Below are 288,358 nucleotides of genomic sequence, written 5' to 3'. Positions count from 1 at the left end.
TCTGCTCCATACAATAGGCTGCTCCGACCAACGTAAATAACGTGGAATTGCCGGCTCAACGGCATTGACGTCCCTCTTGTGGAGCTTCTGGTCCCTCTTACATAAACTGGTAGTAAAGACATGATATTGTTTGCTACTCAACTACTTCGGGTTGCTCTGATAGCCGGATTGCTGTTGCTGCTGATTCCCTTGGCCGTGTTGCTGGTTATACCCTCCTTGGTGACCAGGATAACCCTGACCGTGAAAACCTCCTCCGCTTGAACCGGCGCCCGGGCCCTGAAAGCCGCCTCCACCTGAGCCGCCACCTAGGCCGTGACCCCCATCAAATGTATTTGAATTTTTAAATGCCTTCATGATCGTGCAATCCTTCCACAAGTGGGTGGCTGGTTTCTCCCGGGTGTCGTGTTTTGGACAAGGTTCATTCAACAACTGCTCAATGGTGGGGCCTGATCCGCCCGATCGAGGGGGTTGTCTACCCTTGCGCCGCTGATTACCACCCTATGCATTGGTATTGGCAACAAACTCATCAGCCTTACGTTTATTACCTCCTTGATTCGCCGGGTTATGCTGGTGACCCTTGCCATTGTCGTTCTTCTTTCCCTTTGTTGTCTTTTCTTCGTCAGACACCAGGTCTTTGATGGTATTAGAATCAGCGTACTTGACAAGAGCCGCCATCAACGTTCCCATGTCATTACAGTCACGTTTAAGCCGCCCCAACTTCTGCTTCAGAGGTTCAAAACAGCAATTTTTCTCCAACATCAAAACTGCTGAGCCGGCATTCATCTTATCGGATGAATGTATTATCTCCTTGACCCGGCGCACCCAATGGGTTGTAGATTCTCCATCCTCTTGCTTGCAATTGGTCATTTCCACAATCGACATTGGCTACTTGCATGTATCCTTAAAGTTCTGGATGAATCGTGCCTTTAACTCTACCCATGAACTGATAGAATTGGGTGGCAATCCTTTCAACCAGGTCCGAGCTGTTCCATCCAACATCATGGTAAAATACTTGGCCATTGCAGCATCGCTAACCTCCAACAGTTCCATAGCCATCTCATAACTCTCAATCCAAGCCCCCAGCTGTAAGTCAGCCGTGTAATTGGGCACCTTACAAGGCCCCTTGAAATCCTTGGGCAACCGCTCATTGCGTATGGCTGGGACCAAGCAAGGTACGCCTCCGGTTCTTGTGGACACTCCTGCCTCAATCGAGGTTGCTGGATAAGCCGGAAAGGTTTGGTGAGCCGCCTGCTCTGCTGCCATCTGAGCCGCCCATTCCGCCTCTTGACGAATCCTCTCATGATCCGCCAAGTTAAGGGCTCCAGCCCGCACCGGTTCATGCCTATACGGCCGGTTGTGGCGTTGAGCGTTACTTGACATTTCTGCGGACTCCATGTGCCTACTGTAGCTCGGGCTCCGGCTTGGGCGAGGGGTTGAATGAATCATGTCTCGACTATAAGAGTATGCATCCTGCTGGGCCGAAGCTATCTGAAGTAGTTCTCTTACCCTCCGGGTTTCAATGGCTGCTGGCGAGTCGCCTTCCATTGGGAGACCTGCCAAACGGGCCGATGCTGCGATGAGGTTTTCCATGGGGATGGAGAAGTGATCTGGAGGTGTTGCTACATAACGAGGAGGAGCTGTATTTATGCGAGGCAGCTCCATGGTCCGTGGATGAACCGGTGCACCAGGTGTCGCGACCCGGTTTGCTTCCGGCGGGTTGCTCCCCCCAGCTCCGGGTGTATTGAACAGGTTCCTCGGATCCAGCATTTGAGGCAGACGTGACTGAGTTTTCTGATGCCTCCTCCTCATGACCTCGTTCGATGCATTAAGATCTATCGAGAGCCGGAAAGTTTCTGCTTGAAGCTGTTGGGCACGAGCATCCACAGCTGCTCGTTCTGCTGCCATCCGGGTTTCCTCCGCGGCTAGATTTTCCTTTGCTTGCACTATCTCCTCCCACAGGCGTGCCACTTCTGCATCATGCTGGGCTTTATTCGCCGGTTCTACCACAACGGTTAACAGAGCCGTCAGTTTATCCATGAGGTCCATTAGAACTTGAGCCGGGGGGCGCGCGGGGTCTCCTGACCCGGCAGCTGCCGACCCGGTGGCTACTGCTGTCGCTGCGGTGGAGTTCTGCCCGGGCTGCGTCCCTTCCATGAAGACTCCGGCCCAATTTGGTGGCTCAAGGGGGTCCGGAATACTGCTGCAATCGGAACAACCCCTGAGCATGCCGTCTTGCAGTTTGTACAACGAGTCCGTCTCACCTGTTGATGATGCAGTATCAGAGCAGATGGTCGTCTCCCCGCCTTCCATCAATCCTTCGGAGTATTCACCGCCATGGACGCAGCCTACGAAGGCATGCTTCAGAACAGATTGAACACGGGCGGACCCTGCGCACTGAGCCGTTTCGATGAGGTTGGTGTGGACGTCCGGCTCAGGGACTGACTCGCCGATCCGGTCAATGAAGACGTGAATTCCGCCGAAGGGGACCCGGTACCCGTACTCGATCAAGCCGGCCTCGGGGCCCCAGCCTTCATCATTGATGTAGAGTTTGCCGCGACGACTCTTGGTCATCCGGCCCACAGCATATCCCTTGAGCCGTTCGAAGTTGCCCTTCAAAAACTCAAATCCACCGTGTGCTGGCCCCACGGTGGGCGCCAACTGTCGTGGAATTGTCACGGCAGATGTCCTAGAGTGAGGACTTAGTCGTAGGGCCATCGCACTAGGAAGCTTAAAGGGGTTAATCTGGACAAAGGACACGAGAGAGTTTTTGTACTAGTTCGGCCCCTTACGATGAAGGTAAAAGCCTACGTCTAGTTGGGATTGGTATTCCTGAGGTTTCGATCTCCAAGAGGCTCAACTCGCCGGCTTGGTTATCGACTTTGTTCTTTCTTTTTCTAAGCCGCCACCGGGTCGTCCCCTTATATACATGGGTTGACGCGTGGTGGCCTACAGAATCCCGGCCGGCTCATAATCGTGTCCGGCTCGGTGACCTTCTTTACATGCCTTTCTTTACAAGTCTTCCCTTACATATGGCGGTTCATAATATCAGGCCTTAAACCACCATCAGGCCCTTGGGCCTTCTACAATACTTAATAAACTACAATCTTGGATGTTTACTGGGCTTCTTGCCTAACCCGCCATTGGGGCTGACCCGGCCCCTCCTGGGCAGGTCTCAACTGATAATAATATCCCCAACAGAAAGAATAGCTTTGAGGTGGTTTCATACCCTACAAATAATTTATTCTTATTTTCTCCGCTAGATAGGAACTTTGGAGTGATTCTTCATCGCACTTTGAGGGGTGGTTATATGATCCAATTATATTAGCATTGTTGAGAGATTGCACTAGAGAAAGTACGGACTCTAGGCCTCATTTTCAAGCATTGCAATACCGTTTGTGCTCTGTTTTATCAATTGCTACCTTCTGTTTTTTTATTGTTCCTATTACAAAAATCAATATCTACTATCCATATTACACTTGTATCACCATCTCTTCACTGAACTAGTGCACCTATACAAATTACCATTGTATTTGGTGTGTTGGGACACAAGAGACTTTTTATTATTTGGTTGGAGGGTTGCTTGGGAGAGACTATCTTCATCCTATGCCTCCCACGGATTGATAAACCTTAGGTCATCCACTTGAGGGAAAATTGCTACTGTCCTACAAAACTCTACGCTTGGAGGCCCAACACGTGTCTAGAAGAATAAAGTTGCGTAGTAGACATCAAGCACTTTTCTGGCGCCATTGCCGGGGAGGTAAATGCTTGAAGGTATATCTTTATATCTTGCAATTGAATCTTTTAGTTTCTTGTTTTATCACTAGTTTGGTTTATAAAATAAAACTACATAAAAATGGAATTGAAGTTGCATCATATTATTGATCGTCTTTATAACATCTTTCTTGAAAATGATGGTTCGGAAAATTGTGCTCAATTCTTAGAAGAAAAGTCAATAAAATGTTTGGAACAAAATATTTGAATGCTGAGCATGATTGTAATATTGCTAGTATGAACTCTTTGAATATCCATGATGCTAATGATATGCAAAGCCATAAGCTTGGGGATGCTATATTTGATGAAGATGATATTTTTAGTCCCCCAAGTTTTGATGAGAAAATTTATTATGATGATTGCACACCTCCTATTTGTGATGATTATGGTGACGACATGTATGCTTTATTGAATAATGATAATCATGAAACTTGTCATCATGATTTTAATTTTCAATCCCATGATAGTTATTTTGTTGAGTTTTCTCCCACTACTATTCATGAGAATAAATTTGCTTATATGGAGAGTGAGAAAAGTTCTATGCTTACGTACCATGAAAAGAATGCTTTATTTGATAGCTATTTTGTTGAATTCATTCATGATGCTACTGAAAATTATTATGAGACGGGAACTTATGCTTTCACATATCTCAATAATACCAAGTTTCCTCTCTTTATGTTGAAAGTTTTGAAGTTATGCTTGTTTTGCCTTCCTATGCTAGTTGATTCTTGTTCCAATAAGTTGTTTTCTCACAAAATCCTTATGCATAGGAAGCGGGTTAGACTTAAATGTGCTAGTCATATGCTTCATGATGTTCTCTTTATGTTTCAATTCTTATCTTTTATGCGAGCATCATTGAAATCATCATGCCTAGCTAAAAGGCATTACAGAAAAGCGCTTGTTGGGAGACAAACCAACACTTTTACCTACTGTTTTTGTGTGTTCACATGATTAGGCTACTGTAGTAATCATGTTTTATTGCTTTCGTTTCAATAAAGTGCCAAGTAAGACCTTTGGGATGGCTTACGGTGATAGTTCATTTGATCTTGCTGAAAAACAGAAACTTTTGCGCTCAGGAAAAAATTCTCATTTTTAACAGAAGCGTGATAAAATGCTGATTATTTTTGAAGAATATTAATAGGCAAATTTCCCAGGTTTTCCTAATTTTTTTAGAATTTTTGGAGTAGCAGAAGTATGTTTGGAGTACAGATTACTATAGACTGTTCTGTTTTTTACAGATTCTGTTTTCAATGCATAGTTTGCTTGTTTTCTAGTTTCCATGGCTTATATTGCTCAATATAAATTGTGGAAGTGATACACTACAGTAGGAATTGTGTGATAACAATTATGAATCTTGTCTTTGACAGTACCAAAAGTGAAATGGTTTGCTCTTTATCATACTAACCTATCTCACAAAGTTCCGTTAAGTTTTGTGTGATTGAACTTTTCAAGTTTTGGGTGAGATGTCGATATGAGGAGAATAAGGAGTGACAAGACCCTAAGCTTGGGTATGCCTAAGGCACCCCAAGGTAATATTCAAGGAAGATCCAAGCAACTAAGCTTGGGTATGCCCCGGAAGGCATCCCCTCTTTCGTCTCCAACATTATCGGTAACCTCACTTGGAGCTATATTTTCATTCATCACATGATATGAGTTTTACTTGCAGCATCATTTTATTTTGCTAGTATTTGCTTGATGTTATTTAGAATAATGTTTTGTATCTTTTATTTAAATAAAAGTGGCAATGATAGCCTTTGCCATGCTTATTTTGCAAGTATGCATGTTGCTGTTTGAAAACAGAAAGTTTATCGATGTTGCAACAATTCCCTAGAAATGTCAAAATGTGATAAAATGTTAAAACTTTTTGGAAAATAAGCTCTGATAAATTTTCTACAGTGTGGCGAATTTTCATAACTTTTGGAGTTAGGGAAGTATTTATGCTCTTGCATTATTTACAGACTGTACTGTTTTGGCAGATTGCTGTTATGTTTGCATTGTTTGCGTATGTTTGCTTGTTTAAAGATTCTATTTGAGGATAGGAGTATTAAATATGCAGATGCATTTAGTGTGCAATGTTGAATAATAATTTTAGTGATTTGCTACAGTAGAGAATGATAAGGGTTTTGCATTGGTTTATACTAACTTATCTCACGAGTCCTTGTTGAGTTTTGTGTGGATGAAGCTTTTGAGATTTAGGAAAACTATGATATGAGAAGAATTAAGGAGACATGATACGTCTCCAACGTATATATAATTTTTGATTGCTCCATGCTATATTATCTACTGTTTTAAACATTATTGGGCTTTATTTTCCACTTTATATTATTTTTGGGACTAACCTATTAACCGGATGCCCAGCCCAGAATTGCTGTTTTTGCCTGTTTTAGGGTTTCGAAGAAAAGGAATATCAAACGGAGTCCAAACGGAATGAAACCTTCGGAATGTGATTTTCTCATCAGATAAGATCCAGGAGACTTGGACCCTCCATCAAGAAAGCCACGGGGTGCTCACGAGGGTAGGGGCGCCCCCCTAGGGTGCGCCCCCTGCCTCGTGGGCCCCTCGAAGCTCCACCGACGTACTCCTTCCTCCTATATATATCCACGTACCCCCAAACGATCGGGGACGGAGCCAAAAACCTAATTCCACCAACGCAACTTTCTGTATCCACGAGATCCCATCTTGGGGCCTGTTTCGGAGCTCCACCGGAGGAGGCATCGATCACGGAGGGCTTCTACATCATCATCCAAGCCCCTCCGATGAAGTGTGAGTAGTTTACTTGAGACCTACGGGTCTATTGCTAGTAGCTAGATGGCTTCTTCTCTCTTTTTGGATCTCAATACAATGTTCTCCCCCTCTCTCATGGAGATCTATTCGATGTAATCTTCTTTTTGCGGTGTGTTTGTTGAGACCGATGAATTGTGGGTTGATGATCAAGTCTATCTATGAATAATATTTGAATCTTCTCTGAATTCTTTTATGTATGATTGGTTATCTTTGCAAGTCTCTTCGAATTATCAGTTTGGTTTGGCCTACTAGATTGGTTGTTCTTGCCATGGGTGAAGTGCTTAGCTTTGGGTTCAATCTTGCGGTGTCCTTTCCCAGTGACAGAAGGGGCAGCAAGGCACGTATTGTATTGTTGCCATCGAGGATAACAAGATGGGTTTTTTTATCATATTGCATGAAACTATCCCTCTACATCATGTCATCTTGCTTAAGGTATTACTCTGTTTTTAACTTAATACTCTAGATGCATGCTGGATAGCGGTCGATGAGTGGAGTAATAGTAGTAGATGCAGAATTGTTTCGGTCTACTTGTCTCGGATGTGATGCCTATATACATGATCATACCTAGATATTCTCATAACTATGCTCAATTCTGTCAATTTCTCAACAATAATTTGTTCAGCCACCATAGAAGACTTATGCTCTTGAGAGAACCCACTAGTGAAACCTATGGCCCCCGGGTCTCTTTCTCATCATATCAATCTCCATCACTTTACTATTGCTTTGTTTTTACTTTGCTTTTACTTTATTTACTTTACATCTCTATACCAAAAATACCAAAAAAATATTATTTATTATCTCTATCAGGTCTCACTTTCGTAAGTGACCGTGAAGGGATTGACAACCCCTAAGCGCGTTGCTTGCGTTGAACTATTGTTTTTGTGTAGGTACGAGGGACTCGAGCATAGCCTCCTACTGGATTGATAGCTTGGTTCTCAAAAACTGAGGGAAATACTTACGCTACATTGCTACATCATCTCTTCCTCTTCGGGGAAATCCAACGTAGTGCTTAAGAGGTAGCAAGACACAAAAGCTCAAGCTTGGGGATGCCCAAGGCATCCCAAGATAATATTTCAAGAAATATCAAGCATCTAAGCTTGGGGATGCCCCGGTAGGCATCCCACCTTTCTTCTTCAACAATTATCGGTTAGTATCGGTTGAGCCTAAGTTTTTGCTTCTTCACATGATGTGTGATATTCTTAGAATGTCATTTTATTTTGTTTTTGCTTGATGTTCTAATAAAATGCTTATTTCTGAAAGTTTTTAAATAAAATAGTGTCCTAAAATAGTTGCGAGGGAGGCTAAGTAAGCGACATTCACATCCCATCAATGAAGCTCTTTTCTATGGAATTGCTCCAGTGCTTCTCTTATATCTTTTTGAGCACGTTGTGCTTTAGTATTTTTTGAATAAATTATCTCTTGCTTCACTTAAATTAATTTGAGAGAAAGAAATATTATGCTCATGATCTTCACTTTTATCTTTTTGGAGTAGCTTGTCATTTACTCTTGTGCTTCACTTATATCCTATGAGTAAATTGTTTAATAAATTGAATGTCATGAAGTTGAAATCATATCATGCCTAGTGGTAGCTTCACATTGGGTTTAGAAAGTGAAATATTTTGAGGCTTGACAATCACAATATTGGTCACACAAGCAATTCACGAATAATTAGTATAAGGAAGAGAACTTTCACATGCAAATACACTATCATGTAAATCTTTTGTGATTGTGAGCCCCCATCAAAATATTATGTGCCAAAATTGTTGACGTTGGACAAGGAATACAACGTAATAGTTTATGTTTGTTCATATTCACATAGAAGTTATATTATCATAGATCCTTCAACATGTGGTGCTTGCCCCCCATCTTTGCTAGCCAAAAATTCCGCACCAAGTAGAGATACTACTTGTGCATCCAAAAACCCTTAAACCCAAATCTTATTTTCAGGAGTCCACTATACCTACATAAGGATTGAATAAGATCCTTCAAGTAAGTTGTCATCAGTGAAATAAGGCAATAAAAAGTGCTTCTAAAAGTGTTAGATCATTTAGTGTAAGAGAAAATTAAGTGTTGTACGAACTTGTGATGGCAAATAATAAAAGCGACAGACTGCATAATAAAGGTTGCTATCATAAGGGGCAATATAATGTGATGTTCTTTTGCACTAAGGCATTTAGCATACAAAGAAATAAGCGCATGGCAACCTCTTCTTCCCTCTGCGAAGGGCCTATCTTTTACTTTTTAGTATTTACTTTTATGCAAAGAGTCAAAGTTTTTCTCTCTATTCCTTTTTATTTTTCTCTTTTGGAAAGCATCATGTGGTGAGGAAAGATCTAGGCACATATATCCAGTTGGATATGGGTAGCATGAGTTATTATCGTTGTCATCACCCTTGAGGTGAATATGTTGGGAGGCGAAATTGTAAGCCCCTATCTTTATATGTGTCCGGTTGAAATGTTTTGCTCATGTGTATGAGGTGAGTGTTAGCAATCATAGAAGACTATATGATGGTTGAGTATGTGGAGCTCTTACTTAAACTCTAAGGAATAAATTGAATTGCAATTGCTTGGTGACTGAGAACATAGGTTGTTGAGTTTCAAGAGAATTCATTGTTTGACCCTTAACATGTGAATTGGTTACTACTTTAAACATGAGAAATTTATGAGAAAGAATTGATGTTATGATGGTAGGAAAAGTGATTGAAATTTTCATTGATCAAACTTCTGCACTTTGCTAGCATTCACACTTCATAAAATATTTCTTTTATCATTTACCTACTCGAGGACGAGCAGGAATTAAGCTTGGGGATGCTAACACGTCTCCAACGTATCTATAATTTATGAAGTATTCATGCCATTATATTATCATTCTTGGATGTTTTACAATCATTTTATAGCAACTTTATATCATTTTTTGGGACTAACCTATTGACCCAGTGCCCAGTCTGCTGGAACCCGAAATCCGACATTTTTAATGTGTAATTATGTACACGTGGAATGGATTTTGCCGTTTGGCTGGTACTGGGGTGGGGGCCGCATTGCTATGCGAGCTCGGAACGTGCCAGGCAGTCTTGTTGCCGATTACTCCGGGCGCGCTTGAAGGTGTCCGGGTCTTGAATCGCCGAACTGGTGGATTGCCTTAAGAGGCTACTTTGCGCTTCTGCTGCGAGGGCCACAGTGTGCTCTTCCGTACGGAGAGCGCGCTCTATGTTTCCATTGACTGTGATGACCCCCCCCCCCCCGAGGTCCTGGCATCTTGAGCTTGAGATATGCATAGTGCGGTACTGCGTTGAATCTCGTGAATGTGGTACGCCCGAGCAGTGCATGATAGCCACTGCGGAACGGGACTATATCGAAGATTAACTCCTCGCTTCAGAAGTTATCCAGGGATCCGAAGACCACTTCCAGTGTGACTAAGCCTATGCAATGGGCCTCTACACCTGGTATGACGCCTTTGAAGGTCGTTTTTGTAGGTTTGATCCTTGAGGGGTCTATACCCATTTTGTGCACTGTGTCCTGATAAAGCAGGTTCAGGCTGCTACCACCGTCCATAAGGACTCAAGTGAGGTGAAATCCGTCCATGATTGGGTCTAGGACTAGTGCGGCGAATCCGCCATGAAGGATACTAGTGGGTTGGTCCCTGCGATCGAAGGTGATCGGACAGGAGGACCATGGGTTGAACTTTGGGGCGACTGGCTCCAACGCATATACGTCCCTTAACACACGCTTCCGCTCCTTCTTGGGGATGTGGGTTGCGTATATCATGTTCACCGTCCGCACTTGCGGGGGGGACCTCTTCTGTCCTTCGGTGTTCGGCGGCCGGGGGTCCTCCTCGTCATCGCTATGCAACCCCTTATCTTTGTTTTCGGCATTTAACTTGCCGGCCTGCTTGAACACCCAACAATCCCTGTTGGTGTGGTTGGCTGGCTTGTCGGGGGTGCCGTGTATTTGACACGAGCGATCGAGTATACAGTCCAAACTGGACGGGCCCGAAGTGCTTCTTTTGAATGCCTTTTTCCGCTGACCGGGTTTAGAGCCTTTGAATCTGGCATTGACTGTCGTATCCTCGGTATTGTCGTTGTTGATGCGGCGCTTGTGTTTGTTGCGACGTGACCTGCCATTGCCATCCTTGGTATCCGAAGTACCATGGTTCTTTGATATATTATTGCTGCGAGCTAGCCAGCTGTCTTCTCCCACGCAAAAGCGGGTCATGAGTGTCGTGAGGGCTGCCATAGATTTTGGCTTTTCCTGGCTAAGGTGCCGGGCGAGCCACTCGTCGCGGATGTTGTGCTTAAAAGCTGCTAGGGCCTCTGCATCCGGACAATCGACGATTTGATTTTTCTTTGTCAGGAACCATGTCCAGAATTGCCTGGCCGATTCCTCTGGCTGCTGAATTATGTGGCTCAAGTCATCGGCATCTGGTGGTCGCACATAAGTGCCCTGTAAGTTGTTGAGGAATGCGGCTTCCAGATCTTCCCAACAGCCAATGGATTCTGCTGGCAGGCTATTGAGCCAATGCCGAGCTGGTCCTTTGAGTTTAAGTGGGAGGTATTTGATGGCGTGTAGATCGTCACCGCGGGCCATGTGAATGTGCAGGAGGAAGTCCTCGATCCATACCGCATGATCTGTTGTGCCGTCGTATGATTCAATATTTACGAGTTTGAAACCCTCTGGGATTTGATGATCCATTACTTCATCTGTGAAGCATAGGGGGTGTGCGGCGCCTCTGTACTGGGCTATGTCGCGATGCAGCTCAAATGAGTCTTGTCCGCTGTGTTCGGCCCGGCCGGATTTACTTTTACTGTATCCGGCGTGACGGTTATCGTCCTGCGTGCTGGCGCGCCCTCGTGATCTGTAGATCGATCTTGCGTGTTTTGCTTTGTCCTCCAATACGCCTCGCATGTCTAGCATGTTTCCCCGTGCCGTGACATTTTTATTTGAGTGGCGTCGGGGTGCGGGCTGAGCTTTTGGATGAAATGCCTCTGTCGCGGCCATGAGGTGGCCGATAAGCCGCGTCATACGCTGGGCATGTAGGTTTTAATGCTTCCTCCTCCAGTCGGGGTAGCAACCTGCGCTTCGGGTAACTTCGGGTAACTCTTGGAGGCGAGGACGCCCGTCGACAGGAGCCGTCTGGGCGACGCGGGAAGCGAGAGCGGCCCGGCGCTCGGCGCGGGCCCGACGAACGTCAGACATGGACGCGATGGTCGGAGGAGAACGGGGTGGTGGAAGACGAATTCCGGCGCACCCCTACCTGGCGCGCCAAATGTCGGATTTCAGGTTCCGGCAGACCCTTGAGGTTCGAACACTGGGGTGCGCGTGGAGATTTCGCCTTCTACCTACCTACACCCCTCCGCCTCGCTAAGATCTAAGCTATGGAAAGAACAGCACAAGAGACACAGGGTTTATATTGGTTCGGGCCACCGTTGTGGTGTAATACCCTACTCCAGTGTGTGGTGTGGTGGATTGCCTCTTGGGCTGATGATGATGAGCAATACAAGGAAGAACAGCCTCGCGAGGGTCTGTTCTTGGCTGGGGGGATGAACTGCTAGGAGGAGTTCAGTCGCCCCTCTCTCTCTATGTGTGTGTGTGATGCTACTCGATCCGATCCTAGCTAGTTTCTCTCTTGGCTTCTAGATTCTCCCTTCTTGATTGCCCCTCTACCCTAGGGGTGGCTAGTCCTATTTATAGGCAAAGGCCCTGGGCCTCTTCCCAAATATTGAGCGGGAAGGGCGCCAACAATTGGCCATTTTGAAGGGGAACATCTGGTACACTTATCCTGACTAAAGTTGGTCCTCGCCTGCCAAAGGCTATGGTGGTGACGCTGGCTTGGGCTCCACAATGACTTCCTCCCTGCCGTTGGACTGGTCTTGGTCTCGTTGCACCGAAACGGGTGCCTTTACTTGATGCTCTCGCCTGCGCTTGCTCCCTTTGCACCAAAGAGGAAAGAAGGACACTGCGCGGGCTGGCGCCCGCCTGGCGCCCTTGGTCGTCATGGCTTGCGTCATGGGCACCTCGTGAGGTACCCTGCCTTGATCTCTCTGCCTCCTCGCGAGCCAGCCTGATGAGGCCGTGCCTGAGGAAGCTCCGTGTCGTCCGCCCCGCGAGGCTTGGCCCCTCCCAAGGGTCTTGGGTCTGTGTTGATGAAGATGGGCCACGCTGGGCCTCCTTTTGAGCCACGCCGCTGGCCGCAGGTAGGCAAGTCTGGGGACCCCCGTTCCCAGAACACCGACAAGTTCAGTCGCCTCTCTCTCTCTGCTAGGGTTCTACCAGATCTCTAGATGTCTTCTTGATGTTTTCTAGGTGTTTTCTAGATGTCTCTACTCTGTGGTGGCTAGCTCTATTTATAGAGGCCCTGGGCCTCTCCCCAAATAATGAGCGGGAAGGGCGCCAACAATTGGCCATTTTGAAGGGGAACATGTAGTACAAGTTATCCTGACCAAAGGTTGTCTTTGGATGCCAAATGCACTGGGGATGATGCCGCCTTGGGCTCCATGGTGACCTCCCTCCTGCCGCTCTGCTGGTCTTGGTCTCGTTGCACCAGAATGGCAACCTTTGCCTGATGCCTTGGCCTGTGCTTGCCCCCTTTGCACCAAAGGGGAAATAAGGACACTGAGCAGGCCGGCACCCTCCTGGCCCCCGCCTGGTCTCGATCGTCATGGCTTGTGTCACGGGTTCCTCGCGAGGTACCCCTACCTTGATCTCTCCGCCTCCTCACGAGCCTGCCTGATGAGGTTGCCTCTGAGGAAGCTTCCTGTCGTCCGCCCCGCGAGGCTTGACCCCTCACAAGTGTCTTGAGCTTGAGCTGATGAAGATGGGCTGCGCTGGGCCCCCACTTGAGCCATGCCGCAGGCCGCAGGCAGGCAAGTCTGGTGACCCCCGTTCCCAGAACGCCGACAGTAGCCCCCTGGCCCAAGGCGCGCCCGGGCTTGGCCTAGCAGGAAAGCGAAGGGGCAAGCGCGAACTGCCGCGGGCCCTAACAGCCTGCGGACTTGGGCGCCACATGGCGATTGATTGGACGTGGGCGTCTGCGCTACCCACGACGCCTCGGCAACTGCCCATTTGACAAAAGAGGTGCCCGGGCTAGACTTACTTGCTTTGTTCTCCATCGCCTCGCTCCAGATCCCCTTTCTCGCTCTCCTCCTTCTTGCTTCCGAAATCCTCCAGATCTGTCTCGATCCTTCTCATCCGGCACGCCATGGCGCCTCGCAAGTCCCCAACCGAGGCCTGGTACTCGTCGGCCCTGGATTCCCCGAACCTGTCCGAGAAGAACCTCTCCCTTGCGCGCCTGATGACGGTGGCGCAGGGAAGCAAGGGGGTGACTGTGCTCAAGGCCGGCTTCGACCAGCCTGAAGCCAAGGGGAGCACCTTCTATCCACTCTTTGTGAGAGCTATTGTCACCGGTCTGGTGCCTCCTTTCTTTGAGTTCTTCTTTGCTGTTCTTCGCCAATACAACTTGCAGGCTCTGCACCTCCACCCCAACTCCGTTCTTCTCCTGGAGATTTTTGCTTACTACTGTGAGGCTCACGTCGGGGTAAAGCCCTCAGTGGCCTTGTTGCGTCACTATTTTTCCCTCCGGGTTTCTGGTGTCCATGTCTCCGCATGTGCGAGCTTCATCGCGTATTCCAATTCCAATGCCATCTCGAAGCCTGGGAAGAGGATCGAAGGCTTCCAGAGCAAGTGGGTCATGGTGGATGTCGGGCGTCTCCACCCCCGTCTGGTGCTGCCCACGGGGCAGCCCAAGGCCGTCGATGCATGGCCCCGCGCGGAGCTTGTCGACCCCCGTGCAAGGGTGGTGCTGAAGAGGATGGACGCGGACCTAAGGCCAAGCAACTTGGGGGCGACAAAGCTGACTGGAGCCATGCTCCTGAGGGAGTTCTTGGAGCACCGGGTGGCTCCACTCCAGGAGCACTCGCTCCCGTTGTGGAGGCTTGGGGAAGTGGACGCCGCCTTGCACCTGAGCTCGGAGGCCCTGACCGACGAGAATCTGGTCATGACCCTCCATTCCTTGGTTGGGGGAGACGTGGTGAAGCCAGTGGGCGCCCCCGTCCCCCTGTTCCTTCACGACGACTGGGAGCAGGTGGTGAACGCCATGCCCACCTTCAATGGTGAGGGGCTGGTGCTCGCGGTAGCTCCCGAGGATCTTGCGGCGCTGGCGATGGTGGACGTGTCCTCCGGCAGCTCCAGCGAGAGTGAGGAGGAATAAGAGGCGGTGGAGGAAGAGTCCGTCTTCGAGGCGACTGGCGAGGAGTCGGGGGAGTCCTTCCCTCGGCTCAGGTCTCAGGCCCTCTGCTCCATGCCGGATGACGATGATGCCGGTGCCGGGCGAGGAGGGGAGGACTCTCCCTTGGTCACAAGGAAGGGCAGGTCGGGGCTGGTTCCCCCAGGGCCCGCTCCGATCCCTGGGCGGTCTAAAGCCAGCCCCAGCCCTCCCGACGTGGCTTCTGCTTCCAGGCCTCCCGAGGCTGACCCAAGCTGCAGGCTCTCGGGCTTCAAGTTTGGCCAGAAGTTGCTTGGGTCCGCGAGCGACGACCAGTAAGTGCTTGATTCCCGCTTTGCTTGGTTTTTGCCGCCGAGGCTTGACGTCCATATTCTCTTGTCAGGCCAGCGCCTATGGCGAAGAGGTTGAGAGGGGCTTCTGCGGCTCCGCTTGGTGCGAGTTCATCTGCCGGGGCGGTGCCTTCGTCCGCTGGGGAGGAAGATGGCACAGCTTGCGCCTCCTTGGTCTGATCGTCCTCGCGAGGCCCACAGGGACTGCATCACTATCATTGATTAAAGGAGCCATCAAGCCTAATGATGACGACACAGAGGAACTCTCAATGAAAGCACCAATGTCGGTGTCAAAACCGGCGGATCTCGGGTAGGGGGTCCCGAACTGTGCGTCTAAGGCTGATGGTAATAGGAGGCAGGGGACACAATGTTTTACCCAGGTTCGGGCCCTCTTGATGGAGGTAAAACTCTACGTCATGCTTGATTATTCTTGATAATATGGGTAGTACAAGAGTTGATCTACCACGAGATCGGAGAGGCTAAACCCTAGAAGCTAGCCTATGGTATGATTGTATGTTGTCCTACGGACTAAAACCCTCCGGTTTATATAGACACCGGAGGGGGCTTGGGTTACACAAGGTCGGTTACAAAGGAGGAGATATGCATATCCGTATTGCCTAGCTTGCCTTCCACGCCAAGTATATTCCCATCCGGACACGGGATGAAGTCTTCAATCTTGTATCTTCATAGTCCAACAGTCTGGCCAAAGGATATAGTCCGGCTGTCCGGAGACCCCCTAATCCAGGACTCCCTCACATGGCATGTACAAGAGGATGTGGAACTCCTTCAAAATGCTAAGGACGAATATTGGCAAAAGCTCAAGACTCTTCATTTCTATTTTAGTGATCCAAGATCACATTGAGTCCATAGGAAAAGCCAATACTATTAAAAGGGGATGAGGTGTTGCTTAATGGTCTACTTGATGAAAATGCTTAGTGATATGCTCCAAAGCCCTCAACCACTTTCTCAAATCCAAATATGTCCTAAACCTAAGGTCAAACTCAGTGCCACCGATTTGATCTATCCGGTGCCACCGAGTTCATTTGACCAAGCCACTGCCAGAAACCCTAATCAATTCGGTGTCACCGATATGGATCTTGGTCTCACCGAGATGGCCTTGCAAACTCTCTATTGCCTCTTGTAATTATTTCGGTCTCACAAAAATGTGCAATCGGTCCCACCGAGTTTTCCTGACCAACTCTCTGTTTGCTCATTGCTAAAATCGGTCTCACCGAGTTCATGCAATCGGTCACACCGAGACGAGGTTTTGCCACCAAGTTGATCATGTCGGTCCCACTGAGAATCATAACATTCACATTTTGAACTAAATCGGTCTCATAGAGTTCTCCTATTCGGTCTGACCGAGTTGGGTCAAATGTGTGTAACGGTTGGATTTTGTGTGGAGGCTATATATACCCCTCTACCCCTTCTCTATTCAATAGAGATCCATTAGAACGTGCCTACACTTCCACTACTCATTTTCTGAGAGAGAACCACCTACTCATGTGTTCAGACCAAGACATTCCAATCCAACCACAAGAATCTTGATCTCTAGCCCTCCCCAAGTTGCTTTCCACTCAAATCATCTTTCCACCATAGCCAAATCTACGAGAGAGAGTGAAGTGTTGGGGAGACTATCATTTGAAGCACCAGAGCAAGGAGTTCATCATCAACACACCATCTATTACCTTTTGGAGAGTGGTGTCTCCTAGATTAGTTAGGTGTCACTTCGGAGCCTCCGTTAAGATTGTGGAGTTGAACCAAGGAGTTTGTAAGGGCAAGGAGATCGCCTACTTCGTGAAGATCTACCCAGGTGAGGCAAGTCCTTTGCGGGCGATGGCCATGGTGGGATAGACAAGGTTGCTTCTTCATGGATCCTTCATGGGTGGAGCCCTCCGTGGACTCGCGCAACTGTTACCCTTCATGGGTTGAAGTCTCCACCAACGTGGATGTACGATATTACACGTTAGGCTTGTCCCTAAAATTCAACCCGCGCCTTGTTATATCCCGAAAATTCAGATATCGTGCTCCGAAAACTGGCGCCTTCACAACCCGTGCCTTGCTATCCCGAAATTACAACACGCGCTAAAACTCCCTCGAGCTGCCAAATCCCAACACATGAAATCCCCCTTCTAACCCTGAGCCGAAAGGGCCGCTAGTTCAAATCAGTGGGGGGTACTTTTGTAACACACCCTATATTTTGGACAAGCGCGTCCCTAAGTCATGGTTCACCCCCTCCCATCGCCTCCTTTTTGCCATTCGAAATCCCAGGCCGCCATAACCTCTCTGCTCCAGCCGTCAAACGCCACCCTCCTCCGTCCGCCACCTCACCGTTGCCCAGTCGGAGCCTCTTCCCCGACGACGTCGTCCACCGCAACAGCTCGACGTCCCTCGTCAACCTCCCCGGATGAGGATCTATCGTCCATCTCGTCATCCCGCCGGTTCAGCTGCCCCGTCCTCCACCTCCAAGGAGCTGCTCTGATGATTGCCTCGTCTATCGCAGCTACTCTATCCCCACAGCGCCGCCTTAACCTGCTCCACCGGAACCGCAACAACCTCACCGACTCCTCGAACGAAGATGAGGCCTACGCGGCGCCACCAAAGAGGTTGTACACTCATCGCATCGCACCTTCTCCTTAGCTCGACCTCCCGGCACCGACGGTGCTCCATTCGGCACCCCCATGGAGCGGCTACCTTGAAGTCGATGTCGCGGGCGACATCTCCAAGGCAGCTCTCCCCCGGTGTGAGGCCCCTTCGGCGGCAGCATCCATACTAGCCGGATCTGCTGCCGCTCCGGCTCTCGCTCACGCTGTTGTTGCTGCTCCGGCTCTCGCTCGATCGCTCGCTCGGCCATCTGCTGCTGCTTCGGCTCTTGCTCGCTCGCTCGCGCTGCTGCTGCTTCTCTCCCCCTCGCTCGTGCTGCTGCTCTGCTCCGATTTAGCTACACTTCAGTCGACTGAATTGACTTTTGGGTCAGTCGATTTTCAGGGGGTGGGGGGGCTCGCCGAAGTTAAGGAAGAACCACCCGCAGCGGGGACGGGGGCTCACCGGAGAGGTACCCCACTATCTATCTTAGGGTTCAGGGTGGGGGCGGGGGGCCTATAGGGATGGCCAGGGCGGTGGCGGACCGGCGTGGGGGAGTTTTTTCGGGGTGGCGAGGCGGCACTAGGGCCGGCGGCGAGGCCGGTGGTGGCTGGCGGCTCAGGGGGGTGGAGGTTGAAGATGAACTGCAGGCCCTCCCTAAAATAAATGTCAAGTGCCTCTCTGCTACCATTGCGTTCAGTTTCGACGGTAAAATTCAGATTCCACAGTAAATTTCAGTTTCGATAGTTAAGTTCGGAGTCAACAGTTTTACCTCATTTGTTGTAGTCAGGTGGTTTTTGGTGATGTAAATTTTACATCTATTTTACATTATCTATGGAGATGCTATTAGAATCCCACTTGATATTGACGATGTCTGTCTTGTGCTGCTTCATCCTTGACATCTTATGGCTCACCGGGGCTGCTCCAACGACAGAACGATCCATCACAACAGAGTAGTGCCCTGGACGCCGTCTACAGATTCCTCAGATCTTCCTCTACACTTCCGACAGCCACCTCTACCTCAACTGCTCCAGCGACCAACCCAATGATGCTAAGGTCGACACGGCAAAGAGGTTGTACACTTGTTGCATCACTTATTACTATACATTCATGTCGATCCATTAGGGCTATTTTGGTTCGACGGAAACACATAGCAATAGGGAGTTATCCAATGGCACTCTACTATTCAATTATTCATGCATTTTGTTGAAAGGAATGAAGCAAAACATCCACCTGGACCTACATTTCAAAATCCTATGCATGAAAACAAGACCAAGTGCATTAGTGGCAGAATAACATTCTAACTGTACACGCTTACATATGGTTTCACTTTATTTTGGCCATGTTTCTTTGCATTCCTCTGCTCTTCCAATTCCTGTAAACCAAACACTCAAGTTGACAGAAATCCTGTGTTTACAAATGCTCTGTTTACCATGTGCATTCCTATCCTATTCCAGTGTTTTTCCTATCCCTGCGTTTTTAGAATCATGCAAGCCAAATGAGCCCTTACAGAATTACTTCAGTTACAGGTAGTTGTCGAAGGGAACTTTGTGTGGTTTGTCCTGCTCCTGCCGCGACGTCGTCCACCTCAACTGAGCTGCTCCATCGACAGAAACATCCACCAAACCAGACATCACAACTCCTGACCATCTTTCGCCACCTCAGATCTCCTTCCCTGCCGCCAGCACCCACCGCAACGGCATCACCATCATCGACTCAACAGATGAACCTGAGGAGTACACGTGTCCACAAGAGAGGTCCCACTCTTTTTTTCTGCTTATGTTATGCATTGCTTAAAATTACCTGCTACTTTATCGTCCTGTTCACCTCTTGGACTCCAAGTTAGGTCCAAATTAATGTTCAAACTTGAGTTCTAAATTAGTTGTGGGGCACATATCGAGGAAGCAATTAATAGTATCTCTGTCTAATATCTGGTTCACCTAGGGTATGCCTATGTTGTTCATCTTGGGTGGGAAACAAATAGTAAAGCAATCATCATCTGTCTTTTTTATTAAATTAAAGCAATCATCAGCTGCTATCATTATTTTTGGATCCATCCACTGGTTGTTACCATCACTCTAAATTTCTGCATGCTCTCCTTACATAATCTCACCATATTTTTTTCGTATGCATGTAAGATATTGTACACAGTCATGCTGAACATGTAGAGAAAAAGAGAAGAGTTTTGCGCGGCAATACAATGTCATGCAGACATCGCTCCATGGTGGGTTCAATGGCAAACCCTCCCCACCCCTCTCCAGATTGTAATCTAGAGGAAGGTATCTGTTCTGAGGCGGATTCAGACGCCGCTGACCACTCCTATTTACCCCCAAGGTGTTTGCTCTACCTTGGCATGATGATGTTAGTCATATCATGCATATGTTGCCTTGCAGTGCCTACTTTTGACATCATATATGTCATCTGCTTAGTTTAGACCTGTTCTGTAATGCCACCTATTTAGTTTCTATATCATATATGGGAATTATGCAGTCTCATGTCTTTTAGCCAGCCATAATATACATGAAATGTGCAATGCCATCCTGTTTAACCAGGCATCATATATTTGAATAATATCTTGCCCATCCTTTTCTTCATTACATTTCCATTTGTCGACAATGTTTGTACATTAAACTACTCTTCCTGTGAATCGGCCATTTGGGAGGGAGATTGAAAAATCTGGAGTGAAAAGAAGGTCTTCAGAGCAGCCAGTGCTACCTGTTAAAGCAGATCTCTTGTTGGGTTCCGATAGCTCCTCAGAGATAGATTCAGAGACAGATGACCAGTCCTATTCCCCCACCGAGGTCTATGCTCTAACTTGGCATGGTTATACTACTCATATCATGCATATGGTGTCTTGAATTGCATAGTTTAGACATCATATACACAATATTCAACACCATGTTCTTAGTTCATACATCATATCTAATGCCCTCTGTTTAGCATATAAATCACATATGTGACTTAAATGATGCGATCCTGGTTACTTAGATAACATGTAGGTGAATTATGTCATGCGATCATGTTTAGTCATTCATCATATCTTTGAATTATGTTATGCTATGCTATCCAGTTTAGATAGACATCATATATGTGAAATTATGTCATGCTATCCGTTTTAGTTAAACAATATACATGTCAACTATCGCATGCCCTCTTTTTTCCACACTATCTATTGCATCTGTCTCTCATACAATGTCTGTAAATTCAACTATGTTTCCTGTTTATCAGCCATTTGAATTGGAGCGGGTGATGCCAGCATCTAGCGGACTAAAAACACGGTCTTCAAATAAAACAGTGCTACCTCTTGGTGGAGATAGCACCCCGGTTGTACATGCACGAGAACCAGCCCTACCACACATAACCCAAACTCTCGCAGATTGTAACCCTACTGCGATGGACAGAGAACCAGCTAAAATAGTGCTACCTCTTGGTGGAGATAGCACCCCGGTTGTACATGCACGAGAACCAGCCCTAGCACACATAACCCAAACTCTCGCAGATTGTACCCCTACTGCAATGGACAGAGAACTAGCTTCACCCAATCTAACCCCAACCCCAGCAGATAGTAACCCAGTTCCTGTTGACATAGCACCATCTCCACCACAGAGCTCCCAAACAAGAGCAGTTAGTAAGGCAGCTCCAGTGCCCAAAGGGCTAGTACTACCATGGCGAACCCCAACTCCACCAGTTAGTATGCCTATTCCCGTGGAGGAAGCACAACCAGCTAGTCGTAGTTTAGCATCTATCGCATTTGATGTTGTTAAATTGTATGTGCGTATCTTCCCATCTTGGAAATATTATATTGAAGATGAAGGAAAATGCCAGTTGCAGGTGTTTGTCTAGGAGTTATGTGTAAGTAATGTTATTCATGGAAATTACTTTGCTATGTCCCATACATCCTACCTCCATGGTGGTTATAATGCAGCAAATTTTCCCATTTTTCTCTATAGAGAAGGACTGATTTGGAAACTCAGGATGAGGTAACCTGTGCTAATACCTCTGCTATCTTCAAGAATGCTTTGTGGCAGTATCGGAATTACTTGAAGAAAACATACTTCACCGGCAAAGAAACTCATCAAATTCCCTTACTTTCTCCTGAGACACATTCACCGGCGTAGTAGACATCAAGCACTTTTCTAGCGCCATTGCCGGGGAGGTAAATGCTTGAAGGTATATCTTTATATCTTGCAATTGAATCTTTTAGTTTCTTGTTTTATCACTAGTTTGGTTTATAAAAGAAAACTACATAAAAATGGAATTGAAGTTGCATCATATTATTGATCGTCTTTATAACATCTTTCTTGAAAATGATGGTTCGGAAAATTGTGCTCAATTGTTAGAAGAAAAGTCAATAAAATGTTTGGAACAAAATATTTGAATGCTGAGCATGATTGTAATATTGCTAGTATGAACTCTTTGAATATCCATGATGCTAATGATATGCAAAGCCATAAGCTTGGGGATGCTATATTTGATGAAGATGATATTTTTAGTCCCCCAAGTTCTGATGAGAAAATTTATTATGATGATTGCACACCTCCTATTTATGATGATTATGGTGACGACATGTATGCTTTATTGAATAATGATAATCATGAAACTTGTCATCATGATTTTAATTTTCAATCCCATGATAGTTACTTTGTTGAGTTTGCTCCCACTACTATTCATGAGAATAAATTTGCTTATATGGAGAGTGAGAAAATTTCTATGCTTACGTACCATGAAAAGAATGCTTTATTTGATAGCTATTTTGTTGAATTCATTCATGATGCTACTGAAAATTATTATGAGACGGGAACTTATGCTTTCACATATCTCAATAATACCAAGTTTCCTCTCTTTATGTTGAAAGTTTTGAAGTTATGCTTGTTTTGCCTTCCTATGCTAGTTGATTCTTGTTCCAATAAGTTGTTTTCTCACAAAATCCTTATGCATAGGAAGAGGGTTAGACTTAAATGTGCTAGTCATATGCTTCATGATGTTCTCTTTATGTTTCAATTCTTATCTTTTATGCGAGCATCATTGAAATCATCATGCCTAGCTAAAAGGCATTACAGAAAAGCGCTTGTTGGGAGACAAACCAACACTTTTACCTACTGTTTTTGTGTGTTCACATGATTAGGCTACTGTAGTAATCATGTTTTATTGCTTTCGTTTCAATAAAGTGCCAAGTAAGACCTTTGGGATGGCTTACGGTGATAGTTGATTTGATCTTGCTGAAAAACAGAAACTTTTGCACTCAGGAAAAAATTCACATTTTTAACAGAAGCATGATAAAATGCTGATTATTTTTGAAAAATATTAATAGGCAAATTGCCCAGGTTTTCCTAATTTTTTTAGAATTTTTGGAGTAGCAGAAGTATGTTTGGAGTACAGATTACTATAGACTGTTCTGTTTTTTACAGATTCTGTTTTCAATGCATAGTTTGCTTGTTTTCTAGTTTCCATGGCTTATATTGCTCAATATAAATTGTGGAAGTGATACACTACAGTAGGAATTGTGTGATAACAATTATGAATCTTGTCTTTGACAGTACCAAAAGTGAAATGGTTTGCTCTTTATCATACTAACCTATCTCACAAAGTTCCGTTAAGTTTTGTGTGATTGAACTTTTCAAGTTTTGGGTGAGATGTCGATATGAGGAGAATAAGGAGTGACAAGACCCTAAGCTTGGGTATGCCTAAGGCACCCCAAGGTAATATTCAAGGAAGATCCAAGCAACTAAGCTTGGGTATGCCCCGGAAGGCATCCCCTCTTTCGTCTCCAACATTATCGGTAACCTCACTTGGAGCTATATTTTCATTCATCACATGATATGAGTTTTACTTGCAGCATCATTTTATTTTGCTAGTATTTGCTTGATGTTATTTAGAATAATGTTTTGTATCTTTTATTTAAATAAAAGTGGCAATGATAGCCTTTGCCATGCTTATTTTGCAAGTATGCATGTTGCTGTTTGAAAACAGAAAGTTTATCGATGTTGCAACAATTCCCTAGAAATGTCAGAATGTGATAAAATGTTAAAACTTTTTGGAAAATAAGCTCTGATAAATTTTCTACAGTGTGGCGAATTTTCATAACTTTTGGAGTTAGGGAAGTATTTATGCTCTTGCATTATTTATAGACTGTACTGTTTTGGCAGATTGCTGTTATGTTTGCATTGTTTGCGTATGTTTGTTTGTTTAATGATTATATTTGAGGATAGGAGTATTAAATATGCAGATGCATTTAGTGTGCAATGTTGAATAATAATTTTAGTGATTTGCTACAGTAGAGAATGATAAGGTTTTTGCATTGGTTTATACTAACTTATCTCACGAGTCCTTGTTGAGTTTTGTGTGGATGAAGCTTTTGAGATTTAGGAAAACTGTGATATGAGAAGAATTAAGGAGACATGATACGTCTCCAACGTATCTATAATTTTTGATTGCTCCATGCTATATTATCTACTGTTTTAGACATTATTGGGCTTTATTTTCCACTTTATATTATTTTTGGGACTAACCTATTAACCGGAGGCCCAGCCCAGAATTACTGTTTTTGCCTGTTTTAGGGTTTCGAAGAAAAGGAATATCAAACGGAGTCCAAACGGAATGAAACCTTCGGAATGTGATTTTCTCATCAGATAAGATCCAGGAGACTTGGACCCTCCACCAAGAAAGCCACGGGGTGCTCACGAGGGTAGGGGCGCCCCCCCTAGGGCGCGCCCCCTGCCTCGTGGGCCCCTCGAAGCTCCACCAACGTACTTCTTCCTCCTATATATATCCACGTACCCCCAAACGATCGGGGACGGAGCCAAAAACCTAATTCCACCAACGCAACTTTCTGTATCCACGAGATCCCATCTTGGGGCCTGTTTCGGAGCTCCACCGGAGGAGGCATCGATCACGGAGGGCTTCTACATCATCATCCAAGCCCCTCCGATGAAGTGTGAGTAGTTTACTTCAGACCTACGGGTCAATAGCTAGTAGCTAGATGGCTTCTTCTCTCTTTTTGGATCTCAATACAATGTTCTCCCCCTCTCTCGTGGAGATCTATTCGATGTAATCTTCTTTTTGCGGTGTGTTTGTTGAGACCGATGAATTGTGGGTTTATGATCAAGTCTATCTATGAATAATATTTGAATCTTCTTTGTATTCTTTTATGTATGATTGGTTATCTTTGGAAGTCTCTTCGAATTATCAGTTTGGTTTGCCCTACTAGATTGGTTGTTCTTGCCATGGGTGAAGTGCTTAGCTTTGGGTTCAATCTTGCGGTGTCCTTTCCCAGTGACAGAAGGGGCAGCAAGGCACGTATTGTATTGTTGCCATCGAGGATAACAAGATGGGTTTTTTTATCATATTGCATGAAACTATCCCTCTACATCATGTCATCTTGCTTAAGGTATTACTCTGTTTTTAACTTAATACTCTAGATGCATGCTGGATAGCGGTCGATGAGTGGAGTAATAGTAGTAGATGCAGAATTGTTTTGGTCTACTTGTCTCGGATGTGATGCCTATATACATGATCATACCTAGATATTCTCATAACTATGCTCAATTCTGTCAATTTCTCAACAGTAATTTGTTCAGCCACCATAGAAGACTTATGCTCTTGAGAGAACCCACTAGTGAAACCTATGGCCCCCGGGTCTGTTTCTCATCATATCAATCTCCATCACTTTACTATTGCTTTGTTTTTACTTTGCTTTTACTTTATTTACTTTACATCTCTATACCAAAAATAACAAAAAAATATTATTTATTATCTCTATCAGGTCTCACTTTCGTAAGTGACCGTGAAGGGATTGACAACCCCTAAGCGCGTTGGTTGCGTTGAGCTATTGTTTTTGTGTAGGTACGAGGGACTCGAGCATAGCCTCCTACTAGATTGATAGCTTGGTTCTCAAAAACTGAGGGAAATACTTACACTACTTTGCTACATCATCCCTTCCTCTTCGGGGAAATCCAACGTAGTGCTTAAGAGGTAGCAAGACACAAAAGCTCAAGCTTGGGGATGCCCAAGGCATCCCAATATAATATTTCAAGAAATATCAAGCATCTAAGCTTGGGGATGCCCCGGTAGGCATCCCACCTTTCTTCTTCAACAATTATCGGTTAGTATCGGTTGAGCCTAAGTTTTTGCTTCTTCACATGATGTGTGATATTCTTAGAATGTCATTTTATTTTGTTTTTGCTTGATGTTCTAATAAAATGCTTATTTCTGAAAGTTTTTAAATAAAATAGTGTCCTAAAATAGTTGCGAGGGAGGCTAAGTAAGCGACATTCACATCCCATCAATGAAGCTCTTTTCTATGGAATTGCTCCAGTGCTTCTCTTATATCTTTTTGAGCACGTTGTGCTTTAGTATTTTTTGAATAAATTATCTCTTGCTTCACTTAAATTAATTTGAGAGAAAGAAATATTATGCTCATGATCTTCACTTTTATCTTTTTGGAGTAGCTTGTCATTTACTCTTGTGCTTCACTTATATCCTATGAGTAAATTGTTTAATAAATTGAATGTCATGAAGTTGAAATCATATCATGCCTAGTGGTAGCTTCACATTGGGTTTAGAAAGTGAAATATTTTGAGGCTTGACAATCACAATATTGGTCACACAAGCAATTCACGAATAATTAGTATAAGGAAGAGAACTTTCACATGCAAATACACTATCATGTAAATCTTTTGTGATTGTGAGCCCCCATCAAAATATTATATGCCAAAATTGTTGACGTTGGACAAGGAATACAACGTAATAGTTTATGTTTGTTCATATTCACATAGAAGTTATATTATCATAGATCCTTCAACATGTGGTGCTTTCCCCCCATCTTTGCTAGCCAAAAATTCCGCACCAAGTAGAGATACTACTTGTGCATCCAAAAACCCTTAAACCCAAATCTTATTTTCAAGAGTCCACCATACCTACATAAGGATTGAATAAGATCCTTCAAGTAAGTTGTCATCAGTGAAATAAGGCAATAAAAAGTGCTTCCAAAAGTGTTAGATCATTTAGTGTAAGAGAAAATTGAGTGTTGTACGAACTTGTGATGGCAAATAATAAAAGCGACAGACTGCATAATAAAGGTTGCTATCATAAGGGGCAATATAATGTGATGTTCTTTTGCACTAAGGCATTGAGCATACAAACAAATAAGCGCGTGGCAACCTCTTCTTCCCTCTGCGAAGGGCCTATCTTTTACTTTTTAGTATTTACTTTTATGCAAAGAGTCAAAGTTTTTCTCTCTATTCCTTTTTATTTTTCTCTTTTGGAAAGCATCATGTGGTGAGGAAAGATCTAGGCACATATATCCAGTTGGATATGGGTAGCATGAGTTATTATTGTTGTCATCACCCTTGAGGTGAATATGTTGGGAGGCGAAATTGTAAGCCCCTATCTTTATATGTGTCCGGTTGAAATGTTTTGCTCATGTGTATGAGGTGAGTGTTAGCAATCATAGAAGACTCTATGATGGTTGAGTATGTGGAGCTCTTACTTAAACTCTAAGGAATAAATTGAATTGCAATTGCTTGGTGACTGAGAACATAGGTTGTTGAGTTTCAAGAGAATTCATTGTTTGACCCTTAACATGTGAATTGGTTACTACTTTAAACATGAGAAATTTATGAGAAAGAATTGATGTTATGATGGTAGGAAAAGTGATTGAAATTTTCATTGATCAAACTTCTGCACTTTGCTAGCATTCACACTTCATAAAATATTTCTTTTATCATTTACCTACTCGAGGACGAGCAGGAATTAAGCTTGGGGATGCTGACACGTCTCCAACGTATCTATAATTTATGAAGTATTCATGCCATTATATTATCATTCTTGGATGTTTTACAATCATTTTATAGCAACTTTATATCATTTTTTGGGACTAACCTATTGACCCAGTGCCCAGTCTGCTGGAACCCGAAATCCGACATTTTTAATGCGTAATTATGTGCACGTGGAATGGATTTTGCCGTTTGGCTGGTACAGGGGTGGGGGCCGCATTGCTATGCGAGCTCGGAACGTGCCAGGAAGTCTTGTTGCCGATTACTGCGGGCGCGCTTGAAGGTGTCCGGGTCTTGAATCGCCGAACTGGTGGATTGCCTTAAGAGGCTGCTTTGCGCTTCTGCTGCGAGGGCCGCAGTGTGCTCTTCCGTACGGAGAGAGAGCTCTATGTTTCCATTGACTATGATGACCCACCCCCCCCCCCCGAGGTCCTGGCATCTTGAGCTTGAGATATGCATAGTGCAGTACTGCGTTGAATCTCACGAATGTGGTTCGCCCGAGCAGTGCATGATAGCCACTGCGGAACGGGACTATATCGAAGATTAACTCCTCACTTCAGAAGTTATCCAGGGATCCGAAGACCACTTCCAGTGTGACTAACCCTGTGCAATGGGCCTCTACACCTGGTATGACGCCTTTGAAGGTCGTTTTTGTAGGTTTGATCCTTGAGGGGTCTATACCCATTTTGTGCATTGTGTCCTGATAAAGCAGGTTCAGGCTGCTGCCACCATCCATAAGGACTCAAGTGAGGTGAAATCCGTCGATGATTGGGTCTAGGACTAGTGCGGCGAATCCGCCATGAAGGATACTAGTGGGGTGGTCCCTGCGATCGAAGGTGATCGGACAGGAGGACCATGGGTTGAACTTTGCGGCGACTGGCTCCAACGCATATACGTCCCTTAACGCACGCTTCCACTCCTTCTTGGGGATGTGGGTTGCGTATATCATGTTCACCGTCCGCACTTGTGGGGGGGGACCTCTTCTGTCCTCCGGTGTTCGGCGGCTGGGGGTCCTCCTCGTCATCGCTATGAAACCCCTTATCTTTGTTTTCGGCATTTAACTTGCCGGCCTGCTTGAACACTCAACAATCCCTGTTGGTGTGGTTGGCTGGCTTGTCGGGGGTGCCGTGTATTTGACACGAGCGATCGAGTATACGGTCCAAACTGGACGGGCCCGGAGTGCTTCTTTTGAATGCCTTTTTCCGCTGACTGGGTTTAGAGCCTTTGAATCCGGCATTGACTGTCGTATCCTCGGTATTGTCGTTGTTGATGTGGCGCTTGTGTTTGTTGTGACGTGACCTGCCATTACCATCCTTGGTATCCGAAGTACCATGGTTCTTTGATATATTATTGCTGCGAGCTAGCCAGCTGTCTTCTCCCATGCAAAAGCAGGTCATGAGTGTCGTGAGGGCTGCCATAGATTTCGGCTTTTCCTGGCCAAGGTGCCGGGCGAGCCACTCGTCGCGGATGTTGTGCTTAAAAGCTGCTAGGGCCTCTGCATCCGGACAATTGACGATTTGATTTTTGTTTGTCAGGAACCATGTCCAGAATTGCCTGGCTGATTCCTCTGGCTGCTGAATTATGTGGCTCAAGTCATCGGAATCTGGTGGTCGCACATAAGTGCCCTGGAAGTTGTTGAGCAATGCGGCTTCCAGATCTTCCCAACAGCCAATGGATTCTGCTGGCAGGCTATTGATCCAATGCCGAGCTAGTCCTTTGAGTTTAAGTGGGAGGTATTTGATGGCGTGTAGATCGTCACCGCGGGCCATGTGGATGTGCAGGGGGAAGTCCTCGATCCATACCGCATGATCTGTTGTGCCGTCGTATGATTCTATATTTACGAGTTTGAAACCCTCTGGGATTTGATGATCCATTACTTCATCTGTGAAGCATAGGGGGTGTGCGGCGCCTCTGTACTGGGCTATGTCGCGATGCAGCTCAAATGAGTCTTGTCCGCTGTGTTCGGCCCGGCCGGATTTACTTTTACTGTATCCGGCGTGACGGTCGTCCTGCGTGGTGGCGCGCCCTCGTGATCTGTAGATCGATCTTGCGTGTTTTGCTTTGTCCTCCAATACGTCTCGCATGTCTAGCATGTTTCCCCGTGCCTTGACATTTTTATTTGAGTGGCGTCGGGGTGCGGGCTGAGCTTTTGGATGAAATGCCTCTCTGTCGCGGCCACGAGGTGGCTGATGAGCCGCGTCATACGCTGGTGATGTAGGTTTTAATGCTTCCTCCTCCAGTCGGGGTAGCAACCTGCGCTTCGGGTAACTCTTGGAGGCGCGTTCGAGTTCATATTCCTCGGCCGCAAGGACTTCAATCCATCTGTCGGCTAGCAAATCTTGATTAGATTTGTCGGATTTCGGGTTCCGGCAGACCCTTGAGGTTCGAACACTGGGGTGCGCATGGAGATCTCTCCCCTACTGATCTACGTCCAATCTCCTCGTGTGATTTGAGCTGAGAACAACGAACAACACAAAGGGACACAAGATTTATACTGGTTCAGGCCACCGTTGTGGTGTAATACCCTACTCCAGTGTGTGGTGTGGTGGATTGCCTAAGGGGGGCTATTGATGAACAATCAAAAGGAAGAACAGCCTCGCGAGAGGTGTTCTTGAGCTGGTGCGATGAACTGCTACGGTGAGTTCTGTCGGATTTCGGGTTCCAGCAGACCCTTGAGGTTTGAACACAGGGGTGCGCGTGGAGATTTCGCCTTCTACCTACCTGCACCCCTCCGCCTCGCTAAGATCTAAGCTATGGAAAGAACAGCACAAGAGACACAGGGTTTATACTGGTTCGGGCCACCGTTGTGGTGTAATACCCTACTCCAGTGTGTGGTGTGGTGGATTGCCTCTTGGGCTGATGATGATGAGCAATACAAGGAAGAACAGCCTCGCAAGGGTCTGTTCTTGGCTGGGGGGATGAACTGCTAGGAGGAGTTTAGTCGCCCTTCTCTCTCTCTCTCTCTGTGTGTGTGATTCTACTCGATCCGATCCTAGCTAGTTTCTCTCTTGGCTTCTAGATTCTCCCTTCTTGATTGCCCCTCCACCCTGGGGGTGGCTAGTCCTATTTATAGGCAAAGGCCCTGGGCCTCTTCCCAAATATTGAGTGGGAAGGGCGCCAACAATTGGCCATTTTGAAGGGGAACATCTGGTACACTTATCCTGACTAAAGTTGGTCCTCGCTTGCCAAAGGCTCTGGTGGTGACGATGGCTTGGGCTCCACAATGACTTCCTCCCTGCCGTTGGACTGGTCTTGGTCTTGTTGCACCAAAACGGGTGCCTTTACTTGATGCTCTCGCCTGCGCTTGCACCCTTTGCACCAAAGAGGACAGGAGGACACTGCGCGGGCTAGCGCCCGCCTGGCGCCCTTGGTCGTCATGGCTTGCATCACGGTCAACTCGTGAGGTACCCCGCCTTGATCTCTCCGCATCCTCGCGAGCCAGCCTGATGAGGCCGTGCCTGAGGAAGCTCCGTGTCGTCCGCCCCGCGAGGCTTGGCCCCTCGCGAGGGTCTTGGGTCTGTGTTGATGAAGATGGGACGCACTGGCCCCGTTTTGAGCCACGCCGCAGGCCGCAGACAGGCAAGTCTGGGGACCCCCATTCCCAGAACGCCGACAGTAGCCCCCGGGCCCAAGGCGCGCCCGGACTTGGCCGTGCAGGGAGGCGAAAGGGCAAGAGCGAAGCGCCGTGGGCCCTAACAGCCTGCAGCCTTGGGCGCCACGTGGTGGTTGACTGGACGTGGGCGCCTCAGCAACCGCGCGAGTTGATAAGGGAGCGGCATCTGCCTAGGCTTTGCTTTTTTTTGCTTTCTCCGGTTGCTGCTCAGATCCCCTTTCTTGCGCCTCTCCTTCATTCCTCCAAATTTTCCAGATCTACTCTGACCACGTGACCTAGGAAGCCATGGCGCCTCATCAGTCCCCGGCCAGAGATTGGTACTCGTCTGCCCTGGACTCGCCGAACGTGTCGGAGGGGAGCCTCGCCCGGTTGCGCCGGATAGCGGCGACGCTGGGTATCGATGGGGCGAAGGTGTTCAAGGTCGGCTCCGCCACCCCTGAGGGCCAAGGGAGCACCTTCTATCCGTTCTTTGTAAGCGCCATTGCTGCTGGCCTGGTGCCTCCCTTCTCCGAGTTCTTCTTCTCTGTCCTCCGCCATTATAAGCTACAGGCTCTGCATCTCCACCCCAACTCCGTCCTTCTCCTGGCAATCTTCGCCTATTACTGCGAGGCTCACGTAGGGGTGCAGCCCTCAGTGGCCTTGCTGCGCCACTACTTCTACCTCCGGACCTCTCGCGGTCCTGCTTCCGCGTGCACGAGCTTCATGGCGTACGGTGGCGCCATTGCCATTTCGAACCCCGGGAAAAGGATTGAGGGCTTCAGGAGCAAGTGGGTCTTGGAAGATGCTGGGCGCATCCACCCTCGGCTGATTTTGCCCACGGAGCAACCCACGAGCTCCAGCGATTCGGGTCGAGCGGAGCTCGCGGACCCCCGCGCGAAGCTGGTATTGGAGAAGATGGACACGGATCTGAGGCCGGCCAACATGGCGGTGGCGAAGCTGACTGGCGCGTCACTGCTGAGGGAATTCCTGGAGCACCAGCTGGCTCTGCTTCGATAGTACTCACTTCCGATGTGGAGGCCCCATCCGAGCCCCGCGGCCTTGGCCGACGAAGATTTGGCTGCGGTCCTCCAATCTCTGGTCGGGGGCGATGTAGCGAGGTTGGAGGGCGCTCCTACGCCCTTGTTCCTCCGTGATGACTGCGAGCAGGTAGTGGAGTCCATGCCTGTCTTCAATGGGGACGGGCCCGTTCCCATGGAAACTCCCGGGGAATTGGTGGACGTGTCCTCCGACGACTCCAGCGAAGAGGAGGAAGGAGGGCAGCGGGAAAAAGGGCCTGACTCCGAGGCGACTGACGGAGAGTCGAGGGCTCCCCTCCCCCGGTGCAGGTCCCGCGCTCTCCGCCTCTCTCCGAGCGATGACGACGAGGATGATGACGAGCAAGGCGGCGGGAGCTTGCCCCCGATCCCGAAGAAGGACAAGACCGGGCTGATCTCCCGCGGGTCTGCCTGGGCCCCGAGGCGGACCGCAGACGCGCCTTCCGCTCCCGAGCTTCCCAAGGTTGACCCTTCCAGCCGGCTTTCAGGCTTCAAATTTGGCCGGAGGCTGCCTGAGCTCACTGGCGACGACCCGTAAGCGCTTGATTCTTGTCTTTATTTCTTGTACTGCTGCTGAGGCTTGACATCCACATCTCTTGGACAGGCAGGCGCCCGCAGCAAAGAAGCCGAATGGAGCTCCTGAGGTTCCATCCGTGGCAGCACCTCTGCCTGCAAAGGAAGGTGACCGTGACGCACGGGCTTCTCCTGCCCAGTCGTCCTCGCGAGGCCTGGCTGAGCCGGCTGGGGCGAGCTCAGCTCCCATGGACCAAGTGACTCCCGAGGTGCCTTTGCCTGCTGCCGCCACTACAGCCGTTGGGGCGCAGCAGGCTCCGCCTTAGGATGCCATGGTCGCGCTGCCGCCTTCTCCTCCTACTCCACCGACTGCTGTCTCTTCGACTCCTCCTGCCGTTCTGGATCGTGCTGCTGCTGAGCTGGACCGACTGCGGCAGGATCTTCTTGGCGCCAACCCTCGCTTGGTGGCCGGGCGCTTGGAGCTGGCTTCAGGATGGATTTGCTCCGACGCTTCGATTCGGGCGACGCTGGTCCAGGCCTCGACGACTTGCGATGAGGAGAGGCAGGCCGTCCTTGAGGCGAAGGCTACTCGTGACGCAGCCCTGGGGGAGGTGGTCGACGTCCGTGGTCGCTGCAAGACGCTGGAGGACGAGCTGCAAGGCCTGCGGGACCAGCTCGCGAAAGAGGCCCGCCTTTGCCAAGAGAAGGAAGAAGGCGTGAAGGCTCGCGAGGCGGCCGTCAAGGAGAGGGAGGTCAAGCTCAGGAGGCATCGTGACCGCCTAGGCACGCTGGAGCAGGAGTTGGGGGCGAGGAAGGTCGAGATGGACGACAAGGCCCAGATTCTTGCCGAGGACCGCGTGGCCTTCGCGGAGATGGAGGCGAAGGCTCGCTCCTCGCTGAGGACGCTTTACGACAGCGGCCTGGAGAGCCCGCTGGCTGGCGCCGAGGACGGCCCTGCCAAGCTGCTTCCCTTCCTGGTTCGCGCTCTTGAAGATGTCGCCCTGGGCCTTGGCCCCACGGCCGAGGCCGAGGCGCGTGTCCTGTCTTCTGCAGCGCTGACGCGGGTCCTCACCAACATCTACCCTCATGATCCCGGCATCGACCTCGACAGCCTGCTGGAGCCAGTAAGCGCCGAGCGTGCCGATGCCGCTGCCGAGGCCGTGAAGGGTCACGCGGAGGCTCTACTGGGGAAGTTCCGGGCCTTCAGCACCAAGCCGAAGCAAGGCGCTGCCGACCCCGCTGCTCCATGAGGCGAACCCACTCCGCGCTGCTCCACCGCCGACAAGTGACTCCTTTGTGGCTCCTGTCCTGCCTTTAATTCTTGCACATGTATCATGCCTTGGGGAGGCGTTTAAAATTGCATTTGGCATTGAGATAACAGTGTGGACTATAATATTTGCTTTTGAATTCCTCGAAATTTACGCTTTTCCTTCCTACTTGCTTATGTTCTACGCCGGCAGAGCCCGGCCCCGCGCATACCTCAGCCGCCGTTAGCCCCGACCGGAAACCAGGATGGGACCAAGGAGTGAGGGGCTACGTGACAAGTTAGGCTCCTGAGTCGCGATGCTCAGGAGTCCCCCTTGGCGCACGAACAGCAAGTAGGTACTTCAGAGTTTATTTTGATCATTAATGAATCGGTACTTCAGAGTTTAAAACCATCTGCAAAGTACTTAACATTCCGGTTTATCCTTGATAAACTAGCTGAACTGCGTACATTAGCACCCAAGTGCCAAGTGTTGTTACTATGTAAAGGACTTGGGACTTCAAATGTGTTGGTAGAGTCGTAAAAATTTGATTTGGCATACATTAGCCCCCAAGTGCCAAGTGGTTTATTTGCAAAGTACTTGGGACTTGAATCTTGAATTTGGATACTGGAATTTAAAACCAAGTCTTGACTTATCAGAATGTTTTACAGAATGCATTGTCTGAACTAAACTCTCAACTGACTGACGCAAAGACCCGACTAGCGAGTCAAGAGTCAGAAATCAAGTCTTCCACCTCCAAACTGCAAATAAGCCTTTCTGAAACGGAGAATTTGAAGACCAGCTTTGCTGCCAAAGAGAAAACTTGGGAAGATGAGAAAACACTTCTAACCCGGTGAGCTGAAACAGCCGAAACAGCTCTGAAAGAAATATCAACCGAGCTGAATGGTTTAAAGGGCCGGGTGTCACAGATGGTCGCTGCTATCTTTGGTAAGCTGCCTTGTTTTGACCTTTCGTGTATTTTATGCCAAACCGGAGTATAATCCGCCCACTAACTCTGTTAAAAATATATGAACGCCCACGGAGTAAGAATCTAAGCCAAGATCCGTTGATTAAACTGAAAGCCGTATACACTCTGGTTGAACAATTATATGTCGGCGCACAACGGGCTCTGGCTGCCATATCTCCTGCTAATCAAGGACCCAACCGGCTCAGCGATGTCCTGAAGAAGCTGTCCATCCATCCTGCCCGGTTCCAAGAAGTAAAACGCTCATGTGCGCGAGCCGGAGCTTTGACTGCCCTAAGCCGCTCCAAGGCTTGGGTGCCAGACCTAGACCCGGCGGACGTAGCAAGGGGCTATCCTATCGTGAAGGAGGACGGGTCTCCTTTTAGTCAGGATGATTTCATAGCCTGTGTCCGCAAAGTCCGGTCCCAGGCGACTAGTCTTGGAGATGACACCAATGTTGACAAGTACCAGCCGGGTTTTCATAGTGAAAATAAGAAGATGGCCACTCCTTCATACAAAGTAGCAGATCTGATCCCACCTGTGAGAGAAGATACCTTTGCCCCGGAAATTGACCCGGTCGGCCTGATTGATGACGAAGCCGAATTTTTCTCCATGAACGGCTTTGACTGGTCAAAGTCCAACTTCCAGCAAACAGAAGGTAGTGAACCGGCGAGAGAGGGACGATGATCATCTTCCTAGGCTTATAAAGACTTATAATAACTTCAGTTAAAACACTGCATGTTTGCTTATGCCGTCGTGCATAAAGTACCTCTTTATGTGAATCTGTGTTTCAGATGTCAATGTATGCATTATTTTAATATTTGTCTTCCGCAATGGTTGAACTCTGTTCCTGTGAATACAAGGAAAAGACTGGCAAGGCGGTTTAGAACCAACTAGTCTTAAACACCTAATGTACAACCCATAAATTTACCTCAATAAGAAAAAACAGAGACAAATTGAAATAAAGGATAAGGTTTAATACTAACTCTTGAGTTAACGCAGCATGTAAGCGCGTATAAGTAAAAAACCACACGTTATCCTTGTTGATCCTTAGATCGCCGGTTTAAATAACCCAGGTGATGAATTGATAAGTCAATATGTATGAAAAGTTAATAATCCTTGAATACTCAATGATCATCATATCTTGGTAGCTCGTACCTTTATATCCTTGAACAACTGGCTTGAATAACCCGGGCGGCTGTGTTGTCCAATAATTGAGCCGACGAAGAAAACCAGGCTATCTTATTTGTCATATTGAAAAAACAAAAGCTCAAAGGCAAACAATAGATAATAAACATAATTTTAACTCTGTATTCAAAAGCTTGGGGGTTTCTGATTCGAATACGATCAGTAAACCGGACCAAAGGGGTTAAGCTAAGGTTCGAATACAACTATGTTTTCTTTGGTTCGAATACGACCTATGTTTGAACAGGAAGCCCCCAAATGACCTTGAGAGGTTTTTAACGACCCTGATTCGAATACGATCCAAGTCGGACTCAAAAGGGGTTAAGCTATGATTCAGATACGATCAAGAAGCCCCCAAGTGAGTTTGGCCTTGAGCCGATCAAGAGGGTTACGACAACTATGTTCTCTTTGGTTCGAATACGACCTATGTTTGAAAAGGAAGCCCCCAGGTGACCTTGAGATTTGCAGCTAGATTCGAATACGATCATAAGCCGGACTAAAAAAGGTTAAACTTGATTCAAATATGATCAGCTCCTTAATAGTCATTTGTGAATAAAAAATAATAAAGATGCATAGTCTTTGAAAAGAAAAGAGACCGATGGTCTTACTTTATTCCTTATCATCGTATATACAATGTGAACATATGTACATGATGAGAGCCGGTAGCTCAGGTGTAGTACGGCCGAAGTTGAGCAATATTCCACGGCCGGCGGGTCTCTTCCTCCGACTTACATGAGTCTTTGTGCTCTCGAACGTCAATGAGGTAATATGACCCGTTGTTTAAATTCTTACTGACCACAAAAGGTCCTTCCCAAGGTGGGGATAGCTTGTGCGCATCTAACAGATCCTGGACGAGCCGGAGCACTAAGTCGCCTTCCTGAAAAGTCCTGGACTTAACCCGGTGGCTGTGATAACGACGCGGGTCCTGTTGATAAATTGTTGACCGCGCCGCCGCTAGGTCTCTTTCTTCGTCTAATAAGTCAAGTGCATCCTGTCAGGCTTTTTCATTGTTAGCTTCAACATAAGCCGCCACACGGGGCGAGTCATGACGGATGTCACTGGGCAATACTGCTTCTTCTCCATAAACCATGAAGAAGGGTGTGTAACCCGTAGACCTGTTGGGTGTAGTATTGATGCTCCATAACACTGAAGGCAACTCCTCTACCCAACAACCCGGCGTTCGCTGTAAAGGAACCATAAGCCGGGGTTTTAGCCCTTTCAGAATTTCCTGATTGGCTCTCTTAGCTTGACCATTGGATTGAGGATGAGCTACAGAAGAAACATCAAGCCGGATGTGCTCTCGCTGACAAAATTCTTCCATAGACCCTTGGGTTAGATTAGTGCCATTGTCTCTGATAATACTATGTGGAAAACCGAAATGGAAGATTACTTTTTTATTGAACTGAACCACCGTGGCTGCATCACACTTACTCACAGCCTCCGCCTCAACCCATTTGGTGAATTTATCAACAGCCACCAAGAGATGTGTCTTTTTATCCTTAGACCTTTGAAAGGTCCCACCATGTCAAGCCCCCAGACTACGAACAGCCAAGTTATTGGAATCATTCGAAGCTCTTGAGCCGGCACATGTGCTCATCATGCAATTTTTTGACATCCGTCACATCTACTGACCAGATCTTCTGCATTAGCGTGAGGCGTCAACCAGTAAAAACTGTGACGAAATGCCTTGGTCACTAAAGATTTTGACCCAGCGTGATGACCACAATCGCCTTCATGGATCTCGCGAAGGATTTCTTGACCTTCTTCGGGGAAACACACCGTTGAAACGCTTCGGAAACACTGCGATGAAATAACTCTCCATCCAAAATCATCATGGACTTAGATCGCCGGGTTATCTGCCGAGCCAGAGTCTCATCCGCTGGCAACTCTCCTCAGGTCATGTAAGCCAAGAATGGCACTGTCCAATCTGGGATGACATGAAGAGCCGCCACCAACTGCGCCTCCGGGTCAGGAACAGCTAAATCTTCTTCTGTGGGCAACTTGACAGAGGGGTTATGCAAAACATCTAAAAAGGTGTTGGGTGGTACCGGCTTACGCTGAGACCCCAGCCGGCTTAAAGCATCAGCTGCTTCGTTCTTTCGACGGTCAATGTGTTCCACCTGATAACCTTTAAAATATCCTGCAACAGCATCGACCTCTCGGCGATAAGCCGCCATGAGAGGGTCTTTGGAATCCCACTTGCCAGATACTTGCTGAGCCACTAGATCTGAGTCACCAAGACATCTGACCCGGCTCAAGCTCATCTCCTTTGCTACTCGAAGACCATGGAGCAATGCTTCATACTCTGCTGCGTTGTTGGTGCATGAAAACATCAACCGTAACACATAACAAAATTTATCACCTCGTGGGGAAGTTAATACGACTCCAGCCCCCGAGCCTTCCAATTGCCTGGATCCATCAAAATGAATAGTCCAATATGTGTTGTCCAGCTTCTCTTCTGGCATCTGCATCTCTGTCGAGTCATTGATGAAGTCAACCAAGGCTTGAGACTTAATTGCAGTACGTGGAACATACTTCAGCCCATGAGACCCAAGCTCAATTTCCCACTTGGCAACTCGCCCCGTGGCTTCTCTGTTTTGAATAATGTCCCCCAAAGGAGCAGAGCTAACCACAATGATTGGATGTCCCTGAAAGTAATGCTTAAGCTTTCGGCTTGCCATGAACACCCCATAAACAAGCTTCTGCCAATGTGGATATCGTTGCTTAGATTCAATTAACACTTCACTAACATAATAAACCGGCCGCTGAACCGGATGCTCCTTGCCAGCCTCCTTGCGCTCTACCACCATAGCCACACTAACAGCCCGTGAGTTGGCAGCCATGTATAACAATACCGGCTCTTTCTCAACTAGAGCAGCTAGGACCGGCAGCTCAGCCAGTTGTGCCTTCAAATCCTCGAAAGCGGTGTTCGCAGCATCGCTCCAAACAAAAACATCTGTTTTCTTCATCAACTGATACAGAGGCATAGCCTTTTCCCCTAACTGGCTTATGAACCGGCTCAAAGTGGCCACACGACCCGCCAGTCGTTGAACATCATTGACGCTGGTTGGTTTGGCTAGAGATGTAATTGCATTGATTTTCTCCGGGTTAGCTTCAATACCTCGGTTAGACACCAGAAAACCCAAGAGCTTGCCAGCTGGCACTCCAAAAACACACTTGGCCGAGTTAAGCATCATCTTGTAAACCCGAAGATTATCAAAAGTCTCTTTCAGGTTTGTGACCAAGGTTTCCTCTTCCCTGGATTTCACCACTATATCGTCCACATAGGCATGAACATTGCGCCCAATTTGATTGTGAAGACAATTCTGCACACACCGCTGGTAAGTCGCCTGGGCACTCTTAAGCCCAAAAGGCATAGACACATAGCAGAAAGCCCCAAAGGGGGTTATAAACACTGTCTTCTCTTGATCCTCGACTGCCATCTTAATCTGATGATAACCGGAGTAAGCATCTAAGAAACTCAATCGTGCGCAACCCGCCGTAGCATCAATGATCTGATCAATACGGGGAAGAGCAAAAGGATCAGCCAGACAAGCTTTGTTCAAATCTGTGTAATCCACACACATACGCCAGGTGCCATTCTTTTTAGTTACAAGCACCAGGTTAGCTAACCATTCTGGGTGAAAGACCTCCACAATGAACCCAGCTGCCAAGAGCCGGGCCACCTCTTCTCCGATGGCCTTGCGCCTTTCTTCATTGAACTGTCGGAGAAACTATCTAACGGGTTTAAACTTTGGATCGATATTAAGAGTGTGCTCAGCGAGTTCCCTCGGGACACCCGGCATGTCTGAAGGTTTCCATGCAAAGATGTCCCGGTTCTCACGGATGAACTCGATGAGCGCGCTTTCCTATTTCGGATCCAAGTTTGCGCTGATGATGAACTATTTGGATGAGTTGCCAGGCACAAAGTCAACCATCTTAGTATCATCAGTTGATTTGAATTTTAACTCCGGCTCATGCTCTGTTGTTGGTTTCTTTAATGATGTCATGTCCGCCGGGTTAACATGATCCTTGTAGAATTTTAACTCCTGTGTTGCACAAACAGATTCGGCATAGGCAGCATCCCCCTCTTCACATTCCAAGGCTATCTTCCGACTCCCATGGACTGTAATAGTGCCCTTGTGACCCGGCATCTTGAGCTGCAAATATACATAACACGGCCGAGCCATGAACAGAGCATGATATGGGCTTTTGATTTTAACCACTTCGAAGGTTAATTTTTCTGCTCTGGAGTCATACTCATCCCCAAAGGCTACTTCCAGCTCGATCTTACCAACTGGGTATGTCGACTTACCAGGTCCCACACCATGAAAAATAGTGTTGGATTGTTTAAGATTCTTATCCGTCAATCCCATCCGGCGGAACGTCTCATAGTAAAGGATGTTGATGCTGCCGCCTCCATCCATGAGTACCTTAGTAAACTTGTACCCACTAACCAGAGGTGCCATTCCCAAAGCCAAGTGACCTGGATTATCAACTCGGGGCGGGTGATCCTCTCTGCTCCATACAATAGGCTTCTCCGACCAACGTAAATAACGTGGAATTGCCGGCTCAACGGCATTGACGTCCCTCTTGTGGAGCTTCTGGTCCATCTTACATAAACTGGTAGTAAAGACATGATATTGTCTGCTACTCAACTACTTCGGGTTGCTCTGATAGACGGATTGCTGTTGCTGCTGATTCCCTTGGCCGTGTTGCTGGTTATACCCTCCTTGGTGACCAGGATAACCCTGACCGTGAAAACCTCCTCCGCTTGAACCGGCGCCCGGGCCCTGAAAGCCGCCTCCACCTGAGCCGCCACCTAGGCCGTGACCCCCATCAAATGCATTTGAATTTCTAAATGCCTTCATGATCGTGCAATCCTTCCACAAGTGGGTGGCTGGTTTCTCCCGGGTGTCGTGTTTTGGACAATGTTCATTCAACAACTGCTCAATGGTGGGGCCTGATCCGCCCGATCGAGGGGGTTGTCTACCCTTGCGCCGCTGATTACCACCCTGTGCATTGGTATTGGCAACAAACTCATCAGCCTTACGTTTATTACCTCCTTGATTCGCCGGGTTATGCTGGTGACCCTTGCCATTGTCGTTCTTCTTTCCCTTTGTTGTCTTTTCTTCGTCAGACACCAGGTCTTTGGTGGTATTAGAATCAGCGTACTTGACAAGAGCCGCCATCAATGTTCCCATGTCATTACAGTCACGTTTAAGCCGCCCCAACTTCTGCTTCAGAGGTTCAAAACGGCAATTTTTCTCCAACATCAAAACTGCTGAGCCGGCATCCATCTTATCGGATGAATGTATTATCTCCTTGACCCGGCGCACCCAATGGGTTGTAGATTCTCCATCCTCTTGCTTGCAATTGGTCAGTTCCACAATCGACATTGGCTGCTTGCATGTATCCTTAAAGTTCTGGATGAACCGTGCCTTTAACTCTGCCCATGAACTGATAGAATTGGGTGGCAATCCTTTCAACCAGGTCCGAGCTGTTCCATCCAACATCATGGTAAAATACTTGGCCATTGCAGCATCGCTAACCTCCAACAGTTCCATAGCCATCTCATAACTCTCAATCCAAGCCCCCGGCTGTAAGTCATCCATGTAACTGGGCACCTTACGAGGCCCCTTGAAATCCTTGGGCAACCGCTCATTGCGTATGGCTGGGACCAAGCAAGGTACGCCTCCGGTTCTTGTGGCCACTCCTGCCTCAATCGAGGTTGCTGGATAAGCCGGAAAGGTTTGGTGAGCCGCCTGCTCTGCTGCCATCTGAGCCGCCCATTCTGCCTCTTGACGAATCCTCTCCTGATCCGCCAAGTTAAGGGCTCCAGCCCGCACCGGTTCATGCCTATACGGCCGGTTGTGGCGTTGAGCGTTACTTGACATTTCTGCGGACTCCATGTGCCTACTGTAGCTCGGGCTCGGGCTTGGGCGAGGGGTTGAATGAATCATGTCTCGACTGTAAGAGTATGCATCCTGCTGGGCCGAAGCTATCTGAAGTAGTTCTCTTACCCTCCGGGTTTCAATGGCTGCTGGCGAGTCGCCTTCCATTGGGAGACCTGCCAAACGGGCCGATGCTGCGATGAGGTTTTCCATGGGGTTGGAGAAGTGATCTGTAGGTGTTGCTACATAACGAGGAGGAGCTGTATTTATGCGAGGCGGCTCCATGGTCCGTGGCTGAACCGGTGCACCAGGTGTCGCAACCCGGTTTGCTTCTGGCGGGTTGCTCCCCCCAGCTCCGGGTGTATTGAACAGGTTCCTCGGATCCAGCGTTTGAGGCAGACGCGACTGAGTTTTCTGATGCCTCCTCCTCATGACCTCGTTCGATGCATTAAGATCTACCGAGAGCCGGAAAGTTTCTGCTTGAAGCTGTTGGGCACGAGCATCCACAGCTGCTCGTTCTGCTGCCATCCGGGTTTCCTCCGCGGCTAGGTTTTCCTTTGCTTGCACTATCTCCTCCCACAGGCGTGCCACTTCTGCATCATGCTGGGCTTTATCCGCCGGTTCTACCATAGTGGTTAACAGAGCCGTCAGTTTATCCATGAGGTCCATTAGAACCTGAGCCGGGGGGCGCGCGGGGTCTCCTGACCCGGCAGCTGCCGACCCGGTGGCTACTGCTGTCGCTGCGGTGGAGTTCTGCCCGGGCTGCGTCCCTGCCATAAAGACTCTGGCCCAATTTGGCGGCTCAAGGGGGTCCGGAATACTGCTGCAATCGGAACAACCCCTGAGCATGCCGTCTTGCAGTTTGTACAACGAGTCCGTCTCACCTGTTGATGATGCAGTATCAGAGCAGATGGTCGTCTCCCCGCCTTCCATCAATCCTTCGGAGTATTCACCGCCATGGACGCAGCCTACGAAGGCATGCTTCACAACAGATTGAACACGGGCGGACCCTGCGCACTGAGCCGTTTCGATGAGGTTGGTGTGGACGTCCGGCTCAGGGCCTGACTCGCCGATCCGGTCAATGAAGACGTGAATTCCGCCGAAGGGGACCCGGTACCCGTACTCGATCGAGCCGGCCTCAGGGCCCCAGCCTTCATCGTTGATGTAGAGTTTGCCGCGACGACTCTTGGCCATCCGGCCCACAGCATATCCCTTGAGCCGTTCGAAGTTGCCCTTCAAGAACTCAAATCCACCGTGTGCTGGCCCCACGGTGGGCGCCAACTGTCGTGGAATTGTCACGGCAGATGTCCTAGAGTGAGGACTTGGTCGTAGGGCCATCGCACTAGGAAGCTTAAAGGGGTTAATCGGGACAAAGGACACGAGAGATTTTTTATACTAGTTCGGCCCCTTACGATGAAGGTAAAAGCCTACGTCTAGTTGGGATTGGTATTGCTGAGGTTTCGATCTCCAAGAGGCTCAACTTGCCGGCTTGGTTATCGACTTGGTTCTTTCTTTTTCTAAGCCGCCATCGGGTCGTCCCCTTATATACATGGGTTGACGCGTGGTGGCCTACAGAATCCCGGCCGGCTCATAATCGTGTCCGGCTCGGTGACCTTCTTTACATGCCTTTCTTTACAAGTCTTCCCTTACATATGGCGGTTCATAATATCAAGCCTTAAACCACCATCAGGCCCTTGGGCCTTCTACAATACTTAATAAACTACAATCTTGGATGTTTACTGGGCTTCTTGCGTAACCCGCCATTGGGGCTGACCCGGCCCCTCCTGGGCAGGTCTCAACTGATAATAATATCCCCAACACAAAGAATAGCTTTGAGGTGGTTTCATACCCTACAAACAATTTATTCTTATTTTCTCCGCTAGATAGGAACTTTGGAGTGATTCTTCATCGCACTTTAAGGGGTGGTTATATGATCCAATTATATTAGCATTGTTGAGAGATTGCACTAGCGAAAGTATGGACTCTAGGCCTCATTTTCAAGCATTGCAATACCATTTGTGCTCCGTTTTATCAATTGCTACCTTCTATTTTTTATTGTTCCTATTACAAAAATCAATATCTACTATCCATATTACACTTGTATCACCTTCTCTTCACTGAACTAGTGCACCTATACAAATTACCATTGTATTTGGTGTGTTGGGGACACAAGAGACTTTTTATTATTTGGTTGGAGGGTTGCTTGGGAGACTATCTTCATCCTATGCCTCCCACGGATTGATAAACCTTAGGTCATCCACTTGAGGGAAAATTGCTACTGTCCTACAAAACTCTACGCTTGGAGGCCCAACACGTGTCTAGAAGAATAAAGTTGCATAGTAGACATCAAGCTCTTTTCTGGCGCCATTGCAGGGGAGGTAAATGCTTGAAGGTATATCTTTAGATCTTGCAATTGAATCTTTTAGTTTCTTGTTTTATCACTAGTTTGGTTTATAAAAGAAAACTACATAAAAATGGAATTGAAGTTGCATCATATTATTGATCGTCTTTATAACATCTTTCTTGAAAATGATGGTTCGGAAAATTGTGCTCAATTGTTAGAAGAAAAGTCAATAAAATGTTTGGAACAAAATATTTGAATGCTGAGCATGATTGCAATATTGCTAGTATGAACTCTTTGAATATCCATGATGCTAATGATATGCAAAGCCATAAGCTTGGGGATGCTATATTTGATGAAGATGATATTTTTAGTCCCCCAAGTTTTGATGAGAAAATTTATTATGATGATTGCACACCTCCTATTCATGATGATTGTGGTGACGACATGTATGCTTTATTGAATAATGATAATCATGAAACTTGTCATCATGATTTTAATTTTCAATCCCATGATAGTTATTTTGTTGAGTTTGCTCCCACTACTATTCATGAGAATAAATTTGCTTATATGGAGAGTGAGAAAATTTCTATGCTTACGTATCATGAAAAGAATGCTTTATGTGATAGCTATTTTGTTGAATTCATTCATGATGCTACTGAAAATTATTATGAGACGGGAACTTATGCTTTCACATATCTCAATAATACCAAGTTTCCTCTCTTTATGTTGAAAGTTTTGAAGTTATGCTTGTTTTTCCTTCCTATGCTAGTTGATTCTTGTTCCAATAAGTTGTTTTCTCACAAAATCCTTATGCATAGGAAGCGGGTTAGACTTAAATGTGCTAGTCATATGCTTCATGATGTTCTCTTTATGTTTCAATTCTTATCTTTTATGCGAGCATCATTGAAATCATCATGCCTAGCTAAAAGGCATTACAGAAAAGCGCTTGTTGGGAGACAAACCAACACTTTTACCTACTGTTTTTGTGTGTTCACATGATTAGGCTACTGTAGTAATCATGTTTTATTGCTTTCGTTTCAATAAATTGCCAAGTAAGACCTTTGGGATGGCTTACGGTGATAGTTGATTTGATCTTGCTGAAAAACAGAAACTTTTGCCCTCAGGAAAAAATTCTCATTTTTAACAGAAGCGTGATAAAATGCTGATTATTTTTGAAGAATATTAATAGGCAAATTTCCCAGGTTTTCCTAATTTTTTTAGAATTTTTGGAGTAACAGAAGTATGTTTGGAGTACAGATTACTATAGACTGTTCTGTTTTTTACAGATTCTGTTTTCAATGCATAGTTTGCTTGTTTTCTAGTTTCCATGGCTTATATTGCTCAATATAAATTGTGGAAGTGATACACTACAGTAGGAATTGTGTGATAACAATTATGAATCTTGTCTTTGATAGTACCAAAAGTGAAATGGTTTGCTCTTTATCATACTAACCTATCTCAGAAAGTTCCGTTAAGTTTTGTGTGATTGAACTTTTCAAGTTTTGGGTGAGATGTCGATATGAGGAGAATAAGGAGTGACAAGACCCTAAGCTTGGGGATGCCTAAGGCACCCCAAGGTAATATTCAAGGAAGATCCAAGCAACTAAGCTTGGGTATGCCCCGGAAGGCATCCCCTCTTTCGTCTCCAACATTATCGGTAACCTCACTTGGAGCTATATTTTCATTCGTCACATGATATGAGTTTTACTTGCAGCATCATTTTATTTTGCTAGTATTTGCTTGATGTTATTTATAATAATGTCTTGTATCTTTTATTTAAATAAAAGTGGCAATGATAGCCTTTGCCATGCTTATTTTGCAGGTATGCATGTTGCTGTTTGAAAACAGAAAGTTTATCGATATTGCAACAATTCCCTAGAAATGTCAGAATGTGATAAAATGTTAAAACTTTTTGGAAAATAAGCTCTGATAAATTTTCTACAGTGTGGCGAATTTTCATAACTTTTGGAGTTAGGGAATTATTTATACTCTTGCATTATTTACAGACTGTACTGTTTTGGCAGATTGCTGTTATGTTTGCATTGTTTGCGTATGTTTGCTTGTTTAATGATTCTATTTGAGGATAGGAGTATTAAATATGCAGATGCATTTAGTGTGCAATGTTGAATAATAATTTTAGTGATTTGCTACAGTAGAGAATGATAAGGTTTTTGCATTGGTTTATACTAACTTATCTCATGAGTCCTTGTTGAGTTTTGCGTGGATGAAGCTTTTTAGATTTAGGAAAACTGTGATATGAGAAGAATTAAGGAGACATGATACGTCTCCAACGTATCTATAATTTTTGATTGCTCCATGCTATATTATCTACTGTTTTAGACATTATTGGGCTTTATTTTCCACTTTATATTATTTTTGGGACTAACCTATTAACCGGAGGCCCAGCCCAGAATTGCTGTTTTTGCCTATTTTAGGGTTTCGAAGAAAAGGAATATCAAATGGAGTCCAAACGGAATGAAACCTTCAGAATGTGATTTTCTCATCAGATAAGATCCAGGAGACTTGGACCCTCCGTCACCAAAGCCACGAGGTGCTCACGAGGGTAGGGGCGCCCCCCCTAGGGCGCGCCCCCTGCCTCGTGGGCCCCTCGAAGCTCCACCGACGTACTTCTTCCTCCTATATATATCCACGTACCCCCAAACGATCGGGGACGGAGCCAAAAACCTAATTCCACCAACGCAACTTTCTGTATCCACGAGATCCCATCTTGGGGCCTGTTTCGGAGCTCCACCGGAGGAGGCATCGATCACGGAGGGCTTCTACATCATCATCCAAGCCCCTCCGATGAAGTGTGAGTAGTTTACTTCAGACCTACGGGTCAATAGCTAGTAGCTAGATGGCTTCTTCTCTCTTTTTGGATCTCAATACAATGTTCTCCCCCTCTCTCATGGAGATCTATTCGATGTAATCTTCTTTTTGCGGTGTGTTTGTTGAGACCGATGAATTGTGGGTTTATGATCAAGTCTATCTATGAATAATATTTGAATCTTCTCTGAATTCTTTTATGTATGACTGGTTATCTTTGCAAGTCTCTTCGAATTATCAGTTTGGTTTGCCCTACTAGATTGGTTGTTCTTGCCATGGGTGAAGTGCTTAGCTTTGGGTTCAATCTTGTGGTGTCCTTTCCCAGTGACAGAAGGGGCAGCAAGGCACGTATTGTATTTTTGCCATCGAGGATAACAAGATGGGTTTTTTTATCATATTGCATGAAACTATCCCTCTACATCATGTCATCTTGCTTAAGGTATTACTCTGTTTTTAACTTAATACTCTAGATGCATGCTGGATAGCGGTCGATGAGTGGAGTAATAGTAGTAGATGCAGAATTGTTTTGGTCTACTTGTCTCGGATGTGATGCCTATATACATGATCATACCTAGATATTCTCATAACTATGCTCAATTCTGTCAATTTCTCAACAGTAATTTGTTCAGCCACCATAGAAGACTTATGCTCTTGAGAGAACCCACTAGTGAAACCTATGGCCCCCGGGTCTGTTTCTCATCATATCAATCTCCATCACTTTACTATTGCTTTGTTTTTACTTTGCTTTTACTTTATTTACTTTACATCTCTATACCAAAAATACCAAAAAAATATTATTTATTATCTCTATCAGGTCTCACTTTCGTATGTGACCGTGAAGGGATTGACAACCCCTAAGCGCGTTGGTTGCGTTGAGCTATTGTTTTTGTGTAGGTACGAGGGACTCGAGCATAGCCTCCTACTGGATTGATAGCTTGGTTCTCAAAAACTGAGGGAAATACTTACGCTACTTTGCTACATCATCCCTTCCTCTTCGGGGAAATCCAACGTAGTGCTTAAGAGGTAGCAAGACACAAAAGCTCAAGCTTGGGGATGCCCAAGGCATCCCAATATAATATTTCAAGAAATATCAAGCATCTAAGCTTGGGGATGCCCCGGTAGGCATCCCACCTTTCTTCTTCAACAATTATCGGTTAGTATCGGTTGAGCCTAAGTTTTTGCTTCTTCACATGATGTGTGATATTCTTAGAATGTCATTTTATTTTGTTTTTGCTTGATGTTCTAATAAAATGCTTATTTCTGAAAGTTTTTAAATAAAATAGTGTCCTAAAATAGTTGCGAGGGAGGCTAAGTAAGCGACATTCACATACCATCAATGAAGCTCTTTTCTATGGAATTGCTCCAGTGCTTCTCTTATATCTTTTCGAGCACGTTGTGCTTTAGTATTTTTTGAATAAATTATCTCTTGCTTCACTTAAATTAATTTGAGAGAAAGAAATATTATGCTCATGATCTTCACTTTTATCTTTTTGGAGTAGCTTGTCATTTACTCTTGTGCTTCACTTATATCCTATGAGTAAATTGTTTAATAAATTGAATGTCATGAAGTTGAAATCATATCATGCCTAGTGGTAGCTTCACATTGGGTTTAGAAAGTGAAATATTTTGAGGCTTGACAATCACAATATTGGTCACACAAGCAATTCACGAATAATTAGTATAAGGAAGAGAACTTTCACATGCAAATACACTATCATGTAAATCTTTTGTGATTGTGAGCCCCCATCAAAATATTATATGCCAAAATTGTTGACGTTGGACAAGGAATACAACGTAATAGTTTATGTTTGTTCATATTCACATAGAAGTTATATTATCATAGATCCTTCAACATGTGGTGCTTTCCCCCCATCTTTGCTAGCCAAAAATTCCGCACCAAGTAGAGATACTACTTGTGCATCCAAAAACCCTTAAACCCAAATCTTATTTTCAAGAGTCCACCATACCTACATAAGGATTGAATAAGATCCTTCAAGTAAGTTGTCATCAGTGAAATAAGGCAATAAAAAGTGCTTCCAAAAGTGTTAGATCATTTAGTGTAAGAGAAAATTGAGTGTTGTACGAACTTGTGATGGCAAATAATAAAAGCGACAGACTGCATAATAAAGGTTGCTATCATAAGGGGCAATATAATGTGATGTTCTTTTGCACTAAGGCATTGAGCATACAAACAAATAAGCGCATGGCAACCTCTTCTTCCCTCTGCGAAGGGCCTATCTTTTACTTTTTAGTATTTACTTTTATGCAAAGAGTCAAAGTTTTTCTCTCTATTCCTTTTTATTTTTCTCTTTTGGAAAGCATCATGTGGTGAGGAAAGATCTAGGCACATATATCCAGTTGGATATGGGTAGCATGAGTTATTATTGTTGTCATCACCCTTGAGGTGAATATGTTGGGAGGCGAAATTGTAAGCCCCTATCTTTATATGTGTCCGGTTGAAATGTTTTGCTCATGTGTATGAGGTGAGTGTTAGCAATCATAGAAGACTATATGATGGTTGAGTATGTGGAGCTCTTACTTAAACTCTAAGGAATAAATTGAATTGCAATTGCTTGGTGACTGAGAACATAGGCTGTTGAGTTTCAAGAGAATTCATTGTTTGACCCTTAACATGTGAATTGGTTACTACTTTAAACATGAGAAATTTATGAGAAAGAATTGATGTTATGATGGTAGGAAAAGTGATTGAAATTTTCATTGATCAAACTTCTGCACTTTGCTAGCATTCACATTTCATAAAATATTTCTTTTATCATTTACCTACTCGAGGACGAGCAGGAATTAAGCTTGGGGATGCTGACACGTCTCCAACGTATCTATAATTTATGAAGTATTCATGCCATTATATTATCATTCTTGGATGTTTTACAATCATTTTATAGCAACTTTATATCATTTTTTGGGACTAACCTATTGACCCAGTGCCCAGTCTACTGGAACCCGAAATCCGAGATTTTTAATGCGTAATTATGTACACGTGGAATGGATTTTGCCGTTTGGCTGGTACTGGGGTGGGGGCCGCATTGCTATGCGAGCTCGGAACATGCCAGGCAGTCTTGTTGCCGATTACTCCGGGCGCGCTTGAAGGTGTCCGGGTCTTGAATCGCCGAACTGGTGGATTGCCTTAAGAGGCTGCTTTGCGCTTCTGTTGCGAGGGCCGCAGTGTGCTCTTCCGTACGGAGAGCGCGCTCTATGTTTCCATTGACTGTGATGACCCCCCCCGCCCCCCCGAGGTCCTGGCATCTTGAGCTTGAGATATGCATAGTGCGGTACTGCGTTGAATGTCGCGAATGTGGTTCGCCCGAGCAGTGCATGATAGCCACTGCGGAACGGGACTATATCGAAGATTAACTCCTTGCTACAGAAGTTATCCAGGGATCCGAAGACCACTTCCAGTGTGACTAAGCCTGTGCAATGGGCCTCTACACCTGGTATGACGCCTTTGAAGGTCGTTTATGTAGGTTTGATCCTTGAGGGGTCTATACCCATTTTGTGCACTGTGTCCTGATGAAGCAGGTTCGGGCTGCTGCCACCGTCCATAAGGACTCAAGTGAGGTGAAATCCGTCGATGATTGGGTCTAGGACTAGTGCGGCGAATCCGCCATGAAGGATACTAGTGGGGTGGTTCCTGCGATCGAAGGTGATCGGACAGGAGGACCATGGGTTGAACTTTGGGGCGACTGGCTCCAACGCATATACGTCCTTAACGCACGCTTCCGCTCCTTCTTGGGGATGTGGGTTGCGTATATCATGTTCACCGTCTGCACTTGTGGGGGGGGACCTCTTCTGTCCTTCGGTGTTCGGCGGCCGGGGGTCCTCCTCGTCATCGCTATGCAACCCCTTATCTTTGTTTTCGGCATTTAACTTGCCGGCCTGCTTGAACACCCAACAATCCCTGTTGGTGTGGTTGGCTGGCTTGTCGGGGGTGCCGTGTATTTGACACGAGCGATCGAGTATATGGTCCAAATTGGACGGGCCCGGAGTGCTTCTTTTGAATGCCTTTTTCCGCTGACCGGGTTTAGAGCCTTTGAATCCGGCATTGACTGTCGTATCCTCGGTATTGTCGTTGTTGATGCGGCGCTTGTGTTTGTTGCGATGTGACCTGCCATTGCCATCCTTGGTATCCGAAGTACCATGGTTCTTTGATATATTATTGCTGCGAGCTAGGCAGCTGTCTTCTCCCACGCAAAAGCGGGTCATGAGTGTCGTGAGGGCTGCCATAGATTTCGGCTTTTCCTGGCCAAGGTGCCGGGCGAGCCACTCGTTGCGGATGTTGTGCTTAAAAGCTGCTAGGGCCTCTGCATCCGGACAATCGACGATTTGATTTTTCTTTGTCAGGAACCATGTCCAGAATTGCCTGGCCGATTCCTCTGGCTGCTGAATTATGTGGCTCAAGTCATCGGCATCTGGTGGTCGCACATAAGTGCCCTGTAAGTTGTTGAGGAATGCGGCTTCCAGATCTTCCCAACATCCAATGGATTCTGCTGGCAAGCTATTGAGCCAATGCCGAGCTGGTCCTTTGAGTTTAAGTGGGAGGTATTTGATGGCGTGTAGATCGTCACCGCGGGCCATGTGGATGTGCAGGAGGAAGTCCTCGATCCATACCGCATGATCTGTTGTGCCGTCATATGATTCTATATTTACGAGTTTGAAACCCTCTGGGATTTGATGATCCATTACTTCATCTGTGAAGCTTAGGGGGTGTGCGGCACCTCTGTACTGGGCTATGTCGCGATGCAGCTCAAATGAGTCTTGTCCGCTGTGTTCGGCCTGGCTGGATTTACTTTTACTATATCCGGCGTGACGGTTATCGTCCTGCGTGCTGGCACGCCCTCGTGATCTGTAGATCGATCTTGCGTGTTTTGCTTTGTCCTCCAATACGTCTCGCATGTCTAGCATGTTTCCCCGTGCCTTGACATTTTTATTTGAGTGGCGTCGGGGTGCGGGCTGAGCTTTTGGACGAAATGCCTCTGTCGCGGCCATGAGGTGGCCGATAAGCCGCGTCATACGCTGGGGATGTAGGTTTTAATGCTTCCTCCTCCAGTCGGGGTAGCAACCTGCGCTTCAGGTAACTCTTGGAGGCGCGTTCGAGTTCATATTCCACGGCCGCAAGGACTTCAATCCATCTGTTGGCTAGCAAATCTTGATTAGCTTTGTCGGATTTCGGGTTCCGGCAGACCCTTGAGGTTCGAACACTGGGGTAGGCATGGAGATCTCTCCCCTACTGATTTACGTCCAATCTCCTTGTGTGATTTGAGCTGAGAACAACGAACAACACAAGGGACACAAGATTTATACTGGTTCGGGCCACCATTGTGGTGTAATACCCTACTCTAGTGTGTGGTGTGGTGGATTGCCTCAGGGGGGCTATTGATGAACAATCAAAAGGAAGAACAGCCTCGCGAGAGGTGTTCTTGAGCTGGTGCGATGAACTGCTAGGGTGAGTTCTGTCGGATGTCGGGTTCCGGCAGACCCTTGAGGTTCGAACACTGGGGTGCGCGCGGAGATTTCGCCTTCTACCTACCTGCACCCCTCCGCCTCGCTAAGATCTAAGCTATGGAAAGAACAGCACAAGAGACACAGGGTTTATACTGGTTCGGGCCACCGTTGTGGTGTAATACCCTACTCCAGTGTGTGGTGTGGTGGATTGCCTCTTGGGCTGATAATGATGAGCAATACAAGGAAGAACAGCCTCGCGAGGGTCTGTTCTTGGCTGGGGGGATGAACTGCTAGGAGGAGTTTAGTCGCCCTTCTCTCTCTCTCTCTCTGTGATGCTACTCGATCCGATCCTAGCTAGTTTCTCTCTTGGCTTCTAGATTCTCCCTTCTTGATTGCCCCTCTACCCTGGGGGTGGCTAGTCCTATTTATAGGCAAAGGCCCTGGGCCTCTTCCCAAATATTGAGCGGGAAGGGCGCCAACAATTGGCCATTTTGAAGGGGAACATCTGGTACACTTATCCTGACTAAAGTTGGTCCTCGCCTGCCAAAGGCTCTGGTGGTGATGCTGGCTTGGGCTCCACAATGACTTCCTCCCTGCCGTTGGACTGGTCTTGGTCTCGTTGCACCGAAACGGGTGCCTTTACTTGATGCTCTCGCCTGCGCTTGCTCCCTTTGCACCAAAGAGGAAAGGAGGACACTGCACGGGCTGGCGCCCGCCTGGCGCCCTTGGTCATCATGGCTTGCTCACGGTCAACTCGTGAGGTACCCCGCCTTGATCTCTCCGCCTCCTCGCGAGCCAGCCTGATGAGGCCGTGCCTGAGGAAGCTCCGGCTTGGCCCTTCGCGAGGGTCTTGGGTCTGTGTTGATGAAGATGGGACGCGCTGGGCCCCCTTTTGAGCCACGCCGCAGGCCGCAGACAGGCAAGTCTGGGGACCCCCATTCCCAGAACGCCGACAGTAGCCCCCGGGCCCAAGGCGCGCCCGGACTTGGCCGTGCAGGGAGGCGAAAGGGCAAGAGCGAAGCGCCGTGGGCCCTAACAGCCTGCGGCCTTGGGCGCCGCGTGGCGGTTGACTGGACGTGGGCGCCTCAGCAACCGCGCGAGTTGATAAGGGAGTGGCATCTGCCTAGGCTTTGCTTTTTTTTTTGCTTTCTCCGGTTGCTGCTCCGATCCCCTTTCTTGCGCCTCTCCTTCATTCCTCCAAATTTTCCAGATCTACTCCGACCACGTGACCTAGGAAACCATGGCGCCTCATCAGTCCCCGGTCGGAGCTTGGTACTCGTCTGCCCTGGACTCGCCGAACGTGTCAGAGGCGAGCCTCGCCCGGTTGCGCCGGATGGCGGTGGCGCTGGGCATCGACGGGGCGAAGGTGTTCAAATCCGGCTCCGCCACCCCTGAGGGCGAAGGGAGCACCTTCTATCCGTTCTTTGTAAGCGCCATTGCTGCTGGCCTGGTGCCTCCCTTCTCCGAGTTCTTCTTCTTTGTCCCCCGCCATTATAAGCTACAGGCTCTGCATCTCCACCCCAACTCCATCCTTCTCCTGGCAATCTTCGCCTATTACTGCGAGGCTCACGTAGGGGTGCAGCCCTCAGTGGCCTTGCTGCGCCACTACTTCTACCTTCGGACCTCTGGCGGTCCTGCTTCCGCGTGCACGAGCTTCATCGCGTACGGTGGCGCCATTGCCATTTCGAACCCCGGGAAAAGGATTGAGGGCTTCAGGAGCAAGTGGGTCTTGGTAGATGCTGGGCGCATCCACCCTCGGCTGATCTTGCCCATGGAGCAACCCACGAGCTCCAGCGATTCGGGTCGAGCGGAGCTCGCGGACCCCCGCGCGAAGCTGGTGTTGGAGAAGATGGACGCGGATCTGAGGCCGACCAACATGGCGGTGGCGAAGCTGACTGGCGCGTTGCTGCTGAGGGAATTCCTGGAGCACCAGCTGGCTCCGCTTCGGTAGTACTCACTTCTGATGTGGAGGCCCCATCCGAGCCCCGCGGCCTTGGCCGACGAAGATCTGGCTGCGGTCCTCCAATCTCTGGTCGGGGGCGATGTGGCGAGGTTGGAGGGCGCTCCTACGCCCTTGTTCCTCCGCGACGACTGGGAGCAGGTAGTGGAGTCCATGCCTGTCTTCAATGGGGACGGGCCCGTGCCCTTGGAAACTCCCGGGGAATCGGTGGATGTGTCCTCCGACGACTCCAGCGAAGAGGAGGAAGGAGGGGAGCGGGAAAAAGGGCCTGACTCTGAGGCGACTGACGGAGAGTCGAGGGCACCCCTCCCCCGGCGTAGGTCCCACGCTCTCCGCCTCTCTCCGAGCGATGACGACGAGGATGATAACGAGCAAGGCGGCGCGAGCTTTCCCCCGATCCCGAAGAAGGACAAGACCGGGCTAATCTCCCGCGGGTCTGCCCCGGCCCCGAGGCGGACCGCAGACGCACCTTCCGCTCCCGAGCTTCCCAAGGTTGACCCTTTCAGCCGGCTTTCAGGCTTCAAATTTGGCCGGAGGCTGCCTGAGCTCACTGGCGACGACCCGTAAGCGCTTGATTCTTGTCTTTATTTCTTGTACTGCTGCTGAGGCTTGACATCCACATCTCTTGGACAGGCTGGCGCCCGCAGCAAAGAAGCCGAAGGGAGCTCCTGAGGTTCCATCCATGGCAGCGCCTCTGCCTGCGAAGGAAGGTGACTGCGACGCACGGGCTTCTCCTGCCCGGTCATCCTCGCGAGGCCTGGCTGAGCCGGCTGGGGCGAGCTCAGCTCCCATGGACCAAGTGACTCCTGAGGTACCTTTGCCTGCTGCCGCCACTACAGCCGTTGGGGCACAGCAGGCTCCGCCTCATGATGTTGTGGTCGCGCTGCCGCCTTCTCCTCCTACTCCAGCGACTGCTGTCTCTTCGACTCCTCCTGCCATTCTGGATCGTGCTGCTGCTGAGCTGGACCGACTGCGGCAGGATCTTCTTGGCGCCGACCCTCGCTTGGTGGCCGGGCTCTTGGAGCTGGCTTCAGGATAGATTCGCTCCGACGCTTTGATTCGGGCGACGCTAGTCTAGGCCTCGACGGCTTGCGATGAGGAGAGGCAGGCCGTCCTTGAGGCGAAGGCTACTCGTGACGCAGCCCTGGGGGAGGTGGTCGACGTCCGTGGTCGCTGCATGGCACTGGAGGACGATCTGCAAGGCCTGCGGGACCAGCTCGCGAAAGAGGCCCGCCTTTGCCAAGAGCAGGAAGAAGGCATGAAGGCTCGCGAGGCGGCCGTCAAGGAGAGGGAGGTCAAGCTCAGGAGGCGCCGTGACCGCCTAGGCGTGCTGGAGCAGGAGTTGGGGGCGAGGAAGCTCGAGCTGGACAACAAGGCCCAGGTTCTTGCCGAGGACCGCGTGGCCTTCGCGGAGATGGAGGCGAAGGCTCGCTCCTCGCTGAGGACGCTTTACGACAGCGGCCTGGAGAGCCCGCTGGCTGGCGCCGAGGACGGCCCTGCCAAGCTGCTTCCCTTCCTGGTTCGCGCTCTTGAAGATGTCGCCCTTGGCCTTGGACCCACGGCCGAGGCCGAGGCGCATGTCCTGTCTTCTGCAGCACTGACACGGGTCCTCACCCACATCTACCCTCGCCATCCCGGCGCCGACCTCGACAGCCTGCTGGAGCCAGTAAGCGGCGAGCGTGCCGCTGCCGCTGCCGAGGCCGTGAAGGGTCACGCGGAGGCTCTGCTAGGGAAGTTCCGGGCCTTCAGCACCAAGCCGAAGCAAGGCGCTGCCGACCCCGCTGCTCCATGAGGCGAACCCACTCTGCGCTGCTCCACCACCGACAAGTGACTCCGTTGTGGCTCCTGTCCTGCCTTTAATCCCTGCACATGTATCATGCCTTGGGGAGGCGTTTAAACTTGCGTTTGGCATTGAGATAACAGTGTGGACTGTAATATTTTCTTTTGAATTCCTTCAAATTTACGTGACAAGTTAGGCTCCTGAGTCGCGATGCTCAGGAGTCCCCCTTGGCGCACGAACAGCAAGTAGGGAGGTGTGATGTGGGTGGATCAACCGTTCTACGTCTGCAGAGCCCGGCCGCACGCATACCTCAACCGCTGTTAGCCTTTCGGAACTAAGGAGTGAGGGGCTACGTGACCAGTTAGGCTCCTGAGTCGCGATGCTCAGGAGTCCCCCTTGACGCTCAAACGACCTTCGTACCTTGGCTCCGCTCGGGGAGAGACGCGCGACGAACCAGGCCAGGGGGGGCCTGGCTGGGTGGCATGCATCTGGGCGTGACCCAGGCGCAGCCCCCGTGCCCAGCCCCCTCGTGCGGCACTCCCGAGGGGAGGCGTTACGATGAGGCTAGACACTAAGCTCTGGGCTCCCTGAGGTTGATGCGGCCCGGGGGCCGCCCTCAGTTGTTTATCACCAGCGCGGAGCATAGCGCTTCCGTATGTGTACGGGCATAGCCGCTCCTCGGCAGTGTCGTTAGCCAGCGCGGAGCATGGTGCTTCCACTGGTACGTGGGAGGGGGCTCCCCTCCGGGAGGAGCCCCCGGGGCGTGTACAGCCCCGCCCTGACACGTGGCTGGCATGGTAGGGCCTGGCGAGGTGTATCTGGGCACCCGTGAGCCAGCACGGGACTCACGGGGCCCTACCTCTAGGCGGGTTGCGCCTGGCACTGGGCCTTATCTTGTGATGTGTCCCTGCAAATTTGGTTAGATGCCGGCACTCTACGTCCTCGGGTCCCGGCCCTCGAGCTGGTCTCAGTCGTTGCTGGTATGCCAGGTCGTGATGCCATGGACAAGGCCAGAGGGTGAGGGCTAGAGAGCCAGTAAGAGCCCTGAGTCGCGATGCTCAAGTACCCCCCCCCTTTAACGTGCAAGTGGTTGGCATGGAGAAGAAGAGGTGCCGTGGACATGCATCAAATAATCAAGCATGGTGGGTCGAACGCATAGCCGGAAATAAATGCAAAAGGTATACATGCCGCTGGGTCTGGCCCGAGGGACTTGGGGGATGATGCAGCCCGAGGGGCGCCCCCAACAAGGTAAGCTAACAACATGAAATAAAAGGGATACATGCTGCAGGGACGGACCCACGCGGCCTGGGAATAATGCAGCCCTGGGGGGCGCTCCCAGCTGGAAATGCAACTTGAAAGATGTCACCTGATGATGTTGAGGACGAAGGAGTGTTGGCGTAGCAGACTCGGTGGGCTGCGGAAGCCGATCCTCACGAGCCCCCAGGCCCAGGGGCCTCGGGAGGCTCCGGAGGTGCTGGTGGCTCCTCGCGGACCATCTCCATCTCCGCCAGGGCTGCGAAACGCCTGGCCTCTTGAGCCTCCATGATGCCCCTCATGAGGCGTTGGTACGTGGCAGCCGCGTTCGGCAAGCTGTAAGGCATGCGAACGTAGCTGTGGGGTGGACCTTCGCAGCGCCCCACTCGCGAGGGCTAGAGGCGCTCCAGAGAGGCGACTCGATTGAGCCCTGGTATGTCGATGCAGACGCGCAGCCCACCATCCTCGCCTGGATGGGGAGCCTCAGCTGGTAGGCGGCGGCCGCCTTTCATGACTCTTGACTCATGTAGCTCCTGAATGGCCTTGCTGACAAACTCCTGAGGGTCTGGCTCTCCTTGCCTTACTCCTTCTTGAGGGAAACGTGCTTCGAAACACGCCTCCATGTGGTGCCCAAGCGCCTCCCTCGTGACCTTAGCCAGGTCGGTGGCCCTCCAGGGGAGAGCCCCCGAGCCCTGCCTGAGGAGGGCGCCGGGCGCGCTTTCCTATGCAATGGAAGGAGGTTCCCCCTGGGCAGGCGCGGGCCCTGAGGGGCCTGCCTCCTGAGAGGCCGGGCCGAACGATGTCTTCTTCTTCTTGGGGGCGGTCTCGGGAAGCCTCCTACTTCCGCGATTCGGGTCTTCCAGTGATGCGGCCTGAAAGGCTCGTTCCAGGGAACACACCGCGTCCTTCTCTTCACAGGGCACCGTGATGACTCCGCCACTTCCTGGCATCTTGAGGATGTTGTAGCCATGGTGAGTTACGGCCATGAACTTGGCCAGCACTGGGTACCCAAGGATGGCGTTGTACGGCAGGCGAATGTGAGCAACGTCGAAGTCGATGAGCTCGGTGCGGTAGTTGTCGCGTGCCCCGAAGGTGACAGGGAGGCGGACCTGCCCAATCGGGACCGTGGAGCCGTCGGTGACTCCGGAGAAAGGCTTGGTTGGCTGAAGCTGGTTGTAGGGCACTTGGAGATTGTTGAATGTTTCCACGAACAGGACGTTGAGCCCTGCCCTGCCATCGATGAGGGTCCTTGTGACCACCACGTTGCTGATGATTGGGGAACAAAGCATCAGGAGGACTCCAGCTATGGCCGCACACTTGAGCTGATCTGCTGAGCTGAATGTGATGGCGCACGCCGACCACCTGAGAGGGCGCGTGGCTTCGAGCTTGGGGAGGACTGCATTCACTTCGCGGGCGAACTGCTTGAAGATGCGTTGAGAGGCTAGGGCTTGAGCCCCGCCCAGGATGCAGGCGATCGCGTGCGGCTCCTGGAAGCCCCTAGCCCCCTCGTCCTGATGGCAGTCCTCGTTTCTCCTTGGCAGCGGCGGCAGCGGAGGGAGGCCTGCGTTGCCTTGCGGGCGATCCTCGCGAGGCTGATCCCTCCAGTCTCCCTCGCGAGGCGGGTCTTGCCAGCGATCCTCGCAAGGTCGATCGGGCCACCCTTGGCGCGGGCAGCGGTCTTCCCAGCGTCCTATGTTCCTTCCTCCTCCTCGACCGTAGCCCCGGTCACCGTGGTCGGGGCGACGGCCGATCCTTCCTTCTCGCACGGCTCGGAGCTCTTGACATTCGTTGGTGTTGTGGGTGTGGAGGTCATGGTACACACAGTACTGACTGCCCTCGAAAGATTCGGGCTGATCTCTGCCCCGCTTGGTGTCTGGTTCTGCCACGAGCACGGCAGCCCCCTTGCGCTTCACATCCTTGGCCTTGGGCTTCTTCTCTTCTGGGTCCATGGCAGGCAGCTCGAGGAGGGAGAGGCGCCCTTCCTCAGCCCTGGCGCACTTGGTTGCCAAGTTGAACAACTCCAAGGAAGTGCACAGGTCTTCATGCATCGCCAGCTCCTCCTTCATCTTGACATCGCGCATGCCGTCGGAGAAGGCTGAGATGATGGCCTCCTCGGTCACCTTGGGAATCTTGAGGCGTGTGTTGTTGAAGCGCTGGATGTACTTCTGCAGGGTCTCTCCGGGTTGTTGCTTGATGCGGCGCATGTCGCTCACGGTGGGTGGCCGGTCGCGAGTACCTTGGAAGTTGGCGATGAAGCGGGTGCGCATCTCGTCCCAGGAGGAGATCGTGCCTGGAGCCAGGTTCAGGAGCCAGGTGCGGGCCCCGTCCTTGAGCGCCATGGGAAACTAGTTTGCCATGACCTTCTCGTCTCTGTTGGTAGCTTCGATGCCCAGCTCATAGAGCTGGAGGAACTCCGCAGGGTCGGCCGTGCCGTCGTAACGAGGAGGCAGGCCTGGCTTGAACTTTCCGGGCCACGCGACGCTGCGTAGCTCGGTGGTGAAGGCACGGCAGCCTGCTATGGCCACGGGAGGCCTTGGGTGATGGAGAGCTTGGTCTTGCATGTCCCCACGCGCTGCAGCTGGGAGCAGCGTGGGGTCTTGACGTGCGGGAGCAGGAGCATGGTCGCGACGTGCTGGAGCAGGGAGCGCCCGGGCAGCTTCTTGCGGGCGAGGGACTTCTTGGCAGCTCTGCTCTTGCTGCGCTGGCACCTGACGGAGCGGGTTCCGCCCAGGGGCCACGCGCCTTGGAGCCATGGCGCCTTCTTGAGGAGGAGGCGGCTGGGGTGCCCCCGGAGCTTCGTCACCCGCGCGGGGCGGGGTGCGGATCAGCGGAACGGACGGCGCAGGAGAGCCCCCTGCGGCGCGGACGAACTCGGCGACGCGGTCGAGCCATTCTTCGTAGACGTCGTCGACGGGACGGTAGCGCAGGAGCTCGTTTGCCGTGATGAGCGCAGCTCGAGCCTCCATGGGTGCATGGAGCGCGCGGGACAAAGAACCAGCTGGGGTGAGCGAGGGAGTAGCGGTGCGGCTGTCTTGCCGCACGGACGAATGCTGAGACGACGCTTGCTGCTCGTTCCCCGCTGGGCCGGTGGCGGCGTTGACGGCAGGTGACGGGGAACGGCGAGGACGCCCGTCGACAGGAGCCGTCTGGGCGACGCGGGGAGCGAGAGCGGCCCGGCGCTCGGCGCGGGCCCGACGAACGTCAGACATGGACGCGATGGTCGGAGGAGAACGGGGTGGTGGAAGACGAATTCCGGTGCACCCCTACCTGGCGCGCCAAATGTCGGATTTCAGGTTCTGGCAGACCCTTGAGGTTCGAACACTGGGGTGCGCGCGGAGATTTCGCCTTCTACCTACCTGCACCCCTCCGCCTCGCTAAGATCTAAGCTATGGAAAGAACATCACAAGAGACACAGGGTTTATATTGGTTTGGGCCACCGTTGTGGTGTAATACCCTACTCCAGTGTGTGGTGTGGTGGATTGCCTCTTGGGCTGATGATGATGAGCAATACAAGGAAGAACAGCCTCGCGAGGGTCTGTTCTTGGCTGGGGGGATGAACTGCTAGGAGGAGTTCAGTCGCGCTTCTCTCTCTCTATGTGTGTGATGCTACTCGATCCGATCCGAGCTAGTTTCTCTCTTGGCTTCTAGATTCTCCCTTCTTGATTGCCCCTCTACCCTAGGGGTGGCTAGTCCTATTTATAGGCAAAGGCCCTGGGCCTCTTCCCAAATATTGAGCGGGAAGGGCGCCAACAATTGGCCATTTTGAAGGGGAACATCTGGTACACTTATCCTGACTAAAGTTGGTCCTCGCCTGCCAAAGGCTATGGTGGTGACGCTGGCTTGGGCTCCACAATGACTTCCTCCCTACCGTTGGACTGGTCTTGGTCTCGTTGCACCGAAACGGGTGCCTTTACTTGATGCTCTCGCCTGCGCTTGCTCCCTTTGCACCAAAGAGGAAAGAAGGACACTGCGCGGGCTGGCGCCCGCCTGGCGCCCTTGGTCGTCATGGCTTGCGTCACGGGCACCTCGTGAGGTACCCCACCTTGATCTCTCCGCCTCCTCGCGAGCCAGCCTGATGAGGCCATGCCTAAGGAAGCTCCGTGTCGTCCGCCCAGCGAGGCTTGGCCCCTCCCGAGGGTCTTGGGTCTGTGTTGATGAAGATGGGCCGCGCTGGGCCCCCTTTTGAGCCACGCCGCTGGCCGCAGGCAGGCAAGTCTGGGGACCCCCGTTCCCAGAACACCGACAAGTTCAGTCGCCTCTCTCTCTATCTCTGCTAGGGTTCTACCAGATCTCTAGATGTCTTCTTGATGTTTTCTAGGTGTTTTCTAGATGTCTCTACTCTGTGGCGGCTAGCTCTATTTATAGAGGCCCTGGGCCTCTCCCCAAATAATGAGCGGGAAGGGCGCCAACAATTGGCCATTTTGAAGGGGAACATGTAGTACAAGTTATCCTGACCAAAGGTGGTCTTCGGCTGCCAAATGCACTGGTGATGATGCCGTCTTGGGCTCCACAGTGACCTCCCTCCTGCCGCTCTGCTGGTCTTGGTCTCGTTGCACCAGAATGGCAACCTTTGCCTGATGCCTTGGCCTGTGCTTGCCCCCTTTGCACCAAAGGGGAAACAAGGAGACTGAGCAGGCTAGCGCCCTCCTGGCCCCCGCCTGGTCTCGATCGTCATGGCTTGCGTCATGGGTTCCTCGCGAGGTACCCCTGCCTTGATCTCTCCGCCTCCTCACGAGCCTGCCTGATGAGGTTGCCTCTGAGGAAGCTTCCTGTCGTCCGCCCCGCGAGGCTTGGCCCCTCACAAGTGTCTTGAGCTTGAGCTGATGAAGATGGGCTGCGCTGGGCCCCCACTTGAGCCATGCCGCAGGCCGCAGGCAGGCAAGTCTGGTGACCCCCGTTCCCAGAACGCCGACAGTAGCCCCCTGGCCCAAGGCGCGCCCGGGCTTGGCCTAGCAGGAAAGCGAAGGGGCAAGCGCGAACTGCCGCGGGCCCTAACAGCCTGCGGACTTGGGCGCCACGTGGCGATTGATTGGACGTGGGCGTCTACGCTACCCACGACGCCTCGGCAACTGCCCATTTGACAAAAGAGGTGCCCGGGCCAGACTTACTTGCTTTGTTCTCCATCGCCTCGCTCCAGATCCCCTTTCTCGCTCTCCTCCTTCTAGCTTCCGAAATCCTCCAGATCTATCTCGATCCTTCTCATCCGGCACGCCATGGCGCCTCGCAAGTCCCCAACCGAGGCCTGGTACTCGTCGGCCCTGGATTCCCCAAACCTGTGGGAGAAGAACCTCGCCCTTGCGCGCCTGATGAAGGTGGCGCAGGGAAGCAAGGGGGCGACTGTGCTCAAGGCCGGCTTCGACCAGCTTGAAGCCAAGGGGAGCACCTTCTATCCGCTCTTTGTGAGAGCTATTGTCACCGGTCTGGTGCCTCCTTTCTTTGAGTTCTTCTTTGCTGTTCTTCGCCAGTACAACTTGCAGGCTCTTCACCTCCACCCCAACTCCGTTCTTCTCCTGGCGATTTTTGCTTACTACTGTGAGGCTCACGTCGGGGTAAAGCCCTCAGTGGCCTTGTTGCGTCACTATTTTTCCCTCCGGGTTGCTGGTGTCCATGTCTCCGCATGTGCGAGCTTCATCGCGTATTCCAATTCCAATGCCATCTCGAAGCCTGGGAAGAGGATCGAAGGCTTCCAGAGCAAGTGGGTCATGGTGGATGTCGGGCGTCTCCACCCCCGTCTGGTGCTGCCCATGGGGCAGCCCAAGGCCGTCGACGCGTGGCCCCGCGCGGAGCTTTTCGACCCCCGTGCGAGGGTGGTGCTGCAGAGGATGGACACGGACCTAAGGCCAAGCAACTTGGGGGCGACAAAGCTGAATGGAGCCACGCTCCTGAGGGAGTTCTTGGAGCACCGGGTGACTCCACTCCAGGAGCACTCGCTCCTGTTGTGGAGGCTTGGGGAAGTGGACGCCGCCTTGCACCTGAGCTCGGAGGCCCTGACCGACGAGAATCTGGTCACGGCCGTCCATTCCTTGGTTGGGGGAGACGTGGCGAAGCCGGTGGGCGCCCCCGTCCCCCTGTTCCTTCGCGACGACTGGGAGCAGGTGGTGAACGCCATGCCCACCTTCAATGGTGAGGGGCTGGTGCTCGCGGTAGCTCCCGAGGATCTTGCGGTGCTGGCGATGGTGGACGTGTCCTCCGGCAGCTCCAGCGAGAGTGAGGAGGAATAAGAGGCGGTGGAGGAAGAGTCCGTCTTCGAGGCGACTGGCGAGGAGTCGGGGGAGTCCTTCCCTCGGCTCAGGTCTCGGGCCCTCTGCTCCATGCCGGATGACGACGATGCCGGCGCCGGGCGAGGAGGGGAGGACTCTCCCTTGGTCACAAGGAAGGGCAGGTCGGGGCTGGTTCCCCTAGGGCCCGCTCCGATCCCTGGGCGGTCTAAAGCCAGCCCCAGCCCTCCCGACGTGGCTTCTGCTTTCGGGCCTCCCGAGGCTGACCCAAGCTGCAGGCTCTCGGGCTTCAAGTTTGGCCGGAAGTTGCTTGGGTCCGCGAGTGATGACCAGTAAGTGCTTGATTCCCGCTTTGCTTGGTTTTTGCCGCCAAGTCTTGACATCCATATTCTCTTGTCAGGCCAGCGCCTACGGCGAAGAGGTTGAGAGGGGCTTCTGCGGCTCCGCTTGGTGCGAGTTCATCTGCCGGGGCGGTGCCTTCGTCCGCTGGGGAGGAAGATGGCACGGCTCGCACCTCCTTGGTCTGATCGTCCTCGCGAGGCCCACTGGGACGCCTTGGCGAGGAGTCAGCCCCCGTGGCCCTGCTGACCCTGGAGTCGACTGCGCTTGATGCTGCAGCCGGGGCAACCAAGGCCCAGGGGGTTCCTTCCTGCCAAGCCGTGACCATGCTGCCGTCTTCTTCGCCTGCTTCGCCGGTTCCTGCTTCTTCTGTTTCCTCTGCCGCCATCTTGGACCAGGTCGCCAGCGAACTGAGCCGGCTGCGGGAGGATCTTCTGAGCACGGACCCTTGCCTAGCGGCCGGGCGCCTGGAGTTAGCTTCTGGCTGGGCCCGTTCCGCTGTCTCCGTCCGAGCAGCGCTGAGCCAGGCCGTGGCGGCTCCGAGGGGGAGAAGCAGGCCGCCAACTGAGCCAAGGCCGCTCGCGACGCTGCCCTGGGCGACGCTGAGGCTGCCAAGGCTCGCTGCAAGGAGCTGGAGGTCGAGCTGAAAGGCCTGCGCGACGAGCTCGCCAAGGAGGTCCACGGCCGCCAGGAGAAAGAGAAGGAGATGAAGGCTCGGGAGGCTGCCATCAAGGACCGGGACACCAAGCTTGATGCGCCACAGCGAACTGGAGACGTTGGAGCGGTCACTGCAGGAGAAGAGGGCCGAGCTGGACGCCAAGGCGAAGGTCCTGGTGGAGGATCGGGTGGCCTTCGCGAAGATGGAGAAGAGGGCTCGTGCCGCGCTGAAGACGCCTTACGAGAGCGGCTTGGAGGAGCCGCTGGCCGGCGCGGAGGACGGCCCCGCCAAGCTGCTTCCCTTCCTGGTCCGTGCGCTTGAAGATGTCGTAGATGGCCTTGGCCCCATGGCCAAGGCCGAGGCGCGTGCCCTGTCTTCGGCGGCGCTGACGCGTGTCCTCAGCCACGTCTACCTTAGCGACCCCAACGTCGACCTCGACAGCCTGCTGGAGCCTGTGAGCGGCGACCTTGCCGCCGCTGCCGCTGAGGCCGTGAAAGGACGAGTCGAAGCTTTGCTGGGAAGGTTCCGCGCCTTTAGCATGTTGCCCGGGCGCGGTGCCGCCAACTCCGCGGCCCCAGGAGGTGACGCCACTGGAGAGTGATCCCTTCGCGGCTTCTATCCTGTTTTTATTCCCGCAACATGCACCATGCCTCGCGGAGGCATTTAGACTTGTGTTTGGCGTTGTAAAACAATCTATGGCTTGTAATATTTGCTTTGAATTTCCTGGAATTTGCATTTTTCTCCCCTACTTGCTCGCGCTCTACGTCGGCAGGGCCTGGCCCCGCGCGTACCTCACCCAGCGTTAGCCCCGACCGGAAACCAGGACGGGACTAAGGAGTGAGGGGCTATGTGGCAAGTTAGGCTCCTGAGTCGCGATGCTCAGGAGTCCCCCTTGACGCACAAGCAACAAGTAGTAAAGGGGGGAACGAGGAGTGGATTGATCGTTCTGCGTCGGCAGGGCCGGGCCTCGCGCGTACCTCACCCAGCGTTAGCCCTGACCAGAAACTAGGACGGGACTAAGGAGTGAGGGGCTATGGGGCAAGTTAGGCTCCTGAGTCGCGATGCTCAAGAGTCCCCCTTGACATTCAAACGGGTTTCCATACCTTGGCTCCGCTCGGGGAGGGGCGCGTGACGACCAGGTCTGAGGGACCTGGCTGGGTGGCGTGCGCTCGGGCGAGGCCCGGGCGTAGCCCCCGTGTCCAGCCCCCTCGCGCGGTGCTCCCGAGGGGAGCCGTTGCGATGGTGCCGGACACTAAGCTGTGGGCTCCCTGAGGTTGGTACGGCTGTGGGCCGCCCTCAGTTGTTTATCACCAGCGCGGAGCATAGCGCTTCCGTATGTGTACGGGCATAGCCGCTCCTCGGCGGTGTCGTCAGCCAGCGCGGAGCATGGTGCTTCCACTGGTACGTGGGAGGGGGCTCCCCTCCGGAAGGAGCCCCCGAGGTGCGTACAGCCCCTCCCTGACACATGGCCGGCACGGTAGGGCTAGGAGAGGTGTATCTGAGCAATCGTGAGCCAGCGCGGGACTCACGAGGCCCTACCTCAAGGCGGATTGCTCCTGGCTCTGGGCCTTTATCAATGGTGTGTTCCTGCAGGGTGGTTAGAATGCAAATGCTCTACGTCCTCAGGTCCCGGCCCTCGAGCTAGCTCAGCCGCCGCTGGTATGACAGGTCGCGATGCCGTGGGTCAAGGCCAGGGGGTGAGGGCTGGAGAGCCAGTAGGAGCCCATGAGTCGCGATGCTCAGGTACCCCCCTTTTAACGTGCAAGCGCTTTGCATGAAAGCGGAGAAGTCCGTGATAAGCAACAGGTGATAATTGAGCGCGAAAGAGCAAATTTATTTTAAATAGACGCAGGAAAAGCAAACGCTGCAGGGCCAGGCCCGAGCAGCTCGGGGATGATGCAGCCCGAGGGGCGCCCCCGTCAAGGTAAGTAAAGAGCATAAGTAAAACAGATACATGCCGTAGGGACAGACCCACGCGACCTGGGAATGATGCGGCCCTGTGGGCGCTCCCAGCTAAAAGCGGAACTTAGAAATATGTCACCTGGTGCCGTTGAAGATGGAGTGATGTTGAAGAAGCGGGTGATGCGCGATGAAGACGTCGACCCTCACGAGCCCCCAGGCCCAGGAGCCCCGGGAGGCTCCGGGGGCACAGGTGGGTCTCCGAGAGCCATCTCCATCTCCGCCAGGACCGTACCATGCCTGACCTCCTAAGCCTCCAGAATGCTCCTCAGCAGGCGCCTATGAGAGGCGACCGCGTTTGGCAGGCCGAAAGGCATGCGAACGTAGCTGTGAGGCAGACCCTCGCAACGCCCCGCGCACGAAGGCCAGAGGCGCTCCTGAGACGCGGCTCGGTTGAGCCCCGGTACGTTGATGCGGACGCGCAGCCCACCATCCTCGCCTGGATGTGGGGTCATGGCGGGCAAGCAGCGGCTGCCGCGCATGACTCTCGACTCCTGTAGCTCTTGAGTGTTGCTTGCGATGAACTCCTGTGGGTCTGGTCTTCCTTGCCTTGTACCTTCCTGAGGGAAATGTGCCTGGAAGCACCCCTCCAAGTGGTGCCCGAGCGCCTCCCTCGCGACCTTGGCAACGTCGGTGGCTCTCCAAGAAAGACCCCTGAGCCCTGCATGAGGAGGGCGCCGGGCGCGCCTTCCTATGTGAGAGAGGGTGGTGCTCCCTGATTGGGCGCAGATCCTGACCCAACACCTCCGGAGGCGCCTGTCTCCTGATGGCTTGGTCCAGGCGAAGCCTTCTTCTTCTTGGGAGTCGCCTCGGGAAGTCTTCCGTTTCTGCGGTCCGGGTCTTCGATTGCTGCGGCTTGGAACGCGCACTCAAGCGAACACACTGCCTCCCTTTCTTCACAGGGTACGGTGATGACTCCACCGCTTCCTGGCATCTTGAGGACATTGTACCCATGGTGAGTCACTGCCATGAATTTGGCCAGGGCCGGGTACCCGAGGATGGCATTGTATGGCAAACGGATGTGGGCGACGTCGAAGTCGATGAGCTCGGTGCGGTAGTTGTTGCGCTGCCCGAAGGTGACTGGAGGCGAACCTGCCATATCGAAACAGTGGAACCATCAGTGACTCCTGAGAAGGGCTTGGTTGGCTGAAGCTGATCGTACGACACTTGGAGATTGTCGAACGTCTCGACGGACAGGACGTTGAGTCCTGCTCCGCCATCAATGAGGGTCCTGGTGACCTGCACATTGCTGATGACTGGGGAGCAAAGCATTGGGAGGACTCCGGTCGTTGCCGCGCACTTGAGTTGATCCGCTGAGCTGAACGTGATAACGCACGCAGACCACCTGAGAGGGCGCGTGGCCTCAAGCTTGGGGAGGACTGCATTCACCTCGCGAGCAAACTGCTTGAAGATGCGCTATGAGGCTGGGGCCTGCGCGCCACCCAAGAAGCAAGCGATTGCACGCGGCTCCTAGAAGCCCCCAGCCCCCTCGTCCTGATGTTGGTCTTTGTTCCTCCTTGGCGGTGGCGGCAGAGGAGGAAGGCCTGCGTTGCCGCACGGGCGATCCTCACGAGGCTGATCTCTCCAGCCTCCCTCGCGAGGCTTGTCCTGCCAGTGATCCTCGCGAGGTCGGTCTCGCCACCCTTGGCGAGGGCCACGGTCTTCCCATCGTCCGCCACCTCTTCCTCCTCCTCGGCCATAGCCCGCGTCGTTGCGCTCGGGGCGTCGGCCGACACGCCCATCTCTCACGGCCCTGAGCTCTTGACATTCGTTGGTGTTGTGGGTGTGGAGGTCATGGTACACGCAGTACCAGCTGCCCTTGGACGACTCGGGCTGATCCCTGCCTCGCTTGGTGCCTGGCTCCACTGCAAGAACGGCAGCCCCCTTGCACTTCACGTCCTTGGCCTTGGGCTTCTTCTCTTCTGGGTTGGCAGCCGGGACTTCGAGGAGTGAAAGGCGCCCTTCCTCAGCCCTGGCGCACTTGGTCGCCAAGTTGAACAGCTCCAGGGATGTGCACAGGTCTTCATGGATTGCTAGCTCCTCTTTCATCTTGACGTCGCGTACGCCATCGGAGAAGGATGAGATGATGGCTTCTTTAGTCACCTTGGGGATCTTGAGGCGAGCGTTGTTGAAGCACTGGATGTATTTCTGCAGGGTTTCTCCTTGCTGCTGCTTGATGCGGCGCAGATCTTTCACGGTCGGGGGCCAGTCATGAGTGCCCTGGAAGTTGGCCATGAAGCGAGTGCGCATCTCGTCCCAGGAGGAGATTATGCCAGGAGCCAGGTTCAGGAGCCAAGTGCAGGCCCCCTCCTTGAGCGCCATGGGAAACCAGTTCGCCATGACCCTTTCGTCTCCGTTGGCAGCTTCAATGCATAGCTCGTAGAGTTGCAGGAACTCCGCAGGGTCCGCCATGCCATCGTAGCGAGGGGGCAGGTCAGGCTTGAACTTGCCTGGCCATGCAACGCCTCATAGCTCGGGGGTGAGAGCACGGCAGCTTGCTGTGGCCACCGGTGCCTTTTGCTGGTACTGGGCTTGCTCATGGGGATTACCGCGCACCGCCGCTTGGAGCAGCACGGGGTCTTGGCGTGGAGGTGCAGGGATGCGATCTTTGCGCGCCGGCGCTGTGAGCGCGCGAGCACCTTCTTGGGGACGAGGAATCTCTTGGCAGCTCCTTTCTTGCTGCGCAGGCGCCGGACGCGGAGGGTCTCGCCCTGGGGCTGCGCGCCTTGGAGCTAGTGCGCCTCCTTGGGGAGGAGGTGGTGGTGGCACCTCCTGATCCTTGCCTCCTGCGCGGAATGAAGGGCGAGGCAGCGAGAGGGATGGCAAGGGGGAGCCCCCTGCGGTGCTGACGAGCTCGGTGATGCGGGCGAGCCAATCTTCGTAGAGGTCGTCGACGGGGCGGTAGTGCAGGAGTTCTCTTGCCAGGAGCAGCGCGGCATGCGCGTCTGTGGGGGCGCGACGGGCGTGGGACGATGAAGCGGCTGGGGTCAGCGACGGTGTGGCCGTGCAGCCCTCCCGCCGCACCGAAGATGCTGGGAGGAGGCCTACTGCTCGTTCCCCGCTAGGCCGGTGGCGGCGTTGGCGGCAGGCGACGGGGAACGACGAGGACGTCCGTCGACGGGCGCCGTCTGGGCGACGCGGGTGGTGAGAGCAGCCCGGCGCTCGGCGCGAGCCCGGCGAGCATCAGCCATGGACACGACGAAAGATCGCACGCGAACAGCGAAAGAAAGATTCCGACGCACCCTTACCTGGCGCGCCAAATGTCGGATTTCGGGTTCCGGTAGACCCTTGAGGTTCGGACACTGGGGTGCGCACGGAGATCTCTCCCCTACCGATCTATGTCCAATCTCCTCGCGTGATTTGAGCTGAGAACAACGAACAACACAAGGGACACGAGATTTATACTGGTTCGGGCCACCGTTCTGGTGTAATACCCTACTCCAGTGTGTGGTGTGGTGGATTGCCTCAGGGGGGCTGTTGATGAACAGTACAAAGGAAGAACAACCTCGCGAGAGGTGTTCTTGAGCTAGTGCGATGAACTGCTAGGGTGAGTCCAGTCGCCTCTCTCTCTCTCTGCTAGGGTTCTACCAGATCTCTAGATGTCTTCTTGATGTTTTCTAGATGTTTTCTAGATGTCTCTACTCTGTGGTGGCTAGCTCTATTTATAGAGGCCCTGGGCCTCTCCCCAAATAATGAGCGGGAAGGGCACCAACAATTGGCCATTTTGAAGGGGAACATGGAGTACAAGTTATCCTGACAGAAGGTGGTCTTCGGCTGCCAAAAGCACTGGTGATGACGCTGTCTTGGGCTCCACGGTGACCTCCGTCCTGCCGCTCTGTTGGTCTTGGTCTCGTTGCACCGGAATGGCAACCTTTGCTTGATGCGTTGGCCTGTGCTTGCCCCCTTTGCACCAAAGGGGAAACCAGCACACTGCGCAGGCCCGCGCCCGCCTGGTCTCGATCGTCATGGCTTGCATCACGGGTTCCTCGCGAGGTACCCCTGCCTTGATCTCTCTGCCTCCTCGCGAGCCTGCCTGATGAGGCTGCCTCTGAGGAAGCTTCCTGTCATCCACCCCGCGAGGCTTGGCCCCTCGCGAGGGTCTTGAGCTTGAGCTGATGAAGATGGGCCGCGCTGGGCCCCAACTTGAGCCACGCCGCTGGCCGCAGGCAGGCAAGTCTGGGGACCCCCGTTCCCAGAACACCGACAAGCTTGAAGATGCTGCTGCTTTTTCTTGAGGCTATTTGTCATGGCTATAAGCCTACGCTTGAAGCGCTCTTGTTCGGCGGGATCCTCTGGCACAACAAATTCGTCCTCGTCGAGGCTTGCCTCGTCTTCGGAGGGAGGCATGTAATTATCATCCTCCGCCTCTCCATCTGCAGCTCTCTCAGGATGGCTGGCTTCTCTATCCTCCTGCTCTAAATCTTGCTGGAGGGGATTGTTGTCATCTTCGGCACTGTCCGGAGTGCTATTATCTCCTGTGCCGGTGTCACCGCTTTTGCTTTGGGGAGACTTAGAGCAGCGCCGCTGACGTCGGTGCTTGGGTTGCTTCTTGGAGGGGTCATCCTCCGCTGTCTCGTCGCCATTGCCTTCTTTGGGTGTGTCCACCATGTATATAACATACGATGAGGTGGCTGTCCAGTGCCCTGTGGGCAGTGGTTCCTCTTCGTCTCCCGCATCGTCGTCCATACCGTCGATGTCTTTGGAGTCGAAGTCGAGCATGTCGGTCAAATTGTCGACAATGGCTACTAAGTGGGTGGTGGGTGGGCGGCGAATTTCTTCGTCATCCACATCCCAATCCCGCTGAACATAGTTCAGCCAGGACTCTCCTGACAGGGAGAGAGACCTTAATGAGTTCAATATGTCGCTGAAGGGCGAGTGCTGAAAGATATCCGCGGAGGTGAACTCCATGATCGGCGCCCAGTCAGATTCGATAGCCACGGGCGCAGGCGGTTCGGAGTCCGTGGCCGGGAAGGATCCGGCAATTCGGCGTCACGGCTCTCGTGAAGGGTAAGGTTGATACTCGGCTCGATCGCCGCTGAGGATACGGCCTCCGCGGCGGGGTCTATCCACCCGTCCATGGATGGCGCAACTGGCTCCGAATTGAGGGTCGGAGCGGTTGCCGGCGCGATCTCCTGAACACTGTCCGATGGCAGAGCTAAATCATGCTCATCGTGACCGTGTGGCGCACTAGGCAGGGGCTCGAATCCGTCGAAGATCAAGTCTCCGCGGATATCGGTCGTGTAGTTTAAGCTTCCAAACCGGACTTGGTGGCTAGGGCCGTAACTCTCGATCTGCTCCAGATGGCCAAGCGAGTTGGCCCGCAGTGCGAAGCCGCCGAATACAAAGATCTGACCGGGGAGAAAAGTCTCACCCTGGACTGCATCGCTATCGTTGATTAAAGGAGCCATCAAGCCTAATGATGACGACACAGAGGAACTCTGAATGAAAGCACCAATGTCGGTGTCAAAACCGGCGGATCTCGGGTAGGGGGTCCCGAACTGTGCGTCTAAGGCTGATGGTAATAGGAGGCAGGGGACACGATGTTTTACCCAGGTTCGGGCCCTCTTGATGGAGGTAAAACTCTACATCATGCTTGATTATTCTTGATAATATGGGTAGTACAAGAGTTGATCTACCACGAGATCGGAGAGGCTAAACCCTAGAAGCTAGCCTATGGTATGATTGTATGTTGTCCTACGGACTAAAACCCTCCGGTTTATATAGACACCGGAGGGGGCTCGGGTTACACAAGGTCGGTTACAAAGGAGGAGATATGCATATCCGTATTGCCTAGCTTGCCTTCCACGCCAAGTAGAGTCCCATCCGGACACGGGACGAAGTCTTCAATATTGTATCTTCATAGTCCAACAGTCTGGCCAAAGGATATAGTCTGGCTGTCCAGAGACCCCCTAATCCAGGACTCCCTCACATGGCATGGACAAGAGGATGTGGAACTCCTTCAAAATGCTAAGGACAAATATTGGCAAAAGCTCAAGACTCTTCATTTCTATTTTAGTGATCCAAGATCACATTGAGTCCATAGGAAAAGCCAATACTATTAAAAGGGGATGAGGTGTTGCTTAATGGTCTACTTGATGAAAATGCTTAGTGATATGCTCCAAAGCCCTCAACCACTTTCTCAAATCCAAATATGTCCTAAACCTAAGGTCAAACTCAGTGCCACCGATTTGATCTATCCGGTGCCACCGAGTTCATTTGACCAAGCCACCGCTAGAAACCCTAATCAATTCGGTGTCACCGATATGGATCTTGGTCTGACCGAGATGGCCTTGCAAACTCTCTATTGCCTCTTGTAATTATTTCGGTCTCACAAAAATGTGCAATCGGTCCCACCGAGTTTTCCTGACCAACTCTCTATTTGCTCATTGCTGAAATCGGTCTCACCGAGTTCATGCAATCGGTCACACCGAGACGAGGTTTTGCCACCAAGTTGATCATGTCGGTCCCACTGAGAATCATAACATTCACATTTTGAACTAAATCGGTCTCATAGAGTTCTCCTATTCGGTCTGATCGAGTTGGGTCAAATGTGTGTAACGGTTGGATTTTGTGTGGAGGCTATATATACCCCTCCACCCCCTTCTCTATTCAATAGAGATCCATTAGAACGTGCCTACACTTCCACTACTCATTTTCTGAGAGAGAACCACCTACTCATGTGTTGAGACCAAGACATTCCAATCCAACCACAAGAATCTTGATCTCTAGCCCTCCCCAAGTTGCTTTCCACTCAAATCATCTTTCCACCATAGCCAAATCTACGAGAGAGAGTTAAGTGTTGGGGAGACTATCATTTGAAGCACCAGAGCAAGGAGTTCATCATCAACACACCATCTATTACCTTTTGGAGAGTGGTGTCTCCTAGATTAGTTAGGTGTCACTTGGGAGCCTCCGTTAAGATTGTGGAGTTGAACCAAGGAGTTTGTAAGGGCAAGGAGATCGCCTACTTCGTGAAGATCTACCCAGGTGAGGCAAGTCCTTTGCGGGCGATGGCCATGGTGGGATAGACAAGGTTGCTTCTTCATGGATCCTTCATGGGTGGAGCCCTCCGTGGACTCGCGCAACTGTTACCCTTCATGGGTTGAAGTCTCCACCAACGTGGATGTACGATATTACACGTTAGGCTTGTCCCTAAAATTCAACCCGCGCCTTGTTATATCCCGAAAATTCAGATATCGTGCTCCGAAAACTGGCGCCTTCACAACCCGTGCCTTGCTATCCCGAAATTACAACACGCGCTAAAACTCCCTCCAGCTGCCAAATCCCGACACATGAAATCCCCCTTCTAACCCTGAGCCGAAAGGGCCGCTAGTTCAAATCGGTGAGGGGTACTTTTGTAACACACCCTATATTTTGGACAAGCGCGTCCCTAAGTCATGGTTCACGCCCTCCCATCGCCTCCTTTTTGCCATTCGAAATCCCAGGCCGCCATAACCTCTCCGCTCCAGCCGCGAAACGCCACCCTCCTCCGTCCGCCACCTCACCGTTGCCCAGTCGGAGCCTCTTCCCCGACGACGTCGTCCACCGCAACAGCTCGACGTCCCTCGTCAACCTCCCTGGATGAGGATCTATCGTCCATCTCGTCGTCCCGCCGGTTCAGCTACCCCGTCCTCCACCTCCAAGGAGCTGCTCCGATGATTGCCTCGTCTATCGCAGTTGCTCTATCCCCACAGCGCCGCCTTAACCTGCTCCACCGGAACCGCAACAACCTCACCGACTCCTCGAACGAAGACGAGGCCTACTCGGCGCCACCAAAGAGGTTGTACACTCATCGCATCGCACCTTCTCCTTAGCTCGACCTCCCAGCACCGACGGTGCTCCATTCCGCACCCCCATGGAGCGGCTACCTTGAAGTCGGTGCCGCGGGCGACATCTCCAAGGCGGCTCTCCCCCGGTGTGAGGCCCCTTCGGCGGCAGCATCCATACTAGCCGGATCTGCTGCTGCTCCGGCTCTCACTCACGCTGTTGCTGCTGCTCCGGCTCTCGCTCGATCGCTCGCTCGGCCATCTGCTGCTGCTTCGGCTCTTGCTCGTTCGCTCGCGCTGCTGCTGCTTCTCTCCCCCTCGCTCGTGCTGCTGCTCTGCTCCGATTTAGCTACACTTTAGTCGACTGAATCGACTTTTGGGTCATTCGATTTTCAGGGGGGTGGGGGGGCTCGCCGGAGTTAAGGAAGAACCACCCGCAGCGGGGACGGGGGCTCACCGGAGAGGTACCCCACTATCTATCTTAGGGTTCAGGGTGGGGGCAGGGGGCCTATAGGGCTGGCCAGGGCGGTGGCGGACCGGCGTGGGGGAGTTTTTTCGGGGTGGCGAGGCGGCACTGGGGCCGGCGGCGAGGCCGGTGGTGGCTGGCGGCTCAGGGGGTGGAGGTTGAAGATGAACTGCAGGCCCTCCCTAAACTACATGTCAAGTGCCTCTCTGCTACCATTGCGTTCAGTTTCGACGGTAAAATTCAGATTCGATAGTAAATTTCAGTTTCGATAGTTAAGCTCGGAGTCAACAGTTTTACCTCATTTGTTGTAGTCAGGTGGTTTTTGGTGATGTAAATTTTACATCTATTTTACATTATCTATGGAGATGCTATTAGAATCCCACTTGATATTGACGATGTCTATCTTGTGCTGCTTCAGCCTTGACATCTTATGGCTCACCGGGGCTACTCCAACGACAGAAGGATCCATCACAACAGAGTAGTGCCCTGGACGCCGTCTACAGATTCCTCAGATCTTCCTCCACACTTCCGACAGCCACCTCTGCCTCAACTGCTCCAGCGACCAACCCAATGATGCTGAGGTCGACACGGCAAAGAGGTTGTACACTTGTTGCATCACTTATTACTATACATTCATGTCGATCCATTAGGGCTATTTTGGTTCGACGGAAACACATAGCAATAGGGAGTTATCCAATGGCACTCTACTATTCAATTATTCATGCATTTTGTTGAAAGGAATGAAGCAAAACATCCACCTGGACCTACATTTCAAAATCCTATGCATGAAAACAAGACCAAGTGCATTAGTGGCAGAATAACATTCTAAATGTACACGCTTACATATGGTTTCACTTTATTTTGGCCATGTTTCTTTGCATTCCTCTGCTCTTCCAATTCCTGTAAACCAAACACTCAAGTTGACAGAAATCCTGTGTTTACAAATGCTCTGTTTACCATGTGCATTCCTATCCTATTCCAGTGTTTTTCCTATCCCTGCGTTTTTAGAATCATGCAAGCCAAATGAGCCCTTACAGAATTACTTCAGTTACAGGTAGTTGTCGAAGGGAACTTTGTGTGGTTTGTCCTGCTCCTGCCGCGACGTCGTCCACCTCAACTGAGCTGCTCCATCGACAGAAACATCCACCAAACCATACATCACGACTCCTGACCGTCTTTCGCCGCCTCAGATCTCCTTCCCTGCCGCCAGCACCCACCGCAACGGCATCACCATCATCGACTCGGCAGATGAACCTGAGGAGTACACGTGTCCACAAGAGAGGTCCCACTCTTTTTTTCTGCTTATGTTATGCATTGCTTAAAATTACCTGCTACTTTATCGTCGTGTTCACCTCTTGGACTCCAAGTCAGGTCCAAATTAATGTTCAAACTTGAGTTCTAAATTAGTTGTGGGGCACAATCGAGGAAGCAATGAATAGTATCTCTGTCTAATATCTGGTTCACCTAGGGTATGCCTATGTTGTTCATCTTGGGTGGGAAACAAATAGTAAAGCAATCATCATCTGTCTTTTTTATTAAATTAAAGCAATCATCAGCTGCTATCATTATTTTTGGATCCATCCACTGGTTGTTACCATCACTCTAAATTTATGCATGCTCTCCTTACATAATCTCACCATATTTTTTTCGTATGCATGTAAGATATTGTACACAGTCATGCTGAACATGTAGAGAAAAAGAGAAGAGTTTTGCGCGGCAATACAATGTCATGCAGACATCGCTCCATGGTGGGTTCAATGGCAAACCCTCCCCACCCCTCTCCAGATTGTAATCTAGAGGAAGATATCTGTTCTGAGGCGGATTCAGACGCCGCTGACAACCTCCTATTTACCCCCCAAGGTGTTTGCTCTACCTTGGCATGATGATGTTAGTCATATCATGCATATGTTGCCTTGCAGTGCCTACTTTTGACATCATATATGTCATCTGCTTAGTTTAGACCTGTTCTGCAATGCCACCTGTTTAGTTTCTATATCATATATGGGAATTATGCAGTCTCATGTCTTTTAGCCAGCCATAATATACATGAAATGTGCAATGCCATCCTGTTTAACCAGGCATCATATATTTGAATGATATCTTGCCCATCCTTTTATTCATTACATTTCCATTTGTCGACAATGTTTGTACATTAAACTACTCTTCCTGTGAATCGGCCATTTGGGTGGGAGATTGAAAAATCTGGAGTGAAAAGAAGGTCTTCCGAGCAGCCAGTGCTACCTGTTAAAGCAGATCTCTTGTTGGGTCCCGATAGCTCCTCAGAGATTGATTCAGAGACAGATGACCAGTCCTATTCCCCCACCGAGGTCTATGCTCTAACTTGGCATGGTTATACTGCTCATATCATGCATATGGTGTCTTGCATTGCATAGTTTAGACATCATATACACAATATTCAACACCATGTTCTTAGTTCATACATCATATCTAATGCCCTCTGTTTAGCATATAAATCACATATGTGACTTAAATGATGCGATCCTGGTTACTTAGATAACATGTAGGTGAATTATGTCATGCGATCCTATTTAGTCATTCATCATATCTTTGAATTATGTTATGCTATGCTATCCAGTTTAGATAGACATCATATATGTGAAATTATGTCATGCTATCCGTTTTAGTTAAACAATATACATGTCAACTATCGCATGCCCTCTTTTTTCCACACTATCTATTGCATCTGTCTCTCATACAATGTCTGTAAATTCAACTATGTTTCCTATTTATCAGCCATTTGAATTGGAGCGGGTGATGCCAGCATCTAGCGGACTAAAAACACGGTCTTCAAATAAAACAGTGCTACCTCTTGGTGGAGATAGCACCCCGGTTGTACATGCACGAGAACCAGCCCTACCACACATAACCCAAACTCTCGCAGATTGTAACCCTACTGCCATGGACAGAGAACCAGCTAAAATAGTGCTACCTCTTGGTGGAGATAGCACCCAGGTTGTACATGCACGAGAACCAGCCCTACCACACATAACCCAAAATCTCGCAGATTGTACCCCTACTGCAATGGACAGAGAACTAGCTTCACCCAATCTAACCCCAACCCCAGCAGATAGTAACCCAGTTCCTGTTGACATAGCACCATCTCCACCATAGAGCTCCCAAACAAGAGCAGTTAGTAAGGAAGCTCCAGTGCCCAAAGGGCTAGTACTACCACGGCGAACCCCAACTCCACCAGTTAGTATGCCTATTCCTGTGGAGGAAGCACAACCAGCTAGTCTTAGTTTAGCATCTACCGCATTTGATGTTGTTAAATTGTATGTGCGTATCTTCCCATCTTGGAAATATTATATTGAAGATGAAGGAAAATGCCAGTTGCAGGTGTTTGTCTAGGAGTTATGTGTAAGTAATGTTATTCATGGCAATTACTTTGCTATGTCCCATACATCCTACCTCCATGGTGGTTATAATGCAACAAATTTTCCCATTTTTCTCTATAGAGAAGGACTGATTTGGAAACTCAGGATGAGGTAACCTGTGCTAATACCTCTGCTATCTTCAAGAATGCTTTGTGGCAGTATCGGAATTACTTGAAGAAAACATACTTCACCGGCAAAGAAACTCATCAAATTCCCTTACTTTCTCCTGAGACACATTTACTGGACGATGACTGGGAACGCCTTGTTCTATACTGGTCCCGAACCAAGAATGTGGTAAGGTCTATGATCTCATTTTCTATTTTTAAGTACTATATTCTTGCGTCTTACTGTACTATGTTCATGTAGAACAAGTGCCTAAACCTGAAGAACAACTGTTCTAATTTAAGATTCCATTGCTATCATAGTTCAAAAAAGTGATAGGCGTTAATTGTGCGTTTTGCCACCGCCTTGCGCTTTACTGACCAAAGCGCATGCTTATGCGCAGTTATGCACAGATTAAGCGTAGTTATGCATAATGCGTTTCGCCAACACCTAGAGCCTAGGCGCGCTTAAGTGCTCGCGTAGGCGCGCCTTTTTTAACTATGATTGTTGTCATGCATACTGCTTTGCTCTTGTATCACTGTATTTACTCATACAAACTTATTTTAAATTGAAGGATCCAATCGAAACTCCAATGGCACAACAGGTATGTTCACGCATGTTTCTTTAACAGGCTTGCTCTTATCAATAGCTTTGTTGATTTCAATTTCAATCGTGTATACAGTTGACTTCTCATATCATGCACATTACTAGCATCACAACAGAGGCAATAGTGTTGTTGTACATGTAGACCCGTGGTAGCCATCTGAAATCTTGTTGTGCCATGTAGTTTCCCACGCTTTGTATTCTTTCACTGCTGCTTTGTCGTGAACTGATATGATTTGAACCGTGTCTCTATTTTGATTTGGCAAGACAATGCAGTGACCATAGGACATAGATATATTTTTGTTTGATGCTTTTATTATGTACTAGTACATGGGAATAGAAGAGTTGGTAGTTTAATCCTGTCCACCTTACTAATGAACTGGTTCACCGAAATGAGTTTCATATACTAGTACATGCTAAACCTGTTATGTGTCTACTTGTTTCTTCTTTTAGAATGCTGACAGAATATTGGGGAAGAGTGCCTTATTAAGCAATGGTAAAGGAAGTAATGCAGATAAGGTTCAGGATAGTGACACATCCTTGTTGGTCTCCAACAAAGCTGATAAAACAGCTAAGGAAGACTATCTCGAAGATAGTGAGACAACCCCAAAGTCTTGTCTTGGTTTAGTGTTCGAGTTACTGGCCACTACCGCTTGCACAAGCTATTCAAACTCACTGTCTGAATCAGTTCGGTTTCTTGAGTCTCAACTACTAGCTGAAAGACATCGATCAGCTGTGCTGCGACAAGAAGTAGAAGGACTGTGGAAGTCCCTGGAGCATTAAATGCATACTTTCTGGTGCAACAACAAGCGTTGGAGGATTTTAGCGCCAAACAGGACAAAGCTAATAAACTTGCTAAGCTTATTGCTAGCATGGTGGATACCACGTTTCTTGAGCTCTTCTAAAGTTGTTTCAGTTATGCTCTTGTTTTGCTGTCGCGTTTATTTGCACTGGTGGCCAATTTTGATGTCCGGTGTATGTAATATGCTGCTTTGTTCCCCATATTTGGACTGGTGGCGAACTTTAATGCCCAATGGATGTAATATGTGTCATAGCGGTAATAGGCTAGCGTTAATTGCTTGCTTATTTATTTCCTTATTGTCTTGTTTAGTTGTTTGCTTGTAGTCACTACAGTTCTTTTTCTGTGTTTTTCTAGTGGCCCCAATAACCTATTTTTGGAAACTAGGCCAAAATAATCATGGCAACACACGGACTGTTGTAACCATGGGCCTCCTGCGGGCCGCATGATCCATGGGCCTTCTACGGGCCGTAGGATCCATTAGCCTTCTATACGGGCCGTAGGATCCATTGGCCTTCTACGGGTCATAGGATCCATGGGCCTTCTACGGGATGTATCATCATTTCGCCAATCATGGGTCGTACTATTCATGGACAATAACGGGCCGTTAATAGGCCGTATTTGATAACTCTATGAAAACAGCCCAATGGGTTTTTTTCGACATGAAAATGGCCCAATGTATTAACGGGCCACAAACGGGCCGACTGTAACCATGGGCTGAATTTGGCCCACAAGCAGAAAATGATAGTAACGGGTCGTAAGTAACCGAATGCTGGAAATGAGCCCAAGAATAAATGGGCCCTGAGAAGGCCGGAAGATAACATGGGCTGGAAACAACCCAATGGAATAATGGGCCGTTAATGGGTATAAAGTGATACACTGTTCATTACGGGCCAGTTTTACCACGGGCTGTTAAAGGGCCGAGGGTTACTAAGGACCTCATATGGGCCGAAAGACGTCATGGTCCATACATGGGCCGGAAGTTCAAACGGGCTGGAATTATATTGGACGGTCTAGATGACGCTACTGGGCCTAATTTGGATAGGCCGTAAACGGGCCCTGGGATAGCGGGCTATAAATGGGCTATATGCGAACAAGCCGTTAACAGGCTTGCCGTGGGCCGGCCCGCCTCCTTTTGACCAAGTCAAACGGGCCGGCCTTTTCACAGGAATGGGCCTCTATTGGGCCGTGCCACGTGTCGACATATCATAGGCGCTTTGGGTCCAATGAGTGGATGACATCTGTCCCAACGGTGAGCTGACACGTGTTTCCTCCAGCCAATGATGATTTTACATGTGGAAAATCCCCATTGGTCGGGGCTGTTAACGGGTTATCGGATCCAAAACCAGACCCGATAGCTTAACGGCGTTCCGTTACGGTGGATGCCACGTGTCGGTCACCCTTGACGAAAGCAATTCTGTGACGCGCGATTTATCGTCATGGAAGTGGACACTTCCGTGATGATAATTTTGGTAATGTCATGGAACACTTCTACGACAACACATGTATGACTATCTTGATTCTGTCATAAATTTGTCATGAATGTACATGCATGACAGAAAATGTGACTTACTGTGACAAACACATATCATCATGGAAGTGTATTATTTTTGTAGTGATGCATGGGGCGCCGGGACGCGTCCACGGAGTGGTTTCGCACGGCCAACTGCATCCTCAGGACCTGAGACCATGCCGGGTCGTCTTGCTTTTTAAATGACATGCGGGATCGCATGTGAGCAAAGGGCATCTCCAACATTGCCACGACCGCAGATGACTACCCTGGCACACCAAAAACCCTCGTCCCTCGCGCCGTCGTGCGGTGCGTTCCCAGCCGGTGACAGCTGCCCGCATTCATGCTGTCCGTCCGTATGCCGTCGTTAAGAGGCTCGGTGCCCGAGGAACCAACTCCGGCGACTTAATGGCGCACCAGGACGCTTGGCCTCACCGGAATACGCTACTTAAAGCGGCAACGCCCAGCTAACCTCCACACCATAGCGCATCATCCTCCTACCTGGCACCACATCCGCCATGACCGCAAGAGCAAACGCTCTGTGGGAGAGCTTGTCTTCGGGGATGAAGCTCGAGGTCGCCGCCCTCGCTCAAGTCGCCTTTCATGATGCAATACCGGTGTAGCCGGACGCGGACGCGACCGCACAAGCGGTGGCCACGCTGGCGGCCGACGATGGGAGCACCGTCAGCCACGCGTCCTACTTGCCGCCGTCCAACTTCTGGCACCGCCGAGCTCGGGGACTCCTCCGAGGATGAGTAGGGCATGGGAGGCGGTAGGGCATGCATGGTGTGCCAACTGGCCGGTCCGTATCCCGTGTTCTACTCTTCCTTGCCGGAGACCGCAGCTTGACTTCACGGGTCTTCAACCCCGCCTCCGTACATAGAGATCGCAGATGGACGACGTCGATCACCGCCATAGAATAGGTTTAGGGATGGGTTTGTTTTATTTTTTTGTCCTATAAATGTTCAAAATGTAATGAAAATCTGCCGTGTTTGCATTAATCTCGGCCGGTGTATATGAACTTTCACGATAATATAGTATATTGTAGGAGTACTAGCAAGATGCCCATGCGTTGCACGGAAGATCAAGATCTTGTGGGAGAAAAGGATGAACAAGGGAAGGCCTTATCTTCAAATGTGGAGAGGAGTGCGGGTAAATTGTCATAGTTTCCTTCCTATCCGTTAGATATAGATCGGACGACCTATATTGCAGGACGACAGGCACACCATCATCACCAACTCTGCTTTTTATTGAACCGAGACGAAGCTAACATGCGAAGTAAAATAAGCACATAGGGTCTATACATACACAATTTATCTTAGGCACTCCAATAGTACGTCCACTACACATTCACGCATTTCACACCTTTCTACATCTACGGGAACCTACGAAAGTGTCGTGGAATTGTCACGGCATATGTCCTTAGTGTGAGTACTTAGTCGCGAGGCCAACGCATCTATGTGGTAGCTTGAGAGGAGTTGAGCGGAATCGAGAGACACAACACAAGACAAGGGTTTAGACAGCTTCGGGCCCCGGGAAACATCATCCGGTAATAACCCTACATGCTGTTTGTGGCTAGGTCTCATTACGATCATGAGGGAGTCGCCGTAAGCCGGCTCTTTGTGTCTAGCCCTAGAGATTATTTTCTGTCCCCCTTTGGGGAGCCCTTGTAACACCCCGTATGTAACCTGCCATATTTGTATTCCAACTCTTGCCATTTTTGGCACTAAGTTTGTTATTTCCTCGTTGTCGGGTTTTGTCTTCGTGTTGTTTTGTGTTTGTCATGCTTCTCATATCATGTGCATCGCATTTGCATACGTGTTCGTCTCATGCATCCGAGCATTTTCCCCATTGTCCGTTTTGCATTCCGGCGCTCCTATGTCCTCCGATGTCCCTTTCTACCTCTTTTCGTGTGCGGGTGTTAAACGTTCTCCGATTGGACCAAGACTTGCCAAGCGGCCTTGGTTTACTACCGGTAGACCGCCTGTCAAGTTTCGTGCCATTTGGACTTCGTCTGATACTCCAACGGTTAACCGAGGAACCAAAAAGGCCTCGTGTGTGTTGCATCCCAACACCTCTCCCAAGTGGCCCAAACCCCACCTAAACCCCCTCCATCATCTAGATCGTTCGATCACGATCACGTGGCCGAAAACCGTGCTCAATTTGGAGCCTCCTAGCTCCCTCTACCTATATAAAGACATCTCCCCCACGAAAATCACGGGCGAAACCCTAACCATTTTCCCTCTCCGCCGCCGGACAATTCCTCCGGTCGGCCGGACATGTCCGCCCGGCTCTGCCGGACGAATAGAGCGCTGCCACATATCCCAGGTCGGTGCCCACATCGCCGCCGACCGCGCGGGCCTGGCAAGCCCACGAGCGGCCCCCGCGCCCCGTTCCCGTCGCCGCCTTGCCTTGGGGACAGCGCCCGCGCCCGCCGCCTTCCTCCTCCTCCACGGCGCCCGGCTCCGCCGCCGAACCTGCTGGCCGCCTCCGCCGCCTCGTCACACGCCGGTGTCACCTCCATTCTCGGATTCGCCGCTCGCCGCCCCGGCTTCCTCGCCGCCCGAGCCACCGCCCTCCTCTCCGGCCGACGCGCCCAAGTCCAGCGACCTCTCCGGCCGACGCACCCAAGTCCAGCGACCTCTCCTTCCTCTCCCCCGAGCTCCGGTCGGCGATTCCAACTCCGGTGAACGGGAACTCCGTCGATCCTCGATATCCGCGCTGCTATAGTAACCGATCTAGATCTGGATCTGAGGGTTGACTTTTTGCCCCTAACCCTAATATTTTTGCATATCTTTATCATGGCATAACTCTGCATCCGTGGCTCCGTTTTGGGCATGTAGCATATCGAAATTTTCGTCTCGACGAGTACTTCATTTCATCTTATTGCATCACGTTCATTTGAGCTCATCTTGATGCCCTAAATGCTGTTGGAAGAGTGCTAGTTTCTGTTAGTTTCAGTTTATTATCAGCAATTGGTCATTTGTCATTTTTGCCATGATTGTTGTGTGCCTCCTATAATCTTGAGCTCTACATGAGTTTTGAAGTATGCCATGCCATCTTTACAGGGGTGTATGCCATGTATTTTTGTGATCTCTGTGGTGACTAGCACAAGCATGCAAAGTAGCCCTCTCAATGTTGCTGATTTCGGGGACTTACAAATATTCTAAGTCTCTGCCCTGTTAACATTTTTATGCCATGTGTTCATGTTGCTACCGAGTGATCCGTGCCTCTTTTGAGCATGATCAGTAAGGATGTTTTGTAGATATTGTGGTGCTCTATCCATCCATGTCTTTGTTTGCAATTATGGAGCATTCTAGCTTGAGTCAATCGAGCTCTACTTTTGCTATAAAATGTTCCTGGCAGAATGTTTACATGTTAAGCATTTTTGCCAAGCTTGTTATAGTTGATCCATGCATGCTATGTTGTTGTTCTTGCCATGTTTAGCTTCTATGCCATGTCTACTTGCTGGGTGTATGCTTAGTTTGTCATGCAATGCCTTGTGGTGAGTGCATCGAGCTCGTAAACATGCCTACTTAATATCTGTTTTGCCATGTTCCAGTTTTTCACTAAGTCTGAATCTGTTAACGTTAATTGCTATGTTCACATGGGTGCCATTGTATTTTATGATCCCTTTTGGCTCATGGTCAGTAAGGGATTTTTGTTGTATACTTTGAGTAGCTTCATGCCATGTCTTGCTTTGCCATGATTTGTTCCTGTAGCATATTGTTATCGTGCTCTAAACATTGCTTCCTGATGTTATATTCCTGGCATGTTGTTATTTTCTCTAAGTCTGTAACCTGTTATCTTTTGCACTTTTGACATGCTTGTTTGAACCTGTTATTGAGTGAATTATCCATAGCTCAGTGTTCATCTTTTGTCAAGCATCTTGAGTAGATCCCTGCCATGTATTTGTTGCTATGTTAGAGTGATGTAGCTTGTTGTTCTTGATGTATTCAGATGGCCTCGTGCTGTTAATCGCAGATCGGTGCCATATTTGTTTTGCTTGCCATTTGCAAACCGTGCATCCGATTCCGGTGATCTTTATATCGATTTAGACCGAAATAAACTCCTCTTTCCAGTGGCACTCTTGGTTTTCCAAGTTGAGGCCAGGTTCAATCATTCCTTTCCGAAGCATGCATATGCACCACATATTGCATCCCGCATATCATGACATGTTTTGCATCATGTTCATTGTGCATTGCACGTGGTTGATTGTGTCTCCCTCTGCTTGTGTTCTTACTTGGGTAGAGCCGGGAGATGAGTACATGATCGAGGAGCCCGTTGAGTACGCTTACAAGGATCAAGCTAACATCAACTCGGAGAACTTTGCAGGGAAGATGACCATACCCTCGAAATCACTTCTATCTTTGCTTGCTAGATGCTCGCTCTTTTGCTATGCCTATGCTACGTTACCTACCACTTGCTTATCATGCCTCCCATATTTCCATGTCAAACCTCCAACCCACCTTGTCCTAGCAAACCGTTGTTTGGCTATGTTACCGCTTTGCTCAGCCCCTCTTATAGCGTTGCTAGTTGCAGGTGAAGATTGGAGTTTGTTCCTTGTTGGAACATGTTTATTGTTGGGATATCATTATTATATCTTGTCTATTTTTTATGCACCTATACTCTTGGTAAAGGGTGGAAGGATCGGCCTTATGCCTGGTGTTTTGTTCCACTCTTGCCCCCCTAGTTTCCATCATACCGGTGTTATGTTCCTTGATTTTGCGTTCCTTACACGGTTGGGTTATAATGGGAACCCCTTGACAGTTCTCCTTGAATAAAACTCTTCCAGCAATGCCCAACATTGGTTTTACCATTCGCCACCTAGCCTTTTCCCTTGGGTTTCGCGGACTCAAGGGTCATCTTTATTTTAAACCCCCGGGCCAGTGCTCCTCTGAGTGTTGGTCCAAACTGAGCTACCTCCGGGGCCACCTCGGGGAAACTTGAGGGTTGGTTTTACTTGTAGCTAGTCTCATCCGTTGTGCCCTGAGAACGAGATATGTGTAGCTCCTATTGGGATTTGTCGGCACATTCGGGTGGCTTTGCTGGTTTAGTTTTACCATTGTCGAGATGTCTTGTAACCGGGATTCCGAGTCTGATCGGATTGTCTTGGGAGAAGGAATATTCTTCGTCGATCGTGAGAGCTTGTGATGGGCTAAGTTGGGACTCCCCTGTATGGATTTGAACTTTCGAAAGCCGTGCCCGCGGTTATGGGCAGATGGGAATTTGTTAATGTCCGGTTGTAGAAAACCTGAAACTTAACTTAATTAAAATGAATCAGCATAGTGTGTGGCCGTGATGGTCTCTTTTCGGCGGAGTCCGGGAAGAGAACACGGTCTCGAGTTATGCTTGAACGTAGGTTGTTCTAGGATCACTTCTTGATCATAGTTTATCGACCGTGCCTTTGCCTTCTCTTCTCACTCTCTTTTGCGTATGTTAGCCACCATATATGCTAGTCGCTTGCTGCAGCTCCACATCATACCTTTCACCCTTCCTATAAGCTTAAATAGTCTTGATCGCGAGGGTGTGAGATTGCTGAGTCCCCGTGACTCACAGATTACTTCCAAAACCAGATGCAGGGACCGATGATACCGCTCTAGATGATTCGACTGAGCTCAAGTGGGAGTTCGATGAGGACTCAGGACGATACTACGTTTCCTTTCCAAACGATCAGTAGTGGTGCCCAGTTGGGGAGATCGGGGACTTCGTCGCATTTGGGTTGTTCTTTATTTTGGTTCCGTAGTCGGAACTTGAGTGTATCTGGATGAATGTAATGATATTTATGCTATTGTGTGATGTGGCGAGTGTAAGCCAACTATGTACCTTTTCCCTTTATTCATTACATGGGTTGTTGTGAAGATTACCTCACTTGCGACATTGCTTAAAATGCGGTTATGCCTCTAAGTCATGCTTCGACACATGGGAGATATAGCCGCATCGTGGGCATTACAAGTTGGTAATCAGAGCCTTCCCCAACCTTAGGAGCCCCCTGCTTGATCGAACCGCTGGCGTTGTTGAGTCTAGAAAAATGTTTTGAGTCATTTAGGATTATATATATCAGAGAGTAGGATTCTTTTTACTCCTCAGTCCCTTTGTCGCTCTGGTGAGGTATCCTGACGTAGAGTTTTGACTCTTCTCTTCTCAAATTTCACTAAAAAAATTTAGGATCACGCGGGTATCTTGGAATCGTTCCGATGGTTTTGTGACAAGAACATTGTTCCTGGTGCCTCCTGACATTTAGGGGTTGTGGCAGTGTCCCGGGGAGTTGAGCTCCGAGGTGTTGTCATCACAATTTTATGGTTGCAATTCTGGAATACCTGAGTTTCGCCGACATCAAAAATCTCTTTTATGCAGTTGTTGGTGAGATAACCTCGACGCCACCCAGTACTGGGGCAGGAGTTCGGGAGTATTGCCATAACTCGTATAACGGATGCTTTTCGAAGGTTGAGGTAAATGATTTCCGAAGTTTTCTTGGTTATGTGTTGAAAGATGGATACAGTTGGATGTAGGATTTGCTAGCTTTGGGTGAGATATTATGCTTCCCCTGTATCCCCAACACCTGATTGCATAACCGGAAAGGTTCGGGAGTTTCATAGGTGGGAATTCATGTAGCTCTAGTATTTCTTCCGCGGATATTTGGTTTGGGATTGGGTAATCCTCACCAAGTATTTGTTCATATCCGTACCTTGTTGTTTTATTCTTCTACCTCTATCTAAGTGGCTTCTCAATTTATGGAAGTGTGACCATTTCAATTGGAATGCATTCGTTCATTTTGTTCGGATGTTAAGACTATATGTTGCAATTCCGATCCATTTGATTCAGCTTGAATATATGTCTGTCAAGATGCTAACGGATGTCACCCTCTTTAGGATGGTTCCTCCTACGCGTTCGAATCCTGATCCGCCACCACCACCTCCACCTCCGGAGGCATGGAAAGCTGTGATGGCCGCTACCAATGCAAACACGCAGCTGATCATGCAACTCTTGCAATAGCGCAACCAAGGGAATCATGGCCATGGCAACAATCAGAATCAGTTTGCTACACTCAACCAGTTCCTCGCTAACCAGCCAAAGACCTTCAGTAACTGTGTCGAGGCAACAGACGCTGATGATTGGCTCGCGGATATCTGCAAGCATTTCGAGTGCAGCAACGTCAGGCCTGAGGACTTTGTCAAGTTTTCCTCCTTCCAACTCAAAGACCAAGCTGCAGAATGGTATCAGCAATACAAAAATTCCAGAGGAGGTTGTGTGATTACCTGGGATGAATTCCGTCAAGACTTCAGAGCTCACCACATTCCTTAGAGTGTTGTTGAGAGCAAGCGTGAGGAGTTCCGCAACCTGAAGCAAGGCAGCTTGTCTATTTACCAGTATAACATCATGTTCCAGAAGCTCGCTCATTTTGCTAAGCAAGACGTTCCTGACGAGAAGAGCATGATTTATCAGTTCAGGGGTGGCCTCAGAGAAGATCTCCAACTAGCTCTTGTGCTTTTTGAACCACAAAAGTATGATGAGTTTTACAACATGGCACTGAAACAAGAGACTGCTCAGCTAAAGTGCGATGCTTCCAAGAACTGAGTCAGAGATGCAACTCCTTCTTCCTCAACTCAAGTGACAACTAAGCAGCAAAAGTATTGGTTGCCTCCTCCTCCTCCTCCATTCTGTCAGCCTTATCAGCAGAAGAGCAAAGGTGGCAATGGATCTTCCCACCCACCCAACCCAGGCTTTCAGAACAAGACTTCGTCTCATGCTCCAAGATCAAGTGCTCTGTATCACCATCCGCTCTCGGAGGTCACATGCAACAAGTGTCAGTAGAAGGGTCACTATGCCAACAAATGCTTCAATCAGAGGCGTCTTCCTCCTCCTCCTATGAGATCTGCCAGTACCGCAGTGGTCAAGCATAATCCCAAGCACGCCAAGGTCAACATGATGAACACAACTCAAGCAGAGGACTCGTCAGATGTGATTATGGGTAACCTTCCTGTTCACGATGTTCCTGCAAAAGTTCTTTTTGACTCTGGTGCATCGCATTCTTTCATGTCATTCCCATTTGCATCGGAGCACAACTTTGGCACTAAGGCATTACCTAAAGCATTGCAAGTTGTTTCTCCGTCTAAGCGTTTGAGTTCTAGCATGATGGTCCCGGATATTTCTATCATGATGGGTGATTTCAAGTTTCTGGCTTCTCCAATGGTCCTTGGTAACTCGGATATTGATCTTATTCTTGGAATGGACTGGCTTTCTAAGCACAAGGCTCAGCTTGATTATGCCACCAGACAGATTCAATTGACACATTCGTCTGAGGATGTAATCATCTTTGCCGCTCGTGATAATACCATTCGACTGTTTTCTCTCAATGAGAAGGGCGAGCTGGATGCCATCTCTCAGATTCCAGTCGTTTGCGAATATCAAGACGTCTTTCCAGAAGAGCTTCAAGGAATGCCTCCGCACCGGCCAGTTGAATTCGTCATAGATCTTGAGCCTGGCACGGAACCTGTATGCAAACGTCCTTACAAGCTTGGACCTGAAGAGCTGAGGGAGCTGAAGAAGCAACTCGATATTCAAGAGCGTATGGGTCTCATCCGACCAAGTTCTTCTCCATGGGGTTGTGGTGTTCTTTTTGTCAAGAAGAAGGATGGAACAGACCGACTTTGTGTCGACTACCGTCCATTGAACATGAAGACCATAAAGAACAAGTACCCACTTCCCAACATCAATGAGCTGTTTGAACAACTCAAAGGTGCTCAAGTTTTCTCCAAGCTTGATCTCCGTATGGGCTATCATCAGATTCGCATTTGTGAAGGAGATATCCCCAAGACAGCATTCAGAACAAGCTATGGTTCATATGAATACACTATCATGTCTTTTGGCCTTGTCAATCCACCTCCAACATTCTCTCGCATGATGAACTTCATCTTCAACGCCTACACAAATGACTTCGTCTTGGTCTACCTCAATGACATTTTGGTCTTTTCCAAGAACAAGGAGGATCATGCCAAGCATTTGAGATTGGTGCTGGATAAACTCAGAGAACATCAGTTCTATGCGAAGTTTTCAAGTGCGAGTTTTGGCTCGATGAGGTTCTCTACATTGGGCATATCATCTCCGCCAAGGGCATAGCTGTTAATCCTGAGGAGGTGTCTGCAATTGTGAATTGGGAACCACCTCAGAATGTGAAGCAACTCCGCAGCTTCCTTGGGCTCGCAAGCTATTGTCGAAGGTTCGTTGAGAACTTCTCTAAGATCATGAATCCTCTTTCCAACCTCCTCCAGAAGCATGTGAAGTACGTCTGGTCGCCTGAATGTGACATCGCTTTCAACACCCTGAAAGAGAAGTTAGTCACTACTCCAGTTCTGACCCCTCCTGATGAATCCAAACCATTCGAGGTCTTCTGTGATGCTTCCCTTCAAGGTCTTGGTGCAGTGTTGATGCAAGAGAAGAAAGTTGTGGCCTATACCTCTCGTCAGTTGAAGCCCAATGAAAAGAACTACCCCACTCATGACCTCGAGTTGGCGGCAGTTGTCCATGCTCTTTTAACATGGAGACATCTCTTGTTGGGAAGAAAAGTGGACATCTTCACTGATCATAAGAGTCTAAAGTACATCTTCACTCAGCCAAACCTCAACCTCAGGCAGACTCATTGGGTCGAAATGATTCAAGAGTATAATCCGAGTATCGAATATACTCCAGGCAAGGCCAATGTAATTGCTGACGCATTGAGCAGGAAGGCTTACTGCAACAGTTTGATTCTAAAGCCTTACCAACCAGAGCTTTGTGAAGCTTTCCGCAAACTCAATCTTCAAGTTGTTCCTCGAGGATTTCTGGCCAACCTCCAAGTCTCTCCTACTTTGGAAGATCAGATTCGCGAGTCTCAACTTCTTGATGCTATGGTGAAAAAGGTGAAGATTGGGATTGCCAAGAGTCAACCCAAGTACAAGTGCTATCGTCTTGATGACAAGGATACTCTATTCTTCAAGGATCGCATTGTTGTGCCTAAAGGTGACCTTCGTAAAGTCATTATGAACGAGGCTCACAATTCACTCCTCTCTATCCACCCTGGTAGTACAAAGATATACCAAGACCTCAAGCAGTCGTATTGGTGGACTCGAATGAAGCGTGAGATTGCTCGGTTCGTGAATGAATGTGATGTCTGCAGAAGAGTGAAAGCAGAACACCAACGACCAGCTAGTCTCCTCCAACCTCTTTCCATTCCAGAATGGAAGTTTGACCATATTGAGATGGACTTCGTGACTGGATTTCCCAAGTCCAAGCATGGCAATGATGCTATCTTTGTTGTCATCGACAAGCTCACTAAAGTGGCTCATTTTCTTCCTATCAAAGAGTATATCACAGCAGCTCAATTGGCAGAGCTATATACCTCCAGGATTGTCTCTCTGCACGGCATTCCGTAGTTGATTTCTTCAGATCATGGCAGCATCTTCACTTCAAAGTTCTGGGATTCTTTTTAGAAGGCCATGGGCACCAACATTCGCTTCAGCACAGCTTTTCATCCTCAAACTAGTGGCCAAGTCAAGCGAGTCAATCAGATTCTTGAAGATATGCTCAGGGTTGTGTCATTTCTTTCGGTATGAAGTGGGAAGATTGCCTTCCATATGTCGAGTTCTCCTACAACAACAGCTTCCAAGCGAGTTCGGTCAAGGCCCCATTCGAGATTCTCTATGGCAGGAAGTGCCGTACTCCTCTTAACTGGTCAGAGACTGGTGAACGTCAACTTCTTGGAAATGACTTGATCACAGAGGCAGAAGAAATGTGCAAAGTCATTCGTGATAATCTCAAAGCCGCGCAATCGCGCCAGAAGAGTTAATATGATAGCAAGCATCGTGACTTGGCTTTCGAGATCGGAGACCATGTCTACCTCCGCGTCTCTCCAATGAAAGGTACTCGTCGCTTCGGTATCAAAGGGAAGCTTGCCCCTAGATACGTGGGTCCTTTCAAGATCATTGGCAAAAGAGGCGATCTCGCCTATCAACTTGAGCTTCCCTCCAACTTTATGAACGTGCACGACGTGTTTCACGTGTCTCAACTCTGCAAGTGTTTCAAGACTCCTGACCGCACCATCAACTTTGAAGAAATTGATCTCCAAGAAGACATGTCTTATCGTGAGCACCCAGTTGCTATTCTTGAAGAAACTGAGCGCAAGACTCGCAACAAGTCTATCAAATTCCTGAAAGTCAAGTGGTCACATCATTCCGACCGTGAAGCCACCTGGGAATGCGAGGATCACCTCCTTTCTAAGTACCCGGAGTTTTTCCAGTCCTAGATCTTGGGACGAGATCCTTTCGTAGTGGTGGAGTGTTGTAACACCCCGTATGTAACCTGCCATATTTGTATTCCAACTCTTGCCATTTTCGGCACTAAGTTATGTTATTTCCTCATTGTCGGGTTTTTGCCTTCGTGTTGTTTTGTCTTTGTCATGCTTCTCATATCATGTCATCATGTGCATCGCATTTGCATATGTGTTCGTCTCATGCATCCAAGCATTTTCCCCGTTGTTCGTTTTGCATTCCAGCGCTCCTATGTCCTACGGTGTCCCTTTCTACCTCTTTTCGTGTGCGGTTGTTAAACGTTCTCGGATTGGACCGAGACTTTCCAAGCATCCTTGGTTTACTACCGGTAGACCGCCTGTCAAGTTTCGTGCCATTTGGACTTCGTTTGATACTCCAATGGTTAACCGAGGAACCGAAAAGGCCTCGTGTGTGTTGCAGCCCAACACCTCTCCAAAGTGGCCCAAAACCCACCTAAACCCCTCCATAATCTAGATCGTTTGATCACGATCGCGTGGCCGAAAACCGTACTCAATTTGGAGCCTCCTAGCTCCCTCTACCTATATAAAGACATCTCCCCCCGAAAATCACGGGCGAAACCCTAACCATTTTCCCTCTCCGCCGCCGGACAATTCCTCCGGCCGGCCGGACACGTCCGCCTGGCTCCGCTGGATGAATAGAGCACTGCCACGTGTCCCGGGTCGGTGCCCACATCGCCGCCGACCGCGCGGGCCCGCCGAGCCCACGAGCGGCCCCGCCGGCCCGTTCCCATCGCCGCCTCGCCCGGGGGACAGCGCCCGTGCCTGCTGCCTTCCTCGTCCTCCACGGCGCCTGGCTCCGCCGCCGAAGCCGCCGGCCGCCTCCGCCGCCTCGTCGCGCGCCGGTGTCGCCTCCAGTCGCCGGATTCGCCGCTCGCCGCCCCGGCTTCCTCGCCGCCCGAGCCGCCGCCCTCCTCTCCGGCCGACGCGCCCAAGTCCAGCGACCTCTCCTTCCTCTCCCCCGAGCTCTGGCCGGCGATTCCAACTCTGGTGAACAGGAACTCCATCGATCCTCGAAATCCGCGCTGCTACAGTAACTGATCTGGATCTGAGGGTTGACTTTTTGCCCCTAACCCTAATATTTTTGCATATCTTCATCATGGCATAACTCTGCATCCGTGGCTCCGTTTCGGGCGTGTAGCATATCGAAATGTTCGTCTCGACGAGTACTTCATTTCATCTCATTGCATCATGTTCATTTGAGCTCATATTGATGCCCTAAATGATGTTGGAAGAGTGCTAGTTTCTGTTAGTTTCAGTTTATTATTAGGAATTGGTCATTTGTCATTTTTGCCATGATTGTTGTGTGCCTCCTATGATCTTGAGCTCTACATGAGTTTTGAAGTATGCCATGCCATCTTTACAGGGATGTATGCCATGTATTTTTGTGATCTCTGTGGTGACTAGCACAAACATGCAAAGTAGCCCTCTCAATGTTGCTGATTTCAGGGACTTAGAAATATTCTAAGTCTCTGCCCTGTTAACATTTTTATGCCATCTGTTCATGTTACTACCGAGTGATCCGTGCCTCTTTTGAGCATGATCAGTAAGGATGTTTTGTAGATATTGTGGTGATCTATCCATCCATGTCTTTATTTGCAATTATGGAGCATCCTAGCTTGAGTCAATCGAGCTCTACTTTTGCTATAAAATGTTGCTGACAGAATGTTTACATGTTAAGCATTTTTGCCAAGCTTGTTGTAGTTGATCCATGCATGCTATGTTGTTGTTCTTGCCATGTTTAGCTTCTATGCCATGTCTACTTGCTGGGTGCATGCTTAGTTTGTCATGCAATACCTTGTGGTGAGTGCATCGAGCTCGTAAACATGCCTACATAATATCTGTTTTGCCATGTTCCAGTTTTTCACTAAGTCTGAATCTGTTAACGTTAATTGATATGTTCACATGGGTGCCATTGTATTTTCTGATCCCTTTTGGCTCGTGGTTAGTAAGGGATTTTTGTTGTATGCTTTGAGTAGCTTCATGCGGTGTCTTGCTTTGCCATGATATGTTCCTGTAGCATGTCGTTATCGTGCTCTAAACATTGCTTCCTGATGTTATATTCCTGGCATGTTATTATTTTCTCTAAGTCTGTAACCTGTTATCTTTTGCACTTTTGACATGCTTGTTTGAACCTGTTATTGAGTGAATTAGCCGTAGCTCAGTGTTCATCTTTTTTCAAGCATCTTGAGCAGATCCCTGCCATGTATTTTTTTGCTATGTTGGAGTGCTGTAACTTGTAGTTCTTGATGTATTTAGATGGCCTCGTGCTGTTAATCGCAGATCGGTGCCATATTTGTTTTGCTTGCCATTTGCAAACCGTGCATCTGATTCCAGTGATCTTTATATCGATTTCGACCGAAATCAACTCCTCTTTCCAGTGGCACTCTTGGTTTTCCATGTTTAGGCCAGGTTCAATCATTCCTTTCCGAAGCATGCATATGCACCACATATTGCATCTCACATATCATGCCATGTTTTGCATCATGTTGATTGTGCATTGCACGTGGTTGATTGTGTCTCCCTTTGCTTGTGTTCTTGCTTGGGTAGAGCCGGGAGACGAGTACATGATCAAGGAGCCCGTTGAGTATGCTTACGAGGATCAAGCTAACGTCAACTCAGAGAACTTTGCCGGCAAGATGACCAGGTGATTTGACTGAGCTCAAGTGGGAGTTCGATGAGGACTCAGGACGATACTATGTTCCCTTTCCAGACGATCAGTAGTGGTGCCCAGTTGGGGCGATCGGGGACTTTGTCGCATTTGGGTTGTTCTTTATTTTGGTTCCGTAGTCGGACCTTGAGTGTATCTGGATGAATGTAATGATATTTATGCTATTGTGTGACGTGGCGAGTGTAAGCCAACTATGTACCTTTTCCCTTTATTCATTACATGGGTTGTTGTGAATATTACCTCACTTGTGACATTGCTTACAATGCGGTTATGCCTCTAAGTCGTGCTTCGACACGTGGGAGATATAGCCGCATCGTGGGCGTTACAGCCCTGCCCCTCCTTATATATGTTGAAGGGGTGGGTTACATATGGAGTCCTAGTAGGACTAGGACTAGTCTATCCTTTCTCACAAGTTGCATACAAGTCCGGGTCTTGCTTCCTTGTAAAGGAAATATTCATCATCCCTTTCCTCTTAAGCCGGCCCACTAGAGTATAAGCCAGCCCACTGGGCCTTGAGCCTAATCTTCTATCTGACCCGCCGTTAGGGCCATCCGTGAGTCGTCAGGCTCGTGAGTCGCCACTCCGGCGGTTTACCAATGAAAACGCCAAGCCCGACCGGGTCATACTTCCGGCCGGGTCATACCGTGGGGTATATCCCCGACATTAGCCCCGAGTTTAATTTGGATTTATCCATGTTAAACTGATCCTATAAAATAAACACAGGAACAAACTTGATAGGTTGTGCTCTGGGTTAAATATTTTCCTGAGCTGGCACCTGATCATCTTTAAGTCCTTGTCATTTCCTCCTGGATGCATACTCAAAGATCTTATAGCAAATCTCTTTTAATAGATATGTCCAAACCTTGCCAATGCAAAAATCCAGATACTTCTTCTGAGAAATCCGGGCCAATAGGCCAGCTTCAGAACCAATTTGCGGACATTGGTATCTTATAGAGAAATATTGTAATAAATAATCTACTTGAATCGGCTTCCAAAGCTCCGACTTAAAAATACTGGTCTTGAAAAACTCATATGACTTTCAGTCGGCTTGTAGAACTTGTCGGTTTATCATTGCCAAAATATTCGGTTTGTAAATATTGATAGCACCGGGTCATAATTGTTGCCGATGCCGGGTCATAGTTATTGGTGACGCCGGGTCAATCTGGTTTAGTCAAAACTGGGAATTTGAAGATTTTTCTCCCTTATATCCATATTACCTGTAGCCCCCAAGTCTTGAGCAGAAACAAAGTAATGACTTAAGACTTGCTTCAATATAAATACTGCCACTTTGAAGAAATCCATGTTCTTCATCTTAATCACTAGTAAAGACTGAATACTCCATATATGTAGCCCCCAAGTGCCGGGTTGTCATGCTTGCAGCAACCTGGGACTTGTAATTGCCTTATACTCATAAAAACTTCGACTAGTGTAGCCCCCTAGGGCCGGGTCATTATGCAATAATGAGCAGGGACTTTATAAATATGATCATATAGACTTGAACAACAACATGTAGCCTAAGGGCCAGCTCGGTAAGATAATACTGAGCTGGGACTTTATATATACTTCTTTGAAAAGAACATCATATGATGTAACCCCCATCACGGGGCTTGAACCCACGTCCACAAGGTTAAGAGCTTTGTGCTTTACCAACTGAGCAGTGGACCCTTCAATATAATAGAATAAAACTTGTGTACCTTGAATTGTTGACAGGAGAATTGGTAGCCCCCAAGGGTCGACTCATTATGATGTGATGAGTCGGGTCTTCAATAAGTTTAGTAAAATTGTCTTTGCATTAGCCCCCAAGTGCCATGGTGCATGCTGGCAGTGACATGGGACTTGCATATTTGATATAATCTCAAACTGAATAATGTAGCCCCCAAGTGCCGGGTTGTAAGCCTGCAGCAACTCGGGACTATTCTTTCCATTGTAGAATAAATCATATCCATTGATAAAATAAAGGCCATTGTGCCAAAGCGACTTTGAGTACCTTATCTGTGGGCAAGTAAATCTAGAGTTTTAAATACCTGGCGGCTCTTGGACAATGGCGACTTAATGCGCATTCATTGTAAGCCAGAATTTTTATAACCCGGCGGCTTATAGCCCTTGAGAAAATCAAGAATTGATAACCCTTTTGAGACACCAATTTCAATCTTTGATGATGGCCTGGGACTTAATCATTTATGTAAGTCATAGCTCTGAAAATCCTGCATAGAGTTTAAACAACATATGCCCTGGCGACTTAACGTTAAAAGCCAGGGCGGGTAACCACTCAAATGTAGTATTATCCTGCACATAAATAAATCACAAGATCCCTTGGCAGTTTACCGCAGGGCGGATCATAATATCCCACATATAACCATTGTGATATTTAATTTGTACTGCCGGTTTACATGACCTATGCTGTAAGGGTGATAACCCAATCCTTAGAAGCCAATACTGAAGGAAATATGCCCGAGAGGCAATAATAAAGTTATTATTTATTTCCTTATATCATGATAAATGTTTATTATTCATGCTAGAATTGTATTAACCGGAAACATAATACATGTGTGAATACATAGACAAACATAGTGTCACTAGTATGCCTCTACTTGACTAGCTCGTTGATCGAAGATGGTTAAGTTTCCTAACCATAGACATGAGTTGTCATTTGATTAACGGGATCACATCATTAGGAGAATGATGTGATTGACTTGACCCATTTCGTTAGCTTAGCACTTGATCGTTTAGTTTGTTGCTATTTCTTTCTTCATGACTTATACATGTTCCTATGACTATGAGATTATGCAACTCCCGTTTACCGGAGGAACACTTTGTGTGCTACCAAACGTCACAACGTAACTGGGTGATTATAAAGGTGCTCTACAGGTGTCTCCAAAGGTACATGTTGGGTTGGCGTATTTCGAGATTAGGATTTGTCACTCCGATTGTCGGAGAGGTATCTCTGGGCCCTCTCGGTAATGCACATCACTTAAGCCTTGCAAGCAATGCAACTAATAAGTTAGTTGCAAGATGATGTATTACAGAACGAGTAAAGAGACTTGCCGATAACAAGATTGAACTAGGTATTGAGATACCGACGATCGAATCTCGGGCAAGTAACATACCGATGACAAAGGGAACAAACGTATGTTGTTATGCGGTCTGACCGATAAAGATCTTCGTAGAATATGTAGGAGCCAATATGAGCATCCAGGTTCCGCTATTGGTTATTGACCGTAGACGTGTCTCGGTCATGTCTACATTGTTCTCGAACCCGTAGGGTCCGCACGCTTAACGTTACGATGATAGTTTCATTATGAGTTTATATATTTTGATGTATCGAAGGTTGTTCGGAGTCCCGGATTTGATCACGGACTTGACGAGGAGTCTCGAAATGGTCGAGACATATCGATATATTGGATGACTATATTTGGACACCGGAAAGGTTCCGGGTGAGATTGGGACAATACCGGATCACCGGGAGGTTATCGGAACCCCCGGGAGGTATATGGGCCATATTGGGCCTTAGTGGAAAGGAGGGGAAAGGAGCAAGGGAGGGGGCGCCCCCCCCCAAGCCCAATCCGAATTAGGAAGGGGGCCGGCCCCCCTTTCCTTCCTCCCTCCTTCCTCTTCCTTCCCTCTCCTACTCCTAATAGGAAAAAGGGGAGTCCTACTCCCTGTGGGAGTTGGACTCCCCCCTAGGGCGCGCCACCCTCCTTGGCCGGCCCCCTCCTCCACTCCTTTATATATGGGGGCAGGGGGGCACCCCATAGACACAACAATTGATCATTGATCTCTTAGCCATGTGCGGTGCCCCCCACCACCATAATCCTCGATAATATTGTATCGGTGCTTAGGCGAAGCCCTGCAACGGTAGAACATCAAGATTGTCACCACGATGTCGTGCTGACGGAACTCTTCCCCGACACTTTGCTGGATCGGGGTCCGGGGATCGTCATCGAGCTGAACGTGTGCTAGAACTCGGACGTGCCATAGTTTCGGTGCTTGATCGGTCGGGCCGTGAAGACGTACGACTACATCAACCGCGTTGTGCTAACGCTTTCGCTTCCGGTCTACGAGGGTACATAGACAACACTCTCCCCTCTCGTTGCTATGCATCACCATGATCTTGCGTGTGCGTAGGAATTTTTTTGAAATTACTACGTTCCCCAACAATGGCATCCGAGCCTAGGTTTTATGCGTTGATGTTATGCACGAGTAGAACACAAGTGAGTTGTGGGCGATATAAGTCATACTGCTTACCAGCATGTCATACTTTGGTTCGGCGGTATTGTCGGATGAAGCGGACCGAACCGACATTACGCGTATGCTTACGCGAGACTGGTTCTACCGATGTGCTCTGCACACAGGTGGCTGGTGGGTGTCAGTTTCTCCAACTTTAGTTGAACCAAGTGTGGCTACGCCCGGTCCTTGCGAAGGTTAAAACAACACCAACTTGAAAAACTATCGTTGTGGTTTTGATGCGTAGGTAAGAACGGTTCTTGCTAAGCTCGTAGCAGCCACGTAAAACTTGCAACAACAAAGTAGAGGACGTCTAACTTGTTTTTGCAGGGCATGTTGTGATGTGATATGTTCAAGACATGATGCTAAATTTTATTGTATGAGATGATCATGTTTTGTAACTGAGTTATCGGCAACTGGCAGGAGCCATATGGTTGTCGCTTTATTGTATGCAATGCAATTGCGCTGTAATGCTTTACTTTATCACTAAGCGGTAGCGATAGTCGTGGAAGCATAAGATTGGCGAGACGACAATGATGCTACGATGGTGATCAAGGTGTCACGCCAGTGACGATGGTGATCATGACAGTGTTTCGAAGATGGAGATCACAAGCACAAGATGATGATGGCCATATCATATCACTTATATTGATTGCATGTGATGTTTATCTTTTATGCATCTTATCTTGCTTTGATTGATGGTAGCATTATAAGATGATCCCTCACTAAATTATCAAAGTATAAGTGTTCTCCCTGAGTATGCACCGTTGCGACAGTTCTTCGTGCTGAGACACCACGTGATGATCGGGTGTGATAGGCTCTACGTTCAAATACAACGGGTGCAAAACAGTTGCACACGCGGAAAACTCAGGTTTAACTTGACGAGCCTAGCATATAACAGATATGGCCTCGGAACACGGAGACCGAAAGGTCGAGCGTGAATCATATAGTAGATATGATCAACATATTGATGTTCACCATTGATACTACTCCATCTCACGTGATGATCGGACATGGTTTAGTTGATTTGGATCACGTGATCACATAGAGGATTAGAGGGGTATCTTTCTAAGTGGGAGTTCTTAAGTAATATGATTAATTGAACTTAAATTTATCATGAACTTAGTACCTGATAGTATCTTGCTTGTCTATGTTTGATTGTAGATAGATGGCTCGTGCTGTTGTTCTGTTGAATTTTAATGCGTTCCTTGAGAAAGCAAAGTTGAAAGATGATGGTAGCAATTACACGGACTGGGTCCGTAACTTGAGGATTATCCTCATTGTTGCACGGAAGAATTGCGTCCTGGAAGCACCGCTAAGTGCCAAGCCTGCTGCAGGAGCAACACCAGATGTTATGAACATCTGGGAAAGCAAAGCTGATGACTACTCGATAGTTCAGTGTGCCATGCTTTACGGCTTAGAACCGGGTCTTCAACGACGTTTTGAACATCATGGAGCATATGAGATGTTCCAGGAGTTGAAGTTAATATTTCAAGCAAATGCCCGGATTGAGAGATATGAAGTCTCCAATAAGTTCTATAGCTGCAAGATGGAGGAGAATAGTTCTGTTATTGAACATATACTCAAAATGTCTGGAAATCATAATCACTTGACTCAACTGGGGGTTAATCTTCCTGTTGATAGTGTCATTGACAGAGTTCTTCAATCACTGCCACCAAGCTACAAAAGCTTCATGATGAACTATAATATGCAAGGGATGAATAAGACTATTCCTGAGCTCTTCGCAATGCTAAAAGCCGCGGAGGTAGAAATCAAGAAGGAGCATCAAGTGTTGATGGTCAATAAGACCACCAGTTTCAAGAAAAAGGGCAGAAGAAGAAAGTGAACTTCAAGAAGAACAACAAACAAGTTGCTGCTCAGGAGAAGAAACCCAAGTCTAGACCTAAGCTAGAGACTGAGTGCTTCTACTGCAAGCAGACTGGTCACTGGAAGCGGAACTGCCCCAAGTATTTGGCAGATAAGAAGGATGGCAAAGTGAACAAAGGTATATGTGATATACATGTTATTGGTGTGTACCTTACTAATGCTCGCAGTAGAACCTGGGTATTTGATACTGGTTCTGTTGCTAACATTTGCAACTCGAAACAGGGGCTACGGATCAAGCGAAGATTGGCTAAGGACGGGGTGACGATGCGCGTGGGAAATGGTTCCAAAGTCGATGTGATCGCGATCGGCACGCTACCTCTACATCTACCTTCGGGATTAGTATTAGACCTAAATAATTGTTATTTGGTGCCAACGTTGAGCATGAACATTATATCTGGATCTTGTTTGATGCGAGATGGTCATTCATTTAAATCAGAGAATAATGGTTGTTCTATTTATATGAGTAATATCTTTTATGGTCATGCACCCTTGAAGAGTGGTCTATTTTTTGATGAATCTCGATAGTAGTGATACACATATTCATAATGTTGAAATCAAAAGATGCAGAGTTGATAATGATAGTGCAACTTATTTGTGGCACTGCCGTTTAGGTCATATCGGTATAAAGCGCATGAAGAAACTCCATACTGATGGACTTTTGGAACCACTTGATTATGAATCACTTGGTACTTGCGAACCGTGCCTCATGGGTAAGATGACTAAAACGCCATTCTCCGGTACTATGGAGAGAGCAACGGATTTGATGGAAATCATACATACAGATGTATGTGGTCCAATGAATGTTGAGGCTCGTGGCGGATATCGTTATTTTCTCACCTTCACAGATTATTTAAGCAGATATGGGTATATGTACTTAATGAAACATAAGTCTGAAACATTTGAAAAGTTCAAAGAATTTCAGAGTGAAGTTGAAAATCATCGTAACAAGAAAATAAAGTTTCTACGATCTGATCATGAAGGAGAATATTTGAGTTACGAGTTTCGTCTACATTTGAAACAATGCGGAATAGTTTCGCAACTCACGCCACCCGGAACACCACAGCGTAATGGTGTGTCCGAACGTCGTAATCGTACTTTATTAGATATGGTGCGATCTATGATGTCTCTTACTGATTTACCGTTATCATTCTGGGGTTATGCTTTAGAGATAGCTGCATTCACGTTAAATAGGACACCATCGAAATCCGTTGAGACGACGCCTTATGAACTGTGGTTTGGCAAGAAACCAAAGTTGTCGTTTCTGAAAGTTTGAGGCTGGGATGCTTATGTGAAAAAGCTTCAACCTGATAAGCTCGAACCCAAATCGGAGAAATGTGTCTTCATAGGATACCCAAAGGAGACTGTTGGGTACACCTTCTATCACAGATCCGAAGGCAAGACTTTTGTTGCTAAATTTGGAGTTTTTCTAGAGAAGGAGTTTCTCTCGAAAGAAGTGAGTGGGAGAAAAGTAGAACTTGATGAGGTAACTGTACCTACTCCCTTATTGGAAAGTAGTACATCACAGAAACCAGTTTCTGTGACACCTACACCAATTAGTGAGGAAGCTAATGATAATGATCATGAAACTTCAGATCAAGTTACTACCGAACCTCGTAGATCAACCAGAGTAAGATCCGCACCAGAGTGGTACGGTAATCCTGTTCTAGAAGTCATGCTACTAGATCATGATGAACCTACGAACTATGAAGAAGCGATGGTGAGCCCAGATTCCGCAAAATGGCTAGAAGCCATGAAACCTGAGATGGGATCCATGTATGAGAACAAAGTGTGGACTTTGGTTGACTTGCCCGTTGATCGGCAAGCAATCGAGAATAAATGGATCTTCAAGAAGAAGACTGACGCTGACGGTAATGTTACTGTCTATAAAGCTCGACTTGTTGCAAAAGGTTTTCGACAAGTTCAAGGGATTGACTACGATGAGACCTTCTCACCTGTAGCGATGCTTAAGTCTGTCCGAATCATGTTAGCAATTGCCGCATTTTATGATTATGAAATTTGGCAAATGGATGTCAAAACTGCATTCCTGAATGGATTTCTGGAAGAAGAGTTGTATATGATGCAACCAGAAGGTTTTGTCAATCCAAAGGGAGCTAACAAAGTGTGCAAGCTCCAGCGATCCATTTATGGACTGGTGCAAGCCTCTCGGAGTTGGAATAAACGCTTTGATAGTGTGATCAAAGCATTTGGTTTTGTACAGACTTTTGGAGAAGTCTGTATTTACAAGAAAGTGAGTGGGAGCTCTGTAGCATTTCTGATATTATATGTGGATGACATATTATTGATTGGAAATAATATAGAATTTCTGGATAGCATAAAGGGATACTTGAATAAGAGTTTTTCAATGAAAGACCTCGGTGAAGCTGCTTACATATTGGGCATTAAGATCTATAGATATAGATCAAGACACTTAATTGGACTTTCACAAAGCACATACCTTGACAAGGTTTTGAAGAAGTTCAAAATGGATCAAGCAAAGAAAGGGTTCTTGCCTGTGTTACAAGGTGTGAAGTTGAGTAAGACTCAATGTCCGACCACTGCAGAAGATAGAGAGAAAATGAAAGATGTTCCCTATGCTTCAGCCATAGGCTCTATCATGTATGCAATGTTGTGTACCAGACCTGATGTGTGCCTTGCTATAAGTCTAGCAGGGAGGTACCAAAGTAATCCAGGAGTGGATCACTGGACAGCGGTCAAGAACATCCTGAAATACCTGAAAAGGACTAAGGATATGTTTCTCGTATATGGAGGTGACAAAGAGCTCATCGTAAATGGTTACGTCGATGCAAGCTTTGACACTGATACGGACGATTCTACATCGCAAACCGGATACGTATTTTTACAAAACGGAGGAGCTGTCAGTTGGTGCAGTTCAAAACAAAGCATCGTGGCGGGATCTACATGTGAAGCAGAGTACATAGCTGCTTTGGAAGCAGCAAATGAAGGAGTCTGGATGAAGGAGTTCATATCCGATCTAGGTGTCATACCTAGTGCATCGGGTCCAATGAAAATCTTTTGTGACAATACTGGTGCAATTGCCTTGGCAAAGGAATCCAGGTTTCACAACAGAACCAAGCACATCAAGAGACGCTTCAATTCCATTCGGGATTTAGTCCAAGTGGGAGACATATAAATTTGCAAGATACATACGGATCTGAATGTTGCAGACCCGCTGACTAAGCCTCTTCCACGAGCAAAACATGATCAGCACCAAGGCTCCATGGGTGTTAGAATCATTACTAGGTAATCTAGATTATTGACTCTAGTACAAGTGGGAGACTGAAGGAAATATGCCCTAGAGGCAATAATAAAGTTATTATTTATTTCCTTATATCATGATAAATGTTTATTATTCATGCTAGAATTGTATTAACCGGAAACATAATACATGTGTGAATACATAGACAAACATAGTGTCACTAGTATGCCTCTACTTGACTAGCTCGTTGATCGAAGATGGTTAAGTTTCCTAACCATAGACATGAGTTGTCATTTGATTAATGGGATCACATCATTAGGATAATGATGTGATTGACTTGACCCATTTCGTTAGCTTAGCACTTGATCGTTTAGTTTGTTGCTATTGCTTTCTTCATGACTTATACATGTTCCTATGACTATGAGATTATGCAACTCCCATTTACCGGAGGAACACTTTGTGTGCTACCAAACGTCACAACGTAACTGGGTGATTATAAAGGTGCTCTATAGGTGTCTCCAAAGGTACATGTTGGGTTGGCGTATTTCGAGATTAGGATTTGTCACTCCGATTGTCGGAGAGGTATCTCTGGGCCCTCTCGGTAATGCACATCACTTAATCCTTGCAAGAAATGCAACTAATAAGTTAGTTGCAAGATGATGTATTACAGAACGAGTAAAGAGACTTGCCGGTAACGAGATTGAAATAGGTATTGAGATACCAACGATCAAATCTCGGGCAAGTAACATACCGATGACAAAGGGAACAAACGTATGTTGTTATGCGATCTGACCGATAAAGATCTTCGTAGAATATGTAGGAGCAAATATGAGCATCCAGGTTCCGCTATTGGTTATTGACCGGAGACGTGTCTCGGTCATGTCTACATTGTTCTCAAACCCGTAGGGTCCGCATGCTTAACGTTACGATGATAGTTTCATTATGAGTTTATATATTTTGATGTACCGAAGGTTGTTCGGAGTCCCGGATGTGATCACGGACTTGACGAGGAGTCTCGAAATGGTCGAGACATAAAGATTGATATATTGGACGACTATATTTGGACACTGGAAAGGTTCCGGGTGAGATTGGGATAATACCGGATCATCGGGAGGTTATCGGAACCCCCCGGAAGGTATATGGGCCTTATTGGGCCTTAGTGGAAAGGAGGGGAAAGGAGCAAGGGAGGGGGCGCCCCCCCCAAGCCCAATCCGAATTTGGAAGGGGGCCGGCCCCCCTTTCGTTCCTCCCTCCTTCCTCTTCCTTCCCTCTCCTACTCCTAATAGGAAAAAGGGGAGTTCTACTCCCTGTGGGAGTTGGACCCCCCCTAGGGCGCGCCACCCTCCTTGGCCGGCCCCCTCCTCCACTCCTTTATATACGGGGGCAGGGGGTACCCCATAGACACAACAATTGATCATTGAACTCTTATCCGTGTGCGGTGCCCCCCTCCACCATAATCCTCGATAATATTGTAGCGGTGCTTAGGCGAAGCCCTGCAAGGGTAGAACATCAAGATCGTCACCACGCCGTCATGCTGACGGAACTCTTCCCCGACACTTTGCTGGATCGGAATCCGGGGATCGTCATCGAGCTGAACGTGTGCTAGTACTCGGAGGTGCCGTAGTTACGGTGCTTGTTCGGTCGGGCCGTGAAGACATACGACTACATCAACCGCGTTGTGCTAACGCTTCCGCTTCCGGTCTACGAGGGTACGTAGACAACACTCTCCCCTCTCGTTGCTATGCATCACCATGATCTTGCGTGTCCGTAGGAAATTTTTTGAAATTACTATGTTCCCCAACAAATACTTCCAAATATATGATGATTGTCACATGTTGGCGACTTATCGTCCAAAGCCAAGCCGGGTTTAAACCAAACCATAGTCATATGCTTCAGATATGAGAAAAAAGGATCAAAAAACCCAAAAGATTGTTTGCAAAAACTTAAACCAAATAAAAATCAAAGTTTCTGATTCGAATACGATCAGTAAACCATTCCAGAGGGGTTAAGCTAGGATTCGAATACGATCGTGTAGCCCCCAGTGGCTTTGGCGTTGCGCCGATCAAGAGGGTACCGACAGCTATGTTCTCTTTGGTTCGAATACGACCTATGTTTGAACAGGAAGCCCCCAAATGACCTTGAGAGGTTTTTAACGACCCTGAATCAAATACGATCCAAGTCGGACCCAAAAGAGGTTAAGCTATGATTCGGATACGATCAAGAAGCCCCCTAGTGAGTTTGGCTTTGCGCCGATCAAAAGGGTTACAACAGCTATGTTCTCTTTGGTTCGAATACGACCTATGTTTGAACAGGAAGCCCCAAGTGACCATATAAATTTTGGCATCACACCGATCAAAAAGGTACTGATAGCTATGCTCGATGAGCAGGAAGCCCCCAAATGACCATAATAAGGTAAGCTGTAAGGCAGGATACCCATGTTTGAACCACGCATCATGGCAGCAAGTTCTCTTTAGCAACCTTTAATTTTTCTGAGAACTCGAATCTTGCGAGAGATTAATTCTTCTTGAACCGGAACTTTTAAACCGGATTTGAAAGCTTCCAAACTTTGTGGGAGACAGATTGTCCTTGAGCCTGATATTTCAACCAGATTTGAGAAAAAGCTTTGTAAGAGACAATTTTACCTTGAGCCGGATGTTTGAACCGGATTTGAGAGCTTCAAAACTTTGTGGGAGAGAGATGTCTCTTGAACCGGATTTTAAACTGGAATCTTTATTTTGAGCGGAAATTTTCTGACGGCCTTTCAAGTTTTCACCAGTATGGCAGTAGCCTCCGAGGACGGGTTATCTTCCCTCCAATTACCCAGAGTTCCCGAGTCATGTCATTGTAGCCCCCGAGTCTTAAGACTACTCGAGGAGTTGGCTTGAGTCTCTCCATATTTGACCGTGATATAAACCGGTATGAGCCATTCAACATAACTTGTCCTGCACTGGAGAACTTGCAAGCCAGAGTAATTTCTCTTTCAAAGAAAGCAATATAGAATATAAAATATAATGGATGGATTCCACCTGATGCGTCAGGCCAGTAATTATCACCGTGGAGTTGATGATCACCATGGTGAAGCTGAAATCAATCACGAGTGAGTCGGCCGCGGGAGCAGACAGATGAATCGTCCGCGGCGTTGTAAGCCGTTACGGATGAGCAAGTTGTCCTCCTCGTTGTAAGTCGGTGCGGGCGTGTGAACTGGCCGTGAGAGCGGACGGCTAAGTCGTCCGTGGCGTTGTAAGCCGGTGCGGTCGCAAAAAGACGGCTGCGGCGTCTGTGGACGAGAGAGCCGGCCGCAGCGTTGAAAACGGCACATATGCAGACGAGTAGGCCTTGTAATGAATAATGGTCCTACGAAAGAATACCACATGCCAAAGTAATTGTTCACACAAAAATTAATATGTGCTCTGAAAACAAACCGGACAGATATCACCTGATGTTTTTTGTTCGGACAACGGATGATCCGTTCATCGCAATAGAGGCGGTTTAGGCTGGCCGGCGACACAGTATGGTCCCGGCGGTTCAAGCAGAAACCCTCTGGGTTATTCTACAGGTCTTTAAGCACCCGGCACGGGTGGTGCAGATGTATACGTCGCCTCCGACACCGGCGCACGAGGACCAGATCATACCTTGGCCATGAGTCAATTGACCTGTGTACAGCACAGCATACCGTGAAAAAAGCTTTGGATGATACTTAATTATACCAGTAAAAGTTTAGAAAAATAGCACCTGATTTGTTCGGATGATCAATGATCCGTTCAACGTGCCAGAAACAACTCAGGCAGACTTGCAACTCAATATAGCCTCGGCGGCTCAACACAGCAGAGGCGGCTCAACGCGACCCCGGCGGCTTATACAACAGAGGTGATCCGGCGACTCAACGCAAGAGCGCTCGCGGCGGCTCGGCAGCGAAAACGAGGCACCGTAAATGTTGGATGTGGCCTGACCAAAAATACCCTGCCTGCATGTACGTTTAGCTGAGCAGCAGTAGCACCCCATGTGGCTTCACGACTGCCACGTGATTCATTGTCCCTTTTTTATTTCATCCATGAAAAACTAATTTGTCTTGATGAGATGAAGAAACGACAGTAGCTTTTAATCTCCATGTAGTACGGGCAGTCCTGCGCAATGTATCAGCAAAACCAGTGTTTTGCACTCTGTTTTTGAGTATACTTTTTGCCACAATACGCATGTTCTTCCGTCTCCTCAATGAATGCAGATCAGAAACAACGAGGCCGCCGGTGTTCCCTGCCACCACAGGAGTCCTTTGGGATTTGGCCCGTGTGTGTAACTAGATTGGAGTTCCTGGATTGATGGAAAGTGGCAGCAATATGGTCTCGTGGCAGCAATAGTCCTCGCAACAGCTGTAGTGTTGATTAGAAAAATGAGTAGTAAAAACACCAGCAGCGCTTGAGCTCCTCGGGACTTGAAGCTTCCCTGACATATAGCTGCTATGGACGGGAAACATGCGCCGTACTTCCGAATCTTGGTCGCGTGTTATGGAAATCTAACCAGTCTTAGCGACGCGCGGCAGCATCCCAAGAAATCGATCCGGTTTTGGATTAGACTGCTCTGTCGGTCTCGTCAACTCGACGGTTTTGCTGCTTTCTTCATCGGAACGGTCCTCCTTGGTCTTAGTGCTTTGCGTGTCGAACCAATACTAGGTGCTGCAGAAAACGGCTGTCCTCGCCTTCTCTGGGATTTGATGCCTTGTCGGATCACCAGGTGTAGTGCACAGCATCCATCAAGAAAAAATTAATCTCATCAACCCCATCGTTTCATGAAGTATAGATTGAGTACCTGTCAGTTTCGGCGGATCATCGCACGGCGGCGGCAGACATGAATATCTCAACGCTAATCTCTTCTTTGACTTCAATCTCATGGATTGTAAAAATCTTCATCCGAAGAATTGCAAAAATCCTCGACCCCTGGGGATCCCTCCAAGAACTCATCACCACCGTGCGCATGCCCCACGGTGGGCGCCAACTGTCGTGGAATTGTCACGGCAGATGTCCTTAGTGTGAGGACTTAGTCGCGAGGCCAACACATCTATGTGGTAGCTTGAGAGGGGTTGAGCGAAATAGAGAGACACAACACAAGACAAGGGTTTAGACAGCTTCGGGCCCCGGGAAACATCATCCGATAATAACCCTACATGTTGTTTGTGGCTAGGTCTCATTATGATCATGAAGGAATCGCCGTAAGCCAGCTCTTTGTGTCTAGCCCTAGAGATTATTTTCTGTCCCCCTTTGGGGAGCCCTGCCCCTCCTTATATATGTTGAAGGGGCGGGTTACATATGAAGTCCTAGTATGACTAGGACTAGTCTATCCGTTCTCACAAGTTGAATACAAGTCCGGGTCTTGCTTCCTTGTAAAGGAAATATTCATCATCCCTTTTCTCTTAAGCCGGCCCACCAGAGTATAAGCCGGCCCGCTGGGCCTTGGGCCTAATCTTCTATCTGACCTGCCATTAGGGCCATCCATGAGTCGTCAGGCTCGTGAGTCGCCACTCCGGCGGTTTACCAATGAAAACGCCAAGCCCGACCGGGTCATACTTCTGGCCGGGTCATACCGCAGGGTATATCCCCGACAGAAAGGGTTAACGTAAATTGCCTCTCTCTCTCTCCTCCCCTAATTTTCATGGTGGTGGGCCCCTCCCTCCCCCCAATCTACAATCAACAACTCACACATTTCACATTACGTTAATTACGTAACTGGGATTATGTAGGTGTAGCATTACTTGTCCTAAAAACCCAACTAAGCCAACCTCCCAGCATATCGCGAGGGAAAAGACCCGGCCGCGCAGTTTTAGTCAGGATTACCAGATCAGTAGTAGTAGTATCGATGGATCGCGCGAAGCAACAAGTTTTATTTTTCAGGGGGCATAGCACCTAGTTTAAAAGGAAAAAAGGCGATACACTCACAGCACCCTTGTCGCGGTCGCATTACACCCCACACACGTTCGGTCCTGCAAATGGCTCACGCAAACGGAACGTGCTTCGGCTTGCCTCTTCACTGACACGTGGGACAGCACTTGGAGAAACCGACCATGCGCCAAACTCCCCCCGCCCACCACGCGAATCCCCCCACCCACCCAAAAATTCCCCCCAAATCCTAGATTCAACCGCCCTTTGGCCAACTAGCACCCCCCTGTCCCCCTCCACCCCATTCGCTCCGCCAAAGCTGCCCTCCCCGCCGCGCCGATACATCGGCGCCGCGGTTCGTCGAGGGGACGCACGTCGATCCTCTCACTCCCACAGAACGCTCTGGTAGACTGCCGTCCTCTAGCCGCCCCGCCACCGCTGGCGACGTTCTTGTGGAGGCGCATGGCAGTCAGCGCCGCCACCGCTGGCGACGTTCGTGTGGAGACGCACGGCGGTCAGCTTCTCCCACGGTACGCGCATTTTAGACTGAGGCCCCGTGCATGTCGGTGTAGCGCTGAATGTTAGCTGATAGACGCTGTTAATCTCACTGTTTGCCGAAATAGTTTACAGTCAATATGCTCTGCTTAAGAAGCTTCCTTGCCCTGTTCTGCACTCAATCTACTTAGCTGAGATGGCATGCCAAGGCCGATTAGTTGCTAAAATATCTTGCCATATATTTATTGTGACGTAGATTGCCATGGTCTGGTAGCCAATCTGTTAGGTGAAATAGCTCTACACCGTTTTATACTCGATCTTTGTTGATGCGATGGCCTTCGATAGTTCAATGGCTGTGTGCTCGGCCTCATTGACTGCTGAAACAGCCTGCCATAATTTAGCACTCAAATCTGTTTGCTGAATTAGCTTTACATATATTTCGTTACTTAGATCTGCTCGTCCAAATATCTTGTCATAGCTTTAGACATCGACCTAGGTATTTTTTTCAGGACTTCATAAAAAACATATATGTTTTTCCTGTAATATCTAGTAGAACTAATTTGTATGTCTAACAGATGGATAGGACTTGGATAACTTCTGCTCGAAGATTCTTCGATGCATATGTCGAGGGGGTTGAAAACTTCATGAACTTTATCAGAGCAGAGTACGGTGGTCTGAAATCAGATGTGCTCTGCCCGTGTAGCAGTTGTATGAATTCAGTTACAGGACCCCAGTCAACTATGTAAAATCATCTACACTTGTATGGGATGTCGGTCACATATACTAGGTGGGTTCATCATGGTGAAGCTGTGAACGTCAATGTTATTGACTACGTGGAAGCAACAAATCACCATCTTGATCTGCCTGATGCTCAGGTGGAAGAGGAGGAGGAGGTGGTGGTGGCGGAGCCAGTGAGTTTCACCAACAATGAAACAATGCTACGAAATGCTCGCGCATTCCGTGAACTTTCAACTGCAGAAGAAAAACGGTGGGCCCGCATGTTGGAACAATGCAACGTGGTTGTCACCCCAGGAAATAAGCTGTCAGTATTCTCAGCTATGGTCACCTTTCTTCAGGTGAAGACATCTAAGCGGATGACCAACAAATCATTCGATGTGATGTTGGCTGCTTTCCGCAAAGCTTTCCCATATGCGTCTGAGCTGCCACACACCTATAGTAAAATGAAGAAATTTCCTTCTTGCAGTTGGAATTGGATATGATATGATCCATGTTTGTAAGAATAATTGTGTTCTGTTCCGGAAGGATTATGCCAACTTAAGTGAATGCTCGAAATGCAAATCATCAAGATGGAAAGATGGTGATCCTGTGAAGAGGATTCCTCATAATGTTCTGAGACATTTTCCAATTACACCAAGATTGCAGAGGTTATTTCATGATGCTGAAACAAGGGAGGATGTACGGTGGCATTCTAGGAACCAAGAGTACAGAGATCAGAATGTAATGATCCATCCATCACATGGTAGTGAGTGGAAAAGCTTCAATCAGAAATACAAAAAGTTTGCTACTGACCCGAGAAACATTAGACTTGGGTTAGCTTCAGATGGATTTAACCCATTTGGCCACCAGAGCGCCACATATAGCATGTGGCCAGTGCTTGTTATCCCTTACAACATGCCTCCAAATGTCTGCACCAAAGAATCAAACTACATGATGGACTTGCTCATCCCAGGTCCAAAAAGTCCTGGAAAGGATTTTGATTTGTTCATGCAGCCTCTTGTGGAGGAACTTCAACAGCTATGGAGGGGTGTTCTCACTCGAGACCTATATAGCAGCCCACCAGCTGATTTTTTCTGCGTGTTGTTATAATTTGGTGCATCCATGATTATCCAGCTTTGGGCACTATGTCAGGGCAAACGACACATGGTTACAATGCATGTATTCATTGTGACAGGAATCCGCTGTCATATGCAATACTTAGCAAGATCTGTTACATTGGACACCGCTGTTTCCTTGCCAACGACAAGCCGCATCCTAGAAAATACCGAAGACATGTGTTCAATGCAAAGCATGAAAACTGTGATGCGCCAAAGAGGCTCACCGCCGATGATTTACGAGTGAAATTAGAGAAGGTCAGGCATATTACATCAGGAAACCATCCTGGTAATGGTAGCGGGAAAAGGAAGCATGGCAGGGCAGAAGAGAGATTATTGTTTACCCGCAGGTCCACTTTGTGGGACTTGGAGTATTGGAAAGATTTGGATCTGCGGCATAATCTTGATGTGATGCACATCGATAAAAATATATGTGACAGCATTATGAGCACACTTCTTAATATTGAAGGCAAGACGAAAGATACCTTAAAATCTAGGATTGATTTGACACACCTGGGTATCAGACAGGATTTGCAGGTGCAAGATGAAGGTAAACCACGGGATATGGCACCAGCTGTGTACGTCTTGGACAAGGTAAAAATAAAAGAACTATGCGAGGTCCTGTCACGTGTGAGATTCCCACATGGATTTGCTTCCAACCCTGAAAGGAGAGTCAGTGCAGATGGAAACAAGGTACAAGGGTTGAAAACTCATGACTGCCACGTCCTACTTCAAAGGGTTTTACCTGTTATCCTTAGAGGATGGGCCGCCCTGACTTATACAGAGCAGTTGCAGAGTTGGGACAATTCTTCAGGGAACTCTATAGTAGAAATATCAGGATAGATGCTTTGGAGCGTCTTAGAGACGAGATACCAACTATCCTATGCGACCTTGAGAAGATATATCCTCCGGCCTTCTTTGATGTGATGGTGCATTTGGCTGTTCATCTACCTGATGAGGCACTACTTAGAGGTCCAATACAGTATGGCTGGATGTACCCTATTGAAAGGCGGCCATGCACTTTCAAGGGCTATGTTAGGAACAGAGCTAGACCCGAGGGTTCCATTGCAGAGGCCTACGTTGCTACAGAAGTGTCTGCTCAAAATACATTGAAACAGCTGATCATCTTAGCAAAGAGGTGGGTGAAGACAATCCCAGGCTCAATGTTTTCGATTATTCTGTTCGAGTTATAGGGAAGAGTCGACAAGAGGACAAACCTAAAGATTTGGACAAAATGGTTTGGTATGTGTTGAATAATTGTCCTGAGATACTACCTTATATCAAGTAAGTGCTAAGTACTGCAGCTTATACATTGTAATCTACTAAACTTGCAGCACATGCTTATATATTTAGATGTTTGACGCGATCACTATGTTGTGCAACATGTACAAAAAGGAGTTACTGCCGCAAAATCCAAGAAACATTGACAAACTGGTTATGGCAGGATTTGTGAAATGGTTCAAGAGCCATGTAAGCTTTTGAATTGCACTGTCAGTTTTTTAATATATAGAGTACATAAGAATCAGCTTGTCCATTTTCTAACCATAGGTTAAGAAGATGCGGGAGGATGGGCATGCAGTTGATGATGCCCTTTACTCACTAGCAATGGGTCCTGATACTCGGGTAAGACCCCCTCCAGCCGTCGACCCCCTCCAGCCTCCACGGGCTACTGTTCATCCACCGTCGACCTCCTCCAGCCTCCACCTATGACTATTCTTCCATGGGCTCCTGTTCATCTAGCTTCCACCACACGCTACTCCACCGGCTACTGTTCAACCAGCCCTCTCCACGGGCTCCTGTTCAACCACCCCTCCACGGGCTACTGTTCATCCAAACCTCCACCGTCTACTGCTCATCCAGCCCTCCACGGGGTGGTCCTATTCATCCATCCCTCCACTGGGTCCTGTTCATCCAGCCCCAACCGGCTCGATCGATCGGGGTCCTGTTCATCCAGAAGCAGCACCACGGGGTCCTGTTCATCCAAACCCCCCAGCAATGCTCACTATTCATCCAGAGGCAACATCGATTGGCTTCAGTTAGCAGCAGTAGCGAAGGAATCACTCGGGTTCAGTAACGTGTAGCCTGCAGTTCAATCGCTCGGGTTCAGTTAGAGCCCAATGCCTCACACACACGCGTGTATGTGTACGAGAGAAACCCGCATCGCTCGGCCCCCGACCACCCACCATAACCGGGAACTCCCTGAAATTTTCCTCGCCCTTGCTTCTACCACGGTTTTTTCCGTCATGGACGGCCCAAAGAATGTCATGCAGCTGCGTCTCCGGCCCGCCCAGGACGAAAAGCCCATTTTCTGTCATGATTTTTTGTAATAGAAGTAGGAGCCCACCACATCTATGATGATACTGGGTTTTGTCACAATTATCGTCATAGAAGTGTCATAAGTATGATAGAAAAAAATTCGTTCGGCCCAAAATGTCACGGATGTGTCTTTTTTGTAGTGGATGGCATATTAATCTTGCCTCCATAAATAAAGTTATTCTTAACTGTTCTAAAGTGATTCTTTGCTTGGATACTCTAGAAGAATGCAGGCCCCTCACTATTCCTGAGTTTATCTTCAGGAAAATTGTCAAGCTCCACCATGAGGATTTGCTACGGTTGCAGTATATTTATTGGAAGCAACGCTGCACTATCCATTACATTAAAGTTGGAGAGGAAAACTCTAAATTTTTCCATGCAATGGCGAATGAACGGCTCAGGAAAAACAATATTGCCAGCCTGATATCTGACGATGGTATCACCATTCATGATCATGACCAAATGGCAGGAGTTCTTTGGCACTCTTTTAAATCTCGGATGGGCCAAACCAGGGGCATTCAAATGGGCTTTAGCTTGGCCGACCTGATCCAGCCCATTGATGGCCTGCACGATCTTTCAAGGCCTTTCTCACAAGCAGAAATTGATATAGTTCTGAAGGAAATGCCAACGGATTGGGCTCATGGGCCCGATGGATTTAATGGTATTTTTGTTAAGAAATGCTGGCCCATTATTCAGAAGGATTTTTTGAACTTGATCGAGCAATTTTCTACTGGCTCGCTTAGCCTTGAGGGGATCAATGGTTCTCTGATTACTCTTATACCTAAAATGATTGCTCCTCGAGGCCCGGGAGATTTCAGACCAATCTCCTTGGCCAACACTAGCCTCAAGTTCCTAACCAAGCTACTTGCCAATAGGTGTCAGTGATACTTAAGTGCATTCACAAAAATCAGTATGGATTCTTGAAGTCAAGGTCCATTCAAGATTGTCTAGCGTGGGCATTTGAGTACATCCACCAGTGCAAACAATCTAGGAGACCTATTCTGATCTTGAAGTTGGATTTTGCAAAGGCCTTTGATACAATTGAGCATGAGGCCATCTTGCAAATTTTACAACACAAGGGTTTTGATGCTAGGTGGTTAGCTTGGGTCAAGGAAATTCTATCTTCTAGCTCTTCTTCGGTTTTTTTGAATGGTGTGCCAGGAAAACAATTTCAGTGCAAGTGTGGGGTTAGGCAGGGGGACCCTTTATCTCCTTTGATTTTTGTAATTGCAGCTGACCTCTTGCAGTCAGTGGTTAACAGAATGCTAGCTGATGGAGTTCTCACCCTGCCAATACCTTCCCATGATCCACATTTTCCTATCATCCAATATGCTGATGATACCATATTAATTGTACCTGCAGTGGATTTCCAACTCATAACACTCAAGGATATGATGGATGTCTTCTATGCTTCAACTGGCCTCAAGGTGAATTTCCAAAAAATCCACAATGGTGCCTCTTAATGTGGATACTAATGAGGCCACTAGGCTTGCTGCTATGTTTGGCTGCTCTTTGGGAACAATTCCTTTTACATATTTGGGACTTCCCTTGGGAACTACCAAGCCAAGGATTAGAGATCTTATGCGCTTGGTTGACGGAGTTGAAAGAAGACTTTCTGCAATCTCTGCCATGCTGAATTAGGGTTCTAGACTTCAGTTGCTTACTTCTGTGCTGTCCTCCATGCCCATATACTTCCTTTGTACCTTGGACATCCCAATTGGCATAATCAAGCAACTTGGAAGAATTGAAATACAATGCCTTTGGCGTGGCAATTCGGACACTCCCAGGTAGTCCCTTGCAGCATGGGATTTGGTCTGCAGGCCCACGGATAAAGGTGGTCATGGCATTATCAATTTGCACTTGCAGAATCAGGGCTTACTCATCAAGCACCTCCATAAATTTTTCAACAAGGAAGACCCTTGGGTCTCTCTCATCTGGAATACTTATTATGATGGTATAGTACTCCAAGCCACGGTTCTATGCGACTCCTTTTGGTGGAGGTATGTTTTCAAACTGGCTGACTCTTACAGAGCTATCTCTTCAGCCACAGTTAATCAAGGGGACTCTGTTTTGTTTTGGTCTGCCAGTTGGATATTGAACATTTCAAACAGACCTCTACGAGACTGTCTGCCTCATTTGTTCTCTTTTGTCAAAGATGATAAGATCTCTGCCATGGATTTTCTGGAAACAGAGGACGTGGCATCAATGTTTCACTTACCAATCTCGAGCACAACAACTTCTGAATTAGAGCGCCTCCTCCATTGGGTTACTTTGTTGCACAGAGAGGTCACTATACCTGATGTGTGGTCTTGGCCCTCGAAGTCTAATTATTCTGCAAAGAGCTTCTACACCATCATGCACTCCCACCTCCCAACAATTACTCCGTGTGTTTGGCTTTGGCGGAGCTCATGCGCGATGAAAATCAAGGTTTTTCATTGGTTGCTCTTTTCTGATCGACTCAACACACGGGACCTCCTCCTCGGGAGGCATTGTAGGATAGACCAAGATGACAATTTTTGTGTTCTTTGTCCCACACGCCTGCATGAAGATAGGTTTCACCTTTTCTTAAATTGCAATTTTAGTCAAAGGGTATGGTCTTACCTGCAGATTGATTGGATGGGGAACAGGACCTAACCTCATGCCTATTGCACGCCAAGAATAATTTCCAACATCCTTTCTTCTTTGAGGTGATGCTCACTGCGGCCTGGTGCATCTGGACTACCAGGAATGGGAAAATCTTCAGATCAGAGATGGCTTATTTTGGTGTGTGGAGGAATAAATTTGTACATGATATCTCCCTGTTGTATCATAGAGTGAGGGATAGTGTTAAATCTGTATTCTTAGCTTGGGTAAAAAACCTACCTTAGATTGTTGTACTTTGTTTCTTAGGTAAGTAGGTAAGTTTCTTTCTCTCTACCCACCTCCTTGATAGTTTGTAATTATATGGACCTCTCTTTATTTATTTGAATAAAAGACTATGGAGCTTTTGCTTCACAGTAAATAGTCAAAAACAATAATAATTTACTTTCTGTATCTAGACGAGCTGATTTCAGTTTCAACGTTCTATTTACTGAAGTAGATTGCCAAGTGTTTCGAAGAGATAATCATAATATGGTCTTTACCGGTATACATATAGGTGATCTATACATTGTTGATTTCACTAAAAAGGCTCAACGTAGAACTTGCTTAATTGCTAAATCACGTAGAAGGTTTGGTCATGTAGGCATGCGAAATCTTGATAAGCGTATTAAAGGTGATCATATCCTTGGAGTTAAGGATGTTATATTTGACAAGGATAGACTTTGCAGTGCTTGTCAAGCAGGAAAATAGGTTGGAGGAAGCCATCCCATGAAAAACATTATGACCACGAGAAGACCGCTCGTGCTACTTCATATGGATCTTTTTAGTCCCAATGCCTACAAGAGTCTCGATGGTAACTCGTTTGGTTTAGTCATTTTTGATGACTTTTCAAGATTTACGTGGGTGTTCTTTCTTGATGATAAATCGCAGGTCCAAAAGATCTTCAAGAACTTCGCTAGGAAGGCCCAAAATTAATTTGAAGTGAAGATCAAGAAGGTTCACAGTGACAACGGAACGGAATTCAAGAATGCCAATGTGGACGCCTTTCTTGATGAAGAAGGGATTTCATATGAGTTCTCGGCTACGTACACACCTCAACAAAATGGAGTAGTTGAGAGGAAGAACAGGACACTTATTGAGATGGCGAGAATGATGCTTGATGAATACAAGACGCGAAAACACTTTTGGGTGGAAGCGGTTGAGACAGCTTGTCATGCAACTAAGCATCTATATTTTCACAAGCTTCTCAGCAAGATGGCATACGAGCTCCTCACCGATAGCAAACCCCAAGTTGGATACTTTCGAGTATTTGGCTCAAAGTGCTACATTTTTATAAGCATCGTCGTTCGAAATTTGCTCCTAAATCTCATGAAGGTTTCCTACTCGGTTATGGCTCAAACTCCCAAACTTACCGTGTCTACAACAATTTCACCCATCACGTCCGTGTCAAGTAGACCAAAATGATTCTGCACCTACTACTATTACTCCACACATTGACCGATATCCAGCATACATCTAGAGTATTAAATTCATAAGAACGGAGTAACGCCTTAAGTAAGATGACATGATGTAGAGGGATAAACTCAAGCAATATGATGAAAACCCCATCTTTTTACCCTTGATGGCAACAATACAAATATGTGCCTCGCTACCCGTACTTTGTCACTGGGTGAGGACACCGCAAGATTGAACCCAAAACTAAGCACCTCTCCCATTGCAAGAAAAACCAATCTAGTTGGCCAAACCAAACCAATAATTCGAAGAGAAATACAAAGATATCAAATCATGCATATAAGAATTCATAGAAGATTAAAATAATATTCATAGATACACTACTCATAAATCCACAATTCATCGGATCTCGACAAACACACCGCAAAAGAAGATTACATCGGATAGATCTCCAAGAATATCGAGGAGAACATGGTATTGAGGATCAAAGAGAGAGAAGAAGCCATATAGCTACTAGCTATGGACCCATAGGTCTGTGGTAAACTACTCATGCTTCATCGGAAGGGCAATAGAGTTGATGTAGAAGCCCTCCGTGATCAAATCCCCCACCGGCAGGGTGCCGGAAAAGGTCCCTAGATGGGATCTCAGGGGTACAGAAGGTTATGGTGGGGGAAAAGTAGTTTGGTGGATGCTTCTGGTTGTTTGGGAATATTTCTGAATTTATAGGCCAAAGATTGGGGTTGGAGGACTCTCGTGGGGCCCACCAGCCAGGGGTGCCCCCATAGGGCACACCCTGTGGGCTTGTGGAGCCCTCAGGACTCTTCTGACTTCCTCTCCAAGTCCTACGTATGTCTTCTGGTCCAAGAAAAATCATCATAAAGTTTTATTCCATTTGGACTCTGTTTGATATTCCATTTCTGTAAAACTCAAAAACCAGGAAAAACCAGAAAACTGGCACTGGGCTCTAGGTTAATAAGTTAGTCCCAAAAATAATATAAAATAGCATATTAATGCATATAAAACATCCAAAACAGATAATATAATAGCATGGAACAATAAAAAAATGTAGATACATTGGAGACGTATCAATTACATCCTCCTATCATGCGGTTGTCTAACATCGAAGTTCAATTCGTCTGTATCACACATAAATTTGTTCTGACGAACTAAATTTTTATTCCTTTTTCTTGTCGGCTTGACTTTACATGGCACAGAGAAAGAGCAAGGAACACATAATGGCAAGGGATGGTGTTAGTACTCAAGACGCACGAAACCGGAAGCGGAAGAATTATACAGATTCTGCTGGTACTGATGGTGCAATAGAAGGTCAAAGTCCACTGGAAAATTGTACAAACACAATATGCCATGCTACACCAGCTGCAAAACAATCCAAACAGAAACTAATAGCTTCCACCAAACAAGCAGCGACAGCCCTAGTTGTTGCAACACCTTCCACAGTACCAACAGCTCCATGAGTTACTCGTTTGTCAACTTAGCTAGCGGCAAGTTCCCAAGCTCCCTTGCCACCTGACACTACGTCCGAAGCACTCTTGACACAAGATGAGTTGGCAAGATTAGATGAACCTTGTGAGCTTCAGCGGCAAGAAAGTAGTTACAAGAGCCTCACAGTGTGCAATATAGCTACAAGAACCTTGTGAGCTTCAGCGGCAAGAAAGAAAGTAGTTACAAGAGCCTCACAGCGGCAAGACGAGATCAGCTACTTTTTGGTCCTTGCAGGATTTCCTGTGCATTTGGAACAAGTCAATATAGATCTGATAATATGGCACAGCGAAAAGAGAGAAACAACAGCTAATTACAAGAGCCTCACAGTGTGCAATATAGCTACAAGATCTTATCGTCTATTGGAATTTCACTTCGTATAGTTGGCCTTGTTCTTGGAACAGTTCACCTACAAGAAGATGGATTTGTGAGGCACATGCATAAATATGAGTTCAACATGTGATCTTATCACATATATATAACGTACTTGATACTTTGGATCAGACCAGTGTTCAACAAGGCCTCTCCAATCTTCATCTGATATATTTTCCACTAGAGATGTTTGGGAAAGTTCACTATTAGCCTTTCCTTCAAAGTGAGTTTTCCTCAAGTTATACAGATACTATCGCAGAGCAGACTTGCGAACATGGGTGCATGCTTGTCTGGTTGCATCATCTTGGCTATCCAACTTGAACCTCATCTGTTGAAAATTATGGGAGTCTCATTACCAGCAACCTAGAAAGTATGGGACAGAGCAAGATGATATTACTAATTTCCATACATAACCGTACTTACAGATAAATGGTTGAGGAAGTTGTTGAACTGGGTTTCATCTTTGTCATTCCTATACTGAATCCATGTTGGGAGGATAAGTGCATGAAACCTAACGACAACTATTGCCTTTGATACTAACTTGGCTGACTCTGTAGCATCACGTGGCCTTTTTAAACCTGCCTCAAAATGGATCTCCATTCTTCCTCCTCTAGATTTAGTTAACCTATCGAGCATTATCCCGGATGCCTGTTTCCTCTTGTGCCTAGGTGCTAGTCCAACAACGAACATAGGAAGTGTTACTGTACATCAAACTGTGAGACTACATATAAAGAAGCATGCAACTGTAACTTGGCTCCAGCAACTACCTTCTTGCTATTGAAGCTCACAAAGTTCATCTGATCTTGCCAACTCATCTTGTGTCAAGAGTGCTTCGGAAGTAGTGTCTGGTGGCAAGGGAGCTTGGGAATGTGCTACTAGCTGAGTTGACCAACGAGTAAATAATGCAGCTGGTGGTACTGTGGAAGGTGTTGCAACAACTAGGGCTGTCTCTGCTTGTTTGGTGGCAGCTATTTGTTTCTGTTTGGCTTGTTCTGCAGCTCGTGTAGCACGGGATACCCTGTCGGCACAATTTTCCGCTGGACTTTGACCTTCTATTGCACCATCAGTACCAGCAGAATCTGCAAGATTCTTCTGCTTCCCTTTCCCTGTCGTTCTGTCTTGCTTCCTCTTCCTCTGTGCCATGTTAAGTCAAGCCGACAAGAAAAATGAATAAAAATTTAGTTCTTCAGAACAAATTGATGCATGATATAGATGAACTGATCTGATCCAAAGCACTCTTGAACACTGGTCTGATCCAAAGTATCAAGTACGTTGTATATATGTGATCACATCACATGTTGAACTCATATTTACGCATGTGCCTCACAAATCTATCTTCTTGTAGGTGAACTATTCCAAGAACAAGGCCAACTATACGAAGTGAAATTCCAACAGACGACAGGATCTTGTAGCTATATTGCACACTGTGAGGCTCTTGTAATTAGCTGTTGTTTCACTCTTTTCGCAGTGCCATATTATCAGATCTATATTGACTTGTTTGACTTGTTCCAAATGCATAGGAAATCCCGCAAGGACCAAAAATTAGCTGAACCAAATGTTGTGGAAATCTTCAAGGACTGTCACACCAGCAAGACGAAGGGCATGACTACACCTGTCAAAGCCGCTATTGTAAGTCATTAATCCTCATGCCTTTTAACTACTACTTACTCTGACTTGTGCATTGAACTACACGGTTAGCAACCAATGTCTATTACTCTTTTCAATTTTATACACAATTGTCTTAGCGTGTCATTGCACCTTACAAGGTTTAAAAGAGAGGAGTGATGTTCCTTTGATCTTGATCTGTAATCTAGTTCCATGCTGGACTTGTCTACACAATGTTACAATTGCATGTTTGTCTGTTCTCAGTTGTTTTGCGATATGAATGATGTCATACTATGCTTACCGTATTATAAACTTTGTCTCTTTATCCTCAGTTGTCAATACAATGTAAAGAAATACACAATACATTATCCATGGTACATGGTCATATGTTTGGAACCTAGTTTTATTATGTACTTTGCAGTAAAATACAACTAATATTTTACATGGGTTCACCAGAATAAGTTATGTATATAGACCAAAGCTATTTTGTTTGGTTTTGCTGCCTCCTTAATATCTTCTGGTCTGGTACTACTAATGTAAAAATCTCAACTTTTCAGCAAGCTATGGAACAAGCGGTGGAACCGCCACCTTCTGAAGGTGACGAGGCAGCTATAACTGCAATGCCACCTCTTGTTGCAGTGGGTCAGTACCTGTCCACTAATAGTGCCAAAAGCACGTTCCTGCTTAATACTGGGTTGGTTGTTAAGGCAATCTCGTCCAAGCTTCCTCATGATCACTATATGCAAGCTCAAAAAAATGTTATATCTGCACTCTAGACACAAGTCCATTCCCTAGCAGAGACCCTTTGTGAAACAAGGACAACCATAGTTCGACGTCATCAAGATATGCATGGTTTTGAAACCAGACTATCAGACATTTTCTATGTTGTTCAGGAGCCTAGGAGAAATGAAGGCGAAGGTTATGGTGCTCCATTAGACAGTACAACATGAAAACGTAACAGTCAGGTCAAATGAACTGAGCTTCTGAACTTCTGGTGGTGCATTTATCTGCCGGACTATTAACTTTTATGCCAACCTTCCTTTTGTTTTATGGTTGTAATTTGTTTTGTCGGCCCTTGTAAGCTAATTGGGCCAGTGTTGGGTCATTGCACGTGTCAACATATCATAGGCGCCTATCTGACCCAATGACGAGCTGACACGTGCTTCCTCTAGTCAATGAGAATTTTACACTTGGAAAATCACCATAGGTCGTTTTTTTTTGAATATGTACTGCAAGGCAACAGCCTCATAGCTCCTTATTGAAAACAACAAAGAACAAAGTCCTATTACAAGTCCATACAAGAAGAGAAAAGAGGAAGACAGAAATACTTACAAAGTTACAACCCAAGCAGGGCAAAGAAAAACACTACCTAAGGAAGGTTAGAGATCCAAGTTAGAAGGCTGTCCTTATATTTACATTTTATCCTATGAGAAAGAAGGGTTATGTCATGGATGAAGTTATGCCTCCATGCTCTGAAAGAAGGTGTCTCATTCCTGAAAACCTTGCCATTCCTCAAGATCCAAATGTTCCAAGCTGCTGTAAAGACCACTTCAGTGAAGAAAGAATGCCCAAAATCCTTCCTAGCCTTTACTGCCATGTTGTAAGTTGTCATCCCAGGCTGTGGGTCCCAGATAATCTGCAAGTAATTCCAGACTCTAATGCTAAAATTACAAGAGAAGAACAGATGTGCACGATCTTCATGGATCAGATATGGACATAGGACACAAGTATGATCTTCCACATGCCAATGCCTTCTGAGTAGCATGTCTCTGGTGTTTAAACGATCTCTCAGCAGTAACCAACCAAACATTTTGATTTTCAATGTACATGAAGATTTCCAAATCCATTGGAAGATTGGATCAACAACAATATGCTGATGCTCATACACATAGAAGGATTTGGGTCTGAAACAACCCTTATGAAAAGGCCAAATCCATGCGTCATGAGTTGCAGAGCAAGAATAATCATGAGTAAGCTGTTGAAGACATTCAAGCTCAGCAAAGGCCTATGTAGAGATGGGCAAATGCAAATTTGACAAAAACTCCTGGGAAAGCACATCAGACACTGAAAGTTGCTCATCAATAACAAAGGAGAAGAGCCTGGGAAATTTTTCACTGAGACAGGAACCCTTAAGCTCAACCATCCATCTGTCAGACCAAAAGAGAATGGACCTGCCATCACCCAACGCTGGAGTAGCCATCTGACAATATTTGTCAACCAATTTAAACACATCACGCCACCAAAAAGATCCACAGAGCGTGGTAGTATGAGGGACAAAGTTGGCATAGTAGGCATTCCAAATAAGGCCAACCCAGGGGATGTCATGATGATTATAAAATTTGTGCAAGAACTTCATAAGCAAGGCCTCATTCTGCACCCTGAGATTAAGCACACCAAGACCCCCTTTGTTTTTTGGTAAGCATACCAAGTCCCAGGCGGCCAGAGATTGTCTCGGAGTATCAGAGTTTCCTCTCCATAGACATTGTCTCTGAATCCTTTCAATTTGCTTCAAAATTCCAGTTGGGATGACTAGTGTGCACAGGAAGTATATAGGCATTGATGTTAGAACAGAGTGGAGCAACTGCAACCTGCTACCTTGATTCAGAAAACATGAAGTGGCAGACAATCTTCTTTCAATCCTATGCACAAGGGGCATGAGGTCTTGGATTGAGGGCCTTGTAGTCCCCATGGGTAGACCCAAGTAAGTAAAAGGCATGGTTCCTATGCTACAGCCAAGAATTGAGGCCAACCTGTTAGCTTCATCAGATGACAAGTTCATAGGCACCATAAGGGATTTTGTAAAATTCACAGATAATCCTGTTGTCGCAGCAAAGACATCAAGCATGTCTTTAAGAGCAAGTAGTTGGTGATCAATAGCAGGCAACACAATTAGTGTATCATCAGCATACTGAACAATGGGGTAATCCTGGCTGTTGGAAGGGATTGGCAAAGTCAGAATTCCTTTACTGCACATGTCGTTGACAACAGACTGAAGCAGGTCAGCGGCAAGGACAAAAAGAAGAGGTGACATTGGGTCTCCTTGCCTGACTCCTCTCTTACATTTAAAATGGTTACCAGGAACACCATTAAGAAGCACAGAAGAAGAGCCAGAAGACAAAATAATTTGCATCCAGGAGATCCATTTTTCATTGAAACCCTTGTATCTTAAGATTCTAAGAATGGCATCATGCTCAATAGTGTCAAAGGCTTTAGTAAAATCCAATTTCAGCAGCACTATTGGTCTCTTTGAAGCATTACACTGGTGGATATACTCAAAACACCAAGCTAGACAATCCTGAATAGACCTGGATTTAATAAACCCATATTGGTTTTTATGAATACAGGAAAGGATGACCTTCTGCAACCTGTTTGCCAAAAGTTTAGTGAGGAATTTCAAACAGGTATTTGTCAAAGATATTGGCCTGTAATCATTCAAACCCTCAGGTGAAAGCTTTTTGGGGATCAAGGTTATGAGAGAACTATTGATACACTCCAAATCAAGGTGCCCCTCAAACAACTCTTTGACCAGTTGATGAAAGTCATCTTTAATTATGTGCCAACACTTCTTAAGAAAAAGGCCAGTGAAACCATCTGGCCCAGGTGCTCTGTCAGGAGGCATTTCCTTAATAACACAATCAATTTCCTGCTCAGAAAAGGGCTTGGTCAAGTCATCTAGTCCCTGAACCTTCTTAATAATATTTGGCATATCAAAACCCATTTGTGTATTATTTGTGCATCCCATCCTTTGCTTGAACTCCTGCAAAAATAATCCAGCAATTGATGCATGATCAGAGGTCACTTGCCCATCATCAGAAGTTATACTAGAAATAGAGTTATTCCTGTATCTCTCTGTGGCCATGGCATGGAAAAATTTGGTGTTTTCCTCTCCCACTTTAATGTTTCTAATGGTACATCTCTGCTTCTAGTAGGTAAATTGCAACCTTAGAGTTTCCTCCAAGTGTAACTTTACAATTTTCCTGAAATTTTCCTCAGGCCCAGACAAAGGCCTTAACTCCTCAAGACCATCCAAACAAAGAATTACTTTATTGCAGTTGGAAATTAGAGCCTTGACGGTAGAAAGGCTAATGTGCCAGTGTTTGAGTGCCTGCCTAAGAGCTTTGAACTTTGCAGATATTATAGCAGCAGAAGATCTCTTATGAACTGGTCTATTCCAAGATTCACTGACACAATCAAGAAAACTAGGCAAATTAGTCCAGTAATTTTCAAATCTAAACACTTTGGCCTTGGGAATAGTGGTTTTGATTTGCACTACACATGGCACATGATCTGAAGTGGTTCTAGCCAAAGGAAGGACCATAGTGTTAGGAAAAGAACATGTCCATGAAGGGGTTGTAAAAAACCAATCAATCTGTTCAAGCAAAGGAGCAGTTTGCATATTTGTCCAAGTGTACCTTCTGCCCTTGATAGGTAATTCAATTAAGCCCGGATGCCCAATAACCTCATTAAAGATGAACATGTCATTAATATCACCACCTGGTTTATTCCTATTATCCATTGATCGCATGAAATTGAAATCACCCAGTAACAGCCAGTTAGCATCATCAGGGATAGTTATATCATGCAACCAATTAATAAAATTATCTCTAGCTGGATTTTGACAGGGTCCATAGACTGAAACTAGAGTCCAGGTTTGGGAGTTATGAACAGACATGAACTCCACCATAATACCAAAACTATTGGACTCAATTAGCTTCCCAGCAAACAAAGCAGTATTCCATACGACTAACAACCCACCCGAGGCTCCAGACGAAGGCACATGGATAAACTGATCAAAACATCATGGACAACACTTACGGATGAAACGCTGATCAATGACCTCACATTTTGTTTCTTGGAGGCAAACAATGGAACAAGCACTCTCATCGATTTTCTGACGAACTGCACGCTTTCTGTCATCTGAATTCAGACCTCGCACATTCCAACAAAGAACCTTCCAATCTCTAACATCATTGTGATTCATTACAGACCATAATTAAGTAACAGCAAAAGACTGTCACATAATGACAGTACCAGTTCAGCCAAAGGATAGCATAAAAGTTCAGACAAAGCCTAAAAGATAAGTGTAGATAAATGGTTTTCACAAGGGTTAACCATAAACCCCACCAAATGAAATGATCAGCTATCATTGGAGCTAGGAGGAGCAGAAGACTTGCAAGAAGAAGCCTCAAGCTTCTCCTTAGTGAGCTTCTCCGGCCCAATGCCAAGGCGAAGGCCAACCTGCTGCAGCACATTGATTGGCGTGGGCGGCCGCACAGTAGGTTGATCTGCATCGTGAGGATGAGCCCGCGGTAGTTCGCCATCCACAGTAACCTTGCGCTTCTTCTGGGGCTTTGCTGCAGGTTTCTTCATAGGGGACTTGGCTAGAGTAGAATGCCTGAAGCCATCACGTAAGGCTGAGAGCCTGGCACTGCGCCTAACCTCAGACTCAACAATCACAGACTTTGGTTTATGAGCACGAGCTGGACGCTGACTTGGGGCTGCAGAGATATTAAAGGCATACATCTCAACCGCAGACAACGCTGGGTCAACCATGGCACAATCCTCAGCAACATTGTCAAAACAAAGTGCACGAGCAACAGGAGGCTTCCTTGGAATATTTACCATCCGACGAACAGGTGAAGGATGAAAAACCAGCTTGTTCTTCATAGCAGAGTAAGAAAAAGATAACTCCCAAGAGCGCTTAGACAGTAGAACTGGTTTGAAAGGACTGAAGAACTGTAACCCTCGAGGAATGTGCATTGTATCAAAGACTGGCATCATACGCTGAAAAGATCTTGTCCATTGAATTACCGGAGGAAGCTCTGGTCTGAAAACTGTCAGAACTTGACCAATAACAACATGAGGCTGGATCAGAGGAGGCACATAAGCTGCCACAACACCTTGCTGATTATTGACAGATCCCTCAGTAGAATCAACAGGCCCCGAGTTCTCTAAAACCACTAACTCTTGAGAAGCAGGTAGTGCTTCATCCTCATGAATCTCCTCAATAATGACATTGTCATGCTGGTTATGAGGCTGCGGATCATCATTATGAGCATGAGGGTCCTCATTCCAACCCAGCTCTGGAAACTCAGGCATGACAAAGTTAACATTTTCAAAATGCATGTTCCCGGGAAACGGATGAGGGTTTCCATTGAAAGGCATCGGATCTTCATCAGCTGACATAATGTCAGCAAATTCTGCAGAGAGCACATAGATAGGTGCTGTCCAAGAAAGACGCGTAGCTCCAAAGTCTGCATACTCACGATAGACAACATCCCTAGGTACTTGCTGAGGGCTTGGGAAAGAAACATAAACAAGAGTCCTGACTAGCCGCGGATCATCCTGATGCCAGATATGAAAACGACCAAAGGTGCTAACTGCCTCAGAAATATTGCTGCTAACGGGTTATCGGATCAAAAACCAGACCCGATGGCTTAACGGCGACCCGTTATGGTGGATGCCATGTGCCGGTTACCCTTGACGAAAGCACTTCCATGACGCGTCATTTATTGTCATGGAAGTGAACACTTCCGTGATGATAATTTTGGTATTGTCATGGAACACTTCTATGAAATCACAGGTATGATTATCTTGATTGTGCCATAAAATCGTCATGGGTGTACATGCATAACAGAAAATGTGACCTACTATGACAAACACGTATCATCACGGAAGTGTATTTTTTTTATAGTGCGACATCTTTACTCTCTAGGCGGTTAAGCCTAATAAAGAGAAACGAGGCTCTGATACCAATTGAAAGATGATGGATGTCGCCTAGAGGGGGGTGAATAGGCGCTTTTAAAATAATTATGGTTTAGGCTTGAACAAATGCGGAATAAACCTAGCGGTTAATTTGTGAAGCACAAAACCTAAAACAACTAGGCTCACCTGTGTGCACCAATAACTTATGCTAAGCACGATAAACAACTATGTGATAGCAAGATATATAACATGAACCACTATGGCTATCACAAAGTAAAGTGCATAAGTAAAGGGCATGAGTAAGTGATAACCGCAGTTCACACCCTTGCAGATGCTAATCTCTGTTTGGAGTGGTGTGGAGGCACAATGCTCCCCAAGAAGCCACTAGGGCCACTGTAATCTCCTCACGCTCTCTCACAATGCAAGATGTCGTGATTTCACTAAGGGACCCTTGAGGGTGATCACCAAACTCGTACAAATGGCAACCCTTGGGGGTGGTCACTGTCGGTGTCAAAACCGGCAGATCTCGGGTAGGGGGTCCCGAACTGTATGTCTGAGGATCGATGGTAACAAGGGACAATGGGGACACAATGTTTACCCAGGTTTGGGCCCTCTTAAAGGAGGTAAAACCCTACGTCATGCTTGATTGTATTCAATAAGTATAGGGGTTACAAGAGTTGATCTACCTTGAGATCATAATGGCTAAACCCTAGCTGTCTAGCCTATGAGAATTCTGATAGCCTTTACGGACTAATCCCTCCGGTTTACATACACACCGGAGGGGCCTAGGGTTGTATAAAGTCGGTTTGCAGAGGAAGGGAGTAATACATCCGGACACCAGAACTTGCCGTCCACGCATATAGGATCCCTACTCGGACACGGGGGATAACCTTCCGATCTATCTTCACAGCCCATCAATCCGGCCCACATCGAATAGGCCGGATACCTGAGGACCCCTTAATCCATGAATCCCTCAGTCACCGTACCCGTACACTTTGGCAACCCTTGGGGCGGTCACCGGTACCCGTCAAATTTCTCGGGGCAATCTCCACAACCTAATTGGAGACCCCGATGCTTGCTCAGAGCTTTACACAATAATGATTGATCTCTGAAGCACCACCAACCATCTAGGGCGTCCAAGCACCCAAGAGGAACAAGCTCTAGGATACCAATAATCCAAGAGTAATAATCTTCTCAACTTCACCTCCACGTATCACCGTGGAGAACTCAAACTGATGCAACTAATGCAATGGCAAGGGCGCACGGAGTGCTCAAGTGCCTCACTCCCAAATCCCACCAAAGCAACGAAAGCTACGGAGGAAGATGAGAGGAAGAACAAGAAGGAGAACACCAAGAACTCCAAGATCTAGATCCAAGGGGTTCCCCTCACAAAGAGAAGAAAGTGATTGGTGGAAACGTAGGTCTAGATCTCCTCTCTCTTCCCCCCCCCAAAAAAAAACTAGCAAGAATCCATGGAGGGATTGAGAGATAGCAAGCTCTAAGAAGGTCAACAATGGGGGAAGAATACGAGCTCAAAGGATAGGGTCCAATGGGGAAGAAGACCCCCTTTTATAGGTCCCCATGAATCTGTCTGTTATGTGCACAAAACTATTGGACTGGTACAACCGGTGTAAGTACTGGTACAACCGGTCAAAGAAGAGAAAAAACCAACATGTAGGAAAAGCACTAAGCGGTACAACCACCTAGGGCACCAGTAGTACCAATTAAACACGAACTACCGGTACAACCAGCCCAAAACCACCAAAGAACCGCTCCACAATAGAACCCGGTCTGGTGGTAGAGCGGTACAGGGCCGATACAACCATCGGACCAAGTTTGGAGCAGTACAACAGCCCCAAACACCGGTAGTACCGGTCAACCGGTACAACCGATGTAAGAAGTGGTACAACTGGTCTATGTAAAACAAGTAAGATCAAAACAGCCATAACTTCCGCATACGAGCTCTGAATTGAGCAAACTCAAGTTTGTTGGATAGATGGCGACGAGTACTTATCCAAATAGCGAGAAGGCGCACATGAAGAGGTAGTAGAAAATGCCAATGATATAGAGATGTGAAACCTCTATGAATGAAGAATCGACAAAAACTCCAACATCGAAAACATCATACAAGATGCACATGAACTCCGTTTTTTATGAACTCGAGCTTGTCATCAAGATGGCCATAAGCTCTAAGACTCATAAATAGAAACACCAAACAAGAAACAAGAAAGATGATGCAAGGATGCAATGGTTTGAGCTCTCTACAGATGATACGATCAAGCTAATAACCTGAGAGCCCCCCTTGATAGCACAACAAACAAACCTATAACCCGGTTTCCCAACTACCACCATGAGACTGGTAAAATAGAAAACCTATCAAGGGAAAACCTTTGCCTTGCACATAGTCCACTTGAGCTAGATGATGACGATCTTGAATTCCTCAAGTTGGACCACCTTTCTTGATTGTGTTGGCTTGATGAAGACTAGTTGATTGCTCCCCCATACTCCACTATGGGTGAGCCACTCTTTGGCACATCTATATAGGTCCATTGCCACCACAATGGACGGCAAGCTTCAAGCATTATTGCTCCCCCATACTCCATTATGGGTGAGCCACTCTTCGTGTTGCTCCACTTGAACTTGCACACCACAAACTTGATGATGATCACCACTTGATGTCATCCTCCATGGGTTGTATGAGATCTTCCTCTTGACGCAAGCCCATGGAAACATACCTAATCCCACACAGAACTCTCACGTAGACCATGGGTTACTACACAAAGCGTAATGGACAATGCTTACCATACCATGGGAGCACTTGATCCCACTCGATACATCTTCTACGCGTTGTGTCTTGAACAATTTGAATCACTCTCTTTACTTAGTCTTGATCAACCTTCAATCTTTCCAACTCTTTTCATTAGGATGATGTCTTGAAGGTAAACATGAATGTTTACACAATCTTCTTCTTCAAGACATGCTTCCAATAGGCTAAGCTCTCACATGACCAATCTTTGGATAATTCCTTGAAAAGCACCTTGGTGAACTCATAAACTCCTTGAAACCAACACATGGAATTCAAGAAATGCCTATGGGACAAATCCTTCAAATATAACTCCAGACAAGCATTAGTCCATAGAGAATGTCATCAATTACCAAAACCACACATGAGGGCACCACATGTTCTTTCAAGGTATTTTTGGGTTTTTGGAATAATAGATCTGAAAACAATATGATAAAAGATGGACCCGGTTTCCATAGATTTCACTAGTGGCTTCTCTCAAGAAAATAGCATACGGTGCATAAAAAAATTACTGTTGAGCAATTGATAGAAGAGCAAATAATTATGACAATATCCAAGGCAATGATCATGTATATAGTCATTGTGACGCCCCTGATTCAATCGTACACTAATCATACACGCAAACATGTACGATCAAGATCAGGGAATCACGGGAAGATACCACAACACAACTCTACAAATAAAATAAGTCATACAAGCATCATATTACAAGCCAGGGGCCTCGAGGGCTCGAATACAAGAGCTCGATCATAGACGAGTCAGCGGAAGCAACAATATCTGAGTACAGACATAAGTTAAACAAGTTTTCCTTAAGAAGGCTAGCACAAACTGGGATACAGATCAAAAGAGGCGCAGGCGTCCTGCCTGGGATCCTCCTAAACTACTCCTGGTCGTCGTCGGCGGGCTGCACGTAGTAGTAGGCACCTCCCGAGTAGTAGTAGTAGTAGTAGTAGTAGTAGTAGTAGTAGTAGTAGTAGTAGTAGTAGTAGTAGTAGTAGTAGTAGTAGTAGTAGTAGTAGTAGTAGTAGTCATCGACAGTGTCGTCTGGCTCCTGGGCTCCATTGTCTGGTCGCAGCAATTGGGTATAGAAAAGGGGGAAAAGAGGGAGCAAAGCAACCGTGAGTACTCATCCAAAGTACTCGCAAGCAAGGAGCTCCACTACATATGTATGCATTGGTATCAAATGGAATAAGGGTATCATATGTGGACTGAACTGCAGAATGCCAGAATAAGAGGGGGATAACTAGTCCTATCGAAGACTACGCTTCTGGTAACCTCCATCTTGCAGCAGAAGAAGAGAGTAGATGGTAAGTTCACCAAGTACATCGCATAGCATAATCCAACCCGGCGATCCTCTCCTCGTCGCCCTCTTAGAGAGCGACCACCGGGTTGTATCTGGCACTTGGAAGGGTGTGTTTTATTAAGTATCCAGTTCTAGTTGTCATAAGGTCAAGGTACAACTCCAAGTCGTCCTGTTACCGAAGATCACGGCTATTTGAAAAGGTTAACTTCCCTGCAGGGGTGCACCACATTTCCCAACACGCTCGATCCCCTTTGTCCGGACACACTTGTCTGGGTCATGCCCGGCCTCGGAAGATCAACACGTCGTAGCCCTACCTAGGCACAATAGAGAGGTCAGCATGCCGGTCTAAATCCTATGGCGCAGGGGTCTGGGCCCATCGCCCATTGCACACCTGCACGTTGCAAACGAGGCCAGTGAGCAGACCTAGCCTCCCTTATACAAGAGCAGGCATTCCAGTCCAACCCGGCGCGCGCCGCTCAGTCGCTGACGTCATGAAGGCTTCGACTGATACCACGATGTCGAGTGCCCATAACTGTCCCTGCGTAGTTGGTTAGTGCATATAGGCCAGTGGCCAGACTCAGATCAAATACCAAGATCTCGTTAAATGTGTTAACTTGAAGTAACCGCGAATGCCGACCAGGGCCAGGCCCACCTCTCTCCTAGGTGGTCTCAACCTGCCCTGTCGCTTCGCCACAAAGATCCACACAGAGGGCCGTCGGGAAAGTATGTCCTTCCAGCCCCCAATTCGTGAATCAACCGCGGGTACTCAATGAGCTGACCCGACTTTAGTCATCACATGCAACTTGCATAAAGTATATATAATATACCTGTGATCACCTCCCGAGTGATCACGGCCCGATAGTGTAGCATGGCAGACAGACAGGAATGTAGGGCCATTGATGATAAACTAGCATCCTATACTAAGCATTAGGATTGCAGGTAAAGGTAACAACAGTAGTAGCAAGGACAGGCTATGCATCAGGATAGGATTAACAGAAATCAGTAACATGCTACACTACTCTAATGCAAGCAGTAGAGAGAAGAATAGGCGATATCTGGTGATCAAAGGGGGGGCTTGCCTGGTTGCTCTGGCAAGAGAGAGGGGTCATCAACACCGTAGTCGTACTGGGTAGCAACGGTGTCGATCTCAGTGTCTAGCGAGAGAAGAGGGGGAAGAAACAATAAATATTAAGCAAACAGATGCATAGCGATGCATGACATGACAAGTATCGGTGCTAGGGGTGCCCTAACGTGGTATGAGGTGGTACTGGTGAAGGGGGAAAATATCCCCGGTGTTTCGCGTTTTTGGACAGATGAACCGGAGGGGGAAAGTTGCGTGTTCTCTATGCTAGGGATGCGTGGCGGACGAACGAGCTACGTATCCGGGTTCGTCTCGTCGTTCTGAGCAACTTTCATGTAGAAAGTATTTTCATCTGAGCTACGGTTTATTTTCTATTAATTTTAAAGATTTAAATCATTTTTAGGATTTAATTAATTATTTTAATTTAACATTATCCAGAACAGTGTTTGTTGACGTCAGCATGACGTCAGCAGTCAATAGAGGTTGACTGGGTCAAACTGACGTGTGGGTCCCGCATGTCATTGACTGATTAATCTAATTAGGGTTTAACTAAACTAACAAGTTAACTAGATTAATTAAATAGGATTAATTAACTTAATTAATAATATTATTATTATCATTATTTTCATTTAAAAAAACATTTTAAGGGCGTGGGCCCCATCTGTCTGTGGCCCTTGAGGCCATAGTGGATCGGGCGCTGACGGGGCCTGAGCGGGCGCTGGGCACAGAGCACGGGCGCCGCCCGAATGCAGGGGCGCGGCGGGGTGCCGATGTGTGGGCGGCCGACACGGGCGACGACCGGTGACGACGGCCGGAGGCGGAGCCCGGGGGGCACTAGGCGAGGTCGCGGCCTCGTGGGGGCACCGGCGCGCGGCAGCAGAGGCCGGTGCGAGGCAGCAGGAGGGGAAGGGCGCACGGCGGGGAGTGGGCGGAACGGGCTGCGTGCACAGCAGGGCAGCGGCAAGCAGGGCACTGCGGTGTGGAGCGGAGCGGGGTGGAGCGGGGCGCACGGGGGCGCGGTGGCGCGGTCGTCGCGCGGCAGCGCGAGCGTGCGCAGAGGGGAAGCGGGATGAGCACGCGAGCGTGCGGCGGCCTCGGCGAGCGGCAGTAGTGGTTCGTGGCGAGCTTCAGGCATGGAGCGGCGTTGGGCGGCGACCTCCTCCTCGATCCCGATCCAATCAGGGGGGGAGGGGGAGGAGATATTTTCGTCGGGGGAAGTGGGGGTGTCGGTGGAGTGGAAGGGGTGCGGTGAGTGGATAAGGGGTAGGGTGGGTGGCCGGCTGGGCCTGGTGGGTTGGCCTAGTTCGGCCACGGCCCAGGGGGGTTTTCTTTTATATTTTTTGTTTTGTCTTTTGTTTTTCCGTTTTTACCATTTTTCTTTTATCTATTTTCTTTTACTGCTTTAATTCAACTTAGGGCAATTAAGTATTTAATAATTTGTGTTTTCTTTACTATAATTACCTGTGCCATTTTTGGCACGCTCTGAACATTTTTGTTTTAATTTTGAAAACTTTTATTATTTCACTTTATTTTAAATTTGAAATTGAATCGGTTTTGAACTAATGGTAGATTAGCAACAGTAACCGTGGTGACGTGGCACCATTTGCGTGGAATTACTATAGCTTGATTACCCGGGCATTACAAAACTCCTCCACTACAAGAAATCTCGTCCTGAGATTTATGAGGTAGAAGGAAACAGTGCGGGGTATTCATCACGCAGGCGGTCCTCGCGTTCCCAAGTGGCTTCATCTTCAGAGTGATGCGACCACTGGACTTTGAGGAACTTGATCGCCTTCTGACATGTGCGGCGTTCAGCTTGGTCCAGAATGCGGACCGGATGCTCTTTATAGGAGAGGTCCTGTTGCAATTCGAGCACTTCATGATCCACTGCTCGGATTGGATCCTTGAAGCAACAGTGGAGCTATGACACATGGAACACATCGTGAACCTGAGAAAGGTTCGGCGGAAGCTCCAGTTGATATGCCACTTTTCCACGCCTTTTGAGAATAGTGAAGGGACTGATATAGCGAGGAGCTAGCTTGCCCTTGATCCCGAAGCGGTGATCACCCTTCATTGGTGTAACTCGAAGATAAGCCTTTTCGCCAGGTTGATAGACCATGTCTTGGTGATGACGGTCATACGGACTTTTCTGACATGACTTAGCAGTCTTGATATTCTCGCGAATAATGCGAACTTGTTCATCGGCCTGTTGGATAATATTCGGACCGAAGAGTGGACGTTCCCCAATTTCTGACCACTTCAGAGGGGTCCGACACTTTCGTCCATATAACACTTCGAAGGGGGACATCTTCATACTAGCTTGATAGCAATTATTATAAGAGAACTCGGCATATGGAAGAGATTCCTCCCATTTCTTGCCGAAGGAAATTACACAAGCTCGAAGCATGTCTTCGAGAACTTGGTTGACACGTTCAACTTGACCTTGTGACTGAGGATGAAACGCAGTACTGAATGACAGATGAGTTCCCATAGCTTCTTGGAAACTTGCCCAGAATCTTGAAGTGAATAAGCTGCCATGGTCTGAACTGATAACCAGTGGAATACCGTGAAGTGAAACAATTCTGGACATGTAGAGAGTTGCAAGCTAACTAGCAGTGATTGTTTCCTTAACCGCCAGAAAATGTGCAACTTTAGAAAGTCGGTCAATGACGACAAGAATAGCATCATTACCTTTCTGCGATTTGGGAAACCCAATGACGAAATCCATTTCAACATGGTCCCATTTCCATTCAGGAATAGAGATAGGTTGCAGAGTTCCAGCAGGCCTTTGATGTTCAGCTTTGATATGACGGCAACGTCACACTCAGCAACATAACAAGCAATGTCCTACTTCATATTGGACCACCAGAATCTCTGACGGATGTCCTGGTACATCTTTGTACTACCGGGATGAATAGACAAAGGCGTATCACGAGCTTCTTTCATAACCTTTTTAGTCTGATCCAGGTTTTTCCTCGAACGTGGTACCACTAGGCGGCCTTTGAAGTACAAGGCACCATCATCGGCGATAGTGAAGAATGAGGGCTTTCCTTCTGCTAGATGGTGTTTAATCTTATGGACTTCCGAGTCATAACCTTGAATAGTCTTTATAACATCTACGAGATCTGGTACGACAGCCAGGGTATTTAGAGAACCCTTAGTAACAACACGAAGATTCATCTTCTGAAACTCTTGGGGAGGGGGAGTGAGTGCTCCAGGAGGAACAATATGAAGGTTTAGCTTTCTAAATTCTTCGACAAGCGAGGGCTGAACTTTGTGAACCTGGAGGTGGTTGCAGTAAGACTTGCGGCTCAAGGCATCAGCCATTATGTTAGCCTTGCCTGGGGTATAGGATATACCCATGTCAAAGTCTGCAACAGTCTCCATCCATCTCTACTGACGGAGGTTCAGATCTGGCTGAGTAAACAAATACTTCAGACTTTGGTGGTCGGTGATGATCTCGCAATGATTACTGAGAAGGTAATGTCGCCACTGCTTCAGTGCATGAATGACAGCAGCAAGCTCGAGGTCGTGAACTAGGTAGTTTTCTTCATGAGGGCGCAGTTGACGAGAGGCATAAGCTATCACTCTGCACTCTTGCATTAGGACACAGCCTAATCCTTGACGGGAAGCATCGCAGTAAATGACGAAGTCCTTCTTAGTATCAGGTGGAGCAAGCACTGGGGAAGAAGTCAACTTGTCTTTGAGCGCCTGGAAACTTTCCTGACACTTGTCTGTCCATTCGAACTTGACACCCTTATGCAACAAATTAGTCAGAGGCCTAGCAATCTTGGAGAAGTTCTCGATGAATCAACGACAATAGCTGGCGATACCCAGAAAACTTCGGAATTGCTTGACATACTTCGGAGGAGTCCAATCGAGAATAGCCTAAACTCGTTTAGGGTTGACGGCAATACCATCCTTGGAGATGACATGCCCAAGATAGGTTACTTCGGGGAGCCAGAATTCACACTTGGAATACTTAGCATACAGTTGATGCTCTCGAAGCTTCTCCAGCACAAGACGAAGATGTTCAGCATGTTCTTCTTTGTTCTTGGAAAATACAAGGATATCATCCAGATAAACCACGACGAACTTGTCGAGATAATCCATGAATATATAGTTCATCGGACGAGAGAAGGTGGCGGGAGCATTCGTTAAGCCGAATGACATGACGGTGTACTCGTATGACACATACCGAGTCACGAAGGTGGTTTTTGGGATATCCTCTTCACGAACACGGATCTGGTGGTAACCCAACCTCAAGTTGAGTTTGGAGAACACTGATGAACCAACCAGTTGATCATAAAGATCATTGATCCGAGGAAGAGGATATTTATTCTGAATGGTAGCTTGGTTTATAGGACGGTAGTCTGGGACAAATCGGTTTGTCCCATCCTTCTTCTTAACAAAGAGAGAAGGTGCTCCCCAAGGAGAGCAACTTGGGCGAATGAAAACTTTGACAAGAGATTTGTCGATTTCCTCCTTAAGCTCAATGATTTCATGTGGCGGCATCTTGTAGGGTCGTTTGGCTATAGGGGTGGTTCCGGGTTTCAAGTCGAAGATGAATTCGACAGCTCTAGCAGGGGGAATCCCTGGAAGTTCTTCTGGGAAGACGTCTTGGAATTCACGAATGATGGGAATGTTTTCAATGCCCTCGACTGGTGCAGCGTTCAACGCATTCAAGGCATAAAGCCATGCCTCGGTGTTCTGAACTAGATGATCTTGGTAAGCAATAATTTCATCAGAAGGGTGTTGTGACGCCCCGAGAACGATGTGCCAGGTGTCTTCCAGTTATTCGCCGTTGTTGCCTTGTCATTGCTTGCGTGTCTTGCATGTCATATCATGTCATCATGTGCATTTCATTTGCATACGTGTTCGTCTCATGCATTCGAGCATTTTCCCCGTTGTCCGTTTTGCATTCTGGCGCTCCTATCTCCTCTGGTGTCCCTTTCTACCTATTTTCGTGTGCGGGTGTTAAACATTTCCGGATTGGACCGAGACGTGTCATGCGGCCTTGGTTTACTACCGGTAGACCGCCTGCCAAGTTTCATCGCATTCGGAGTTCGTTTGATGCCCCAACGGATAACTATAGCGGCAATATAGCCGGTCTATCGTCAGACGTTTTCATTCTCCGGAAACAGTCGTCGGGCCTCTCTCTCTCCTATCTTCTCAGTCCATCTCTCTAGCACAGCCCACCTAGCCCCCCCCACTCCGACTGGTGCCATCGGATCGTGATCCGAGGGTCCGGAAGCCCCCAAAACCCCTCCTAACCCTAATCCTAACCCCCCCTTTCCTTATATAAACCCCTTCCTTCCAAATTTTGGACAGCCTAGACAAATCCACCTACCTCTAGCCTTCCCCCTCCTTAGTTTTCCGCGCCCAGCCGCTTCCCCGCCGCCATTTGGCGCCGCCCAACTGGCCAGCCGCCGCCGGCCAGGCGCTCTCCACCATCCCCGTCGCGCCATGTCACCCATCGACCTCCCCGCACCGCTCGGGCCCGTCGACGCCCGTCCGCGGCCCGCTGCGAGCCGAATCTGGCCCGACGCCGCCCTACAAGCAACCGAGTCACCCTGCTCCTCCCATCTCTCGATCCCTCTCGCTCGATCCCGATGGGATTGGGAGCGCTCGCTGCCGCCCACTGGACGACGCCATCTGCCGCCGCCATCGTCGGAGATGAGTACCGGCGACCCCGCACCCTCCTTCCTCTTCCCCGATCTCTCTCTAACCTCTCCCGTAGCCGTTCTCTCTCTCTCTCTGCCAGGAATCCCGTGGAGCACCGCCGCCGATCTGCTTCACCCTCGCCGGATCCCTTCGACCATCGCCGGAAATAGGGCCGCCGCACCCGGATCTAGTCTGCTCCAGCCACCGGCGCCCGTCCCCAACCTCCTGGACCTGCTGCCTCCACCCAGTTCGCCGCTGCCATGACCTCTGCGTTGTGCGCGGGATCAGGTGGACGACCGCTCAGCCTCGCTCGCCTCCTCGGTGGGCCACCAGATCCTGCGCCCCTGGCCCAGATCCAGCGCCCGTGTGGGCCACAGGCAGGCCGGCCCAACCGTTGCCTAAGCCGGCCTCCTCTGCTTCTGAACTGGGCTAGGCCCATGGTGAGCTCCCCAGTGCCCACCAGATTCGGCCTGCGCCTTTTTTTCCGTTTTGACGATTTTATCATTTATTCCAGAGACAACAATTTACAGAAAAGTCCCTCTAGATCATGCATTTAATAAATCATCAACCGTGCCTCGAATTAAAATGTTTTCAACATGTAAAATGCTTAGAATTTTGTCTAGTTTAATAATATCCAACTTTCAATCATGTTTGACATATTTAAAATCATGTTTGCTTTAATTTTCTTAAATAACTTGCTAAAATGGTTTAAATCATAACTAAATAACCGTAGCTCGGTTTCTAATAAACTTTATATGTAAGTGGGGTAGAATTTTGCCTAGTTTAACATGGTGGCATCACTTTGCATGTTGAACAACTATAAAATTTGATTTAGGGCAGAACAGCACCAAACCTAATATATGTATATGGGGATTTACCGGAATTGTTGTTCGTTGCTTCCGGCCTCATTTAAACTTGACTAGATAGGTAGTTTTACTTTGCTTCACCCTCTTGCCACGTTAATCAACATTTAATACTGTTGGGTACATAAATGAGATCGAACTAAATAACTTGAATGTGGTGTTTCTTCAACATGCAACTCGGTGCAAGTTGAGCTCCACTTAATTTGTAGTATTGTTTGTGCACTTTGCCATGCCATGCATATTTAAACCGGACATGCATCATACTTGGTTGTGCATCATGCCATGATTATGTGGTGGTTATTTACTATGTTGTGTGCTTCTTTCCGGTGTTGCTTCTTCGGGTTGGCTCCGATAACGTCGAGTTTGTGGGGACCCATTCGACTACGTCCGTTTGTCTTCTTCATGGACTCATTCTTCTTCCTTGCGGGATTTCAGGCAAGATGACCATACCCTCGAAATCACTTCTATCTTTGCTTGCTAGTTGCTCGCTCTTTTGCTATGCCTATGCTGCGATACCTACCACTTGCTTATCATGCCTCCCATTTTGTTAAGCCAAGCATCTAACCCACCTTGTCCTAGCAAACCGTTGTTTGGCTATGTTACCGTTTTGCTCAGCCCCACTTATAGCATTGTTAGTTGCAGGTGAAGATTGGAGCTTGTTCCATGTTTGGAACATGGATATTTTGTTGGGATATCACAATATCTCTTATTTAATTAATGCATCTATATACTTGGTAAAGGGTGGAAGGCTCGGCCTTATGCCTGGTGTTTTGTTCCACTCTTGTCGCCCTAGTTTCCGTCATATCGGTGTTATGTTCCCGGATTTTGCGTTCCTTACGCGGTTGGGTTATAATGGGAACCCCTTGACAGTTCGCCTTGAATAAAACTCCTCCATCAATGCCCAACCTTGGTTTTACCATTTGCCACCTAGCCTTTTCTTTCCCCTGGGTTCTGCAGACTCAAGGGTCATCATTATTTTAACCCCCCCCCCCCCCCGGCCAGTGCTCCTCTGAGTGTTGGTCCAACCTGTCAGCCGCCAGTGGCCACCAGGGGCAACTCTGGGCTGGCCTACCGGAAGTTTGGACAATGTAAGTGTGCCCTGAGAACGAGATATGTGCAGCTCTATCAGGATTTGTCGGCACATTCGGGCGGTGTTGCTGGACTTGTTTTACCATTGTCTAGGATGTCTTGTAACCGGGATGCCGAGTCTGATTGGAATGTATCGGGAGAAGGAATATCCTTCGTTGCCCGTGAGAGCCTGTGATGGGCTAAGTTGGGACTCCCCTCCAGGGATTTGAACTTTCGGAAGCCGTGCCCGCGGTTATGGGCAGATGGGAATTTGTTAATGTCCGGTTGTAGATAACATGAAACTTAACTTAATTAAAATGAATCAACTGAGTGTGTAACCGTGATAGTCTCTTCTCGGCGGAGTCCGGGAAGTGAACACGGTGTTGGAGTTATGTTTGACGTAGGTTGTTCTAGGATCACTTCTTGATCATAGTTGTTCGACCGTGCTTTTTCCTTCTCTTCTCGCTCTCATTTGCGTTGTTAGCCACCAAATATGCTAGTCACTTGCTGCAGCTCCACATCATACCTTTACCTTACCTATAAGCTTAAATAGTCTTGATCGCGAGGGTGTGAGATTGCTGAGTCCCCGTGACTCACAGATACTTCCAAAACTAGCTTGCAGGTGCCGAGGTTACCGTGCAGATGACGTAACCAAGCTCAAGGAGGATCTCGATGAAGATCTTGTCCTTTGTGTTGATTCGTTCTAGTTGATCAGTAGTGGAGCCTAGTTGGGGTCGATCGGGGACCGTGTCGCTTTTTGGGGTAGTCTTCTTTTATTTTGGGTTTCGTAGTCGGACCTTGATTGTATCTGGTTGATGTAATGCTTTATTCTTGAAATTGTGTGAAGTGGCGATTGTAAGCCAACTATGTATCTCTTCCCTTATGTATTACATGGGTTGTGTGAAGATTACCTCACTTGTGACATTGCTTTCAATGCGGTTATGCCTCTAAGTCGTGCTTCGACACATGGGTGATATAGCCAGATCGAGGGCGTGACAAGTTAGTAATCAGAGCCTTCCCCGACCTTAGGAGCCCCTTGCTTGATCGAATCGTTGGCGTGTTGAGTCTAGAAAAATGTTTTGAGTCATTTAGGATTATATATATCGGAGAGTTAGGACTTCTTTTTACTCCTCAGTCCCTTCGTCGCTCTGGTGAGGCATCCTGACGTAGAGTTTTGACTCTTCTCTTCTCAAATTTCACTAAAAAAATTTAGGATCACGCGGGTATCTTGGAATCGTTCCGATGGTTTTGTGACGAGAACATTGTTCTTGGTGCCTCCTGTTATTTAGGGGTTGTGGCAGTGTCCCGGGGAGTTGAGCTCCGAGGTGTTGTCGTCACAATTTTATCGTTGAGATTCTGGAATACCTGAGTTTCGCCGACATCGAAAATCTCTTTTATGCAGTTGTTGGTGAGATAACCTCGACGCCACCCAGTACTGGGGCGGGAGTTCGGGAGTATTTCCATAACTCGTATAACGGATGCTTTTCGAAGGTTGAGGTAAATTATTTCCGAAGTTTTTCTCGGTTATGTGTTGAAGGATGGATACAGCTGGATGTAGGATTCGCTAGATTTGGGTGAGATATTATGCTTCCCCTGTATCCCCAACACCTGATTGCATAACCGGAAAGTTTCAGGAGTTTATAAGTGGGAATTCAAGTAGCTCTTAGGATATCTTTTCGACAGATGTATGATATGAAATTGGGGTTCGACGTCTAGTGGTCCGCTGTAACAACCCGGATGTAATTTACCTAATATGTATCCCAACTTTTGCCATTTCCGGCGCTAAGTTATTTTATTTCTCGGGTTTTGGTTTTTGTCTCCGTGTGTTGTTGTCGTTGTCATGCATCTCATATCATGTCATCATGTGCATTGCATTTGCATACGTGTTCGTCTCATGCATCCGAGCATTTTTCCCGTTGTCCGTTTTGCATTCCGGCGCTCCTATCTCCTTCGGTGGTCCTCTCTACCTTCCTTTCGTGTGTGGGGGTTAAACATTTCCGGATTGGACCGAGACTTTCCAAGCGGCCTTGGTTTACTACCGGTAGACCGCCTGTCAAGTTTCGTATCATTTGGACTTCGTTTGATACTCCAACGGTAAACCGAGGGACCGAGAAGGACTCGTGTGTGTTGCAGCCCAACATCCTTACAATTTGGCCCAAAACCCACCAAAACCCTCTCCATCATCTATAGCGTTCGATCACGATCGCGTGGCTGAAAACCGCACCTCATTGGGACTCTCCTAGCTCCTCCTATGCCTATAAATAGACCCCCTCCGAAATTCCCGGATCTCCTCTACCCCCAAAACCCTAAATATCCCCCTGCCGCCGCCGGACATGTCCGTCGCCTAACCGGACGCTTCCCGCCGCCGCGCCCGCGCCAATCGGCGCGCGACACGTGGCCTTCGTCCCGCCGCCACCGCTCCGGCCCGGGAGGCCCAGGTCGGGCCCCCGAGGCCCATCGCCACCCGCCGCAACCCGGGGTCGTCTTCCTCCTCCGCCCGGCGCCAGTCGCCGCCTCCGACGCAGCTCCGCCGCCCGCCGGCGACGCGCGCCTCGCCGCCGCAAGCTCCGACCACCACGGGCCACCGCGAGCCGCCGACGCCGCTGGTCATCCTCTACCTCGCCGGCGTTGCCCCGTCGTCCTCTCCGACCTCCCTCGTCGTCCGGCAAGCCGCCGGCCTCCTCCAGGCAAGTCCTGCGTCCTCCCCGACGAACTCCGGCGAAATCCCGGTGATCCTCGATTTCCGCGCTCGGCCAGATCTGAATCTGGATCTGAGGATTTTGGATCGGTTGACTTATGTCCCAAACCCTAGTTAAATTGCATTTTTCATCATGCTATATCTCCGCATTCGTAGCACCGTTTTGGGCGTGCAGCATATCAAAATGTTCGTCTCAGAGAGTACATCATTTCATCGCACTGCGTCATTTTCATTTGAGTTCATCTTGATTCCCGAAATGCTGTTGGAAGAGAGCTATTTGAGTTATTTGTCAGATCTGCTACACCAAATAGCTATTTGTCATTTTTGCCATGTTTAATGTGTGCATGATATACCCTTGAGCTCTACATGAGTTTTGTTATATGCTTTGCCATCTTTGCAGAGGTGCTATATATGTATTTTTGTGACATGTGTGGTGACTAGCACAAGTTTGCAAAGTGGTGCATTCGTTAATGCTGATTTCAGGGACTTAGAATTTCAGTCCTTGATCTGTTTTTATCATTATGCCATATGTTCATGTTGTTTCCTAGTGATACGTGCCTCTTTTGAGGATGATCAGTGAGGATGATTTGTTAATTTTGTGGTGCTCTATCCATCCATGTCTTTGATTGCAATTATGGAGCACCCTATCTTGAGTCAATCGAGCTCTACTTTTGCTATTTCGTAATTTCTGGCAGATTGTCTACTTGTTAGCGTTTTTGCCGAGGATGTTGTTGTTGATCCGTGCATGCTATGTTGTTGTTCTTGCCATTTCTAGCTTATATAATATGTATTCTTGACGGGTGTATGATTAGATTGTCATGCCTTGCTCTTTAGTGAGTGCATCGAGCTCGTAAACATGCCTACTCGTTAATAGATTTGCATGCTCCAGTTTTTCTCTAAGTCTGAGATCTGATTATGTTTTTGCCATGTTCACATGCTTGGAATTGTATTTTTTGATCCCTTTTGGCTCAAGGTCACTAAGGTAATTTTGTTAAGATCTTTGAGTAGCTCTATGCCATGATTTACTTTGCCATGTTAAGTTCCTGTAGCATATAGTTTTCATGCTCCAAAGTGTGCTACCTGATCTGAAATTCCAGACTTGTGTTAATTTCACTAAGTCTGAAACCTGTTTATCATTTGCACTTTTGCCATGCTTGTTTGAACCTGTTAATGGATGAATTGGCCGTAGCTTAGTGTTCATCTTTTGTCAAGAATTATGAGTGGATCCCTGCGATGTATTTTGTTGTCAGGTTTGAGTGCTGTAGCATAATTAACTTGATGCATTTAGATGGCTACTTGTTGTTTATCGCAGACCAGTGCCATATTTGTTTTGCTTGCCATTTCCAAACCGTGCATCCGATCCCGGTGATCTTTATATCGATTTCAACCGAAATCACCTCACCTTTCCAGTGGAACTCTTGAATTTCCAAGTTGAGGCCAGGTTCAATCATTCCTTGTCAAATCTTGCGTATGCATCACATATCGCATCCCGCATAGCATACCATGTTTGCATCATGTTGTTTGAGCTTTGCACATGGTTGATTGTGTTCCTTTTGCTTGTTTGTCTTGTTTGGGTAGAGCCGGGAGACGAGTTCGCTAACGAGGAGTCCATTGAGTTTGCTTTCGAGGGTCCAGTCAACTCTGACAACTTTGCAGGCAAGATGATCATACCCTCGAAATCACTTCTATCTTTGCTTGCTAGATGCTCGCTCTTTTGCTATGCCTATGCTACGATGCCTACCACTTGCTTATCATGCCTCCCAAATTGCCATGTCAAACCTCTTACCCACCATGTCCTAGCAAACCGTTGATTGGCTATGTTACCTCTTTGCTTAGCCCCCTCTTATAGCGTTGCTAGTTGCAGGTGAAGATTGGAGATCACTCCTTGTTGGAACATTGTTTTATTGTTGGGATATCACTATATTATCTTGTTATCTTAATGCATCTATATACTTGGTAAAGGGTGGAAGGCTCGGCCTTTTGCCTAGTGTTTTGTTCCACTCTTGCCGCCCTAGTTTCCGTCATATCGGTGTTATGTTCCCGGATTTTGCGTTCCTTACACGGTTGGGTAATAATGGGAACCCCTTGACAGTTCGCCTTGAATAAAACTCCTCCAGCAATGCCCAACCTTGGTTTTACCATTTGCCACCTAGCCTCTTTTTCCCTTGGGTTTCCGGAGCCCAAGGGTCATCTTATTTAAACCCCCCGGGCCAGTGCTCCTCTGAGTGTTGGTCCACCTCGTCAGCCGCCGGTGGCCACCAGGGGCAACTCTGGGCTGGCCTACCAGAAGTTTAGACAATCTGAGTGTGCCCTGAGAACGAGATATGTGCAGCTCCTATCGGGATTTGTCGGCACATTCGGGCGGTGTTGCTGGATTTGTTTTAACTTGTCGAAGTTGTCTTCTAGAACCAGGATACCGAGTCTGATCGGAATGTCTCGGGAGAAGGTATATCCTTCGTTGACCATGAGAGCTTGTCAAGGGCTAAGTTGGGACTCCCCTGCAGGGCTTTGAACTTTCGAAAGCTGTGCCCGCGATTATGGGCAGATGGGAATTTGTTAATGTCCGGTTGTAGATAACTTGAACCTTAACTTAATTAAAATGAATCAACTGCGTGTGTTGTTGTGATGGTCTCTTCTTGGCGGAGTCCAGGAAGTGAACACGGTGTTGGAGTAATGTTTGCCGTAGGTTGTTCCATAGTTCTTCGTTCGTGCTTTGCCTTCTCTTCTCGCTCTCATTTGCGAACAGGTTAGCCACCAAATATGCTAGTCGCTTGCTGCAGCTCCACATATTACCTTGCCTTTCCTATAAGCTTAAATAGTCTTGATCGCGAGGGTGCGAGATTGCTGAGTCCCCGTGGCTCACAGATTACTTCCAAACCAGATGCAAGGCCCAATGACTCCGTTCCAGATGATGCGCTTGAGCTCAAGTGGGAGTTTGACGAAGACTCACGCCATTACTATGTGTCTTTCCCTGATGATCAGTAGTGGTGCCCAATTGGGGCTATCGGGACCATGTCGCATGTTGGGGTTGATCTTTTATTTTGGTACCGTAGTCGGACCATGAGTGTATTGGATGATGTAATGCTATTTATGTACTTTGTGTGACGTGGCGAGTGTAAGCCAACTATGTACCTTTCCCCTTATTATCTATTCACATGGGTTGTTGTGAAGATTACCTTACTTGCGACATTGCTTTCAATGCGGTTATGCCTCTAAGTCATGCTTCGACACGTAGGAGATATAGCCGCATCGAGGTGTTACATCCGCCTATTCACGGTTGGTTTTACAGTGGTCTCGTTGTGTCTTAAAGAGTCCTTGGCTATGCTGACTCGAGGACACTTCGTATGTCATGTGCACTGCCTTGTACATGGTGGTGCTATACGATAGAGCCCGTGTAGGCCCCACCATGAAAACTTCGGACGAAATCTCTATCATATGTTTGTTCCGGCTTATTCTGCAAGCCAATCCTTTGTTTTGTTTTGAGTTGTGGTATTCGAGTTGCTTCAAAGTCAAATGTTGATTCCATACCTTCCCCAAATGGTGTTCTCATACTCCGATGTGAATACCAATCCTTCTTGATCATCAAGATTGTTTTGTCAATCCTTTTTAACCGGCGTGCTTCTCTTCAAGTGGATCCGATCATTTCAACATCCGCAAGACCAAGTATCAGTTCTTCTCAACGGTGTTTGTTTCATCCGTCTCCAAGTTGCTTTTGTTTTTCCCGCCCTCCCTCCCTTGTTTTCTTCAAGGACTCAGAATTCTTAATCATTTATCATGTTATTGATGTGAAGTCTCTCCATTTTTTTTTCTGTCCATGCTCTTATCCGGTGATTCTCAGAAAGATTCTAACGGAGCTTCAAGTTCATCGTTCTTCGTTCTTTTTCTTCTCCGATGGATTCAAGTCAAGTTTTGTTGATCATACCTTTTTCCTCGTTTCAATGCTTTCTCATGCCGGTGCACCTCATTATCATTCCACTTCTCGCTATTTATTATTCCGGAGTGCTGAAGATATCTCAAAGATTCGTGTTTCCACTCTACATTCGTTCAAGCTTGTCGGTGTACTAGAGTAGGGGTACCCTAGTACCCCGAACTCGTGCACGGGCAGTCGCAGCATCCCCGCGGCAAGGCTTGCCGGGTGACCGCCAGGACCCTCCGCGGTCCCTTTGAAGACCATTCAAGGACAAAGTACTCAAGACAAGACCCCGGCAAGAGGAGCTTGCCCGGAAGAAGGCAAGACCCCGGCAAGAGGAGCTTGCCGGGAAGGCCACCAGAAGCGTCCCAATGCCCCGGCAAGAGGCGCTTGCCGGGAAGGCCATCCAAGGCATTCCAAGGAACTTGCCGCGGCGCGCCACGCGCTCCGGCAAGGCCCGGAGAGCGACAAACTCCCGGAAGCGACAAGTCGACGGCCGCGGCAAGGCGCTTGCCGCGGCAAGCCCCCACTCCACGCCCGTGCTCCAGCACATCCACCCACGTGTCGCTCCGGGGCCCCTCCCAAGCGCACGTGGCAGGAGACTGTGCAGCTAGGGGCGTGCGGTGGCACGCAGGCGCTGACAAGACAACCATCGTGGCAAGACGGTGGCGTCCCTAGCGGTCCCTTTCGGTGTTGTCTAGGCGACACAGACGGGCATTTAATGCCCTTGTCCCCTGCCATCAGGGTTAGGTATGATAACACTGTAGCGGGTAGCTGTGCCTACTACAACACCTAGCTGTGCCTACCCACGGCACCCTTTCCACTTTTGCCCTCCGTTGCCCTATGTCGGTAACCCCTTGAGCATATAAAAGGAGGCCCGGGGCAACGTAGAGAGGGGTCGGCCATTTTGAGAGCCTCGGGGAGCAATCCCACACACTCACGCTCGATCTCGCTCCCGAGCTAGAAATCAATACCAATCCACAAAGCAGGAGTAGGGTTTTACGCATCCTTGCGGCCCGAACCTAGGTAAATCGCTCGCGTGCTTCGCCTCGATTTACTCTTCGCACGACCAGCCGCCCGCGTGCTTCGCCTCGATCTGCTCTTTGCGCAGCCTCCGCCCCCCGCCGAACCAAAAGGGACCCGGTCCGCCGGTCCCATAGGTGCCCGTGGATCAGAAACCCCGGCATCTCTGGTGCGCCAGGTAGGGGGCGTCGAAGTTGTGTGAATCAGATCCGGCGTTCTTGTGGGCTAGATCTTCATCTTCTTCATCATCTTCATCAACATGCCGCCGAAGAAGAAGGTTTCGGAGGCAGCTCCTCCGTCCGCGCCGAGCCACCCACCGTCGGAGCAAACGGATGGTGGGGCAGGCGCCGGCGGAGGAACACGCGTCGACGAGGGAACTCGCGGTGCTGCCAGGTCCCAGGGCAAGGCTGCGCTGCCCGTCGGCGGCGTAGCCGGCTCCCACAACGACCGGGCGCACTCCAAGACCTCGGCGTCCGTGCATGCACCGCGCCCATCTCAGGAGGCGCGGGACCGGCAGCGTCATGGTACTCACGGTACCATGCACTCGCTGGATCAAGATCGAGCTGGTGGATCTCGGAGCGCCCAAGATCACCATGCACGTCAACACACCCAGAACAGATAAGTTGCCAAAGCCTGAGCAACCAGATCTCTAATTTTTAAGCTATCCCCCGTGGATCGGCTCACTTTGTATGAGAAGCCTGTGCGCGGAGGAGCCAACTCGTAGCTGGTTGCGCCCTTGCGTTGTTTCGAGCTCGCTCAACAACATTAGGTGAGCTGCGGCTAGTTGCTACACTAGCCGCGCCCTTGCATTGTTTTGAGCCTGCTCAACAACGTAAGTTAGCTACGGCAAGTTGCTTAACTAGTCGCGCCCTTACTTTGCTTCGAGCCCCGCTCAGCAACTTAAGTGAGCTGCAGCTAGCTGCGACGAGGTTTCTTGCCAGTAGCGGCACCGCCAGCAGCCTGCTGACGTTCCGCACTTAGCGCTCGCGGCCCTGGTGCCTGCGCCAGCAAGTTCCCTAAAAGCATGGGGTAAAAACATACAAAGTTGACGCCGAGATGGGAAGGCCCTTACCGGGTGAAACGAGTCACTGGGCCCGGCGCTGTCCGCCTTGAGACCGAAGATAGCATCCCAGTGAGCAACTCCTGGAACATCGAGCATCTTCGTAAGTTTTACCCGTAAGGCGCGGTTGTCGGAACCCGTTCCGGCAACCACCTCTCGTACAAAGTCTTGCCGTTGTTGCATGTAATCCTTTGTACGAGGCTGGGCGCAGATCCCGTGCGCAGTAAAGCTCGCGTGCTCCGCACATTTTGTCGATTTTATGCTTTCTATTTTCTGGCATATATGATCTGACATTTGTGCAGCACCAACCCCACGGTAAGCGATAACGAGCTGCTAGGCTCTATATCTTTATTTTCTCTTCTTTCTTTTCTTCCTTCTTCCAAGGAAAGAAAGGATCCCTCACCCACAAGTTTGCCGGGGGGGAAGGGAGAAGAGAAGGGTATGGACCAGGCGTCGTTCAAGAATTTCGTCTTGCCGGGAAGCAAACGACAGAAAAGCTAATTTGCCAAAGTTTGAGCAACCAAATCTTTTAAATTTTAAGTTATCTCCCTTGAACGACTGCACTTTGTATGGGAAACCTGTGCACGGAGGAGCCAACTCGTAGCTGGCTGCGCCCTTGCGTTGTTTCGAGCTCGCTCAACAACATTAGGTGAGCTGCGGCTAGTTGCTACACTAGCCGCGCCCTTGCATTGTTTTGAGCCTGCTCAACAACGTGAGTTAGCTGCGGCTAGTTGCTACACTAGCCGCGCCCTTACTTTGCTTCGAGCCCCGCTCAGCAACTTAAGTGAGCTGCAGCTGGCTGCGACAAGGTTTCTTGCCGGTAGCGACACCGCCAGTTCCGCGCCCAGCGCTCGCGGTCCGGATGCCTGCACCGGCAAGTTCCCTAAAAGCGTAGGGCAAAAACATACAAAGGGAGGAGTCAAGTAAAGGGAATAACATTGCAATGGCTACCCAGAAGAAAGTTATATTACAAAATAGCTTGTCGCAGCTCTAATAAATGTTTTCTATGACATAGCTAGTAGCGACAAGGAAAGAAGGAAGCCGGCGGCCTAGTCGACGCGGTCGCCCTCGACCCTCTTGATCCCGCTCACCTTGTCCACAATGGGTGCGACAAGGGCCTTGAGCTCTTCCTGATCGATATCAGGCGGCAAGGATCTGAGGACGTTGTGGAGGCGGAGGCCTGGATTGCGGAAGGCCACCTTCATCAACACCTTCTGAAGGGCTCCCGCACAGATCTCGCGCGACTCGTCGGCCAGCCGCTTCGGGATCTCATCCTGGAGCCGCTGGAGCGCCGTCGCCACGCCTTGGAAGAACATAGTGAGCTTGGCGCTAGGTTGGAGGTTCTCGTCGGAGGAGTACTCGAAGTCTTCCACCCCCAGCTGCGCCAGCTCCTTATCGATGTCCCCGGCGGCGTTCACGAGGCTCTCCGTCCAGTGCTCCACCGTATCCCTAAAGGCGTTTTGGGTGGTGGCAGCACTCTCCAGCAACGCCTTGTCGGCATCGATCTCCTTCTTCAGGGCCGCCTCCCGCTCCTTGGCGCCGTCCAGCGCCTTGGTCAAAGCGACCAGCCTCGACTCGAGGGCGGCGTTGGAGTCCTTGGCGGCGCTGAGCTCTTCGCCATATGCTTTGCGGTCAGCCTCCAGCTGCACCACCTTCATCTCCAGCACCTTTTTGGCGGCCTCGGCAGCGGCGGCAGCGTCCTCCGCTTGCTTGAGGGCTCCGCCCAGCTTCTCCTCGCGCGCGGCAAGCTCCTCCTCGTGAGCGTCGAGGTTAACCTTCCGCTGCGCCTGCTCGCCCTCTTCCGCGGCTAGCTTCACGGCGGCAAGTCGCTGCAGCTCCTCGGTTTCGGCCTTCTCGAGGAGAAAGGCCTTCCGCGCTTCGGCGAGCTGCTCCCGCTCCACTGCCAAGGATCGGACGGCTTCCCGGTGGAAACCCGCGAGCTCTTCTACGCGCTTCTCAATGTCTGCTCCCGCCTTCGCGACAAGCGCCTCGCGGGACTCCAGCTTGGCTTGTCGCGCGCGGTAGAGCGACATCAACCTGCGCAGAAGCCGCTCCTCCTCGGGCTCGTCGCCGCTGCTGCTTGGCGCGTCGACCAGCTTCAACCCCGCGGAGGCAAGCACTTCCCCGTCGAAGACCTCGCCCTCGACCGGCGCCCTGGAGCTTGACGCCCAGGGGAGGTTGATGAAGACGCCTTCGCCGGCTTTCAAGTAAACGCCCGGCTGGGGCTCCTCGGTGCTTGGCGCTGCGGCCTCGGCTGGCGGGTCGGCGGTCGGTGCAGCGCCTGGCGCTCCTGCGGCCTCTGGGCCATCAGTACGATCGCCAGACCCCTCACCAGCCGCCGCGGTGCCAGCCTTGGCGGCCTCGGCACTGGCGGCGTCGCCACCACCGGCTACGTCCTCAGCGGCGACCTCGATCTCCATCCGCTCCGCAGCGGATGGGTCTGATGGCCGGCAAAGGGGGGAAGAGTCAAACAAGATCCAGCCAAAAACTCAAAGAGACCAGAAGAAGAAGAACCCAAGGGAAGATTTGAAGCAAGGAGATTACCTGCGCTGGGCTCGGTGGCCATGGTCTCTGCCGCTGGGGGGATGCTGGTGCCGTCCCTTGGCGGAGAGCTTCCCCTTGCCGGAGAGCCACCCCCTGCCGGAGAATCTCTTGCCGGAGAATTTTCCCTGGGCGGCGTAGTTGAAGCAGATGGCATGCCGGGGGCTGTCTCCGGACGCTCCTGGTGAGGCTGCTCTGCTCCTACACAAGGCAACAAGCGGATATCAGCAAAGACAAGTACCCATGCGCGCCTCACCGCGGCAAAAAGTTCACACACTTACGCTGGGGGCTGCCATGGAGGAAAGTCGCCAGGTCCGGCAGGGTTGTCTCGGGCGCGCCACCTGTTGTCGCAGTGGGCACGTCCTCGACGATGACCACCGGGGCCTTAGCTCTCTTTGCCGCTCTCTGGGCCAGAGTCCTAAAAAGGAGCAGGCTCAGGGAAAAGCAATTGAGAAGCAAGAACAACAACAAAAACCGAAGAAATGCGAGTGCAGCAAGAGAAGCTTACTCTTCTTCATCCTCCTCGTCGGAGCTCAGCGCGGAGAAGTCGAAGCCCGGCGCGCTCCCAGAGCGAGGAGGCGGAGGAGAAGCTTCCCTTGGCCGCTTAGCGGGAGCAGTGGTGGCGGTCTGAGAAGACCCCGCTCCGGCTGTCGGCATGGCACGGGAAGCGGCAGGGACCGAAGCGGTGGTCCGGCTGGACCCCGCTCCAGTTGCCGTCGTAGCATGAGGCGCTCCCGCGGCAACGGTGTTTGCCGTGGTCAAGCGCGTCACACGGTGTGGCGACTGTTGACCCGCTTGCCGCTCCTCCTCATCGCCAACCTTGCGGAGAGGCCTCCTGGGCAGCGTTGGGGCCTCTGATTCTGGTGGGCTGTCCGGAGGCAAGGAGGAAGAGGAGTCGACTTGCCGCGAGCTGCCCGTATCTTTGGTAGGCTCGCTCGGCTCAGCATCTTGCCCGGCAAGCCCCTCCTTGCCGGCAGGCTCCCCTTGCTCGCCACAGCTCGCCACTTCTGCCGCGTCTGCTTCCGCGGTGGTGAACCCAAACTCGCCCGCGGCTGCGGCTGCCGCCGCCTCCTCCAGCCTGGTGGCGATGCGCGCCATCTCCGCGTCAGTGGTGTCGCGGGTGAGGCCGTCCTTCTCGTCGGGGCGGACGGCCACTTCCACCAAGTTTTCGAAGAAGTGCTGCACGACCTCGTCGGCAGGCTCCTGCCAAGTTGGCACAATCCCGTGCGAGTCGCATTCCGGCATCATTGCACGGATGCGGTCGAGCGTGGAGTTGTTGCACAAAGGCACGACGCCCCCCGGCAACCTGAACACCTCGGGATGCTGGGGGTCATACCTGAACAGCTCCTGCAGCATCGCATGGAGCTCCAGAACTGTGAGGTTGTAGTTGAGGCCCGGCCGCAGCCTCATAATGTCTGCCGCGTTCTTGAACTCCCAAGTTGGCCTCCCCCGCTCTTGTAGGGGGGCGATGCGGCGGCGGAGGAAGTCTGCGCCAACCGCGCCGACAGTGAGCCCGGCATTCCGGAGGCGCAGGATCCTGGTGACGGCGATCCCCAGCCTGTCGTCCTCCGGGGCCAGGTCGCTCCAGTCGTCGCCGCGCGCCACCGGGGCTTGGCGTCGGGCGGTGAAAGGCTGCGGACTCTCCTCGACAATCCAGCACCAATCAGCCCTCCACTCCTCCCATTTGCCGCGGAACTCTCCCTCCAGATAGGTCTCCTTCTTGCCGGTCCTCGAGATCCAGGCGATCCCGCCGGATAGAGGCTCTCCTCTCTCTACTCGAGGAGTGAAGAAATGGCGGAAGAGGGCTACGTTGGGAAGAACTCCTACAAAGTTTTCGCAGAGATGCGCAAAAACTGCCATCGTCAGAACGGCGTTGGGGGTGAAGTCGAGGAGGTGGAACCCATAGGTGTTCATGACGTCGCAGAAGAAATCAGAGAAGGGCGGGCAGAGCCCGCAATAGAAGAACAACGCGAAGAAGGCGTACCCATTTGGGGCAGTCTTACAGGCGGCGGCGGGGAGAACTCTTGTGCGCGGATGCGCGCGCGTCTCCGCCGACCAGAATAGAGAATAGTCCGCCCTCAGCTCCTTCGCGCCGAGCCTGGGGGAGAAAACGGCCCGCGTCTTCTGCAGCGCCGCGAGCCGCTGCGCCTCGGTCGTCTTCACGGTCTTCCCCCTGTCGGCTTTCGGAGCCATGGCGGAAGCAGTGGAGGGGATCGACGGCGTTGGTGGTGCTGGCGACGGGGGAGGGCGGAGCGCTGCTCTCTCTCTCTTTCTCTGCTTTGGGGAGGCGAGAGGGCGGTGGAGATTTCCGAGATTGGGAACGGCAACGGGCGAATGGGCCAGCTGCCCCCGCTTCCCCTGCTCTTAAAGGGGGAAGGGGGCGGACGTTCTGCATTTCGAGAGAAGGAACCCCCACGACCTCCCCCACGACGCCGCATTCAACGCATGCCGTCGGGGGGAGGGCGCGGTGGACGAAGACTCGGCGTGACCTAGGCCGCACGTGCCCGTGCACTGTTTTGGGCCTGGCCCAACAGCGCTCGGCACCGTGTCTGGCCCAGGCCCGGGGGCTCCTTTCGGTGTACTAGAGTAGGGGTACCCTAGTACCCCGAACTCGTGCACGGGCAGTCGCAGCATCCCCGCGGCAAGGCTTGCCGGGTGACCGCCAGGACCCTCCGCGGTCCCTTTGAAGACCATTCAAGGACAAAGTACTCAAGACAAGACCCCGGCAAGAGGAGCTTGCCGGGAAGAAGGCAAGACCCCGGCAAGAGGAGCTTGCCGGGAAGGCCACCAGAAGCGTCCCAAGGCCCCGGCAAGAGGCGCTTGCCGGGAAGGCCATCCAACGCATTCCAAGGAACTTGCCGCGGCGCGCTACGCGCCCCGGCAAGGCCCGGAGAGCGACAAACTCCCGGAAGCGACAAGTCGACGGCCGCGGCAAGGCGCTTGCCGCGGCAAGCCCCCACTCCACGCCCGCGCTCCAGCACATCCACCCACGTGTCGCTCCGGGGCCCCTCCCAAGCGCACGTGGCAGGAGACTGTGCAGCTAGGGGCGTGCGGTGGCACGCAGGCGCTGACAAGACAACCATCGTGGCAAGACGGTGGCATCCCTAGCGGTCCCTTTCGGTGCTGTCTAGGCGACACAGACGGGCATTTAATGCCCTTGTCCCCTGCCGTCAGGGTTAGGTATGATAACACTGTAGCGGGTAGCTGTGCCTACTACAACACCTAGCTGTGCCTACCCACGGCACCCTTTCCACTTTTGCCCTCTGTGGCCCTATGTCGGTAACCCCTTGAGCATATAAAAGGAGGCCCGGGGCAATGTAGAGAGGGGTCGGCCATTTTGAGAGCCTCGGGGAGCAATCCCACACACTCACGCTCGATCTCGCTCCCGAGCTAGAAATCAATACCAATCCACAAAGCAGGAGTAGGGTTTTACGCATCCTTGCGGCCCGAACCTGGGTAAATCGCTCGCGTGCTTCGCCTCGATTTACTCTTCGCACGACCAGCCGCCCGCGTGCTTCGCCTCGATCTGCTCTTTGCGCAGCCTCCGCCCCCCGCCGAACCAAAAGGGACCCGGTCCGCCGGTCCCATAGGTGCCCGTGGATCAGAAACCCCGGCAAAGCTCTTTCGAGGATGTTCCCTCATTCAAGTCATTTAATTTAACCGGTGCTTTCTCTCTTTTGAATCGTTCTACCATGTTTCTTTTGAGTGGGCCCTAACCCATAGGTCTTTTTCCAGGATCTTACATGACTCTTCTATTTTCCCGGAGCCACCATCAAATTCTTTTCGAAGTTTGACGTAAGAATGAATTGTCATCAGTCAAATGTCTTTCTCCAAGATCTTTCATTTCTTTTCATCATTGGTTCAACCTTTAAAATCGTCATTCCGGAGTATCTCAACAATTCATGGTGGTGTTTCTCGTCGTAATTCTTAGATTTTGAAGACCGAAGAAGAATTTTCTCTCAATCTTGCTCCATTCTCTTCAAGATTCGTGGTTCTAGTTCAAGGCCATCCTCTCATAATTGTTTTGATTGTGAGAATTCCTTTCACCTATTTGGAGTCCATCAATTCAGGTTTATTCATTCTCAGCTTTCAGTTATCATTCTCCAATCTTACCGGTGCTTCGTTCAGGTGATCTCTAATCAGCTCGTGATCTCTTCGTTCTCATGTATCTAAATCCTCTCAAGCATCTTAATTCATTTTATAATTCTTCCCGGTGTTTCTTTATCTTCTCTTCGTTCATTTTCAATTCTTACGGTGGTTCGTTCAAGATTCTTCTTACCTTGTTATCATATCAATTCATTTGTTGTTTTCAATCCTACCGGTGGATTCGTCGAAGACCTTCCCAAGTTTGCGCTATATCTCGCTTAATCCTTTCTACGAGAATAAGTAGTATGTCAATTCCATTGCTTGTCGTCAATTTGAATTGGTGAAGGATACGCATAACATAATTCTTATTTTTGTTTCATCGAGTGAACTCGATTTCCTATTCCGGAGGCTCATCAAATTCTCGTTTTCATTTGTTTCATCTTTCTTTTCCGGAGTTCCAAGTTTTTCCGCATTATATTGTCGCGAAGACCCATCTAAAGCATTACAAGGTTTCACCTTGTGTTTTCAACTTCCCTTTCTTCTCGTTATCCTTTTGTTACCGGAGTTCTCATGAAGGTTCTACATGATGGTTCATAAAGGATTTTAATTCCTTCTTGAAGTGTTCATCAAGATTCTTTTCATAGGAGCTCAAGCAATCTTCTTCTTGCAATCCGGAGTGCATTTGTTTTCTCTTATCTTCTAGAGATGTTATTATTTCATTCTTGATAATTTGAGCTCATGTTTCATGATCCACATGTTGTTAAGAATGAGTTATTTTAAATCCATCAATCTCGTAATTGGAGTTACCTTGGGTTATATTTCACCTAAAGCCTTCCCTAAGGATTGTTGCTATTATGGTGCTTATAAATGACCCAAGTTCTTTTATCCTCCTGGTGAAATAGTTTCTCGCCTCCTTATTCATATCAATTCAAATCCATTGTTTCCGTTAGTGGCGGAGTTTCACCTCATAGTTATGAGATGTTTTCCATAAGCCCACAACAAGCTTACTCTTTTCGTTGTGTTTTTTTCCAACAACTCCGCTCGACCCGTCTCCTAAGGATGCCTTCTCAAGCTCTTTTGTGGCATAAGATGGCATTTTCTTCTTCATTCCCCTATTTCAATTATCTATCTTCTATTCTTTTCATCTTATCAAGTCTTTCATCTTGTTTCTACCAGAGAGTTTGGATGTAGTTCTTGTCATTTGCAACCCTTTTCTCATGTCTTTCAACCAACAAGGTTCTGGTAATGTTCCTTCTTCCGATTTTCTAACGAAGTGGTTTTTCAACTTCGTTCATCTCCGTGGTATTCTTTTCTCGAAATGGATTAACCTTTGCAAGGTTCTTTGGTTTCACTCGTTTGTCAAGGAAGCAACTTAGTTTTAGCTTTTTCTCTTCCTCCTTCGTTTTCCCTCTAGTGCCATTCTAGATCTCGGGACGAGATCCTCTAGTAGTGGTGGAGTGTTGTGACGCCCCGAGACCGATGTGCCAGGTGTCTACCAGTTATTCGCTATTGTTGCCTTGTCATTGCTTGCATGTCTTGCATGTCATATCATGTCATCATCTGCATTTCATTTGCATACGTGTTCGTCTCATGCATCCGAGCATTTTCCCCGTTGTCCGTTTTGCATTCCGGCGCTCCTATCTCCTCCGGTGTCCCTTTCTACCTCTTTTCATGTGCGGGTGTTAAACATTTCCGGATTGGACCGAGACGTGTCATGCGGCCTTGGTTTACTACCGGTAGACCACCTGCCAAGTTTCATCGCATTCGGAGTTCGTTTGATGCCCCAACGGATAACTATAGCGGCAATATAGCCGGTCTATCGTCGGACGTTTTCGGTCTCCGGAAATAGTCGTCGGGCCTCTCTCTCTCCTCTCTTATCAGTCTATCTCTCTAGCACAGCCCACCTAGCCCCCCCCCACTCCGACCGGTGCCATCGGATCGTGATCCAAGGGTCCGGAAGCCCCCAAAACCCCTCCTAACCCTAATCCTAACCCCCATTTCCTTATATAAACCCCTTCCTTCCAAATTTTGGACAGCCTAGACAAATCCACCTACCTCTAGCCTCCCCCCTCCTCAGTTTTCCGCGCCTAGCCGCTTCCCAACTGCCATTTGGTGTCGCCCAACTGGCCAGCCGCTGCCAGCCAGGCGCTCTCCACCATCCCCGTCGCGCCACGTCACCCATCAACCTCCCCGCACCGCTCGGGCCCGTCGAAGCCCGTCCGCGGCCCGCTACGAGCCGAATCTGGCCTGACGCCGCCCTGCAAGCAACCGAGTCTCCCCACTCCTCCCACCTCCCGATCCCTCTCGCTCGATCCCGATGGGATTGGGAGCGCTCGCTGCCGCCCACTGGACGACGCCATCTGCCGCTGCCATCGTCGGAGATGAGTACCGGTGACCCCACACCCTCCTTCCTCTTCCCTGATCTCTCTCTAACCTCTCCCTTCGCCGTTCTCTATCTCTCTCTACCAGGAATCCCGTGGAGCACCGCCACCGATCTGCTTCACCCTCGCCGGATCCCTTCGACCATCGCCAGAAATGGGGCCGCCGCACCCGGATCTGGTCTGCTCCGGCCACCGGCGCCCGTCCCCAACCTCCTGGACCTGCTGCCTCCACCCAGTTCGCCGCCGCCATGACCTCTACATTGTGCATGGGATCAGGTGGGCGACCGCTCAGCCTCGCTCGCCTCCTCGCTGGGCCAACAGATCCTGCGCCCCTGGCCCAGATCCAGCGCCCGTGTGGGCCGCAGGCAGGCCGGCCCAACCGTTGCCTAAGTCGGCCTCCTCTGCTTCCAAACTGGGCTAGGCCCATGGTGAGCTCCCCAGTGCCCACCAGATTCGGTTTGCGCCTTTTTACAGTTTTGGCGATTTTATCATTTATTCCAGAGACAATAGTTTACAGAAAAGTCCCTCTAGATCATGCATTTAATAAATCATCAACCGTGCCTCGGATTAAAATGTTTTCAACATGTAAAATGCTTAGAATTTTGTCTAGTTTAATAATATCCAACTTTCAATCATGTTTGACATATTTAAAATGATGTTTGCTTTAATTTGCTTAAATAACTTGCTAAAACGGTTTAAATCATAACTAAATAACCATAGCTCGGTTTCTAATAATCTTTATATGTAAATGGGGTAGAATTTTGCCTAGTTTAACATGGTGGCATCACTTTGCATGTTTAACAACTATAAAATTTGATTTAGGGCAGAACAGCACCAAACCTAATATATGCATATGGGGATTTACCAGAATTATTGTTTGTTTCTTCCGACCTCATTTAAACTTGACTAGATAGGTAGTTTTACTTTGCTTCACCCTTTTGCCACGTTAATCAACATTTAATATTGTTGGGTACATAAACGAGATCGAACTAAATAACTTGAATGTGGTGTTTCTTCAACATGCAACTCGGTGCAAGTTGAGCTCCGCTTAATTTGTAGTATTGTTTGTGCACTTTGCCATGCCATGCATATTTAAACCGGACATGCATCATACTTGGTTGTGCATCATGCCATGATTATGTGGTGGTTGTTTACTATGTTGTGTGCTTCTTTCCGGTGTTGCTTCTTCGGGTTGGCTCCGATAACGTCGAGTTTGTCAGGACCCGTTCGACTACGTCTGTTTGTCTTCTTCACGGACTCGTTCTTCTTCCTTGCGGGATTTCAGGCAAGATGACCATACCCTCGAAATCACTTCTATCTTTTCTTTCTAGTTGCTCGCTCTTTTGCTATGCCTATGCTGCGATACCTACCACTTGCTTATCATGCCTCCCATTTTGTTAAGCCAAGCCTCTAACCCACCTTGTCCTAGCAAACCGTTGTTTGGCTATGTTACCGTTTTGCTCAGCCCCTCTTATAGCATTGTTAGTTGCAGGTGAAGATTGGAGCTTGTTCCATGTTTGGAACATGGATATTTTGTTGGGATATCACAATATCTCTTATTTAATTAATGCGTCTATATACTTGGTAAAGGGTGGAAGGATCGGCCTTATGCCTGGTGTTTTGTTCCACTCTTGCAGCCCTAGTTTCTATCATATCGGTGTTATGTTCCCGGATTTTGTGTTCCTTACGCGGTTGGGTTATAATGGGAACCCCTTGACATTTTGCCTTGAATAAAACTCCTCCAGCAATGCCCAACCTTGGTTTTACCATTTGTCACCTATCCTTTTCTTTCCCTTGGGTTCTGCAGACTCAAGGGTCATCATTATTTTAACCCCCCCCCCCCCCCCCCCCCCGGGCCAGTGCTCCTCTGAGTGTTGGTCCAACCTGTCAGCCGCAGGTGGCCACCAGGGGCAACTCTGGGCTGGCCTACCGGAAGTTTGGACAATCTAAGTGTGCCGTGAGAACGAGATATGTGTAGCTCCTATCGGGATTTGTCGTCACATTCGGACGGTCTTGCTGGACTTGTTTTACCATTGTCAAGGATGTCTTGTAACCGGGATGCCGAGTCTGATCGTAATGTCTCGGGATAAGGAATATCCTTCGTTGACCGTGAGAGCTTGTGATGGGCTAAGTTGGGACTCCCCTGTAGGGATTTGAACTTTCGAAAGTCATGCCCGCGGTTATGGGCAGATGGGAATTTGTTAATGTCCGGTTGTAGATAACATGAAACTTAACTTAATTAAAATGAGTCAACCGAGTGTGTAACCATGATGGTCTCTTCTCGGCGGAGTCCAGGAAGTGAACACGGTGTTGGAGTTATGTTTGACATAGGTTGTTCTAGGATCACTTCTCGATCATAGTTGTTCGACCGTGCTTTTTCCTTCTCTTCTCGCTCTCATTTGCGTTGTTAGCCACCAAATATGCTAGTCGCTTGCTGCAGCTCCACATCATACCTTTACCTTACCTATAAGCTTAAATAGTCTTGATCGCAGGGGTGTGAGATTGCTGAGTCCCCGTGACTCACAGATACTTCCAAAACCAGCTTGCAGGTGCCGAGGTTACCATGCAGATGACGCAACCAATATCAAGGAGGAGCTCGATGAAGATCTTGTCCTTTGTGTTGATCCATTCTAGTTGATCAGTAGTGGAGCCCAGTTGGGGTCGATCGGGGACTGTGTCGCTTTTGGGGTAGTCTTCTTTTCTTTTGGGTTCCGTAGTCGGACCTTGATTGTATCTGGTTGATGTAATGCTTTATTCTTGAAATTGTGTGAAGTGGCGATTGTAAGCCAACTATGTATCTCTTTCCCTTATGTATTACATGGGTTGTGTGAAGATTACCTCACTTGCAACATTGCTTTCAATGCGGTTATGCCTCTAAGTCGTGCTTCGACACATGGGAGATATAGTTGCATCGAGGGCGCGACAGGTGTAGCAGATGGACGGTCTTAGTAGCGCAAACAATAGAAGCAGTATGCGCTTTCAACCAATCCATTCCCAGAATGAGGTCAATGCTACAGGACTTCAGTACGATGGGAGAGGCAAGGAATTCTAGTCCTTCAATTTCAACGGGAACGTTGTGTCTAACCATAGAGGTTTGACATTGGCCCGCAGGAGTGTGTACCACTATTGCAGTGTTCATCTCTTCGTATTTAATTCCATGCATAAATGCAAACTCAGCTGATATGAATGAATGCGATGCTCCTGTATCAAATAAAACAGATGCTGGTACCGAATTTACGAGGAGCGTACCCATCACGGTAGCAGGCTGGTCTAGAACTTCATTGAGATCAACGTGGTTGGCATGAACACGACCATAAGACTTGGCATTGTTGTTGCGAGGCTGGTTGCTTCCACGGCCAGCTGCAGGGAGGGCCAGTTGATTCTGGTTCTGGTTGCATTCCCTAGCACGGTGTCTTGGTTGACCACACCTGAAGCACAGACCATTATTGGGAGTGGGAACAGGAGCTCGGGGTGGTGGAGCTGGAAGTCTTGGCTGCCTAGTTGGTGGGGGAGGCTGACGCGGTGCAGCATAGGACTGCCTTGGAGCAGGTGCAGTTGGCTGGTACATGTTGTTGGGAATCCATATCCTACACTTCTGCGAGGACGGGACCGAAGATGAGCCTGTGTCACGGTTGCGCCTGTGAGAGCTCTGGTGTTCCTGCAGACTAGTTTCGACATTGATGGCCTTGTTCACCAAGGTGGCGAAATCGGCAAAGTCGTGCACTAGAAGTGCGAGCTTGATATCAGCTTGAAGGCCATCACGGAACTTCTCTTGTCTGTGTGCATCAGTTGCAATGTCTTCTTCAGCATAGCGGGACAAGTCCAGAAACTCCCTCTGATAAGCTTCCACAGTTTTGTTGCCTTGGGTGAGGCTGCGGAACTCGTGCTTCTTACGGTCCATGACTCCCTGAGGAATGAAGCGAGCACGGAAAGCAGCTTGGAAGTCTGGCCAGGTGATGATTGTTCCAACTGGAAGAGTACGCCTGTGGCTGTCCCACCATTGAGCAGCGGGTCCCTTCAAGAAGAAGGAAGCAAAGGTGACATAGCTGGCAGGGGCTACATCAGCCGACTCCATCTCATAGGTGATGTCACGGAGCCAGCCGTCAGCATCCAGAGGCTGAGTTGAGCTGCGGTACACAGTTGGGTTGAGGCGCATGAAATCCTGCAGAGTCACTTGGGTTGGCTGCTGGTTCATATTGGGGCGAGGAAACTGAGCCATAATATTCTCCATAAACTGGCGATTCAGCTCAAACTGTTGCATCATCCCAGCCATGTACTCAGGCGGGGGTGGGGGAGGGTCACCACGACCACGACCACGACCACCTGGTCTAACCATCCTGCTAATATATAACAGGGGTGGTTCAGCATTGAGAATTTGCAAGGGCAAAAATCATTCATGATGAAACATGCATAATGAAAGGAACAAGATAGATACTACGTAGTAGTTGGCATATCTTACAAAAGAGATCATGCATAGAGTTCGGTACACAGAGTTCAGTACATAGGCTAAGAACATCATAGGCAGCACGCAGGCTCGCGGTGAACACATCTAACACTAACAAGCAAGCCTGCATCAGCCCCAGGAGGAACTGTGGAGATAGGTGTAGCCGGACAGCTGGTAGTGACGTGAAGGGAAGTCCTCCACGTGAGTATCCTGGGGCCCGCGGATGCTCTGGTACGGAACCCGACGCGTAGGTGGCAGAAGAGGACCAAGTGCGGGAGAGTAGCCTCCCACATCTGGCCAGCCGACGCCCTGGGGCATCACGGTCCTGGCAGGGTAGATCAACGAATGCGACAGATCACCAGATCGGACAGAGGGGTGCAACAGCGTCAGAGCATGGTACAGGTGTTGATGGGTCGTGTACAACTCGTGAAGAAGAGCTCGGTTAGCTCTATCCAGCCCATCAGCATGCAGAACCAGGTTCTGATGGTAGAAGGGCTCTCGGGTGACAGTGGAGTAGGCAGCAGTGTAGTATCCCTCCGCACCAACATCGGATGCGATAACAATGTGCCTGAAAGGGGAGGTGTCCAACTCCCGATACTCTCCACGAAGATGTGTCAGAGCAGCATAAGCAGCATCGTGAACCGCCATGTCGATAGTCACTCCAACACCATGAGCAGTGTGTAGCATGGTAGTAGAGTCATACTCTCGAGAGTAGAGGTGGACGATGGCACGGTACTGCTCCTAGTTGAAGTCCTGGTGCTCCTCATAGACAGTGTACTCAGGGTGCCAGCGATAACCCACATAGGTCATCATCTCAACCAACACAGCAGGTGATCCAGAGGCACCAATGGCCGTCGTGTGGCGCACGACCTGTCTCGTGGGTTCCATCTGAAAACAAATATGTTTCAAAGGAGTCAAATGACAGTGTGGATAACGTTCAATATACTACTCTAAAGAATAGCTAGGGCTTATCCAACTTTGGGGTGAACGTGGTCACGAGATCCTAATGTTAGAGTTAGTAAAATCATTTAACCCGAGTAGAAGAGAGTTCAGAGTCCCAGAGTAAGGATCGAGGAGTAAAAGATCCTAATACCACCCAGATGGCGACGTGGGCCCGTAAGGCACATAGCCATGTTAGTAAAAAGTTTTGTAAAGTCTAGACTCGACTTCGGCCAAGTAGTGTGGAAGGGGGATTCCTACAGGCAGTCGGCTCTAATACCAACTTGTGACGCCCCCGATTCAATCGTACACTAATCATACATGCAAACGTGTACGATCAAGATCAGGGACTCATGGGAAGGAACCACAACACAACTCTACAAATAAAATAAGTCATACAAGCATCATATTACAAGCCAGGGGCCTCGAGGGCTCGAATACAAGAGCTCGATCATAGACGAGTCAGCGGAAGCAACAATATCTGAGTACAGACATAAGTTAAACAAGTTTGCCTTAAGAAGGCTAGAACAAACTGGGATACAGATCGAAAGAGGCGCAGGCCTCCTGCCTGGGATCCTCCTAAACTACTCCTGGTCGTCGTCGGCGGGCTGCACGTAGTAGTAGGCACCTCCCGAGTAGTAGTAGTCGTCATCGATAGTGGCGTCTGGCTCCTGGGCTCCATCGTCTATTCGCAGCAATCGGGTATAGAAAGGGGGAAAGAGGGAGCAAAGAAACCATGAGTACTCATCCAAAGTACTCGCAAGCAAGGAGCTACACTACATATGTATGCATTGGTATCAAATGGAATAAGGGTATCATATCTGGACTGAACTATAGAATGCCGGGATAAGAGGGGGATAACTAGTCCTATCGAAGACTACGCTTCTGGTAACCTCCATCTTGCAGCAGAAGAAGAGAGTACATGGTAAGTTCACCAAGTACATCGCATAGCATAATCCTACTCGGCGATCCTCTCCTTGTCGCCCTATTAGAGAGCGATCACCGGGTTGTATCTGGCACTTGGAAGGGTGTGTTTTATTAAGTATCCAGTTCTAGTTATCATAAGGTCAAGGTACAACTCCAAGTCGTCCTATTACCGAAGATCATGACTATTCGAATAGATTAACTTCCCTGCAGGGGTGCACCACATTTCCCACCACGCTCGATCCCATTTGTCCGGACACACTTGTTTGGGTCATACCCGGCCTTGGAAGATCAACACGTCGCAGCCCTACCTAGGCACAACAGAGAGGTCAGCACGCCGGTCTAAATCCTATGGCGCAGGGGTCTGGGCCCATCACCCATTGCACACCTGCACATTGCAAACGCGGCCGGTGAGCATACCTAGCCTCCCTTATACAAGAGCAGGCGTTCCAGTCCAACCCGGCACGCGCCGCTCAGTCACTTACGTAACGAAGGCTTCGGCTCATACCACGACGTCGAGTGCCCATAACTATCCCCGCGTAGTTGGTTAGTGCGTATAGGCCAGTGGCCAGACTCATATCAAATACCAAGATCTCGTTAAACGTGTTAACTTGAAGTAACTGCGAACACCGACCAGGGCCAGGCCCACCTCTCTCCAAGGTGGTCTCAACCTGCCCTGTCGCTTCGCCACAAAGATCCACACAGAGGGCCGTTGTCGGTGTCAAAACTGGCGGATCTCGGGTAGGGGGTCCCGAACTGTGCGTCTAAGGCGGATGGTAATAGGAGGCAGGGAACATGATGTTTTACCCAGGTTCGGGCCCTCTTGATGGAGGTAAAACCCTATGTCCTGCTTGATTTATTCTTGATGATATGAGTATTACAAGAGTTGATCTACCACGAGATCGGAGAGGCTAAACCCTAGAAGCTAGCCTATGGTATGATTGTATGTTGTCCTACGGACTAAAACCCTCTGGTTTATATAGAAACCAGAGGGGGCTAGGGTTACACAAGGTCGGTTACAAAGGAGGAGATATACATATCCGTATTGCCTAGCTTGCCTTCCACGCCAAGTAGAGTCCGATCCGGACACGAGAAGAAGTCTTCAATCTTGTATCTTCATAGTCCAACAGTCCGGCCAAAGGATATAATTCGGCTGTCCGGATACCCCCTAATCCAGGACTCCCTCAGTAGCCCCCGAACCAGGCTTCAATGACGATGAGTCAGGCGCGCAGTATTGTCTTCGGCATTGCAAGGCGGGTTCTTCTCCATCTTGCAAACGTTTGTAAAGCAGCGTCCGGTCCCATAAATGTTTGGACATCTTTGGCTTCTGTGCCCAATAATGGCTTTCTCCCACGCGTAGAATGAATATGAGGCGCTAGGGTGTTTTTACATTCGCCCCCCTAGCCAGATAAATCAATTGTCTATTAAAGGGATGGGGATCCTTAGATCCAATCCATACCATCCTCCCCCAGCGAGAGTCCATCAGAGCTCGTTCCGCAAAGATCCATTCCAGCATGGCTGACCTCCGCGGCTCCTCCTCCCGCCCCCGAAGCCCTAAGACCGGTGATTGGGAGAGGTGTTCAGTCCCACACAGTCGTTTAGTCGAACTGCAGACTAAGGGATTTCTCCCTTCGGCGTACATGGTGCCTGTTCGGGCCGGGCTTGCCACCTACAATGGCGGGGAGCAAGCGGAGAGCTTTCCCTGTCCCTCTATGGGGGAACGGGTATGCCTTGTTCCCTATCTATTAAGGGGACTCGGATTTCCAATTCATCCGTTCCTCCGCGGGCTCCTGGAGTTCTACGGCCTCCAATTACACAATTTCACCCCCGCCTCCATCCTAAATATCGCCGGCTATGTTGCTCTCTGCGAGTTGTTCCTGGGCTGCGAGGCTCACTTCGAGCTGTGGAAAAGGCTATTTTGCCTCGTCCCTCGCACACAGAGGGGGTCACTTTATCAAGTGGGCGGAGCCGAAATATGGCGCATCACCGATACCGGATACCTGTCCGATACTCCGAAGAAGTCATCCAAAGACTGGCCTTCAGAATGGTTTTATAGGGAGGACGTTCCCCTTCCGGACCCTGTTAGGCGGGGTCTTCCTGAGTTCAACAATGCTCCTGTGAAGAAACGCTAAAGTTGGCGCCCACGGAGCCCCCAGGTGGAAGATAATGGAGAAGTCCTCTATCTGATGAACCGAATTAAAGCACTGGCTCGATCAAGATTGACAGTAATCGAAGTTATGTCGATTTGCATAATGCGTGGAGTGCAACCACTTCAATATCGTGGGCACCCCTTGCGGTGTTATAACGGGGCGGATGACGCCACCCGCTACAGGCGTAAGGGTCCGGACAATGCTGCCGCTTTAACGAAAATTCTATCCGAATTGTTCAAGGGTGAGGAAGAGGATTTCACCTGCATCAAGCCACGAGATGGATTCTCCATGTACAATCCTCCAAGCTGGGTAAGTTATATCTCCCTACTCCCATTTTTCCGCATTCTTTGTCGTAAGTATTCACCTTGCCACTTTGCGGCAGGAACTGTGAAAAGCCATAAAGGAGGTCAGCGGCCCTTCTCCACAACCAGAGGACCCTGACCGGGCCCTCGACTCCGGACTTGAAGAAGATCCGGTTATATTCGTGGAACTGATAGACCGGCAGTTCTATCAGTTAAGCTGCGATGATGCCATGGTGGCCATTACGGCTGACTATCCCGGATTGCTCCCTACATCGCACATAAGAAACACCAAAAATCCCAACTCCAAAAACTAGGATACCCCTTTCAGACACTTCACCCACCATACACATGGAATTTTTACAGGGAAGGCATTCGGGACACCCTGCCGAACCCGCAGCAACTCGCCCACAAGAGGCACCGAGGACGGGTAGGCCAAAAAGGAAGGCGGTCAGGACGGAGACGCCGGCGCAAAGGTATGAAAAACCCCGCTCCGTGGTTGTCGTCTTTCTCAAAATATAATGATGCTCGTGTTTCTTTAATAGAAAAAACGCTCGCCGGAATATGTCCGGCGATGCTACTAATCACGCTTCCACCAGTCGGGCTCTAGGACCGGACATAGAGGCGGAAGCTGATATGGGGCGGGCGCCGGATAATCCCCCTACAGAGGATGCGGATAGATTGTCTGCTACAAACTCAGAAGTGGAAAGTGCCATGAATCATAGGCGCCGCCGGGCCATACTTCGTGACGCTTGTTTCTCACCAGAGGCATTTGATGCCTTCAATTCTGGAGAGGTGTACCTCTGAGCTGCTCAAGATGGTCTAGCTAGAGCCACGGATCAGTATGTAAAGGACATACGGGTAAGTAAATCTGACGATTTATATGTATCAGTAGCCCCTGAGACTTGAAACAGTTAGCAAAACTGATTTAAGGATCATCTTTATTGTGCAGGTTCTTACAGAGAAGAATACTAGGCTGTCACGGGAGCTAGAGGAATGTAAGACCCAACTGCGGGCTGCTGTGTCCGCATTGCAGGAACCGAAAAAGTCACCTGCTAGTAACATTTACTTTAAAGAATGATGGTTACCATATAATGTGCGGCATGGCTACAGATCTAACAATAGATGTTGTAGATGAATCCGGAGAAAATCCGAAGGACCAGCATGTTATGCGACAGCTAGAGGCTGGCAAACGCATGCTGACTAAGGTTAGGCGGGAGGAAAACAATCTCCAAGACACCAATATTAAGCTGAGCATGGAACTAAAAGACGTTCGAGGACAGCTTGCAGACTCCGAGAAGGAGAATAAGCGGCTTCGGCGCGGTATTTTCAGTAAGTGCTTGAACAAGTCCTTTTAAAGGAGTTCGGCGAAGAAGCCAACTAACAGCGTTATGTCTGTAGGTATGCTGACGGGTCGTCCCGCGGAGGAAATGCCCAGGTCTGCGGGTGATCTTCTATCCGAGCTGCCACATCTGCATGAACAAGCTCGGCAGGTGATGCAGGGTGTTGCCCAGGCCTTGTGGCCGTCCGTCTCCCTGCCAGAGGGCATTGCAGAGCTTGCGGAGAAGCTCAAGGGAGCACGGCGGCGCTTCCTATTATGGAAGATATCGGCCTGCCGGCAGGGTGCCAGAGAAGCCTGGGCCATGGTGAAGACGCGGTATACCAAGGCAGACCCAAATCACATGGCCGAGGTCGGACCTGTGGGGCCCGACAGAAAAGAGATCCCCGTTAGCTTAGTTTATGAGCAAGTAGAATTATCCGCAAAGTATTCCCAACATTATTGTAAGCTAGACCGCCTGTTGGATGGTATAGAAGAGGAATTTAGTCAGGCTGCATGACTATGTAATGAAAGTGACATGTATAATGCCTTCTAGCCGGATTGTCGATCATTTGTCTTGGCGGGCCTTTTCGCTTCAACCTCGGGACCCGATAGTCCGGAGTGTATCCGAATACCCGCTCAGTTATATAAGAACTGGGGTATGCGTGGAGACCAGGCGTAGGGGTCATTAGCGCTTGAACAGACAAGTGCCCAACTAGTTATGTTATATTAGATGGGTAGTAAGAAACATCTTCCATGGAGAATAGTTCCGTTAAGGGTTCCTTTCCCTGGGTAAGCATGCCCTAAAGTGTATGTCTAGACTGCGATAGGAAACGCAGGAAAAACATCTGGGGGCAGATATGGACAATAAATAAAAATCATCTTTTGTTCACCGACCGAATATTCCCTTAAGAACGCTAGCTTTCGGCTTCACCTAGTCTGAGGTACACATCCGGCTGACCTGGCAGTAACAATCGCAGAGGTGCTCCCCTTATGCCCTAGCCGAATTAACGGGAACGTAGGGCATAAATACAAGAGCCAGGCAACCCAGCTTGGCCAAAACTTAAGTCATATCGATGCATATAATCGCAAAAAAAGGTACATGCGGAAGCATGACACATGTTCAGGACCTGAGGCCTAGATAAATAATTAAGCTTCTGTGAAAGAAGCCCCCGGGTATTATGGGCGGGGCTAGCGCATCTATAATGTGCAAGCGAGGCACAAGTTGGCCTTTAAAGGCCTAGAGAAATAATAAAAGAAAGGAAGGAAGAAAAACAAGACAGATAATGTATATGCAAGAAATGGACAAAGGGAGGGGACGAACATAGGGTCTGGCGCTAGGCGTATAATCTTCGGAGCCTGGCCGCGTTCCATGGGTTCGGCTCGAGTCGACTAGTCGATGCATCCCGCAGTCGGTACGATACACCGGTCAGAACTTGGTCAATAATGAAGGGACCTTCCCATTTGGGCTCGAGCTTATTCTTTTTCTTATCCGGCAGGCGTAGAACTAGTTCACCAACATTATAAGTTTTGACCCGTACTTCTCTACTTTGGTATCTGCGAGCATGTTGCTGATAAAATGCGGAACGGGCTTTGGCTACGTCGCGCTCCTCCTCCAGGGTGTCCAGACTGTCCTGCTGATCGAGCTCGACTTCTCTTTTGTCGTACATGCGCACTCGAGGTGAGTCATGAATTATGTCACAGGGCAAGACTGCCTCTGCGCCGTACACCATAAAGAAGGGTGTGTATCCGGTACTACTATTTGGCGTGGTCCGTAGCCCTCAGAGTACGGAGTCGAGCTCCTCTACCTAGTGTGTGTTAGACTCCATTAAGGAACGCACTAATCTGGGTTTAATGCCGCTCATTATAAGACCGTTTGCTCGCTTGACTTGGCCGTTGGTTTGTGGGTGATAGACTGAAGCATAATCGAGCTTGATGCCCATTTTGCTGCACCAAAGTTTTACCTCATCGGCTGTGAAGTTTGTGCCATTGTCAGTGATGATGCTGTGGGGGACGCCATAACGGTGTACGACCCCAGATATGAAGTCTATCACTGGTCCGGATTCGGCTGTTTTAACAGGTTTGGCCTCTATCCATTTGGTGAATTTATCCACCATGACCAGTAAGTATTTTTTCTTGTGGGTTCCCCCTTTAAGGGGTCCAACCATGTCAAGCCCCCAGACTGCAAAGGGCCACGTAATGGGGATTGTTTGGAGGGCGGTGGGTGGCATGTGGCTTTGATTTGCAAAGAGCTGGCAACCGTCGCAACGTTGGACCAAGTCTTGTGCATCTGCCCGGGCCGTTGGCCAATAGAATCCTGTACGGAAGGCCTTGCTTACAAGAGCCCGGGCTGCGGCGTGGTGACCGCCGAGTCCGGCGTGGATTTCTGCCAAAAGGTTCCGCCCTTCCTCTTCGGAGATGCACCTTTGAAGGACTCCTGTAGTGCTTTTTTTACACAATTCTCCCTCGTGGACCCTGTAGGCCTTAGATCGCCGCACTATGCAGCATGCCTCATTTTGGTCCTCCGGAAGTTCCTGCCTAGTTAGGTAGGCCAGGAATGGTTCTGTCCACGGGGCTATAATGGCCATTATTACGTGGGTTGAAGGTGTGATTTTGGTGGCGGAGCCTCCGATTGTGTCAGAGTGTTCGGTATCAGGCATTTTGGCCGGGTCCGGACTATGGTTACCGGTGTCCCCTTCCCATACGATGGATGGCTTGAACAGCCTTTCCAGAAAGATGTTGGGGGGACCGCATCGCGTTTTGCGCCGATGCGGGCGAGGATATCCGCCGCCTGATTGTTTTCCCGAGCCACATGGTGAAATTCGAGCCCCTCGAACCGAGCTGACATTTTTAGGACGGCGTTTCGGTAGGCCGCCATTTTCGGATCCTTGGCATCAAAGTCTCCATTTATTTGGGATATTGCAAGGTTTGAATCCCCGCGCACCTCCAGGCGTTGAATGCCCATGGAGACTGCCATCCGAAGACCATGCAACAGAGCTTCGTATTCGGCTGCGTTGTTGGAGTCTGTGTACAATATTTGCAGTACGTACTGAACGGTATCTCTGGTTGGGGACGTCAGGACGACGCCAGCCCCTAGACCAACCAGCATTTTAGAACCGTCAAAGTGCATGATCCAATTGGAGTATGCACCGTACTCTTTAGGGAGTTCAGCCTCCGTCCATTCGGCGACAAAGTCGGCCAATACTTGCGACTTAATGGCTCATCGAGGTTTGTATGTTATGTCGAACGGGAGGATCTCAATAGCCCATTTGGCAATCCGACCCGTAGTTTCGCGGTTGTTTATAATATCATTAAGTGGCACTTCCGAGGCTACTGTAATCGAACACTCTTGAAAGTAGTGTCGCAGCTTCCGGGATGCCATGAATACCGCGTAGGCTATCTTTTGATAATGTGGGCACCGCGATTTGCATGGGGTGAGGACAGTGGATACATAGTATATCGGCTTTTGAAGAGGTAATTTATGTCCGTCAGCTTCTCGTTCGACGACGAGCACTGCGCTTACAACTTGATGAGTTGCCGCAATGTACAACAGCATTGGTTCGCCGATGTTTGGCGCGGCCAGGATTGGGTTGGTTGGCAAAATGGCCTTTATTTCTTCCAATCCGGCTGTGGTAGCGTCCGTCCACTCAAAGTGTTCGGTGTGCCGAAGGATGCGATAAAGGGGTAAAGCCTTTTCTCCTAAGCGGGAGATAAAGCGGCTTAGAGCCGCCACACATCCTGTTAACTTCTGGATTTGTTTGAGGTCTGTTGGGGTAGCCAACTGTGACAAAGCTCGGATTTTGGCTGGATTAGCTTCAATACCTCTACTGGAGACAATGAAACCCAGGAGCTTTCCGGCTGGTACGCCGAAAACGCATTTTTCCGGATTGAGCTTAATGTCGTATGTTCGGAGGTTGTCGAATGTGAGCCTCAAGTTGTCTATCAAAGAGTCGACGTGTTTGGTTTTGATGACCACATCGTCTACGTATGCCTCTACTATTTTGCCGATTTGTTTCTCCAAACATGTCTGAATCATGCGCTGATATGTTGCGCCGGCGTTTTTGAGCCCAAAAGGCATTGTGTTGAAACAGAAGGGACCGTATGGTGTGATGAATGTCGTTGCAGCTTGGTCGGATTCCGCCATCTTGATTTGGTGGTAACCGGAGTATGCGTTGAGGAAACACAATGACTCGTGTCCTGCGGTAGCATCAATAATTTGGTCGATGCGGGGGAGGGGGAATGGATCCTTTGGGCAAGCTTTATTGAGGTCCTTGAAATCGACACAAAGGCACCAGGATTTATCCTTCTTTGGTACCATCACCAGGTTTAGTAGCCAGTCCGGGTGTTTTATCTCTCTGATGAATCCGGCCTCCAATAACTTGGCTAGTTCCTCTCCCATGGCCTGTCTCTTAGGTTCGGAGAAACGCCGAAGAGCTTGCTTGACCGGCTTGAATCCCTTTAGGATATTAAGGCTATGCTCGGCCAGCCTGCGTGGGATTCCTGGCATGTCTGAGGGGTGCCAGGCGAATATGTCCCAATTCTCGCACAGGAACTCTCGTAGTGCGGCGTCCACGGCGGGTTTTAACTGTGCCCCGATTGAGGCTGTTTTTGTAGGGTCCGTTGGGTGGACTTGGAATTTGACTATTTCATCCACTGGTTTAAAAGAGGTGGACTTGGATCTCTTATTGAGTATCACGTCGTCCCTGTCCACTGTGGAGCGTAGCGTGGTTAGCGGCCGAGAGGGCTTCGGATAATGCCTCGAGGGCCAGTGCGGCTGTTTTGTTTTTGGCTCGGAGTGCTGTGTCCGGATCACTAGCGAGGGTGATGATTCCATTGGGCCCGAGCATTTTGAGCTTCATGTACCCGTAATGGCGTACGGCTTGGAAGATCGTGAATGCCTCACTTCCTAAAAGGGCGTGGTATCCACTGCTGAACGGGGCCACTTGAAATGTAATTTCTTCGGACCTGTAATTCTCTGGCATACCGAATACCACATCTAGTGTGATTTTCCCATCGCATCGTGCCTCCCGACTGGGTATGATTCCCCTGAAGGTTGTGCTACTTTGCTCAATGTGGTTCCAGTCTATTTCCATTTTTTGAAGAATTTCCTCATAGATGAGGTTTAATCCGCTGCCCCGGTCCATGAGTACTTTGGTGAGTCGAAAGTCGTCCACAATTGGACTGAGGACCAGTGCAGCTGGTGATCGGGCTGTTCGGAATTTAGGTTCCTCACTGGCATTGAAGGTAATAGCCGTGTCACTCCATGGATTTATTGCTGCTACATGGCAGATTTCGGCCATGCTGCGGAGTGTTCGCTTGCGCCTATTATTTGACGCAAAGGTCTCAAAGACTATTAACACCGTATTGTTATCCACGGGATGGTGCTCCGTGGCATTTGGGATAAGAAGATCCTCACCACTTTTGGCCACCTGCCGGAGTATCCAACATGCTCTAAGTCTGTGTGTTGGTATTGTATCCGTTGTACTGTGAATTTTGTAGGGTCCGTTAAGCCATCCCTCCAGTACGGTTCCATGCCCTGTAGAGGGTTTTTGTTTCTTTGCAACTAGCTCGGGTGTCTTATGATAGTGCACCCTTTTACTTCGGACTGGGTGTATATTCGGAGCCGGATTATCCCAAAATTTCATTTCGGTTTTCCAGGCAATTCCATCGCACAGTACTTTCGTACTATGGACGCCAAGTCAGCGAAGCGTGATATGTCACGGTGACTTAAGGCGTTAAGGATTCCCTTGTCTGTGCAATTATTGTAGAAAAGTGAGACTGCATCTTCCTCGCGACAGTCCTTAACCTTGTTCATCACAAGGAGGAATCTGGCCCAATAATGATGTACTATTTCATGGGGCTCTTGCCTGATGTGGGAAAGATCGTTTATGTCTGGGAGGGTGGGTGGATTTGAGTCCGAACCCCTACCCGATCTGAGACCCAGGGGCCGAGGAGTTTCCAATCTTGGAAGTTCGGGTTCCGGAGTGTTACCCGACAAGTTTGGCCAGCTGCCTGATTCTAGGTTCAAGGCTTGGGTAATGTCCTCCCATAAGCGGGTATCTAGCTCGGCGAGCTTAGGAATCCGGACATAGTTAGTCCTCAAAATAGAGGAAGAGTTGCCGCATTGTTCCTCCACCACCGCAACGTGATGGGTGACCGATGGAGAGTTAATCTCCCTTTGATCGGGTTTAAGCCCCATCCGATCATAGTTCGTAGCGACTCCCAAGGAGGCGATGCGATCCAAGAGTTCATTTAGGGAAGAGAGCTCCATTGGATCCATCTGCCCGGCGACTTCCGAGCCGACGTGGAGGCTGTTTTTGATGACCTGAGAAGTCATCATCGGTGCAGCGGCCGAACAGGCAGTCATGACGAAACTGCCTAGCCGGAGAGTTTGGACGACAGCCAGAGCTCTCCCGGCGGTAATGTTGCTTTTAACAACGAGACGAGGCATGCTTCCTTACGGCGACGTCACAGAGGAACTCTCAATGAAAGCACTAATGTCGGTGTCAAAATCGACGGATCTCGGGTAGGGGGTCCCGAACTGTGCGTCAAAGGCGGATGGTAACAGGAGGCAGGGAACATGATGTTTTACCCAGGTTCGGGCCCTCTTGATGGAGGTAAAACCCTACGTCCTGCTTGATTTATTCTTGATGATATGAGTTTTACAAGAGTTGATCTACCACGAGATCGGAGAGGCTAAACCCTAGAAGCTAGCCTATGGTATGATTGTATGTTGTCCTACGGACTAAAACCCTCCGGTTTATATAGACACCAGAGGGGGCTAGGGTTACACAAGGTCGGTTACAAAGGAAGATATATACATATCCGTATTGCCTAGCTTGCCTTCCACGCCAAGTAGAGTCCCATCCGGACACGAGACAAAGTCTTCAATCTTGTATCTTCATAGTCCAACAGTCCGGCCAAAGGATATAATCCGGCTGTCTGGATACCCCCTAATCCAGGACTCCCTCAGCCGTCAGGAAAGTATGTCCTTCCAGCCCCCAATTCGTGAATCAACCATGGGTATTCAATGAGCTGACCCGACTTTAGTCATCACATGCAACATGTATAAAGTATATAGTATATACCCGTGATCACCTCCCGAGTGATCACGGCCGGATAGTATAGCATGGCAGACGGACAAGAATGTAGGGCCACCGATGATAAACTAGCATCCTATACTAAGCATTAGGATTGCAGGTAAAGGTAACAACAGTAGTAGCAAGGACAGGCTATGCATCAGGATAGGATTAACGGAAAACAGTAACATGCTACACTACTCTAATGCAAGCAGTAGAGAGAAGAATAGGAGATATCTGGTGATCAAAGGGGGGGCTTGCCTGGTTGCTCTGGCAAGAGAGAGGGGTTGTCAACACCGTAGTCGTACTGGGTAGCAGCGATGTCGGTCTCGGTGTCTAGCGAGAGAAGAGGGGGAAGAAACAATAAATATTAAGCAAACAGATGCATAGCGATGCATGACATGACAAGTATCGGTGCTAGGGGTGCCCTAACGTGGTATGAGGTGGTACTGGTGAAGGGGGAAAATATCCCCGGTGTTTCGCATTTTTGGACAGATGAACCGGAGGGGGAAAGTTGTGTGTTCGCTATGCTAGGGATGCGTGGCGGATGAACGGGCTACGTATCCGGGTTCGTCTCGTCGTTCTGAGCAACTTTCATGTAGGAAGTATTTTCATCTGAGCTACGGTTTATTTTCTATTAATTTTAAAGATTTAAATCATTTTTAGGATTTTTTTAATTATTTAATTTAACATTATCCAGAATAGTGTTTGACGTCAGCAGTCAATAGAGGTTGACTGGGTCAAACTGACGTGTGGGTCCCGCATGTCATTGACTGTTTAATATAATTAGGGTTTAACTAAACTAACAGGTTAATTAGATTAATTAAATAGGATTAATTAACTTAATTAATTAATTAATTAATTTTATTATTATTATCATTATTTAAAAAAAACGTTTTAAGGGCATGGGCGTCATCTGTCTGTGGCCCTTGAGGCCATAGTGAATCGGGCGCTGACGGGGCCCGAGCGGGCGCTGGGCACAGAGCACAGGCGCCGCCCGAATGCAGGGGCGCGGCGGGGCGCCGATGTGCGGGCGGCCGACGCGGGCGACACGGTGACGACGGCCGGAGGCGGAGCCCGGGGGCACTAGGCGAGGCCGCGGCCTCGTGGGGGCGCCGGCACGCGGCAGCAGAGGCCGGTGCGTTGCGGCCCGGTGCGAGGCAGCAAGAGGGGAAGGGCGCACGGCGGGGAGTGGGCGGAACGGGTGGCGTGCACACCAGGGCAGTGGCAAGCAGGGCGCTGCGGTCTGGAGCGGAGCGGGGCGCGCGGGGGCGCGGTTGCCGCGTGGCAGCGCGAGCGCGCGCGCAGAGGGGAAGCGGGATGAGCACGCGAGCATGCGGCGGCCTCGGCGAGCGGCAGTAGCGGTTCGTGGCGAGCTTCAGGCAGGGAGCAGCGTCAGGCGGCGACCTCCTCCTCGATCCCGATCCAATCGGGGGGGAGGGGGAGGAGATATTTTCGTGGGGTGAAGTGGGGGTGTCGGTGGAGTGGGAGGGGTGCGGTGAGTGGATAAGGGGTGGGGTGGGTGGGTGGCCGGCTGGGCCTGGTGGGTTGGCCCAGTTGGGCCACGGCCCAGGGGGGTTTTCTTTTATATTTTTTGTTTTGTCTTTTGTTTTTATGTTTTTAACATTTTTCTTTTATCTATTTTCTTTTACTGTTTTAATTCAACTTAGGGCATTTAAGTATTTTATAATTTGTGTTTTCTTTACTATAATTACCAATGCCATTTTTGGCACGCTCCAAACATTTTTGTTTTAATTTTTGAAAACTTTTATTATTTAACTTTATTTTAAATTTGAAATTGAATCGGTTTTGAACTAACAGTAGATTAGCAACAGTAACCGTGGTGACGTGGCACCATTTGCATGGAATTACTGTAGCTTGATTACCCGGGCGTTATAGTCATCATGTCCAAGATTAGTAGACTGACTCCTGCCTGCATCCACTACTATTACTCCACACATCGACCGCTATTCAGCATGCATCTAGTGTATTAAGTTCATGGAGAAACGTAGTAATGCAATAAGAATGACGACATGATGTAGACAAGATCTATTCATGTAGGAATAAACCCCATCTTTTATCCTTAATAGCAATGATACATGCGTGCCTTGCTACCCCTTCTGTCATTGGATGAGGACACCGCAAGATCGAACCCATCACAAATCACCTCTTCCCATTGCAAGAAAAATCAATCTAGTTGGCCAAACCAAACCAAAGTTTTGGAGAAAAAATATGAGGCTATCTATCTATACATACTAATAAAAGAAATAGTTATTCTTTGTCCGTCATTCTATTTTATAGAAAACTCCCTCATGTTTCTGACATTAAACCCGCAGTACATATTAAAAGTTTTTTAAAATACTCATATCTTCTAAACCATAACTCCAAATTTAACATGTTATATATGTAATTTGATTAGAAAAATATATAGAATCTGAATATGATGTTATTTTACATATTAACCATTTAAAAAATACTATCTAGGGTGAAATCTTAATCAACAGTGCATTATCCATCTTTCTTTCATATCGGTACTGATCCGGATTGTGGATGAACATCTCAGCAAAATCAAGATTGGAGACGAAATTGAAAATCACATGCCCGTTTCTTTGTACGTATTAAATCTACATGCAAGCCATGTTTAAATAGAAGACATGTGGAATCTTGAACTTGGATTTTTGTAGTCAAAGACCATCTTTGTTTGGGCCGTAGCTACAAATACTCAGATTATAGAGCATTTTTTGTAAATTAATAGTGTGTGGTATTCTTTCCTCCCGTTGCAACGCACAGGCCCTTTTGCTAGTAACAATCATGCATATAAGAGATCAAAGAAGACTCAAATAATATTCATAGATAGATCTGATCATAAACTCGCAATTCATCGGATCCCAACAAACATACGGCAAAAAGTCATTACATCAAATAGATCTCCAATAACATCAAGGAGAACATTGTATTGAGAATCAAAAATAGAGAAGAAGCCATCTAGATACTGCCTACAAACAAGTAGGTCTATGGTGAACTACTCACACATCATCGAAGGAGCACCAATGAGGATGATCAACCCCTCTGTGATCGTGCTCCCCTCCGGTAGAGTGCCGGAATAGGGCTCTAGATTGGACCCCGTGGTTCTGGAACTTGCGGTGGCTGGAATTGTGTTTCGATCGCTCCCCTGGGGTTTTTGGAATATTTGAGTATTTATAGAGCTGAGAGGCGGTGGACGAGACCTCCATGGGACCCACCACCCATCAGGGCGCGCCCAGGTGGGTGGTGGTCTCCATGGGCCTCCCTTCTGATGCTTCCTTGGCTCCCAAGTTGTCTTCTGGTCCAAAAAAATCTCGAAAAAGTTTCATGGCATTTGGACTTCGTTTGGTACTGATATTCCGCGAAGTAAAAAGCAAGCAAAAAAAGCAACTGGCACTGGGCACTATGTCAATAGGTTAGTCCTAAAAAATGATATAAAGTTGCTATAAAATAAAGGTAAAACATCCATGAATGATAATATAACAGCATGGAACAATCAAAAATTATAGATACATTGGAGACGCATCAGATGTCGCTGCCGTGCCTCGGTGGATGGCGACGCGGAGATCACCAGGACGACGCCCATCATCAACATCATCAAGCCGACGCCATGGAGGATGGAGGAGTGGAGCCCGCGAGAATGTTGTCGTCGTGCCGCTGTGGATGGAAATACTGAGCTCGCCAGGATAATGCCCATCATCAAGCCAATGCCATGGAGGACGGAGGCGTGGAGCTCGCGAGGATGTCGTCGTCCTGCCATGGTGGATGGCGACACGGAGCTCACCAGGACGATGCCCATCATCAACATCATCAAGACAGCACCATGGTGGATGGATGCGTGGAGCTCGCAAGGGTGTCACTGCCGTGCCGCGGTGGCTAGCGACATGGATCTCGCCAGGACGACATCCATCATCGATGTCTACCTCGTCAAGACGGAGCCCACGACCCGGAGCCACAAGCACAACACACGCTCCGGTACTACCCGGAAAAAAAAAGAAGATGGCGCTACACAGTGTTCTCCACGGCCCAGAGGAGAAGACGATGCTGCATGATGCTATTCGCAACCCAGAACCCATGAAGACGAGGAGCGACGGTGGGAAGGCGACGCGACTTCACCAACATCTTGTCACGGCCCCGTGAGGCGATGCCCTTGTCTTGGCGGACAGCCGTAACTCGAAGTCTAGCCGAATTAAGGCACCAACCACACCGGCCATGCCGATGTGAGCGTGCGTTAGTTTTTTGCACCGACATCAGTCTCCACTAATGAATACGCCCACGAGGCGAACCCCTTGCATACCCTGACGAAGCCCGCTACATCGTCAAGAAGTTTGAGCCAAGCAAGACACATGCTACTCCAACACCAACTAGATCAACACTCTCAAGACCGGCGAGGTGCGACAGCAAGGGCGAATGTGGCTAGCACAAAACCATGTTTTGAGCAACACGTGTATCAACGAGGACGCGGGCTTTATCGCTGCCCACACTACACACACCATCATTATCATGCATGGAGAACATGAAGCAAAGATTACAAAGACGATCACACGGCTTAAACAGAGGTATCTTGTGGAGTAACCCGCGGGTGTAATTAACCGGAACCTTCCGAGGCCCCGAGAACCAAGAGACCGCACATCGCCAGTTAGGCTAGCCGCGCTAGTAGGCCACGAAGCACATTCATTTTTATGGGATCTTGTAATTTTGTTCATCCAAAGAGATAAATGAAATACTTGTTTCCCCTATCACTTTTCTTTGTGTACTATGGTACACTGCCACGCCCGCACACTTTTCTTTCCCCGGAGCATTGAGAGAATCAAACACCTCATCTTCCCTTCTCCATGGAGCGAAAATAGATTTTTCTCGCGTCAAACATAATTTACTGTTGTAAACCCATTCATATTTTGTTATTGCATAATACCTACTGTATTCTAACTTCACCATGACTTATACCCCCGATGCAATGCATAGATTCATTAAAATAAGCAAACAATGCAACGAAAACAGAATCTTTCAAAAACAGAACAGTCTATATGATCTGGCTAAGCCCAATACTTCTTTACCTTCAAAAATTCTAAAACATAAGGACAATGTGGGAAATTTGTATATAAATCATGTGTAAATAATTCAGAATTTTATCACGTTCCAGTGAATTTAAACAATTATGCTATTGGGTGCAAAATTTTCTATTTTCTCACAGAATCAAATCAACTATCAACCAAATCATCCAAAAGGATTTACTTGGCAGAAACACTAATTTAAACACAAAAACACAACCATAAAAGTAGCATAAATATGTGCACAAAAAACCTAGAAAACAAATAATAAAAAAAAAGATAACCATTTGGTTGCGTCCCAACAAACGCTATTGTTTTACGCCCCTAGCTAGGCGTAATGCATAGTTTCAAGTGTTTTCATTCTTCAAATCCAATTCCTTAATCACACATCCATGCTTCCTTGGAGTTTAAGCATACATATTTTTAACAATCACACTCCTAGGGACAAAGTTGATAAATTTATTCTCATAGATAGGTTCCTTTATTAGATCAATGAAGTTGGGGTGGACACTAATCATTTTAAGATCTTCACTTTCATTACTAGATGTGGAACCCTTGTTCTTAGGAACATACATAAACTTGCAAGTTTTACTAGGAGGAGTCTTTTCAATAGTTTTAATGGAAGAAAAAGTGAAACCAAAATTATTAATAATTTCTTCCAACTTATCAATCCTAGTAGAACTTTGCTCCATCCTCTCATTACTTATTGGTTCCTTTTTATTTTAGCATCTTAAGAGTAGCTCCTACCTTTGACCCAAATTGAGTAATATGATTACAAATCTTTTTAACCAAATTTTCAATGTGCTCTACGATAGGCATTTTATTTTCAATAGCCTCTAGCCTTTGCATAACGTGCTCCAAAGTCAATATTGTTTCATTAATAATGATAGGTGGTGATCTATACCAACTAGTAACACCGACATAAAAATTGCAAAGAAGAACAGTTGTAGATTGCTTATGAGTTGATCTATTTTGAGCATCGAAATCCTATACCAAGCATCTTTTAAATTCTCCCCTCCCCTTTACTTAAAATTGAGAACCTCGTTTTCAGGGGTACACGTAACAAGAGAAGACTAGCCATAATGGTAAAGCAAGCAAACAAGCAAAAAGGCAAACAAAAAAATGTTTTAGTGTTTTTGTGAAAACGTTTTAGAAGTGGTAGAGATGAAAAAAAGAGGAAAATGGAAAATGAAATTAAATGCAAGGAGATGAAATTTTATGCGATGGTAGTTGATAGGTTTCGGTGATGTTTCCCCAGCAACGGCACCATAAATTCTTCCTGCTACTTGTGACCTGCGTTGGGATTTCTTCGAGGAGGGGATGATGTAGTACAGTAGAGATAAGTATTTCCCTCAGTTAAGAACCAATGTTATCAATATAGTAGGAGAACCACACAAGACCTCGTGAACAACACCTACACACAAAAGAACAAATACTTGCACCCAACGCGATCAAGGGGGGTGTCAATTGATACGTCTCCAACGTATCTATAATTTTTGATTGCTCCATGCTATATTATCTACTGTTTTGGAAATTATTGGGCTTTATTATCCACTTTTATATTATTTTTGGGACTAACCTATTAACCGGAGGCCCAGCCCAGAATTGTAGTTTTTTGCCTATTTTAGGGTTTCGGGGAAAAGGAATACCAAACGGAGACCAAACGGAATGAAACCTTCGGGAACATGATTTTGTCAACAAACAAGACCCAGGAGACTTGGACCCTACGTCAAGACACAAAAGAGGAGGCCACGAGGTAGGGGGCGCGCCTACCCCCCCCCCCCCCCCCGGCACGCCCTCCACCCTCGTGGGCCCCCTGTTGCTCCACCGACGTACTCCTTCCTCCTATATATACCTACGTACCCCCAAACGATTAGATACGGAGCCAAAAACCTAATTCCACCGCCTCAACTTTCTGTATCCACGAGATCCCATCTTGGGGCCTATTCCGAAGCTCCGCCGAAGGGGGCATCGATCACGGAGGGCTTCTACATCAACACCATAGCCCCTCCGATGAAGTGTGAGTAGCTTACTTCAGACCTACGGGTCCATAGTTTTTATCTAGATGGCTTCGTCTCTCTTTTTGGATCTCAATACAATATTCTCCCCCTCTCTTGTCGAGAACTATTCGATGTAATCTTCTTTTTGCGGTGTGTTTGTTGAGACCGATGAATTGTGGGTTTATGATCAAGTCTATCTATGAACAATATTTGAATCTTCTCGGAATCTTTTATGTATGATTGGTTATCTTTGCAAGTCTCTTCAAATTATCAGTTTGGTTTGGCCTACTAGATTGATCTTTCTTGCAATGGGAGAAGTGCTTAGCTTTGGGTTCAATCTTGCGGTGTCCTTTCCCAGTGACAGTAGGGGCAGCAAGGCACGTATTGTATTGTTGCCATCGAGGATAACTGTAGCGACCCGACCCGAATGGATCAAGTCTCTGTGCTTAAGTGTCATCCCTGGATCGGTATGCTGACACACACAGTACTCGAAGGATTTATAACAGAGGTAAATCACATGTATAAAGTAACGTAAATACTATTACCTCAATCCATATAGCGGAAGCAACAAGGTTGTGGATTCCCATCAACACCAACGGCAAAGTTGAGTGTAGAAATCGTAACCCTAACGTATCACTTACTCGTCGTAAGATAATCCTGCAACATGAGACGTTGCAGCCACAGAGGGTCAGTACATTGAATGTACTGGCAAATTCACACCATAGAGAATGATGAATAAAGGCTATCACTACATGCATATTTGGCTGGTGGAAAAGCTCTATGGTTATAAGGTTTTTGCGAAAAGCCAATTTTTCCCTACTGCAAAGGAATAAATTTATTTAACTATCATGGTGGTTGTTGAACATTGAGAATGGTTGACAGCATTCTCAATCCCAATTAAGTAACATCATTAAACCCAACAATATTCATTTAAAGTAACGTGATGAGATCAACAGGATAATCCAAGAACTAGATACTCAAGATGTCCATAACCGGGGACACGGCTAATCATGATTAGTTTGTACACTCTGCAGAGGTTTGCACACTTTTCCCCACAAGACTCGATCGCCTTTGTTTGGTTTCTCGCACTACAGGGTGTTTGAGAAGAGGATGACCGAGACATAGTCTTTCAGAAGCGCTAGCACCTTACGATCGGGTAGACCGTACCACCTACATCCCCTACATCTGCTAGTCTACCACTGTCAGAGTTCGCACAACTTAGTCAACTATGCCAGAGCCCATAATGGCTTGTGGCTGCACACGGAAGTTTCTAGTATGAATAATCTCATGATCCCTTTGAGCCTGGGTGGCGGTCCAAAGAAAAACAGGCAAGTCCTGGAAACCCCAGGTGCCTCAATCCACCCAGATGTGTGTTTAAGTTGCCACCTTAGATAAACCATTAATTATCAATCTCACATCTGTCATGGATTTCACTCACCCAATCCACGTCTACTAGCATAGCATGGCATAATAAGCAAACGTAGAAGTAACTCCCAAAGGTTTGATAATAAACAGGTAATAGGTACTACCTCATCTACATCCCATCCCACAATTTAATTAGATCCTAATCATGCAATGTGAGAGGATTGATCTAATGCAATAAAACATGGGTTGTAGAAAAGGTATGATCAAAGTGTTACTTGCCTTGCTGATGATCCGCGAGTCCTAGGGTTTCGAAGTAACAAGCGGCGCAATCCGGATGATCTAACGCAGACAAACAACAATCATATAATATGCACTCATCTAATGCACAGGTAAAACTCAAACAGGAGAACAAACCAGAAAGTTCAACTTAAGAACTCCGGTTGCAAAGAAAGAAAGAACCGAACAAAGAACCTGAAAAACAAACAGCGGAAGAAAACAACTTGGTTCTAGCAAGTTGAAACTAGGTCAAATTTTACTGTAGCAAAAGCTTGTTCAAGTTGATTAGACGGAACGGCGGTTTCGAGACGAAACTCCAGGCGCTTGAATCACCTGATTCCGATAAACGAGCGAGAAGAAAGACTAGAACGAAGATCGGATCTGAGATCACGATCGCGGAATAAATCCGACGAAAAGAAAAAGAAGAACGGTTAAACGAACAGGCGTCGTTAATCGGTGATCACGTTCGTTGAGACGAACGGTCCGAAAGAAGAACAAAAACCGATCTAGGGTTTCGAAAGAAAACCGAAACAAAAACCGGAAGAAAACGAAAAAGAAACGGAGAGAAAACGGAACGGTTCTTTTAGGAAAAACCGGACCGAGGAAGAGAAAAGAGAGGCGCGGCTACCTCGGGAGGCGGGCTCCGAACGGCGGCGGCTACTTAGGCGCGGGGCGGGTGAGGGGCGCGGGGTGGAGCGCGGCTTGGGAGGAGAGAGGGGCTTGGGTTTTGGTGTGAGGAGAGGGGGGTGTGGGGTATTTATATAGGTGAGGGGGGGTTTACTTGGGGTAGGGGGCAAGAAAAAGAGAGGGAAAAGGAAAACGAAACAAAGGAAAGAGGGGGCTAGAACCGGCCTTGAGTCCCTCTGGGACTCGGCCTGGGCGAGGGGAGGCGGCGGCTGGCTGGGCCTTTGGCCCGACTGGCCTGCGGGAGTTCCTTTTTTTTTAAACGGTTACGCGCGCAGAAAAACAAAAGAAAAGAAAACTAAACGGCCTCCAAAATTTCTAAAGTAAATTTTCCCCGACTCCTAAAAATGAGTCGAACAAAATGAACTTTTCTCCGGACCTAATATGCAATTTTCGAAAACGCGCATTTTTCCCTATCCAAATAAAAGCAAACAAAACTCCGGCAAAACCAAAATTTGGTTTATTCATTAGATCTTCATTTTTCCTAACTTTTGGGAAAGTCATATTATTCCCTCTCTCATATTTTTGATATCGGAAAAATAATTGAAGATGGAATAAATAAATCAAATGATCCTCTTTTCAAATTCGAGAAACTCTCAAATATGAAAATAACGAAATCTCCAACTCTCTCCGAAGGTCCTTGAGTTGCGTGAAATTTCTAGGATCGACCAAAATGCAAGAAAATATGATATGCATGATGATCTAACGTATAACATTCCAAATTGAAAATTTGGGATGTTACAAACCTACCACCCTTAAAAGGAATCTCGTCCTCGAGATTCGGAGAGGCTAGCAAGAAAAGGTTAGGGTTTGGGGTCTTCTCAAAATCCATCGATCATCCCAGGGTCTGGGGTGCTATCGATATCTCATGGTGGTCAACAATTTATGGTTTCTCCTGCAGGAAATGGGTCTAGGTTGATCCTCACCGTATAACCTACGGTTGGCAAAAAGCTGCCGTGTACAAGGGAAAATTACTATACCATTCTAAGGTTTAATATCGTCGTCTCTCTACTATAGGCAAGTCACTTAGATTTACCATCCCATATAGCAAGGCGAATAATAAGAGTAAGTCGGTATGGTGATCAATCCATCCCGCACCCAAATCATTACCTTGTATATGGTTTAGCGAATCTCGCATTCTAACACTCGGTCATCCTCACAAGCATTGCAGAATTTCTCTTGTCGACGAATCAAGTTCGGATATATCCATAGATTCTGCAAGCCAGACAACCATCTATCGTTCCTTCACAACTCTCAGGTTTTGCGTAACTCCTATAAGATCGTCTGTCGATAAAATCGTAACTTCTTCCGGGGTTCTTCCTTCAGCAAGAATGTGCTTGCTTCTTGGCAGGTCCTGGGGCCTGTGGGTTATGGCCCATCTCATCACTTGCAAACCTTGAACTCTTCATCGGGGCAGCGGATCTCTAATCCAACATCCAACTTCCAGCTTTCCTAGTATACTTAAATCCATCCAATTGTACTGTCTTCCTTCCTTCTATTGGCACCAAACTAGGACATGTTTACTCAGACTCATCATGGAGTTTCCATTGATCCATATTTCCAACATCATACCTCCTTTATATCCAATAGTAATTTATCTATTCATCCCCGTGGGATATCCCTCATACCGAGATAAAAACTTATACTTATGAAGTCCATATTCCACTCCATGGAACATCATTATCCTTTCCGCGGTCAAGCGTCCTTACAGGGGAATATTGGCCATCTCTGCATGGCACTTCTTCAACTGGGAAACGTGAAATACATCTTGAACTCCTGACAGTCCTTCGGGTAACTCAAACTTGTAGGCCACTTCTCCCATACGATCCAAAACTCGGTATGGTCCTACAAATCTCGGGGCTAACTTTACCTTAACTCCAATTCGTTTAACTCCTTGCAGAGGGAACACATGAAGACATGCTCTGTCTCCAATTTCATAGACTACCTCCTTGAGTTTTTTTTAAGTCTGCATAACTCTTCTACCTGGACTAAGCTACTTTCAGTCTATCTCGAATCAACTTAACATTCTCTTCCGACTCCTTTGATCACCTTTGGTCCAAACAACTGACGTCTCCAACTTCATCCCACACACTCTTGGGGTATCGCACATATCGAGACAAAACTCATATTCATTTTGTCCGAAATCCACTCAGTGGAGTATCCTTATCTTTTCCAAGAGTCAAGGGTTCTTATAGGGTACTACCACCCTTAATATGCACAAACCTTCCATAGACCATATTTCTCTTATCCTCAAAATGGTCAAAATCCTTCTTCATAGAGTAAAAACTCATAAAATCCATATCAGTACCAACGATGCAACTTTATTCACTCTCAATTAATTACAATCTCTCGCTTTTCCATTACATGTCTCAACTCAACACCTCAAGAAAATGTTCTCACTTATACTACTCCATTACTTTTGTTGCAAACTCAACTACCTAGCACAAGTTTCCTTCTCCTTGGGGCATTCTCTGGCAAAGTGCCCTGCTCCATTACCACTAAAACCTATTACTTCTGACAAGTATCGAGGTTTCCTTTTTGGGCAATTGTTGAGGTAGTGCCCTGACTCCTTGCACCTGTAACAGGTGATATGACTCAGGTCCTTCCTGGAATCCAATCGGTTTCTCTTCCTGGACTTTTCCATTCCAATCAGGGCTTCTATTTCCTGTGGGTCATATTCTACTTCCTCTGTCGATAATTCTACTAGATCCCCATTCAAACAATTTTGGGAGATGTGTCCTTCTTCTCCACATGAATAGCAAGACTTGGTGCAGGGTTTACTCGGGTCTTCTTTAGGTGTGTCCTCCACCTCTTCCTTCATCACGGTTTCTTCTAACATTTCCATAAGGGCTCCTTTCTTTACTTCTTTCTTCTGCTGGATGGTTCATTGTCCCATGGGGTAAATGTGACACTGAGCAGGATAGTGGGTAGTCCCTTCACACAAGAAACAAGTAATTTGCCTAGTTGGGCATTCTTCAACTGGGTGACTTCCTTCACAATTAGGGCATTCATCCTTGTGTTCTTTATGGGTGTGTCCGATTTATCCACAAATCTTGCATGCACCATGTTTCTTCATATCCTTTCCATAAGGTTTCAACTTCTGGGACACAACCGAGACTTTGGCAAAGTCAACTTAAATTCTTTCCAAGTGGTTACTCCTTGCCATCCATTCATGGTTTGGTACATCCTCCACCAAGTAGCAGCACCTCTTTCAAAGCACTGAAGAGCATGCTGGGTCATATTATTTCCAACTACAAGGTTATTCTCCATGTGATCCTCCATGTTCTGAATCCATCGGTCTGCCTCCATCTGACTCATCGGTCCAGAAAATACAAGCTCATCTCCATTCATCCTCTATTGGGTCCATGTGGGTTTGGGGTAAGATAAGAGAGATAGAGAGGGATACACACAATACAAACAAAAGTTTTGAAAAGACAGATTTTTGTTGTGGCTGTCGAAAAAGATCAAACAAATGACAGCTCACAAACGTCGCATCTAACGTAGGTATATAACAGGGGTTTGGTCTTCTAAGGTCAATAAATCTTCAAAATCGCCAACTCTTCAAGTCTTGTTTATGTCTCCGATGGCTTCTTCCCATCGTGCTTGTCCTTCTCCAGCTCTTTTGCCAGATCAATCTCTGTTGACGTGAAATCTCTCGTGACATCCTTTAATATTCTGGAGTTGCATTTCAAACTTCTGGTTTCAACATCCTTCACATGAACCATGGTCATACTGTCCTTCAGTTCCTGACAATTCTCCGGTATCTCGAGGTTGTAGCTCCTCCAGCTTGGCTACTCTCATCTTCAGGATCCTGAGTTCCTCACGAAATGCTCCTTGTCAAAATACGGCTTCTTGTAGCTCCATCTTAACTTCTTGATGTACTACTCCAGATCCTGGTGATAGACCGGCTAAGGTTAAAACTTCATCTTACTAATAGGTGCTCCATCAGCCTTCTTCCATCAAATCCATTCTGAAGAAATGCATCCTTAACTCAGCACGGTGACAATAGCATCAGCGGGCGATGACATCACGGATAACCGTGTTTCTGCTCTTGTCTTTCCCATGAGCTATCATTCCATAGTTGATATCTCCTGCCTTAGGGTTTTCTTTGACAAAACTTTGAGTTCTCATGCTCCTTGTTTCAGTCTTTCTCTGATACACCTTGATCTCGGGTATTGACAACTTCCATAGTCTGCCAAGTTCCATAAGGGTAGCCTTCCTAGGTCATACAAATCTGGAAATTCTACAGAGCCTCCAATTCTCCTAGTCTTCAGAGTCTTCAACAGCCGTAGTTTCCATTATCATAATGTATGGTAAAATCCTCTTCATTCCGAATGGTCTTACTTGTCTGATATCCTGTACTTCTTGGAGTGGTCTCATCAGTGGAATCCTTCGTGTGGTCAAAAGAGGAAAAGGGGTATGGTTTCACTAAAGGGAATTTTTGAATAAGCTCAGAAGAGAAGAGAGGTAAAAGATCTTTTTGAAAGGGAAAGTTGTAGAGAAAAATCTTTGCTATGGGCTTGCCAGTTTCTAGGGTCACGTCCTACAGTCAACATGTGCTCTGATACCATCTTGTAGCGACCCGACCCGAATGGATCAAGTCTCTGTGCTTAAGTGTCATCCCTGGATCGGTATGCTGACACACACAGTACTCGAAGGATTTATAATAGAGGTAAATCACATGTATAAAGTAACGTAAATACTATTACCTCAATCCATATAGCGGAAGCAACAAGGTTGTGGATTCCCATCAACACCAACGGCAAAGTTGAGTGTAGAAATCGTAACCCTAACGTATCACTTACTCGTCGTAAGATAATCCTGCAACATGAGACGTTGCAGCCACAGAGGGTCAGTACATTGAATGTACTGGCAAATTCACACGATAGAGAATGATGAATAAAGGCTATCACTACATGCATATTTGGCTGGTGGAAAAGCTCTATGGTTATAAGGTTTTTGCGAAAAGCTAATTTTTCCCTACTGCAAAGGAATAAATTTATTTAACTATCATGGTGGTTGTTGAACATGGAGAATGGTTGACAGCATTCTCAATCCCAATTAAGTAACATCATTAAACCCAACAATATTCATTTAAAGTAACGTGATGAGATCAACAGGATAATCCAAGAACTAGATACTCAAGATGTCCATAACCGGGGACACGGCTAATCATGATTAGTTTGTACACTCTGCAGAGGTTTGCGCACTTTTCCCCACAAGACTCGATCGCCTCCGTTTGGTTTCTCGCACTACAGGGTGTTTGAGAAGAGGATGACCGAGACATAGTCTTTCAGAAGCGCTAGCACCTTACGATCGGGTAGACCGTACCACCTACATCCCCTACATCTTCTAGTCTACCACTGTAAGAGTTTGCACAACTTAGTAAACTATGCCAGAGCCCATAATGGCTTGTGGCTGCACACGGAAGTTTCTAGTATGAATAATCTCATGATCCCTTTGAGCCTGGGTGGCGGTCCAAAGAAAAACAGGCAAGTCCTGGAAACCCCAGGTGCCTCAATCCACCCAGATGTGTGTTTAAGTTGCCACCTTAGATAAACCATTAATTATCAATCTCACATCTGTCATGGATTTCACTCACCCAATCCACGTCTACTAGCATAGCATGGCATAATAAGCAAACGTAGAAGTAACTCCCAAAGGTTTGATAATAAACAGGTAATAGGTACTACCTCATCTACATCCCATCCCACAATTTAATTAGATCCTAATCATGCAATGTGAGAGGATTGATCTAATGCAATAAAACATGGGTTGTAGAAAAGGTATGATCAAAGTGTTACTTGCCTTGCTGATGATCCGCGAGTCCTAGGGTTTCGAAGTAACAAGCGGCGCAATCCGGATGATCTAACGCAGACAAACAACAATCATATAATATGCACTCATCTAATGCACAGGTAAAACTCGAACAGGAGAACAAACCAGAAAGTTCAACTTAAGAACTCCGGTTGCAAAGAAAGAAAGAACCGAACAAAGAACCGGAAAAACAAACGGCGGAAGAAAACAACTTGGTTCTAGCAAGTTGAAACTAGGTCAAATTTTACTGTAGCAAAAGCTTGTTCAAGTTGATTAGACGGAACGGCGGTTTCGAGACGAAACTCCAGGCGCTTGAATCACCTGATTCCGATAAACGAGCGAGAAGAAAGACTAGAACGAAGATCGGATCTGAGATCACGATCGCGGAATAAATCCGACGAAAAGAAAAAGAAGAACGGTTAAACGAACAGGCGTCGTTAATCGGTGATCACGTTCGTTGAGACGAACGGTCCGAAAGAAGAACAAAAACCGATCTAGGGTTTCGAAAGAAAACCGAAACAAAAACCGGAAGAAAACGAAAAAGAAACGGAGAGAAAACGGAACGGTTCTTTTAGGAAAAACCGGACCGAGGAAGAGAAAAGAGAGGCGCGGCTACCTCGGGAGGCGGGCTCCGAACGGCGGCGGCTACTTAGGCGCGGGGCGGGTGAGGGGCGCGGGGTGGAGCGCGGCTTGGGAGGAGAGAGGGGCTTGGGTTTTGGTGTGAGGAGAGGGGGGTGTGGGGTATTTATATAGGTGAGGGGGGGTTTACTTGGGGTAGGGGGCAAGAAAAAGAGAGGGAAAAGGAAAACGAAACAAAGGAAAGAGGGGGCTAGAACCGGCCTTGAGTCCCTGTGGGACTCGGCCTAGGCGAGGGGAGGCGGCGGCTGGCGCCTGGCGCGCAGCGCTGCTGGGGGCGGCGGCTGGTTGGGCCTTTGGCCCGGCTGGCCTGCGGGAGTTCCTTTTTTTTAAACGGTTACGCGCGCAGAAAAACAAAAGAAAAGAAAACTAAAAGGGCTCCAAAATTTCTAAAGTAAATTTTCCCCAACTCCTAAAAATGAGTCGAACAAAATGAACTTTTCTCCGGACCTAATATGCAATTTTCGTAAACGCGCATTTTTCCCTATCCAAATAAAAGCAAACAAAACTCCGGCAAAACCAAAATTTGGTTTATTCATTAGATCTTCATTTTTCCTAACTTTTGGGAAAGTCATATTATTCCCTCTCTCATATTTTTGATATCGAAAAAATAATTGAAGATGGAATAAATAAATCAAATGATCCTCTTTTCAAATCCGAGAAACTCTCAAATATGAAAATAATGAAATCTCCAACTCTCTCCGAAGGTCCATGAGTTGCGTGAAATTTCTAGGATCGACCAAAATGCAAGAAAATATGATATGCATGATGATCTAACATATAACATTCCAAATTGAAAATTTGGGATGTTACAATAACAAGATGGGGTTTTCATCATATTGCATGAGTTTATCCCTCTATATCATGTCATCTTGCTTAAGGCGTTACTCTGTTTTTAACTTAATACTCTAGATGCATGCTGGATAGCGGATAATGAGTGGAGTAATAGTAGTGGATGCAGGCAGGAGTCGGTCTACTTGTCTCGGACGTGATGCCTATATACATGATCATACCTAGATATTCTCATGATTATGCTCAGTTCTGTCAATTGCTCAATAGTAATTTGTTCACCCACCATAGAATACCTATGCTCTCGAGAGAAGCCACTAGTGAAACCTATGGCCCCGGGTCTATCTCATCATATTAATCTCCTACTACTTAGTTATTTCCTTTGCTCTTTACTTTGCCTTTAATTTACTTTGCATCTTTATCACAAAAATACCAAAAATATTATCTTATCATATCTATCAGATCTCACTCTCGTAAGTGACCGTGTAGGGATTGACAACCCCTATTCGCGTTGGTTGCGAGGATTTATTTGTTTTGTGCAGGTACGAGGGACTCGCGCGTAGCCTCCTACTAGATTGATACCTTGGTTCTCAAAAACTGAGGGAAATACTTACGCTACTTTGCTGCATCATCCCTTCCTCTTCGGGGAGAACCAATGCGGTGCTCAAGAGGTAGCAAGAAGGATTTCTGGCGCTGTTGCCGGGGAGGTCTACGCAAAAGTCAACATACCAAGTACCCATCACATACCCTTATCTCCCGCCTTACATTATTTTCCATTTGCCTCTCATTTTCCTATCCCCCGCTTCACCCTTGTTGTTTTATTCGCCCTCTTTCTCTCTCTATCCTCCCTCTCTTTCTCTATTTGCCTCTTTTTGCCCGCTTGCTTTTTGTTTGCTTGTGTGTTAGTTCGTTTGCTTGTCACGATGGCTCAAGATAATACTAAATTGTGTGACTTCACCAATACCAACAACAATGATTTTATTAGCACTCCAATTGCTCCTCTTCCCGATGTTGAATCTTGTGAAATTAATACTGCTTTGCTGAATCTTGTCATGAAATATCCGTTTTCCGGCCATCCTAGTGAAGATGCCTCTACCCATCTAAATAGCTTCATTGATTTATGTGATATGCAAAAGAAGAAAGATGTGGATAATGACATTGTTAAATTGAAGCTATTTCCTTTTTCGCTTAGAGATCGTGCTAAAGCTTGGTTTTCGTCTTTGCCTAAAAATAGTATTGATTCATGGGACAAGTGCAAAGATGCTTTTATCTCTAAGTATTTTCCTCCCTCTAATATCATCTCTCTTAGAAACGATATTATGAATTTTAAGCAACATGATCATGAACATGTTGCACAAGCTTGGGAGAGAATGAAACTAATGATACGTAATTGCCCTACTCATGGTTTAAATTTGTGGATGATTATACAAAAAATTTATGCCAGATTGAATTTTGCTTCTAGAAATCTTTTAGATTCGGCCGCGGGAGACACTTTTATGGAAATCACTTTAGGAGAAGCTACTAAACTCCTAGATAATATTATGGTTAATTATTCTCAATGGCATACTGAAAGATCTACTAATAAAAAGGTGCATGTGATAGAAGAAATTAATGTTTTGAGTGGAAAGATGGATGAACTTATGAAATTATTTGCTAATAAGAGTTCTTCTTCTGATCCGAATGATATGCCCTTGTCTACTTTGATTGAGAATAATAATGAATCTATGGATGTGGATTTTGTTGGTAGGAACAATTTTGGTAACAACGCGTATAGAGGAAATTTTAATCCTAGGCCTTATCCGAGTAATCCCTCTAATAATTATGGTAATTCCTACAACAATTCTTATGGAAATTATAATAAGATGCCCTCTGACTTTGAATCTAATATTAAAGAATTTATTACTTCGCAAAAGAATTTTAATGCTTTGATTGAAGAAAAGTTGCTTAAGATTGATGAGTTGGCTAGGAACGTCGATAGAATTTCTCTTGATGTTGATTCTTTGAAACTTAGATCTATTCCACCTAAGCATGATATCAATGAGTCTCTCAAAGCCATGAGAATTTCCATTGATGAGTGCAAAGAAAGAACCGCTAGGATTCATGCTAAAAAAGATGCATTTATAAGAGCGTGTTCTTCTAGTTGCTATGAAAATAAAGATGAAGATCTAAAAGTTATTGATGTATCCCCTATTAAATCTTTGTTTTGCAATATGAATCTTGATAATGATTGGACTGAATATGATCCACCTTTACCTATAAGGCGTTCCAAGAATTCAGAATTTTTTGATCTTGATGCTAAAATTGATAAAAGTGGGATTAAAGAAATTAAAACCCTAGATGTTGCTAAACCCACTATTATGGATTTCAAGGAATTTAACTATGAAAATTGCTCTTTGATTGATTGTATTTCCTTGTTACAATCCCTGCTAAATTCTCCTCATGCTTATAGTCAAAATAAAGCATTTACTAAACATATCGTTGATGCCTTGATGCAATCTAATGAAGAAAAACTTGAATTGGAAGTTTCTATCCCTAGAAAGATTTATGATGAGTGGGAACCAACTATTAAAATTAAAATTAAAGATCATGAATTCTATGCTTTATGTGATTTGGGTGCTAGTGTTTCCACGATTCCAAAGACTTTATGTGATTTGTTAGGTTTCCGTGATTTCGATGATTGCTCTTTAAACTTGCACCTTGCGGATTCCACTATTAAGAAACCTATGGGAAGAATTAATGATGTTCTTATTGTTGCAAATAGGAATTATGAGCCCGTAGATTTTATTGTTCTTGACATAGATTGCAATCCTTCTTGTCCTATTATTCTTGGTAGACCTTTCCTTAGAATGATTGGTGCAATTATTGATATGAAGGAAGGAAATATTAGTTCCAATTTCCATTAAGGAAAGGCATGGAACACTTTCCTAGAAAGAAAATTAAATTACCTTATGAATCTATTATGAGATCCACTTATGGATTGCCTACCAAAGATGGCAATACCTAGATTTATCCTTGCTTGTTATGCCTAGCTAGGGGCGTTAAACGATAGCGCTTGTTGGGAGGAAACCCAATTTTATTTTTATTCCTTGCTTTTTGTTCATGTTTAGTAATAAATAATTTATCTAGCCTCTGTTTTGGTTGTGTTTTTGTGTTTAATTAGTGTTTGTGCCAAGTAGAACCGTTGGGAAGACTTGGGGAAAGTCTTGTTAAACTTGATGTAAAAAACAGAATTTTAGCGCTCACGAGAACTGCTGCCATTTTTATTTGGAAAGTGATATTTAGTTAATTATTTTTGAAGATGATTAATAGATAAATTCCTCACGTCCATCAATTTATTTTAGAATTTTTGGGGTTCCAGATCTTGCGCTAGCTACAGATTACTACAGACTGTTCTGTTTTTGACAGATTCTGTTTTTCGTGTGTTGTTTGCTTATTTTGATGAATCTAGGGCTAGTAAAATAGTTTATAAACCATTTAGAAGTTTGAATACAGTAGGTATAACACCAATATAAATAAATAATGAGTTCATTACAGTACCTTGAAGTGGTCTTTTGTTTTCTTTCGCTAACGGAGCTCACGAGATTTTCTACTTTAAGTTTTGTGTTGTGAAGTTTTCATGTTTTGGGTAAAGATTTGATGGATTATGGAACAAGGAGTGGCAAGAGCCTAATCTTGGGGATTCCCATGGCACCCCCAAGATAATCTAAGGACACCTAAAAGCCAAAGCTTGGGGATGCCCTAGAAGGCATCCCCTCTTTCGTCTACGTCTATCGGTAACTTTACTTGGAGCTATATTTTTATTCGCCACATGATATGTGTTTTGCTTGGAGTGTCTTGTATGATTTGAGTATTTAATTTTTATTTTACCACAATAATCCTTGCTGTACACACCTTTTGAGAAAGCCATACATGATTTGGAATTTGTTAGAATACTCTATGTGCTTCGCTTATATCTTTTGAGTTATGTAGTTTTGCTCTAGTACTTCACTTATATGTTTTAGAGCACGGTGGTGGATTCGTTTTATAGAAACTATTGATCTCTCATGCTTAATTTAGATTATTTTGAGAGTCTTAAATAGCATGGTAATTTGCTTAAAATCCTATATGCTTGGTATACAAGATTAAAAATAAAACTTTCTTATGAGTGTGTTGAATACTAAGAGAAGTTTGATGCTTGATGATTGTTTTGAGATATAAAGATGGTGATATTAGAGTCATGCTAGTTGAGTATTTGTGAATTTGAGCGATACTTGCATTGAAGTTTTTGATTCCCGTAGCATGCACGTATTCTGAACCGTTATGTGATGAAGTCGGAGCATAATTTATTTATTGATTGTCTTCCTTATGAGTGGCGGTCGGGGACGAGCGATGGTCTTTTCCTACCAATCTATCCCCCTTGGAGCATGCGTGTAATACTTTGCTTTGATAACTTGTATATTTTTGCAATAAGTATATGAGTTCTTTATGACTAATGTTGAGTCCATGGATTATACGCACTTTTCTCACCCTTCCACCTTTGCTAGCCTCTCTAATACCGCACACCTTTCGCCGGTATCATACACCCACCATATACCTTCCTCAAAACAGCCACCATACCTACCTATTATGGCATTTCCATAGCCATTCCGAGATATATTGCCATGCAACTTTCCACCGTTCCATTTATAATGACACACTCCATCATTGTCATATTGCTTAGCATGATCATGTAGTTGACATCGTATTTGTGGCAAAGCCACCGTTCATAATTCTTTCATACATGTCACTCATGAGTCATTGCATATCCCGGTACACCGCCGGAGGCATTCATATAGAGTCATATTTTGTTCTAAGTATGGAGGGTTAATTATTGAGTTGTAAGGAAATATAAGTGTGACGATCATCATTATTAGAGCATTGTCCCAGTGAGGAAAGGATGATGGAGACTATGATTCCCCCACAAGTCGGGATGAGACTCCGGACTAAAAATAGAAATAAAAATAAAAAAAGGGGGCCAAAAAAAGAGAAAAGGCCCAAATAAAAAATGAGAGAAAAAGAGAAAGGACAATGCTACTATCCTTTTGCCACACTTGTGCTTCAAAGTAGCACCATGATATTCATAGTAGAGAGTCTCTCATTTCGTCACTTTCATATACTAGTGGGAATTTTTCATTATAGAACTTGGCTTGTATATTCCAATGATGGGCTCAAATTGCCCTAGGTCTTCATGAGCAAGCAAGTTGGATGCACACCCACTTAGTTTGTTTTTGAGCTTTCATATACCTATAGCTCTAGTGCATCCGTTGCATGGAAATCCCTACTCACTCACATTGATATCTATTGATGGGCATCTCCATAGCCCGTTGATACGCCTAGTTGATGTGAGACTATCTTCTCCCTTTTTGTCTTCTCCACAGCCACCATTCTATTCCACCTACAAGTGCTATGTCCATGGCTCATGCTCATGTATTGCGTGAAGATTGAAAAAGTTAGAGAATGTCAAAAGTATGAAACAATTGCTTGGCTTATCATCGGGGTTGTGCATGATTTAAATATTTTGTGTGGTGAAGATGGAGCATAGCCAGACTATATGATTTTGTAGGGATAACTTTCTTTGGCCATGTTATTTTGAGAAGACATAATTGCTTTGTTAGTATGCTTGAAGTATTATTATTTTTATGTCAATATTAAAATTTTGTCTTGAATCTTTCGGATCTGAATATTCATACCACAATTAAGAAGAATTACATTAAAATTATGCCAAGTAGCACTCCGTATCAAAAATTCTGTTTTTATCATTTACCTACTCGAGGACGAGCAGGAATTAAGCCTGGGGGTGCTTGATACGTCTCCACCGTACCTATAATTTTTGATTGCTCCATGCTATATTATCTACTGTTTTGGACATTATTAGGCTTTATTATCCACTTTTATATTATTTTTTGGGACTAACCTATTAACCGGAGGCTCGGCCCAGAATTGTTGTTTTTTGCCTATTTTAGGGTTTCGAAGAAAAGGAATACTAAACGGAGTCCAAACGGAATGAAACCTTCGGGAACGTCATTTTCTCAACAAACAAGACCCAGGAGACTTGGACCCTATGTCAAGACACAAAAGAGGAGGCCACGAGGTAGCGGGCGCGCCTACCCCCCCCCCCCCCAGGCGCACCCTCCACCCTCGTGGGCCCCCTATTGCTCCATCGACGTATTCCTTCCTCCTATATATACCTACATACCCCCAAACGATCAGATACGGAGCCAAAAACCTAATTCCACCGCCGCAACTTCCTGTATCCACGAGATCCCATCTTGGGGCCTATTCCGGAGCTCCGCCGGATGGGGCATCGATCACGGAGGGCTTCTACATCAACACCATAGCCCCTCCAATGAAGTGTGAGTAGTTTACCTCAGACCTACGGGTCCATTGTTATTAGCTAGATGGCTTCTTCTCTCTTTTTGGATCTCAATACAATGTTGTCCCCCTCTCTTGTGTAGAACTATTCGATGTAATCTTCTTTTTGCGGTGTGTTTGTTGAGACCGATGAATTGTGGGTTTATAATCAAGTCTATCTATGAACAATATTTGAATCTTCTCTGAATTCTTTTATGTATGATTGGTTATCTTTGCAAGTCTCTTCGAATTATCGGTTTGGTTTGGCCTACTAGATTGATCTTTCTTGCAATGGGAGAAGTGCTTAGCTTTGGGTTCAATCTTGCGGTGTCCTTTCCCAGTGAAAGTAGGGGCAGCAAGGCACGTATTGTATTGTTGCCATCGACGATAACAGGATGGGGTTTTCATCATATTGCATGAGTTTATCCATCTACATCATATCATCTTTCTTAAGGCGTTACTCTGTTTTTAACATAATACTCTAGATGCATGCTGGATAGCGGTTGATGAGTGGAGCAATAGTAGTAGATGCAGGCAGGAGTCGGTCTACTTGTCTCGGACGTGATGCCTATATACATGATCATACCTAGATATTCTCATAACTATGCTTAATTCTGTCAATTGCTCAACAGTAATTTGTTCACCCACCGTAGAATACCTATGCTCTCGAGAGAAGCCACTAGTGAAACCTATGGGCCCCGGGTCTATCTTCATCATATTAATCTACTACTACTTAGTTATTTCCTTTGCTCTTTACTTTGCCTTTATTTTACTTTGCATATTTATCACACAAATACCAAAAATATTATCTTATCATATCTATCAGATCTTACTCTTGTAAGTGGCCGTGTAGGGATTGACAACCCCTATTCGCGTTGGTTGCGAGGATTTATTTGTTTTGTTCAGGTACGAGGGACTCGCGCGTAGCCTCCTACTGGATTGATACCTTGGTTCTCAAAAACTGAGGGAAATACTTACGTACTTTGCTGCATCATCCCTTCCTCTTCGGGGAAAACCAACGCAGTGCTCAAGAGGTAGCATCAATCCCCTCAGTGGTTAATTGCAAGGATCAAGTCTGATAATGGTAGATAGATAAACAAAAACACAAAATAAAATAACAGTAAATAAATTGAAGCAATGTACTTTTGGATTTTAATATATGATAAAGGTAGACCTGGGGGCATAGATTTCACTAGAGGCTTCTCTCTCGAACAAAAAGCATATTGTGGGTAGACAAATTACTGTTGGACAATTGATAGAAACACGCATAGTTATGACGATATCCAAGGCAATGATCTTGTATATAAGCATCACGTCCGAGACAAGTAGACTAACTCCTGCCTACATCACCTACTATTACTCGACACATCGACCGCTATCCAGCATGCATCTAGAGGATTAAGTTCATAACAAACGGAGTAACGTGATACGTCTCCAACGTATCTATAACTTTTACTTGTTCCATGCTGTTATATTATCAATCTTGGATGTCTTATATTCATTTTATAGCAACTTTATATCATTTTTTGGGACTAACCTATTGGCCTAGTGCCCAATGCCAGTTGTTGTTTTTTGCTTGTTTTTTACTTCACAGAATATCCCTATCAAACAGAGTCCAAACATAGCGAATCTTTTTGGAGATTTTTTTGGACCAGAAGATAACTTGGGAGGCAAGGAAGCACTTGGGGGAGCCCCGTGGGGCCCACAAGACACCAGGGCGCGCCAGAGGCCCCTGGCCCGGTCTGATGGGTTGTGGGGCCCACGGGGATCTCCTGCATCGCCTCTCAGCTCTATAAATACCCAAATATTTCAAAACCCCTAAGGGAGTTGACGAAACACAATTCCAGCCACCGCAAGTTCCAGAACCACGAGATCCAATCTAGAGCCCTATTCCAGTACCTTGCCAGAGGGGGACACGATCACAGAGGGGTTCATCATCCTCATTGGTGCTCCTCCGGTGATGCATGAGTAGTTCACCATAGACTTGTGGGTCAGTAGGTAGTAGCTAGATGGCTTCTTCTCTCTTTTTGATTCTCAATACAATGGTCTCTTGGAGATCTATTTGATGTAATGACTTTTTGCGGTGTGTTTGTTGGGATCCGATGAAGTTCGAGTTTATGATCAGATTTTTATCCATGAATATTATTTGAGTCTTCTTTGATCACTTATATGCATGATTATTTATAGCCTCGTATTTCTTCTTCGAATCTTTGGTTTAGTTAGGCCAACTAGATTGATATTCTTGCAATGGGAAGAGGTGCTTTGTGATGGGTTCGATCTTGCGGTGTCCTCACCCAGCGGCAGAAGGGGTAGCGAGGCACGCATGTATCGTTTCTATTAAGGATAAAAAGATGGGGTCTATTCCTACATGAATAGATCTTTTCTACATCATGTCATCATTCCTATTGCATTACTTCGTTTCTCCATGAACTTAATACACTAGATGCATGCTGGATAGTGGTCGATGTGTGGAGTAATATTAGTAGATGCAGGCAGGAGTCGGTCTACTAATCTTGGACGTGATGCCTATATTCATGATCATTGCCTTGGATATCGTCATAGTTATTTATTCTTCTATCAATTGCCCAACAGTAATTTGTTTACCCACTGTGTGCTATTTTCTTGAGAGAAGCCACTAGTGAAATCTACGGCCCTGGGTCTATCTTTTTTGCTTTCCGATCTAACTTTTATTATATTTGCTTTCCGGTCTATCTTTTGCCATATTTGTTTTCAGATCTATATTTCCAAAAACCCAAAAATACCTTGCTGCACTTTTTCTTTACTTATTTTATTCCGCGTTTTATCAAGATCTATTCATCCAAACTCATACAAATTTATCTAACTTTTTACTGAGGAGGGATTGACAACCCCTCTTACGCATTGGGTTGCAAGTATTTGTTCTATATGTGCAGGTACCATTTACGTAGTGTTGCTTGGTTCTCCTACTAGATTGATAACCTTGCTTTCATAACTGAGGGAAATACGTACCATAGGTGTACTGCATTACCCATCCTCTTTGGGTAAATACTGACGCAGTTTCAAGCCGCATCACAATGCCTTCAGCAAGATGACATGATGTAGACAAAGCAAACTTAATTAATATGAATAAACCCCATCGTTTTGTCCTTAATGCAACAATACAAATACGTGTCTTGTCCCTTTCTATCACTGGGATAAAGAACATCGCAAGATTGAACCCATTACAAAGCACCTCTCTCATTGCAAGATAAATCAATCTAGTTGGCCAAACCAAGCGGATAGATCAGAGAGAAATACAAAGCTATAATAATCATGCATAAAAGAGTTTAGAGAAGACTCAAATAATATTCATAGAAAATCTGATAATAAACCCACAACTCATCGGATCCCAACAAACACACCGCAACACACCGCAAAGAAGATTACATTGAATAGATCTCCAAGAACATTGAGGAGAACATTGTATTGAAGATCAAAGAGAACTAAAGAAGCCATCTAACTACTAGCTATGGACCCGTAGGTCTGTGGTAAACTACTCACACATCATCGGAAGGCAACAAGGTTGATGTAGAGGCCCCCCATGATCTATTCCTCCTTCAGCAGAGTACCGAAAAAGGTCTCCAGATGGGATCTCCAAGGAACAGAAACTTGTGGTGGTGAAAATATATTGTGGGTGTCTCTGTGATGGTTTCCCGATTTTAGAGAATTTATAGATGTGGATTTAGGTCAAACGGAGTCACGTGGGGCCCACAAGGTGCTTGGACGCGCCCAAGTGCCATGTCGCTTCCGCATTGCACGTCTGGTCTCCTCTTGAAGCTTCTAGGGTCTCTTTTGTCTAGAAGAAAATCATCAAAAAGTTTCATGGCATTTGGACTTTGTTTGGTACTGATATCCTGGAAAACCAAAAAACTGGCAAAAACAACAACTGGCACTTGGCACTAAGTTAATAGGTTAGTTCCAAAAAAAATATACACTACTACAGGATGCTCGTAATGCAACACTACGATCGGAGACCCTTCGACGAAACTGTGTGCGATGCAATAATCACAAACGGTGGTGTAAAAGAACCGTAAAAAAGGTGTAAAACGTTTGCGATGGCGGAGCCATCAAACACGATACAAATTTTAGTTGTGTGTGTGATGCAGGGCATACGGTTCAGTTCAATGAACTATTTGCGATGAGGCGGAACAAAAGAAACGGGAAGCCAGATGAAGGTGTGTGCGGTATACAGCATATGGTTCACTCAGATGAACTGTTTGTGATGAGGAGGAATGTCGATGTCAAAACCGGCGGATCTCGGGTAGGGGGTCCCGAACTGTGCGTCTAAGGCGGATGGTAACAGGAGGCAGGACATGATGTTTTACCCAGGTTCTGGCCCTCTTGATGGAGGTAAAACCCTACGTCCTGCTTGATTTATTCTTGATGATATGAGCATTACAAGAGTTGATCTACCACGAGATTGGAGAGGCTAAACCCTAGAAGCTAGCCTATGGTATGATTGTATGTTGTCCTACGGACTAAAACCCTCCGGTTTATATAGACACTGGAGGGGGCTAGGGTTACACAAGGTCGGTTACAAAGGAGGAGATATCCATATCCGTACTGCCTAGCTTGCCTTCCACGCCAAGTAGAGTTCCATCCAGACACGAGACAAAGTCTTCAATCTTGTATCTTCATAGTCCAACAGTCCGGCCAAAGGATATAATCCGGCTGTCCGGATACCCCCTAATCCAGGACTCCCTCAGTAGCCCCTGAACCAGGCTTCAATGACGATGAGTCCGGCACGCAGTGTTGTCTTCGGCATTGCAAGGCGGGTTCCTCCTCCGGATACACCACAGAAGAGTTCGAATAAAAGGATAGTGTCCGACCCTACAAAATAAGTTCCACATACCATCGTAGAGAGAATAATATTTCCACAAATCTAATCTGCTGACACGTTTTGGCAACATGACATCATGCCATGGCTCGGTGATTATTCGAACTGTTTTTCTTTAACTAGCCCCGCACATGACGCGAGGCAGTTTCTTGACATGTCTTGTCAAAGCAGAGATCGCGTCACCCTTATTACGAGATTCTCATCAATACGGTCGTGGGTAACCCAACCGCGCCTAGGACTCCTAGATTTTAGGCAAGTCCCAAACGGCCACGAGGAGGACGCTTGATATTCACCCTCTTTATAAAGGGTCAAGGCTTTTACTTTTCTCCTCCCGTGCTCAATCGAATCCTTCCCCCGCCTCGAGTTCTAACACCCAAAGCCTAGGTCAGGTGCTTCGGACCTTCAATCATGTCCGGATCCAGCCTCCTGGGCCGGTGGATGCCCTCCTCCATCACAGAAGAGGATATCAAGAAGTTGAGGGAGGCAAGATACTTGACCGCCGAAGTCTCTCATCGGCTGCCCGCCCGAGGGCAGGTCGTCCCTATTCCTGAACCCAACGAAGACGTCGTGTTCATCTCCCACTTCCTCCGAGGACTAGGCCTCACTCTGGATCCCATCGTTAGGGGTTTGATGTTCTATTACGGGCTTGATTTCCACGATCTAGCCCTGGATTCCTTTCTCCACATCTCAGCATTTATTATCATATGTGAGGCCTTCCTCCGCATTATCCCTCACTTCAGCGTGTGGCTCAAGACCTTTGATGTGAAGCCAAAGACGGTCGAGGGGCAGTATGCAGGGTGCGGAGGTGCATTAATAAGCAAGATCGCTGGAGCTCCGTGGCCAAAAGGTTCCATTCCAGAGGTGTCCAGATTATGGCAACGAGAGTGGTTCTACATCACCGCTCCCAGAAGTGCCAAGTGGGTAGCTTTCCCCGCCTTTCGCTCGGGCCCTCCACCACAACTGATGTAATGGATCAGCAGGGGGCTGAGCTAGGGTCCAGCCAAGGATGTGCCCATACTGCAGAGCCGCATCCGGGATCTCTTCGAGGGAGATTTTAGTTTGGTTATGGTAGTGCAAGTCATGCTAGTTCGTCAAGTCCAGCCTTGCAAACGCTGGCCCCTCCGCTTGTGGGAATTCAACCCAGAAGGACCGCACGCTATTCAGAATTTCCTCAGACTGACGCACGAGGAGATGTACAAGTCGTTCTTCGGACCCCAAATAGAGTGTCCGGACACCTCCGAGGACGTGGGCCTAAGCAGCAACCGCACCGCGGCCCAAGTAAGTAATCCTCTAGACGAACACACTGTCTTTCATTTATCATGACGTCATTCTGAAGAATCACTTTTTGACCAGGACTGGATAACAAAGGCGAATATGATCCGGTGTTCGGCCCCCCTTCCCGAAGGCTTGGACAATCCGGTGCTCGAAAAGATGCTCGAGCCAGCACCTTGCCTGGTGCCCTCAGAGGAAGATGAAGGGGGGAATAAAGAGGGCAAAAGCGGGCCCCCACCGATACCTATTCCAACCGAGGGAACAAGCGCCTCCGTGAGGGAGGATAGCCAAGGGAAGGAATCTGACATTCCCTCGCCCCGGGGGAGGAAGAGGACTACCTCTGATGATCCGGAGACCAAGGTTTCCAAACGGGAGAAGAAAACTCCACCAGAGGGTCCCGCCTTGGAGGGTGCTCTTGTCGCACAAAGTCCGTGCGAGGATCAGCCCTCTAACGAGTTGTAAGTAATCAAAAAGTACTTAATAATGAAAATATACTACCTTACTTCTGAGGAAGATAACTGAAGCATCTATCTTGTAGTTCGGATCTGAGCCCTTCTCAGCAGAGCTCGTCTTCGAGGGATCTTCTTCCGGAGATGATGGAGAGCGGAACTCCTCCCCCGGACTCCCTGGCTCAAGAAGCGGGGAACCTTGAAGTGTCGTCATAGAGAGTTTCTCCGGATCCGGAAAGGCTAGAAGGTAATCCCATGGTCACCCGAAGCCCTCAGTATCCGGCTCTTGAAGAGAGCAATCAAAAGAGTCCGGCACCACCTGGTATGCGGTCGGACGTACTGAAGGGTCTGCTAGAGCAAGCAACTATCTCAGAAGAGCACCGTACATTAATGTGTACGGTGATTCAAAGGATTTCGTCCGCCAAAAATGGGTTGCATGAAGCCTTTATGAGTCTACTGATGGGCTTTGAGGTACGTGGAATGATATGCATTTGTGGTGGCACCGCACATTTTTAGGTGTGCCCTGTGTAGATAGTAGCCCCTGAGACTCTGGTTGTCGTCGAGAACGGCGGCGAACAAAGGATCGTAGTTCCAGGTAATAACCAGACTGTCGTTATGTGCAGGTGTCTGAACCTCCAGTGGCTAGCCGGACTGATGGGGTTGTCGAACTAAAGCGGCAACTGGATGCGGCGGATGCCAACATCGAGCTTGTTAACAAGCGGCTTGACGAGGCCCAGGGTAGGTGATATTTATAGTGGGTGTCACATAGTAAGAGCAGCGTGATGCCAGTATCTTTAATATGTTGTGATTGTAGATGGATCTGCCACCGTGGAGGCCTTGCGGGCGGAGCTTGCCCGAGCCAAGGAGCAAGCAAGGAGTAGTAATGCGGCCGCTTTGAAGGCGGCCGAAGAGTTGAGAGCCGGGAAGGCCGCGCATAGCGAGAGCAAAGAGAAAATGGCCAAAATGGCTGTGAACTTAAAAGACACTACCGACCGCTGCCAGTTTCTTGAAGAAGAAAGTCGGGCGAAGGCTACGGACCTCGAAAAGGCCACAATGGCGACCAAAGACACCCGCTCTGCAATGAGAGCAAAGAAGGAGGAACTGCGTGAAGCCGGGGATATCTGGATCGGCTGTGGAGTTCGACCGACGCATATCTGGATTTAGCGGCTAGCGCTGTCGATGCAGCCGAATACTTCCGAGGTCAGACAGATCGTGAAGTGGACAAGTTGTTCTGGTCGCAATTTAACATTCCAGAGCGTCCGCTTCCACTGACTGATCAGCTTGCCGAGTGCGCCGAACTCAATAGATTGTCCGGACTTGCCATGAGGTCTGTCGTGGATCATCTGTGGCCGGAAAGGCCAAAGCCGAACAGCTATTTTAGCTTTGTGCAGCAGTTCCTTGGTGCGGTGCCACGCATTAATGTGATAAAGAGGTCGGCATGCATAGAAGGCTCGCGGATGGCCCTTGCCCGTGTCAAAACATACTGGGCGGAGATGGATGCCACCACTGTCGCGGCGCAGGGTTCGGCAATAGGCCGAGTGGCTGCCGAGCACTATTTTGAAGAAGTTCTTGAGGGCGCTCGTTCGATAGAGGCCCAGTGCTCGAAGAATGTTATGTTTGAGTGACATGTATTCCCATTGTAAAAACAATGTTTTATTAATTTTATCAAGGCTGTATTTATACTTTTGCCCGAAAGTATTGTGATGCCTCCTGTGCGGCCGTTTATGTATATATGTATATAACCTCAAAGATTGCAGTCGTCGGCTTCAGCCCCCACACATATAATGCGGGGGTGTTCGTAGAAGACGCGTGTTCACACTTAATCCAACGTCTTGGTCCTATTAAGGAGGTGATAGCGCAGCGAACTAGGCAACCGGACTATAATGCTTGAACGCTTTTACTTAGCCAGAGGAGTTTGAAAGTGGGGCTACTATATAGCCCCTGGTGGCTCCGCACTCACCCGAATTCGAGGTGTGTACATGCCTGGCCGGGAAACGGTCCTTCGTTAAGGCGGAGGAATTCTAAGATTCCGATAGGTCATCGAGTGGTTGACCAGTCTCACGCTAAATCATGACAGTCAGTTTTCGGCTTTCTCTACTGAGGTGCTCATCCGGATGAACCAGGGCACAATCGCAGTAGTTCTCCTAGTGCCGCCTTAGCCGATAGAGCGGAACGTAAGGCAGCAAAACACAGGAGCCGGGCAAACCCAACATTTGACCAAAGACATGATTCGGAGCTGATGCATATAAGGCCAAACTCACGACGCCGAACACTCCCTAAGGTATTCGGTCTTTATGGTGTAAACCAGGCCTAAACAGTTCCCTTTGTAAGAAGCCCCTGGTGTCCAGGTACGTGCATTATTCTGACGTGGCCACATGCCAAGACGTCAGCATCCTTCTCAATTGTACTGAGAATCTGAGGGATGTGTATCAACAAGAGACAGTAAAAAAGGTTGACACAGGGTCTTAATCTAAAAAGAATCCTTGGAACGGGTCACTGCTACACGTCTGGGTCTGTGTCTCCGTTGTGCCGTATCCTGTACGGGTGTAGCATGATGGTCATCTGTAAAAGAGAGGAACTTAGGTGAAAAGTTGTCGTGCAAAAAGGTAGGTTTAAAGAAACCATGTACAATTCAAGGTGAGTAAAAATTGCCACTTGTCTGCACGCGTTGAGCCCCTTGTATTTGTAATAGGGGTATGGCCATCAGACCTGTATGAATTACTATAGCTGCGCCGGACCAGTCTAACCGTGTCCGTGGTCTTGACGACCTATCGTATGCTTTAGTTGGTGAGGCCGTTTTAGTGTGTAGCCGCACTCTCTTCGGCGCGCAGGGATCGCTCAATATTTCCATTTACTGTAATGATGCCATGTGGACCGGGCATCTTAAGCGTGAGGGAAGCGTAATGTGGTATTGCATTAAAGCAAGTGAAAGCTTCGCGTCCAAGTAGTGCTTGATAGCCACTTTGGAACGGAGCAATGTGGAAGGTTAAATTTTCGCTATGGAAGTTATCGGGGAAGCCGAATATAACTTGTAGTAGCAGGGAGCCCGTGCAATGAGCCCTTGAGCTTGGCGTTACTCCTTTAAAGGTAGTATTGTTGTGGCAAATTTTCATTGGGTATATCCCCATTTTGCGGACTGTGTCCTGATATATCAGGTTTAGACTGCTGCCACCGTCCATCAGGACTCGTGTGAAGTGGTATCCGTCAATTATTGGATCTAATACCAAGGCAGCCCATCCTGCGCACCGGATACTTGCTGAGTAATCCTGATGGTCGAAGGTGATCGGTTGAGACAACCAGTGGTAGAACTCCGCGGAGATAGGCCCTTGGGCATATTTATCTGGGAGTGCCGCTTTATTTCTCCCCTTTATCACGTGTAACACATTTACTGTTTTGACTTCTGGTGGAAATTTCTTCTGTTCCCCAGTGCTTTGCTTGCGAGGCTCATCCTCGTCTTCGCTTGGTGTATCCTTCCCCTTATGTTCGGCGTTGAGCTTGCCGGACTGCTTGAAGACCCAACATTCTTTGTGGGTATAATTTGCAGGTTTATCGGGGGTGCTATGGATCTGACATATTTGGTTCAGAATTTTGTTTAGGCTGGACAGTTCATCTCTGGCGCCTTTAGAGGGCGGCTTTTGCTGACCTGGCCGAGAGCTTCTAAATCCGGCGTTTACCGCCATGCTCTTCGGGCTGTCTTCTTTATTCCGGCGCTTATTATTTTTGTTGCGTCGTGATTTCCCATTTCCATCTCTAACTTCGGATGTACTGGGGTCGCTGGTGCTGCATCGGGCTAGCCAGCTGTCCTCGCCCGCGCAAAAGCGGGTCATGAGGCTTGTTAATGCTGCCATTGTTCTCGGCTTTTCTTGGCCGAGGTGTCTGGCAAGCCATTCGTCTCGGACGCTGTGCTTAAAAGCTGCCAAAGCTTCGGTGTCCGGACAGTCGACTATTTGGTTCTTTTTAGTAAGAAACATGTTCCAAAGCTTTTGGGCTGACTCTCCAGGTTGTTGAGTTATGTGACTCAAATCGTCCGCATCTGGAGGTCGGACATAAGTCCCTTGAAAATTTGCCCGAAAAGCGTCTTCGAGCTCTTCCCAGCTTCCAATGGAGCTTTTGGGGAGCCTTTTAAGCCAGTGCCGAGCTGGCCCTTTGAGCTTGAGGGGTAAGTACTTGATGGCGTGGAGATCATCTCCTCAAGCCATATGGATATGGAGGATATAGTCCTCAATCCAGACCCCAGGTTCTATTGTTCCATTGTATGCCTCTATGTTTACGGGTTTGAATCCCTCTGGAAATTCATGGTCCAGCACCTCGTCGGTGAAACATAGGGGGTGTGCGGCACCCCTGTATCTGGGCGTACCATGGTGTTCGGATGTTTGTTGTGTTGCATCGTATGCTGGAGTGCGCTTGCGTGGTCCATAGATGGATCTGGTTGCGCCATCCTTTCGATGCGAGCCCTCGCGTGGATTGCGTATTGGCTTATGTGCGGCGTTGTTTGTCGCTCTATGTTGGCCGTGAGGTCGTCTATCCGGCTAGATGGCCGTTTTAATTTTTGGTTGCGGGGGATCTAAGGCCTCCTCATCAAATTTAGGTAGTAACTTCCGCTTCGGGTAGCTCTTGGTGTGGCGATTACCGCCGTACTTCGCTGCTGTGTTGACTACTTTACTCCATCTGATTCTGAGTGTGTCTTGCGCAGCCTTGAGCCTTTGCTTATGCTTTTTTAGGCTCCTCGCGGTGGTGACAAGCCTTTGATGGGCATTCTATTGCTCCGGGTGTCTGTCCGGTGTGATGTCATCCGGGTTATTATCTTTAACAGAGTCGGGTTGTTCGGTTTGATTCTCCGTGTTGTCGTGGTCTGGCGCTGGTTCACCCTGCTCTAACGCTGGGTCTATATGATCGTTGTTTCTGCCAAGGCGGGATTTGGAGTGGCTCTTACGCCGCCACTTTGACTGCTTCTCGAGGGGACAACCCTTCGTTGCGTCCTTCCGTTCCTCGTCGTCGTTTTCTTTTGGTGTGTCCACCATGTATACGTCATGTGATGAAGTGGGCGTCTGGTGCCCTGTGGGCAGTGGTTCCTGTTCGTCTCCTGCATCGCCATCCATACCGTCGATGTCTTCGGAGTCGAAGTCGAGCATGTCGGTTAAGTCATCGACAGTGGCTACTAAGTGGGTGGTGGGTGGGCAGCGAATTTCTTCGTCATCCGCATCCCAATCCTGTCAGACGTAGTTCAGCCGCGACTCTTCTGACAAGGAGAGAGACCTTAATGAGTTCAGTATGTCGCCAAAGGGCGACTGCTGAAAAATATCCGCGGAGGTAAACTCCATGATCGGCGCCCAATCGGATTCGACAGGAACGGGCGCAGGCGGTTCGGAGTCCGTGGCCGGAGAAAGATCCAGCAGTTTAGCAACACGGCTCTTGTGAAGGGTAAGGTCAATATTCGGCTTGATCGCCGCAGAGGATACGGCCTCCGTGGCGGGGTCTATCCACCCGTCCAGGGATGGCGCAACTGGCTCCGAATTGAGGGTCGGAGCGGCTGCCGGTGCGATTTCTCGAACACTGTCCGATAGTAGAGTTAACTCGTACTCATCGTGACCGCGTGGCGCACAAGGCAGGGGCTCGAATCCGTCGAAGATCAAGTCTCCGCGGATATCGGCCGTGTAGTTTAAGCTTCCAAACCTGACCTGGTGGCCAGGGGCGTAACTTTCGATCTGCTCCAGATGGCTAAGCGAGTTGGCCCGCAGTGCGAAGCAGCCGGACACAAAGATCTGTCCGGGGAGAAAAATCTCACCCTGGACTGCATCGCTGTCGATGATCGTAGGAGCCATCAAGCCTAACGGCGATGACACAGAGGAACTCTCAATGAAAGCACCAATGTCGGTGTCAAAACCGGCGGATCTCGGGTAGGGGGTCCAGAACTGTGCGTCTAAGGCGGATGGTAACAGGAGGCAGGGGACACGATGTTTTACCTAGGTTCGGGCCCTCTTGATGGAGGTAAAACCCTACGTCCTGCTTGATTTATTCTTGATGATATGAGTATTACAAGAGTTGATCTACCATGGAATCGGAGAGGCTAAACCCTAGAAGCTAGCCTATGGTATGATTGTATGTTGTCCTACGGACTAAAACCCTCCGGTTTATATAGACACCGGAGGGGGCTAGGGTTACACAAGGTCGGTTACAAAGGAGGAGATACCCATATCCGTACTGCCTAGCTTGCCTTCCACGCCAAGTAGAGTTCCATCCGGACACGAGACGAAGTCTTCAATCTTGTATCTTCATAGTCCAACAGTCCGGCCAAAGGATATAATCCGGCTGTCCGGATACCCCCTAATCCAGGACTCCCTCAAGGAACAATAGAAATGGGCAGCTAGATAAAGGTGTGTGCGATTGAGGGCATACGTGATACGTCTCCAACGTATCTATAATTTTTTATTGTTCCATGCTGTTATATTATCAATCTCGGATGTTTCATAATCATTTTATAGTCATTTTATATCATTTTTTTGGTACTAACCTACTGACATAGTGCCAAGTGCGAGTTGATGTTTTTTGCATGTTTTTTACATCGCAGGAAATCTATATCAAACTGAGTTCAAACGCAACAAAACTTTACGAAGATTTTTTTGGACCCGAAGGAACATAATGGGCCCTGGCTGCGCCTGGGGGGTGCTCCGAGGAGAGCACAACCCACCAGGGCGCGCCAGGAGGCCCAAGCGCCCCCTGGTGGGTTGTGCCCACCTCGGGTGCCCCGGACCGCCTCTTTGCTCTATAAATACCCCAATATTCCCAAAACCCTAGGAGAGTCGATGAAATATTCATCCAGCCACCACAGAGTCCAGAACCACCAGATCCAATCTAGACACCATCTCGGATGGGGTTCACCACCTCCATTGGTGCCTCTCCGATGATGCGTGAGTAGTTCTTTGTAGACCTTCGGGTCTGTAGTTAGTAGCTAGATGGCTTACTCTCTCTCTCTCTCTCTTGATTCTCAATACAATGGTCTCTTGGAGATCCATATGATGTAACTCTTTTGCGGTGTGTTTGTTGGGATCGAAGATCGATGAACTTTGAGTTTATGATCAGATCTATCTTTTTATATCCATGAAAGTATTTGAGTTTCTTTGATCTATTTTATGCATGATTGCTTATAGCCTCGTATTTCTTCTCTGATATTTGGGTTTTGTTTGGCCAACTTGATCTATTTATCTTGCAATGGGAAGAGGTGCTTTGTAGTGGGTTCGATCTTATGGTGCTTTATCCCAGTGACAGAAGGGGAACCAACACATATGTATCGTTGCTATTAAGGATAAGACGATGGGTCTGTCTCGACATAGATAGATCTTGTCTACATCATGTCGTCATTATTATTGCATTACTCCGTTTTTCCATGAACTTAATACACTAGATGCATGCTGGATAGCAGTCTATGTGTGGAGTAATAGTAGTAGATGCAGGCAGGAGTTGGTCTACTAATCTTGGGTGTGGTGCCTATGTAATGATCATTGCCTAGATATTGTCATGAGTATTTGAAGTTCTATCAATTTCCCAAAAGCAATTTGTTCACCCACCATTTGCTATTTTTTCTTGAGAGAAGCCACTAGTGAAACCTACGTCCCCCGGGTCTCTTTCTCATATTATTTGTCTTTGCGGTCTACTTTTATTTGCCTTTTATTTTCAGATCTATTAAATCAAAAACCCAAAATGCCTTGCTAAAATTTATTTTATTTGGCGTTCGATCTATCAATATTTATAACTCTCTCACGTCCATTTGCCCATCTTGGGGCGCCGCTACCCGAAAGGGATTGACAACCCCTTTTACACGTCAGGTTGCGAGTAATTGTTATTTGTGTGCACGTGCTGATTATGTTGTGTTTCTTGGTTCTCCTACTGGCTCGATAACCTTGGTTTCATATCTGAGGGAAATACCTACTGCTGCATCATCCCTTCCTCTTTGGGGAAATACCGACGTAGTTTCAAGCGACATCAAAAGGAATTTCTGGCGCCATTGCCGGGGAGGATCTTCAACATATACCAGGTTCCTAATCACAAATCTCATCTCCTCGCAATTTACATTATTTGCCATTTGCCTCTCGTTTTCCTCTCCCCCACTTCACAAAAATTTGCCGTTTTAATTCGCCCTCTTTTTCGTTCGCCGTTTTCTCGTTAGATCTGTTTTTGTGTGAGATATTGTTTGCTATTTTTTCTTGTGTTGCCATGTGCCATCTATTTGCTTGCATTTTCTCTTGCTGAAAAATTATCGATATGGATCCTCATCCACTTGCTAATCTTATTAAAAGATCCAATTACGATGAACCAATTGCTAGTGATTTGAGTGCACTAGATTATCTCTATGAAGTTTTGCTTGAAATTCGTGAATCTAGAAATTGTGATGAAGTGCTAAAAGAAGGAATTTATGAAGTGATTCATGATAGCTAATTGAATGAAAAGCATGATTGAAATGGTGTTACTATAAATTCTATTATTGTCAACTGTGCTAATGATATGCAAAACCCCAAGCTTGGGGATGCTAATTTTGCTATGTCTACTACTTGTTGCAATGATCATGATTGGGGTGACAATGATTCTTATGATCTTAAAATTTTATTTAAACCTCATGATGAATATTCTTGAGACAATATTAAAGTGAGTTTGGAAGAGAGTCAACTTTAGGTAAAAATAATCCCACATATTTGGAGAGTGTTCAATCTTATGAATTTTTTTATGAAAGTGGGCTTGGAGTGGTCATGACTTTATTTGATGATAATCCACCTATTTTGGAAGAGTGTCAACTTTGCATGCATGTGGATCATGAAGAGAATATTTTATGTGATAGTTATATTGTTGAATTTGATTATGATACCACATGTTATTATTATGAGAGAGGGAAATAAGGTTGTAGAAATTTTCATGTTACTAAATTACCTCTCTTCATGTTGAGATTGTCTATGTTTTATTCTTGTTCCTTGCATATGCTAGATTTTGCTTGTCTTGATAATTTGTTTGCTTATAAAATTTATATGCATAGGAAGTATTTTAGACTTAAATGTGTTTGCCACATGTTTTATGATGCTCTCTTTGTGTTTTAATTATTATCTTTCATGTGAGCATCAATGAAATATTATGCCTAGCTAAGGGCGTAAAACTATAGCGCTTGTTGGGAGGCAACCCAATGAATAAAATTTATTTTTGCTTTCTTTTCTTGAGTGTTTGCACAATTATGATACTGTTATGATTGTGTTTTTTATGTTTTAATTAGTGTTTGTTCCAAGTAAAGCCTTTAGGATCTTCTTGGGTGATAGTTGTTTGATCTTGCTGAAAAAACAGAAACTTTTGCACTCGCGAAAATAATTCTCATTTTTAACCAGAGAGCGATAAAATACCCATTCCTTTTGCAGTAGATCATTATACAAATTGATCAGGTATTCCTAATTTTTCAGAAATTTTGGAGTTACATAAGTATTAAAAATAGTCAGATTGCTACTGACTGTTCTATTTTGCCAGATTCTGTTTTCTCTGCGTTGTGTGCTTGTTTTGATGGCTCTATGGTTTTCTTTGATGAGTTTTTGCCATAGCAAATTTGGAATACGGTAGATATAATGCAAGAACAAAATATGAATTGGTTTGATACAACACTTATAGTAGTGATTTATATTCTTATACTAACAGATCTCACGAAGGTTTTGTTGAGTTTTGTGTGATTGAAGTTTTCAAGTTTTGGGTTATCTTACGATGGATGAAGGAATAAAGAGTAGAAGAGCCTAAGCTTGGGATGCCCTGGCATCCCAAGCTATTATTCAAAAATGAGCAACCAACTAAGCTTGGGGATGCCCCTGCGTGGCATCCCCTCTTTCTTCTAACGACCATCGGTATTTTACTCAAAGCTATATTTTTTTTGTCATATACTATGTGTTTTGCTTGGAGCGTATTGTATGATATGAGTCTTTGCTTGTTTTATTTTGAGTTTTAAGTCTTGATCTCTTGCTGGACACACCTATTTGAGAGAGCCAAAATTACGTCATAACTTGTTAGAATTGCTCTCTATGCTACACTTAAATTTTTTATGAGATATGGACATGCTCTAGTGCTTCACTTATATCTTTTTGAGCACGGTGTGCTTTAGTATTTTTGAAAAATGCTCCCTTGATTCACTTAGATTTATTTGAGAGTTAGTAAAATTTTAAATAAATCCTCTCTTGCTTCACTTAAAATAATTTGCAAGAAAGAAAAAAATATTATGCTCATGATCTTCACTTATATTTGTTTGAGCTTATGAAAAGCAACACATAAAAATTAATTCCAATGTGATAGATATCCAAGAAAGATATAATAAAAACTTTCATGAAGATCATTGGACAAAATAAACTTGATTCTAAGTAGTAGTTTTGAGATATGATGATGTGATATGTGAGTTATGTTGATGAGTAATTATGCTTTAGTAAGAATATTGGTGTTAAGGTTTGTGATTCCCTATGCAAGCACGAAATTAAATAGTCATGCAATGAAATTATATCCTACTTGTGGTGCATTACTCGGTGTTAATTATGCTTAATGCTTGCTTATGAGATTATCTGTTTCTTGGTTGGTCACTTATAAATCTTTTGCTAGCCTTCATTTTGCACTAAGTATGATCTCTACTTGTGCATCCAAAATCCTTTAAACCAATTTTGCCACATGAGTCCACTATTGTCGGTGTTCTGGGAACGGGGGTCCCCAGACTTTCCTGCCTGCGGCCCATGGCATGGCTTTGCTAGCAGGCCTGTACGGCCCATCTTCATCAACAAGGCATTCAAGGCCCTCGCGAGGGGCCAAGCCTCGTGAGGCGGACGACACAAGACCTCCTCAGGAATGACCTCGCCAGGCAGGCTCGCGAGGGGCGGAGAGTTCAAGACAAGGCAAACCTCGCGAGGTTCTCGTGACGTGAGCATTGACGACCGAGACCAGGTGGGTGCCAGCGCGCGCAACGTCCTTGTTTCCTCTTTGGTGCTAAGGGGGTGATACGTATCCAATGTATCTATAATTTTTGATTGCTCCATGCTATATTATCTACTGTTTTGGACATTATTGGGCTTTATAATTCACTTTTATATTATTTTTGGGACTAACCTATTTACCGGAGGCCCAGCCCAGAATTGCTGTTTTTTGCCTATTTCAGAGTTTCACAGGAAAAGAATATCAAACGGAGTCCAAACGGAATGAAACCTTCGGGAACGCGATTTTTGGAACGAACAATATCCAGGAGACTTGGACCCTACGTCAAGCAACAAACAGGGAAGCCACGAGGTAGGGGGCGCGCCTACCCCCCCCCCCCCAAACGCACCCTCCACCCTCGTGGGCCCCCTATTGCTCCACCGACGTACTCCTTCCTCCTATATATACCTATGTACCCCCCAAACGATCAGATACAGAGCCAAAACCCTAATTCCACCATCGTAACTTTCTGTATCCACGAGATCCCATCTTGGGGCCTGTTCCGGAGCTCCGCCGGAGGGGGCATCGATCACGGAGGGCTTCTACATCAACACCATAGCCTCCTTGATGATGTGTGAGTAGTTTACCTCAGACCTTCGGGTCCATAGTTATTAGCTAGTGATGTCTACTACACAACCTTCTTCTTGTAGACGTTGTTGGGCCTCCAAGCGCAGAGGTTTGTAGGACAGTAGCAAATTTCCCTCAAATGGATGACCTAAGGTTTATCAATCCGTAGGAGGCGTAGAATGAAGATGGTCTCTCTCAAGCAACCCTGCAACCAAATAACAAAGAGTCTCGTGTGTCCCCAACACACCCAATACAATGGTAAATTGTATAGGTGCACAAGTTCGGCGAAGAGATGGTGATACAAGTGGTATATGGATAGTAGATAAAGGTATTTGTAATCTGAAATTATAAAAACAGCAAGGTAACTAATGATAAAAGTGAGCGTAAACGGTATTGCAATGCGTGGAAATAAGGCCTAAGGTTCATACTTTCGCTAGTGTAAGTTCCCTCAACAATACTAACATAATTGGATCACATAACTATCCCTCAACATGCAACAAAGAATCACTCCAAAGTCACTAATAGCGGAGAACAAACAAAGAGATTATGGTAGGGTACGAAACCACCTCAAAGTTATTCTTTCCAATCAATCCGTTGGGCTATTCCTATAAGTGTCACAAACAGCCTTAGAGTTCGTACTAGAATAACACCTTAAGACACAAATCAACCAAAACCCTAATGTCACCTAGATACTCCAATGTCACCTCAAGTATCCGTGGGTATGATTATACGACATGCGTCACACAATCTCAGATTCATCTATTCAACCAACACATAGAACCTCAAAGAGTGCCCCCAAAGTTTCTACCGGAGAATCACGACGAAAACGTGTGCCAACCCCTATGCATAGGTTCATGGGCGGAACCCGCAAGTTGATCACCAAAACATACATCAAGTGAATCACGTGGTATCCCATTGTCACCAGAGATACGCATGGCAAGAAATACATCAAGTGTTCTCAAATCTTTAAAGACTCAATCCGATAAGATTACTTCAAGGGGAAAACTCAATCCATTACAAGAGAGTAGAGGGGGAGGAGAAACATAAGATCCAACTATAATAGCAAAGCTCGCGATACATCAAGATCATGCCAAATCAAGAACACGAGAGAGAGAGAGAGAGAGAGGTCAAACACATAGCTACTGGTACATACCCTTAGCCCCGAGGGAGAACTACTCCCTCCTCGTCATGGAGAGCACCGGGATGATGAAGATGGCCACCGGAGAGGGATTGCCCCCTCCGGCAGGGTGCCGGAACGGGTCTAGATTGGTTTTCGGTGGCTACGGAGGCTTCTGGCGGCGGAACTCCCGATCTATTGTGCTCTCGGATGTTTTTAGGGTATATGGAGATATATAGGTGGAAGAAGTACGTCAGGGGGGCCACGAGGGGCCCACGAGGGTGGAGGGCGTGCCCTAGGGGGGTGGGCGCCCCCCCTACCTCGTGGCCTCCTCGAAGCTTCCCTTACGTGCACTTCAAGTCTTCTGAGCTTCTTTCCTTCCAAAAATGAGTTCCGTGAAGTTTCAGGTCAATTGGACTCCGTTTGATTTTCCTTTTCTTCGAAACCCTAAAACAAGGTAAAAACAGAAACTAGCACTGGCTCTGGGTTAATAGGTTAGTCCCAAAAATGATATAAAAGTGTATAATAAAGCCCATAAACATCCAAAACAGTAGATAATATAGCATGGAGCAATCAAAAGTTATAGATACATTGGAGACGTATCAGCATCCCCAAGCTTAATTCCTGCTCGTCCTCGAGTAAGTAAATGATAAAAACAGAATTTTTGATGCGGAGTGCTACTTAGCATAATTTTAATGTAATTCTTCTTAATTGTGGTATGAATATTCAGATCCGAAAGATTCAAGACAAAAGTTCATATTGGCATAAAAATGATAATACTTCAAGCATACTAACTAAGCAATTATGTCCTCTCAAAATAACATGGCCAAAGAAAGTTCATCCCTACAAAATCATATGGTTTAGTCATGTTTCATTTTCGTCACACAAGAATGCTCTCATCATGCACAACCCCGATGACAAGCCAAGCAATTGTTTCATACTTTAGTAATCTCAAACCTATAAACTTTCACGCAATATATGAGCGCGAGCCATGGACATAGCACTATGGGTGGAATAGAATATTGAATGGGGTTATGTGGAGAAGACAAAAAAAGGAGAAAGTCTCACATCAACGTGGCTAATCAATGGGCTATGGAGATGCCCACCGATTGATGTTAATGCAAGGAGTAGGGATTGCCATGCAACGGATGCACTAGAGCTATAAATGTATGAAAGCTCAACAAAAGAAACTAAGTGGGTGTGCATCCAACTTGCTTGCTCACGAAGACCTAGGGCACTTGAGGAGGCCCATTGTTGGAATATACAAGCCAAGTTCTATAATGAAAAATTCCCACTAGTATATGAAAGTGATAACATGAGAGACTCTCTACTATGAAGATCATGGTGCTACTTTGAAGCACAAGTGTAGTAAAAGGATAGTAACATTGTCCCTTCTCTCTTTTTCTCTCATTTTTTGGGCCTTTCCCGTTTTTTATGGCCTTTCTCTTTTTTGGGCCTTCTCTTTTTTATGGCCTTTCTTTTTTTCCTCACTTGGGACAATGCTCTAATAATGATGATCATCACACTTCTATTTATTTACAACTCAATGATTACAACTCGATACTAGAACAAAGATGACTCTATATGAATGCCTCCGGCGGTGTACCGGGATATGCAATGAACCAAGAGTGACATGTATGAAAGAATTATGAACGGTGGCTTTGCCACAAATACTATGTCAACTACATGATCATGCTAAGCAATATGACAATGATGAATGTGTCATGATGAACGGAATGATGGAAAGTTGCATGGCAATATATCTCGGAATGGCTATGGAAATGACATAATAGGTAGGTATGGTGGCTGTTTTGAGGAAGATATAAGGAGGTTTATGTGTGAAAGAGCGTATCATATCACGGGGTTTGGATGCACCGGAGAAGTTTGCGCCAACTCTCAATGTGAGAAAGGGCAATGCACGGTACCGAAGAGGCTAGCAAGGATGGAAGGGTGAGAGTGCGTATAATCCATGGACTCAACATTAGTCATAAAGAACTCACATACTTATTGCAAAAATCTACAAGTCATCAAAAACCTCGGCACTACGCGCATGCTCCTAGGGGATAGATTGGTAGGAAAAGACCATCGCTCGTCCCCGACCGCCACTCATAAGGAGGACAATCAAATAACACCTCATGTTTCAAATTTGTTACACAACGTTTACCATGCGTGCATGCTACGGGACTTGCAAACTTCAGCACAAGCATTTCTCAATTTCACAACTACTCAACTAGCACGACTTTGATATTATTACCCCCATATCTCAAAACAATCATCAAGCATCAAACTTCTCTTAGTATTCAACACACTCATAAGAAAGTTTTATTATTCTTGAATACCTAGCATATTAGGATTTTAGGCAAATTACCATGCTATTAAGACTCTCAAATGATATAAGTGAAGCATGAGAGTTCATCTATTTCTATAATACAACCACTGTACTCTAAGAAGATATAAGTGAAGCACTGGAGCAAACGACAAACTACACCGAAAGATATAAGTGAAGATCAATGAGTAGTTGAATAATTATGCAACTATGTGAAGACTCTCTAACATTTAAGAATTTCAGATCTTGGTATTTTATTCAAACAGCAAGCAAAGCAAAATAAAATGACACTCTAAGAATGGCAAACATCATGTGAAGAAGTAAAAACTTAGGAACAACCGAAACTAACCGATAGTTGTTGAAGAAGAAAGGTGGGATGCCAACCGGGGCATCCCCAAGCTTAGATTCTTGAGACTTCTTGAAATATTATCTTGATATGCCTTGGGCATCCCCAAGCTTGAGCTTTTGTGTCTCCTTAATTCCTCTCATATAACGGTCTCCCTAAATCTCAAAAGCTTCATCCACACAAAACTCAACAAGGACTTGTGAGATAAGTTAGTATAAACCATTGCAAAAACCTTATCATACTCTACTGTAGCAAAACACTAAAAATATTATTCAACATTTCATACTAAATGCATCTGCATATTTAATAGTCCTATCCTCAAATAGAATCATTAAAGAAGCAAACATATGCAAACAATGCAAACATAACAGCAATCTGCCTAAACAGGATAGTCTGTAAAGAATGCTGCAACATCCATACTTCCCTAGCTCCAAAAATTATGAAAGAAAATTCCCACTGTAGTAACTTTATGAGATCTTAATATGCAAAAGGTTTCAACATTTTATCACATTCTGAATTTTCTAGGGAATTATTGCAACAGCGGTAAACTTTCTGTTTTCAAACAGCAACATGTGGACTTCTAACATACGCATAGTAAAGGCTATCAATGCCACTTTTATTGAAATAAAAGATGAAAAACATTGTTATAAATAAAAGCAAGCAAATCCTAACAAAATAAATTGGCGCTCCAAGCAAAACACATATCATGTGGTGAATAAAAATATAGCTCCAAGTAAAGTTACCGATGAACGAAGACGAAAGAGGGGATGCCTTCTGGGGCATCCCCAAGCTTAGGCTCTTGGCTATCCTTGAATATTACCTTGGTGTGCCTTGGGAATCCCCAAGCTTAGGCTCTTGCCACTCCTTATTCCATAGTCCATCGAATCCTTACCCAAAACTTGAAAACTTCACAACACAAAACTTAACAGAAAACTCGTAAGCTCCGTTAGTATAAGAAAATAAATCACCACTTCAAGGTACTGTAATGAACTCATTCTTTATTTATATTGGTGTTAAACATACTGTATTCCAACTTCTCTGTGGTTTATAAACTATTTTACTAGCCATAGATTCATTAAAATAAGCAAACAACACACGAAAAGAAGAATCTGTCGAAAACAGAACAGTCTGTAGTAATCTGGATCAAACGTATACTTCTGGAACTCATAAAATTCTCAAATAACTTTCTGGACCTGATTAATTTATCTATTAATCATCTGCAACAAGAATTAACTAAATAGCACTCTCCAAATAAAAATGGCAGCAATTCTCGTGAGCGCTAAAGTTTCTGTTTTTTACAGCATGATCAACAAGACTTTCCCCAAGTCTTCCCAAAGGTTCTACTTGGCACAAACACTAATTAAAAGCATAAAACCACATATAAACAGAGGCTATATGAATTATTTATTACTAAACAGGAACAAAAATCAAAGGACAAGAATAGGATTGGGTTGCCTCCCAACAAGCGATATCGTTTAATGCCCCTAGCTAGGCATGATGATTTCAATGATGCTCACATAAAAGATAAGAATTGAAATATAAAGAGAGCATCATGAACAATATGACTAGCACATTTAAGTCTAACCCACTTCCTGTGCATAGGGATTTTGTGAGAAAACAACTTATGGGAACAATAATCAACTACCATAGGAAAGCAAAACAAGCATAACTTCGAAACTTTAAGCACATAGAGAGGAAACTTGATATTATTGCAATTCCTACAAGCATATATTCATCCCTCATAATAATTTTCAGTAGCATCATGAATAAATTCAACAATATAACTAGCACCTAAGGCATTCTTTTCATGATCTACAAGCATAGAAATTTTATTACTCTCCACATAAGCAAAATTCTTCTTATTCGGGATAGTGGGAGTATCATAAGAGACTTGGATACTATAAATTTTTTCCACATTAAAAGAGTAATGTTAAGAAAAGGGGTAACCATAATCATGACAAGTTTTATAAATATAATCCTCACTACTTTTTATAGCATATGTATCATCACAATAATTATCATAAGTAGGAGGCATGTTATTATCATTATAAATTTGCATATCAAAACTTGGGATACTAAAAATATCATCTTCATTAAGCGTAGCATCCCCAAGCTTGCGACAAACATTAATTGCAGCAAATATATTCTCAAAAACATCATCTTCATCAAACATAGTGATACGTCCATTTTGCATCATGCTTTTATATCGATATTTATTGCATTATGGACTGTTATTTCACTTTATGTCACAATACTTATGGCTATTCTCTCTTATTTTACAAGGTTTACATAAGGAGGGAGAATGTCGGCAGCTGGAATTCTGGGCTGGAAAAGGAGAAAATATTAGAGACCTATTCTGCGCAACTCCAAAAGTCCTGAAACTCCACGGAACATCTTAAAATAAATAAAGAAAAATCCTCGCCAAAGATGAAGGCCAGGAGGCCCACACCCTGCTCACGAGGGTGGGGGCACCCCCCTAGGGCGCGCCCCCTACCTCGTGGGCCCCCTGGTGGCTCTCCGACGTCCATCTTCTCCTATATGAGGTCTTTCGATGAGAAAAAAAATAAGAAGGAACTTTTCGGGACGAGACTCCGCCGCCACGACGCGGAACCTTGGCGGAACCAATCTAGAGCTCTGGCAGATCTGTTCTGCCGGGGATACTTTCCTCCGGGAGGGGGAAATCATCACCATCGTCATCACCAACGCTCCTCTCATCGGGAGAGGGCAATCTCCATCAACATCTTCACCAGCACCATCTCATCTCCAAACCCTAGTTCATCTCTTGTATCCAATTCTTGTCTCAAAGTCCGGGATTGGTGCTAGTAGGTTGCTAGTAGTGTTGATTACTCCTTGTAGTTGATGCTAGTTGGTTTATTTGGTGGAAGATCATATGTTCAGATCCTATATGCATATTATTACCCCTTTGATTATGAACATGAATATGCTTTGTGAGTAATTACGTTTGTTCCTGATGACAAGGGAGAAGTCTTGCTATTAGTAGTCATGTGAATTTGGTATTCGTTTGATATTTTGATAAGATGTATGTTGTCTAGCCTCTAGTGGTGTTATGTGAACGTCGACTACATAACACTTCACCATTATTTGGGCCTAGAGGAAGGAATTGGGAAGTAATAAGTAGATGATGGGTTGCTAGAGTGACAGAAGCTTAAACCCTAGTTTATGCGTTGCTTCGTAAGGGGCTGATTTGGATCCACATGTTTCATGCTATGGTTAGGTTTACCTTAATACTTTTGTTGTAGTTGCGATGCTTGCAATAGAGGTTAATCATAAGTGGGATGCTTGTTCAAGTAAGAACAGCACCCAAGAACGGGTCCACCCACATATTAAATTATCAAAGTATCGAACGCGAATCATATGAACGTGATGAAAACTAGCTTGACGATATTCCCATGTGTCCACGGGAGCGCTTTTCCTATTATAAGAGTTTATTCCGGCTTGTCCTTTGCTACAAAAAGGATTGGGCCATCTTGCTGCACTTTATTTACTTTTGTTACTTGTTGCTCGTTACAATTATCTTATCACAAAACTATCTGTTACCACTTATTTCAGTACTTGTAGAGAATACCTTGCTGAAAACCGCTTATCATTTCCTTCTGCTCCTCATTGGGTTCGACACTCTTACTTATCGAAAGGACTACGATAGATCCCCTATACTTGTGGGTCATCAAGACTCTTTTCTGGCTCCGTTCCCGGGGAGTGTAGCGCCTTTGGTAGGTGGAATTTTGTAAGGAAAAATTTATAGTGTGCTGAAATTTACAGTCACTTGCTACTATGGAAAGTAATTCTCTGAGGGGCTTGTTCGGGGTATCCTCACCCCGTCCAGTAGAGCAAAGAGTTGCTCCTCAACCTACTGAACCTATTGAAAATGAAACTCCTTTTGAATTTCCTTCGGATATGATGGAAAAACTGTTAGCTAACCCTTTTACAGGAGATGGAACAAAGCGTCCTGATGAGCACTTAACATATGTGGATGAAGTTTGTGGATTATTTAAGCTTGCAGGTATACCCGATGATGGTGCTAAGAAGAAGGTCTTCCCTTTATCTTTGAAGCGAGACGCATTGATATGGTATAGGCTATGTGATGATATGAGATCATGGGACTATAAAAGATTGAAGCTGGAATTTCATCAAAAGTATTACCCTATGCATCTTGTTCATCATGATCGCAATTATATATATAATTTCTGGCCTCACAAAGGAGAAAGCATCGCTCAAGCTTGGGGGAGGCTTAAATCAATGTTATACTCATGCCCAATCATGAGCTCTCGAGAGAAATAATTATGCAAAGTTTTTATGCTCGACTTTCTCATAATAATCAAACCATGCTTGATACTTCTTGTGCTGGCTCTTTTATGATGAAGACTATTGAATTCAGATGGAATTTATTGGATAGAATTAAACGCAACTCTGAAGATTGGGACCTCGATGAAGGTAAGGAGTCAGCTATGACACCTAAGTTTGATTGTGTTAAATCTTTTATGGACACCGATATTTTCCGTAAGTTTAGCACTAAATATGGACTTGACTCTGAGATAGTAGCTTCTTTCTGTGAATCTTTTGCTACTTATGTTGATCTCCCTAAGGAGAAGTGGTTTAAATATCATCCTCCCATAGAAGTAAAAGTAGTTGCACCTATTAAAGTTGAAGAAAAGACTGTCACTTATAATGATCCTATTGTTCCTACTTCTTATATTGAGAAACCACCTTTCCCTGTTAGAGTAAAGGATCATGCTAAAGCTTCAACTGTTGTTGGTAAAAGCAATATTAGAACTTATACACCCACTGAGCAAGTTAAAGTAGAACCTAATATTGCTATTGTTAAAGATCTCTTGTCTGATAATATTGATGGGCATGTTATTCAATTCGAAGGTGAAACTGCTAGAATTGCTAAACCTTGTGCTAGAGATAAACATAGACCTGTGGTAGGCGTGCCTGTTATCTCTGTTAAAATAGGAGATCATTGTTATCATGGCTTATGTGATATGGGTGCGAGTGCTAGTGTTATACCGCATACTTTATACGAAGAAATTAAGAATGAAATTGCACCTGCTGAGTTAGAAGGTATTGATGTCACAATTAAACTTGCCAATAGAGATACTATTTCACCAATTGGAATTGTTAGAGATGTTGAAGTCTTGTGTGGGAAAACTAAATATCCTGCTGATTTTCTTGTTCTTACTTCTCCGCAAGATAGCTTTTGTCCCATTATATTTGGTAGACCCTTCTTAAATACTGTCAATGCTACCATAGATTGCAAAAAGAATGTTGTTACTGTTGGCTTGGATGGTATGGTTCATGAGTTTAATTTCTCTAAATTTAGTAAACAACATCGTGAGGAAGAATTGCCTAGTAAGGATGAAATTATTGGTCTTACTTCTATTGCCGTACCTCCTGGTGATCCTTTAGAACACTATTTGCTAGACCATGAAAATGATATGTTCATGAATGAAAGAAGGGAAATAGATGAAGTATTCTTTAAACAGGAACCTATTCTGCAACACAATTTGCCTGTTGAAATCTTAGGGGATCCTCCTCCACCCAAGGGTGATCCCGTGTTTGAGCTTAAACCGTTGCCTGATAATCTTAAATATGATTATCTTGATGAAAAGAAGATATATCATGTTATTATTAGTGCTAACCTTTCAGAGCATGAAGAAGAAAGATTATTGAAAATTCTGAAGAAGCATCGTGCTGCTATAGGATATACTCTTGATGATCTTAAGGGCATTAGTCCCACTCTATGTCAACATAAAATAAATCTGGAAGCAGATGCCAAACCAGTTCGTGATCCTCAACGATGTCTGAATCCTAAAATGAAAGAAGTGGTAATAAAAGAAATACTAAAGCTTCTGGAGGCAAATATAATCTATCCCATTGCTGATAGTGAGTGGGTAAGTCCTGTCCATTGTTTCCCTAAGAAGGGAGGTATTACTGTTGTTCCTAATGATAAAGATGAATTGATTCCACAAAGAATTATCACAGGTTATAGGATGGTAATTGATTTCCGCAAATTAAATAAAGCTACTAAGGAAGATCATTACCCCTTACCTTTTATTGATCAAATGCTAGAAAGATTATGCAAACATACACACCATTGCTTTCTAGATGGTTATTCTGGTTTCTCTCAAATACCTGTGTCGGCTAGAGATCAATCAAAGACTACTTTTACATGCCCTTTTGGTACTTTTGCTTATAGACGCATGCCTTTTGGTTTATGTAATGCACCTGCTACCTTTCAAAGATGCATGATGGCTATATTCTCTGACTTTTGTGAAAAGATTTGTGAGGTTTTCATGGACGATTTTTCCGTCTATGGTTCCTCTTTTGATGATTGCTTGAGCAATCTTGATCGAGTTTTGCAGAGATGTGAAGAAACTAATCTTGTTTTGAATTGGGAAAAGTGCCACTTTATGGTTAATAAAGGTATTGTCTTGGGGCACAAAGTTTCTGAAAGAGGTATTGAAGTTGATAAAGCCAAGGTTGATGCTATTGAAAAGATGCCATGTCCCAAGGACATCAAAGGTATAAGAAGTTTCCTTGGTCATGCCGGATTTTATAGGAGGTGCATTAAGGACTTCTCAAAAATTTCTCGGCCTCTGACTAATTTATTGCAAAAAGACATACCATTTGTATTTGATGATGATTGTCTAGAAGCATTTGAAATACTTAAGAAAGCATTAGTCTCCGCACCTGTTGTTCACCCACCTGATTGGAATTTACCCTTTGAAATTATGTGTGATGCTAGTGATTATGTTGTAGGTGCTGTTCTAGGGCAAAGAGTTGATAAGAAATTAAATTTTATTCATTATGCTAGTAAGACTCTAGACAATGCTCAAAGAAATTATGCTACTACTGAAAAAGATCTTTTAGCAGTTGTATTTGCTTGTGGTAAGTTCAGATCTTATATTGTTAATTCTAAAGTAACTATTCAAACTGATCATGCTGCTATTAAATATCTTATGGAAAAGAAAGATGCTAAACCTAGACTTATTAGATGGGTTCTCTTGCTACAAGAATTTGATTTGCATATTGTTGATAGAAAGGGAGCTGAGAACCCCGTTGCAGACAACTTGTCTAGGTTAGAAAATATTCTTGATGACCCACTACCTATTAATGATAGCTTTCCTGATGAACAATTAAATGTTATAAGTACTTCTCGTAGTACTCCATGGTATTCTGATTATGCTAATTATATTGTTGCTAAATTTATACCACCTAGCTTCACATACCAACAAAAGAAAAAGTTTTTCTATGATTTAAGAATTACTTTTGGGATGACCCACATATTTATAAAGAAGGAGTAGATGGTGTTACTAGACGTTGTGTACCTGAGCATGAACAGGAACATATCCTATGCAAGTGTCATTCCGAGGCTTATGGAGGACACCACGCTGGAGATAGAACTGCACATAAGGTATTGCAATCTGGTTTTTATTGGCCTACTCTCTTCAAGGATGCCCATAAGTTTGTCTTGTCTTGTGATGAATGTCAAAGAATTGGTAATATTAGTAGACGTCAAGAAATGCCTATGAATTATTCTCTTGTTATTGAACCGTTTGATGTTTGGGGCTTTGATTATATGGGACCTTTTCCTGCCTCTAATGGATACACACATATTTTAGTTGCTGTTGATTGCGTTACTAAGTGGGTAGAAGCTATTCCAACTAGTAGTGCTGATCATAACACTTTTATTAAAATGCTTAAGGAAGTTATTTTTCCGAGGTTTGGAGTCCCTAGATATTTAATGACTGATGGTGGTTCACACTTTATTCATGGTGCTTTTCGTAAAATGCTTGCTAAATATGATGTTAATCATAGAATTGCATCTCCTTATCACCCACAGTCTAGTGGTCAAGTAGAGTTGAGCAATAGAGAGCTCAAATTAATTTTGCAAAAGACTGTTAATAGGTCTAGAAAGAATTGGTCCAAGAAACTTGATGATGCATTATGGGCTTATAGAACTGCATATAAAAATCCTATGGGTATGTCTCCGTATAAAATGGTTTATGGAAAAGCATGTCACTTACCTCTCGAACTAGAACATAAGGCATATTGGGCTATTAAAGAGCTTAACTATGATTTTAAACTTGCCAGTGAGAAGAGGTTATTTGATATTAGCTCACTTGATGAATGGAGAACCCAAGCTTATGAAAATGCCAAGTTGTTTAAAGAAAAAGTTAGAAGTGGCATGACAAAAGGATACAAAAGCGTGAGTTTAATGTAGGTGATTATGTATTGCTATACAACTCTCGTTTAAGATTTTTTGCAGGAAAACTTCTCTCTAAATGGGAAGGCCCCTGTGTTATCGAAGAGGTCTATCGTTCCGGTGCCATAAAAATCAACAACTTCGAGGGCACAAATCCGAAGGAGGTAAACGGTCAAAGAATTAAACATTATATCTCAGGTAATCCCATAAATGTTGAAACCAATATTATTGAAACCGTAACCCTGGAGGAATACATAAGAGACACTTTCCGGAACGTTTCAGACTCCGAAAAGGAATAGGTATATGGTACGATAAGTAAACCGACTCCAAAACAATTTTTAAGGCAATATTTCTCCGTTTTGGAATATTTAGAAAAATAGAAAAATAAGTAGCAGCCGGGGAAGGACACGAGGGCCCCACGAGGGTGGTGGGCGCGCCCTACCCCCCTGGGTGCGCCCCCCTACCCCGTGAGCACCTCGTGTGCCTTCCGGACTCCGTTTTCTAGCACGATACGTATTTTGGTCGGTAAAAATTCATTATATATTCTCCCAAAGGTTTTGACTCCCGTATCACGCAAACCTCCTCTGTTTTTGTTTTCGAGCTATTGTTGCTGCAGATTAGAGCAAGATGTCTTCTCAAGAGTCAATCGGGGAGAGCCGGGTATCTAATCCGGCACCAGAACCAAGGGCAAACACCGACGCTGACCATTTTGGGCCAGCAACGGAGGAAGAGATGGAGGCTGACTTGATGAGAGTAGATGCCATGGAGGAACAAGAAGTCACCTGTCGCCTCCGAACTAGGTTCATGATGGGGGAACTACAGCGCTCAGCTATTCCAAACTCGGTTATCCCTTCTAATGTTAGATTTCTTTCTTATGAAAATATGAAGAGGAGTGTCACTTGTTCTCCCGCAGCTATGCAACACCCTTGGGTGCAAGGAGCTTTAGCTGTCACAGGAAAGCTTCGTAAGGAAATAATGGGCCTCAAACAGCAAGTCAATAAGCTCGAGGAGGAGAGCCGCATCTTGAGGGGAATCATCGCCAAGAATATTACACCGACAACAAAGGAGATATAATCACATGGGTATGGGCACTCCCCTTGGCAACTGCCAAGCTTGGGGGAGGTGCCCCGGTATCGTATCACAATCACAACTCCTATCTTAACCGTTTTTCTTAGTTCAATCCTATTAGTAGTATCTTGATCTAGTAGAATAAAGTTTATGGCATGATCTAGTTTTGAGCTTGCTTTATGATCTCTCTTTGTAATCGAGTCCGTGAGCTATATATAATAAAGATTAGTGTTGAGTCAAGGGCTTGATTATTTTGCCATGATCTTGGGTGAATAAAAGAAAAGAGAAAAAGAATAAAAAGAAACAAAAAGTTCATATTGATCTTATTGAGAGTAATGACTTCACATAGAAAGAGTATGATGATTAAAAGTTGTTGGGAGTTGGCAAACATAGCTTTGGTCATTGTTGCAATTAATAGGAAGTAATAAGGGAAGAGAGGTTTTCACATATAGATATATTATCATTGACATCTTTTATGATTGGGAGCACTCATTAAAATATGACATGCTAAAGAGTTGATGATTGGACAAGGAAGACAACGTAATGAGTTATGTCTTTCTTATATCTAAGATAAAGTATGTTGTCATGGATCCTCTAACTTGTTGAGCTTGCCTTTCCCCCTCATGCTAGCCAAATTCTCAGCACCAAGTAGAAATACTACTTGTGCTTCCAAATACCCTTAAACCAGTTTTGCCATGAGAGTCCACCATATCTACCTATGGATTGAGTAAGATCCTTCAAGTAAGTTGTCATCGGTGCAAAGCAATAAAAATTGCTCTAAATATGTATGATTGATTGGTGTGGGAGAAATAAGCTTTATACGATCTTGTGATGTGGAAGTAATAAAAGCGACGGACTGCATAATAAAGGTTCATATCACAAGGGGCAATATAAAGTGACGTTCTTTCACATTGAGATTTTATGCATCCAACCATAAAAGCGCATGGCAACCTCTGCTTCCCTCTGCGAAGGGCCTATCCTTATTATTATCTTCTACCTTATGCAAGAGTCATGGTGATCTTCACCTTTTCTTTTTCATTTTATCCTTTGGCAAGCTCAGCATGTTGGAAAGAACATGATATATATATATATATAATTGGATGTAGGGGAGCAGGAACCATTATTGTTGACATTACCCTTGAGGTAAAAGGTTGTGGGGCAAAACTATAAGCCCCTATCTTTCTCTGTGTCCAATTAAAACTCCGTAACCACAAGTATTACGTGAGTGTTAGCAATTATGGAGGACTAAATGATAGTTGAGTATGTGGACTTGCTTTTTAGCTCTGACATAGACTCTTTCCGATGTTATGATAAATTGCAATTGCTTCAATGACTGAGATTATAGTTTGTCGGAGCCCAATAAGGTTTATGATCTATACTTTTGCATTGTGAATAGATCATCACTTGAACATAAGTAATCATATGACAAAATCTATATATGTTGTTGTTATGAGAATAATCATGATGCCTTCATGTCCATATTTTATTTTTATCGACGCCTCTACCTCTAAACATGAGGACATATTTATTGTTATCGGCTTTTCGCTTGAGGACAAGCGAGGTCTAAGCTTGGGGGAGGTGATACGTCCATTTAGCATCATGCTTTTATATCGATATTTATTGCATTATGGACTGTTATTTCACTTTATGTCACAATACTTATGGCTATTCTCTCTTATTTTACAAGGTTTACATAAGGAGGGAAAATGCCGGCAGCTGGAATTCTGGGCTGGAAAAGGAGAAAATATTATAGACCTATTCTGCGCAACTCCAAAAGTCCTGAAACTCCACGGAACATCTTAAAATAAATAAAGAAAAATCCTCGCCAAATATGAAGGCCAGGGGGCCCACACCCTACTCACAAGGGTGCCCCCCCCCCACCTAGGGCGCGCCGCCCTACCTCGTGGGCCCCCTGGTGGCTCTCCGACGTCCATCTTCTCCTATATGAGGTCTTTCGATGAGAAAAAAATAAGAAGGAACTTTTCGGGACGAGACTCCGCCGCCACGAGGCAGAACCTTGGCGGAACCAATCTAGAGCTCCGGCAGAGCTGTTCTGCCGGGGATACTTCCCTCCGGGAGGGGGAAATCATCACCATCGTCATCACCAACGCTCCTCTCATCGGGAGAGGGCAATCTCCATCAACATCTTCACCAGCACCATCTCATCTCCAAACCCTAGTTCATCTCTTGTATCCAATTCTTGTCTCAAAGTCCGGGATTGGTGCTAGTAGGTTGCTAGTAGTGTTGATTACTCCTTGTAGTTGATGCTAGTTGGTTTATTTGGTGGAAGATCATGTGTTCAGATCCTATATGCATATTATTACCCCTCTGATTATGAACATGAATATGCTTTGTGAGTACTTATGTTTGTTCCTGGGGACAAGGGAGAAGTCTTGCTATTAGTAGTCATGTGAATTTGGTATTCGTTTGATATTTTGATAAGATGTATGTTGTCTAGCCTCTAGTGGTGTTATGTGAACGTCGACTACATAAAACTTCACCATTATTTGGGCCTAGAGGAAGGCATTGGGAAGTAATAAGTAGATGATGGGTTGCTAGAGTGACAGAAGCTTAAACCCTAGTTTATGCGTTGATTCGTAAGGGGCTGATTTGGATCCACATGTTTCATGCTATGGTTAGGTTTACCTTAATACTTTTGTTGTAGTTGTGGATGCTTGCAATAGAGGTTAATCATAAGTGGGATGCTTGTTCAAGTAAGAACAGCACCCAAGAACGGGTCCACCCACATATTAAATTATCAAAGTATCGAACGCGAATCATATGAACGTGATGAAAACTAGCTTGACGATATTCCCATGTGTCCACGGGAGCGCTTTTCCTATTATAAGAGTTTATTCCGGCTTGTCCTTTGCTACAAAAAGGATTGGGCCATCTTGCTGCACTTTATTTACTTTTGTTACTTGTTGCTCGTTACAATTATCTTATCACAAAACTATCTGTTACCACTTATTTCAGTACTTGTAGAGAATACCTTGCTAAAAACCGCTTATCATTTCCTTCTGCTCCTCGTTGGGTTCGACACTCTTACTTATCGAAAGGACTACGATAGATCGCCTATACTTGTGGGTCATCACATAGCATCCCCAAGCTTGGGCCTTTTCATATCATAAGCATAATCACTCTCATCATTAATAGTATGGATAGCACCAACAGTATAGCAATTATCATATTCTTCCAAGCAAGCGCCAAAAAGATTTTCAAGATCATAAGAAGTATCATTATCTTCCACAATTATATTTTCATGAGGCACAATAGTAATATGAGCAGCATTATTTGGGAGAGATATCTTTTTACCTCTCTTCATTTTTCTTTTCTTCTTCTTCACCACATCATGTGTGGGTTCAATCCTCTTTTTGGAGCTCCTTATTAATGAGATTGGTTGAATAGGAGGCTCCTCCTCGTTACCTGATTCATCATAAGAAATAATAGGAGGGTATTGGGAAGCCTCTTCCCTTTCATTAGTATTCTCTTCATCTTCTATTTGTTTTCTTTTCTTTATGTAGTTGGCAATATAAGGATTTTCAATACAATTCACCACACAATACATATAATTTTCTCTAGATCAAAATCAAGAAATCTATCAAGATTAAACTTTGGAATACCCTCAGTTATATGTTTCCTTTCCTCATACCCCAAAAGAAGATTAAGCTCTTTATGATGCTCAAGGGTAATCAAATTATCACAATTTTTGGATGCGATTCGGTTATGAAACAATTTGCATTGGAGATTTAAATGACCATGTTCATTGCAAAGTTCACAAGGGGCGCGAAAAATATTGAATTTTTTAGCACAATCACCAAGACTTTGTTGCAACAATTCAGTTTCTAAGTACTTATGCCTCTTGCAATATCTATCTTCCCTATTTGGTGTGTACTTACAAACCCAACGCACTCCACAAAAATTGACATGTTTATAGGAGACATTTTCATCATAACTAGTGCAATCATCATTAGTATCATGGATATTCAAAGAATTCGTACTAACAACATTGCAATCATGCTCATCATTCAAATATTTAGTGCCAAACATTTTATAGATTTCTTCTTCTAGCACTTGAGCACAATTATCCTTTCCATCACACTCACGAAAGATATTAAAAAGGTGAAGCGTATGAGACAAACTTAATTCCATTTTTTTATAGTTTTCTTTTATAAACTAAACTAGTGCTAAAACAAGAAATTAAAAGACTCGCTTGCAAGATCTAAAGATATACCTTCAAGCACTCACCTCCCCGGCAACGGCGCCAGAAAAGATCTTGATGTCTACTACACAAACTTCTTCTTGTAGACGTTGTTGGGCCTCCAAGTGCAGAGGTTTGTAGGACAGTAGCAAATTTCCCTCAAATGGATGACCTAAGGTTTATCAATCCGTAGGAGGCGTAGGATGAAGATGGTCTCTCTCAAGCAACCTTGCAACCAAATAACAAAGAGCCTCTTGTGTCTCTGACACACCCAATACAATGGTAAATTGTATAGGTGCACTAGTTCGGCGAAGAGATGGTGATACAAGTGGTATATGGATAGTAGATAAAGGTATTTGTAATCTGAAATTATAAAAACAGCAAGGTAACTAATGATAAAAGTGAGCGTAAACGGTATTGCAATGCGTGGAAATAAGGCCTAAGGTTCATACTTTCACTAGTGTAAGTTCCCTCAACAATACTAACATAATTGGATCACATAACTATCCCTCAACATGCAACAAAGAGTCACTCCAAAGTCACTAATAGCGGAGAACAAACGAATAGGTTATGGTAGGGTACGAAACCACCTCAAAGTTATTCTTTCCAATCAATCCGTTGGACTATTCCTATAAGTGTCACAAACAGCCCTAGAGTTCGTACTAGAATAACACCTTAAGACACAAATCAACCAAAACCCTAATGTCACCTAGATACTCCAATGTCATCTCAAGTATCCGTGGGTATGATTATACGATATGTGTCACACAATCTCAGATTCATCTATTCAACCAACACATAGAACCTCAAAGAGTGCCCCAAAGTTTCTACCGGAGAATCACGACAAAAACGTGTGCCAACCCCTATGCATAGGTTCATGGGCGGAACCCGCAAGTTGATCACCAAAACATACATCAAGTGAATCACGTGGTATCCCATTGTCACCACAGATACGCACGGCAAGACATACATCAAGTGTTCTCAAATCTTTAAAGACTCAATCTGATAAGATTACTTCAAGGGGAAAACTCAATCCATTACAAGAGATTAGAGGGGGAAGAGAAACATAAGATCCAAGTATAATAGCAAAGCTCGCGATACATCAAGATCGTGCCAAATCAAGAACGCTGGAGAGAGAGAGAGGGAGATCAAACACATAGCTACTGGTACATACCCTCAGCCCCGAGGGAGAACTACTCCCTCCTCGTCATGGGGAGCACCGGGCTGATGAAGATGGCCACTGGAGAGGGATTGCCCCCTCCGGTAGGGTGCCGGAACGGGTCTAGATTGGTTTTCAGTGGCTACGGAGGCTTCTGGCGGCGAAACTCCCGATCTATTGTGCTCTCGGATGTTTTTAGGGTATATGGAGATATATAGGCGGAAGAAGTACGTCAGGGGGGCACGAGGGGCCCACGAGGGTGGAGGGCGCGCCCTAGGGGGGTGGGTGCGCCCCCCTACCTCGTGGCCTCCTCGAAGCTTCCCTTACGTGCACTTCAAGTCTTCTGGGCTTCTTTCCTTCCAAAAATGAGTTCCGTGAAGTTTCACGTCAATTGGACTCCGTTTGATTTTACTTTTCTTCGAAACCCTAAAACAAGGTAAAAACAGAAACTGGCACTGGGCTCTGGGTTAATAGGTTAGTCCCAAAAATGATATAAAAGTGTATAATAAAGCCCATAAACATCCAAAACAGTAGATAATATAGCATGGAGCAATCAAAAATTACAGATACGTTGGAGACGTATCAGCTAGATGGCTTCCTCTCTCTTTTTTGATCTCAATACAAAGTTCTCCCCCTCTCTTGTGGAGATCTATTCGATGTAATCTTCTTTTGCGGTGTGTTTGTTGAGACCGATGAATTGTGGGTTTATGATCAAGTTTATCTATGAACAATATTTGAATCTTCTCTGAATTCTTTTATGTATGATTGGTTATCTTTGCAAGTCTCTTCGAATTATCAGTTTGGTTTGGCCTACTAGATTGATCTTTCTTGCAATGGGAGAAGTGCTTAGCTTTGGGTTCAATCTTGCGGTGTCATTTCCCAGTGACAGTAGGGGCAGCAAGGCACGTATTGTATTGTTTCCATCGAGGATAACAAGATGGGGTTTTTATCACATTGCATGAATTTATCCCTCTACATCATGTCATCTTGCTTAAAACATTACTCTGTTCTTATGAACTTAATACTCTAGATGCATGCTGGATATCAGTCGATGTGTGGAGTAATAGTAGTAGATGCAGGCAGGGGTCGGTCTACTTGTCTCGGACATGATGCCTATATACATGATCATACCTAGATATTCTCATAACTATGCTCAATTCTGTCAATTGCTCAACAGTAATTTGTTCACCCACCGTAAAATACTTATGCTCTTGAGAGAAGCAACTAGTGAAACCTATGGCCCCCGGGTCTATGTTCCATCATATTAATCTTCCAACACTTAGTTATTTTCATTGCCTTTTATTTTACTTTGCATGTTTATCATAAAAATACCAAAAATATTATCTTATCATATCTATCAGATCTCACTCTCGTAAGTGACCGTGTAGGGATTGACAACCCCTTATCGCGTTGGTTGCGAGGATTTATTTGTTTTGTGTAGGTGCGAGGGACTCACGCATAGCCTCCTACTGGATTGATACCTTGGTTCTCAAAAACTGAGGGAAATACTTATGCTACTTTGCTGCATCAACCTTTCCTCTTCAAGGGAAAACCAACGCAGTGCTCAAGAGGTAGCAAGAAGGATTTCTGGCGCCGTTGCCGAGGAGGTTCGCGCAAAGTCAAGTCAAGATTTAACTCCCGACAACGAGCCATTTCTGGCGCCGTTGCCGGCAAGGTCTACGCAAAAGTCAACATACCATGTACCCATCACAAACCCTTATCTCCCGCATTACATTATTTTCCATTTGCCTCTCGTTTTCCTCTCCCCCACTTCACCTTTGTCGTTTTATTCGCCCTCTCTCTCTCTCTATCCTCCCTCTCTTTCTCTATTTGCCTTTTTTTGCCCGTTCCTCGTTTGCTTGTGTGTTGGATTGCTTGCTTGTCACGATGGCTTTACCTAGATTTGGTGATCTTCACCTTAAAAGGTTAGAAGAGATCGAAAGCAACGTCAGGAGTTTTACAGTTTTACAATTTGAGCATAATAGCTTCTTTAGAAATGAGCTTAAAGAACAAAAAAGTTTTATGGGTTATATGAATAAAGAGCTCGATGAGATGTCTAAAGAATTTGATGGTTTGAAATCTCAGATTGCTTATATTGAGAAGTTAATTACTGAAGTTTCAGATAAGCAAGCCACCTTAGTTAATAAGATGGCCGCTAAGCCGGAAAATTTTCTGGAAAATAAAGATGAAGATCTAAAAGTTATTGATGTGTCCCCTATTAAATCTTTGTTTTGCAATATGAATCTTGATAATGATGGGACTGAATATGATCCACCTTTACCTAGAAGGCGTTCCAAAAATTCGGATTTTTAGATCTTGATGCTAAAATTGTTAAAAGTGGGATTGAAGAAGTCAAAACTTTAAATAGTAATGAACCCACTATTTTGGATTTCAAGGAATTTAATTATGATAATTTCTCTTTGATAGATTGTATTTCCTTGTTGCAATCCATGCTAAATTCTCCTCGTGCTTATAGTCAAAATAAAGCTTTTACCAAACATATCGTTGATGCTTTGATGCAATCTTATGAAGAAAAACTTGAGTTGGAAGTTTCTATCCCTAGAAAACTTTATGATGAGTGGGAACCAACTATTAAAATTAAAATTAAAGATCACGAATGCTATGCTTTGTGTGATTTGGGTGCTATTGTTTCCACGATTCCAAAGACTTTGTGTGATTTGTTAGGTTTCCGTGATTTTGATGATTGCTCTTTAAACTTGCACCTTGCGGATTTCACTATTAAGAAATCTATGGCAAGAATTAATGATGTTCTTATTGTTGCAAATAGGAACTATGTGCCCGTAGATTTTATTGTTCTTGACATAGATTGCAATCCTTCATGTCCTATTATTCTTGGTAGACCTTTTCTTAGAACGATTGGTGCAATTATTGATATAAAGAAAGGAAATATTAGATTCCAATTTCCGTTAAGGAAAGGCATGGAACACTTTCCTAGAAAGAAAATTAAATAACCTTATGAATCTATTATGAGAGCCACTTATGGATTGCCTACCAAAGATGGCAATACCTAAATCTATCCTTGCTTTTTATGCCTAGCTAGGGGCGTTAAACGATAGCGCTTGTTGGGAGGCAACCCAATTTTATTTTTATTCCTTGCTTTTTGCTCCTATTTAGTAATAAATAATTTATCTAGCCTCTGTTTTGGTTGTGTTTTTTGTGTTTAATTAGTGTTTGTGCCAAGTAGAACCGTTGAGAAGACTTGGGGAAAGTCTTGTTAATCTTGCTGTAAAAAACAGAAACTTTAGCGCTCACGAGAACTGGTACCATTTTTATTTGGAAAGTGATATTTAGTTCATTGTTTTTGCAGATGATTAATATATAAATTACTCACGTCCAGAAATTTATTTTAGAATTTTTGGGGTTCCATATCTTGCGCTAGCTACAGATTAGTACAGACTGTTCTGTTTTTGACAGATTCTGTTTTTCGTGTGTTGTTTGCTTATTTTGATGAATCCATGGCTAGTAAAATAGTTTATAAACCATAGAGAAGTTGAAATATAGTAGGTTTAACACCAATATAAATAAAGAATGAGTTCATTACAGTACCTTGAAGTGGTATTTTGTTTTCTTTCGCTAATGGAGCTCACGAGATTTTCTACTTTAAGTTTTGTGTTGTGAATTTTTCAAATTTTGGGTAAGGATTTGATGGATTATGGAACAAGGAGTGGCAAGAGCCTAAGCTTGGGGATGCCCGTGCCACCCCCAAGATAATATAAGGACACCTAAAAGCCAAAGCTTGGGGATGCCTCGGAAGGCAACCCCTCTTTCGTCTACTTCCATCGGTAACTTTACTTGGAGCTATATTTTTATTCACCACATGATATATGTTTTGTTTGGAGCGTCTTGTATGATTTGAGTATTTGATTTTTAGTTTACCACAATCATCTTTGTTGTACACGCCTTTTGAGAGACACACATGATTCGGAAATTATTAGAATACTCTATGTGCTTCACTTATATCTTTTGAGTTATATAGTTTTGCTCTAGTACTTCACTTATATATTTTAGAGCATGGTGGTGGATTTGTTTTATAAAAACTATTGATCTCTCATGCTTCACTTATATTATTTTGAGAGTCTTAAATAGCATGGTAATTTGCTTAACTAATCCTAATATTTTAGGTATACAAGATTAATAAAAACTTTCTTATGAGTGTGTTGAATACTAAGAGAAGTTTGATGATTGATGATTGTTTTGAGATATAAAGATGGTGATATTAGAGTCATACTAGTTGAGTAGTTGTGAATTTGAGAGATACTTGCATTGAAGTTTGTGATTCCCGTAGCATGCACGTATGCTGAACCGTTATGTGATGAAGTCGGAGCATAATTTATTTATTGATTGTCTTCCTTATGAGTGGCGGTCGGGGATGAGCGATGGTCTTTTCCTACCAATCTATCCTCCTTGGAGCATGCGCGTAATACTTTGCTTTGATAATTTGTAGATTTTTGCAATAAGTATAGGAGTTCTTTATGAGTAATGTTGTGTCCATGGATTATACGCACTTTTCTTCTTTCCACCATTGCTAGCCTCTCTAATACTGCGCACTTTTCGCCGGTATCCTACACCCACCATATACCTTCCTCAAAACAGCCACCATACCTACCTATCATGGCATTTTCATAGCCATTCTGAGATATATTGCCATGCAACTTACCACCGTTCCGATTATTATGACACGCTCCATCATTGTCATATTGCTTTACATGATCATGTAGTTGACATCGTATTTGTGGCAAAGCCACCGTTCATAATTCTTTCATACATGTCACTCTTGATTCATTGCACATCCCGGTACATCGTCGGAAGCATTCATATAGAGTCATATTTTGTTCTAAGTATTGAGTTGTAATTGTTGACTTGTAAGTAAATAAAAGTGTGATGATCATCATTATTAGAGCATTATCCCAAGTGAGGAAAGGATGATGGAGACTATGATTCCCCCACAAGTCGGGATGAGACTCCAGACTAAAAAAAGAAAAAGAAAAGGAGGCCATAAAAAAGAGAAAAGGCCCAAATAAAAAAATAAAAAAATGAGAGAAAAAGAGAGAAGGGACAATGCTACTATCCTTTTACCACACTTGTGCTTCAAAGTAGCACCATGATCTTCATGATAGAGAGTCTCCTATGATATCACTTTCATATACTAGTGGGAATTTTTCATTATAGAACTTGGCTTGCATATTCCAATGATGGGCTTCCTCAAAATGCCCTAGGTCTTCGTGAGCAAGCGAGTTGGATGCACACCCACTTAGTTTCTTTTGTTGAGCTTTCATATACTTATAGCTTTAGTGCATCCGTTGCATGGAAATCCCTACTCACTCACATTGATATCTATTGATGGGCATCTCCATAGCCCGTTGATACGCCTAGTTGATGTGAGACTATCTTCTCCCTTTTTGTCTTCTCCAAAACCACCATTCTATTCCACATATAGTGCTATGTCCATGGCTCACGCTCATGTATTGCGTGAAGATTGAAAAAGTTTGAGAATGTCAAAAGTATGAAACAATTGCTTGGCTTGTCATCGGGGTTGTGCATGATTTAAATACTTTATGTGGTGAAGATAGAGCATAGCCAGACTATATGATTTTGTAGGGATAACTTTCTTTGGCCATGTTATTTTGAGAAGACATAATTGCTTAGTTAGTATGCTTGAAGTATTATTATTTCTATGTCAATATTAAAATTTTGTCTTGAATCTTTCAGATCTGAATATTCATACCACAATTAAGAAGAATTACATTGAAATTATGCCTAGTAGCATTCCACATCAAAAATTCTGTTTTTATCATTTACTTACTCGAGGATGGGTAGGAATTAAGCTTGGGGATGCTTGATACGTCTCCAACGTATCTGGGGGGCAAGCGCAGACGCGGAGTACCAAGGCATCAAGCAAAGGTTTCCATATCGGTGCAACGAGACCAAGACCAGCAGGACGGCAAAACGAAGGTCACCATGGAGCCCAAGGTGGCGTCACCACCATAGCCTTTTGCAGGTGAAGACCACTTTTGTCAGGATAAGTTGTACTAGTTGTCCCCTTTCAAATTGGCCGTTGTTGGCTCCCTTCCCGCTCAATATTTGGGGAGAGGATCAGTGCCTCTATAAATAGGACTAGCCACCATCGTAGCTAGGGCGATCTGATCGGAGACAGAGAAGCCTGAGCTGATCAAATCTACACATACAAGTTCGCCAAGCACAAGAACACCTCAACCTCAGGAGGCTGTTCTTCCCTTGTACTATTCATCATCAGCCCAAGAGGCAATCCACGACCACCACACTGGAGTAGGATATTACACCACAACGGTGGCCCGAACCAGTATAAATCTTGTGTCCTTTGTGTTGCGAGTTCGTCGAGTTAGTTCGTAAGATCTTAGCTGAGTTAGGACGTGGATCGGTAGGGGGGAATCTTCGCGTGCGCCCCAGTGTTTGAACCTTAAGGGTTTTACTGGAACCCGTGATCCGACATTTGGCGCGCCAGGTAGGGGTGCACCGAAGCTTCCCTTCCGTCGCTCCGTGTCACGCCGCTTCATCGTCTTCATGGCGGACGCACGCCGCGCCCGCGCCGAGCGCCGGGCTGCCCTCGCCACTCGCGTTGCTTAGACGGCCCCTATCGACGGGCCACCCCGTCGCTCTCCGTAGCCTGCTGCCAACACCGCTACCAGCCCGGTGGGGAACAAGCAGCAAGCATCCTCGCTGCACCCCTCGGTGCGATAGGACGGTCGCACCGCCACTCCATCACTGACTCCCGCCGGTTCGTCGTCTCACGCTCGTCGCGTTCCCACGGATGCATGGATCGCGCTCCTCATGGTATACGAGCTCCTGCACTACCGCCCAGTTGACGACCTCTACGAGGACTGGCTTGACCGCATCGACGAGCTTGTCCGTGCCGCAAGGGGCTCCCCCGCGCCGTCCCACTCTCCGCCTCGCCCTCCGCCAGCCATGGGCGACGCAGCTCACGAAGCACCTCAACCACCTCTGCATCAAGACGGCGCCCTAGCGCCAAGGCGCGCAGCTCCACGGCGCGACCCACCGCGTCCGGCGCCCGCGCGTGAAGGAAGAAGCTATCAAGAAGTCCTCGACCGCAAGAGAACGCTCCGCCACTCCTTGCACCACCGCACCAGGATTGTTTGCTGCGGCAAGGCCCCGCGCCGCTTGCTGTAGCGGCGCGTGGGCGCCAAGACCAAGCTCCACCTCCAAGGCAAGCCCCGGTGACCACGGCCGGCTACCGTGCCTTCACCCCCGAGCTGCGTAGCGTCGCCTGGCCAGGCAAGTTCAAGCCAGATTTGCCTCCTTGCTACGACGGCACCCCTGACCCCGTGAAGTTCCTGCAGCTCTACGAGCTGAGCATCGAGGTGGCCAACGGTGACGAGAAAGTCATGGCGAACTGGTTTCCCATGGCTCTCAAGGATGGCGCCCGCTCCTGGCTCCTAAACCTGCCTCCAGCTCCAGGCTCGATCTCCTCCTGGGACGAGATGCGCGACCGCTTCATCACCAACTTTCAGGGCACTCGCAACCCCCCCCCCCCCCCGGTCGCGGGTGACCTGCGCCACATCAAGCAACAACCAGGAGAGACCCTATAGAAGTATATCCAGCGCTTCAACAGCGCGTGAATCAAGATCCCCAAGGTGACCTACGAGGCCATCATCTCAGCGTTCTCCGACAGTGTCCGCGATGTCAAGATGAAGGAGGAGCTCGCCATACATGAGGAGTTGTGCACGACCTTGGAGTTGTTCAATATCGCGACCAAATGTGCAAGAGCTGAGGAGGGCCGCCCCTCCCTCCTCGAGCTCCCTGCTGCGGACTCAGAGGAGAAGAAGACCAAGGCCAAGGACGTGAAGCGCAAGGGAGCAGCCATGCTCGCGGCGGAACCGGACACCAAGCGCGGCAGAGACCAGTCCGAGTCATCCAAGAGCAGCCGACCGTTCTGCGCCTTCCATAACCTGCATACCCACAACACCAGCGACTGTCAAGAGCTCAGAGCCATTCGAGAAGGACGCTTCGGTCGACGCCCCGAGCGTAGCGACCGGGGCTACTGCCGAGGAGGAGGACGTGGTGGCGGACGCTGGGACGACCGTGGCCCGTGCCAGGAGTGGCGCGACCGGCCTCGTGAGGACCACTGGCAAGATCAGCCTCGCGAGGGCGCCTGGAGGGACCAGCCTTGTGAGGATCGTCCTCAAGGAAACGTTGGCCTTCCTCCACTACCGCCACCACCCAGAAGGAATGACTACCACCATCAAGAAGAGGGGGCTGGGGGCTTCCAGGAACCGCGCGCTATCGCCTGCATCTTGGGCGGAGCTCAAGCCCCAGCCTCGCAGCGTATCTTCAAACAGTTTGCTCGCGAAGTGAATGTAGTTCTCCCCAAGCTCGAGGCCACACGCCCGCTCAGATGGTCTAGGTGCCCCATCACGTTCAGTTCAACAGATCAGCTCAAGTGCACAGCTACTGCAGGTGTCCTCCCAATGCTTTGTTCACCAGTCATCAGCAACGTGCAAGTTACCAAGACCCTCATCGACAGCGGTGTAGGGCTCAATGTCATGTCCGTCGACACGTTCGACAACCTCCAAGTGCCATATGACCAGCTTCAACCTACCAAGCCTTTCTCAGGAGTGACCGACGGCTCTACTACCCCGATCGGGCAGGTCCGCCTCCCTGTTACCTTCGGAGAACGCAACAACTACCGCACCGAACTCATCGACTTCGACGTCGCCTACATCCACCTGCCATACAACGCCATCCTCGGGTATCCAGACCTGGCCAAGTTCATGGCGGTGACCCATCACGGCTACAATGTCCTCAAGATGTCGGGAAGCGGCGGAATCATCACAGTCCCGTGCGAGGAAAGAGACGCGGTGTGCTCCCTCAAGCGTGCCTTCCAAGTTGCAGCAATCGACGACCCCGACAGTCAGGGCGAGCGCCCTCCTGAGGCCACCCCCAAGAAGAAGAAGCAGTTGCGCCACACAGGGCCTCAGGCAAGCGGCGCCTCGTCGGGATCGGCGCCCGCGCCTGGGGCGCCTCCCTCCATCGCATAGGAAAGCGCGCCCAGCGCCCCTCTCGGGCAGGGCTCGGGGGCTCTCTTCTGGAGGGCCTCAGACTTTTCCAACATCACGAGGGAGGCGCTTGGGCACCACTTGGAGGCGTGCTTCGCGGCACGTTTCCCTCAGGAGAACACAGGGCAAGGAGTGCCCACCGTTCAGGAGTTCATCACCAAGACCACTCAGGAACTGCAAGACGCATGGGCCATGTGCGGCGGCCGCTGCTCACCAGGCGTAGCTCCCCATCCAGGAGAGGATGCATGGCTGCACGTCTGCATCGACATCCCAGGGCTCAACCGGGTCACCTCTCAGGAGCTTTCCTGGCCTTCGCGCGTGGGACGCTGCGAGGGCCCACCTCGCAGCTACGTTCGCATGCCTTTTGGCCTGCCGAGCGTGGCGACCGCCTATCAGCGCAACCTGCGGAGCATCCTGGCGGCTCAGGAGGCCAGGCACCACGCTGTGCTGACGGAGATGAAGATGGTCCTCAAGGATCCCCTTGGACACCCAGAGCCACCCAAGGCTCAGGGTCCCGGTGGCTCATGAGGAGTAGCCCCTTCGCCGCATACCTTTAGCTGCCCCAACTCTCCTTCATCAATAGAACCAGGTGACATTTTCCAAGTTCATTCGGCTGGGAGCGCCCCCAGGGCTGCATCATTCCCAGGCCGCGTGGGTCCGTCCCCGCGGCATGTATCTTTCCTTTTTTATGTCTTTAGCTTACCTTGCTGGGGGCGCCCCTCGGGCTGCATCATCCCCAAGCCGCTCGAGCCTAACCCAGTGGCATGCATCTTACCTACATTTACTTAAGCCTGCTGCTTCCATGCTTAATCTACCTGTGATTATTACCTGCTCGATCGCCACCCGCCATGGGAGCCGCGTGTTGGCCGTCTTTCTTTAGGACCCTTCGCGTTGTCTAACCACCTCGTAGGACCAACACAGCGAACAAGAACCAAGACCAGGTGCAACCCGCCTTGAGGTAGGGCCTCATGAGTCCCGCGCTGGCTCACGAGTGCCCAAACACACCTCGTCTAGCCCTGACGTGCAAGCCACATGTCAGGGCGGGGCTGTACACGCCCTGGGGGCTCTCCGCAGTAGGGAGTCACCTCTCACGCACCAGAAGCGAATCAGCAATCACCACGGGGACCGGTGCCCTTCCTTGCGCTAACTTGCAGGAACCTCCTGAGGGCCACAGCAGGCGGTACTGCGGACTCTCCCTTGTCTCTCATGCGATTCGCTTGCGCGTTAAAAGGGGGGCTCCTGAGCATCGTGCCTCAGGAGCTCTTACTGGCTCTCCAGCCCTCACCCTGGCCTTGACCATGGCACGCGACCTGGCATACCAGCGGCAACTGAGCTCGCTCGAGGGCCAGGACCTGAGGACGCAGAGCACCAAGAAGAACATGGAGGGGAGGGGAGGCTTGCACGGGTCTGACCTAGCTACACTACGATGGCAGACATACGAGTTCGGCACGACTCGAGGAGCCGACCCCGGACCACCAAGATTAGTTCTCGCTCTGGATCCACCAATCGCTACGGCATGAGACCCACGCTCACTCCCTTTGCTGCCCTGCTGAGGCAATGTTTTCTTCCTTTCCCATCCTAAGACAGCTGCTTGCGCGCTAAAGGGGACCTCTTGAGCATCGCGCCTCAGGAGCTCTTACTGGACCTCGGGCCGCTCACCTCCTGTCCTTGACCATGGCACGCGACCTGGCATACCAGCGACGGCTGGAGCCTGCCTGGGGACTGGGACCTGTCAGCGTAGAGCACCAAGTTGCCGCAGGATTGAAAAGGGGAGGCCGAGCCTCGGCAGGATATGCGCACGCAAATCTTCATAATGAGGGCTATATTGACAAAAGGCATTACAGACGCTTTACACGCCCCCACGGGGTTCATTTCTTGATTCCTTGCAGGGAACAAAAGGGAAGGAATTCCTAGGAGTTCTATCTACATGCACCAGATGTCGCCGGCGCCATCATCAACAGTGGGCCACGTGAGGACAGCGCCAACCCCATCCAAATCAGCGGCGACGGCGGCTGGACGCCGCAGCACTGCTCCAGGCTCGGCGGGAGCTCGGGGGCACGTAGCTATCATCGCTCGTCTCCAAAGATTCCACGAGCTCAGGAGAGTCGCTGGACCACCAGGAGTCGCCGCTGTCGCTGGAGGAGCTGCAGGCGAGGCCTACGGCAGGCCCATCGCCCGCCGCAGCGTCATCCTGGCGACCTCCTTCAGGGCAGCACTCCAGACGGTGGCCTTCCTCCTCGAAGACCTTGAAGAATAGCACGGAGGCGTCGTCGTACTCAAAGTGGATCGCGAGGGCGCCCTCCACGCGGTAGACTCGGGCAATCTCGCCCCAGCCTCGGGTCATGAAGATCTTCCCGGAGGCAACGGCTCCAATATCCGCTCCAGTCGCTGGGGCGTCGCAGTCGACGTGTTGCAGCTAAACCTCGCGAAGGCCCCTCGGCGGCATCTCGGCGGCAAAGAACTGCGGGAGGCGAATCCAAGTGCTCGGGGGCATCGCCGCCCACAGCACGCACTCGTGTGAGGAGTCCGCAGCGTGGACCCCTGGGGTGACGGCCTACGCCTCCGCGGCACGGCGACCACGGCCCTGGCGCGGGCGGCACCGCTCACCGCTCCTCCCTCCAGAATCTTCGGCGTGAGCGTACAAGGGCAACAGGTACCCAGGAGGCGACCTCTCATACCAAGGCCACGACACCACCGGCCTCACGACCATCTCGCGGCGATGAGACCTCCTCTTCTTCGGCGGGAGCAGCTCGGGCTCGTTGAGGGGAGCCTTGCCCTTCTCTGCGGCTGAGAACCTCCGGATCGGCGCCATGTCTGCACAAGCAAGGAGTGGAGCTAGGAAGGAGAAGAAGCGGGAGAGGCAGAGGAAAGATGGGCGACGGGGCTCCGCCCCCTCCCATTTATACCAGGAGAAGGCCAACCAGCACCCCCACGATCACAGGTAATGATGGTTTTCCTTGCATGTCGCAGGGACTTGTCAAGTCGAGCAGTTGCCGAGGCAGCATGGGGAAGCGGAGACGCCCATGATCAATCAACCGCCACGTGTCGACCAAGGCCTCAGGCTATTGGGGCCCGCGGTGCTCCGCACTTGACCCTTGGCTTCGCCTCGAAGCCAAGCCCGAGCGCGCCTTGGACCCGGGGGCTACTGTCGGCATTCTGGGAACGAGGGTCCCCAGACTTGCCTGCCTGCGGCCCACAGTGTGTCTTTGCTAGCAGGCCTGTACGGCCCATCTTCATCAACAAGGCATACAAGACCCTCGCAAGGGGCCAAGCCTCGCGAGGCGGACGACACAAGACCTCCTCAGGAGCAACCTCGCCAGGCAGGCTCGCGAGGGGCGGAGAGTTCAAGGCAAGGCAAACCTCGTGAGGTTCTCGTGACGTGAGCGGTGACGATCGAGACCAGGTGGGCGCCAGCGCACGGAGCGTCCTTGTTTCCTCTTTGGTGCTAAGGGGCAAGCGCAGGCGCGGAGTACTGAGGCATCAAGCAAAGGTTTTCATATCGGTGCAATGATACCAAAACCAGCAGGACGGCAAGACGGAGGTCACCATGGAGCCCAAGGCGGTGTCACCACCAAAGCCTTTTGCAGGCGAAGACCACTTTTGTCAGGATAAGTTGTACTAGTTGTCCCCTTTCAAATGGACCGTTGTTGGCTCCCTTCCCGCTCAATATTTGGAGAGAGGGCCAGGGCCTCTATAAATAGGACTAGCCACCATCGTAGCTAGGGCGACCTGATCAGAGACAGAGAAGCCTGAGTTGATCAAATCCACACACACAAGTTCGCCAAGCACAAGAACACCTCAACCTCAGGAGGTTGTTCTTCCCCTTGTACTGTTCATCATCAGCCCAAGAGGCAATCCACCACCACCACACTGGAGTAGTTTGATGTTGTCCCTCCTCCTACATTACACTGGACAATTGAATTGTTGTTGACCCTCCTCCTACATTACAGATTACACTGGACAATTGAACATGCACTGAAGGAGTACTCTAGTAGGAGTACATGTACAGGTTCAGTAAAGTGATATGGTTGTCAAAAGTGTTAGGGAAAAAGTGCTATGGTGATGGACTAAATAATGAACCTGAAATTAAATCTCATTTTATGCCTTTTAATGCTCCCTGTGTGCATTCTTTTGTAATCTTGATCAATTGATAAATCTTACACACTGAGCATCGTACCATTTGGTCAGTTCACATTTATGCATTTCCATACTCCATTTGTACAGACTCCATTTCCATAATTGCTCCAGGAACAACCATTAGAAAGAGGAAAATGTTTAGGTTCTGTTAACAATCAGCTTCTGTTAACTGAGCATGTTTAGGTAATTTATTTGAATTACTTTGAATTATTTGGATTTATTTGAATTACTTGGAATTATTAGAAATGACTAGCCCTACTGCAAAAATTTCATTACATGAGTACACCATAGGACAACATCAATCAAATTTCATTACATGACCTTTCTGAATTTTGTCATGGTTTCAGACCTAACTAGCACAACTTGACCCATTCACCACAACTGTCCCAATTCAATTCAACATGACCTTTCTGAATTTTCTCATTTTGTTACTAGGACTAGTTTCTAATCTGAATTTTTATGTCTTAACTTGGGCTGCTTGAGCCTTCCACCATTTTAACAAAAAAGAACAAATAAATCCTTCGAGGCGTCCAAATTAATATCAGCATCAGTACTATCAATATGTTAACGGCAACACTTTTTTTCTTTCTGAAATCAATACTCAAACTTTCGAAGAACAGCCTATATGTTTTGTTCAATACACTGATCAATATGCATTGACAATTGAAATGCAGAGACACAAAATGGCAGAATCTTACTGCACATAATGTTAATAATGGCAGAATCTTACTGCACATTATTTTGCTTCAAAGACAAATGGATCCAAAAAGATCAAGAAAATAATTTACTGAATCTGCATAAATTAAAAGGATGGACATGCTGCTTATGGTCTGCTGCTTGCCCTTGACATAGGTTCAGATTTGAAGCATGAAAATGTACTCCTGTAGGAGCAGGAAGAGCTTACATATGATCCATATGGCAAGGGTGACTTGACGCCATTACGAAGACCTCGCCGTACATCCGCTCGGTGCCGCACAACCTCCCTGAGAGCAGTGAGTGAGCAAGTGGCATCAATTTGTGAGCTCAAACCAGTTTAGTCAGTAGCAGGGTGGAGCAGTGGAGTGTGACACCACTTGATATATTAGTGGTTTTTAGTAAAAAAAAATTGCAGAATGTCATCATGTTGTAGAACTTTGCAAAACTCCCTCAAGTTTCAGTGTAAAATGTCTGAGAATTGAGTTGCAAACATATTCCCTCTGCTGCTCCAAACTTCTACAAATATTTGAAAGTTTCATTTTTTTGGTAGATGACCAAAAAATGTTCATCTACAAATGTTGTCTATACTCACAAGTTTCAACCTACAGCGGAATGAATCAACAACTAATGCATCTACAGCAAGATACTCACAACTTCATCAACAACAGGATAGTCACAAGTTCATCTAGTACAACACAATGCATCTATAGCAAGAATGTTCAGCACTAGCTCACCTCACGGCTTGTTTACTGAATATGAAAGCACATATTTCTAACTGATCAACTATCCGGCTTAATTAAAAAAGCATGTTATCCACTTAGACAGTTGAAAATGTCCAAACCTAGATTTCCAGCTCACAAGATTTTGGGGAGTACTGCAGAAAGAACCAAGATTTTTAGCTCACGAGAATGAGAACAGGAAACCAACAAACTGAATCAAAACTGAATTTACAAACAAGTAAAGCATGAATTTACATCGGTAGCTTAACTGAATTTACATCAGTGGCCTCTGAATTCAGTTAAACTGATTCACATAAGTGACTTAACCGATTCTAGTTTTTCTCATAAGACTGATGACATTATAGACTTGGAGAAACAAGGAAGAACTGCACATTACTACATATTACCCCCAAGAAACAAGGAAGAACTACTCATTCAGACTTGTACTACAACTCATAATAGACTTGGAGAGCACTTGGGCCAGAAGAATGAGGCCTATGAGCACCTGGAGGAGGGAGACACGCATGCCGGAGTGGCCCTGAAGAGGAGGAGCTGCTGTCGCCGGTGAGTCGCTGAAGACGGCATGGTGCTGCATCAGCGAAGCCGGCCACAGCTTGGGAGCAGTAGCAGTGCCTTGAAGACCATCAGCAGAAGAAGCCTTAGAAGCAAAGGACATGCACCGCCCCTGGGCCAGCGGGCAGCAGAAGCAGAAGCGGCAGCGGCGGCGCCGGTGCAGCGAAGAGGGCGGGTCCTCCATCATCAGTCCGCCAACTCAAGGAGGGGAATGGCAGCTCGCAGCAGCCGCTCGGGGTCTGGAGGAGGAGCTCGAGGACGAGGAGATCGAGGACCTGCCATGCCTCCAGATCGAACCTAACTCCCTCCAAGACATGAATGCTGCCGGAGCCGGCAAGTCGTGGGATTTGCAGAAAAGGGGATCCCTTCCCTCTTGATCTCCTGGTGTGGACGAAGAGAAGTGCCAAGACGAGGGGGAGAAGGTGGCCGGTGCATGGCGAGGCGATGGAGCAGGCGGCGACGCGACGGAGCAGGCGGCCGGCGCGTGGCGAGGAGACGGAGCAGGGAAGCGGTCGGAGCGAGGGCTGCTTAGTTTGTCAGAATAAAGGGAAGGTGCTTTTTGCAAAATGTCGTCGGTGACAACTTTTTCCAGACGGAGGGAGTACATATTTAGAAAGCAATTTTTATTGCTTGCACCGATGATAACTTACTTGAAGGATCTTATTCAATCCATAGGTAGATATGGTGGATTCTCATGACAAAACTGGATTTAAGGGTATTTGGAAGCTTAAGTAGTATCTCTACTTGATGCAAAGAATTTGGTTAGCATGAGGGGGAAAGGCAAGCTCAACCATGTTGGATGATCCATGGCAATATAATTTATCTTGGATGTAAGAAAACATAACCCATTACGTTGTCTTCCTTGTCCAACGTCAACTCTTGAGCATATCATATTTTAATGAGTGCTCACAATCATAAAAGATGTCCAAGATAGTATATTTATATGTGAAGACCTCTCTTTCTTTATTACTTCCTATTAATTGCAACGATGACCAAAACTATGTTTGTCAACTCTCAACAACTTTTATTCATAATACTCTTTATATGTGAGCTCATAACTCTCCATAAGATCCTTATGATCTCTTTTATTTCTTTTTATTCTTTTCTCTTTTCTTTTATTCACTCAAGATCATGGCAAAATAATCAAGCCCTTAACTCAACACTAATCTTTATTATATAGCTCACGGACTCGATTACATAGAGGGGTCATGAAGCAAAACTCAAAACTACATCATACTAAAAACTTTTATTCTACTAGATCAAAATATTATCAAAATGATCAAACTAAGAAAAACGGTAAAGATGAAGGTGATGGTGATACGATACCGGGGCACCTCCCTCAAGCTTGGCAGTTGCCAAGGGGAGTGCCCATACCAGATACACAATTCTTCTTTGTTGGTGGAGAGGGTGGAGTCGTTGATGATGTAGGCTTGTCGTCCCTCTTCCAAGGCATAGGCTCGCCATCATAGAAGGATGACCGAGTCTTCTGAATCCTCAAATCTGCAGCCAAACTCATCCTCTTGAATCTATACTCATACTCACAGTTTTGATTTTGCAGGTCATAGATCTGGGCTTGGAGGTGCTCGATTTTCTCGTGAAGCTTGAAGATGGCCTCCCCAATGTCCTTGGCGTCCAGCTTATGGTTGTTGGTTAACTCCGTGATCATAATGTGATTGGAGTCAAGTCCACGCTCCACCATCTCCTGGCACTTGAAAACTTGTTGCTCCATTGCCTCAAGCCTTGTCTCCACGCTTCCGGTCCTCCTTGGTCCCTCAACATCACGGATGTGTAGCACCCCCTCATGCATCTCAATGGTTTGAGGGTGTTGCAGCACTTCCACGAGATAGGGGTTGATGACCTTATCGAAAAACTTGTCCTTAGGGGCACTTGGAGACGTCATGATGATGTAGATCTGTCAGAAAAACAACTCGAAACAAGAACAGAGGATATTTGCATGATACGGTGGTCAAAACTTTCGGGAGGTTATGTAATGAATTTTTACCGACCAAAATATGTAACGTGCAAGAAAACAGAGTCCGAAGAGCACACGAGGTGCCCACGAGGCAGGGGGGCGCGCCCTCCACCCTCGTAGAGTCCTCGTGTCCTTCCCGGACTGCTTCTTATTTTTCTATTTTTCTAAATATTCAAAAACAGAGAAAATTGCCATTAGAACTGTTTTGGAGTCGGTTTACTTACCGTACCACGTACCTATTCCTTTTCGGAGTCTGAAACATTTCGGAAAGTGTCCCTTATGTATTCCTCCGGGGTTACGGTTTGAATAACATTGGTTTCAACATTTATAGGATTACCTGAGATATAATGTTTGATTCTTTGACCGTTCACCACTTTCGGATTTGTGCCTTCGAAGTTGTTGATTTTTATGGCACCGGAACAATAGAACTCCTCGATAACATAAGGGCCTTCCCATTTAGAGAGAAGCTTTCCTGCAAAAAATCTTAAACGAGAGTTGTATAGCAATATATAATCACCTACATTAAACTCACGCTTCTGTATCCTTTTGTCATGCCATATTTTAACTTTTTCTTTAAACAACTTGGCATTCTCATAGGCTTGGGCTCTCCATTCATCAAGTGAGCTAATGTCAAATAACCTCTTCTCACCGGCAAGTTTGAAATCATAATTGAGCTCTTTAATAGCCCAATATGCCTTATGTTCTAGTTCGAGAGGTAAGTGACATGCTTTTCCATAAACCACTTTATACGGAGACATACCCATAGGATTTTTATATGCAGTTCTATAGGCCCATAATGCATCATCAAGTTTTTTGGACCAATTCTTTCTAGATCTATTAACAGTCTTTTGCAAAATTAATTTGAGTTCTCTATTACTCAATTCTACTTGACCACTAGACTGTGGGTGATAAGGAGATGCAATTCTATGATTAACATCATACTTAGCAAGCATTTTAAGGAAAGCACCATGAATGAAATGTGAACCACCATCAGTCATTAAATATCTAGGGACTCCAAACCTCGGAAAAATAACTTCTTTAAGCATCTTAATAGAGGTGTTATGATCAGCACTACTAGTTGGAATAGCTTCTACCCACTTAGTAACGTAATCAACAGCAACTAAAATATGTGTATATCCATTAGAAGCAGGAAAAGGTCCCATATAATCAAAGCCCCAAACATCAAATAGTTCAATAACAAGTGAATAATTCATAGGCATTTCTTGATGTCTACTAATATTACCAATTCTTTGACATTCATCACAAGACACAACAAACTTACGGGCATCCTTGAAGAGAGTAGGCCAATAAAAACCGGATTGCAATACCTTATGTGCAGTTCTATCTCCAACGTGGTGTCCTCCATAAGCTTCGGAGTGACACTTGCGTAGGATCTGTTCCTGTTCATGCTCAGGTACACAACGCCTAATAACACCATCTACTCCTTTATAGAGATGTGGGTCATCCCAAAAGTAATGTCTTAAATCATAGAAAAATGTTTTCTTTTGCTGGTATGTGAAACTAGGTGGTATAAATTTAGCAACAATGTAATTAGTATAATCAGCATACCGTGGAGCAGTATGAGAAGCATTTATGACATCTAGTTGTTCATCAGGAAAGCTATCATCAATAGGTAGTGGTCATCAAGAACATTTTCTAACCTAGACAAGTTATCTGCAACGGGGTTCTCGGCTCCCTTTCTATCAATACTATGCAAATCAAATTCTTGTAGCAAGAGAACCCATCTAATAAATTTAGGTTTAGCATCTTTCTTTTCTATAAGATATTTAATAGCAGCATGATCCGTGTGAATACTTACTTTAGAATCAACAATATAAGGTCTGAACTTATCACAAGCAAATACAACTGCTAAGAATTCTTTTTCAGTAGTAGCATAATTTCTTTGGGCATTGTCTAGAGTTTTACTAGCATATTGAATAACATTTAATTTCTTATCAACTCTTTCCCCTGGAATAGCACCTACAACATAATCACTAGCATCACACATAATTTCAAAAGGTAAATTCCAATCAGGTGGTTGAACGATAGGTGCAGAGATTAATGCTTTCTTAAGTATTTCAAATGCTTCTACATAATTATCATCAAAGATGAATGGTATATCTTTTTGTAATAAATTAGTCAGAGGCCGAGAAATTTTTGAGAAGTCCTTAATGAACCTCCTATAAAAGCCAGCATGACCGAGGAAACTTCTTATACCCTTGATGTCCTTGGGATACGGCATCTTTTCAATAGCATCAACTTTAGCTTTATCAACTTCAATGCCCCTTTCAGAAATTTTGTGCCCCAGGACAATACCTTCATTAACCATAAAGTGGCACTTCTCCCAATTCAAGACAAGGTTAGTTTCTTCACATCTCTGCAAAACTCGATCAAGGTTACTTAAGCAATCATCAAAAGAGGATCCATAAACGGAGAAATCGTCCATGAAAACCTCACAAATCTTTTCACAAAAGTCAGAGAATATAGCCATCATGCATCTTTGAAAGGTAGCAGGTGCATTACATAAACCAAAAGGCATACTTCTATAAGCAAAAGTACCAAAAGGGCAAGTAAAAGTGGTCTTAGATTGATCATCAGCTGATACCGGTATTTGAGAGAAACCAGAATAACCATCTAGAAAGCAAAAATGTGTATGTTTGGATAATCTTTCTAGCATTTGATCAATGAAAGGTAAGGGGTAATGATCTTTTTTAGTAGCCTTATTTAATTTGCGGAAATCAATTACCATCCTATAACCTGTAATAATTCTTTGCGGAATCAATTCATCTTTATCATTAGGAACGACAGTAATACCTCCCTTCTTAGTAACACAATGGACAGGACTTACCCACTGACTATCAACAACGGGATAAATTATACCTGCCTCAAGGAGCTTTAGTATTTCTTTTCTGACCACTTCTTTCATCTTAGGATTCAGTCGTCATTGGTGATCAATAACTGGTTTGGCATATTTTTCCAAATTTATTTTGTGTTGACATAGAGTGGGACTAATGCCCTTAAGATCATCAAGAGTATATCCAATAGAAGCAGGATGCTTCTTCAGAGTTTTCAATAATTTTTCTTCCTCCTTCTCTAAAAGGTTAGCACTAATAATAACAGGATATATATTGTTTTCATCCAGATAAGCATATTCAAGAGTATCAGGCAATGGTTTAAGCTCAAACATGGGATCACCCTTGGGTGGAGGAGGATCCCCTAAGATTTCAACAGGCAAGTTGTGTTTTAGAATAGGTCCCTGTTTAAAGAACACTTCATCTATTTCCCTTCTTTCATTCATAAACATATCATTTTCATGATCCAGCAAATATTGTTCTAAAGGATCACTAGGAGGCACGGCAATAGAAGCAAGGCCAATAATTTCATCTTTACTAGGCAATTCCTCTTCATGGTGTTGTCTACGAAATTTAGAAAAGTTGAACTCCTGAGACATATCACCTAAACCAATAGTAATGACATCCTTTTCACAGTCTATCCTAGCATTAACAGTGTTTAAGAAGGGTCTACCAAATATAATGGGACAAAAGCTATCTTGTGGGGAACCAAGAACAAGAAAATCAGCAGGATATTTAGTTTTCCCACACAAAACCTCAACATCTCTAACAATTCCAATTGGTGAAATAGTATCCCTATTGGCAAGTTTAATCGTGACATCAATATCTTCTAACTCAGCAGGTGTGTCGGTGTCAAAACCGGCGGATCTCGGGTAGGGGGTCCCGAACTGTGCGTCTAGGCCGGATGGTAACAGGAAACAAGGGACACAATGTTTTACCCAGGTTCGGGCCCTCTTGATGGAGGTAAAACCCTATGTCCTGCTTGATTAATATTGATGATATGGGTAGTACAAGAGTAGATCTACCACGAGATCAAGGAGGCTAAACCCTAGAAGCTAGCCTATGGTATGATTGTTGTATGATGAAGTTGTCCTACGGACTAAAACCCTCCGGTTTATATAGACACCGGAGAGGGTTAGGGTTACACAAAGTCGGTTACAATGGTAGGAGATCTTGAATATCCGCATCGCCAAGCTTGCCTTCCACGCCAAGGAAAGTCCCATCTGGACACGGGACGGAGTCTTCAATCTTGTATCTTCATAGTCTTGGAGTTCGGCTGAAGGTATAGTCCGGCTACCCGAACACCCCCTAATCCAGGACTCCCTCAGTAGCCCCTGAACCAGGCTTCAATGACGACGAGTCCGGCGCGCAGATTGTCTTCGGCATTGCAAGGCGGGTTCCTCCTCCAAATTCTTCATAAAAGTTTGTAAACACCAAGAGTAGTGTCCGGCTCTGCAAAATAAGCTTCCACGTATTGCCATAGAGAGAATAATATTAACACAAATCTAATCTGCTGACGTATTCCGCAGCGTGACATCACACTACGGCCAAGCCTTTATTCGAATCATTTTCACCTCTCCACCTCAGCGTGTTTTGCGAGGCGATTTCCTTGGCACGTCTTGTCAAAGCAGAGATCGTGTCCCCTTTGTTTACGGGATTCTCGTTAATACGGACGTGGGTAACCCAACCGCACCACTTATCACGGCGCTTGGGAGGCAAGCGAGTTTTACTAGGCTGGTGGGGACGCATAGTCGCATCCGCCCATATAAGGGGATAAGGATCCACCTTTTTACCTACGCCTTCTTCCTCCTTTGCCTATCCATCTTCTGCGCACCCGAGCTCCAGCGCCCAAGCCCGCACTTCCTACCTCAACCCTCTCCAACAATGTCCGGAGCGGGAGGCAAGTGGATGGTCTCCTCCGTCACGGAGGGCCATGTCAAAAGGTTAAGGAAGGCCAGATACTTGTCCAAAGACATCACGCACCGGCTTCCTGAGGAGGGGCAACTTCTCCCCACCCCAAGGCCCCATGAGAGGGTAGTATTTCTTTCCCACTTCCTCCGCGGACTGGGTTTTCCTCTCCACCCATTTGTCCGCGGGCTCATGTTCTACTATGGCCTAAATTTACACGATCTGGCCCCGAACTTCATCCTCAATATCTCGGCGTTTATCATCGTGTGTGAGGCTTTCCTCTGCATTCGCCCTCATTTCGGCCTCTGGCTCAAGACCTTCAACGTTAAGCCAAAGGTGGTGCGCTGCAACCAGGCAGAGTGCGGAGGTGCCATGGCGGGCAAAATTGCCAACATCCTATGGCTCGAGGGCTCCTTTGTGGAGACCTTGAAGGGGTGGCGGTCAGGGTGGTTTTACATCACCGAGCCACGCGATCCGAAGTGGATCACAGCCCCTGAATTCCGATCCGGACCCCCTACGCGGCTCACGTCCTGGAAGGAGACGAGCTTGTCGTGGGGCGACGAAGAAGAGTTGACCGGACTGCAAAAATGCATCCAGTCCCTGATGAACAAGCAACTCAAGCTTGTCAACGTAATCCAGGTCATGCTCGTCCGCCGGATCCTTCCGTGTCAAGAACGGGACTTCAATTTGTGGGAGTTCAACCCAGCGCAGCACCGAACTCTGAACAGGATCTTCGACACGACGTACGAAGATGTCTGGAGGGGGCTAACCAAAGGCGCCGAGGCTCCCACATCCGCCTCCAAAGACCGCGGATTCAGCTCGCAGCGTCCTACTGGCGAGGTAAGAAATTTCCATCTTTTACAGGATGTTAAGTTTTTTCATAGTTTGACTCTATGCGGGATCTAAACTCCCTCACCTTTGACAGGATTGGCGGGAGAAGTCCGGACAGATTAGCTGTCCAGCTCCCTTGCCCGAAGACCCAGCCCCTGCTCTCCTAGAGAAGCTGCTGGTTCCGGCACCTTATGTGGTGCCGGAGAAGAAGGCCAAGAAGAAGAAGGCCACGGGGACTCGAAAGAGTTCTCGGCATATGGTGGTGTCGGACTCGTCGTCCGACGAGTCCGAGACGCCCCTCCTCCCATGAAAACAAGGAGGAGGAAGAAGAAACCTCTCCCCCTCCAACGGGGGGAGGAGAGAAGAGGAAGGCCGCCCCAGTAGGGGAAGCCGAGGGGTCCAAGAAGAGGAAAACCCCTCCGCTGGACTACGTCCCCGACGTCGACGAGGACGAAGAGGGGTGGCCGGACAGGGCCAAGCGTCCGGCGAGATCGTAAGTGTTCGGATACCAGAGTAACTCGTGATATTCCTTTTATTGTCCAGCTTTCCCTAATGTCGGATATAATCATGCAGTCCGCCCAAGGACGGGCTCAACGAGTCGTTGAGCGGCTCCCTGGATTCATCGGACGTGAATTCAGTTCCGCCCGCTGCTTCCCCCTGTGCTGCAGATGACGCCGAAGTGGCGTCGCGATAAGCTCCGGGGCAAGAGGAGGTGGTCTAGGAGGAGCCGCGAGGCGACCTCCCGGACTCCAGGAGTGAAGGGGACAAGACCCCCCTGGGCTCCAAGTCCGGCTTTAAGCCGGACACTGCGCCGGAATCATCAACGGTTCCGGATCGCGGTAGGCGAACTCCTGCCAAGAGGAGCAAGCCTACTGAGCCGGCGTCCTCCGTCCAACCGGAGGCGCCGGACAATCTGTTGGAGGAGCTTAAGGGCGCCTCCATCGACGAGGAGCACCGTGCCATCATGAGTACGGTGGTCCAGAAGGTTCGGTCCGCCAAAAGCGGACTGACTGAAGCTTGTGCTAGCCTTCTAACAGGCTTCGAGGTAAGTAAAAATATGTAAAAATATTACCGTATAGACAGTAGCCCCTGATGCTCTGTTTGGCGTTCGGAAAGAAAAGCCGAATAGAGGATCTATTAAATATCGCAGGAGTCTAACTAAAAAGGAGTCAATATACGTATGCAGGCTTCGCCGCTGGCCACCGCCGCACTGACTGCGGAGGTGGGTGCCCTGAAGCAGGGCCTCGAGCGGACCGAGCAAGAGCTCGGCCTTGCCAAACGGCAGCTCGAGGAGAAAGAAGGTAAGAGATACTTTATAGAAAAAATGCCTATAGGAAGGCGCAATTGCAAAAAATGACAGGAGTATACTGCTTATTGTAGGGGCCACAACTGAGGTGGCGACCCTCAAGCAGGCGCTGTCCGAGGCCGAGAAGAAAGCGGCCATGGAGCGCGCCGAGCGGGAGAAATTTGAGGCGCAGGTCGGCGAGGTGCGGCAAGAGCTTCAGGTTCTCATGCAAAAACATGAGAGTTTGGAGCTCGACTCGAAGACGCGAGCGTCCGAGCTTGCTGCGGCCCTTAAAACTGCCAAATCTGCCAAGGCCGAAGCCCAGAAGGCCCTCCAGGAATTGGATGCGGTGAAAAAGATAGCGGCGGGTAAGGCATTCTATATGCAAAGCAGACATATAAAAGTAAACTACTTGTTACTTACCCGAATCCAGAGCTCTCCAGGGGCATTAGCAGATCTTCTCCATAGCGTATCCGATGCCGCCGCATTCTACCGAGCTGAGGAAGGCAGCTCGACGGAGAAGGTGTTCTGGTCTCAGTATGCTGAGGCCGGACACCCTGTGCCCTTGAGCGACCAGCTGAAGCAGCTGGTCCAGCTCCACAAGGCGGCCGAACAGGCCCTGAAGGGCTTCATAGTTCAGCTGTGGCCTGGAGAGGCCCTGCCTGGGAGCTACTTCGGACTGGTGCGGCGGCTGGTGGAGGCTTGTCCAAGGCTCGAGGTCATCAAGCGCTCCGTCTGCATCGAAGGTGCCCGTGGGGCCCTTGCCCATGCAAAGGTGCACTGGGGTAAGCTGGACGGTGAGAAGCTTGTGAAGGACGGGCCGCCGCCGGGGAAGGAGCATCGCAAGCCCGAGAACTATTAGAAGGATGTTCTTGCTGGTGCCCGCCTTGTGGCTGATGAATGTACCAAGGATGTAATTTTTGAATGAACTCGCTCGTGTTATCCTGTGCGCTGAAAACTTGTTCATATGCGCTAAGCAATGCTTGAATTTAAAATATTACTTTCTGTGTGGCCGTTTATCAAAAAATTGAGAGATGGCCAGTCGTCGGCTTCTGCCCCCATGCCACTAGTGCTGGGGTGTTCGGGATAAACCTGAGCGCTCTTTTTTCCATGATTGGGTCCATTGAGGGAGGCGGTCAGCACAACGAACAAGGCAATCAGACTATAATGCTTGAACACTCTCACTTAGCCATAGAACTCTATAATTTTAAATTTCGGTGAAGCCCCTAGTATTTGGAAGACCGAGTTCGGGGCGCTATCCACACCTTGGCCGGACAAAGCCGGTTCCTCGCTCGAAGCGGCATAAGCCTTTAAGGACTCGAAAAACCTCTCGAACAGCGACCGGTCTCTCGCCTCATCATGACAGTCAGTTTTAGCTTTCTCCACTGAGGTGCTCGGCCCAGCTCAACTGGGGCACAATCGCAGTGGTTCTCCTAGTGCTACCTTAGCCGATATAGCGGAACGTAAGGCACCAAAACATAGGAGCCAGGCAAACCCAACTATTGACCCAAATCATGATTCGGAGCCGATGCATATAGTGCTATAAGTTCGGGGTGCCGCACTTGTGAAAGTGGACGGACTTCTCACGCCATATTGATGGGTACTGAAGCCCCTGGCGTATTTTGTCGTACCACAGTGTACGGATGCAGCATGTTATTAATAAACATATATATAAAAGGAGGGTAATGCAAAAAATAGACAAAAAGCTACGCATTGTTTATAGAAAGGCTGCTATGAAAGCGGAATGATACAAATAGTGCGATAAGCAAAACAAATTGGACTATTTAACATGTCCTGGCCAGAGACAGGCTGCGGAATTGTATTAAAAAACAGGTATACTGCTCGCAATAGAGACCACCTGGGAGTTCCATAATGCGGCGTGGCTTGTCTGCTTCCCTGGATCTTGCATCGTTTGTGCAGCAGTTGAATTGCCGAACGGGTTGTCCGAAGTATGGAGTCCTGAGAGTAAGAGAAAAAAAGAAGGAATCCGGCAGCCCCTGGTGCGGTTTAAGCTGTATTTCGGGCGTGCCGTGATAGTGCCCCTTCCCCTGTGCCCATGGTATTTCAACAGCGTAGTTATGTACGCGAAGCGCTGGTTTTGCTATATTGCGAGGGCTAGGGTTGGGGCCGCATTGCTACGCTAGCTCGGAACGTGCCAGGCGGTCTTGTTGTGGGGTACTCCGGGCGCGCTTGATAGTGTCCGGCTTTTTGAAGGCCGAACTGGAGAGCTGCCTAGAGAGGCTGCTTTGTACTTCTGCTGCGAGCGCTGCCGTGTGCTCCTCCGTTCGGAGGGAGCGTTCAGTGTTCCCATTGACCATGATTACTCCTCTAGGGCCTGGCATCTTGAGCTTGAGGTATGCATAGTGCGGTACCGCATTGAATTTTGCGAATGCGGTTCGCCCGAGCAGTGCGTGATAGCCACTACCGAACAGGACTATGTCGAAGATTAACTCCTCGCTTCAGAAGTTATCCGGAGATCCGAAGACCACTTCCAGTGTAACTGAGCTTGTACAGTTGGCTTCTACACCTGGTATGACGCCTTTAAAGGTCGTTTTGGTGGGCTTGATCCTCGAGGGATCTATGCCCATCTTTCGCACTGTATCCTGGTAAAGCAGGTTCAGGCTGCTGCCGCCATCCATGAGGACTTTTGTGAGATGAAATCCGTCAATGATTGGGTCTAGAACCAATGCGGCGAAGCCGCCGTGACGGATGCTAGTGGGGTGGTCCCTTCGATCAAAGGTGATCGGGCAGGAGGACCATGGGTTGAACTTTGGGGCGACCGGCTCCATCGCATATACGTCCCATAACGCACGCTTCCGCTCCCTCTTGGGGATGTGGGTTGCGTATATCATGTTCACCGTCCGCACTTGTGGGGGGAATCCCTTCTGTCCACTTGTTGTTCGGCGGCCTGGGCTCCTCCTCGTCGTCTCTATGCAGCCCCTTGTCTTTGTTTTCGGCTCTTAACTTGCCTGCCTGCTTGAACACCCAACAATCCCTGTTGGTGTGATTGGCTGGCTTTTCGGGGGTGCCATGTATGTGGCACAAGCGGTCGAGTATTCGGTCCAAACTGGACGGGCCCTGAGTTTTTCTTTTGAATGGCTGTTTCCGTTGACCGGATTTGTAGCCTCGGAATCCGGCATTAACTGCCGTATCCTCATTGTTGTCGCTGTTAACACGGCGCTTTTGTTTGTTCCGACGCGACCTGTCACTTTTGTCCTTGGTATTCGAATTACCAGTGTTCTTGGTTAAGTTGTTACTGCGAGCTAGCCAGCTATCTTCTCCCGCACAAAAGCGGGTCATGAGTATCATGAGGGCTGCCATAGATTTCGGCTTTTCCTGTCCCAGGTGCCGGGCCAGCCACTCATCACGGATATTATGCTTGAAGGCTGCTAAGGCCTCCGCGTCCGGACAGTTGACTATCTGGTTTTTCTTTGTTAGGAACCGTGTCCAGAATTGCCTGGCCGATTCTTCTGGCTGCTGAATTATGTGGCTTAGGTCATCGGCGTCCGGTGGTCGGACGTAAGTGCCCTGGAAGTTGTCAAGGAATGCGGCTTCCAGGTCCTCCCAAGAACCGATTGAGTTTGCTGGCAAGCTGTTAAGCCAATGCCGGGCTGGTCCCTTAAGTTTGAGTGGGAGGTATTTGATGGCGTGTAGATCATCGGCGCGGGCCATGTGGATATGAAGGAGATAATCCTCGATCCATACCGCGGGATCTGTTGTGCCATCGTACGATTCGATGTTTACGGGTTTGAAGCCCTCAGGGATTTTATGATCCATTACTTCATCTGTGAAGCATAGTGGGTGTGCGGCGCCTCTGTATTGGGCTATATCACGACGCAGCTCGAAGGAGCTTTGTCTGTTGAGTTCGGCCCGGACGGATTCATTGCGTCCGGAGTGACGATCGCCGTCACGTGCCGTGGGGCGCCTGCGTGATCCGTAGATCGATCTTGTTTGCCTTGCCTTGTCCTCCAGGATGTCGCGCAGGTCGGGCGCATTTTCCCGTGCCTTAGTATGCTTGACGCGGTGCCGGGGCATGGCTTGAGTGGAGGGCCAAGAGGCCTCTCTGTCGCGGCCACTAGGTGGCCGGTCGGCCATGTCATGCGCTGGTGATGTAGGTGCTTCCTCCTCTAGTCGGGGTAGCAGCCTGTGCTTTGGGTAACTCTTGGAGGGGCGTTCGAGTTCATACTCTTCGGCCGCAAGGACTTCAGTCCATCTGTCAGCTAGCAAATCCTGATCAGCTCTAAGCTGTTGCCGCTTTTTCTTGAGGCTGCTTGCCGTGGCCATGAGCCTGCGTTTAAAACGCTCTTGTTCGGCAAGATCATCTGGCACGACGAACTCGTCGTCATCGAGGCTTGCCTCGTCTTCGGAGGGAGGCATATAATTATCGTCCTCAACCTCTTGGTCCGCCGCCCTCTCGTGAGGGCTGGCTTCTCTGTCCTCCTGTGCCGAATTTTTCTGGAGGGGGCGTTCTTCGGCGCTATCCGGAGTAGTATTATCTCCCGTGCCGGAATCACCGTTTTTGCTTTGGCGGAATTTAGAGCGGCGCCGCTGACGCCGACGCTTGGGCTGTTTTTTAGAGGTATCATCCACCGCTGTTCCATCGCCATCTCCATCCTTTGGAGTGTCCACCATATATATGTCATATGACGAGGTGGCCTTCCAACGCCCTACAGGTGCTGGTTCTTGTTCGTCTCCTGCGTCGTCGTCCATGACGTCGATGTCTTCGGAGTCGAAGTCAAGCATGTCGGTTAAGTCATCGACAGTGGCTACGAAGTGGGTGGTGGGTGGGTTTTGAATTTCTTCATCGTCCGTATCCCAACCTTGCTGACCGTAGTCCGGCCAGGGCTCTCCTGATAAAGAGAGAGACTTTAGAGAATTCAGGATGTCACCGAAGGGCGAGTGCTGAAAGACGTCCGCGGCGGTGAACTCCATTATCGGCGCCCAATCGGATTCGATTGGAGGGGGCGCGGGGGCTCGGAGTTCGGAGAGGAATCCAGCTCCTCGGAGTCACGGGCCATGCGGAGTGCGGGGCTGGAGTTCGGCTCGATCGCCTCTGAGATCGCAGCCCCTGAGGCAGCGTCCAACCGCTGATCCTCAATTGGCGTAGTGGGCTCCGAATCAATGGTCGGAACCGATGCGTGTGCGGCCTCCAAGGCGTTGTTCGGCGGCAGAGCTATATCATGCCCATCGAGACAGTGCGGCACGCTTGGCTGTGGCTCGAATCCGTCGAAGATCAAGTCCCCGCGGATGTCAGCCGTGTAGTTTAGGCTTCCAAACTTGACCTGATGGCCAGGGGCGTAACTTTCGATCTGCTCAAGGTGACCAAGCGAGTTGGCCCGTAGTGCGAAGCCGCCGAAGACGAAGATCTGTCCGGGGAGAAAAGTCTCACCCTGTACTGCATCGTGGTTGATGATCGAAGAAGCCATCGGGCCTGAAAGCGACGACACAGAGGAACTCTCAATGAAAGCATCAATGTCGGTGTCAAAACCGGTGGATCTCGGGTAGGGGGTCCCGAACTGTGCGTCTAGGCCGGATGGTAACAGGAGACAAGGGACACAATGTTTTACCCAGGTTCGGGCCCTCTTGATGGAGGTAAAACCCTACGTCCTGCTTGATTAATATTGATGATATGGGTAGTACAAGAGTAGATCTACCACGAGATCAAGGAGGCTAAACCCTAGAAGCTAGCCTATGGTATGATTGTTGTATGATGAAGTTGTCCTACGGACTAAAACCCTCCGGTTTATATAGACACCGGAGAGGGTTAGGGTTACACAAAGTCGGTTACAATGGTAGGAGATCTTGAATATCCGCATCGCCAAGCTTGCCTTCCACGCCAAGGAAAGTCCCATCCGGACACGGGACGGAGTCTTCAATCTTGTATCTTCATAGTCCTGGAGTTCGGCTGAAGGTATAGTCCGGCTACCCGAACACCCCCTAATCCAGGACTCCCTCAAGGTGCAATATCATGCATAATTTCTTTGTATAAGTCAATAGGTATTGCACTGGCACTAGCACCCATATCACACAAGCCATGATAACAATGATATACTATTTTAACAGAAATAACAGGCATACCTACCACATGTCTATGTTTATCTTTAGCACAAGGTTTAGCAATTCTAGCAGTTTCATCACAGAAATAAATAACATGCCCATCAATATTATCAACCAAGAGACCCTTAACAATAGCAATATTAGGTTCAACTTTAACTTGCTCAGGAGGTTTATAGGTTCTAATGTTGCTTTTACGAACCACAGTTGAAGCTTTAGCATGATCTTTTATCCTAACAGGAAAAGGTGGTTTCTCAACATAAGCAGTAGGAATAATAGGATAATTATAAGTGATAGTCTTTTCTTCAACTTTAATAGGTGCAGCTACTTTTACTTCTATGGGAGGATGATATTTAAACCACTTCTCCTTAGGGAGATCAACATGAGTAGCAAAAGATTCATAGAAAGAAGCTACTATCTCAGAGTCAAGTCCATATTTAGTGCTAAATTTACGGAAAACATCGGTATCCATAAAAGATTTAACACAATCAAACTTAGGTGTCATACCTGACTCCTTACCTTCGTCGAGATCCCAATCTTCAGAGTTGCGTTTAATTCTTTCCAATAAATCCCATTTGAATTCAGTAGTCTTCATCATAAAAGAGCCAACACAAGAAGTATCAAGCATGGTGCAATTGTTATCAGAAAAGCCGAGCATAAATTTTTTGAATAATCATTTCTCTTGAGAGCTCATGCTTGGGGCATGAGTATAACATTGACTTAAGCCTCCCCCAAGCTTGAGCGATGCTTTCTCCTTCGCGAGGCCAAAAATTATATATATAATTATGATCATGATGAACAAGATGCATAGGATAAAACTTCTGATGAGATTCCAATTTCAATCGTTTGTAGTTCCATGATCCCATATCATCACATAGCCTATACCATGTCAATGCATCTCCCTCCAAAAATAAAGGGAAGACCTTCTTCTTGATAACATCATCGGGCATACCTGGCTTAAATAATCCATAAACTTCATCCACATATATTAGGTGCTCATTAGGATGTAATGTTCCATCTCCTGCAAAAGGATTAGCTAGCAGTTTTTCTATCATACCCAAAGGAGTTTCAAAGTAGACATTTTCATTTTCAGTGGGTTCAGTAGGTTGAGTAGGTTGAGGAGCAACTCTTTGCTCTACTGGTCGGGGTGAAGATACCCCAAACAAGCCTTGAGAGGATTACTTTTCATAGTAACAAGTGACAGTAAATTTCAACACACTATATAAATTTTTCCTTACCAAAGGCGCTTCACTCCCCGGCAACGGCGCCAGAAAGGAGTCTTGATGACCCACAAGTATAGGGGATCTATCGTAGTCCTTTCAATAAGTAAGAGTGTCGAACCCAACGTGGAGCAGAAGGGAATGATAAGCGATTTTCAGCAAGGTATGCTCTGCAAGCACTGAAATTATAGGTAATAGATAGTTTTGTGATAAGATAATTTGTAACGAGCAACAAGTAACAAAAGTGAATAATGTGAAGCAAGGTGGCCCAATCCTTTTTGTAGCAAAGGACAAGCCTAGACAAACTCTTATATAGAGAAAAGTGCTCCCGAGGACACATGGGAATTATCGTCAAGCTAGTTTTCATCACATTCATATGATTCGCGTTCGGTACTTTGATAATTTGATAAGTGGGTGGACCAGTGCTTGGGTGCTACCCTTACTTGGACAAACATCCCACTTATGATTAACCTCTATTGCAAGCATCCGCAACTACAACAAAAGTATTAAGGTAAACCTAACCATAGCATGAAACATATGGATCCAAATCAGCCCCTTACGAAGCAACGCATAAACTAGGGTTTAAGCTTCTGTCACTCTAGCAACCCATCATCTACTTATTACTTCCCAGTGCCTTCCTCTAGGCCCAAATAATGGTGAAGTGTCATGTAGTCGACGTTCACATAACACCACTAGAGGAGAGACATGTAACGCCCGGGTAATTAAGCTACAGTGAACCTCTGCTAATGATGCCACGTCACCTCGATTACTGTTCCTAGTCTCGTGCTAGTTCGAAACTGATTCAAATTCAAATTCAAAATCAACCAGGGGATAAAAACTTTTCAAAATTTAAAACAAAAATGTTCGGGGTGTGCAAATAAATGCCTAGGAATTTATGGTGTGGGATCCATGCCTTTATAAAAGACCTAAATACTTAAAATGAATTAAAACAGAAAATAAAATAAATAAAGAAAAGAAAATACAAAAAAATAGAAAACAAACAAAAAAAGGACCCCCCCCACTGGGCCAGACGGCCCAGCCGGCCAGGCCACCCACCAGCCCAACTGGGCAAAGGCCCAACTGGCCGGCCCACCCCACTCCCTTAACCCCCTCACGCCGGAACCCTAACCCATCCCGTCGCCCCACTTCCCCCCCCACTCCCCACGTCTCCCTCTCGTTCCCCCCCTCTCTCGTGGATCTGGATCGGGGGCAACCGACGCCCCGATCCCGTCGCCCCCGACCCCGGCACGCCCGAACCCGCCGCCTCGTCCCTGCGCCCCGCCTACGCCGTCGTCTCGCCTCCTCACGTCCTCCTCGTCCCGAGCCGAGGCCGCCATTCCGGCGCCGCGCCCTCGACCCCGTCGCCCCGCCGCACTCGTCGCCGGCGACCCGAACGCCGCCCCCTTCCTCGTCCTCCTCCTCGAGCTCGAGACCGCTGCCCCGTTCCCTGCACCTTCCGTGAGCACCCCCCCTCTCTCCCCGTCCCCGTTGCCCGTTCCGGCCACCGCGCTGCCAAGCCCCGCCCCTGTGCACTGCCGGCGTCGACTGCGCACGCAAGGCCGCACCCGCCTGCTCGACCCGCTCCTCACGCCCGGCCGTGCCCTATGCATGTGCACACTCGCCGCTGCCCCGTGCTGAAGCTCCGCGTGCGCCGTGCTCGCCCACCGGTCACCCGCGCCGTCCGCGGCTTGCGCGTGTCCGCCCCCTTGCTCGCGATGCTCCCCTCGCCCCGATCGCTGTTGCATCCGCCGCCGCTCGCCGTCCCGCCATTTGCCCGCGCCGCGCCTTCGTTCCCTGCCCCGGCGCCACCCCGACGTGGCCTCGCCGCTGCCGCTGTCGTCCCAGGCGGCCGGGCTTGCCGTGCCCGTGGCCGGCGCCCCCTGCCCATCTGGGGCATTTGCCAATCGGGCTGGGTGCCTGCGCCCGTAACCCGCGCGCCCGAATCGCTGTGGCCCTTTGGACCACTGACATGTGGGGCCCGGCCCCAGAACGTTAAAAAAAAGGAGAGAGCAAAAAAAAAGGAATTAAAAAAATTAATTAATTAATTAATTAGTGAATTAATTAACTTAATTAATCTTGTTTAGTTAACCTAATTAAGTATTGTGAGTTAATTAAACTGTGATTAGATTAGTTAGATCCTAATTAGAGTAAACAGTGTATGACATGCGGGACCCACACGTCAGATTGACCCAGTCAACACCCTGTTGACTGCTGACGTCATGCTGACGTCATGATGACGTCAGCAGACACTATTCTGGATAATGTTGATTAAATTAATTAAATAAATCCTAAAATTGATTTAAATCTTTTAAAATTAATATAAAATAAACCGTAGCTCGGATCGGAAAACTTTGTACATGAAAGTTGCTCAGAACGGCGAGACGATTCCGGATACGCAACCCGTTCGTCCGCCACACCTCCCTAACCTATCGAACTCGCAACTTTCCCCCTCTTTTTCATCTGTCCGAAAACGCGAAACACCGGGGATACTTTCCCGGATGTTTCCCCCCTTCACCAGTATCACCTCATACCGCGATAGGGCACCCCTAGCACCGATACTTGTCATGTCATACATTGCTATGCATCTGTTTGCTTAAATATTTATTGCTTCTTCCCCCTCTTCTCTCGCTAGACACCGAGACCGACGCCGCTGCTACCCAGTACGACTACGGTGTTGACGACCCCTCTCTCTTGCCAGAGCAACCAGGCAAGCCCCCCCCCTTTGATCACCAGATATCGCCTACTCTTCTCTATACTGCTTGCATTAGAGTAGTGTAGCATGTTACTGCTTTCCGTTATTCCTATCCTGATGCATAGCCTGTCCTTGCTACTACTGTTGTTACCATTACCTGCTATCCTACTGCTTAGTATAGGATGCTAGTTTATCATCAGTGGCCCTACATCCTTGTCCGTCTGCCATGCTATACTATCGGGCCGTGATCACTCGGGAGTTGATCACGGGTATATACTATATACTTTATACATGATACATGTGGTGACTAAAGACGGGTCGGCTTGAGGAGCACCCGCGAGTGGATCTTTGAGGCGGAGCGACAGGGCAGGTTCCGACCACCTAGGAGAGAGGTGGGCCTGGCCCTGGTCGACGTGCGCGGATACTTAACACGCTTAACGAGATCTGGGTATTTGATCTGAGTCTGGCCATTTGGTCTATACGCACTAACCATCTACGCGGGAGTAGTTATGGGTATCCTGGCGTCGTGGTATCAGCCGAAGCCTTCTTGACGTCAGCGACGGAGCGGCACGCGCTGGATTGGACTGGAACGCCACTAGGCTAGGTCTGCTTCCGGCCGCCCACGCAACATGCAGGTGTGCTAAGGGCGATGGGCCCAGACCCCTGGGCGCTTAGGTTTAGACCGGCGTGCTGACCTCTCTGTTGGTCTAGGTGGGGCTGCGACGTGTTGATCTTCCGAGGCCGGGCATGACCCAGGAAAGTGTGTCCGGCCAAATGGGATCGAGCGTGTTGGGGTATGTGGTGCACCCCTGCAGGGAAGTTAATCTATTCGAATAGCCGTGATCTTCGGTAACAGGACGATTTGGAGTTGTACCTTGACCTTATGACAACTAGAACCGGATACTTAATAAAACACACCCTTCCAAGTGCCAGATACAACCGGTGATCGCTCTCTCACATGGCGACGAGGGGAGGATCATCGGTTAGGGTTATGCTATGCGATGCTACTTGGAGGTCTTCAGTCTGCTCTCTTCTACATGCTGCAAGACGGAGGCTGCCAGAAGCGTAGTCTTCGAAAGGACTAGCTATCCCCCTCTTATTTCGGCTTTCTGCAGTCCAGTCCACATATAATAGCCTTATTCCAGTTGATACCAATGCATACGCATGTAGTGTAGCTCCCTGCTTGCGAGTACTTTGGATGAGTACTCACGGTTGCTTTCTCCTTCTTTTCCCTCTATCCCTTCTACCTGGTTATCGCAACCAGATGTTGGAGCCCAGGAGCCAGACGCCACCGTGGACGACGACTCCTACTACACCGGAGGTGCCTACTACTACGTGGTGCCCGCTGACGACGACCAGGAGTAGTTTAGGAGGATCCCAGGCAGGAGGCCTGCGCCTCTTTCGATCTGTATCCCAGTTTGTGCTAGCCTTCTTAAGGCAAACTTGTCTAACTTATGTCTGTACTCAGATATTGTTGCTTCCGCTGACTCGTCCATGATCGAGCTCTTGTATTCGAGCCCTCGAGGCCCCTGGCTTGTAATATGATGCTTGTATGACTTATTTTTTTATTTGTAGAGTTGTGTTGTGATATCTTCCCGTGAGTCCCTGATCTTGATCGTACACGTTTGCGTGTATGATTAGTGTACGATTAAATCGGGGGCGTCACAAGACAACATACATCTCATCAAAATATCAAACGAATACCAAATTCACATGACTACTAATAGCAAGACTTCTCCCATGTCTTCAGGAACAAACGTAACTACTCACAAAGCATATTCATGTTCATAATCAGAGGGGTATTAATGTGCATATAGGATCTGAACATATGATCTTCCACCAAGTAAACCAACTAGCATCAACTACAAGGAGTAATCAACACTACTAGCAACCCACGGGTACCAATCCCAGACTTAGAGACAAGAATTGGATACAAGAGATGAACTAGGGTTTGAGAGGAGATGGTGTTGGTGAAGATGTTGATGGAGATTGACCCCCTCCCGATGAGAGGATCGTTGGTGATGACGATGGCGATGATTTCCCCCTCCCGAAGGGAAGTGTCCCCGGTAGAACAGCTCCGCCGGAGCCCTAGATTGGTTCTGCCTCGTGGCGGCGGAGTCTCGTCCCAAAAGCTTGCTTATGATTTTTTTTCTCCACGAAAGACTCCATATAGCAGAAGATGGGCATCGGAGGGCCACCAGGGGGCCCACGAGGCAGGGGGCGCGCCCTACCACCCTCGTGGCTGGTGAGTGGCCCCCCTCTGGTACTTCTTGCGCTCAATATTTTTTATATATTCTAAAAATAACTTCCGTGAAGTTTTAGGACTTTTGGAGCTGTGCAAAATAGGTCTCTAATATTTGCTCCTTTTCCAGCCCAAAATCCTAGCTACCGGCATTCTCCCTCTTTATGTAAACCTTGTAAAATAAGAGATAATAGGCATAAGTGTTGTGACATAATGTGTAATAACAGCCCATAATGCAATAATATCGATATAAAAGCATGATGCAAAATGGACGTATCATGACTCCAGAGGAGAAAGAGGAGGTTGCTATGTTGGTTGAGCGAGTGGTCCAACCTATCCATGATGGCGTGACTGGTATGGATTTGCTAGAAGCATTTCTGAGTCGACGCATTCAGCCGCTCCAAGCTCGTGGCCACCCAATGTGGTTGTACTCGAGTGTTGAGGACAGCACTCGGATCCACCCGGAGGAAGTCAGCGAGGAGACGCTGGAGCTGTGGTTACAAGGCATTACTGAGAATAAGGACAACCCCAGGGGGTCCAGAAGGGTTCCTCCACTCGACAACACCACTGAGCCTGACAAGGTTCAATTCTTTCCTTCCGAGTGTATTTTACTCTGATATGTGTTAGCTTTTGGAACTGATTAATATCCACTCGACTCTATCCTTTGCAGACCTTTACTGAACTGTACTCGATGCCCAACGGAGAGCAAGAGCAGGAGGGAGAGGCGAGCGGGGGTGACAGCAGCGACTGGCACTCTGACGGAGGAGACAAGGAGAGCGAGGACTCGAGCAGTGGCGAGGAGGTCGACTCTCCGCCTCGTACAGAGAGGCGCTCCAAACAGAGGCAGGATCCAGCAAGCATTTGGGGCAAAATGACTCCTCCAACTGGACAGCCTTTAAAGCGTACTCGGATGTCTTCTCCTGTGCCGACTGAAAAAGCTCCTAAGCAGCCCAAAGTCGTGTCATCAAAACCACGGAAGGCTCTGCCCAAGATTAAAGTGTCTGTCCCCATCGCTTCTGGGTAATTATTGAGCCCAACTCTTTAGTTTTCGCATGATTCAAACTTTGGTCGACTCACTTTCTTGTTTTGACCGAGTGAATTCTGAATTTTGTAGTGCTGCCTCTGGGACTTCTATTTACCAAGACGACGAAGATGAAGAAATGGAAGACGCGGTCACCTCTCATGCGGGTAAAACCCTTTGCCTTTCTGTCATTATTTAATCTGCTCTTTTGACTGTCGAGTGAACTCCTATAAACGATTGCTTTGCAGCTCCGCCCAATGCCATTGAGCTTCCAGATGATGACGAAGACGTGCCGCAGAGGACCATGGGAAGGAGGGGCAAGGCTTCGAGCAAGAAGGCATCCGCTAGCCAAATGTCTCAGTCGGTGCCGGTGACGGAGCTAGTGGTTCAACATCCTGAAGATGCGAACCAGACCTCTGTCACCTTTGCTGTTCTAGTGTCAAGTGAACGCCCTTCATCGTCGACCATGCCCGTCCCTGCTTCATCTGTTCAACATCACGCCACGAATTCTCAGGCTGCTGCGACTAAACCGACGACTCTGTTCTTCACCACCCATCATGTTTCGGAGGACCGGGCAAGCGCCGCAGCAGAAGCTATACGCCAAGCGGGCCTGATGATGGAGCGGGTGAAGACAATGCATGAGACTAGTCAAGCTACTTATGATGCCAGTGCAGCCCTCCGAGCCAATGTCCAGGTCAGTTGGTTTCTGATTGAACTCCTATATTGTCGCTTGTTCTGTTAGGATATGCTACCCGAAAAAAAACTCTTCTTTGTGCGTCCATCTGTTAGTCTGCTCTTCGCATCTGCACACCCACTGGGTGTTTTAATTTACGTCGAATATGTTTCCCAGTTGAGTCGACTAGGTCGTGTCGAGTGTAGTTTTTGGACTAGTGGGGGCACACAGAGTGCACCCACTGGGTGTAGTCCCCGAGGCCGCCATTGAATTTGTGATTCGGCGGGGGCTTTGATAAAAATATCTTCTCCTTCAGTTCTTCCACTCGGTCTGGGAGGATCATGTCGAGTGGAACCTGAACCAGTGGGGGCACGCAGAGTGCACCCACTGGGTGTAGTCCCCGAGACCGAGATCGACTGCAGGCACTCGGTTGGGGTCTGAGAATGACTATTGCTGGCTGTTTTTTTCTTTTCCACTCGGTCTGGGCGGACCATGTCGAGTGGAATCTGAACCAATGGGGCACGCTAAGTGCACCCACTGGGTGTAGTCCCCGAGACTACTGTTGAAGGTTTGATTCTGCAGTAGTCTTAGAGTTCTTTTCACTCGGAAGCGAATAATCTTTGATCCTGTCCATTGATGTATCTTTTTGCTGACTGCAGAAATCCTGTGAGCTTATCTCCAAGTTTGCCGATTTCGAGGAGAAGCAGAGACAGCTCAACCTTGACTTGGAGCTGGCCAATCAGAATTTGAAAAAGGCTAAAGACGAAGTAGCTGGTACAGAAGGTAACGACCTGCGACTGTCTATCTTCACCATCTCTCAAGTTATCTCTTTGTTCTTCTCTCTGACCCGAGTGCATATTCTTTAGAGAAAATGAAGCAAGCTCTGGTACAAAAGGACCTTGATCTTGCAACTGCGCAGAAGGAGGCTCAGGAGAAGGATGACACTCGTCAACAAGAAGCTGGCTACATTCAGGGCACTGGAGGAAGAAAACGCCAAGCTAAAGGCATCTCTTACCAAAGCCAACAAAGAAGTGACCCGTCTGAAGAAAGACAAAGTTCTTTTGAACAAGAAGATTGAAGGCATTTCTCGCAAGAGAAATGACCTGGAGGTTTATCTGGGGGGCACTCGCCAAGAAGTTATTCCTTATGCTCGAAGGTATTCTTCCTTGTCCGATTGTTTAGCTATCGTCAATTCACCGTACAACCATCAACTCATTATTTCTTTGCGTTTGTAGAATTTTGTCAAAACTTTGAGGAAGAAACTGGGCAGGTCGAGACAGGCCTGGCCCCCCATCCTTTCCCCTGTCGATGATGACGCTGCCATGAACGTGCTCCGACTGGAATCCTGTGTTGCCAGTGTTACAGACTAGCTTGCTCGCCTGAAGGTTGCGGTGTCGCGGATTGACTCAGCGCTTTGGCCACGGGAGACGCTCCAAAATGACCATGAGTCTTTGATGACTCGACTCAATGAGATCCCTGGCCGAGTGCAGGAGTGGAAGAAGTCATCTGCTTGTTGCGGTGCTGACGTAGCTCTGTCGCTAGTTCGAGTCCACTACAAGGAAGCCAAGGAGGAAAAGCTAGCAGCGATCAAGGTTGCCAATACCAGGAGACATGACTTCCAGTCCTTCATGGATACCTTTATTGCTGCCGCCACTCGAATTGCAGATGGGATCGACCTAGACGAGTTCGTCGAGCCTGCCAGTCCTCCTCCCGCAGAGTGAACAAACTTTTATAATCCGATTGAATTTGCCTCGGTATGCTGAGTGGTCTTGTAACCATTAAACCCTTTCGGGCCTGATGCCCGAATACTATGAACTGTGGTATGGAACCTCATAGGTTTTATCTGAACTTGGTTGCTTTTGAATCTCTTAGCTCTGATTCTTTAGTCTGAATTTCTACTAACTTTGTGGTGAAGCTCAGTCGAGTGATCATAGACAAGGGCATTCGGTGCCGTCCATGACTTGCTTGTCGTCGTCTTTTCAGGTAAGGATGGAACGGACGTTGTATTTGTGTCGCAGCTCCGAGGATAAGGTCGTGGTCGTCCTGTACCTCGTCGTCCTTACGGATAAGGATGGAGCGAACGTTGTATTTGCGTCGCAGCTCCGAGGATAAGGTCGTGGTCGACCTGCACCTCGTCGTCCTTGCGGATAAGGATGGAGCGGATGTTGTATTTGTGTCGTAGCTCCGAGGATAAGGTCGTGGTCGACCTGCACCTTGTCGTCCTTGCGGATAAGGATGGAGCGGACGTTGTATTTGTGTCGCAGCTCCGAGGATAAGGTCATGGTCGACCTGCACCTCGTCGTCCTTGCGGATAAGGATGAAGTGGACGCCCACTCGGTAGGATTTTTTGAAACTTAGGCGAGTACTGGACTGCAGCTAAGCCCCCGAGTGAGAGGGTTGCTCACCACTCGGTAGGATTTTTTAAACTTAGGCGAGTACTGGACTGCAGCTAAGCCCCCCGAGTGAGAGGGTTGCTCACCACTCGGTAGGATTTTTTAAACTTAGGCGAATACTGGACTGCAGCTAAGCCCCCGAGTGGGAGGGTTGCTCACCACTCGGTAGGATTTTTTGAAACTTAGGCGAGTACTAGACTTCAGCTAAGCCCCCGAGTGGGAGGGTTGCTCACCACTCAGTAGGATTTTTTAAACTTAGGCGAGTACTGGACTGCAGCTAAGCCCCTGAGTGGGAGGGTTGCTCACCACTCGGTAGGATTTTTTAAACTTAGACGAGTACTGGACTATAGCTAAGCCCCCGAGTGGGAGGGTTGCTCACCACTCGGTAGGATTTTTTAAACTTAGGCGAGTACTGGACTACAGCTAAGCCCCTGAGTGGGAGGCATGCTCTCCACTCGGTAGGATTTTTTAAACTTAGGCGAGTACTGGACTACAGCTAAGCCCCTGAGTGGGAGGCATGCTCTCCACTCGGTAGGATTTTTTAAACTTAGGCGAGTACTGGACTGCATCTAAGCCCCCGAGTGGGAGGCATGCTCTCCACTCGGTAGGATTTTTTAAACTTAGGCGAATCAGATTCGCAGCTAAGCCCTCGAGTGAGAGGATTATTCCTCACTCGGTGGGATTTTGTTGTTTAAAACTTAGGCGAATCGGATTCGCGGCTAAGCCACCCACTGGAGGATTTTGGACATATGTATAAGTAATAACAATCATTTAGCAGGCTGCAAAACCATGTCTTTGATAAACATACTGAAAGGTACTTCTTATTACATCTCGACGGTCTGGATGCTTAAGTGTTGAAGTGGCGGAGAAGCTCCGCATTCCAGGCGCGTGGCTCGTCTTTCTTGTGTTCCACATTGTACAGGTGATATGCACCATTGTGGAGCACTTTGGTGATGATGAAGGGGCCTTCCCAGGCAGGAGCAAGCTTGTGTGGATGTTGCTGGTCTACTCGGAGAACCAGGTCTCCCTCCTGAAATGCTCGACCCCTGACGTTTCTAGCGTGGAACCGACAAAGGTCTTGTTGATAGATGGTCGACCGGATCAAGGCCATCTCTCTTTCCTCTTCCAGAAGGTCAACATCGTCTTGTCGAGATTGTTCTGCTTCTACCTCTGAAAAAAGCTCTACTCGTGGGGCGTTGTGAAGCAAATCAGTCGATAGTACGGCTTCGGCTCCATATACCATGAAGAAGGGAGTCCTGCCAGTAGACCAATTTGGTGTTGTTCTCAGACCCCATAGTACTGATGGCAACTCATCTACCCAGGCGCCAGCTGCATGCTTGAGGTCTCGCATCAATCTGGGTTTTAACCCCTGGAGGATCATACCATTTGCTCTTTCTGCTTGTCCATACGACTGTGGGTGAGCGACTGAAGCATAGTCGGCCCGAGTGCCTTGGGAAGCATAGAAAGCTCTGAACTCAAGCTCTGAACTCATCTGAATCAAAGTTTGAACCATTGTCTGTGATGATGCTGTGTGGGACTACAAATCTGAATGTTAACCCCCTGACGAAGCTGACGGTAGTGCCCGAATCGAGGCTCTTGATGGGCTTAGCTTCAATCCATTTAGTGAACTTGTCAACTACAACAAGCAGGTGAGTGAAACCACTTCTGCCAGTCCTCAAGGGTCCAACCATATCCAACCCCCAAAGGGAAAATGGCGAGACAAGTGGAATGGTCTTCAAGGCTGAAGCGGACTTGTGAGACATGTTGGAGTAGAACTGACAACCCTCACACTTGTCGACTATTTCTTTTGCCATTTCATTTTCCCGCGACCAGTAAAAACCTGCTCGGTATGCTTTGGCCACGATTGTCCATGAAGACGCATGGTCATCACAGGTCCCCGAGTGGATATCATTGAGAATCATTCGACCTTCCTCTGGGGTAATGCATCGCTGGACAACTCTGGTCACACTTTCCCTGTACAGTCGACCACTTATCACAATGAAGGCTTTAGATTGACGGACTATCTATCGCGCTTCATCTTCATCTTCATCTTGTGGAAGTTCTTTTGTGATGATATATGCGATATACGACACTGTCCAGTCAGGGATGACGACCAAAACCTCCATGACTAAGTCGACCACAGCTGGTACTTCGACTTCAGTCGGATTAGTAGAACTTTTAGGTTGTGGGGGCTCTTCTGTGAAGGGATCCTCCTGGACTGATGGTGTATGAAGATGCTCCAAGAACACATTGCTGGGAATGGGTTCTTGCTTGGAACCTATCTTTGCCAGGTAATTTGCTGCCTAATTCTTCAGTTCGGGAATGTGGTGAAGCTCTAGCCCTTCAAACTTCTTTTCTAACTTTCTCACTGCATTGCAAATAGCCAGTCATAGCTGGGCTTCTGACATCCCACTCCTTCATTACTTGATTAACCACAAAATCTGAGTCGTCGTAGACCATTAGGCGACAGGCGCCGAGCGAAATGGCCATTCGCAACCCATACATAAGTGCTTCGTACTCAGCTTCATTGTTGGAGGAGTCAAAGTGAATCTGAAGGACATAACTGAGTTTATCACCTCGCGGGGATACTAGAACAACTCCAATGCGAGAGCCACTCAACATCTTGGATCCATCAAAGAACATAGTCCAGTGTTCCGACTGAACTTGAGTCGGTTGCTGTTGTTTAATCCACTCGACGAGGAAATCTGCTATTGGTTGGGATTTAATTGCTTTCTTTGCCTCAAAATTGATATCCAACGAAAGGAGTTCAGTCGCCCATTTTGCCACTCAACCAGTTGCATCTCTATATATTGTTCAGAATTTCTGACAATGGAGCATCGCTGATGACTGTGATGGAGTGATCTGAGAAATAATGTGCCACCTTCTTTGAAGTCAAGTAAATTCCATAGACAAGCTTCTGATAATGCGGATATCTCTGCTTGGATGGAGTTAAGACTTCAAAAATATAGTACACTAGGCGCTGAACCTTGTAGGCTTTACCTTCTTCTTCCCGCTCGACCGTGAGTACTCTACTGACAACTTGTCCAGTGGCTGCAATATAAAGCAGTAAAGGCTCTTTGCTGATTGGAGCAGCGAGCACCGGCTGGGTGGAAAGCAGGGTTTTGAGCTCTGCAAACATTGCGTCAGCTTCAAGAGTCCACTCGAACTTATCAGATTTCTTCATCAATCAGTAAAGAGGTAATGCCTTTTCATCGAGACGAGAGATGAATCGACTCAAGGTGGCCAAACAACCAGTAAGCTTCTGAATGTCGTGTATGCGCACAGGGCTTTTCATTTGGAGTATTGCGCCAACTTTCTCTGGATTAGCATCGATCCCACGTTCGGAAATGAGGAAACCAAGTAACTTTCCGCCTGGAACTCCAAATGTACACTTTGACGGGTTAAGCTTGGTATCATATCTTCTCAGGTTGGCAAAGATTTCAGCGAGGTCAGTCAGCAAGTCGGAACCTTTTCGCGACTTAACCACGATGTCATCCATGTATGCTTCCACATTCTGACTGATTTGAGTGAGCGGGCACTTCTGAATCATACGCGTGAATGTGGCGCCAGCATTCTTGAGACCAAAGGGCATGGTAACATAGCAAAAGCACCCGAAAAGGGGTGATGAAAGTTTTTTTTATTTCATCGGGCCCATACAGTCAGATCTGATGATACCCAGAATATGCGTCCAGAAAGGACAGTCGCTCACATCCCGCGGTCGAGTCAACTATTTGATCGATGCGAGGGAGAGGGAAGTGATCTTTCGGGCAGGCCCGATTGATATGCTTGAAGTCGATACACATACGGAGTGAATCATCCTTCTTGGGAACTATGACTACATTAGCGAGCCACTCGGAGTGGTAAATCTCTCGGATGAACTCGGCTACCAAAAGCCGAGCCACTTCCTCGCCAATTGCCTTTCTTTTCTCCATGGCGGACCGTCGGAGATGTTCTTTGACAGGTCTTGCTTTTGGGTCGACTCGCAAATGGTGCTCAGCCAGTTCTCTGGGTACACCTGGCATGTCATAAGGTTTCCATGCAAAGATGTCCCAGTTCTCACGGAGGAACTGGATGAGCGCTTCTTCCTATTTGCTGTCGAGTGTTGTTGATATGTGAGTCGGAGCAGCATTGGGATCAGTTGGGTGAATGTGAACTGTCTTTGTCTCTCCAGACGACTTAAATGCAGACTCTAAAGCAGACTTCTTAGCTCTCAACAAATCACTCGGATCTACTGTCTTCTTGTATTCCTCCATTTCTATTGCTGCCATCTGTTCATCGGCAATCTTCGAGCCCTTCTGAAAGCACTCTTTTGCTCGCTGCCGATTACCAGTAACTGTAATCACGCCCCTAGGGCCAGGCATCTTGAGCTTGAGATACACATAACACGGTCGAGCCATGAAACGGGCATACGCAGTTCTGCCCAGGATAGCATGATAGGCACTGTGAAAATCCACGACTTCAAATGTCAACTTTTCCTTCCGGTAATTCTTTGAATCACCAAAAGCCACATCAAGAGTGATATGGCCGAGTGAATCGGCTTTCTTTCCCGGTATAACTCCGTGAAACCGCATGTTACTCTCACTGAGTTTGGACATCGGAATGCCCATCCCTCGGAGGGTCTCAGTATACAAAATGTTCAATCCACTGCCACCATCCATCAAAACTTTGGTCAGTCGGGTGCCTCCAATGACTGGGTCGACCACCAACGCTTGCCTCCCAGGGGTGGGAACATGCGGCGGGTGGTCTGACTGGTCGAATGTGATGGGAGTCTTTGACCATTTCAGATATGTCGTTGTTGCCGGCGCAACCATGTTGACTTCCCTATTGACGACTTTCAGTCGACATTTACTTTCAACATCAGCAAAAATCACCAAAGTGGAATTGATATTGGGAAATCCATCATCATCCTCTTCCTTGTCCTCATCCTTATCAGATTCTTTTTCCTTCTCACTGGGTTTGCTTTTCTCTAAATTGTTGTATAAGGACTCGGCACTGCCGAGTGGTATGCTTGGGATAGATGAGATTTCCCTCTTCATCCTTCTTGATGTGAATGTGACATGGTAAATCCAACACGTCATTCCCGGCTGCATCTTTCACCTTCTTAGGGGTCCAGGGCCCTTTAGGTTTTCCTTTAGAATTACCTCCTCCAGTGTCCTGGCCAACTGGTTTGCTCTTTCCACTACGGAGTCGGTCTTCTTCTTCACTGTTGACGTACCGAGTGGCTATCTCCATCATTCCAGTCAAAGACATGTCTCCTGTCCAACCAAATTTCAGGTTGAGCTCTCGGTACCGAACGCCTTCCTTGAAGGCGCAAACTGCTTGGTGGTGAGACACATTCTCCACAGTGTGGTGTAAACTGGTCCACCTCTGGATGTAATCCCTCAAAGTTTCATTCGGTTTTTGCACGCAATGCTCCAATTCTGTCAATCCTACTGCCCGTTTGCACGTGCCCTCAAATGTTTTGACAAACACTTGGGCCAACTCTTCCCAGCTGAAAATTTTGCCTGGAGCCAACTGATTCAACCAAGCTCTAGTTGACCCTTCAAGCATTAGGGGGGATGCTTCATGGAAACTTCATCATTTCCTCCACCGATCTGCACAGCCACTCGATAGTCTTCAAGCCAGGTGTCAGGCTTTGATTCACTAGTGAACTTACTGACCCCAGTCGCCAACCTGAAGTTGGGAGGGATCTCTGCAGCCCTGATGGCTCTGCTAAAACACTTGGGACCAGAAACATGCACCCTGCTTCCAGTCGGGTGATCTCTGTCTTGCCCTTTCCTATGTGCTCGATTCCTGTCCACTAAACCTTGCACCAAAATGGACCTTGCGTCAAACCCTAGCTCTCTTGGGTAGACTGGCCTCCTCCGATCCTCGTTGTACGGGCGCCTATCATCATAATGCCGGGGCACATATGATTCGCCCCTCGGAGGGGGTGTAGGCACTCGGCGGCGGTCATCACGGTCGAGCCGATGATCTTGCTGCTCATGGTTCCGACCCAAATACTGCCCTTGACGATGCCCACGTCCCTCACGCCGCGGAGGCGATCTTGGGCTGTGAGCCGATTGAACGGTATCAGCCACCACAGATCTGCTATGGATCCTGTTGCGCGACTGAGAAACTGCAGTGTTCTGCTCTCCTGCTGCTCGGAGCAGCGCTCTGATCTGCATTAAAACTCTACCAGCTTCCGGCTGGGATGGCTGAATGGATTCTGCTATACGGGAGCGGTAAGATTCTGAATCAGAGTGTGGTATACATGTGGTTCCGGTGGAAATAACTGTCGCTGTCGTCGACTGGACTCAAGAATCTGTCGGCGAGCGCGGTCATCGTGTGCACGCTGAAGGTTCTCCAGTCAGGTGCGCTCAACCAAAGTGGCCAAATGCGCCGCCTCCAAGGCCCGAGCCTCAGAGGACTCGCCGACAACGGGCGTGTGGAGGGCCTCCACATTGCAGCGGTGAAGTTCCTCCCTCTGCTGAGAAGAGAGAGTTTCGGGGTGGTACTCTTAATGAACGCGCGACGGATCGCCACCGACGTCGTCGCCACTGTTGCGACGCATGCTAGGCCGATTACAAGGCGTGTCGACCGTCAGGACCTCTGCCGCGGGGTCACTGCTATCGCACTCGGACAGGGTCTTGACAGAGCCAGTCGAACATGCCGTAGAGAGATTCGTCGGGCTCGATTGCCGTGACTTGAGGGGTGGCCGACTGACGCGCCACCGTGTGCTTCACCCACAGCTGAAGCCGTGACCGACCGGATCGCTTGTGACGGCGAGCAGCGGGGAGCGAAGATGCTGCGGGGGCCGACCGATACTGAGTCGACGGTTGCCGCAGAAGGACACCGTGAACGCACGCATGAAAGTGTGTCGCCCCGTGGACGGGGAACGCCTCGACATTGAGAGGAGCTTCCTGAAGCCAAGCGGAGTCGTCGGCGATGAAGACGAGCGCGCCGAGACGGATCTCGCAGCCCTCCGCCAAACCTTCGCCTGAAACCATGATGAAAGGACTCGGAGAAATTGCAACCTCACCGGGAAGTCGCTAAGACACCTGCCCCACGGTGGGCGCCAACTGTCGTGGTTCTAAGTCTGACAGTAAAGTAGGGGGGTAGGAATGTAGAGGCAAGATCCTAGCTACGGTGAGATTGTGCATGCAAGATGTACGAGTTCAGGCCCTTCGCGGTGGAAGTAACAGCCCTACGTCTCGGTGCCCGGAGGCTTGGTCGATTGGATTATGCGTGAAGTTACAGGGGTTGCGAACCCTTGTCCCAGAGGAGGGGGTGGCTTTATAGAGTGCGCCAGGACCCCAGCCTTCCCCCGTTACATAGGGTTCAATGTACATAAAGAGGGGATGTTACTGATAACGTCAGCATTAAAGTGATATAAATGACCCTTAAGACTACGGAGTGAACGCCTGATCATTGCCATCCTGAGTGGCCTTAGATCTTCTGCGCTTCGAGTGGTTTATGATGTGGTCGAATGATTATATCATGGTCGAATAGAATTGGGTTATCTGAGTGGAACTCATGGTCGAGTGGGTTGCATATTGAGGTGATTCCAGTCGGTAGAATTTGTTGTTCTTTGGATGTCTTTGACTATAGGGCAGTGTCCTTGGGAAGGGTGCTTAGATCAGGTCTATTGCCCTACCCTAGGTACACGGCACCGTCAGGTATCCTATTAATTCGTGAGCAGAGTTTTATTCCATGTTAATTCCCACCATATGCCAAACAAGGGAATGGGAGTAAAAATCTACTTCCCGTGACTAATCCCTCCATAAGCACCCTCGTGCAAACTACCATTCCCCTGCCCAACTGTTTACCAAATAGGCTGCTAGAGTTAGGGAATGGGAATTGAAGGGGTACGAGACTTCAAATCTATTGTTTGGTTGGAGGTATTGGGAATTCAAAAGGGAATAGGCATGGGACTTGAGACTCCAACTCCCACCATTTCATTAACAGGGGAGGGGGTGGGAGTTGAATGGGAATTGTTTTAATGAGTCAATCTTAACCCTTCATACTAACTTTCCTTGTCTAGTCCCATGTCAATTCCCACGAACCAAACAAGGGAGTACAATTTCTCCTCATATTCTCACACATAATTCCTATCACGCACCAAACAGAGGATTGGGGATAAAATGACTCATCCCATGTCTAATCCCAACATAATTCCCTCCTCTAAACTCCCATTCCCCTTCCCAAATATTGCCAAACACACTCTAGTTAGTTTAAAGACATCCAAGAAAACATCATTCACCCTTATAGAGTTAGAAATAGACTCCACACACTTCCTCACCTTACCGATTTAAACTTGCGCAAAGCCTAATTTTTCATCACTTATCGGAGATAAATCCACTTGACACGATCATAAACTTTTTTTGAGGAATTTTGATAGTGGGAAATTCTCCCACTGACTTTATATTATCATGTTATAGGAGGGAGGTTAGCAAGTCATAAGCCTTCGCCGTGTCGAGTTTACTTGCAAGAACGCCCCTTCCTTACTTTTCTTCGTCTTAAGATAACGATTCATATGCAATAAACACATTGTCCATTATGAGATGACCCAGGACAAATGCACTTTGTTCTTCCGAGATCCCGACCTCAGCCGCAAGGCCAGAACCTTCGAGGTATCTTATAAAGCACCTTACAAAGTGCAATTGGGTCGATATTGGGTTAAATCTGGGGAGCTCTGACTTTTGGAATAACACATTGGAGCACCGTCTCGTCTGTAGATTGCAAGTTTTCCTTGTAAGTATGGTATATACAAACCCAGCGAATTTTGTGGTTTTGGAGAACAGATTTACGAACCTTAAGTCGGTTCCCGATAAAAAAGGAACCCAGGAGGTGTTTGTTTCGTGGATAAATCTCTGTTACCTATTTACGGTGTAAACCAAAAACATTACAAGTGTTTGGTATGTACACGCTGTAATTGGCTTCCTCCGCAAATGGATCCGGGTTAGCTTTATATGGACACCACCTGCAACCCTTTGTAAAGCATTGCCTTACCGCGCATCTCCTCGCAGAAAGAAGTCTAGATCACCCCCCCGGATTTAACAAACCGACTAGTTTACCCCCCAAGGTTCAAAACCGAGTATTTACCCCCCTAAGCTTTCCTAAACCATGTGAATCACCCCTAACCCTGCTTAGAGTGGTTTTTGAGGATGGTTTTGGTGACATGGCATGGTTGTGGGTACCACGTCTGCATGGTTCCTCTCTTGCCTTCACAACTTATGCTATCGCCGTGTGTATGGCGTCCCTCACATCCTCACGTCTCCGCTCGTTGACCTGCGCGACCTCCATCCCGGCAGGCAGGTCTCTTGCGAACAACACGACGTTTTGGTAATAGTCACAAGCAGCACTAGCCAGCCAGCAGTCGGCTGTGTTCTGGCTTGCATGCACCCTGGCAACGCTCTTGCCATCGCGTCCTCGTGTGCCGTAGTCACCCTAGCAACGCTCTTGCCGGCCACGTCCTCTTCTTCCTCCGCTGACAATAGCTCATCAAGCTCGCGCAGCCGCCGACAGCTGATAGCATCCACCATCAGAGCTAATCACGATTAGGTTAGTCCTATCCGGCTCGGACATGGTGGCATGTACTTCTTGTGTGTACGTGCATGCTTGTGCAGGAGGGAATCAATACAACAAGTGTATACGTGTGTACTGTATCTGATTGTATCCTTGGAGTTTGCGTTCTAGCTGGAGAGAAATTAGGTGCGCCTCGTTAGCGACAATCCAGCTCCTCGCCACTCCGGCGCCAATATGTCATGTTCGTCACCGTCGTCGTCGACCTCGACCTCCCACCACATTCACCTCGGAGAGTTTGAGTACAAGACACAACCATACTGGTCACGCACGGCAAGGGGTCGCCTAAACTTGCATCGGCTGGCGGGTTGTGTGCGTGCACCCCAGCGCGCCCGCGGCTCCGCGCAGCAGGAGCATGACGGTGAAGATGAGTAGAAGGATCCCACGCCCCCCTTGATGCGATGGGCCAGAGGCAAGTTCGACAACGGCGTCCTCCATATCGAAGGGATGCCTTTCGTGTCTGGCGTCCTGGTGTGCAAGAAATTTCTAGCCTCATGCAGGCTGCATGGTAAGCTGGCTCATGGCTGAGAAGCTCACAGAATTAGAAGAATGGGGCTCAACGAGTTACGTGCTGATGCCATGCATCGACGCGATGCTTCCCGAGTGGCACGGCATTGGCTTGTGCTAAAAGGAGAATGCATGAGGCCGGATGCATGTTAGGAACGGACGAGACTTGCCTGCTCCCCCAGCGTGCGCCCATCCGTGCTCCCGCATACGTGGCATGATTTGATTGGAACAAAATAAGGTCCGGCCCCACCCCCTTAAAATCAAGGGGGGAGATGATTAGATTAGAAAGAAAAAAAAAAGAAAAAGACAACCGTAGGATGAAGTGGGAGCACAGATGGGAGCATGAGGAGGGAGCAGGCAAGCCGAATCCATTAGGAACGAGGTGCACATTGCCACGTCACCAAAACCACTCTAATAAGGGTTAGGGGGTGATTCAGATTGTTTAGGAAAGCCTAGGGGGGTAGAAGAGTAACTCCTACTCCTAGGTCGGTTGACGAGGCAATCACACACCACAAATCACGAACTCGTAACGGGAATTGGCCGTCCTCCCAACTCCAATCGAATCCCCACATCGTTTCTTGGCCTCAAGCCGCCGCCCTAGGCATCTGCCCTCCCCGCCGACCGCCCGCGCGATGGGTTCTCGGTGCTGGTCCTGCGGCGAGGACTCGGTGTCGCCGGACCCGGGCTCGGGCGCGCTCGTCTGCACCTCCTGCGGCCTCCAACACGACGCCGGCGCCTCCGAGTTCTACAACCCGACCGCCTTCACCGAGGACGGCCAGCTCGATTTCCGCGCCTCCTCCCTCGTCCGCCACCTCTCCCAGACCCCCTACCGCGAGCTCAAGCTTGCCGCCGCCTCCAACGTCATCACCTCCATGGCCGTCCAACTCGGCCTCTCGCCCACCCGCGCCGAGGAGATCCTCTCCATGGCCAAATCCGCCACCGCCGGGAACCTCGCCACCCCCGGCACCACCTTCCTCCCGGCCCTCGCCGCCGCCTGCTCCTTCCTCGTCGCGCGATCTCATCGCCTCCCGCTCTCCCTCGCCGAGGCCGCCGAGGCCGCGGCCTGCACCACGGTCGCGCTCGGTGACCTCGTATCCCGCATCGCCTCCCACCTCTCCCTTCCTCCCCTCCCTTCCTTCGACTACCAGGCCGCGCTCGAACGTGCCGTGCTCGGCTCGTACAAGCTCACCACCGCTGCGGGTGAGGAGAAGACGAGAGCGATTCTCTCCCAAGCCAGATTTCTTCTCCGCTGCTCCTCCAAGTGGTCGCTCACCACCGGGCGGCACCCGCTCCCACTTCTCGCCGGCCTGATTGCCTTCGCCGCAGAGCTGAACGGGGTCGCTGAGGTTTCTGTAGAAGACATTG

General features: G+C 47.4%; 1 protein-coding gene across 1 annotated transcript in view; it reads left to right on the top strand.

Annotated features, from left to right (window-relative positions):
* Nucleotides 1–287,491: 287,491 nt before the first annotated feature.
* The window catches only part of LOC147959301 (POLLEN-EXPRESSED TRANSCRIPTION FACTOR 2), a 2,302-nt gene continuing 1,435 nt past the window's right edge, over nt 287,492–288,358 (top strand). The window contains exon 1 of the mRNA XM_087532476.1: nt 287,492–288,358. This exon is cut by the window's right edge and continues 1,435 nt beyond it. Within this exon, the coding sequence (XP_087388602.1) occupies nt 287,626–288,358 (733 nt within the window). The 5' untranslated portion in view covers nt 287,492–287,625.

Source organism: Triticum urartu, chromosome 7A (genome assembly GCF_056163025.1).
Source record: "Triticum urartu cultivar PI428250 chromosome 7A, HENAU_Tu73, whole genome shotgun sequence".
In the NCBI taxonomy this organism is placed as follows: domain Eukaryota; kingdom Viridiplantae; phylum Streptophyta; class Magnoliopsida; order Poales; family Poaceae; genus Triticum; species Triticum urartu.
The sequence above is the reverse complement of the archived record's forward strand: the minus strand, read 5'-3'. Positions and strand labels throughout refer to the sequence as shown.